At 39.3% G+C, this 288,358-nt stretch overlaps 1 protein-coding gene and 2 long non-coding RNA genes across 9 annotated transcripts; 2 read left to right on the forward strand and 1 right to left on the reverse strand.

Annotated features, from left to right (window-relative positions):
• The first annotated feature begins 7,701 nt into the window (after positions 1–7,701).
• Positions 7,702–29,733, forward strand: LOC136786545 (uncharacterized). The gene is made up of 3 exons (XR_010825494.1): positions 7,702–8,348; positions 14,712–15,995; positions 27,549–29,733. It is a non-coding gene; the product is annotated as an uncharacterized lncRNA (long non-coding RNA).
• On the reverse strand, positions 22,150–188,484 carry KCNJ6 (potassium inwardly rectifying channel subfamily J member 6). 5 transcript variants are annotated; one of them, XM_066978788.1, is made up of 6 exons: positions 187,654–187,792; positions 166,850–166,928; positions 138,064–138,106; positions 135,959–136,007; positions 66,767–67,687; positions 22,150–25,782 (listed from the first exon to the last, which is right to left on the reverse strand). In XM_066978788.1, exons 4-6 carry the CDS (start codon positions 135,981–135,983, stop codon positions 25,457–25,459), a joined length of 1,272 nt encoding a protein of 423 aa, XP_066834889.1. In that variant the 5' UTR covers positions 135,984–136,007; positions 138,064–138,106; positions 166,850–166,928; positions 187,654–187,792; the 3' UTR covers positions 22,150–25,456. The 5 variants fall into 5 exon arrangements, with proteins under 5 accessions (XP_066834889.1, XP_047927413.1, XP_047927411.1 ...); XM_048071456.2 differs by lacking the exon at positions 138,064–138,106; XM_048071454.2 differs by lacking the exons at positions 138,064–138,106; positions 166,850–166,928 and having other exon boundaries at positions 22,151–25,782; positions 187,654–188,484.
• Positions 188,485–241,125: 52,641 nt separating this feature from the next.
• On the forward strand, positions 241,126–249,330 carry LOC106036061 (uncharacterized). Of its 3 annotated transcripts, XR_001207076.3 has the most exons (4): positions 241,126–241,213; positions 244,956–245,038; positions 246,300–246,579; positions 248,422–249,330. It is a non-coding gene; the product is annotated as an uncharacterized lncRNA (long non-coding RNA). The 3 variants fall into 3 exon arrangements; XR_010825497.1 differs by lacking the exon at positions 248,422–249,330 and having other exon boundaries at positions 246,300–248,407; XR_010825499.1 differs by lacking the exons at positions 241,126–241,213; positions 248,422–249,330 and adding an exon at positions 242,266–242,502 and having other exon boundaries at positions 246,300–248,407.
• Positions 249,331–288,358: the final 39,028 nt, after the last annotated feature.

Consider the following 288,358-nt stretch of genomic DNA (forward strand, 5'->3'; position numbering starts at 1 on the left):
AAAGTGGTGCAGGTGGCTGGAGACAGCTCTACCGAGCTTAGGTGCATCCTGTGGGTTTATCTCTAGGGGCTCTAAGGACATGCAGCTGTTTTACACTGGGGGGGGGGGGGGGGATTCGTTTCATGAAGACTTACCAGCACCTTTCTTTTTCTGTTTCTGTAAGTACAGTAGATATGCGAGTTACTGGCTGAAGATAATACGTCAATAGTAAAAATAAAGTATTTCAGACACGGAAAAATTAATTCCATGCTAATTGCCTGTCATCACAATATCATCATGAGCTGGTTGCTGTCTTTCTCTAGGGGCCATAAAGGTATTTGAACATCATACGATATTTACAATACATCTAACGTCATGTTCTTGGATTTATAGTTTCTTTGTCTGGATGTAAGGACAAAGACATTAACTTAAGGCTTCTAGGTATATCTTACTACAAATTGCAGGACCTGACAGCAATGAGCAGTCAGAAAACATACTTGCTTCTACTTTTTTTTTTTTAATTATTTTTGAATTAAAGGATCAGTATAAACATGGTGTAGGCCTTAAATGGTACTAGTTACAGTTTCAAAGTACACACTTGAATATGCTTTTAAAAAATAGAAAATGCAACTGGGAGAGGAGTAAGCCACACACAATTACAACAAAATGAAAACATTTGAGACATGCTGCAGAAGAAGAGGTGGCAAAGAGTAAAAATATGTGAAAAACCATTAATGATAAAGTTCAAGAGAGAATGATTCTGGGAGGCTCTGTTTCCATGTTAATCCCTGAAAATGATCAATTTTTAGTCTTTAGTCCCTCTTTTTTTTTTTTTTTTTTTTTAAGAATAAAGGGAAAATTATTTTGATTTTATTTTTCTCTTACCATTTTTCTGATTGTTTTACTTTGTCACCTAAAGAAAGGCAAGGAGCAAGAGAGGCTTTTCAGTAAGGCTTATGTGTTTAAAATGGAAGATTTTCAATCTGTGACTGCCTGGAAACTATGAACTACATAAAAGTTTGTGAAGCTAACCAAGGGAAGCAAGTCTATTGTCAGTAGCTGTTTTTTTGTAGGCTGCAGAAAGCAGGGAATTGGAGAAAAAGTTGGTATGAGATAAAAAATAATAACAATAAAAACCTAAGTTCAGGATCTCGTCACCGTGGGTTTTGGAATGTGAGATTGGAAGCATGAGAGGAATTTGAGAACTTCCAACTTTAATTCATGAGGTAAAATCTTTTTTGTTGATTAAGTTCCATTATATAGAGTTTAATTGGAAGTAAGGACTTCTAAGTGGTGGTTGAATTGTTACACTGGCTTTCTGCCCTTGAAATTCAGATTCATAATCTAAATTTCCTGTAAATTATACTGGAGAACCCTGCCATATTTCCAGTCAATATTTATCTATATTATAACATTATCATTTTTTTTCTTATATGATATCTGCCGATGATGAGTAAAGACCCTGAGAAAATCCATTTTTTAGGTTGATTTATAAGATTTTCAAGGTACCTTTCATATATATGTTATGAATTGACACTGCAAAGCTGTATTTATGCAAAATTTGGTTTATGGTATGCTTGTTGTTATTGTTTTCTGCCTTCCAGCATCCTCCTCATGTGGTACCCTTCTTTCTTTGAAAAATACAGCTTCCAGTAAAACATATTGCATATATGAGTGAGATACAGAGATCACGTAGAATTTTTTGGCCCATAACCAGTAAAGAGAAGTCTTAGCTTTGAAGACCTGAGGCAGCCTTTGAATTCATGATATTTAAAGCAGAGTCCATCCTCTCCCTGCCAACGCCTTTCTTCTCTACCCCTGTGAGGCAACACAGAATTTCATTCTTTGTCTCTCCTTGAAATGCTTGAGAGTTTCGGTCCTGCCTCTGTGACAATATTCCATTCCTGAGGAGGAGGAAATGTTTTCCCTGATAATACGCATTCAGACAAGTTGTGCAAATCATTCAGCACGTGTCCATAGAACTTGCCTTCCAGGAGCACCTTTGGAATGGAGTTTGACCACCTGGATGCTCAAGAAAAGCAGATGCTTAAGTGGCCTCAACCCCTCTGAGGCAACTTTTTCTCCTCTAATCTAACAAGCCATTGTTGAAAAGGCTCTCTGGCATTTACATGGCTCTAATTACTCAGATGATTTTTAATGTGCTGTCTCTCTCATCAAGGCCTTTTGGCATCTATGGTAAATCCACTTTATTTTTCTTTCTCACCTTTCTGTGCCTTGAGGAGTTTTTCTTTGTAATGGTGAAAGGCTTGTTGTGCCATGGTTCTTTACTTTAGCTTCTTTATACCACATGGAAATCAGCTGTAAAACCAGAGTGTCCCGTAATGATATCATCCAATTTTAGAGATTAACATCTGGAAGAGATTTTGCTCTCATCCAAGTACCAGTTGCATGGGCCATGGATGTAGCAAGTATAATATACTCCCTTCCCTTTTCTGGGAAGGTTTTGCTTGTGGTTTTGGCCAAAAGAAGTTAAAGAAGCCTTCAGTTTGCTCAAATCTGTGCCAGTTCGAAATGGATTTCCCCTGCTAAGAGAAATTATGTGATTTTTTATGTTGTACTGCTCATTGCTTCTCACTAAATACAGCATGGGCAATTTAATTTCAGTAAGGGCTTTTCCTATTTCAAATATCTGCTTTTTGGCTCTAAGCTTTTTAGCAATATGGTATTTAAAAAATGATGCAAAGCATATGTTTAAAGAAAATGCTATTCTTGTAGCGGAAAACACTGGAACTTTGGTCTTTTGAAGTAGAAATGATTTGTGATAATTGATTTGCTAAATGTAGTAGTTATTGACAATTTGAATTAATGACTGGAAATGGGAACTCATGATAGAGGTAATTTACGTAGCCTTATCTATAACAAGCATCATTGATCTATCTGTAAAATGAAATAATCTTTATGGCATCTTGTGTTTTGCTTTGTATAGTTTTTTTTTTTTTTCTTTTCTTGCCAAATATTGCAAGTAATTCCAGAATGATACTAAAATGTTTCTTCAAACAGAAGTTATTTAGGCAAACACTAATATGATTTTTTAAGCAAGTATTGATAATACAACTTTAACTTATAACTGTATTCACAATATACCACTTGGCACCTGACGAGATCTTTACTAAAACAAGCTGGCTTTTCTTTCCCTGTAGCTGTTCTATCTTCTCCAACATACCATCTAGAGGTAGCTTTGGTGAAACAGACTAGAATACTGTGAGGGGTTAACATAATAATTTCAATGAGCAGAAATAGTAATTTGATTCTTATCTTCTTTGAGCTGTACAATGAAAGACAAGAAATAACAAAATAAAGATATTTTTTGCTTTAACTCTCATCCAAAACTTATGATGTCATATAGCTGCTTGTAATCACTGCTGCTTCTCATGGATTAAGAATGGTAACAAAGATGGTAATGCAGAGAAGAAAATGTAATGAACTTCATCATGATCAATCTAGAAGAACTATGCCCTACTTAGACCAGATTTCAGCATTTGCATCTTCTTCCTTATAACAACAATCTTTGAAGTCTTTCTACTATGTCTGTCTACCACTTTGCTCCTTCTCCACAAAAGATTCATTTTCTCAAGATTTTATGGTTCTGGCAAAACCAAGAAATGGGAGAACACAATGAATCTACTTATCTCAGTGCCCCACTTACATTTTTAGATAGGTCATCAGAGAACCCAAGTTCTGAAGAGCTAAAGAGAACAAAAAGCAGGAACAGAGGAAAGGAGGAAGACAGCCATTATTTATTCATCACATTAAAGTTTATCTATCTACCTGCCTTATTTTACTGTGATACTGTGTTTGTGTTGCACTATCTGTGTCCAAGATTATGAACTCATTGTGGTAGAAATCATGAACAGATTGACTGGTGTACCCGCAAATGATCACCACAGAAAGGGAAAATCTGTCTAAGACAGATATTAGTGGTCCTTAGGGTAAGTTAGGGAGCCCTGTTCACCAACTGACGCCTCTGAGAATCTCTGCAGTCCCCTGGACTGTAACTCTACCCCTTTTATAGCCAAGAGGTCTCCTCCTCTGCCCATTCAGTGTGTGAAAGGTTTCTAGAAACCTGCATGGCTCCTATCTGAATGGTCTCCTTTTGGGAAACTCCTCATAGGAAACAGAGTACTCAGAGTACTTGGCACCTTTCAATCTGGTGTAAAAGGGCCATCTTGAGGTAAGGCTATTTTGAGACTCCCTTTCTCCCTTTCTCCCTCTGTCTCTCTCTCTCTCTCTCTCTCTCTTTTTTTTTTTTTTTTTTTTTTTTTCTCAGCTTCTTCAGCCTGTAGAAATAAATGGTATAGTGTGCAGATGGGCAGTATGTGACAAGAGCTCTGATAAAAGTTTTCTTGTGAGTCTTGTCACAACAGTTGTGCAATCTTCAGGTGGTACCAGCTCTGACAGATGTTGGTGGCTCCTGGAGCAGAACTGGACGAAGAGAGAAGATTTTTTTCAGAGTGAACCTTGGACCTCTGCTCATATTGCTAGTGCAGGCATGTTTAAATGAAGGTGCTGGCCAGTAAACCGAAGTGACAGAGGTGTAGGCACATGTTCCCTTCTGCTATACCTACTTTGGCAGCATTAAGACAGACAGCTGGGGCAGAGGTGCTTAGTTGCTGGTGTAAGATCCTCCAGAAGATGTCCATCTAGATAATAGGTCCATATAAGAGCAGTACTTCCAGGGTGGTTTAAACAGTAGTTTTTGTTTTTTCTTCCATATTTTTAATGAGATATTCAGAAATATGTTAGGAACCACTGTAAATGGAGAAACAGCTTTTAAGCTAGTATTTCAGGCCTTACAACTGTGAAATCCTTAACAGCTCACTGTGTTATCTGTGACCACAGATGGATGGGAGTCTCAAATAGTAATAAAACATTTTTTTTTTCTCCTGATATAAGAGACATGTGACGGAGCCATTCAGTATCTTTATAAAATCATTAATATTTAGAAGAAAAACTCCTCTTCAAGCTTTAAAAGTCTCTACTACAAACAAGAAAATAATTTACATTTCTTAAAGTGGCCTTTGTTAAGGATGGCACTATCAATGACTTTGCTTTTTGACGAGATCACTGCCAGCGAATGTAATAACATAAGAATTCTGGAATAAGTATTGAATCTTTTGAATGGTACAATGTACTTCCAATCAAACAATCCTTAGGAAAATTGGATTATCAAGTGAAACAAATATTTTCTTTTGAAAGTTATTCATAGTCTCCAAACATGAGTACAACCACTGAACTGTCTTTAAAGTTTTAAAATGGGAGAGAGAGGTCAGGATAAGAAATAGGAGGAAAAAGGGACAAGTATATCATTCATCAGTTTTGAAAGGTAGAAGAATAGAGAATGTAATGCAGAATTTCAGTTATTATCACTCCTGTTGAGGTAACATTTTATTTTGCTAAATAAATAAAAATCCATGGAGATAATTGTCTTATAAGTTGCATCTTTTCCTTTTTTAATATGATAATCGGGCACAGATGTGTCTAGTGCACAGGGGAGTCTGGTTAGGAAGTCTCCTTGCCTTGCTCAACTTGTGGCTTTTTTGGTTGCTTCTTTTCTGTATGTTTCTTTTGAAAGGAGATATTTCTGAAAAGAAACTCAACCCTCCAAGATGGATGTTGGATGAATGTATATGTTATAATTATACTCCATGTGTTTTAGTAGAAAATGTTGCAAGAATACCCTGTAATGAATCGAGTGAGGTTATAATGTGTGTGCGTGTGCTGTTGTTCATGCTGTGCTCATCACATTCCCTGTGTTTGTACAGGCTGATTCTTCTGTCATGTGTTGTACTGGTGGTTTCTGCATGCACAGCAAAACAAGGCATCCAGAACACTGCAGACCTGCAGAGACTGACTACATTGCATGTACTGTATCTAATTGCAGCTGTGCACTGGCTTTCCTGTGCATACACTACTTTTTGCATGCACATGCCCCTTCTGTAAGGCTTCTAGACACTTTGTAGATTACCATTAAAGCTGGTTGTCTGTCACTCAGAGTCATAGCTTAGAAGATAAATGAAGGCACAAGTAATATCTGGAAGGTAATGTCTGGTTTGATAACAGTCACTCCATTTCATCACAGTCAGAAATAATAATTATTAATAAGTCCTAATCCTTTATCATGAAATTATTTGAAAATTACTGTAAGAAACTCTAAAAAAAAATATCTTAATTCCATGGTATTTTTTATAAGAAAACAAGTTTTGACAACTATCTAAAACCCCTTTTCTGAATTCCCCTGTCTTCCAGGGCAGGAGGGAAAGTCATTTTCTGTGAGTACATAGATGCTTATGCTGCCCAAAGCTCATCCCCCCTTCTTGGCCCTGTCTACCTATTTTTCTATTCTGAAAATTAAATTTTTCAAGGAAGAGTATGAGCACGTAGCTCATTACCCCTGTAGCTGGCTGTAATTTGAACAAGGACAACTAATATGGAAAGCAAGTAAAAGAAGATGGTTTCAGAAGACCAAAAGAACCAAGTTTCCTTCCCCTACAGAGGTATGGTTAAACAATTGGGCAGTTTCCAAAGGTGTAAGGCACCAGGCCTTAGTCATGACAGACTTTCCATGCCTTTGAAGTGGAGGTAGTTGTAACTTCAATGTCTCACAGGGTGCTTGTTGTGTGAAAGCAGATCTAGTAAAGATGTCTTGGCTAAAGAAGAGCCTACTTCTAATGACAGGTGGCTGGAGGTGATGAGGTTCTGGTCCTCCCTGTGTTTGTCTGTATCATTAATACAGGCACATTTCAGGTCCATTTCTGAGCACTATAAATGCTTCATTTATACTTATTAGTCCTCTTCCCAATATTTCATTGTTTTCTGTTTGGTTTTATCTTTATAGATTTTGTTTTCCAGGTGTGAAAAAGGCTGAGAAAACTTTGTTCCTAGAGAACAGATATGGGACTTCCCTGAGCAGAAGATCACTATTACCTAAGGCAAAACTTGGGAGATACAATCCATTTTGGGATTTGTATCCAAAAATGGATACCAAAGTATCCCAAAGTCCAAAGTAGAGCTATCTGTAATTGTCTAACCTAGGAAACATTGATGTGCAGACTTTTCTTATTTTTTATGACTGTTCTCAGTTAAAATGTATTTATGTACTAGGCAAAAAAAATAAGGTATCTCCTTATTATTTATGACTTGAACCCAGGATATCGCAGTTGTGAGCAGATCAGTTTTCATCCGTGGTATAAATAGGCTTTGTGTTTTTTTCTCAGAAACAGTCTCTGTTCCTGCCTTCAAGTAATAAGTGGTATCTTCTCTGTGACATGATGCAAATGCTTGTTGAAGATTAAGCTCATTTTGTATATGGCCCATTCAGAGCACCCCACGTGTCTCTGGAAAGGAAGATTAATGCAGACTTTTGCTCCATTGCTAGGTAAATTCAGACCAGAAACATTGAGCTCCTGTTTGTTTGGCTTAGCTTGGTTCAAGAGCTGTCAAAAGCCTGATATTTCCTCTGGACTTCCTTAGTAAAGATGCAGTTGGATGAGGAAGGAGACTGAAGTGTAGTACAAGTTAAACACTAGAAAACAAAAAAAAAATATCACCAAAGTGATGGATATAAGTGGTAAGCCAAGTTGTAGTGCCTGGTAATAGAACAAATAACAGTAGAATTGCTCTGAACTCTCTGACTAGTAGAAAGTTAAGCCATAATCTTTTTCTTTTTTTTTTTTAAAAAAAAAAAAAGCAAGCAAACATTGTTCTTAACAGGGAAGTGCAGGTCTTTTGCTCTGCTCCATCATCTGGAAAGCAAAGGGAACTGGATGGCTCCTGACCTGTCTGCATAGCTGTGACTGTGTAAAGGAGACTCAAAGACATCTGCTTATATGGTTTCCCCTCCTGGGGAGGCTCTCTGGGAGCCTGGGGGCAGGGAAGGCCAGCAAGATACTGTTTTAAGGGATAGAAGTTTCAGCCATGCAAATGAAAGCAATACAATATCTGAGGTGACGTGCAAAAGGCCCTGGATTAGCATCTGTATCCTTACGAGACAGTTGGAGACAGGGTAAGGAACACAATGGCAAATTCCATAGAGGACACAGGATGGTAAACCTGGGCAAAGTTCATGAAAGCTGTGAGAAACTTGAGAGGCACCTCACCAAGCTGGGGCAGCCACTGACCAGCAAGCTGTGTGCAGTTGGATAGCTGCAGCTCAGTGCGAAGATCCAGTGGGAAGGATTCAGAGAGGAGTGTGAAGAAAAGACAAAGGGAATGGGAAAGCTTTCATGGAGGGAGACTGAAAAGACTCAGGCTGTTTGTTTAACAAGAAGGGGCAAAAAGCACGTAGAAGAATTAAAAATATACCTCCATATGGCATAGTGGAAACCTCTGTTCACCTGTTGATTCATAAGGTAAAATACTGTGATTTTTTTTTTTTTTTAAATTGAATTTAAGTTGAAAATGACAGTCAAAGCTTTTCTATCCTTTGACTGCTAAGCCAATATAACTATTGCCCTTAACTTTCATTGGAACCAAGGACTGAAAAGAAAGCACTAGGTAGCATAGGGATAATGATTAATCAAAACGAATAACAGATACTTATGAGGAATGTGAACCCTCAACCTTACAGGCATTACTCAGTTCTAATTCTTGAAAGTTTGGAGAAATCTTCCTTGCTGCTTCTTGGCACAAAAAGGTGCCGGTATTGCTTTCTACTGTGGCTACTCTCTTTGAAACTTTGGTGCTTGCTTCAGCTAAGGACAAGATACTGAGGATCTCTTCTGTGACCATGTATGGGCTTTATCAAAGCCTGCTTGTCCTGCAACGTTCTCCTTCATCACTGAGTCCACATTTGGCTTCCCTTGTATTACATAAAAAGCTCCTTGTCCCCTTTTTTGAATGTTGGCCAAACTCACGCAGCTGTGAGTTCAAGAAGGCACGTTTTAAAATCCAAATGAGAGAGGGATGGATTTAGAAGGGGTAATAGGAGAACCAGGAAAAAGTAGATCTAAGCATGCACACTTCTACTGACTTGTTTTTCCTTCGGTTTGACAAAAAAAAAGAAAACCAAAACCTGAAAAAGTAACAAACTTTTCATAATTATCTGAAATAGATTTCAGTAGAATAGTGTACCCAAAAATGCTTAAGAAATATTGGAGTTAAAGCGGGTTCCAGACACATCTGAAATGGTCTGTTCATATCTAATTATAGCTGCTGCTCTGCGTGTGTGTGTGTTTGATTTTGCAGCGCAGATGGAGTGGCTGTTTCACTTGGCCGCATGTGTGTTGGCCTGAACCCGTCCCCTTCATTCACTGCATTCTGACACTATGTTTAGAAGCACTAACTATCCAAATTATAACCGGCCTCATGCTTTGCATTTAGACTGCAAAGGTTAAAACCAATTAAAACAAATGCCTCAACACTGATTCTTTTTTTTTTTTTTTTTAAACTTATTTCATTATAAGACATTCTCTTAAGAGAAATTATTAATGAGATTTATTTTCGTGTGGTACACTGGAGATGAACCCACTAAACAAGCCTATTTTTTTTTTTAATCCAGTGCATCTCTCATACGTTTGATGCAATTTGCCCTCAAGTGTTAATTTAGAAAAAAGACTGAATATTTCTTAAACTTGCGTTTGAAGAGGAGGGAATCAAAACGTCTTCAGACATATAGCCTGTTTGTTCTCCCTGTCACATCTGCTGGAGCAGTACCTGTCTCCTGTCATGGGAGAGGAGAGTAAAGTCATGTTTGCAGCCCCCTTCCCATCCACACTGTGGCAATGCTGACCCCTGGTCTATTGTTTGCATGTTGTGATATTATTTCAGCCTTGCATCTTTTTATTTAGAAGTTCTTCACAAATCTTTTATGGGCACAAACTAGCATTGCAAATATGGCAAAATATTACACTTGTTCTTGTGAATGTGTATCTCTGCTCCTTCAGTCCAGAAATGGGGAAAAACACTGTGTTCTTTGTGATTGCTCTCAAGCAAGAAACAAAGCAAAAGCTTGGAATACTCTGTTAGCTGAAGGAATAAGGAAAACAGTGAAAGTACACTTGAGTCAAGCATCATTTTTTGCCTAAGTGGAATTTATCTGGACATACCATGAGCAAAAAATCCACCAGACCAAGTTCTTCAGCTTGAGAAAACTAAAAGGATATTCTGACATTCATTAAGGAATTTTAAAAGCTTTTTGCTAGAAAGAAGTGAAGGTGGAATTTGCACTATATTTCTAGGGGCAGAAAGACAAAAGTTCAATCTTGGTCTAAGATGCTTCAGGAGAACATAATTCAAGAAAGGGAAGATGCACGCAGTAGATTAGATAAAGAGCAGAGGCTGCAACTGTCAACACAGAAATAACTGAAAGTGAATTTGAGTTAAGAGATATGAAGGATGAACAGCTATTAATAATAATGAGACACTGAAGAAATCCCACAGCAGCCGATGGGAGAAATCTGAGAAGGTAATGCTATTAGAAGGATTTGTAAAAATAGTAAGATATGTTTGCAGGGGCTGTCTCTCAGTCATGTTGGTGGAGTAATGGAACATAAAATGCAAGTTTCTAGAGTTGGAGCATCCGAGATCCATAAGCAAGTCAGAATTGTGGAACTAACCAAAATCCATACCAGATGAAAAGCCTTACAGAAATAGCTGAACTGCTTTATCAGATGACCATAGCAAGACTACATCTGATACAGCAGGGGAAGCCGAAACACTTGTACACATCACTCAGGAGTGGAGCATGAGAGGAATAAGGCCAAGAGGATATAGCTCAAAGAAAGTAAAGAATTTGGGCTAGCAACACACCCACCCCACACCCACACCTCAAAAAATCATTTGAAATCTATCTACTTTTGTGATGCAATTATAGTTTTTAATGGGCAGGAACCAACTTTTCCAGTCATTGAGTCTGTACAGAAATATGGAAAAAAAGAAAAAATAGCGTTGGGTCAGCAGAAAAGGTGAGGTGCTGGTTTACTTGAGTGATAACTATTTTTTCACGAAGTACGACTGAAGGAAGAGCTAGCTGACAACTCACTCTTTTCTTCACAGTGAAAGCTAAGGAAATCTGTTCACGTTCATTTGAACAACTTTGGCCTGATTTGCATTTTATAGGAGAAACATTCACCCATTTCCCCCCAAATCCCCTCTCCCCCTCCAAAAATAATGTCTTTTATTATTAATATGAAAATACCTGATGTAATTATGGCAAATTGTTAACCAACAATAGCACGAACAATTAACATAGAGTACCAGCTCCTGCTTTGCTGCATGTCCCTTGGATCTTCAGCTTCCATGTAACCTGAGTTTTAAGAAATTTAAAGAAAAGCATCAAGTTTCATGGATTATACTATCATAACTAAACCCAACCAAAAATCCTACGAAATGGATTATTTCACATCCATACTGCTTGTGTTTGATCTTGTTCACTGGGAACTGGCAGAGCCTTAGTAAACCAGCAATTTTTCTTCTAGTTCCTAAGGAACAAATTTTTTCTGGGAAGTTTTCATCTGGCTCTACCGGTGGCTGCTGGTAGTCACATAAGACCATCCCTCACTTGGAGGGAGATGTGACTTCCCTAGCTCAGCTCATGAACAGCAGAGTTGCATGCAGATGACAGGTTGAACGTATCTCTGGAATTAGGCTGGTATGCTTATAATAACTTGTGTGCCTTAGTTATTATTGTTCAATGAGGAGTATGAGTATAACAGCTTTACAGCCCGCCATATTAAATGGAATTCAATGATAGATCATTTACAAAACCAAATGGTTTTAAAATGATCCCGCAATGTGCTGAGTAGCTCTTATAATGTCCACAGACTCTAATTTGGGAAAGGTATTTGTGCGCACCCATGACCTTAAGCGCACATTTCCATTCCTTTGCCTAAAGACAAAATTACCTAAATTGGTGTCACAATACCTTCAACTCTTGTCTGAAAATTCACAGAATTACAATGAGAATGTTGATGAAAATGTTACTGTCTTGTACTTCTTCCAGCACATTTTAGCAAGTCACAAACAGCATAATTGTTGCATTTTACACCATTAAAATATACATGTTGTTTGGAGGTTGTATTTTTGTGGTTCGATTGTATAGCAGCAACAGTTTTCTTGGTTTTGTGCGGGGTAATAATTTTCTCTGAAGAAGTAGGATTTTTTTTTGTTGTTGTTATTCTTGGTCCTTTTACAGAGGTTATCTAACGTGATGCAAAATGTGACATGCAGGGAATGTTAATATATTGACATAATATAAAAACCTATATCTGAATAGACTCGGTTCTTTAATACCAGCAGGGGACTGAATCATGACTAATGCTGTTTCTCCTCTTCTTTGTTTCCATAACAAAATAAACTAATAGAAACTGATTTTCAGTTATTTACCAACTTTATTTACTAAGAAAAAAATGTTTATTAGAAGTCAGGTGTGGGAGCTGGTATTTATTTTAATGATTTATATTCCCAGGTGTGCTGTTTTAACCTACTTTGTTCATTTCAGAACATTTAATTCACTGAAACTCTTACTCACTTTCCATATTTTTATTTAAAAATTTTGAAATCAATTATTCAATCTGAATATTCAGTTTAGAGGAGGTATTAAGCTATTAAGTCTTCCAAAGTCTTCTCTCCTGGCATATGGAAAGCAAATGTGAATCAAGTATTTTCAAAATGTTGAGCAATAGCTAGAACTTTGGGGAACAGAATAAGCAGCTTATGGCCATGGTAGAAAGACCTTTGCTTTTGTTCTCTTTCTTCCTGAGCCCCACGACAGGAGTCTCTGATCTCTCAGACATTTTTATTCCACATTCTTCCCCTTTTTCTTCTTATCTGCCTTTTTTTTTTTTTTTTTTGACATCTTTATCACAGCATGAGCGTTCTTGCCCATCTTCCTCCTTCTGCTGGTCTCTAGACATGCTGAATGTGCCATTTGCAGTTGCTCGCATCTTTTTATCATCTGTCCTTCATCCAACCCTCTCTCTCAAGCAGAATAACCCTCATGGGGATCTGGGGAGATGGCTTTGCAAGGAAACCTGAATGGTCCGCTGTCTGCACCTGACTGTTGTGTCCTCCCCTTAGGCCTTTGAAACACCAATGCACCATTGTTGTGGCTTTTCCCTTCCACTGGCTTTCTTCTGCGGGGTCTCCTGTCTCCACAGAACTCATGCTAAGGTTACTTTTTCAGCATTTCTACAAAGTTACACCTCAGTATTTCCAGAGCTTTCTGTGGGAATTAACCTTGCTTCTTTCCTTCGTCCCTTTCTCTTCTCTTCTATCTGTCCTAATTGCTGTCCTGTTCCATCTTTTAACAAAAATTCAGCAACCATCTTTATGGACATCTCTTTAATCTACTTCTCTGTTCCTATCCTGCTGTGTCTGTCACTAAGGTCAATGTCACTAAAACAGGGATTTATGGCCCACAAATTCAAATTAGATTTATATTTAGATGCAGATTTCTATACGATGAATTTAATGGTAAATTATCAAAAGTCATCTTGTCTTCCTTGTGTTTCTACTTTGCATTGGAGAATAACTCTCCATAAACAGCAACACAATAGTTGTATGTATAGCTTTAATTTTCCACATTGCAGTTTCTATTTTAATTCTTTTTTGGTGACAGTTAAAGGCCTTAGTGCTGATTAGTCCCCATGCTCACTGATATTGAAGCCTTTCCTAACTTAAACAATAATTCTGCATATTTTTATTTTCTCTTCATATATAGCTGTTGCCTCTAGTTTTATAACTGAGACTCATCTACCCAGGAAGTTAATAAAAATTATCTAGTGGTATAATTTGAAGCAGATTAATTTGATTGCATTGAATCAGTTTTTGGCACTTAGAATTTAAATGGCTTTAATTTATTTCAGCTTATTCTACTCTCCAAATAACAATCAACTAAGGTTGAGCTAGAGTTAACTCTTAGGGGCTTTTCAGAAGAAGAAAATTCTGAAGATTGTGAACAATGAGAAGCAGAGATTTGCCTTAATTTATGGTGCAATGGGTAGCCAGAATTTGGTATAAGAGAATGCCTGATGCAACAAGAGACAGGGTACAGAACAGAAAATTGAGTTGTCACTGGGAAAACTGAATCCTGGAAAAATTAAAATTGACTTAAATATAAACAACATTTAAAGAATTATCCATTGATTTGAAATCTGATCATAGTATGTTACATGATAATCTAGTGATGCAACATTTAGAGAAAGCATGAAGGAAAATATACTTTGATATAATGTGAGAAAATGCTATATAAAGCTGAAAGTGTTGAAAAAGATTTAAAATGTCTCAGAGATCCAGATAATTACCCACCAAAACCCATTATTTAAAAATCTGTATTTTCAGTTTAACTGTTTTTCCCACATAGATAAAACAGAACTCCACAGAAATATAAGCTGTAGAAAATATCCTTGTCCTATTGTCCTGTTTTATAATAGAACACTGTTTAATTTCATGTATTCTAGTAGCAATAATAAAGATCTTACTTGAAAAATGACTGGAAGCTGAACTTTCATAAACACTTCAGCAATTTAGGAGTTTAAGAACTAATGAAAATTATCTTACCATTTTAAATATTAAGCATGTTAAGATAATCTTGTAACTTTTTACCTTTTTAAATACTGGACTTTGTAATGCTGTAATAATTGAAAACCACCTCTTAGAGACAGTATTTTGTCTGTTAGAAGGTTACAACATTCTTAAGTGTTAGAAGAAGACTGACTTTTTATTCTCGTTTACTCTTTTTTTTTTTTCTTTTCTCTTTTTTTTTTTTTCTCCAGAAAATGTTCGGTGTTTATCTGCAATGATACAACCCAAATGGCTAACAATGAGGAACTGTGTTTATAGAAGAGATGTGATCTGGACTCATGTCACACAGACATCTTCAATTTTGACCATGTGTAGCTTCCTGACAGACAATTTTTGTGACTGAGTATACTCAGTTTTCAGACCAGTGTTTGTGCATATTCCTGTAGTGCCATAAAAGAAGTGTTTGATGTATACCTACACATTCTGCATTAGCTACCCGTGTGAAGAGGTCCTCAGAGACCAATGAGTCTGTGCAGTTTGTGCTTGTGCTGTACACACTGCAGTTCTGCTCATATCTGTGGGCCGGATGAAAGTGAGATTGCAGGCTAATAGGACACATTTACTCAGACGGCATTTTGCCAATTTTCTGATAAAATGATTGCTAAATAAACCAAGAGTTAAATGCAACGTGCTGCAAGGGAACATAGTTTGCCTTTTGCTGTGAGGAGTAGAATGTGAGTCAACCAAAGCATCCGGCTACAGCCTGCTTCCAGGCTTGAGGCTGAAATGAGATACTTGTTTGCCCACACCTGCTGTACGTCCATCATTTCTCAAAATGCAGAGCCTTGTAGGTACACCACCTACAGGTGAACGCAGGCTCACAAAGCTACTTCTTGGTCTATAATACAAATGGGAAGAAATCCCAGCTCCAGTTGTACCCACACCAAGTTCAATTAATACCACAGAGTAAAAGTCCAGTGAAAAAATGTGTTCAAAATATGTGTGTGATATTTTTTCCTGTGTCCTGGAATGGCACAAGAGATATTCTGGAATACCAAAAATGGAAAAGTAGAGCCAGAACCACTCTAGGCTATGAACAAAGTAGTGTAGGCTTTGACCACAAGATCTCACCAATAGCTGTCTGTTCTGATAATAGCACACTAGTATTTCAGTGGATTAAACACAAGCAAATTCAGTCACAAGACAGTGTCCAAAGTTGTTTATTGTTTCAAAGGAAAGAGTTTATTTATTAGTATCCTTTTTGTTTGAAAAATAGAGAAACATTTTTCCTAGAACAACATTTTAATATATATATATTATTTTAAAATTAAATTATTGTCTAAGTACATGATTTTCTTGTGCTTCCTTAATAAGTATGCTTTCATAATTACCCATTCACAGATGTATCAAAATTGTTTCTAGGGAAATACAAAAGACCTCAAAAGTAGGTTAATGAGCCAAACTATTACTTTTTCATACCTACCTCCTATCTTCTCTTACTGACAGAATCATGATGAACAAGGCTATGAGAGCAAGTAGGTAATTGCACTTTCTATGGATTTTTTTTCTTCTGATTCCACTGTTTATACTGACTATAATGATTTGTACATGCACATGTGCAATTCTACTAATTTATTTATAAACTTCTACAGAAATATTTTAGGGAAGATACAAATTTCTTATTTGCTAACCTAATTATGTTATCGCTTAACTTTGGAGATATATGCAGAAAGGCAGACAAAAATTATTTGATATTTCAGTAAAAAGGTATGACTATGTCTTTCAGGGATTTAGAAAAAAATGTCTTTACCTGCTTGTTCTGCTTAGCAGCAGAAAGATTTTTAAGGTTACAGATGTCTCAAAATAAAGGGGTGTGAGAAAGATTTCACTTTTAACTGAATAAAAGTTCTGCCAATACCATAAAACTGAAGTTCTGATTACATTAGTATTTCTTACTGTACTGGAAATGATATATCAGAATTGAGGCTTTGAAAAATTTGAAATTTGTGGTTATTGATAAAGCAGTTTGTAAACTAAATTCAAAATCTCCAGTCATGTTTATCTAAAATAGGTGCTTTAATTTTGCCTGTTTGCTGGATTAAATGGAAGAAAAAACGGTAGTAATTGTTTCTCAGGCTCTGGCTCCAGCCATTAGCAATGTTAAAATGTAATGTTACTTACAGGAAACTGTGTAGACCTTTAAAATACTGTTGTTTGGTGGTTTGGATTACAGTTAAATTACTTAATATGATGATATTCAGAATTAACTCTCTTAGCTAGTTTTTGTAAAATGACCACACTAAAGAACGGAAAAGTGATTTTAGGAAGTTCTGTAGGTCAAGAGGACAATGTTGATTCATATCATAGAGATTTTTAGGCACATCATTTTGAAAATGTTTGCTTTTGTCTGTACTGTATTCATGTAAGGTTCATTCTGCGTTGTTTGGTACTGGAAATGCTAAGAGGAAGCAACTTGGGGGGCTCGCTGGCCAGCTGCCTGACTGCAGTGCCAGTAGCTGAAGGGCCAGCAAGCAAGCCAGAGGAAAATGTTCCCTGTTTTGAGGGCTCTGTCCAGGGCTTCCAAGAAGAGGGTCAATTATTTACTGATAGTTGAATTGCCAAAAACAAAACAAAACAAACAAACAAAAAATTGATAACAAATTTGTAATTTATTATTGTTGAAGGTTTCTCTGAGGTACTGTAAGGTCACAACATTTGCCATCAGCCAGGTTCTTGCTCCTTAGGAAAGGCAGGCTTCTCCTCTGACAGTGGTTATCAAGAACAATATCAATATTACAAGTCCATTTTTGTGAAAATGTTCAGAATGTAATGTTGGGAATAGCTTAATTTTAGCTGTAATTGGAATCGTAGGAATAACTGACTCATATTGCAAGGGTAAGGTTGGTGGCAGTTTCCTACACTGCTAGATATCTCCAGCACTGTTTCATTTTTTTGACAAATTTCATACCTATTCATTTTTACAGTAGGTAAACTGACATTAAAATGATGGTGTGAATTTGTTCATTATCTGCATAGATGGCAAAAATGGATTTTTCAGCCTATTTCAAGAAAGTCTCCAGCTGAACAAAACATTTTGTTCCAGTATTGGAATGCCACATTGTGTTATTTTGGAAATGTGAGAAGAAAAAACTGTGAAAAGAAAATTCCCTTCTGATTTATCAAGAAATCTATTTTAAGTTTTGTGAAATTTTTCTCTGAAGCAATTCACTACATTGATCTATCTCTAATGGTCAGTAGAAATCCACAGATTACGTTATAATTAATAATGAAACAACAAAATAAATCCTTAATTTATGAAACAAGAATTCTTTTTGAAAGGTCATATTTTTATGGCCATGCATATTTCTTTTTTAGCAAATCAGTGTTGACACAAAGAGATTTTTCACACAAATATTTTTCATTAAAACAGAAAAAAGGAAATTCTTATTTAAATATATGAAATTAAGCCTCATTTTTCTCTGCCATTTTCCCGGAAAATTTCTATGCAGTTTTCTTTTTCTATTCTTCTGTTTCTTCTCTGGAAAGTGAGGTTAAGCAGAGGTTTTACTCCTTTTACATGTATTAGTTATCATATTACATTATTTTGCTGTGATTTTTCATTAAGTTCATTCTGATTTCACGTCTTACAAGGGCTAAAAGCTCTTCTAAAATCAATACCATAAGTACTAGTACACAGCTGATTTCTTCCTTGTCATCTAAATTGTGGTAAAAGACCCTAAGCATAAGGTCTTGAAGATTTGCAATGGTTTCTGTGAATGGAATATTTCTTCACTTTCTTTTGAATTCAGTAAGTTTATAAGCAACACTGTCTTTTCTTAGTATGACTTAAATGTGATTGAAGTGATGAATTATCTTCCTTGTCTCTTCTCATTATATAGATTTCATTTTGATGATTTTACTAGCTGAAAAACTAGCCAAGTTTTTAAAACAATAGTTTTTGTTACGCTTTGCTTTACTATATTTATTAATAGTAGTTGTCTGAATGTCAAGGAAATGACGCGTATGTATAAAAAGTAAAAAATGGCCAGCAGCATTCCTTAGATTTCAACACATGAATCCAGTGGCCTTGCCCTTTGGCCAAGACTTTTGTTGAGTTTCTTCTGTAGCCTTTATCCTTATTTATATTCCTTCCTTTCCCTTTCCAGGGACCTTTTGTATTTGTTGCGAACCTTTTTAACCTTTTGACTAGGAAGCGGGATATCTTGTTTTCTTGTTTTTTAAGAAATGAGATCATTAGAAATGAGAATTGCTGGCCTGTCTGCTAAGTCATGGATTACATCTTTTCCTACAGAAGCTGCAGCACAAGGACAAAATGCGCACCTTACTTTTCTTGCCCCAGTACTGTGCCTTAACCCCTTTACAAATAAACTGCCTTTGAGAGAGTCATGCTGTTTTTTTGTTCTTGCTGGAAGTATCTTTAACACATTTGGCAGTGGCTTCAGTGATCCCTAATTTGCCTAAAAATGTGTGCCTAAAACCTACAGCAGAACTGAAGGATGTAAATATTCTGCCTGTGGCTGCCTTAAGACTTTGGCAAGTATTTGATGCTGATGGCATTTCAGTGAGGTGAAGACCTATCCTGACTCCATCATCTCCCAGGGAGCCTAAAAGCTGGCACAAAAGGCAGCACAAAGTTCTCACATAGTCATCTCAGCAGATGGTCTCTTTTTTCCAGAAATGCCTCCTCATTCCTACTGGCTTTCATAAGAGCTGGTAAATGTTCATCATTTCTGAAAAATCTCGTGTAAAGATTTAGGAGGTTAGCTGTAGCATCCCATCCAGTTGTTGTTGAGAAAAGAAAATAACTTCTTTAATGGCCTGAAAAAGATGCATTATGAAGTGTAACAGTTTGAGTCCCCCCCTCCTCCCCCCCCCAAATTTGAGTGTATATAAACTGTATGTTGCCTTGACATCCTTTCTGAATTAGAACATGACCTCCTCAAGCACCACATCACATGTCCTTTAATACAGACATTTCAGTGAGGAATTTGGGTCCTCCTGCCTTATGGTGGAGCCAGTAGCTTCCAGAGGGCTGCCGAAGAGCTGCAGCTGTGGCTTTGGTGCTCCTGACTGCCTTCTTTGATTAAAAAAATTAAACAAAAACTGGGGAGGGCTCCCCCAGTTCTATCCTGAGAAAAAAACTCAGAGCAGCTGGTATTACTTGAAACTCCCAAATCTTTATTCTGTGTGGATGGCACAAGTTAGAGAGGATGAGGGAAGAACTGTGGTTTATACTTGTGAATTCACTTGAAATAGAAAACAGATTTCACACTTGAGATGAAATATCAAGATATGCAGGTCTCTCTGGAACACTGTTTTTGGGTATGATGTCTGTGTGCTGTCTACATGAAACTGCATTACAGCACTAGTGTGCGGGCAATAAATGGAAGAATGGCAAGTGGTAAAATAGGTACTCCATTACACTGAAGTTATCGCTAGATTAACATTTCTGAAAATCCAGGGGAGCTGAAAAAAATGGAAGTGGGTTGAAGTAAGCTTGAACTAAATACACAAAATGAAATGTGCACTAAAATGTGTAACAACACCCCTCCCCTCCAAAAAGCCAAATCTCAGAAGTTTAAAATTAGCTCAGGAAGCATAAAAGAACATCATTTATTATAAATATTAAATGGCTTTCGGGTCTTGTCTCTAAGAACTACTTAATGCACAAAGCCCACATTTATGTCTGCTTTCCAAGCACATTTCCAAACAGCATGTTTATGAGCTAAAGGAGCAAGGATGTCAGAGAAGCCAACTTTGGTTCTTGTTTTGTTAGGCCTGATTTATAGACTAAGTAGTGTCTGAATGAGGTAACATGGTTGTTAACAAGGCTGATATTTTGAAAAGAAAGGTATTTTGACAGACAGAAATTGCAGTAATAGTAAAAAGTCGAAGTTTCACAGTGAGAACTTCTGCTGTTAGCTAAAGGAATGTCCTACCCAAGGTGCCGGACTCTCCCTTTGCCATAAAGACAAGTCAAGTCAAGCTTTGAGCCTATAATTCACATCTACATCAGGTATCTTGAGCAAGTGGTATAAATTCATCATTAAGTTCAAATCTCCCTGAGCCAGAAGTCCGAGGTTACCCCTTACTTCTGCCAGGAAGGTTTTCTAGGCATAACATCACGCATCCTTGCAGGGCTGTGCAGCTCTGTACCCATCTCACAGTGCAGCTGGAGTGAGATAAAATGACTTGGCTTTCCTCCGCCTCCACCTCCTAGGAAGGCTGCTCGGGTGGGTGGTGTTCAGAGCACATCAAGCCCAGACCTCACAGGATTTGGGGCCTTAGGAGACGTGGTGGCTACTTGCACTCAGAAGCATAGGTAAAGGCTGCAGTGATGTACCTCTGCAGAGAGCAGATGACTGTTGGATGAGGTGAGAAACATGAATCGTGTGCCTTCCCCAGCTTGAGGGCACATGTATCTGAACGCAGCCTGGGAGTGCCCTAGTCAATAGGATAGCAGCTGTTAGGGACTGAGGGAATGAGGAATTTTCCATTCTTCTCTTAAAAATACACCAAGGGAAGGATTTAAAGTTTCTTTGGGCTAGTGGGAGAATTCAAGAGCCCGTCTGACCTTGGTGCAGGTGTTAGGACACTGCTTTTACTGTTATGGCGGGTTTGTTTCTTGGGAGGAGTGGGGTGTGGCCTTGAACCTCCCTGGGCTGAAAAGGGCACTGAGCCCAGGTCTCCCCTTTCCTCAGTAGTGTAATGCCACATAGTTGATCAAAATGGGAACTTGTGCCTTGCGGTTGAAAAGAGAAGACAGATTTCTTCCCTGTTTGTAAAGGGTTTGAGCTTCCCCTTTAATTCCAGCTGAGGAATATGGACAACCCCAGAACTGAAAACATTTGCACACGATAGCTAGGCATGTAAATCCAGAGCCCTTCCTGAAGGAGGTTAGAGCCAGAACAAGCTCTAACCATCCAACAAGCATTTTCCTCTTTGCCAGCACACTGTCCTACCTGAGGTGGTGGCTGGAGACCCTCTTCTGGCACACCACCTCCTTCCTCTGTACGGCAAGAGATGCACAGAGCTCTGTTAACTCAGGGCTGTGCAGTCCCCTCCACCTATGCTTCTGGTATAGAGACCTACAAGCTTGCAGCAAGGCCCTTCACAGAAGCAGACAAGACATTTCATTTTGATCACCAAAGTTAAATTTTATGGCTCACGTCAATGCCAATACCTATAGTTCTGTAGGACAAAGATCTAGGATCATAACTGCTGTATACTTTTAAGAGGATGATTGTATGTTTTGTTGCTTACTTTGAAATAGTATTTGAAATGTATTTCAATGCTGGTAAGATGGTATTTATTGCTAAATAGTAAGATGGAACTTGCAGTACTTGATGAAGGCCAAATTCTCACCCAATATAAATTTGCATTGCCCCATGAAAAGCAGTATTTCTGTATCTGTTATCACCAGCTGAAAGATATGGTTTGGAAACTTGTGCGGAAAGAAAAAAAATAGTGTGTTGTAATAAACAAACAAACAAACAAACAAACCTTCTAAAACCAAACCAAAACAAAAGATAAATGCCAAAACCAAAACCAAAACCAAAAACAACCAAAAAAAAAAAAAAAAGAGTGAGAAGGAGCCAGAGATGACAGTACAACACTATGCATGAGTTTGTACGAAGAATTTCTGCAGCATTTCTGTTCATTGAAGAAGGAACTGAGTGCTGCAGTAGATGACTGCAAACTCACATTTATCTCTGGAATTTCTTTTGCTTCTGGAAATCACAAGATAAGCTGAGAAAAAGACATCAAAATGTATTAATGAAATATATAGGTATGTAATGGATCTTGATTAATTATGTATCCAATTAAATAAAAACATTACATCATTCATGATCCTTAAATGTGATTTGCCAACAATATTCCATTTGGGCACTGTTTTCAAAGGATATTGTTAAGGTTTAGGAGTTAAGTTTTCAGATTAAGTTGTTATAATGAAAACACCACTCAATATGTACGGCTTGAAAATCCATTGTTAATTAACAGCATTCAATTCTTAATTGTCTTTTTACCAGTTCAGTTGAAATCATTGACACAAAATACATTGTTAAACTGCTTAATCAATCATTGTAGAAAAATAGAGGTGTTTGATAGGGACATTCTAGTACAAAGTTTAGGTGAAGCTTCCCCATTGAAAGCTTTGGAGGCTTCTGTTTTTTAAGCTTATGTTACAAAAATGAGATTTCATAAACTTTACAGTCCATACTACATGAATACTAAAGACAATAAAATACAAGGGGATAGAGAGAGAAAGAAACAAACACACACACCTTAAGCTTTAAGTGCCCTATTCACAAAAATATAGCTTACACATGCGCATGCCCCAGTGGTGTAAAGTCTATTTTTTTGTGCTTGAGGACACAAAAAAAGGTTTTGTTAGGGCCCTGAGCTGCTGTTCTAATCAACATAAACTTTTCCTAAACTGCAGCAATGAATTATAGAGTGGCCCAGTAAATTCCAAGAGCAAAAAGCAGGTTTATCCTCAGAGGAATGGTTTGCCTTCAGCTCATGCACCTTTTGCTAGGACTGCAGACTGACACACACAGGCTCTTCCCTACCTACGTGCTACCCCTGGGTCTTCTGCTGTAAGGCTTATGTTTTCCAGCAGAGCTTTGGAGTGACCCTGCCTTTAAAGTGCTGGGTGCCCCCCTCACGGGTGGCCTTACAGATGGGCTGCGATGGGTCAATGGGAGTGCTGGGCTGGTTCTGGTACCGGGGAAGAAGACCAAGCTTTAAAAGGTCTGTAGCAAAAGGAGCTGTATCTCATGAATCTTAGCGTAAATAACCTTTACCCGGCTGACAAAATCAGCCATCCCAACTGGAGGGAACAAAAAAATAATCCATATTCGGAACCATTACTTACATCACACTGCTCTGTGAAAGCCTTTCAGGAAAGATGCTCAGAGCTGAAACAAAAGATTCTTCCCATCCAGCCTGACCTGCCCATCCCTGGTGCCAAACCTTTCTCCCACACCCTGCTCTTCGTGCCTTGGTATTAAGCACAGCTGGAGGACCTGCAAAACCCCGTGGATTAGCCACACTAGGTGAATATTGGCAAGGGGCAGTTGTTTCAGCAAAAAAATAGAGAATATGTATGGACTTGGAGTGAAAGCTATATCACAGTGCAAAATTTCTACCTGTCCACTGAGATTCTCCTGAGGGTTCTTTTTTTTTTTTTTTCTTCCCATTTTAATGTAAATGTTTCTGTACAAAAATGCTTCAGATTCCCTTCAATGTATTCCTCCTTTCTGCAGTGGGCAGGTATTAAGAAAACAACAACAAACAAACCCAAAACAAGCAAATTAAGGCTGCAGCTTCCTTTCCTTCACTGACAGAAATGTTGTTGTGGATGGGCCTGAGCGGAAGCCCACCAAAAGCATCACAACCTGTGCTGATGAAGCAGCATTTTACACACGCTGGGCCTAGCCAAGTCCTTGGTGCTAGGCACTGCCGTGCCATGGGAGCAACATCCATCACACAGCGAGGCTGTGAACTGAGGGCCATGCGGGTCAGCTCCCCTCCTGGTGAATGTGTTGTGGTGTGAGCTATGCAACTGGTAATGTTAGATTTGTTAAGTCGGGATGTACAGGATTTACAGTGGTTTACAGCAGCCAAGGAGCTAACCTAGGGACCCCTGCTCCTGAACAAGGGTGGCAGGATCTATGTGTTTTGCTGAGAAGCCCTGTTGAAGCCTGTTACCCAGGGATGGCATGTGTTTTGTGACTTCTTTTGGGGACCGATGAAGCACCAATGCTGTTGGCAAGAGAATTTCTTCCGTTATGGCTTCAGCTGAAATTCAGCTGTTTCCTTCCCAGCTGGGTGGTCATGATCTGCTCCCTACAGGACCACGCTCGGTTTTCAATGGCCTGTGCTGCTCCATTTAAATCCCATGGTTTGGGTTGGGTGAAGGGAGACCTTTCCCTGGATATTGCACATAAAGGCTAATACCTCTGCATGGAACATGCTTGCTAGACTAGGAGTACACAGGAAATTCTTGTTTGCCACAGTCTAAATTTAGATTGAACTGCCAAGAAAATACCCAGGAATGGTTTGCCTTATTTGTAAACATTTTCACAGTATATCAGTAATTATGTTACAATTTTTCTACCCTGCCCTCTCCCAGACTTATGGCTTTTTAGAGTCAGAAAAATGACCTGTTTGGGAAACAGTGAGGTACTCTAAATAGCTGCCAGTCTGGTACGCTGAAGAAGATGTCATGCACTAAAAGAGCCATAGATATAAGGGGAGAAATCAGTATGACACTCCAAATGTTAGAAGAGAAGTGCTTATTTCATGGGTAGTTTGTTTTTGCATCCCGATATTTCTAGAACTCGTTTTCTAAACCTACATTAATTACACAACTATGTACATTATTTAGAAGATCTTTACTACAGTACTTTTGTACATGCGTTGTTTATTACTAAATGTAAAGAGAAAGTAATTACATAAGGCATATGTACAGTATCGTGTTGGGTTGCAGAGCCTTCTGCTCACCTTCCTTTTAAAGCTGCAAGGCCCATTTCATAAAGGCTTGCTGACCAGTTTACAAAACTGTCCTGAAATATATATAAAAAACTGGAGTCAAGGCCCATTGCTTTGATGAACGTCAATTAGCTTTTCCTTTTTATATACCTTGATTTATTCCGGTGGCTTTTTTTGTCAGTTTTAGTAAACCTGGAGGTCTGAACTCAGAGAGGTGCAGAGGAAACCATCAGTTGTTAGCAGGGTGGGGATGGAGATTCCACTGGAAGTAATGGGTATTGCAGCTTTAACCTACACCTTTGCTTAGTCTGTGAATCTCGAGTTTGAATTGGGCAGGTAGATATTTCACATCTCAAATATTTATTTTCCCAGAATTAAGAATGACAGGGAAGAAAATAATAGTGTGTGGGAGAAAGAAAAGGGGAACAAAAAGGGAGAAGACAAAGAAAGTCATGTGGTTCTTACACCTCTGGTGGTTCTACAGTTTGGACTCGTTCTCTAGGTTTGCCACATCACCATTTCTTTCATTTTGGTCTTCTTGATTCTTCTCTTCCTCTTCAGTTTCCAGCTCAGCATGCTGGTCCAGCTTGCTGGAAACAGACCAAGTCAGGGGCAGTTCTGCTCGGCTGGCCATCTCTGCCAGCTCTTTGGCACTGTAAACTGGTGTGTTGGTCTCATATGTTTCATGAAAACTATTGTAGTCAACTTCATAAAATCCATCCTCCAGAGTGAGGACAGGAGTGAAACGATAACCCCACAGGATCTCACTCGTAATGTATGAGCTTCGAGCTTGGCACGTCATTCCTGTAACAGAGAAGGAAGAAGTGCTTTAATAAGGACCCCCTGCTTTCCCAAATCCTTAATTATTTTTTTCAAATAGGCAGAGAAGCGTATGTAAAAAGACACATACCAACAAGGTAATAGGCTTGACCTCATATGAGGTTGAGCTTAGAAAGCTATTTTATGGCGTGTAACCTATTTGATGCGTTTTCCTTCTACAAGTACATATATAATTACATGCAGTGAGTCTGTGAGCAAAGTCTTAACATTTCTTCATTAAATGCAGCTCTTCTTTCTGTATTTCATCAGTGAGTAACTTGCCTGCTGCTGAGTCTAAGATTGCTTGTTAAGAATGTGTGTGACTTGCTTTGTGACATCCTTTTCATCCCTGGCAGGTGATTTGTATAACAAACCTACATCGTCACATTCAGCATTTGCCCAGGCTAACTGACAAACTTTGGTAAAAGTTTTTCTCTGTTGGAGCTAACTCCTGAGCCTGTAATCCACAGGTTGACTTGGCTCCCCCGAGGGCTGGGGACACCTTTTAGTCACATTTCTTCGAGATTTGGATTGGTGGCCAATGCACAAACATCAGCAAAGCTCCTGGGGAACACTGTCATAGTCTGTGGTGTTGAATTCAGATGACTGGGACTAACTGTGAACTTTGTTACCTTCCCTTCACAGCTCTGCTGAACCTCACTCTGTGAGCTGCTGTAGGGAAATAAATCTTTAAGATAATATATCATGTTAAGAGATATGGAGATAAGTTCCAAGTTCGAAGTCTAATTCAGGGTGTCCTCTGGCTGAAGAAAGGCCTGGCGGTGTTGGGGAGCTGTGACTTGGAGAACCCATCCCATCTCAGGCAGAAAATAAAATATTATTGCTCAGTGGTGGAAGGGAAAACTCAGCAGATCAGGAAAAATATCAGCAAAAAGGAATCTATAAGGCAAATGCATATTCCTAACAAATTGGATTTACATAAAGAGGTTGTGATGGTTTTCCTTTAATTATTTGCACATTATTAACTACATGTTACTAATCAAACCTCAGCTAAACAGTATACGTCAAATAATGAATACCAATATATATCCTCTGAACAAGTCTGACACACATGAGTTATTTAGAAAATAATCAAAAGCAATAAAAAAAAAATTCATTCTGGGAGCACAAATGGCAGTCTATAGAAATGCACATCATTTCTCTCCCCTGTGAAGTCACACAGAGAGTTTCAGGAAGAGCAAACATGGGTAGTTTAGTTTCTGATCTCTTTCAGGACTGTGCTAACTGCTCTCGATGATTCTGCTTTCATTCTCTTGAATCTTCTCTTCAAACTCGGGTAACTCACTTCTGACAAGTGAAACCAAGGTGTTCCTGGTACTCTACCTTTTACATTTATAATGCCATGTTTAGAAAGCCACTTGCCAGCTGTTACCACACTGTGTTACCATGCTTCTCCAGCAGTAATTTCCATTTATTGCCACACATCAGACACTGAGGAGTGGTGACTGTCAAGGGAAGCTTTAGCATGAAGACTGATGCACTTTTTCTACCTGCTAGAACCGGTCAGAAGAGTGAACATACTTCTACTGTGTTTACTAATCTTAATTTCTCTTTCTTTTTCCCTTACTGGACTACTCAGACCTTCATTTTTTATTTTATTTTGTTTATTATTATTATTATTATTATTTTGGTATTACAGTGCAGGTCATGTTTACATTTCACTTCTCAAGTAATGCACAAACATAAATATAAAGGTCAAAGATCTTACCATTTTACTGTTCATTTCACAGGTGTGAAGGAAGGAAGAACACTGGAAATCATATGACAAAATCATCTTTTTTGAGATTTCCTGTGCAACTTTTTTAGTCTAAAGAAGATCTTCTTCCACGCCAAATGATGGAGGAACTCAGCAGCAATATATAACAGACAAATTCACTGGATGTGCAGCACCTTCCCAAAGGGCTATTTCCTTTGCAGAGCTCTGGCAGAGCCAGAAGAGCAGGTGCAGTATTTGATAGGACCTCCCTGCCCCAGAGATGGTGGCATCACCAAACTGCAGGCAGAGAGGGCCAGAAGCAGCCAAGGGTGGTTGTGATGTCTTCCTTGCTATCTCAGACACCGCTCTGGACTGGCTTCCTACCTGTTCTTTGCCGTTCCTTGATGGCTTGCTGAGACCAGTGACCCCTGGATGGGTTGTCCTGAAGGGGTATTGTCACTTGTAACACTCACATGTCTCTAATCCATTTGCTGGAGAAATTTAACTTTGAAGTGAGCAGGAAATCTGAAGTTTTCATTAGAAAGGTGATGAAGTTAAATTAAAAAATATTGAAGTGCCTTTGAAACCGTGTTGCCTTCCTGTGCTCTGACCAAATACCCACTGTTCCTGCTGCGGTTAAGAAAAATTCATTTGACCTTTGGAAAAAAGGAGGGTAATTTTCTGCAGAAGTCAAGAAGATTAATTGAATTAGGCTTGAGTTACAGCTCATTAAAAACTAACCCTAATCTGAACTTTTGACCCATCTCTGTTTTTAATTCAGTCTCCCATTCTACAATGATTTAATACCTGTTCATTTCCTATTGACAGACAAAATCATTTCAGACCTAGGATGACAGTTAGGATTTTTGAAATAAGTACATTGATATCAAGAAAAAGACTATATCTAGTGAGAGCTGTGTGTATGAGAAAGGCCGTATAATGCTTTCTAAATGTTTGTGATTGCTGATACAGAAAAAGTCTGTAAGTGGATCACAAGGATTTCAGATTAAAATGTCCCATGTTTGCAGAGGCCCTTGAAGTGATTGCCAGTGAACCTCTGTGGATCTGGAAGCAGAACAGAGATTTCTGCAAGTCTGCATTGCATGGGTTTACCAGCTTGTTCCTTTTGCTGGCCCAGATGTCCTTGAACTTCTTATCTTTTCTGCCTTTACACTTTTATCATATACTATTGTCTAATTTGCAAACATTTTATTTTACGCCATGGTTTTAATTGTCTTTCATTACTTGCTGTAAGTTCTGAACATGCTCTTGGTTGATGGAGGAATCTGCATCCTGAGTGAGGGAGTTTTAGGCTTTAGGTTTACAAGTATTGCCTGATTTATGTAGTAATCATCTTGTTTATATGTAGCTATAGATCTGTTGTACAATGGCTTTAAAAATAGCTGTGGTTTGACATTTTGACTAGTGTCTGACTTTAATTGGATCCCTTCAGGGCAGATGAGAGCTGGGGAGCCTGTTGAGCTTCTTAGTTCAGCGTTAATTGGACTTCTTCAAAATAAACAGGAAAATTGGGAGACTAAAATAATTCATTTAAAATTAATTAAAGCTGTAACTGGAAGGAGTGGTCTATTTAAACAGGAGCCTCACAGTCCAGTGAAGACCTTGAGGCTGGACACTCAGGCCCTGTTAAGTCCCCATGGCTGACGGGAGTCCAGTGAAATCAGGGTGGCTGGTGGTGACTGAAGGACAATCCTGGCTGTGCGGGGCAGCTGCCAGCCCCTGTAAACCCTTGTGAGGCAGCTCCACAGCTTTCTGCTCCATCTGTCCCTGCTCCCTGGTGCAGGAGAAAGGCAGAGGGAGGATTAGGTTGCACTGCTGTGGGCTTTATCTGACACCTGTTCATCTCACTGCATGCTGGACTTTCACCATGCTGTGAGCTGGTGAGACCTCTGATGATTCCCCTTGGCTGCTGTCTCACTCCTCTAAACTCAAAGCATTTTGAATGACTGGTAATCAGCCCCTATACATTGTAGCTTTCTCTTAGGTCTTAACCTTAAATTAATAGCAGTGTTTTGGTCTGTTTGTTTTATGTTTGCACAGGCTAGGGAATCACGACTGAGCATTGCCTAAGATATTGATTGTTGGGCAAGTTACCTATGAAGTAAAATTAATAGCTATATTACTTTTCTTCTTCTCCTTCTTCTCCTTCTCCTCCTCCTCCTCCTTCTTCTTCTTCTTCTTCTTCTTCTTCTTTTCTTCTTCTTCTTCTCTTCTTCTTCTTCTTCTCTTCTTCTTCTTCTCTCCTTCTTCTTCTCCTTCTTCTTCTTCTTCATCCTCCTCCTCCTCCTCTTCCTCCTCTTCCTCTTATTTTCTTCTTTTTCTTTTTCTAATTATACTTAATGTGCAGTTAGAGCTTGATGGGCTGTAGCCAGGGTCATAAAAGTTGCCACTTCTTCCCGAAAGAATGGCACTGTTGTGGATACCATTCCTATTGCTTTCTTGTCCCCCTTCCAGGGTTGGCACTATGCAGAGAGAGTCACAAGCTGAATTTTGGTCCTTGTTACAACATGGAAGGCAAAATAAATTACGGGTTTTGGCAAAGGAGACTTTTTTTTTTTTATTATTTTTAAAGCTGCTAAGGTAATATTGCAGCGTTTTTATAGTTTTGCTTTTGAATGGGAACAAAAAGGTCCTGCTGACAGTGCTGGGATTAGTTCCATGTATCTGAAATCAGCCATTAGTTACTATTTTGGATAATCCCATTACCATACAACCAATGCACCTAAAAATCTTATTTATTCTCCACATGCTTATTATTCCTGTTCAACAGGTAAGGATCAACAAGACTTGAGCAGCACTGTGAAGAGTGGCTTGTGAGCCGAAGTCAGCCTGCTAACTTTCTGTCTGCTTTAAAGTTGACATAGAGCTGTGCTCCTGCCACAAGGTATCTGTGCTGGGGTGGGGATGCTATTTGCCCACAGGTTAGGCTGGAGAGGACTTGGTCACATCTGTGACACTATGTCCAAACTGCTTTGACAAGAAGTTGGGACCGTGCTCTGGCTCCTGAAACGTGTGGGATGTTCCTCTCCAGAAAGCCTAGGAGCACGGGCTAAGGTGGTTCCCTCCCACAGGGTCTGTGCACCCCGTCAGTAATTTTTCTTGCAGCTAGAATGAAAGGCTTTTGATGTGCTTAATATTTGCACAGTGCAGTTTATGAAAATGACAAAATAATCTCCTCCAGTTATTGCTGATATGAGGGTAAGCTTACAACCCCACCTTTGACTGATTAGAATTAATAACAAAGTTGATGACACCTGCATATTCATCACTTTTGAAAAGTAGCCTGGTACAGTTATTTTGAGGTTACAGATTGTTCACGCTGTCTACTACTATTTAGGCTTATGCTTACCACTGTCTGATAGTGGTATAAGGGCTTAGTATGGTGACCCAGAGTGACTTGGTGCACTTCCTCACAGCACACTTAATTTAAGGTTTCTCTGTTAGCTTACACAATAATATGCTGTGTCACATACCCTTACCACGTATTATTTCACTTTCTGATGGGAGACTTCAAAAATAAAACACTAAAAGAAAGGTAGGGGAAAAAAATCATGGAGTCAAATATGTGTTTGGGCTGAAACACGGTGATTTGCAGCTCTGTGTCAGCCTATTGGAGACTGTGCATAAGGACAGCCCCACTCAGCTTTTGTTTTAATTGGGGCAGTCTTTATGACAACAGAGCTTTTTATTTTAAAATTCCATTCCTATGACAAAAAAGGAAATATAAGCTATGTGATGAATTGTAATGAGGGGGGCAAGTATTGCAGGCTATTCCTGACTGCATGTTTTTGGCTGATGGCCATGACGTCAAGAGGATTTTAGGTTCCATTTACCATGGATATCCTCTGAGACAGACTTTCTGTTGCACAAGACTGAACCAGCTATCCCATAAGAACCATCTGCTTTCAGTCCTTGCTTAGGAAGTTTGCTCCATGGTTCATTTTGGAGTAAGATCTCAGCAGTGGAGGATTGGAGTGTCCACAGAAAAAAATGGTGTCCCCATTTCTGGGACAAGGGAAGTTTTGCTCATCTACAGGAGTATAAAATTTGGTCTGGGGTCTCCAGCTGAGAGCTGAGACCTTCAGGTGCAGATGCAATGTTCCTATTATATACTTTCACCCTATCTTTAGTCATAACATCTTCTGCTGAGGTATCGCTATAGAGATCTCAGTCTTTGTCCAAAATTTCATTTGTACAATAAGAAGCTTTTAAAACCAAAACCAAACATATGAAATTCTCTACCCTTATGGCCTCTATATCAGTGCTCATGATGAAATTATTTTGCTGCAGGAGTTATGAAAATTAAGGGGGGTGCTGACCTGTAGCATTAAAGCCAAATTTGCACCTTACCTGGGGCACAGGTGAAAAGACAGGGGAATTTAACTTAAACACTGTGATACAGCACTGATACTGAGGTTATTAGATGAACATGTACTTATTTCTTAAACTCTGGTATGGCACACACAAAAGCTCCAGTGACTTTCTGGGTTTACATCTGAGCATTGCTCCTCTATTCATTAAGTACCACCAAGCAGTATGTACAGAGAGATGGTCTCTGCCTGGATGACCTTTCGGTCTCAAATGTATTTTGTGCAAGATTTGATTTGTGAGTCTGCTATTTTTAGACATTAAGGACAATGAAAGATCAATATGTGCTATTAAAAACAAGCAAAAGACTAGGAGTCAAGAACATCAGATTTATATCTTGGTTTTCCTGCAGATGTACTGTGTGGGCTTTGGGAAATTACTTAGCTCTGCCGGGTCTGTTTTATTTGTCTGCCACAAGGGATGTGCTGAGAAGATTTAAATGCAGTAGATGTGTTTGCGATATAATATCTTTCTCATCTAGACTTCCACTGTCTAATTTGTACTAAAGAATTCTCCCTGGTGTGAAAATAATTGCCTGAAAAAAGGACATAGGTTTAAAATAAAATTTCCATTGTGCCACCAAGCTGTTGTCAGAAATATTTTGTTAGTCAATTTGTTCTCTTTTATCAATCTAAAAAGAAAAAGAGCAAAAACTCATCTTGTATCTTGAATTCACCACTTTTTCTAAAGCTTGAAACCATCACTTGTCGTTACCAGAAAATGTCACAGATAGCATGCTCTCATGCTCTGATAAGACATTTTCCCTTTCCTTTTTGTATGTGTCCTTTTGACAAGAAACCAACTGTTTTGTTTGTTTGTTTGTTTTTAAATATAATTTTATTTGAGTTAAAAAATTTACATTGCCTTTCATTCAGAGCTAGCAATGGGAAATTCCCTGTGGGTCTGATAACTTGATTCAGAACACAACTGGGAATTGGATGCTTATCTAGTCCTGAGCAATGTCTAATGCTCTTGAAAACGATAAAAATCAGACAGGTGCCTGTGAGTCTTTCAATGCATATTTGCTTCTGCAGGCCTGGGAATTTGTGCACGACATCCTTGTTGTTGTGGGCTAGGAATGGTGTGCATGTCTTCTCCACCTCCCAGCTGCACTGCTGGCTCACTGTGTGTGTGCGTGTGTGTGTGTGATTGGGAGGGGAAGGGAGGAGGGAGAGATTTTTTTTTTTTCCTAGAGGAATGTAAGGAATTAAAATTATTCTTTTTTAAAAAAAAAAAAAAACAACTTTTTTTTTCCCCCTTTTTAATAAACACGTTTATTTTTTTTCCTTCTGTAGTTGATTTGAGCAATATGGTGGTTATATTTTCATATTTCTTATTTAATCAGACTGAGGCTGATCTTCCTATTTAAAATTTTATACCTTTATCTAATTCTATATGTGAATTATGATCACAGATCTTTTTGGTAGCTTTTGTCTAAATCTCACAGCTGGAGTTGAGACATGGGACAAACTCTACATCAGAAAGTGCAAGTCTCCATGGAGCGAGCTAGAGAGGCTGGCCTGACCGGTGAGGATGGCAGTCAAATCACATCCCCATGGGAGAAAGGATACATTAGTAGGTCACGTTTGCACAAGAGGTGAATATGTGTAGGAAATTAAGCAGACAAACCATAATTTCAATTCAGTGGGACTTCCTGACATTCCAAAGTCTATTTTTTTTTCTAAAGAAACTGAAAACAAAAAACAGGTATGAAAAACAGAGTTAATATTGAATTATATTCTATATAAAGTCCATCTTGGGTCAGTCAAAGCATTCTGTTTTCATTCTGGCTTTTTCAAATTTGATGTATTAGTATGATCTGAATTAGAATAAGACAATCATATTTTAGTCTTTTTCAAAATCTAAAAAAGCACATTGTTTTTATCCCCGCGGGAGATTTCAGTGTCAGTGAAATGATATTTTCCAATGGGAAAATGCTGGGTTAGGAATGTTTAACTTATTCAGTTATTATTTCTCCTTTCAGGAATTATAGAATCGTAGAATAACCTGATTTGGAAGGGACCCACAAGGATCACTGGGTACATGAAATGTCCTTCACTGGATATTTTGTGTCTAATTTCTTGCCTTGTGACTGCATGTAGGTTAGTCTGAGAAATGGTACACGCAGAAAGCAGAAAAGCTTATCTGATTCAATCTCCAAATGTGCTGCCACTTTTAGCTACAGTGCCATATACATTCTCAATAAACAGCTTCTCAAAGAGACAGTACAATTACTAGTCAGCCAATATTTAACCTTCATTTAGCCTTATATTCAGGCCATGCCCAGCAAATCAAGCTGCCTGATGCATATGAATTTTAATCATTTTTTCAGCTGTGCCTCTTCAAATGGATGATGATTGCATTTTTCTGCTGACTAAATCTGTGAAATTCAATATATCAAACAATGCAGAGTCTGACCAGAGGGAGGAGCACATTGCAAAGTTGGCTCTCAGAGTCCTTGGGAACAGGAGACTTGGTTAGGTGGAGCTGGAACAAGAAGAATTGGGATTTTGTACCCTACCCTGTGTTTGAGTGTTGTGATACATTGACAGTTTCCATGGTGTTTCAGACATCATCTCATCAGTGTGCTTTAGTTCTCCTACCAGATATCTGCAGGAGAAGGATATAAGAGAACCATGTTTGAAAGAAGCTGCAGTGCATAGCTATATCTTTGGTGACTCTGCTTGCAAAGCGCGAAGTGCTGATGAAACAGAAGATCTGTCCTGACCTTTTAAGAATGCATTGCCATTGATCTGTGGGCTTCCTCCTGAATTCTGGCCTGCAGATTGGACTGTCTCTTCCGGCATGGTGCGCGGGCAGCCTGCTTTGCAATTTCCTGACAAAACAGGAGGGAGCGGGCAGTGAAGGCAGCAGGCTCCAGCTGAGCAGCCTGCTGCTGCCTCCATCCTGGCAAGGCTGTTTCTGAAGCGGTGCAACCTGACCCATCAGGGCAGAGGATCCTAGGTAGCAGAGGGTGTGGGGAAGACCCCTGGGAGTTCATTTAGGCTAATAATTCTGTTTACGGTTTCCAGCCTAGCCAGCTGCGTTTCTAGGTTGCTTTCGTAACAGAAGCAGCAAGAATCACTGCCTTTGCATGAGTTCCTCTTGCCTTCCTATTTCTTTTCCATAGGCTGAAGCAACATCTTTAATTCTCATACCAGAGGACCCCAGAAAATAAACAGTTCAGACAAATATTCCAGTTTGGTTACCTCGGTATTGGAAAGAACTTTGGGCTCAGTCTATTTTATGGTCAATCTAGTCACTATATTCAGAGCTGCTGGGGAAAAGCCTCTCATACAAGTGACAGGAGAGGAGCAGATGTGGTTGCCCAGCTGCACACCAGCATGCTGAGATGCAGTGCCACATCGGGCTTCCCATGACCTGACCTCAGGCTGGGACAGGCTAAAGGGAGTCCCTCTTCCTCCAGGGTCTCTGAGTCCCGTGCCCTTTCTCTCATCTCATGAAGGGGTGGAGGGCCACAGGAAAAACTAGATTTGGATGACAGAAGGGTGAAGAAGCAGCATTGCTCATCTTGGGGAAGAAAGTGATAGAACAGCTCCTGTTGTTCACAACTCTGCATAGATCCCAAAACTGAATGAGATCAGCACCTCAGCAGCTTGTTCCTCTCTCTCTATCCCTTGCTGGGGAGGCAGAAGATGGGGATGGAACAGATAAGAATCCCAGGTGGGAAATGAAGAAAAGAAAAATGTATCCTCTAACACTTCAAAATTCAGAGTTTGATTAAACCCCATGACTTGTTGAAAACTCTAGCTTTTATGTGCAATTTGACAGGATCTGTTTCTTCTCCAACACGTTCAGGCTAACACTGCAAGATGCAATAGCTCAGACACACCTGTAGCAAGTGTCCCTGGGGCAATGCCTATGGGTGGCATTAGGCAGAGCTGCTCTGCTGCCTGCTTAAATGCTGAGAATATGAACTCTAAAAGTATTTGGCCTCATAAAAGGGGAAAAGCACTGATTACGTGACAGCTATTCTAAGATGGTATCCTTTAAGACATACACAGAGTCCATCTATTGCAGAAAAGCATAGCTGACAGCTATATTGGCTCTATGCTACATAATGCATAGCATACGTATCTCCCTTGAGGAACATGCATTAACCACACAGTAGTAACTGTGACTGCCAATAGACCAAGACATGTCTGGGCATTGGTGAAGTCCCACATCACCATGATGCCAAGGGATGTCTGGGAAAAAAACCAACAACTTTTGTCAGAATGGTGCTTGTTGTGAAACCAGCATTTTCTATAATGGCTTGTACCTGCTACACACTTGTGCTGCCATGACTGTGAGATAAACATTTCATTAAAATACATGTGATCTTTTTCACCTCTTGTTGTGTAGATATCTTAAAAGCATAAATCAAGTCTGCATGTTTGGATGGCTTTTGTTTTTCTTCTTAAAATGCTACTTAAAAAAAGATTAGAATATTTAAGGTTTGCTCTGCAATAAGTTTACTGACATAGCTTTTTATAAAAAATGTCACATTTTACTGTGAAAATGTTTGTGAACCCAAGATTAAAGACAAAACAGTGTGAACATGCAGCTTAGTATGCTGTAAAATTTAGGAAATAAGGAAGATCACTAGCTTTTCGACAACAAAATCTGTGAATCACCCACAAAGTATTCTAGTGGCTGTTTGTGGTTAATGGCATTGCTGAAGCCCGGTTTAGCTGTTGTGAAATAGGAGGAGGAGATGAAAGAGAGTTTGGGGTAAAGCACTTGCTTCTGCCAGGCAGATGCTGGCGTGATGTGATGTTTGGAAAAGCATCATTAAAAAATAATAATAAAAAAGAAATGATTCTCTATCCTAAATCTCTTGGATTTTTGTTAAGCAATAAAATTTGTTGGTGGGGTTGGCTGGTGGTTTTATAACAGTGCATCCTTTTAGGTGGGCTGGAAAACAAGCTAAACATGGGTAGGTGGTACTTGCTTTTAGGAGAGACAACTTGAAGAAATCAGTTTTCTAAAAATATCTTAGTTTCAGAGATGGTAATTTTGACTTATATTTCACTGGAAAGAGTCCCAAGAGGACTTGTGTAGATTCAGAGCTGCTCAGTGGTTTTCAGAAGAAAGCTCTGAATCCTGACATTATCACTGAAACTGTCATATCTGCTGTTTGAGAAGGCCAGCCATTATCACGGATCAGCCTATGAAAAGGAGATGGAAAAGGGGGTATGTGAGAATTGGATTACTCCAGCTCTGGCTAATAACAGCAAAACTGCTTTCTGTTTTTTTAAACAAGCAACCAAGCAACCCCCTCACTGGTCCCTGGACCTGTGCTTAATTCATTCATCCAACACCTCCTCCTCTCTTCTCTCTGTTGGCTTATGCATGGACCTGCCTCTAGCCCTATTATCCTGCCTGTGACCTGTTGGTAGTGAAGCCCGTGCTATGTGGAGAAATTTTGCTTAGAGACTTTGAAAAATAGTTTTACTTTCTTCATTGTAAAAGCTGAAGGGCCTCAAGGCTGAGGTCCTGTCTGAAGGCACCCCACACTGTACATGGCCCAAAGCTAATGTGTCTGCTCTGGGATGAGGAGGAAGAGAAGGAGGAAGAGTAGAAAGAGGAGGAAAAGGAGGAGGAGGAGGAATATTTGGGTTAATTTTCTTAGTGTTTGTAATGATAGTTTTAGGTAGTAGAGTTATACCCTTTCATTTTCATTATAGGAGAGAGTTTAAGCAACCACACTTTTTGTTTGTGCTATTATTTAGAGAGTCTGCTTGAATCCTTTATGAAAACCTTTTAAAGGGAAACTGTTAAACACACTGAGCTTAAAAATTCATCTGCCATAATGATGATCTCTAATTAAAATTTAAATTAGGTTTATTGAATCAGCTGTTGTTATCGTTATTGTAACAAAAGTATCAGCCAATCCAAGAGTTAATGTAGCCCAGATTTTTGATGAACTTTTGCAGACCTTCTAGCTGTTATGCAAAGAAAATCATCTGCGCTGTTAAAATCCTCCCACTAAATAACAAGCGCATTCAGATTTTTTTTTTATTCTTCTTCTAATTTTTTTTTTCCAGTTCATAGGATGAGACTTAGGATAAGTTGATGCTTTCAGGTTAATAATCTTGTCTATCTGTCAACGTTAGCAGCATATTTTGAAGTGCAGGCCCAAGCAAAAACTGGTTGCCTCAGGGAATGAGATGCAAAATCTTTCACTTCTGAAGCAGTGTTTAATATTCCAGTTATGTCAAAATCTGTATCCATATTTTAGCTGTGTGGCATCCAGTCTGATAATAGGTGCTATTCATGTACCTTCTAGTAGATCAATAACCATTTTAGAAAAAAAAATCTTGGTTTATTTGATTTTGGTTTTATTTGAAGTGGCAAAAATGAAGCTGATTCAGATCTTTAATTACTGCCTGGAATTTAGCAATGAGTCTAATAAAGGAGAATAGCAGCAGTAGAGCTGGGATTTTAGGAAATCTTTGGTACTACTCTCCTGATATTTCTATTCTGGGAAAAAAACAGGAACAACACACTTCAAACTCTAGGGTTTTCAATCTAGCACTTTCCTCAACGTCTGAATTCATTTAGAAGGTAAAAAAAAAAAAAAAAAAAAAAGAAGAAGCAAAACCAGCAAAAGGGTATTTTGCTCCTTTCCTTGTTCATGTCTATTAAATATTTAAACTATCTGTTCCTGAGCAAGGCATAGACAAATCAATCTGTGACAATGTGCTGTCTGATTTTGGAACAAATATTTCAAACTGGTGACGGAGCATGAGAAATTCAGAGTTTCTTTGGCTTATATACCTCACTTACAGAAGCAACAAGGAGTTAACAGGACTCTAGCACCCCAAAATTCTCTATAATTTTAACAATATTTATCTGAGCTGGTGAGAAAAATTAGTTGCATTAGTACAGAAAAAATAATCAGTCTGAGGAGAGGTGGCTAGTCCTGGGGTAGGCTGGGTGAGGAAGCAAGGAGAAAAGGGCACTCACACCCCAAATTGTGCAGTCCCCAGAGGAAAGGTACTTGAAATACTGCAGAGGAGCCTTCAATCAAAATGAGTGGGCATTCGAAGCAAGAAGCACCTTGTGTAATGGCCTACACAATTTTGTCTAGTTTTACTGGGGAATTATTTTTTGTTTATCATTGAGGCTGGGCTTGGTGTTGACCAAAAATGCTGAGCTTTTTCTCAGGGAACAATGATCACAAAGTACATTGGCAAAGAATTGTTCGTCTCAGGGTGTTGCGATGCTAAATGAAAGCTGGTGGGTACACAGGGCATGTTCTGTTCCAGCCCTTCCTGGCCATAGGCACTTGAGTGCTTTCAGCTTTACCTCTGTGGGTTGTTTCATTCCTCTCTAGCAGTCATGAGGTGGCACTCTTCTACCAGAAGACATAGCTCACAAAGACTTTGAAGTGTGCATATATCTAAACTGAGAAAAAAAAAGCAATGCCTGGAAAACATTATTAACAGATTATTGTAGAAGTTCCTTTTGAAATGTTTGGACAGGGACATAACATACCACCAGGATGGTGTGTGCTTGTGACAGGAATGTAGTAGACAGAGGAGGTATCTTGCTGGGCTCTGGTTGAACTAAAGGTTAGTAGCCTACTCGATTTTCTTCTGACTCCCATATAGATTTGAAGCATTTCTGTGCACCAGCTGCAGACTATATTCTTCTTCACGACAAGCACAATTACACAGTCTCTTTCTTGCAGCTTTTATTACTGCTGCCAGACCACTGCTAATTTGGAGCACTTCATTGATGTATGCTTTGTATAATGAGTACTTGGCTAAAACTGGACATCCTTCACTCTGATGATGTCCTGCCTCTCAGAGAATAAACTAGAACAGGCTCTGAGTTTCAGAGGTAAAAGGGGGAGAGATCAAACCCAGGCACTGCTGACTAAAGAGCTCTGCCTCTAATGTTGTGTATGAGTGTTTAACAGGACTGTTTAAAAAATGTATGCCACAGCAAATGGAAAACACAAGGCCAGATTCTAGTCTCAGTTAACAGCGGTTCAAGTTAGGAACATCTTCCACCAGGACACAGATGTTCCAGACTGTGAACCTGAGCCACATCTCCACAGGTATACACATCTACGAGATCCTTGCTAAGTCCCAAGCCACATAGCAGATGCCTGTTTGTGAGCCAACTTCCCCTGGCTCCTGCTGAGTTCCGAAGGCATACTTAACCTCTAGGATGGGAAAGAGAAATAGCATTTGGCATGCTCCCTTTGGAAGGTTACTGACTCCTCTCCTTCATGCTTCCAGTTAACAAGGCTTGGGTGACAAGGGAGCACAGGGGTGGTTTGAAAGCCAGTTGTGCTTCTTTCAAACCATGTAAATCACAAAGCCCAGGAGGAAAAATGCAAGAGTTTGGAGATGAGGCACAAAGCCCAGGAGGAAAAATGCAAGAGTTTGGAGATGAGGCAGGCAAGCAAAGAGGGCATGTGTTTGGGAATTCAAGAAAGCACTGGAGGAATTCTGGGTCTAACCAGCTATGTGCCACGCAGTCAGCCTGTCTCTCTTCTCCCTCCATGATAAAAGTTTTCCCTGGATGCCAAATGAAGTAAACCACCACTGCTTTCACTTCATACTCACTCTAGGCAGAGTTTTCATTTATTTATTTATTCATTTATTTTTAACAGAGAGATAAAAGAAACAAAAACTCTGCATGAGGCACTTTATTATCTAACTCAGCCTGGGACAGGTGGCAGGTGCCAACTTGGCTTCTTCCCCTTGCCTCTCTGAGTACTGCTGAAGATCTGGGCCCTGATGTGAGTGGGTGCTTGTCATCTCCTGAGGCTGAACTCCTGTCTGGTAAATCTGAGATCGACATCTTTTTGGGCAGAACCCCCTAAACCCAAACCCTGATGTTACACTGCCTTAAGAAGTGACTACAGAACTCCCACATGCTATGTGCCTATGAGTATAGAACATTATCTTCTATTTTTTTGGTACAAACAAGATTATTAGCTTCCTGTGTTTCCTATCAATTTTTAAATTACATTTTACTCTGATTTTACTGGAAATGGAGGTCAATGCAAATACAATAATACACGCAAAGGATGTATTATACCAATCAGTTTACTTCAGAACCCAGAGGCCCAACAGGGAATGAATTACTGAGGCTCAGAAATGATAACAGTAGTAACGTTTAGCTCTTATTTCTCATGACTTTTTACCTGAAAGTCTCAAAGGCAGGGAAAGATTACTGCTATTTTTTTTTTTTTTTGTAATAAACAATGGGGAAAGTGAGGCAGAGAATGCTGACTTGCCCCAAGGCCTCGTAGAAGGTGTGTAGCAAAGAAATACTACTGTCGTGAGGATACACACATTTTGACTGCCATCTGGGTGCACGCAGGCTATCTGTTGTCCTTTTGATGTGAGCCAGGAGGATTTTTTTGGCCTGAAGCACTGATGCAGTTTTCATGGAATGTTAATGTTTTGGAACTTTTTTTTTTCCCTTGAAATTCTGTTATTTCAACACAAAACAAACTTCTGCTAATTTCAAGAGTCTCAACAGAACTCAAAATCTTTCCTAAGACCATTTCTTCCTTTTGCTTTAAGCAGAGGAGGATATAGACGACAAACCCGGGGAGCCTGTTCTGGGAACACAAGGCTGAAGGGATGGGTCAAGGCAGAGAACATGAATTCTGGACTCATGATTTTGCTTCCTTGGCCTTTTTCTTTTGTCTGTGCAGTGGAATCCTCCATTTCTTTTAATCATGATTTAAAAAATGTGACTCTCAGAATAATGGAGAATTTGCCTGTGGGTGCTGTGATAACATGAGGCCGTGACACTCATGCACACATATACAGATGTACAGAGATGCACGAAGCTACCAGGTTCAGTGTTTCTGGAGTTCCCACATACCCCAAATAACAAATCCTTGATGTGTGAGCCTTGGAAATCCTCAGACCCTTCACATGCTTAATGAGATAGATTGATTATCATCAAATGAAAATTATTTCTGTCATATGAGGGGAGGAGAATTTAACTGTCAGCAGTGCGAAGACAATTAACAGACTCCAGAGAGGCACTGGGATGGTTAAGACATGGTTACAAGAAAATAACTGGGAAATGATGGATAGATCTGGCTATTATAAGCATATGGTGAAAATGAAAAACAAATCACCACAAAAATACTGGTGTGTTATGATGGGTTTAAATCAGCCAACACAGTGAGCAAAACTGTTATGCCATCATGGCACAGAAATGTTTGGGTTTTACATTTTTTGAGAAGTTTAATGGTATTTCCTCCCTCTCCCCACACTTGTTCCCCGCACACAAAAACAGTTGTAGTGCAGGAAGCTTCACTTGATTTCTAATTTGGGAAAATGCTGTAGCACAACTCATAATTCTTTTTCTGCACAGTTTACCAGGGTTGTATTACACATTCTGGCTGCAAGAAAGCACTGTAATAAATGATAGCTCTTTCAGCCTGTTGGCAGTACATGGTCTGACCATCAGTCTTGTAAATGTTCCCATAACCATTGAAAAGTTGAAATAATTTGGAACTTTGGCTTAACACATTATTAATCACAGAGCAAAAGGGTTGCTCTGATTTCACCAGACATACTAATGTTAAAAAAAATCTATGATAATCTCAGATGCCAGTACAGGGATAAAAGCACAGCTAATCATATTCTGCTCCCATGACTGAATACAGGTTTCAAGCCCAATATTTCAGGAAGCATTCCTCAAAGTTTGGTATGAAGGTTTTCATTTAACAAATCCCTTTGTGAAGTTGGCCAGATTGTTTGTGTGTTGATGTGTGTCCCCGAGGGAAGGAGAGGCCAATTAATATCTCATTCACATTCCTAACTGATAATGAGAAAGAGAAATATGATACAATCCCCTCTAGATGTAATATGCCTTTTGGGCTAATCAGGAGTCCCATTTCTACAGGCTTTCAACCACAAACTGACGTGTCCAAAGCCAACAAAAATATGAAGGTCCAATCTAAGCTTCACAAAAATCAAAAGTAACTTCTTGCTACATTTCTTGGCTTTTATAATGGAGTGGATTAAGGTCTGGATGGCAATGGACATTAAAGGTCTGCGTAGGAATGGCATTGTGCTTCAGAAACCTTGGTCTTTGGGGAATTTCTCTGTTTTTTCATGTGACTGCTGAATCACATGAATGCTTCTGAATCCAAGTGTGGTAATACATTTGAAGGGACAACAAAAGAACTCTTTCAGAGGAAATCAGTCCAAGGTAATAAGGATGTCATAATTTGGGTTATTCATATCATAGAATGGTAGAATCATCTAGGTTTGGAAAAGACCTTCAAGATCATCAAGTCCAACCACCAACCTCGCTCACCAAGTCCCATCACTAAACCATGTCCCTAAGTGCCACTGAAAGGCATAATTCCACTTCATGAGCTCTTGTGATACCTAGCAAAAATATCACAACAGCTTTCTACTATCTACAGTGCCACATTAAATCCAGATCAGGCTGGCCTGCTGCTGTTTGGGTTATTGTTGTACCTTGAACTAAATTGCTGTGAGCAAACATCTCAAAAGAAGGAGCATAATCAGAGCCCTGACTCTGCACAACTCCTGAATAATACTGTAGCTTGCAGCTCTGTTGCTAACAGGAGAAAGATGGAGATTAAGATGGCAGCTGCAAAGAGAAATTCACTTTGCAGCCTTTTCACATTATCATATTTAAGAGATAAAGCTACAGATATAACTGCTGAGATATGATGCTTTCTTTACAGGAGGACAGTTTGTATTTGCAAGGAGCTTTAAATGTTTTCTCACAACCACTTCCATCTCCCTTGGTAAGCTAATTTTGAAAGTTAATGGACTAGATCCTTCAACGTGTTAATGCTGCATCGTACTGCTTCAGTGGTGCGAAAGGGCACTATAGCAGTCTTCTTCTGTTACTGGAGGTTCTCTGGGAACTGCTGAGCAATATGGGTCAGCCAGAAGGGATCTTCCTTGAGCCCTGGTACATCAGGAGCAAACACTTCTGGGGAAGAAGTGGAACAAGAGAGGTAACTGATCTTGAGTGACTACTGCCTTGGGGCTGTAGGCTGACTGCAAAAAATGATTTTAGAGGCTACTGATAGAGCAAATAGTCCCAAGATTGGAAGCCATGATGCTGTTCCTCTAACCAAACAGTAGATGTGTGTCCATGCCGCTTTTGACTGCATATTTGGAAGAAAGTAGGAAAAATGTCAAGGAATAAATGATTTTTTTTTTTTCAATTCTAATTCTTTCTCTTAGTTGTGCTGACAAAACACATATATATATATACATTTATATATATATTATCTTTTTTCATGAGGTACACCTACGGGCACTTGGCTGTGTTTGGTGCACACTGTGCTGAGTTAGGCACTAGCTGCTCTGAGAGGTGATGCTGACTGGGATGGGGTGTGTGTGCACCAACACATCCACTGTGCAGTCACAGGGGAGTCTAAAGGATAGTGCTGTGGGTTGCACCATCTACCCATATCCAGCAATGCACCTACTTACAAACTCTGCGCTTACATGATTCAACCCAGGGTTTGTGGAAGTTTTTTGTAAAGACCCTTGAAAACCACAGGGTGCGGCGGTGATGGTGTCCATTAAAACAGCCCCAACTGTGATAATGTTTGTCAGAAAGAAGAGGAGGCTGGCAGGGAGCAGTAATAACTCTATCTGGCCAGTTTTAATCTGCTCTCTTAAGTCAGTCTGACTCCAAGCCAGGAATAGACACTGAACCAAAGACTGACTCCATGGAGAGAGCTGCTCTCTGCCTCAGCCTTCTGATGAGAATACAAGCCCGTGGTAAACCAACATGAACACAGAATCTACAAAAGGAAACAACAGTGTACAGGCAACATAATGGGTCACTGTTACAATTTGGTGCCATCATATAGCCATAGTTTAAACTTCCTGCAACTTAACTCTGACTTCATACAGGAGACTAGACATTCACATGTCTGGTTGCTTCCCACACATGAGGAGAAGGTTGCTGTTTCCGATTTTTCATCAATAGAATAGAATAGAATAGAATAGAATAGAATAGAATAGTTCAGTTGGAAGAGACCTACAAAGATCCACCTTGGATGATCTCATTGAAATTAGTCCAGTGCTAGAGATGTGAATAGGTCTAAAGCGTGACTGTTTGTTCTCCTCCACTTCAGGTAAATGCAGCAGAGGCTAAGGCAGGCATTATGAAACCTAATATCCTCACATGTCCTCACACATACTTCTGAGGCAATAAACAGCCTGAAGCTTATGATGAACAGGAATAGCATTGTCTCCTCTAAAATGACCATGAGCCCTCCGATGGTTCTCTTTGTCCTACAAATGCTGCCTGCATGTCATCCAATACATCTGCCTGGGCCTTGCATATTGTCTGTATTTACTGAACATAACTATGTGGACACCAGATGAGTTTTTCACGTGGTGTTTGTCCTGCAGACAGCAGAATATGGCACAGAGAAATCAGTTTGTGCACTGTCCCTTCCTGTTAAACATTGCGCTGCTGAGACGGTTCCGCACCACCCTCCAGACCTGACTTTAGGCCTGTATTGTCCTTCTTCATCTCCTGTCTGGGCAATGCAAGGCAATGTAGCAAGGCATAAAAGCATGGGGTCCAATGCACGCAGAATGCTGACATGTCCAGAGACACATCTTAACTCTCATTTGGTCTGTATAGCAAGAATAAACACTTGTTCTTATTTTCAAGATGTTCTTTACCCCAGACCAGAATAACTGTGGACTGCTTCCAAGGTGGGTTAGGGTGATCAAAGTGGAACTTCTCTGTTTTAACAGAAGCAAAAGACTGGGGAATAAACTGCAACAACTAAATATGTTCTTAAAACTCAGTAGTTTTTATCTGAAATGCAAGACTAACATTTTGGACTTTATCTTTTTAATACAAATGCAGAATAGCAGCCATCACATCTGACATGCTTCTTTTGATGCAGGGATGGGAATGGCCACTTCTGATACATTTCAGTAGTGCTGTATAACATCTGCAGCATAGACATCACAGCAACAGGGATCTGTCTGAGAATGGGACAAAAATGAGCTCCCTGGGTAGAGAGTAATGAGATCGTCAGGGAACACTTCTTCCTGGGAAAAGCATCACTTACAAAAGGGCTGTTGTTTCTCAGGGCAGTCAGGAAAGGCCTGTGGGAAAGGAGACAGCACTGGGATATCTGAAGGAGAGAATAACAACTTAAGTGGTCAAGAGCATTTTTTTCAGGGTACATGCATTGCTGAGGACAGGAGGAAAAGGCAGGTCTGAATTTGCCTTTTCTCTTCCTATTTTAACACATGTGAAGAAGCAGAGTGTCAATCAGTTGGGCCACCTATGAACAAAGTGGGTGGATCAGTGGGACAGGCCCTCAGGGGTCACGACCATCTAAGCAGGTGAGGTTGTGGGCTGATTCTTTGTTTTGCATTAGGCTTTGGTGCTCTGGAAAGGACTAAATCTCTAGGCTAACACAAAGACTGCTGCTATGCTGCACTTTTCTGAAGGACTGCCATGCAGAAGCACCATAGAAAGCATTCAGACTGAACAAAAAATGCTGTGCAATGGAAAACTGAAGCTGTATAGAAGTGCCAGGCATGGGAGCAGGCATGCCCCTTTCTACCTTGTGGATAAATACAGCTTCTCAATATACCATGGAGAACTTGAGAAAGTAGATTTGATTCCAGAACATGTAAGCCTAAAACTCATTGCTTTTGGCAGCATGGAGAGACGTGATTTTCAGGATGTATCTTTAGGTTGTCAGCACCAGAACACAACTTAAAATGTGCATAACAGTATCTGGAGAAGTTTTGAACTGTTCACATCAGTGTGAGCAGAGCACATTTGACATGTTCAGTCAAGATGCTTATGCATTATCTGTGTCCTAAGCCATCATGGTCCTGGTGTTGGTAACTTTCCTGCTACCAATTGTATGATTCAGGATTCTGAGGTGATCAGCTCAGGTAAACCTGAGATGAATGTGTATCTGTGCTTTGTGAGGTGAATCCGCCCTAAGGGAGGACACTGGGGGAGAAAAGAAAACTTACTTTATTTTTCCTGCTGTCTGTTCTTTTCGTTTCCTTGTTAGAGAATGACAGATGCCTGCCTGTCAAACTGACACATCGTCATGTGTAATCTTGAGCTAAATGAAGGCTGTAATTTGACTAAGGGGCTCTGACAGGTTTTGAAACAAAGAAGTTTTAATACTAAACCTGGAGGATTTCATTCACTAATAATATAGGTGCTGCATAATCTAGTTTTCATAAACCTTTCTAATTGTAGGAGCTGGAATGTCCCTCAGTCTTCTCATCTTGCTAAATTCAGAGGGACTGAGCAGAGGTGAAAGATCTGGTGGAACAGGCAGCTAATGAAGTGAAACTTCAGGAAGGTCAGATTCAGCAAATGAAGATCTTGGGTGATTTGATGGCTGCTGAGAGAGCTGTGTGGAAAAAAAGCTGAAACTCTTGCAAAACACATAATTGGTCTGAGATTAATTTCCCAGCTCTCAGCTCGGATCAGTGTCACAAAATTAATAAATTGGTATATTTTGATGAAGTCTGTACTTACACATGGGGGCAGGTATAAAACTAGTTATGATTCAGTACAGTGGATTAAAGTCCATGATGCTGTCAGCATGGATACAAAGCTTGAGGTGAAAAGCTGTAGGTCAGAACTGAAGCAATTTTTCACTTGTGCTTCCTCAGAGTTTATTCCACAATAATCTTCCTATGCCCCATATGAAAAATGTAGCAGCTGAGTGGGAATCAAGCACGTGGTTCAGACCTAATTGCTCTTAGCTCTGACCGATCAAGTTCACTTGGACTCTGGTTTGCATACAGGCAGACGGGATAGTCTTATGGAGCCTCCAGAAGAAAGCTGGGCTTGTACTTTGCCCAACATCTGTAATGTTTAGGCTGGAAGACTTCGGAGGTAAGCAAGCTGGTTAAAACAATGGAGTATTTTTCTGTTCTTCATCCTCAGAGGAAAGGGCTCCTGTTTCTTCCTTCTGTAACCAGGACTTGGTCAGTGGGCTGACAACGGGATGCAGGTTTCCCTTCTTTGAAGACAGCCAAAACATCATAATAAATGAAGGCTTCTCTTCTCCTAGCAAGTCTCAACCCTCTGTTAGAAGGGAGGGAATCTCTTTTCCTTTGCTAAGAGTCTACTTTAGTAGCACCCACACATTGATCCTTGTATTGGAAACTTAATAACTTACTTGAACATCATGCCTTTTTGATGGCAGTGGAAATAACATGACTTTTAAATAAGTAGAGGAGACTGTCATTGAAGTAGAGCCAGTTATGTGGGAGTCAGATGATTAAGGTAGATAGGATGTAGGAGGGAAGAAATACTATCATTTGGAAAAAAATACTGTATTTTGAACAGGTTTAATAATCTCTTCCAGGAAAGTGGGGCTGTTATTATTAAGTGCATTATCAACATTTAGATGCAGGGCTTGGTTCTCTGTTGATGTGCCTTCTCTGTAATTGTTCACAGCCATGCAAATAGCTTAGAAAATGAGTCTACGTTGTTAGAATTGTACAGTTGTAGTCTAGGGGAATTGTGTGCTCACTTTTTCAGATGTAGAGACAAAGAGGCAGAGGGTGAGGTGAGAGGGGGTTACTCTCTCATCCAGGTCATGCCAGTGTCTGCCTGTCTGTCTGTAATGCAATAGCCAATGATCTATTTTCTGATCTATTCATAAGGTCTGTTTCATTCTTGGTTCTTCTTTTTAACCTCGTTGTCTGGCCTTACCAGAGTCCTAGCTTAAGGCTGCCAAACACTATTGCCTTTTTTATATATTTTTTATTTTTTTATTTCCTGTGGGTGACAACACTGCTCCAGCATGGAGAGTTTGCCCCTTCCAGTATTCCCAGTTCATGTGTGCAAACACCTGAATTCATGCCTTGGTTTAAGGCATGTGCTCATTGCCTTTACATGCAGCAGTGACCAAAGCTGGCACCACTGTAAGCAGCCTGATGCAGTCGGAGCAGCTGGGGGGCTAGAGACAGTACTGTGGAGTGAGCATGGTGCTGGATGTCAGCCTCAGCAGATGGGCACTGGCTGATGCTGAAAGGTCTACTTTTGTTTCATCCTGGGAGTTTTGTGTCTGTCTTGCCGCACTCTGAAGATGTCTGGTTTTTGGAGATTGGCTTCTACATGGGGTCTGTTCCTGCTTTCTCTCTGTGAGACCCACTCAAAGCCAAATGAGGCAAAAAGACTAGGATGTGCCCAATTCGGGTGTTCAAACTGGGGAAGTAGAAAACCTGCATTGAAAAAGGGAAGTAGAAAACCTGCACTGAAAACCTAATAATGATCTAGATGCAATAAATGTCTTGTGGTCTGGATGTCTTGTGGTCTAGATGCAGTAAAATCTCAGTGTAGTGATTATGTAAATGTAATAAGTCCTTGTGATGATACGGTTAGACTTCACTCAAAGGCACAGGAATCTTTCCGTTGATTTTGGTGAACTCAGGGTGTTCTCATACTCACTGGCTAGCTGCTTCATCCTGGGGGTCTCATCATTTTAATATAAACATATACCCCTGGGTAGCATTTCATAGGAATACCTTTCTGTACTTTGTTTGTGCTGTAAATAAAAATTTTCCACAAGAAAATTTCCTTTTCTTCTCCTTGACAAACTTGGGCAATTTTCAAGCTGATAGAAAAATAAGGTAAAATGTTATCTCTGCTCTACATGCTTTATGCCAGATTTTAGAATGCAGCTACTTTCTTTCTTAGAACAATTTCTGCTCCCTGAGTTTGCAGAGGAGGAGCTCATTGACCCTGAACTCTAACCAGAATGACACCTACTGCTGTATAACTTAGCCTCTGAGCCTGCAAGATGTTCTGCTTTAGCAAGTATGTTTTGATTTGCATTAATTCCTCCATTTTTCTCTAGCTTTTCTTCCCACGTATGTAAACACCATATCCACAAATGAGTTAGAAAACAGAAAAGTAAAAACCCTGTTACTCACTTGTTACTTTGCTTGGGATTTCAGTGACCATGTATATTTGAGCGGCCTCTGCTTCACTCCTATGTATTGTAATGTAAAGCTCAGTGCTTTTTGCAATTTGTGGTTTAAAAATCATTGAGAATATTATTATTTTTTTTTCTTGTCAGATTACAACAGTTTTCAGGGTCCCTTTAGCACCAGGCCTTCAGACTCATGGTAATGAAGTTCAAGCTCATAAAGTTTGGAGTACAGAAAGCCAGTATCCCAGCACAAATTTTACAAGATTTTCTAGCATAAACTTACTGCAATTACATGAAGTATATGGAAAATACAGTTGCTGTATATTATCACCACCTACGTGGAGTATCCTTTTATCAGCACAGTTCATCACTCAGTTGTGTGATACTATGGTGTTTCACGACAGACATATCACATGATAATGTATTGAATTGTATTATAAATGCTAGTATGTATTTATGTGTTAACCTGCAATTTTTGCTTTCACAGCATCAGTTATACACTGAATGCTAATCTTTTGTCAGTAAACCTGTTGGTGCTCAGTGCTATTTACTTCCCCTATTGTTTATACAACATACAGGTGTGTTATGTATTTTGCCCATTTAAGTAAGTTATGTTCATCCTCAAATTAAATATTAAATTGCTTTAAAATTGATTTTTTTTTTCTTTTCTTATCTTCTCAAGTTCTGCCTAGCTGGAATAGTGGAGTTAAGGCATTCTGTACAATGCACTGATGTTTTTACCTGGAAGGTATCTGTCTGAAGTGGCCAGTGATAGCTCAGTGCAGGCTTTTTACGGGGGAAATGAGGCTATTCCTTGTTCAACAGTTTAAAAAGAAGCAACCTGAGGATTACACACTGTGGCACTCAGAGAGACCCCAAGGAATTGATCCAGGTCATGCCTTAGTGGATGGTGGCACTCTGATCAGACTCCTTTCCCCATAATCCTTTCCTTGTTGTCTCTGGAGTAGGATAGATGAGAAACATTATCTTGGTCTGTCTCTGTCCTGACATCACCAGAGTCCCTATGTAAGTAGCCCTAGTGAGCTGCAAAAAGACCCACATCGAGGGGCTGAGCACGTGTCCGAGCAGGAGGATGGTGTTACTGAAAGGCAGACTCCAGCTGCCTTCGGCCTGCTTGAACCTCCATGGGGTCCCAGATATGTGATGCCTCCTGCATCCCTGTGGGACAAGCATTTCTTGTCTTCACATCCTCACAATTGCCTGGGGAGAAATGCAATGTGCTACGATGGATCTGGGCTGTGAGGAGGGAGTGAAGTCCTGAACAGAGAAGGTATCCATAAATGTTAGTCTCGCTCTCGATATCTGTAAAACACACTGCTGAGAGGCAAACCAGAGCTAGAAAGCTTGACAAGTTGAGCCTTTATTCTCACACTGGTACTGCTGCATTCTGCCTTGCTCAGCTCCCCAGGCTCCCTCCCCTCAGGTCCCAAGCCTTCAACCTTTGTGTAAGCATGGCTTGGCAAGGAAACCCTCTCAGCTGGGTATTTTCTGACACTAATGCACTGAACAATCCCTCTCATGCATCAATCACAACTCAAAGTGGTGGTTCGTATTTGGCCCAAAGAACACTGGATATTTATTTGTTTGGTTTTTAGACACTAATTTTTGTTTTTGTCTTCATTTTTCCAAAGTTCAGGGGCTTGGCGTAAACAGATACTGAGATGGCAGAAGAAACAACACATAGCAGAAGCCAGTTTAGCTGAGCAGCTCTCTTACATCCTCAGGGACAGACCTTACAAAATAACTTAAATATTTTGTTTATACTTTCATCCAGCTGTTTTATATATAATACTTTACCCATACTAGTGGTTAAGATGTGACTTTGCCATATTAAGTTAAAGATGTCACTTCTAATTAGTGCTTAAGTGCCTGTCAAGTGCCAAGAGCAATTCTTTCAGTTTGTTATAATTCCTCACCAACATCACGCCTGTCTTCCTCATTCACACAAATCCCCTTTCAGCTTGGTGTGACTCAGCCAATACTTGTTCACATCTAGCCTGGCTGCTGATATTGCATCACTGGATGTTTTTGTTATTGTTTTGGCCCCTGGAAGATGTGTGATTATTCTATGTAACCTCCACATGGGTTTCTATGTCACAGTGATGCACTACATAAAGCCAGAAGTCAGAACTAGCTGAAGAACACGGGAACAGGAGACCACACCACTAGCCTATCATCCTCTTGCCATTCTGCAGTCCTTGGGTGGAAGATAGTGTATGAGTTGCTCTTATAGAAATGGCTATGATTATTTATTGCTTTCTGTGTATTTTTGGGGTTGCTTTGCAGTCATCAGAAAAATTTGTCTGCTGTCTTTTCAGCATCACAGATTGTGCTGTTGAGCTCCAAGGATCACATTATTATCCAGAAGAATACTTGGACATGCAGAGATTATTTGGCTTGTTAGGTCCTCAAAAAAAAAAAAAAAAAAAAAAAAAAAAAAAGTAAAGATATGTAAGATATGTGAAGATATAAAAAAAGAGGAGAGGAGTATGTCAATACCAGAACAGTGACATCTAAGACCTCATATCATGAACAGGTTTTCATGATCAAAAACCTCCTTGCTGCTGAAGTGAGAAAGGTTTAATTTGAAAAAAAAAATAATAAAAATCCAGGAGAACTCATGGATTATTTTTTTTACTGTCATTGTTATTCTGACCTGCTTGATTCACCTAGTGTAATGAAAAGAGTTTCAAAAGGGATCTGTTCTCTGTCTTGGCTGCCATAAGGAGGATCAGCCTTGAGATCTGTGTGTGTTTACAAGAGTATCTAGCTCTTTATTCTAGTTCTGTTATAATTTAAATGAAATAATTAGCACATATTTGTGATGAACCTGCAATACCTGGTGAGGTTTTGGCTCTTGGTTCCTTTCTGTGTAGCAGATGATGTACTGAACTGCATATGGCAGATGGAAAGGTTGGTAGGAGGTAGTGAATTGGGTACATAAGAAAGGAAGATATGCTGAGGTGTATTTTCCTGGACCAAGCATTGGTCCTAACAGTGTTTGCATTTACCCTGAAGAGTTTGTATGATAAAATATTCAATATTTGTTTGGGCTGTCTTTGTAGAACAACTTACTCCATGCATATGCAGAAAGAAAAGTTACAGTGGAGAACAGAGTGACTGAAGGACTGCTGCAATACAACATGCACAGGGGAAAGATATCCCGCCTGATAGCATCATTCATCCCATAGGTATGGAGTCTTTGCAAATGTCATCAAGTCCCCTTTTAATAGGCAAAAGTTCCCATATGGGTACTTCATCTAGATTATAAACATTTATCTGCTTCTAATCTTCCATTTGTCTTTTAATTAGAGTCTTAATTGCTTCTTCTTTGAGGCCATTAGAGAGCTGACAGGCATTGCACAATTCAATTTATTCCTTTGGGGTCCTAATTCAAAGGCCACCAGAGACTGAGACCTACTCCATGGATCTGGGAGAGCTTTGGATCAGGCTCAAAATTTTATAATAAACATTTGTACACATTAGTAGGGGCTGTTTCTGGACTGCATTTCTGTCACTGATGGCTTTTGAATACTCTGAGAGCATTTTATAGGGTAAAAGAAGGTAAATGTGGCAAGGTTAAGATTTATGTTGGGTGTTGCTCTGGATCTTGAGTAATTTAACAGGGTTTTAAAACTCTGTTGTAGCTGTGTTCAAGCCCTGAGGGGAGAGTCTGAAAGTGGAGTTTGAGCACTGTAGTAGAATAAGCTGTCCCGGAGCACAGACAGGCAACTTTCATTCAGCTGTTTCTAATTCATCTGCAAGTTGAAAATGACTCCTGGATCTATTTTGGAATATTTGTCTTTTGAAATGAGTTAGATCTTTGCCTCATTATTATTCGCTATGGAAAAATAAATAAATAAATAAATAAAAGAGCGATTTAATTGCAAAATTTGGATGGGGAAACAGAACAATTGTTGTTCTTCAGGGGAAAAGCTGGAGGAGGCCAACTGTGAATGGTGGGCTTGTGCTCATCCAGCTGTAACCGCTCTGATGCCTCCCCTAGAGATGATGTCAACCTCTCTGTCTCAGTTCTGGCTCACCTTCCTGCCCTGACCCACGCTGCAGCTCATGGTGGAAGTGCTGCAAGTGACTGTTTTGCTGGGGTCTTGACACACAACTTAATGCTACTTACAGCCTTCATCTCTAAAAGGAAGACTCTGCAGAAAGGTCTGGAAAGGCTTGAATTCCTGCAATACGACCGCACACCATTGGCCAGATCCATGGCTGCCACCTGAAAAGCACTGAACTTGGTTAGTTGTGTGCTGGTGAACTGCAGGGCTGTTGTGATGCACAGTCAGCTGCTGGCTTCTGTTTTCCCAAGAGAGCCTGCCTTTGATTTGTAGTAGGAGAAAGACATCTTCCTCAGACTGCAAAGCTGAACCCTTTCCACTTCACAGCCATGTAGATATGGCTACTGCCCTCAAAGCAGATTTTTGGCCAGAAAAGAATCCTTGACTGACTCAAAACCTTTGGCTTTGGATTCATCTACATCTTTTTCACAGCATCTGTTATAACCCTACTGGTAGTTAGAAACTCTCATTGCTGTACTTATTATCTAAAACCAAAATAAAAGCCAAAAGCTCCCACTGTAATAAAGGACTAATGGAAAAAGAAGCTGAAAATTACAAAAAGGGGAGGACTTTTCCCATCTTGGTGATCTAAGTGTAGTAAGTTACTACTTTTTTATGCAGGAGTGAAAAATCTGAACCTAATGTCTAGTTAAAAAAGTGCCAGCACAGTTTAATTTGTCTGGCTGAGTCTTTTTTTTTTTTTTTTTTTTTGCTATGGTGGTGCCTGGCAGCTCAGCCATAGTCAGATAGTCAGATTGATTTTTCTCCTTTAGTGCTAAGTCCCTGTCTCTTCAATTAGTCTGCATTAGTCAGAAAGGTGGAATAAAAGTTTTCAGCCTGATGTACCTTAGGGCTTCCCCCAAAGACAAATCTTAAACTTTTTGACACTGCTGTTGGATACAAGGCTATCTGCTGTGATGATGATAATGTTAACAACAATAATAACTAAGCAATAGCTTGTAATTTGCTTTGTAATTAGACGGAGAGAGAAGCAGGAAAATGCAGCAATCTTCAATGCCCATCCCAACCTCTCTCAATGCCTAAAGGGACAGAAAGATGAAAAAGGGTGACTACAGCCAGGGGAATGGAACAAAATCCAGGATAAGCAGGGAACACTGTGACTTCATGCAATCTTTGGATCATTTTTCAAAGATCAGTTGTCTGGTGAAGCAGTGCCTTAAAAGTTTAAGATATTCTCTTGTAGCAGACCTCCTGGAGGAGCTTGGTTGCATGGACTGCCTGCCTGCCTGCCTGCTTGCCTACAGCAATGAACTCATACTCCTTACACAGTTCTACCTCTCATCTCTGAGGCACAACTGTCTCCAGTGGTTCAGTGGTTGCCACAGAGCAGCTTTCAGGTATATAAAACACGATGTCTTAAATGGTGACATGGGAGAACAATGCGAGCTGTTAGTTGGGCTATTCATTTTTCAGAGCCATTCAATTCCTGACAGCTATAACATACAAGGAGAAGCTGGTTTAGGTTTTTATAATCAGAGAATAATTTAGACTGGAAGGGATCTATGCAGTCATCTGGTCCTACACACTGCACAGCCAAATAACTCAAGTTGCTCGGGGCTTATCCAGTCAATGTGTGGGCACCTTCAGGGATGGCAGTTCTCTTCTCGCCCTGGGCCCCTGTTTCAGGGTCTGATCAGCCATATGGTAAACAGTTTTTACTAGTGTCTTACCATGTACCTATTGCCCCTTTTCCCATCACCCTGAACCTCTGAGACATGCCTGCCTGTCCTCTCTTTAACCTATCATTAGGCCAGTCCAGACAGCAATGAGCTTCCCCTTGAGCCGTCTCTTGTCCAGACGGAACAGTCCCTGTTTCCTCTGCGTCTCCTCACACTTGTGTCCTGTGATCCAGCCCCTGGCTATTTTAGTGGCCCTGTGCTGGGCTTGCTCCAGTGAGTCCATGTCTTTCTTGTACTGGGGCATCTTGAACTGGACGCAGCACACCAGAGGTGGCCTCTCAAGTGGTAAATGGAGAGGAGCAGTCACTTTCCTCAAGCTGCTTTGTATACTTTCACTAACGCAGCTCAGGAGGCAGTGGGCATTGTTTGTTAAAATAACTTATTTTGATGTGCACCATCCACTCTCTTAAAAGCCTGTGCTAAAAGCTGTAGTTTAACGAATTGCTTAGGACTGTATCTGCAGAGACTTTTACTCATTTTACTCCAATGAGTTTAGTGTGGGCAGCAACATTCATTGTATGCGTGAATCTGAGCCATTTCACCTCCTTGGAAAGCCTGAACCTCAGGGCTGAAGTAGGCAGTGGTGCTTGTCAGCTTCCTTCCTCATAGTGTCTTTTTTCTCTTTTAATCTCGTCATCACTTTTGTGACATCAGGGACATGCTGGCCTCTTCCATCTCCTTTTACTAACAGGTATAAACTCAACGACAAATCCCTGGGGCTTTGGCTCCCTTATCAATGTGCCAATCACGGTGCAGTGAGCAGTCCTGAGACAGGTAACATGTTTGCGCTGTCTCCTTCCCTTGCTGTGACAATGGCCTGCTTTCACACTGTCATAATAGCATGTCATTTCCCTCCTCTAGTGCTCAGGGTGTGAGATAAAGTGCTGACCAGTACTGTCTGGGGAAGTTATTTGTACAGTTCCTGCCTTTGTAATATTAAACTGCTGAGAGGAGTCTGGGAAGCTACAACCTGGCATTCTTTGCAGGACAGGAAATTCCCTGGAATGTGTGTTACCTTTCCCACTATTTATTTCTGAGAAGTTAGCGGAGCTGATCCAAACTTTCCCACTGAATATTGCTTCTAACTAAAATTTTGTCATCTCTCAGAAATCTCAAAATGTTTCTGATAGCCACTGAAAACTTGTTAATGATCACTTTCATTTTTGCTATGTTTTCATGTTTTGAATGTTTCTTTAAATCAAGCTCCTTTATTTGGATTAGTTGTAAGAATGGAATAGCTCCAATTCAAGAATCTTATTTTTATTAAGATCCCATCTTTTTAAACAAAAGTCTTGTTCCATTCCACAGAAATCCCAACAAATGAAAATTGTCAAAAAAACAGGAAGAACAGAAATCTTTGAAAACTTTTTTTTTTTTTTTCTTTCTCTCTAATTCTCTTGGGAATGGTTAGAAAGAAGGTGAGAGTGAGCAAGCAAGAGCACAAACCTGATTGCATGAGCTCTTTCTGCCTTTCACATTCATTTTTACAGTGGCTGCCATCATTCCCAGAAGATGTTCTTTCTCTTTCCATCTCTTTGTCAATACAGCAGGTCCGGAGAAGGGAGGAGAGGGGTATGACCAGAATGTGGGTTGCTTAGCAGCCATATACGTTGTCAAAGGAAGAAATGTTTTTTTATGTCAAAATCAACCCAATTGTACTAAATCATAGATGTTCAGTGTCACTTATGGGACTTTGGCATCTAACATTAAATGACTTGTTAAAATAATCTGTTGGCTGCAAGCTGATAGAATGCTGCATTGGAATATGACTATTTAGTAACATGTCCTTGGGTTAAAGCTGTGGACTGTCCTTCTCAATCAGTGAAAAAAGCCAGCTAGGTGTGCAGCAGAGATGGATTGTTCTGCTATGAATGGCAGGCATGAATCCTGGAAATGTGTGGCTGCTCAGCGTAAATAGTCTATTTCTATACTCTGAAATCAGTGTCTACACTGCTGTTTGGACCTAGTTTGAGACTCACTAGAATGGTATTAGTTTGTGTATTGGGTTTGTGTGTCAAGGTTTTGGTAGCAGGGGGCTGCAGAGGTGGCCTCTGTGAGAAGAATTCAGAAGCTGTCACATGTTAGATAAGGGCCAGTTTCAGCTGGCTCCAAAGGGACCCGCTGCTGGCCAGAGCCGAGCCGATAAGTGATGTTGTTTGTGCCACTGTGAGAGAAGATTTAAGGAAAGGGAAAAAAACTGCTGTGCAGCTGGGAGAGTGAGGAGTGAAAACCAGCCCTGCAGACCCCAAGGTGAGTGCAGCAGGAGGGCAGGAGGTGCTCCAGGCACGCAGCAGCTGTCCCCCTGCAGCCCATGGGTCCCACACGGAGCAGATCTCCACGCTGCAGCCCGTGGAGGAGCCCACGTGGAGCAGGTGGATGTGGCCTGGAGGAGGCTGCGGCCCATGGAGAGCCCCCGCAGGAGCAGGCCCCGGGCCGGAGCTGCAGCCCGTGGAGAGGAGCCCACGCAGGAGCAGGGGGTCTGGGGGGAGCTGCCGCCCGCCCGTGGGGGACCCGTGCTGGAGCAGTTTGCTCCTGGGGGATGGATGGACCCCGTGGTACGGAGCCGTGTGGGAGCAGTGCTGGAAGAGCTGCTGCCTGTGGGCAGCCCCCGCAGGCTCAGTTCGGGAAGGATGGCATCCCAGGAGCAGGGGCAGAGAGTGACCATGAGGGAGCAGTGGAGACAAAGTGTCAGGGACTGACCACAGCCCCCATTCCCTGTTCCTCTGTGCTACTCGGGGGAGGAGTTGGAGAGGATGGATGGGGGGAAGGTAGTTTTAGCTTGTTTTCTTTGTTTCTCACTTCTCTAGCTTGTTAGTAATACATAATATATTTCTTTAATCTCTACGCTGAGTCGGTTTTACCCATTAAACAATTAGTGAGTGATCTCCCTGTCCTGATCTCAACCCTTGAGCCCTTTTCATCATATTTTCTTCCCCTTTCCCTTTGAGGAAGGGGAGTGAGAGAGTGGTTGTGGTGGAGCTCAGCTTCCCAGCTAGGTAAAACCACCATAGTTTGCTCATCTTCTGTGACACAGACAAGCAGCACTCTGACCCCCCTTTGGATGCATGGCTAAACTGGAGCTTGTCTGCTTTGTAGTGTCAAGGTGATGAAAAACAGCCAGAACACTCCAGTGCGTCCAAACATGTGCTTAATTCTTCCTGAAATGCCATAGTTGAGACCTCTGAGATCACCTGAGATTCTGCATGGTTTGTTTCTGTCCCTTGTGGACTTTTATATTGTGGCCTCAGGATATGCAAAAGCTATGCCATAAATGGAGTTTTTAGTCGTGGCAACAGCTTTCTAGGATATAAAGCATATACTCGTAAGTGTTCCCTGTCTTTTTTGTGTACTTTATTTAGCCGTTGGGGTTAACTGCAATCCGTAGACTTGTTCTTTTTAATGTCAGATGTCGATTTGGAATTTTGAAAAAAAAGCCTTCCTTGCTCACTCTTCAATCTTTTAGGTCACTTTTGACTTTACAGTTACTGCTGTATTCAATTTTGTGAAAACCTTCTGTTGAAGGTGAATAACCTATCTGCTCACATTCATCAGAAATTGATATAAATATCTGTAAATTTCAAGAGGTCTTACTGCTATCAAGAAGTGTAATGTAGCATGTTTATCCTTTGTTACAATTCAGTGAGACAGAACAGGAGGAAACAATATTATACATGTGGAAGTAAATAGGCACCAAAGGGAAAAGTGAAAAGATCTTTTAGAGATATGGGCAAGAACAGATTTTGCCAAAAATATTTTTCAAGGTTTTGAACTGCAGACTACTTAAGTATGCTTCATATCTGGAGATCAAACACAAGAGAACAAGGTAATCAACATGAAAGAATGAATTCATTCCAGCAAAAGTTCCAGGGGTGAGACACCGCACTGACTCAAATCAGTGTGTGCCTGGAAATTCATCATAGTGCTCAGCAGCCTTCCTGTCCAGGTTGATAACTACCTGAGATGATCAAAAATAAAACTCCCAAATTATAGAAATGATTGTTTCACTTTTTCTTTTCCAAATCAGCTGCTTCATGTTGACCCTTCATTTACACTGTTCCAAGACCAAATAGAGAATATGAACAAGCACAGATTAATAGCCTCTGTATTTAAATGCACTCAGAAATGCAAAAGGCTCTTTATTGTCCTGAAGCACTTCTCAGGACTGCTCAGAAATCATGTCTCCACTTTGGAAGAAAGGGAAAAAATGCTCAGTGAACTAATTCAGCCTTGGGAGTCCTCTGACCTGGATAAATGGCCACTGTGCCCTTTGTCTAGCATCATCGCTTTTGTTTTGCAAATTGGATATCTTTGTGGTGGAGATTGTGTGAACATGGAGGACACCAACCACCTTGAAGTGCAGCTCATCTTCTGCTTTCTTGGTCCCTCAGGTAATACACAATCATTTCTTGGTATCTGAGTTGGGTCTAGAGACCAAAGGACATCTACAGCACCTTCTTTGCAGGTGCCTTGCTAATAAACAGCTGAAAAACACTGTTGCTTGAAGCTTTGCTGCCCTTCTGCTAGGGATGCAATAGCACGGCCAGTGTTACACCACAGCTTTGTGTTCCGGTGGTTCCTCTGGCCTTGGAGATCATGAGCATTGCAAAGGATAATGTGTAGACCATACTTAAGTAGGAATGGTGAGCACAGATAAAATTGTGGTTATCTATCTCTGCTTGCCACTGTGCTAGGAAAGGTGCAATGCTGATTGTGGAGGTCTATGGAAGCATGCACAGAACTTGGAAGTGCCCTTTCTCTGTGTCCAGATTAACCTAACACAGTTTGCAAAGGCACGATGTGCAAAATGAAACTCTTCTGCTGAAGTTTGATTTGTATTCAAAACAAATTTTAAAAAAATATCTAATTTGCTACAAGGAATTATCGTCATCATCATCAATCATCATCATCATCATCATCGTCATCATCATCATCAAGAAGGATCTCAAACCCATCTTTTAGGGATCTTATTTGGCAGCAGATGATTTACTACTTGAATCTGAATACTATATCTAAAGGTTTAGGGGTGATGAAGTAGCTGCTGTTGTGAAGAGTTGAGCAACTAACTGTTGAGAAAGGTATGAAGGAAGGATAATAGGCTATTATCAAACACTGTGTAAAATGTCTGCATAGTACAACATTATTCAGAGGATAAAGCTGTTAAACAAAATGTGTAATTCCTTTTCCCTGCCTTCCCTGAAAGTGATATAGACACTCACTCCAAAATTGCAGTTGAAATGCTCAAAATTAGCGCATATCTTTTCTCGTGAACTTAACACCTTGACTTCTTGCCATGTTGCATTTTTTTTTAAACTAGTACTGTGAAATTGTAACCACTCCATTTAGGTCTTATGGTCCCCTTCAACAAATGGTTTAATTTTTTCCATCTTTAGAGGAAGCTTCCTGAAAGAAACTTCACAATGAAATTGGAGTGGTTTTGTTTGCGGACATTTGGAGCTCCAGCTCATGGCCACTTATGCTAACAACCTCATTTTCTGTGTTAAAATTAATAACAATGAACTGTTTTATAATCAAGAAAAAAAAAAAGAAAAAGTAAGGAGAGCAAGGACTGTAAGAGAAAGAGATTGCTGGCAAATACTAGGGAAATGGGATATAGGACGAGCTGAACTTAGATGTCTAAGCCTAGCACCTAGCATCAAGAAATGTTAAGACAGAAGGAGAAAAAACACCTAAGAACTGGAGAGTTATTGTATTCTCATTCCTGAGATGGTGATGATCCAGCTTAGAATAGAAGTCATTTATTCCTAACCCTGTTTAAATTACATTTCAGACAATGTACATTTGTCACATGTGGAGCACAATGATCTAATCTACTTTCACCAGTTGCCTTGCAGAAACACTTGGGTGTGAGAAATACTGATTCCTTTTCTACTTTCATCTACATACCCTTAAGAAGTAATTTTAGAGTGTAAACATCTCTTCTTTGAAGAGCAATAAAAAATTCTGGTGAAAAACTGTAACCCGAGCAAGGCTTATTTGGAGAGAGAGCAAAGTCTGCTGAGATGTTTTGGAAGGCTGGAACTGCTGAGGTATTTGTTAGGATTGGGCAAGGATAAGGGATAAATATGGCAATTCATTAAGGTGAAAGCAAAAAGACAATAAATCAGTCAGTCAAAGGGACTGTAATGAAGAGCAGGAACAGCTTTATACAATGTTTTTCTAGTTGATAGCATCATTTAATATATAAATAACCATCTATTGCTTTCCACACACATTTTCCACAGCTGGCAAGTGTGTTTGTTTACGTATCTATAAGCCATTCTGCAGATACTGCTCTCAAGCTGCATATGTGTCAGAATTATAAATGCACCCTATTGTAAGTTTATTTGTAGAATTAGCCATACAAACCTAAAGTTATATGCCCAGTTTTGTAGCTTTTTTTTTTTTTTTTGACAGTTATAAATGTGTTGATTTTTTTTTTCTTTCTCAGATACTGTTTCATTTTTCATGTTTTTATTTTTAGTCAGAGGGAATCCCCAGAGTGTCATCTAGTGCACTCTACTGGCCAGACACAACTTCACCAAGTTTGAGGGTCTTGCTGGTTAGAGTAGCTTGAATTCTTGTTGTTACTTTAAAACTGTTACTTTCCTGAGTTGAAAAAGGTTCTTTTCTGTAATTTAGTGCAGCTTTAGAGGAGGGATTTGAACCATGTTGTTTACAAGTCAGGAACTGCATTACCAGCAAGGCTACTGGCTGTTTGGGATTCTCCTTTCTCTCTCTTTTTTTTTTTTGTAAATCCCTCTCCCTGAGTTTCTGTTTCTCTCTGTCCCTCTTGGTTTCTCTCATCTCACATATCTCGCTTTCCAATTTCAGCTCCCCGGATTCAAAGGGCTTCCCATGTCTTTTTCTGTTTTTTTACTTTTTTTTTTTTCTATGTGTGTTAGAATTACACCTTTGAAAGTCTCATTTAATTCTTTCCAAATGGCTTTTTTTTTTTTTTTTTTTTTTTTAATGTTCACAAGACCTCTCTCAGAAATAGATTTCACCTAGGCTTAAAAGGCTTAGCAGTGTCAAGCCTGTTGTTAGGAAGCAGCTGTTAAATTATCATAAAACATGTTATTTGTAAATTTCTTTTTAAAATTTGAGACAAATAAATAAATTCTTCAAATCCAAGCTTTTGTGCATGCTGCTTAGGGGTGACAGGTTTCAGTATCTTCAAGCCTTATTTATTTATTTATTTTTGGTGGATCCAAGAAGAAAAATAATTTACTCAAATTCCATTACAATAAACCTATATAGTCTAGCAAATCTCTTAATTTATCTCTAGAAAATAACATGAAAGCAGTAGTGATATTTACATATAAACCAAATATTTAAAATGGTAAATTTCCAGTAGTGCTGTACTGAGATTGGCGTTTCAGTCATATTCTTTCCTGTTAGTAGATTTGCATTTAGTGTTGCAGCTCTCCCATAAGAAGGGGAGGGATGCCAGAGTCTTGTTGTTTCAATGCCACAGCTGTATTCTGACACTAAAAGAAGCAAAAGTGCCTCAGAAACCACTTCCCTATTAAAGCTAGATGTTATTTTAGTTCTTGCAGAGTTAGTATTGATTCTTGCATCTCACTTGCACTCTACCTGCTGTTAGCATAGTAGGGAATGGAACAGGGGCTGTAAAAGCTGGAAATAACAGATATGTCCTTTAGATATGGTGACATTTGGTTGTACCTTTGTCCCTCAATCCTGAAGGCTTGTCATTTTCTTCACAGCTACCTGATGTACTTCACGGTGCTGGGCTGTGCAGAGCTGACCTTATCTCATAAAGTAGCATGGCCCTCCAAAATGAGAAGTGTGAGGTGCTGCATCTTCAGCTGAGCCACCGATACTCTGTGGTGGGGGCTGTAATAACGTGTTAGCTGTGAGCACTACAGAACAAGACCAGAAACACTCACCCACTGTTATTATTATTATTTTTTTTTTTGTGCATTTGAGAGATACGTGTCAGTATCAGGAAAGCCACAGGAGTAAATATTTGCAACAGTATTATCCTCTGAACCCAGAGGGATGTTTTTGAAGGTTGTAAACAAATAAGGAAAACTGCATATTGAAAGGACCCATATGTTTTTAAAACCAGTGTTGTTTTGAATTCTTGTTGATATGGTATGAAGGACTCAGACTGACATCATGTCTTGCTGGAAGTGCCTTGGTGAAGCTTCTGCCCTTAGAGGAATCTTCATGGTACACTGAATGTGAATAGTGAAGGTATATTTTCCCTGGGCTAATATTTTGATATCTGCCTTGGTTAAGACATATCTACTCCATTTCTCAGAACATCTCAGAAAGTATGGTGATGCTTCCAAGGGAAATTAAGGAGTCCTTGATTTGATCTTTCTTCTAAATTTTGGTTTGGTTAATTATTTCAATTTCCTTTCATAAGATGCATTATTCTTCATTTCCTGTCATAACATGTAGTGGAGAGTTTACATGGCACTACATAAGCACTTTTGCACTATGTTACTTCATTACTCATTAAAGAGATAAATGTTGCCAGAGCGGGGAAACTCTGAAAACTGAGAAAGGGTAATTTTCACTTGATCAGAATTGGTCACCGACCAAATGAAAAAAAATAATAGTGACTTTTCTGATGAATAGCGTAAGATAATGATATCCAGCTGTGTTTGTCCCATGTAAAACAATACTGAATGATATTGCTATAGCTAAGGTCACAGATTCTTAACTTTAGCTTTAATATTTCTGTATCCTATGACTTTGAGAAGTGTTGGAAGGTGTGATGTGTAGTATGTTGCTTGCTCTACGGCGTTGGAGGTTGTTGCAATAAGCAACGTCTCCTGCTGCTCTCTCTCTACATTTAGTGTAAGAAGGAAAAGTGAATATATGATGGCCAAAATTTGCTTTCACTGTTTGCGTGTGTAAATGGAAAATATTTGTAAAGATAAAAAATGAAAATGTTTAGTTTTGGTGGAATGTTGGCCTGGTTGCACCTTCAGCAAAAGTAACGCAATGCATGTGGAAAAACACAAGTAACTACCACACAAACATGTTTTAGAAAATGTACTAGTAATTATGGCATTAGTCTTCGTGATGCCACAGTTAAGGAGCATTATACGGCACCCTTCCCTCATATTTCATGTTATATGCATGCTAGAGAGATGACCCAAATAGAACAAAATGCAGCAGCTGAGAATGGCAAATGTAGCTGCCTATCCAGCTGCAGAGTAACACCTTTACCCTGGTGTTTCTGAAACCTGTTTTCAACAGGTTTTCAAACCATTGTGTCCAGTCTCTTTATTACTATGGACTTCTTCCAGACTTCTAGAATTTTAGCATAGCTTTGCCAGTTCAAGCGAGAGGTAATCTTCTTCAGTGAAAACTGATAATGACTGAGTGGAAGATGGGGGTCAGTATCAGAGCATCAAAGGAGGGCATAGAGGTCTGTGTGATTATGCAGGGGTCAATAGGAGGTAGGGGTGGGAGGGTGAAATAGCGAAAAACTCCAAGGCTTAAGTGAGTGTGGCTACATTGGATACACTGCAGAAGTATACTGTCTTTTGATCTTATATGTATTTTCAGTGAGATGCCTTTTATACTCCTACTACTTGACAATCATTTTTCTGGAAAACATTGTTCAGTAAACCTGGAGATATCTACCATTCTTTGGGCTGTCAAGTTCGTTTGACTGTAGTACAGAAATCTCAGAATGTTTCAGCTAAAAAACAGCAATTTTCTCATCTTCTCATCCAAAGGTGATGCAGATGTTTGAAACCTTTGTGCCTACTGCAAGTATCAGAAACAGTAAACATTTCATCTCTTTGATTTCTCTTCAGTGCCACCTATTTCCTGGAAAATGTGGAAGCTTTACATTTACTGCTTCAGATTCTCTGCCAAGTTCCTTTCATTTTTTTTTTCTCCATTTTTGTCTCACACGTTTATTATACGGTGACAAATGCAGTTTTCTTCTGACACTACATAATAGATGTGTGAAACACACACACATGTTCTGGTAAGAGACTGCTCTTTATTTCCTGTCTCCAGTTGCAAAACATGAGTCAGGGTTAGGAAGGTCATACTTCTGTCAGAGAAGTGTAATCTGCATCCTTAAACTTTCCTAGCTTTTGTTACAGTAGTGGAGGAAAATGGCAAATCTAGTTCTTCTATTTCTCTACTCAGTATTTCCTCCTCCCCAAGCACATTATTTCTTCATTTCCTAATCACCATTCCCTTGTATTGTTTATGTTTACTCAATTCAGAGATTGATGCTGTCATTAACAGGAAAAACATCCCTGCAGCTCCTAAATCAGCACTCTGACTGCAGTAGGTACAGCAGTTTGAGAGAAAGCATCCTCCTACTATTCTGGCTTTAATGCAAAGAAGAAACATTGCTAGTCCATTACTGTGAATTCCAAGCATTATTTTCTCTGCATAGACTGACACCTGATGTTCTGCTGTATAACTGTAGTTAATGACCAAACAGCCTCTCTACAAGACTTTGGTGACATAATATGCCTTATTTATATGTACCAGCTTTAAGTGTTCTGTACACTTCTGCAGTGTGTAGGGGGCCTCAGTGAAATACAAAATCAGACAGATCTTTTGTGAACTGAAGTGAAACAAGCCCCAAGTTACAAGTTAAAACAAAAACAAGCAAACAAACAAGCAAAAAGAGAAAACTGAACACATTATCACTTCTGACTGGATCCAAACAAACTAGGAATTTCATGTGGCAGGCAGTTATTCTGCAGTTACCCATGGGTGATTGGAAGCAGCAGGAACTATGGTACTTCCATGTTAATCATAAACAGAGTTTTGTAATGATTTTTTTTTCTAAAGCATTTTATCCCACACAGTCCTAGTAGTTGAGTTGCTCCTGCAATAGAATGACAAATAACTGGGTGACATGCTGTGAAAAATTTAGAAAATGAGAAATGCTATCCCATTTTCCAAACAGAGCAGAAACAACACTAATTTCATTAGGCAAGATGGAACAGACAATTAAACTGGGCATGCTTTTAATTTTGATGCTAACCAGATAACTGATGCCTTTTGCAAATGTAATGACTGTTGAAGTGATTCCTTTAAAGTGAAGCAAAACCACTGGTTTTCCTTTCTAAAATTAAAGCATTTACCTTACACAAAGTATAAGAAATGTTACCTGTTGCCTCCACCATTCCTTCTAGGATTACAACAATTTCTAGCTCCTCTTTGGGCAACTGGGCTTTGGAAATCTCCCAGAAAGGACTCTGCTGGTTAATTTCATGGCTGATGATCAGTGGTGAAACCAAAAAGAGACGATCATCCCCTGTGTAATAACCTACGTTGATATCTGTCTGGTTGAGTGGTATAAATTCCCCCTCCTTTGTCTGTTTGGATTTGATCAACTTGGCTCGTATTGATGCCTCTACAATGTGTGAATTCCTAAGGTCTCCTACTCGGAACATCAGACACAGCTTTCCATCCCGCATGGAAATAACTGCATTTGTAGAAAAAACCAAGGTTTCTGCCCTCTTCTTGGGTTGGGATATTTTCACAAACATGCAGCCAACCATGAAAGCGTTGACGATAGAACCTAAAACAGACTGAACTAAAAGCAGAATAATTCCCTCGGGACACTTGTCCGTGATGACCCGGTAACCATACCCAATGGTGGTTTCTGTCTCGATTGAGAATAAAAAGGCTGAGACAAACCCATTGAGGTTGCTGACACATGGGGTCCACGTGCTGTCCCCTATATGATCCATATCTCCTCGCACGTAGGCGATTAGCCACCAGATCATTCCAAAGAAGAGCCAGGTCACTGTGTAAACCATGACAAAAATCAACAGGTTGAACCTCCACTTCAGATCGACTAAAGTAGTGAAGATGTCAGTCAAGTAACGGTAAGTCTCTCTGACATTCCCATGGTGGACGTTGCATTTCCCATCTTTCCTAACATACCTCTGGATTTTTCTCTTGGCACATTCTTTGTTTAGATTTTTTGGCAGATCCTCTCTAGCTTGTTTGGGTAACTTTGGCTGATGAATAGTGACAGGGCTCTCTATGTCCTGCTCCATTGAGTCTTCTTCCAGTACGTTAGCTGCCATTAAAAACAAACAAACAAGAAAAAGGCAGACATTATTTTTCTTATTATTTCTCTAAATTAACAAACAACTTCTTCCTGTATTACCAACATGATATCACTATGAATAAATAAAATTATCATCCTAGTTCTTTGGTCACCTATTAGATGCAAAATGCATAAGTCAAATGATGTTAAGCATCCTCAATTTATTGCTAAATAGAAATACTCTGAAGGAAAATGCTCTTCTTTCCTATCTATGAGGTCATCCTACAGTGTGTATATCTACACGCATATTTAAATTATGCAAGATGTGTTCTAATAAATCTTTCTTCCCCTTATCCCCGTTATAGTTTAATAAATGAGCTTTTTTATGCACCAAGAAATATCTGGGAGACAGTAGATAGAAATGAGGAAATGGATTTGCTTGAGGGTTTCAGTCAAGATAAGCAGAGCAAATGAGCAACTGTTGAGGTATTTTTTTCTATCAATTGCATCGCTGTGGGGAAAGTATTAAATAAGTTTAAGGATTTTCAAACAAAACAAAACAAAACAAAACCAACAAACAAAAAACCAAACAAACCAAAAAACAAACAAACAAAGAAACAAAAAAGAACAGTAACCACAAACATTTTTTCAGCGAGAGCTAGTCCTATTCCTGTTGAAGGAAAGGTGGGCTTTGGTGTAATATATACCAAGACCAATTCAAGCACATTTCTTCAGAAAATCAATGTCTTGCTGATACCGAGACAGAGAACTGTGTGTCCTTCTCCCAGTAATGTAAAACATACAGTACTTCAGAACATGATTTCATTTGAATTCAGTATTCTTGTGGCCTTTAATTCAAGTGTACCTTTTTCTCTAATGACATGGGCCTACAGAGTGCTCCCCAGTATGTATCTTACAAGAATATAAAACCCAGAAACAACAGTAACTGCCTTTTTTCTTTTTGCTTCCCAGCATTTTGAGATAAATGGCTTCATTAGTATATGAAGTTATGTTTATGTACAAGAGAGAAGAGTTTACTGAGGAGGAAAGTGGTCTAATCAAATGCATTTTGCTTGAACACGAGGACCTGGTGAGGTCTTGGGTAATTGTTGTCTTTTTACTGGAAACCCTTCTGCACTCTGGGGCTTGTTTCTGTGGGAATTTCTGCTCTTGAACTCTTAATTTTCTCCCTTCTGGATAGCTGTTGTTCTGTTGTCAGGCTGGGAAAGGAAAAGGCTCCTCCCTACTCTGCCTGGATGCCTAGCTCTGAACAAAATGACACTGATGTGATACTGTACCACCAGTTTATGGAGATGCCCTTGCTCAGCAATCAAGATGTTGACATGCATGATGTCTATGCACCCTGCAATAGCCACTGTTTACAGTTATATCCTGTGTTAACTTCTGTGCAGGCTCTGCAGTGGGCTGCCCAGTCCTGCTACAGGTGATGACTCTCAAGCAGAGAGCCAGGCACAAGCATCTTGGTTTGGGGAAGTGCTTCATCTCCCTGAGCTCCTGTTGGCTCTGACCACCTTTGGCCCTTCTGGGAAATGAATGCATAAATCCACCAAAGCTCCCTCCTGACTCAGTGGTCACATTTCTGGCACCCGATGGGCTTGGGTGTCTCTACTTTGCACTGTCCTGCCCAGCAGACCCAAACCCTTTCATGTGGACGATCTACTGGGGAAGGACTGGACTCTTATCCAAAGAGGGGACTTGCACAGGGGGCTGCTCTTGGTGGGTCAGTATGACTCGAACATTGTTTTGGTTTCTCACTCTTCACAGCAAGTATTATGTAGCAGACTGTCCGTGGAGTCTCATAGTACCTGTAGCTTTTTCAAGATGTGCAGATTTATCCCTGTGGAGGTAGATTGCACGTTCCTGTAAAGTTTTAGGGGTGACTGAAGCACACAGAAAAAAAAAAAGGCAAAAAAAGAAAAAAAAGAGGCAAAAAAGAAAAAAAAAAGGCTGTAGACTGGTTGTCTTTTCTCCTGGCCTGCTCCAGTGACAGCCAAGCCTCTTGTTCAGCCCCATAGCCTGTGTTAAAAGAAGGGCATAGAAGCTGGCAGTAGCATGGAACCTGGCAGCAATTCTGTGTTTTAAGATTGTATACTCCATCCTCTGCCACTTGTTCAGTTTGCCACTGTGTCTTAAGATAGCATTATTTTGGCTGATTGCAGTGGCAGCACTTGAAGTCATGTCCCAAACCAGTCAGTTCTGGATGAACTTATCCCAGTTGGTGACAGTGTGCCTACTTGGATTATCACTAATGCTGTATAATGTATGACGAAATAAACACAATGAAAAGGCATTAAAGGAACCTTGTGAGGCAGACTTAAGCCAAAGCCAGAAAAATTGAAGTTAGGGCTTCACACTTTATACTTAACTCTATTGTGCCTAAGGAAATTTCAGTCCACAGGAGCTATCACATCGCTGCAGTAACAAACTCTTGAAATACTCATGAACAGCCTACAAAGGCTCTGGCTTTTTAAGCTTTAATGCCATGTATGTTAGATGAGTAAAGCTGGTTTAATGTGGTCCATTATGGTTCAGGCATTGTGAATATTTTGCTTTCCCCTCACTGTTAGAGGCTGGCGTGAGCACAGAGACAAGCAAGGTGCAGGTGTCCCCTGTTGTCTTTGAGTCTGTACCTGATACTAAAGGCAACTATAGCCTAGACCTAAGTGTATTAAAAACCTTAACAGGCCTGGGAGGGGAAACAGGTGCTGATTTTATTAGTGGCATCAGGAGAAATCTGAAGGGATGTACCCATCCCAGGGATGTCTTCCGGTCATATGCTGCACCCATCTAACCTGCTTTGCATAAGGTGTTTATTTCTTATAGAAGTACTTCCTAGCAATGAAGCATGTTTTATTCACACAACAAATTTTTCTCATGCTTTCAAAATGCTTTGTGCTGATGAAACCCTTGTGCATCATAACCAGCATTACCTGACTTTTATGGTACATGAGATGAGTGACAGAGCTAAGGGCCATGTTTTCTCAAGCAGCCATAGGTTTTGTAGCTGAAGCAAGGAGCTGCTGCGCTCCTAGCACACGTTGGTGGGCTGCCACTGTCACTGTAAGGGGTCTCCTAAAATGTGAGAATTTTCCTCAGACTTGAGAGGTGGCACCAGAGATGGATCCTGCCTGTATACATAAAAGGACAGCTAACAACCAAACCCAGTGACTTCATTTAACCTAAGTCTCTCTCAGTATATCATCTACCTAACAGTCTTGCAGACATTGTAATCTCCCTGGAGGCATTTGGCCATTTTGTAAACTCTTCAGGCTCTTTCCAGTGCTGCCACTTCTCAACTCTCAGGCTGTCTCTGAGAGGCAAAATTAAGACTAATTTTTAAATTCCTTTTTTTTTTTTTTTTTTTTCCTTATGTAAGATGCCTTTTTACTCTTTCCCTCACCCAAATGCCTCTACAATGAGACCCCAAAAACACCTGTATGGGGAGGTTTCTAGGTCAGAACTACAGCCCATCACTGGGTGGTCAGAGTTCTCATTCCAGAGTGAACCACGGGAGCAGCAATTCCTGAAGTAAGTGATTCAAGGAATGTGCATCTGTATGTTTCCATGGAAATGCTTGATGAATAAGTTTTAAACACATGGCACGATCCCTGTTCACCAGTGAGGCTGAGGAACTGCCACATATTGAGGGAGCCTTTGCCACAAAATGCTGTGACTAATTATATTTTTACTTGATATAAACCCAATTAGCTTATGCTGTTTATTTCATTTAATTTTCTTTTTGGTTATATAATGGCTGTCATGGTTCCAGGAACAAGGGAGTGAATAGCAGCTATCTCACTTGAGAGCTATTTTTACTCTCTCCATTTTTCTTCTTGACAAAAATATATACACATTATTAATCTGCACAGAAAAAAAAAAAAAAGGTACTTTTGAACACTTCCCCCTCTCCCAGTAAATATTATGTTTGTTTGAACACCACAATGGCCAGGTATCAATACCATGCTAATTTAGCATATACTCTGTTCAAAATATCTGTTCCAGTGGGTCTCTCAGGCAAGTACATGAAACACATATGAGATTTCAGTGATTTGTTTTATTTTTCCAGCAAATAACAAGAAGGACTTCTCTGAAATATGTCCCTGAATAGTTCGTTTGTGTTTCATCATAGCAGTACATACTGGCTGTGTCTATATCAGTTAATTAAATGTGCCCAGGCTTATTCTTTAACATGGAGGCTAAATGTGGTGGTACAGCCCAAATTTGTACTATTTCTCTCCCATTGTTTTCAAAGTAGGGTAGGCTTATTTAGTCTGCTCATTGTGAATGGTCCATGTCCCATGCTAATACCTGAAATGCAGCAAGGAACTGTGTGTACTCAGTACAGAAAACCACAGTAGGGGTTTTCCTAGGAATTTTACCGTACAGGCAGTGCTCAGGAGTGTTCTATTTTCTAGTAAAAATGCAACCAGTGATGGTGTTCCAGCCTTGTCTATTCTATGACAGCCTTGGAAAGGCACAATCCAATGTTTCCAAGCACATATTTTAATTTAGAGTCTGTGGAAGGACAGGAATCCAGTGTCAACAACAAACTATGAGCTGTACTTATGCTTTCGTGACCTTCATGGCTGTGAACACAACATATTACTATAATCGTTAAGTGATCATTTTATAATCAGCAATGTAACTTTTTGTGTTTTGGTAGTTCTTCAGAGATCTTGTCATGATATTGTATAAGCGCAAACCAAAAGGAATCATGCAAAGAGCATACTCGTCTAAATTTAATGCCCATAGCTTATTTTGACTGTAGGATGTTCTACAAAATAATTAGATGTTTCAACAGAGAATATTACAAATTGTAACTGACCATTTTGCAATAGAAGCTGATATAGGCAGTTCAGTGACAGTTTCACTGCAATTGAGTAGACTAATTTTATTTCTTCTAGCATAGTTGTAAACTGTGTGCAAATTTATTAAAAAATCTCTAATGAAAAAAAAATCATTTACAACCTACAAACTATTCTCATGGACTTTATCACACAGATACAAATGTTGTGCAGATGTAGTTTTGACTGTGATTTCTGTCTGCAAGTTGTTCCTCACTATCCTGATAGGACAAGTGCAACTTTTAAATTAAGCAGATGTTTGCATTGATAAGGTCCAAGCTTGCCTTTTGTGAATAGTCTTCAGTGTTCACCTCTCATTTGCTGTGATCACAAGATTTCCTGACACTGAGCTCACCTATGGAATATTTGACAGTACCAGGTGGATATTACTGTTCCCTATTGTCTCTGGAAGGCCATTAGTCTTTGGCATCAAGAGAAGTCATACATACCAGTGCACACTACAAGAGATTTTCCACTATGTTCAATACTCTGGTCTAAGTCTAGGTCTTTTTGTTTCTTTTCTTGCATGTGATGCAAGAAGTCAGACAGAGGAAGCAGACAGGGAGCTTTTGAAATGTTTTGCCTGATCTCTGGTTTGTTTTAGTCACCATTTAAGAGCTTTGTAGAATCTCAGTCTGATGAGCATCGAGGGCACAAGAACAGATATTCTTGGAATAGAGGGGGATTTGCTTGTTTGATGAACTCAGGCTGTATCCCTCTCAGTGAAAGCAGGTAGTCTGTACTGTGAGACTCTGTATCACCACTTGATATGAGGACAGAAAGCCTTATTTACAGAAAAAAAAATAAAAATAGGAGCCTTTTGTAATCAGCTAACAATTGTAAGTAGTCATTATCAAAAATGCAGATTTTCCTCTGAAAAAGAAATAAATTAGGATCTGGTCCTGTGCTGTAGAAATCAATGAAAGATTGCCTATTCACTCAGCTGGGAACATTGTCTATTTCTCATTTTAAAATGTTGAACTATTCAATAAACACTGACTTGTCAAATTTCTTCAAGTGCCAAATTGCTTATTTGCACCCGTAGGATCATAAATATAAATTCAGAGAGAGCATGAATATGATTTAAATTTATTTCAGCTGCAGTTTTCACTAGAAAATAAATGCAAATTGAAGTATATTTATAATTAGAAAAATGGCTGTAAAGATGACACCTTGTTTTTTCATGCTACCTGCTTCATTAATGCCTTCTTACCCAACTCAGTAGAAATAAATTTCTACTATTTTCATTTCTTTTAAGCCTGTAGAGTTGCAAAAAAAATCAGTCTGAGTAACACTTTGCCTCTCCATAGTACGAACATTTTCATGAATTCCTAATTCTTGACCTTTTTATTATGGAGGATGAAAAATGATGCTGATACGTGAATTTAAAAAACATGATTCCATTTTTGGCAATCATTTGACCTTGTAGTTTTTATATTTGTTTCTAACCAATTTTGACACAAAATTTACCACTAAAGGCTCCAGAATGCTGTTTTTACATCTGCTTTGCTACATGTAGCTTCATTTAAAGCACAGGCAAGCCAAACATCCTAGGCTGTGTTATGTGTGTGGTTAAGTATAAAAAGGCTACAGATTCTGAACCTGCAAAGATATGTGGAGGTAGTTAATTATCAACATCATTTGCCTTTCTTTAAGCTAGGAACCTCAAACTGGATTATGAAACTTGTTTACTACCTGAATTCTGAGTGCTTGGAATCAATGTTAATTCAGACTCATCTCTTGTGCAAATGCCTGACATTAAAAATAGATTTCTAGTATAAGGAGAGTTTGCTGCTCCTTATTCTCCTAGAAGAAAATCCTGTTTGCCTTTGCTCTTGTCTGATTAGTCTAGTTATACATCATTTTTACGAGACTTTTGACTTCCAGAAAATCTCAAGCTGGAGTTCTGGACTATGTGAGGTTTTCCCTAAAAGTGTGTGGACCTACACAAATTACCCGTTGTTTTTGACTTCAGCATATGTGCTGGCCATTGACCCCCTTACATATGTAGTGACTAGAGCCAATCCAGGCTGTTTTCTGGGGGCCCAGTTCAGTGCAGTCTAAGTGCCATTATTTTGAGCAGGCTCAGCATATCTGTGGGTTATTGCTGATATCACAGATACAGTATGGCTTATGCCATGCTCTTATTCATCAAATTCCCCTGGACAGTGCAAGTCATCTTTGTCATTAACTATATGTTCAACTTAAAACTCCCTCTGATTCTGTGCAGCAGATGGTCTATCATCTTTATCTCGTGCTCACTATCTTTTCATGGCTACCCTTCCCACTTGTGTACCAATGGAAAAGTAGACACTGGAAAGCTACAAGGAAAGCACAATCAAGATGGCTGCTCATGATGAGTGTGCAAGGCTGGCATTAAAATCAGAGACTCTGGCATGCCACATATTCATAGCAACATACAAAGAAGTCAGAGGAGTACACTACCTCTTTTGAAAAAAATCAGACCTCAGTCTCTCTTGCTACGGCGTTCTTGTCCCATCCATAGCCAATGCAGAGAATGGCCTCCTCAGAAGCTCCCTCTCTTCTGAGAAGGTGGGAAACATAGAAAGAAAGCATCTGTGCACTTGGAAAATGCGTATGATCACCACATCTGCTACAAGCAGTGGAGCAAGGTCAGTGGCAGAGAGAATGCAGGTGTCCCTGAATCATGCCACTGGGCAACAGGAGCCCTTGTCTCATTTCTACTATTTGCACGTCGTAAAGCTAATGACAACTGTTGTAGTAGAGATAATAGGGATCATTAATGATTCAGAGTGCTGACAGGCCTTAATAGCTGCAAAAGCTGGCCACATGTTTCCCTTCTGATGCCTCTGCTTCAGATGTATATCTCCCAGAATTTCTGTAAAGTGCCATTGTCTGTTGTGCTCCCTGAAGAGTTTCTTTTTACTAAACTACAGCTATTTCAGCTAGTTACTATCATGTATGCTAATGCCAAAATTTTTACTTGTAAGTTCCAGTAGTTCTTCAGACATTTACTAAGAACTCACAGTTCCATTTCTGTGAGTTGTACCAAGAAAAGGAGAAAGAATGAAGTATATTGACCTGAGTGTTAGTTTAAAACTTTGTGTTTACATGGTCTAACTGCTGGAAATTGAATAACAAAATTTAAAAAATGTCTTGAAATCATAGAACATTTTGGGTCAGAATGCACCTCTAAATGTTTCTTGGCCAAACCCATGCTCTAGACTGGACCATCTTCAAAGTTGGATGATGTAACTCAGGGTCAAGGATAGGAGTTTCCAAAGCCTTTCTGGGCCCTGTTCCAGTGCTGTATCCTTCACATTGGAAACATTTTTTCTTTGTGTCCTATTGGAGTTCCCCTTGCTGTAACCTGTGCAGATTGATCCTTGTTTTTCCTGATGCACTTCTGAGAAGTCTGGCTTCATCTTATCTATAGCATCTTATCTATCTCATCTTATCTATCCATCTTATCTATAGCATCTCTTTCGCATCTTAGCTGTTGATTTTTTTTTAGCTTCCGAGGAATTTCTGTGAGGGCTGTATGTATTTTCCTTACTGAGTACATTGAAAAAGAAAGTTCTCAAGTTTTTGATTAGAGATTGGGAGAATTAGTCCCTTCTTATGATTTTTTTCCATATTTTTTTTTCCCAACTGAAAATTCTAGAAACAAAAATTAACTGATCAGCTGGATATTTTGTACAGATAATTGACACATCTAATTCTGCAACTGTAATGTCACTGACATCTGTGGAGTTCTCCTGGTTATTTCTGGAGGCTGAAGTGTGAATAGGAGCTTGGCTGGCCTGTCCAGTGCTGATTATGCATATTGCTAAATATTAGCCTGCTGCCCATATTGGCTTCAGGCCATGCCAATAGTACTCTGAGACAATACACGGGAGTGGTTTGGGATTTGATAGTATGTGCCAGGTACTGTTCCCATTAGATAGCACGGATGAGAATGTATCATGTTTGGCTTCTTTTACTCTCATTGTCCGACTCTATCCAAGCAGGCTTTGCTGCCTCAAGCAGCTCCACAGACCCTCATGCCATCATCTGCCTCAAGCAACATATAACCTTGGTGTGCAACAGAGACTTCAGGACCAAGTGCCCTGCAGCATGATATGGGTGGTCCATACCCCTTGCTTGCAAGGCTGCAGAACAATTCCTGACCTTCTTTTGTTTAGCATAGTAGATCAGGGATCTGGAGTCTATTCTAGTATGTTAAATATTTAGAAATGAGGGCAGGCAGCTGTTGTACTAGTCAGTCTATTTGCCCAGTTAAGTCACTAGGGTGGAGATAAATAGCCCCTTCGGAAGGAATTGCAACCAACAGTTTTCCCACTTTCCTGTTGACAGGAGAAGCCAGCAGTTCCCTCTCCCTGTAGTTTTCTCTCCCAACTCTATCAGAGACAGTTCCACCCCCCCCCCCCCCCCCCCCGCAGTTCCTGAAGTAAGAGTGGTTTTACTCGAATCCTCATCCTTGGGACAGCCATATACATTTTTTTTTCCTGCATTGCTGAAAAACCTTGAGACAGCTCTGTGCCTGAATATTCATACAGCTTCTTCAGCAGGTGTTGCAACAATATTGACTGCTGCACAGACATACCCTGACAGCTCTCTTTTCTTTGATCAATGAACTATCATAAGTATAAGGCATAGGAAGAATGGAGAAGAGTATTTTTGTCAGAAAGGAAGAACTTGATTCCATCAATATGCTGTACCAGTCCACTGAAGTCAGTAACTTATGCAGTGAAGTAAGCTTGCAGACCAAGTGCAGGAATTTATAGTACTTTCCTCCAGAAACGGGCAGAAGATACTATGTTATTGATCCAGATCTTGGATCTGATCAGCTTAGGTTTAGAGGATCGGAAACGAAATTGAGTGTTTAACTTTCCTCTGCAAAACATCACCTACACTGAGTAAACTTTCCCTAGGTCAAGACAACCTTCTGCTGGTAAGACAACGTGGTGTTGGTGCTGTGAGCAGTGTGCGTGTGTGCTGTGATACAAAGTGGATTGATTGCTACTTTGCAGCTGATTTTGCCTACCAGCAGCTTTCCAGAGAAGCAAGGCTTTGGGAGAACAGTGAGAAAGCCATTAGTGAAGATGAGATGTTTGTGTTAGAACGAACTGTCACTTGCTATGTCTGCTTTTCCAAGAAATACAGACTGCAGAGAACAGAGTGACTTTGAAGTACAGATAACCGATTCCCTCCCCTTGTCCCCCAATTCTCAAAAGAAGAAAGAAAAAATGTTAAAAACTCCCTTTCTTAAATTACGTTCTCTTTTTCCCCTCAGTTTACATCCAGCTATACCCCAAACAGGCTGCCCCCAGGTCACAGACATTGCCTAAGTGTATTGGTTTTCCTTCTGCTATTACTGTTAGATGAAGTTACAAAAAGTATTGGAAAGAGTGGGAAAAGTGAAACAGTCAAGAACTTATTTTGCTTTTTATCTGGTAATGGAGATTTCTTTCATTATAACTTCTTTGCAAGTCAAGGGAAGATTTCAGTGGCTTCTGCTTCTAGGCAACGTGTTTCAGAGGAGCAAAATATTCCTCCCTTACAAAAATTAGACAGGATTTTAATTTAACTTTATTGCACACTTGAAAAAAATTACTAAGATTATTCTCATAGGCGGTAGGGAAACAAGGTTTTTGTGACTGCTGCTGTCTCTCATGGTGGTTACTTGGTTTATGTATGAAGCTTGTCTGTTGGTTAAGATGACATTGTTCATACAAACGGTATAACTTATAAACCCAAACTCTTCCATACAAATACTGCTGCACAAAAACGATCTTGGGGGCCTGCCACTTATCCCTCTTACAATCACTCAATTTATCTGAACAGATGCCATGTTCTTTCCATTTTTTACTGTGGTTTATACCGGGGCTCTGGCTGTTTTCTGTAAGCTCAGTAATGCAACCATCAGTGGCTTCATCCACTTTCTCTGCCAAAAGAACTTGCAGTGAAATACAAATGTCAAGTTTCTTGCTACTGACTTCCCATTTCTACCTTGTGCAGTTTACAGACTGCAGAGAAAAAAAAAAAAGAGAAATAAAGCTGGAAGTGACATTTAAAAAGACATTTAGGAAAAGAAATTAAAGAAAAAATTCATAATTTGAGCTGGATCAATGTTTTGTTTCAGGTTGTGGCATTTTTATAACCTGGAAACAGTATGTGCAGAATAGTACATTAACTATATTTCCTAAGGAAATGGTCCTTACCAATCACCTCTATCTGGCCTCCTCCCAGTCACTTTTGAAACTTTAGCTGATATTTAAGTGTTTAGATCTCCTATAGATCTTCAGTTAGATTCTGAAAGGTAAGCATAGCAAAATTTGGAAGTATGTGGAGGTCTCAGGAATATTAAATTCCTACTAGTGTCATGAAAACAGACTGAGTTAACCACACTATCAGATGCCAAAGAATCTGTATAAGAGGGAGGTACAATAAATGGTGCTCCTAAAACTACCTTTTCAAAGTCAAATATATTTTTCTCAGATAGCTATTTCCCACAATCTCCCTATGAAATATCTTCAAAAACATTGCTCCCACTCTGCTTGGAGCCAGAAGGGATGTATGCTTTTGTTTTCAGACAGTGTAGTCATGGCCTGGATCTGACTGATGCCCATGTTTGATAGAAGGACTTTCCATGTTCAGTGACAGATTTGTTTAGATCAGAGTCCATAGCTTTGTCTCCAAAGAAAATTGTACTGCAAGAAAATAAACCTGACTCAACTCTTGCTTTTTTTTTTTTTTAAAAAAAAGTCATTTAATTGAAGCAGAACAAAAGATTGAATGAACACATATTTAGTTTCAGTCGAGACTTTTTCTTACCTTTGTTTATTTTGAAAGAAAAGCCACATGCACTTGCTGCAATGTGAAACAGCTGTACAGGATATTTTACTCTCATCTACATATGAATTTGTTAAAAACATATTCAGGCAAGTACAATCTCAGGTCCAACATGACTGAAAATACAAGCCAAAAACACACAAAAAATGTTTCCATGTCAACAAATAGCAACTCTTTATGTTGAAATAAACAATTCAGTGGTGCATAAACTACCATTTACTGTTATTTCATTTAAGCTACATAATAAAGTACAAAGGTCTATAAACTTGTTTGAAAAGAAGGAATCAAAGGAGTTGCTTTAAAATTGCTATAACTGCTATTATCCTTTTTTTTTTTTCATATATATATATATAGGGAAGTAGGTAACAAAAAGGAACTATAAGCACCAAAATATTTCTTAAGATTAATTCAATTTAACCAACAGGAATTTCCAAAATATTTTGTGAAGGAAAAAACATCTAATTTCAGAGTTTCAAAACAGTGATATTTTGTTTGTGAAATTAATACTGAAGTCTAAGAGCATTTTAGCAACAGTTTTAGGATTCAGATTTTCACTCCTTTTTCACAGTAACTTTTTACCTAGCTTTAGGCAACAAATAAGGTTGTTAAGAAGGATTAAATAAATAAACTCAAAATGGAGGGATTATATTGAAGATTTTGTAATGCCTGTTTTGGTCTGGGTAAAGGTTTTCTTTTTGTTTTTGTTTCTTTTTTTTCCCCTTTCCATTTTGTTAAAAAATACTTAAAAACCTTTTTGTTATGTTCTTAATTTTTCATATACATATATATATATATTTCTTTTTTTTTCCAGTCTGACTGAAAACTATTCATCATTCACCAGGGTTGCTTCCATGTTATGACTCTCTAAAAGTAATTTACTTTGAGGGTAACTTGAACCTTACTGAACAAACAGAAAGATTTGACAGTGCTGGGTTCTCCTGTTATCCCAGCTGGCTAGAACACAACATGCAGTTTTTGCAAATCCGTTAAGGAGTCTTAATGGCATTTGATTCTGGATGGCTGAATTTATAGTTTAATACAAAAATAAAATCCTAGTGTGGATTCAAATTTTCTTTCCACAGAATGTATGGGTCTTTCCAGAATAGACTGAACTGGTATATTTTTTAAATAGCGGACATTTTGGATGGTACATTAGCCTTCAGCTAGCAAAGCCCATCTATCTTTATTGAAGCTAGTGAAGCTCAGCATGAGCACAAATAATTCAAAGCTTTAATAGCTTTGAGATGTCTTGAGAGAAAAGAGTTGTTCTGCTTTTCATATATCCCCTGATTTGTATAGGGAGAAAATTTGCCTATGAAATGTATGAGCTTTCTTTCAGGGATTTGCTCATAGACATCAGAAATACAGGTTGCTCTTGTTAGAACTACTACATGAAGCTATATGTTGGGATAAATTGTGAATTCTGTGTCTTTTGTAGTCAGGTACATGTAGTCGGACTCATTTAAAGAAATAGTTGTAAAAGAAGCTGACCTTTTTAAGAGAAAAGAGCTTCTGTGCAGTAAATAAAAGTATTGAGCCCATGGAAGAGAGCTTTTGATTAATGAATAGGCTGGTAACAAGAACACACTTCTCGTGCACCCAAAACCAAAATTAAATGGAAAACCAAGATGGTAAAAATAGAGCTTGGCTGCTTCAGATCTGCTTTCTGTGCATGAAATGAGTGGCACATTTGCAAACAAATTAGGTTGTGTGTTGGTTAGGTTTCTGTTTTGCTTCTGTTTAAAACTAACTCAAAGCCCATTTGTGAGGCTGAGGCCAGAGGCAGAAGGGTAACGCTTTGCCAGGCATGATGCAGGGGTTCAGCTGCCCACTGTGGTGCCTGAGTCCCCCAGCAGCTCAAACGCAATAAGAGCTCACCTGGCTGACCTAAAGGGTGTGACTGGTGGCTCTGTAGGTGGCCAGGCTTTCTCAACAGGGACAGCAGCTACAGGAGAGGACTTTCAATCAGGGCACGTAAAAGTGCACATGGATTCATTTTTAATGAAATAATAATAATAAAAAAAAACCTTTAAAGACCTTCCCAGAGGTCTGATTCTGCTTTCCCAGTATGTGTGCTGATGTGGGAACATCAGTGAACATGAGTGTTTCGGAAAGGAACGAGGATCCTGGGATGTCAGTGATGTGGGGGGAAAGTTGACAGGCAGAATGAAATGTCTGGGCACTGTCATGGGTATGTAAGGGATGCTGCCTCTGAGAGCACTAACAGAGGGGTTGGGGTTGCAGTGGGAGTTTTGGGGGAATGGACCACTAGGCTTATGTGTTCTTTCTATCCTGGCATGGTAGGGCACTTCTTCTATTCTCCCAACTCTATAATGTATATATTTCTCTTTCTGAAGTCATTGACAAAACTCTGAGGTTAATGAGCGGTTCATAAGATGCGGACAGATGCTAAGAAAGATATTTTGTTTCTGTTCTGATTGGATGATTTTCCTGCTCATGTAAATACCATGATGACTTGACATCAGAGGTGATTGGACCTTACTTCATTGCTATAAAATGATTTCTGAGTTCAAATACAGAGACATTTTTTTTCCTAGCCTTGCTAGTTTCCAAGGAGATATCACCATGTAGATTGTCTACAAAGGTGGTAATTAGCCAGCAGCGAGCAAGATGGACACAGAGAACTTCTTGGCAAAAATCAAAATTTCAAAGCAGTTCTCTCTTTTAATGGGTAGTATGCAGAAGCAATCTGATCAGTTCTTTTCAGACTTTGAAAATATATCCTCATTTGCCTTCACAGTATGATTTTTGTACACAACTGTCTTTCAGATTGGTGACTGAACTGATAAAAGGAAAACGTACATAGATTGATTTGGATAGGATATTTTTCACAATATTTGGAAATAAAAAGTAGGATCTGATGAATTAGTCTGCCTGCCTATAAATAAAAATAGTTTGTATTTATAACTGAATGCTCTGAAAAGTCATAGGGCAGGGAGGAGTAAAGGCAGGTGCCATTCATAAAACATTTCTCTTTTTTATTTTATTTTTTTAGTGTTAAACATACATGGCCATTATATGGGGTGAGATTTGGATTTGCCTTTGAGTGAAGCAAAGACAGGATTTGGACTTGGGCTGTTTGCTTTTTTTTTGACTGGTGCCTACAACAGGTGTTGGGAGTGAGGAAGGGTGAAGGAGGGCTAAGAAAGGTATTAGCTTTTCCTAACTCTCTTGGGAATGCCACCCACATTTCCTTATTAATCTAACCTACAAGTATAGTACAGATTCTGTACATGATGGCTATACTTTCCACCTTGGGAAAAAAAGTTAAAAAAATATGTAGCTGAAAATTATTTAGTGAGTTTGACCCATACAAACAGATTTCAAGCTAGAATACTTAAAACATCATTTGTCCTGTAAATAAGCTATTTGCCATAAAAATATCTTATAGCATATGTCTTGATGTGATTTTCAGGCACACCTAAGGTAATGCTTAAAGAAAGGCTTTAGAAGAAAAGTTCTTTGAAATATTAATTGTGGAAAGGTCAGTGTGGCTGAGAGTTAGCATTAGCTAGACATAATGTGTGGGTAGAAGAGTGAAAAATCTACCAGTTTATTCTGACCATTTTATCATTATTAGTATAATTTTTTAAGGATCAGATTAAGATTTTGAGCTTGTCTCTGACTTTCACACCTCCCGTATATCCCAATATGGACCTTATTTGTGTTAGCAAATGCATATTTATTTCCATCTACATGGAATATGTGGGAGTCATGTGTGAAACGAATAATGAGGACCTGAGATATGTAGAATACAAAGCAATGAATATGTATTCAGGAAGAGTGGGGGAGACACATAGGAACTTCTTCCTTATCTGTATACAAACATTTTTTTTTTTCCATCAGATACTGAGCTCTGAAATGGCGACTAACCCCTTTATTTCGGGGCTGTTACTCCTTCTGCAGTTTGTGCAGTTGGTACTTGGTTCTGAAAGGCCAGTGTATGAAGCTGCATTGGATTTTTTTTTTTTTTTTCTGATGCTTCTCCAAGCAGGCAACAGGGAGCAGCAGCAGAGCAAACATTTCCTTCTGCCTCATGTTTGTGGCTGTCAGCAGACTGGAGATAGTCCCCACTTTACTGCTTTCCTCTGAAACCCAAGAGAGCAGTGAGTTTGTAAATCAGCATTCCCAGAGAATCTGGAATGATCAGAAGCTCTAAAGGAAGATGAAAAAAGCACTCCTTTCCCCAGCCACAGCTGGCCTCTCTTGGTGGACAGGATCTGAGGGAGCACGTAGGGTTTACCTGCTTACAAAAACTGGGCAGGAGGCCTGGATAAGAGTGTTATAATAATGCAATACAACAGAGATAATCTCACTCACAGACCTTCAGAAAGAGCAAGGAAATGCGTAACGACCCACACTGGTTGTGACTTGTGCAGGTACCAAGGAAGATGCAACCCCGTTTCTCTGTTAACCTCCAGGTTGAGCTCTGAGCTGCAGAAGGAGCCGATGCCCTGAATTGCTGCAGGACTGTCCCCAGCATGCAACATGACAGGCACTACACCTTCACTGTGATAAAGTATTTATTACCACTGTCTTCTATAGAGCAAGCTCTGCTAGCAACATCTGGCAAGCCATTAATGACAACTGACTGTGATAAATGTCTGTTAGTTACAACTGATTTCAGCATTTCATGGCTGACCTGAGTGTAGGCAGTAAAAGTGTAATACTGTTCACATGCAAATTAACTGCAAGTTCCTACTGCAGGGATGCTGTGGCTAAATGGGCAACATTTTGGTTTTCATCTGTGATCTGTTTTAACAAACTGACTGACTTGCTTGCTTTCACCACCCCTCTCTTGCAATTACCTTTATTATTTGTTTTTATACTTAACATTATTGTATGACTTGTCTCTGTAAAGCCACCCTGTCAAATTGATAAAGAACATTGATTCTTCTCTCATCCTGTCTGTCCTCTCAGTACTGTTTAACATAATGTGCTGATGTTATGGGTTCAGGCAAAATTAATAATAAGAGCTAAAAAAATGCAGATTAACACATGGGTAAGTATGTTTGTTGGAGGCAGCAATGTATAATGTTATCTCCTTGTCAGTAGGGAAAATGCAGTGCTCGGTGCTGTTCACAAAATGCTCCCTTTCTTTGGCAGGCTGAACATGTTTAATTATCTGTGGTGTTATCCTAGGATCATTAACACAAAGAAAGGCAGCCTGGGATCCCCCCTAAGAGAAGTTATATTTTATTATATACATATATACATATATATATATGTATGTAAATACATATATATATGTTATTTATTATGTATATTTCTCAATCAACAATTTCAGTGTGGAATTCCAGGGGACAAATTGTTCTGGGCATCAGATTCAGTGGCTTTAAAGGACCTTTTTGACCTTTTAATCAAAAGGACTCCTGGCTTTTTTTTTTTTTTTCTCCACCACCTCCTCATGAAGCCACCACTGCTTTCAGTCCTGTTTCATTCTCTTCCTACTTAAAAATGAAATGAAACTGATGGCCTCTGGTTAAGAAATTTTGAGCTGGAAAATAAGCTGATATTCATAGGAAGGAAGGTCTGGGCTCTGTTTTCATATGTAAAGCCAGGGCTAGTGACAATTATGCAGTGTGGGATCTGTGACCCGGCAAGGCACTTGGGTCTGGACCCGATATTGGCCTCAAGTCCTGTGCTATGGGATTAAGTGCTCAAAGTGTTTCCAGATTCAAAGGACAGGATGAACCTCCCCCTGCCACACTCTGTACCTGTGGCACCTTCACACTTTTGTCGAAGTGGCTCTTGCTGAACTGGGCCTGGTGCTTTTGCAGAAGATATGCTGCCGGTGTGCTGGGGTTTGGCACTGACTGCTGGGAGTCAGCAATTATCAGAAAGGGGGAGCCAAGCTCCTAGCTGTAGCACTCCTGGTCTGGGAGACCGTTTTTTTACTTTTACAAGGCACAAGTGCAGAGGAGACAGAATGTAAAAACTGCCTCTGTAACATGGTAAACTTTGTGAAGATTATTTCCCATGATTGAAGCTCTGCCAAACTCCATGCTGTGGGCTATCCAGGTGCTGGTAGGTGCTCCTGGGCTCACTGTGCCTTCTAATTTCAAGCAGTGGATGCATGGGGCAGGGAGGCTTGCAGGGGAGGAGGAGTGGGAAGCTTCTTGCCCACAGGAGTAATGCATATAGGGGGTTTACACAGTGGGTATACTTGGCAAGTGGCTGTTTTCCACTTGTATCTGTATGCTGAAAAGGAAGCTCTACCCTTAATTCTCAAGAAAAGAGCAGCAGGTAGGAAAAAGTAACTGTCCTGGTGAAAGGACCTTGGCTTTATCTGGTCATCTCTGTGGGTCTGCTCAGTGCCATGTGTGCAGATGGGAGGACAGGGGAAAGGCAGCTCACACAGCTCTTCCCACTGACTCTGTCGCCCAGCCTACTTACAGGGTGGTGATTCTTAATTTTTTAGGGCTTCCCCAAAGGAGTGTTTGACAACCCAAAAGCCAGCTTGTATTCAATAAACAAAATGAAAGAAAGGAACTATATGCAGATGTCTTGTTAAAATAGTGAGAATGACTTTTCTATACCATTTGGCTTGCTCACAAATACAGTCAATAGAGAAGGAAAGGGAATGAAGATGTGCTTTCTGGTGTCTTTTAGGAGAGTTGGCACAAGAAACCTCTCTGACATTTCTATGTGACTTTAACATGAGGAGATACATGCAAGTTCCTGCTTTGGATTTACACTGGCTCATATAATTTGCAAGATTACTGGAAAATCTGGCCTCACTCTGAAGGGTTTGCTGATTTCTGAAAGTCTGACATATTCCAATGCTTCTGGAGCTGTTGGGCTCTTACGGATGTGTTTGAACAATGCAGATCAGAGGTGGGTTTAGCATTATCTGTCTTAGCATTATGTTAATAGGAAGTTGTGTGTAAGTTAAGAAACTGGTGCACTGGATTGAGGATTGGCTGCAAAACTTCTCACACATGGATGTGGAAGGCTGTACTCTTAAACACTCCTTGCATACATGTCCTCCCAGAGCACTTCACTGCTTTCATACAGACTCAGAAGCATCTGTATCTCTAGTTTATACTCATTGTCTCTCTTCAAAAGCTATAAAGGAACTTTCATAGTGCAAAACCAAAGAGAAATGCAACTGAGGAAGGATAACATACTGTCAATGTAAATATTTCAATATTGCAAGGAGAGCAAGGATTTACAACATCCTATTCCTACTATGGAGACAAGTAAAAAGATCCTCTTAGGATCTTTCTGCTGGTGGTTTATATAGTCCTGAATATTTTGATAAAATTGTGTTTAAGTAACAAATTATTCCCTCATTTTAATGGCCATGTTAATATTTATTTTTAATAGATCCACTTTGATGAGGACAATCAGACTTTCTGCTAGTTGCAAATTCTAGGGAAACTTCTTATATGGAAAGGAATATTTGAAGTATTAGATTCTTTGAAAACATTCTGTTTTTTCTGTTGAGCCTTGCAACCACCAATATGAGACGAATGTGCCGCTCAGTCTGTTGATTAGGGTTATTACTAGCATTTACTTACAATCTATGGTTTCTTCTGTTTATGTATTGGTGGATGTATGGTAGTCCTTTGGAGTGGAAAAATGAGATGCTCTGAAAATGGAGAGAGCCTGTTATAGATGAAGGGTTTCAAAGAGGTAAAAACCATAAGTAGAGTTTAATAGATGTGAGACATAATAATATGTTAGTTGCAATGGAATAAATCAGCAAAGAATTCTCAGGTTGTGTGCTGGGATTTGTTTTTTATTTCTTTTCACTAGGCTTTTCATCTTCAATAACTTTTCTGTCTAAAATAAAAGAGAAATATAATTGATTTCCAAGTTGCACTGGGATGCCTCTGAATGTAAAGGCAATCTGCATGTTCTGTTTTTCTTTTCTCTTGTCATTTTTCTTTGTATTTTTATAGCTCCTTCTATTTTTAGAGCTATGTAGCACAGGTTTTAGTTACAGAAATAGTGGAAATCGATAACATCTTAGTGTCTTATATTTTCATGGTCTTTTCTGAATTTTGCACTATTTCCAAAAGAGTTGTCAAGGTACCGGTCATCCTAATGTAATTTATCAGTAAAAGCACCCTGAACATTTTAAGTTATCAGATGGTAAACTCTCCTCACCAAACATGCTAAATACTTCAGCAGCTATTCAGCTTTGTACTTGTGGGCAAAAGTAGAGCTTTGAAAGACTCTTAAATGTCTGGACTGTAGATGGTGTAAATCACAGAGGATAAATTAGTAACAGCCAATGAGAAATCGGAGAAGTCACAGCTGAGATATTGGTCTGCCTTTTCAAATACAGTTTACTACCCAGACATTGTCTAAACAATGTCTTTCAGCAGTCAGTACCTGGTATTAATGTAATTATTCATGCCAAGGTAGCTGTTAACAGTATCAATATTACGTCTTCTTTCTATTGTGCAATCTGTCAGCCTGCCATAGCATTTCAGATGAGGCAGTTTGCAGATTTATATTGAGTACTAACCTAGTGCATACACTATAAATCCAGTCACCTCCTCTCAGGTGTACTCTTCTAGGTAATTCTTTTTCAGTAAAAAAGTTCTCCTTTCCCTTCTACAAGCTCTATCTTCTTAATTTACCTTAAATTATTTATTACCTTAAATAATACCTTTTAAACTAAGTCCTCCCCCCAAAAGCTCCAACACTAAGGACACCCTTTTGATTGAAGTTAAACAGAACCATGTGCTGAGAAAGGAAACAAGTGGCCTATGCCATATGGAAGGTAAGAGTTCAGCTACTTGACCTGTGGAGAATATATTAAAAATGGCACTTGGCCATGTGGTTGCTACTGGGACATTGTTGAGCAAAAGTGGCAGTTGTCAACAGCAACATTTCTGGGGGCAAGGGACAAAGTGTTATGGTCTGAAAATATAGCCCCAAAACTGAAGGTTCCTTTGAATATTAGTGATTTTCCCTTTCCACCTCTCATGTTTCTTCCTTCTCCTTCTCATTTTTAAGCTTTGTCTCAGACCTTAGAGAAGCTAAATCTTTCCTTTTGTGGAATTACAAAGTTAAGCATTTTGGCATTGCTGCAATTTTATTTACTGTGACTATTTTTACTTTAATTTCATGTTGTTATTTTTTCCAGAATCTTTCCTTAAAATTTTGTGTTTTCAAGCACACCCAGTGCTCATCTTCTGTTACAATTTCCAGCACTACCAGACCTAGTTAGCTGTGTAGGTCTATAAACTTTCACTGCAGAACACAGAAAGTAGGCCGCAATTTTCATGGTAAATGGTAAGATTATTCCTGGGAATAAACGTATATTTAGGTGTTAAACCAAAACTTCATCCTATAACTTTGTATTGATTTTGTTTATTTCTTGAATTGGAGGGAAGTGCCTGGGAGAAGGAAGCAGTACAATTACAGTTTCTATTGTCTGAGGAAAATGCAGAGCTTCTTCCACCTAGAAAATTGAGCGCTAGTGTGAATTTAATTATCACACTCTGCTCCCAGGAGCATTCTGTCTGCAGAACAGCCAGGCAGGCCCTTTTCTTTTACTTATTATTATTTTATATTTTTTATTTTTGAGACTGGAGTCTTTATGCTTCCCTGGCTTGCACATTTGAAAGTTAAAATTTTATCGCTGAGTTTAAATGCTATGTGCAGGTACCTACTTTTAAGGCAGAACATTTCTATGTTGTGTCTGTGTTTTCCATTTTGCCCTTCCAAGGGGTTTTAGATAAACAATTTCATTAGAGTTGATTACATACAGGACATACTGCCTTCTGCTCGCTTATTCATGTACTGCTCTGGCTGAGTGTCTTCTGTCCCCTCTAGTGGCTGGACCTGTGATACATGTTTTTAATGCTTCTTTTCTAGTGTTTGGAGCAAACTTCTTGTGTCAGATCTTTGCTGGGACCTTTTCCATTTGTGGAGCATACAGCTGATAAGGAAAGACCAAAATGGAAAATAGATATGGAGCTGAGCAAGAGATATGTCATACAAGGTGCTTTTTATTCAACAAAAAACTAGTGTTCCTCCAAAATTACACCAGAGAGAGCATAGAAGATAATTTCTAGAGAAGAACTTGATGATTTTTTATTCCTTTATTTTCTATTCATATCTCATGACACCATAACATTCATAACATCTCATGACTTCTTGAAACGAACTGGAAAACATTTCAAATTTTTTTTTTCCTGATATTTTTCTTTCCATTCCACTTTTCTTTGATAAAATGATCCTAGAGAGTTTGCTGCAAATATTCAATATGTTGCATTTCAAATCTGGGCTCTGTTCTCCAGCTGGGACTAGTCATATAAATCTCATGACACTATTGCTGTTCCTGGGGCGGAGGGATAGAAGAAAACAAGGAAGCTCTGAATTTGTCACTAGAGCAGGGAGCCACTGGATTGTGTCTGGGATCCCCAAGCTAGTGCACTTTTGCAGTGCAGAGCAGTCCTCTGTTGCATGGGCACACCAGCCCAGCTCCAGAACCAGCTATTAGCATACTAGTGCAGTCCATTGCCTGAACCCCTAACCAGAGGAAGCCACCTCCTGTTCATGGCAGTCTTGCATGATTTTTTTGTTAAAAAGCTTTGGCTTTGAACACTGGCACTGTTCTGAGAGAGACCAGGTTATTGCAAGATGCTCATGTTACTGCAAGTTAGCCTTAATCTTGTTATGTTTGCCATTTTGTTATGAAGGATGAAGTCTCATCCTTTAGGAAGTGTTTTGCTCTTTCACAGGTATGGTGAGCCGTATTCAGCTTTCTTGGCATGGATATTCAATTCATTTGACACATAATGAAGACTTTTCTGACAAGTGTCTGCAGTCTTTTTATTTAAAAAATTATCCCATTTGCTTTTAGCATACTTTAGCCTCAGGATGCTGTTTAGGAAAAAAAACCCACAACTCTCTAAATTGATATCAGAAGTTAATGCTTACGGACTATTAAAAGGAAAAAAAAAACTGCCATTAATTGGGTGGTAATCGGTGATTAAGAAAAGCATGCACAACTCAGTTTTAAATGGATTGTTCAGTATTTAGTAATACCTTGCTGCATTTCTGTTCTTCCTAGTCCTGGGAAGATAAAATGTGTTAAATAAATTACATCAAAGATTTCTGTCCAGCTGTTGTGAGTTCTACAGGACCAAGTATAGAATGCTGTGCATTAGTTTTATGGATAGTGGCACCTAACTACCAGTAGACCTGCATTCACCTCTGCACTGGTTGAGGACCATGTTATCTAAATCCCAAACTATAGGCTGAAGATTTCAAGTAAAATCTAGCAAGTTAATGCAAAGTTTAATTTAAACAATATTAACTTTCATTAGTAGAACTTTATCAAAGCATCTTGACAATGGATTTTCTTTTTCCTAGTGTATAAAGATGCAGAAACACAGAAGGAGATGAATTAGATGTCCAGCAGCAAAATCTATTAACAGATTTGCTCTGTTAATCCAGTTTTCCAAAAAAAGTTTTATTTTTTTTTCTGTTAACGATTTAGCAAATAATGAGATTGAGTCTCTTCTCAGTACTGAGCAAACACCAACATAATCAACTCCCACTTTGATTAAGTCCAAAGAAAACCTATTAGATTTATTTTTTTTCTCCCCAGTACAGTAAAAATAACTTCTCAGGAGTACTTTGACTGCTTTTGCTGCTTGCAAAAAGAGACAGACTCCTTATCTGGGCTGAGTCACAGAAACCTGAATATATTCCTACCTGATAACCCCATCTAGACTGATTTTCATTCATTCTATAATATCCATTAGATGGCTTATTGCAAAATCTAGTAGAAATGCTTTGTAAAGGTTTGTTATCAAGCATGCTTGGCTTGCATCTGAAATAAGTGCTTATTAGGTAACCAGTCACCTCCAAGGTGCATCCTTAAATTTTAACGAGCTCAAAGTAAAAACGTAGTAATAAGATTTTGAAATTGTTAATCTACAAAAGTGAATTAATGCTTTTAATCATGCCTTTAGTTTTGCTACCCAGTTGTCTTAAAAAATCAAGAAAACTTCTTTGTAGTATATTTTATCATGCATTGGATCTTGGCAGGCAGGTGTAATTCACTTGGGACTCCTATCAAAATACACATTTAAAATAAACTGGTTGCTATCAAAGCTGTAAATTAACAGGCTTAACAAAACTAGATACCACAGATTCCATGGAAACCAAAGTACCTGACTGAGTCAACAGAGATGTAAAGTCAAATGCATGTTTCTGCCTTTTGATTGTCTCTCCCAAGTAATTTCCAGAGCAATTAAGGTTATACCTGCAGTCTTTGGGGGCCTTTAAGTTAGCTACAATTTGCAAGGTTTAAAAAACTATGAAAAAAAAAACAACAACCAAACAAAAAAACCCAAACCACAACCAAACCCCTAAGAGTGTGAGAGCTTTAAAAAATATTGTAACATTGAAAATGTTTGAAGCTTTTTTTTTCAATTCTTTTTCTGTACTAGCATAGAAATAATTTCCTGATCATTAGCAGGGCTTCATCTGCTGCCTGCCAGCACTTGAATCACAAAATACATGATTCTTCCTGACCAAGGGCACAGTCCTGCAGTCCAGCCCTGCACATGGAATGCACTACAGCTGCAGTGGGAGTTAGATGCCTTGCTCTGATTTGCTATAGGCTAAACACTCTTCCATGGTGGGTCAGAAGGGCTCTGGAAATCAGCTAAGTTTCCCAGAATGTGCTTTCATTTCCCAAGAGAAGTAATCTAAATCTGGATGCAATAGATGTGTGGTATGAAATTGCAATGTGCAAGACACTTGCGGTATTTGTGCACCTTTGCAAATATAAACTTGAACCTAAGACTGTTTAAAGACTTGAGGTCAAGCTGGCCAGGAAGCAATTGGTATTTTATGATAGCTTCTGCAATTTTTGTGACCACTTCGAAGGTTCTGAAGTTTTCCTTCTGCATTGAAGGAGAACCAAACCCTTAAGAATGTGTTTTATAAAATTAATCAGTGGAAAACCTTCATTTTTGTCTAGGAAGGATCAGATTTTTCAGCTTTACTTCCTTTCTGCAATCCCTCTGAACTGATGGCCCAGTGTGCAGTCTTAGAAACTCCCCTCCAGTGCTAATTTCCCTGAAATTGGAACCCACCTTACTATGCATTTTGACTCTTCAAGAAAAAGCTCTCTCAAGGAATTTCTTTGTCAGAACCACTCCAACAACCTCTTTGGGTGCCTGGCCCCTGCTCCCCTATCAAGCTATGCGTAGAAGTGTTGTAAGAACCTGATGGATTTTTGGACTTTCCTCTGTCTCGCGTCATGCCACTTTACACAGAGCACAAAGCCACCAGAGGAAATATAAGGTACCATACATATTTTGTTCAAATTGTATAGAAGCTGTTGAAGTTTTGCAAAACTGCTGAGCCAACCTGGACTCTGGGAGACAAAGGAGAAGTCAGGAGGGTGAGGAGCAAGACATATACTTCACTGAGAGCAGTGAAAAATATTTCCACAGCTTTACTGTGCCTATGTTATTTTTTTTTTCCTATATTTAATCAAACTGCTACTAACATCAAGCTGTTTTGTCTTTTCACATGAGAAGTGGCATATTGTAGCACAATTCTGAAAAATAGCCAAAGTCTATATGAGATGAAGCTGTGTCTAGAACAGCTTCTTCTATCCAGGAACTGACAGATGTTGTGCCCTACATCAAGACTAAAATAACTGCTGGGGATCAGGGGAGTGAAGGAAGTATTTTTCTGGGATGAGCAGGCTAATACGTCAGGGCGTTGAGGTTTTCTGGGTTACTTCTGATATAAGAATGCACTAATGTGACTATTAAGCACTGAGCCGTCTTTGATCTGTGAATCAGTCATTCAGTATTCTTGGCCCAATGAGGGCACATCTGTTCCTCTTTGATCCATGGAGCAGACTCTGATCTGATAATCTGCTTTCCCCAGGGTGTGTGGCTGGTCACAATCTGTTAGGTGGACACAAGATAATTGCCTTAGCAAAGACTAGGAACTTTTTAAAATACAGGAAGTTTATTGGACAACAGATAAGTTTGTCAGTCTCATTTGCTGCTGAGACTACCTAGACAGCTATGGTGTGTGCCGTACATTAGGCATGATCTAAAATTTCAAGTTCATGTTTTTGGGTGACGTGCAAAGTACAGATCAGTCTCTTTTCTCTTGTAGCTGGTGTATGGTGTTATAAAGTGCAGCACTACTACTTCACCTTGGTCACATCTGCTCTTTCAATGCATTCACTCTGGGACCTGCTGGCACCTGTCATTCCACCCCAGATGACAACATTCGGATGGCTTGACCTGTTGTCTTTTGACTGTTACCCAAACAGGCATGATCCCATTGCGCTGTGCTGCCTTGTCCATCTCTCCTCATGCTGTTCACCTTTCTCCACCCCCAAATAGTCCCTTTTGTCTGCTTCTAGGGAAAAAATAGCAGTTGTGATAAGTAAAGCCTCTCCATATTTGTTTTGCTTGGTCCTACCCTTCAGTGAAGAGGGGATGATTTAAGGGTTGTTTGTAGCCTGAAATAAAACAGTAGTAGTTGCTGATTTTTATTGCTTGTACTGCAATGATTCAATGTATTAGGATGAAATACTATTTAGAGTAATGAAAGGAGAGGATACTTCAGTGACAGCATTGATTTTCATCTAACATAGAATGATATCTAATGCCGGCACAATGCAAATCACAGCCAAATGAGATTTTCACTCACTGCAACAGAAAATTATTAAAATGCAGTACTCAGTAAATGCATTAACATATGGTGATACAACTGTGATTCTGTCTGCACTCCACAGGGCTCATGGAGAACATGCTAAACTCTCCCCTCCCCCAGTAGAAGAACAAGTAAGTAAAGTGTGCTCCTGTTTCAAACTCATGTTAAATTCCAATTCTGACTGTGACTCCAGTTGCCTAGGGTCAAAACTGGATCTTTCACATTTATTTTAATTTCCTTTGGATGCTTCTTGGAAACATGTTCCATAGCCAAACTTCACCAGCCATCCAGGGAGGTGGTGGAGTCACCGTCTCTGGGGGTGTTTAAGGAAAGGTTGGACATGGTACTTAGGGACATGGTTTAGTGGCTGCTATTGGTGGTAGGAGTGTGGTTGGACTAGATGACCTTGAAGGCCTTTTCCAACCTTAATGATTCTATGATTCTATGGTAAACACAGTTTGCAAAACTGAATAAAGACCCTCCACGACTTCACAGGAAAGACTGACCTAAAGGTTATTTCAGTTCATTCAGTGGTAATTCATGGAAGGAATTAAAAAGACGTAATATTAATCAGGACAGAAGTAACCATACAACCAGAATAGTCCTGATGCTTGTCTTCCAGTCTCATACTTCAGGTACAAATAAGACTCCTAAATGAGATTCCTCTTCTGATTGAGACAAAGCAAAGAAATGCTGCAGCTGGTGAAAGAGATTCTCAATTTTTGGCTTCTCTACTGAGAAGTAGGTACAATTTTGAACATAAGTGTTTTCTGGAATCTGGAAAAATGTATGTGTTTTTGTATTCTAGAGAACTGTAAAGAAAGGTGGAGGGGTTCAATGTGGTTTTGGTAATTCACCAAAGCCTCAGAAATGTCCTGGGTTCTTTATGTTTAATTTCAAATTTCTGGTAGACTCAAGTTCTGGTTGAATCTGTACAATCCCTGTAATCATGAGTAACAGTCATTTAGACTCTTAGTCTTAGCTTACAAGGAACACACAAGAAAAAAATGCCCAGAAAGAAAGTAGGACAATAAAAAGAAACAATTCTGAGAGTCATAAGAGCAGAAAAATTAAGAAAAGGTTTTCTTGCTTCCTGAAGTTCCAATCTTAGGGCTTCCTAAAAGAAATACAAATAAAAGAACATATCTCCTTCCTTTCTAGCAAAACCAGTCTGCATCCTAATCTGTCAGGGTTTCCAACAGATGCCTCAGCTTTAAAAAAAAAAAAAAAGCCTTTTGAAAACCAAAAATTAACTTTTATCATGCCACATTACAAGACAGATATTTTGAAGTTTTAGGTCTTCCAGCCATAGAATGCTTTTTAGGGGAAATCTCTCTTGTGCACATTGGTAGTTCATTGCACAGCTGGAGCGCTTTTGGCAAATGAAAGGGCTATAATGACATTGCTGGAGTTTTGTGTTGCCTACCTCTCTGTAACCACTGGCACAAAGCAGCTCTGAGAGCTCTCCTGCTGCATGAGGATTTGCAGACTGCTGGGGGAACAGGGAGCTCCAAAAAGATAGCTGAGAGGGAGGAAAACTGATCCAAGAGAAGGCACTGAACCACTGCAAGTGGATTTCCCCCTAGGAGAAGTGAGGGCAGGGACCTGGTAAGAATATAATTACAGGACATTTGCTTCCACACATGGATACCACTGAGAGCAAACTCATGGCTGTCCTTATCACTGAAGGTGCAGATAGGATACCACCACCTGATGGGGTGTTAGAAGTGCCCTGCCCTGCTGCTGGGGCCAAGAGGGCCACAGCTGTGATACCTATGTGGCTGAGGATATTTTCCATACTTGGGGGGTAACAACCACATCAGCTACCAGGTGTGGGTTCCCCTAGAGCAGGCTTAGCTTTTGTGCTGCATTAGATGCCTTCTCCTCACAATACTTAGAGTGTGGTGCAATGAATAATAAACCCCATATTACTGTGGAATTGTGACTATACCACAACTGACCTTTAAATCATTGAGCCTAACTTAATGATGGAGTAAGATGTAAGTAACTCTGTCAGTGTTAGAATGTGTGTTAAGGTGAGGTAAGTGTGGGTTAAAATCTGTCGTTCTCAAGAGGTCTGAGAAAATAAAATAGCATAAGGAATGAATCTCTGGCTGGTAGATACTGTCTTCACTAGAGCCTTGTTGATGTATATTAGCTGGAGATCTGATGTAAGGCATGCTGCTAAAAGTACTGTGGGAAGACAAAAATAAGATTTCAAGTGAGGAGAATGCTCCACGCTTGTAATTTAAATAATAACTACATATGCTTTTACTAATGCCGCTTTTTTTTTTTTTCCTGATCGTTAAAGTTGTCTAGATCAAAATTCCTTGTGGGCCATCAGCATAATTGCATCAAATAATAAAGCTGGAGAAAAAGTCTATAGTCATAACAGAATGTCAAAGAGTAAAATGGTAACAGAGCCATTAAAGCCCATGCCAGACAATCAGAAGCTATTTCCATTGAATTTTAACTCACACTGGGACCAGAAATATGCTGAAACACCCGCTTTTTGCCACTAAAGTGAGTGTAAGTTCCTGCACTGTCAGATTTGCTGCCTTTGTTGTGCAGTAGGTTGCTGTGCTGAAAGTGCTTTTTTAGCACAATTAAAAAAAAATAGACAACCAATTGGAATTCTGGCTCTTTTTAGGTACTAGCTGGTATACACCTTCATTTTCTGCATAAGCCCTTTGATATTTTTGCTTCTGAAAAAGATTTTTTCCATATTTTCATTGCTTGTATGTAGAGTATATAGAAGATGATTTACATAGTAAGGATTTCTGGAGGATTTGCCTTCAAAATCTACCAATACTAGTTTTAAATATTGCCTGGATTCAGAGAAATAAATATATTGATCTTTTTTTTTTCCTTTTTTTTTTTAAATATTCTTTTTTTTCTTCTTCTCTCTCTTCTGTGATAAAGGAGGATAAAATAAGGTTTCCCTGTAAGAGGGATACTTTGAGTATACCAAGGGAAACATGATAAGGACACCACCTTGTCTTCAAATAAGCTGAAGAAACAATTCAATTCATGGCATAAACAAAGTTTCTAGCAGGAACAAATGAAGCAGTCATTTTTAATTCTGCATCTGCCAGATGCTATCATGAAATATGTACTTTGTTTTATTGAGAAGGGATATTAACATTGTTTGAAAAAGTAGCTTGATTCTGTTGGAATCCAGTCTGTATTTTGGAAATGGATGAGAAGAACCTGCCTTTTATCACAGATGACCAGACCCTTGTGTACCTCACCTCAGCAGAAGACATAACATCTGTATACCAGAAAAACCCCCCGTGAAAAACTTTTCACAAATTGCTCAGATTTCTACTGCTGAGCGGTGCCAAGACTACAAAGAGAATTAAAGTAAAACTTCACATCTTCCATGACGACAGCCTCCAGGTATTAGCCACTGACAGTATGATACTCATAAACACAATAGACTGAAAGCATCTTGAACGCTCTGTCTTTAATTTCAGCAAGGACAGTTGTGAAGAGCAAGTCTCCAGAGACGAATGTTGGACATTGCTTGCTAGGTATCTCTTTGGGGTGTAGTCTAAACGTTTCTTGCTTATTCATATGAGGGGAGTTTTGGATTGTGATAAAAAATGATTCTCTTTCACCAGCTGCTCTGAGTCTTCCTGGCTAAGGTGCCAACTCAGTCTCTTGATGATGCCTGTATTTTTTTCAAAATTGGTATCCTGATTACTATAAAGTGCCTCTGATCCCTCTCCCTGCTTTGTGTTGGGCTGCAATACACAGTTTACACAATGGCAGTTGCCTGTCAGAGATTACGTGCATCCATGCACACAGTTAACGTAAGCTGGCTGCACTTCACTTGTTTGCCCCTGAATACCACCTCCTTCTCCAGCTGTACAAGCCTGCAGGTAACAGATAGCTACCAGAAAAACATTTTCCCATCAGGAAGCAGGTCAGCAGCTGCAAACCAAGACATTTGCTCAGCAGATCTTTCTAGTGCAGATACAGTTCTCATGGCTTTTAGCTTGATTTACACAATCTGGGAGAGGGCTGGGGACTCTGCTCCAGCAAGATTTGGGCTCTGTGGTTGGCAGGGCCGGGACACCATTTGTTGAGTGAGAGATGGAGGGTTGCTCTGCCCCAGCAGGATTGTATTATATGGGGCATGCTGTACAGTACAGTATGGTGGTGAGGAGTGAAAACCCCTTCCAAAAGCATGTGCTGACTACCTTTTAAGGGTTTTGTTGTTCTTGTTTTCCTCCATGTGCCAACTGCCTGACCTAACGCACAGATTTCCCTTTGACGTGGAGAACTGTTTGCTGAATAACACAACTCCATCCTCCACTTCCTGGCTGTCTGCTCGCCTTCCCACACCTCTTTTCTAACAAAACATACATTCTTCTCTTCTTTTGTGCCCAGATCTGCAGACGTATTCTTTGATTGCTAAAACTTTCCTGCATTAATTAGTTTGATCAGTTCCCAGATATTTATTTGCATCTATATTTACATCCCAGCAGTCCTCCCCCCACTTCTGTAAAAACATATAAATATTTGAAGCAGAAACCCATGAATGTAATTTTCCTACTTTTGGTGTTTTTAAGAAGTACTTCAAATATTGCAATGTGGTGGAAAACCAAAAAACAGCAGAACCCACACTAAGATGTAGCATTATTACTTGTGCGTTAACAGAAAAGAACTGCACTGTTTCTAACTTCAAACGGAGTTTAGTGTTATGCTCCTTCAGCATATGGAGGGGTTGTTTGATGCAGACTTGATCAGGATTCTCTTGGGATCCATTCCACATCCTGCCCATTTGTTTCCTTAGACAGATATTACACACAATCCCCCTCCCTTCCCTCTGGAAATGGCTCATTGCCCTCTGTCTGAACTGCTTTACGAGGACAGTGGTAGGGAGCGTGTGGTGATGATGACGAAGACAGCGCTGCATGCCAAACAATGGATGGTTCCTATAGGGGAAAAAGCAGTCTGCAGACATCCTGCCTCCGAGTCTGACATTAGAGGCAGCTTTTCTCCTTATCTCTCAGCACTTACAAATATGCTGTTAGGCATATCTTTTGCGCGAAGTGCTGGGTTTGAAAGCTGAGACAGGTGCAAGGAAGGATGAGATGCATGGGCAATTTAGGAGGTACAGTATATGTGGGTACAAAAAGAAACAGTTCAGCAAAGAAGCTGGCTTTCTATTCTGGGGTTTTGTTGCTTTTTTGTGTCTCCTTCATTCTGAGATAGTACTCAGATGTATTTCTTCTTTGTTCTTAATAGTGGCAACTTTCTTCTGGGCTTGCATAGAAATCAGAATCAGGAAACAGGAAGAAATTATGGGACCGGCAAGTCTGTGAGCCATAAGAGAAATCTAAACAGAAAGAAGTTACTTATTTTTAACAGGGTGGGAAATTGTTCCTTAGGTTACTCCCACATGGGAGGTAAGGTGACTCCAGATTGCCTGCAGAAGGAAATTATATCCTAATAGATCGACTCATATAATTGGGGACAAAAACAAACAAACAAACAAATATACATTTAGGCAGAAGAGTTCTTTTTTAGTTGGGAAATGGAGTGTAGGAGGAATACATTAGCAAATTAATAACCTCTCTAAAAGGGTAACTGGATGAAATTTTCTTGCAGGTGTTATACAGAGCTTTTGGTCTCTTCTGGCCTTAAAAACTGTAGAGAAAGTAGGGAAAAAAATTCACCTTCCAGCAGAGAAGAGCTTATATTCCTTGTTGACATGGGTTTATTGAAGATGGTAAGAACAGCAGAGCTGTAGCATGACCTGTTCAGCACATGTGTTTTCAAGATGGCCTTGTTGTACAGCAAGATCCCCACCTTGATTGCCTTGGTCCCACTGAACTGCCCCAGCCCCTACCAGTGCCTGAATGATACAGATCTATACAACTACACAATTTTCCTTTTTTTGTGGCAACTTTTTGTTTGTTTTGCCTTTTCCAGGTTTGTTGGAGAGTTTTCTTTAATGTCAAGAGGTGGGTGTCTGATTTTTTTTTTTTTTTTAATTTTACTCATGTGATGAGTCACATGAAGCCTCTTCACTCTGTTCTTTTCTTTGCTGTCTTTGTTACCAGTCCTCAGCCTGAAAATGCTATAGTGCAAGCAAGACCCTGGATGGGTTTGTAAGATACAAGAAACCAGTCTGTGAGAATTATCTTATGGTGAGACAGGGTGACTTCTGCATGCTCTTCATGTGCTTTGACTCTTGCTTTTAGCAAGAGAGTTGCCGTTATTCGAGCCTTAGTCTAGTCTTATTCCTTCACCATTCCTTCAGCAGGCTTGATCGAAGAGGAAATATCTATATTTTGTTGTGGTTTTGCTATGTAATTTTTCTCATAGTGGTTATCTGATGACATATGGCATCCTGATGTTTCACGTGATGTACTTTTAATATGAAGATAATGAATGCTAGCTGAAGGATCGGGATATGCAGAGTAGAGTCATGGCCAAGCACACTCTGACTTGGTTTGGAACATGATTTCATACTGTTCTCATATACAGTTCAGAAGTATTTATCAGAATATGTATATCTAGCTCCAGAGTGAAGGATTCAGTATTTATCCTCAATATTTTCTAGACTACTGCTTGCTTGGATCTTGCATAAATGTGGATACCACAGCTAAAACACCTAATTTTAGATTTTAGTGTTCACAGGCCCCTTGTATGGTCAAAGGAGAGAGTTCAGTACCATCCAGGGATGATATGGCCTATATGACTGGATAATCTTTTATTGTATTGTATTCCTTTCTCTACAGAAGATGACCATGTTTCTTCTAATGCAGCCCCCTCAGGTAGGTGTCTAAAGCTATGTATGACTAACGCAGGTCTAAGAGCTTTGATTTTATAATCTACCCTGCCTAGGTAGCGTGATCTCCTTGCCTTGTACTCTCTCATGCCTTGGTGAATTCAGCAAAGGTTGACATGGATGCAGGGGCCAACATGAACAGAAATGGTTACAGGATCATTGCCCAACTTATTCTTGACATAGGGAGAAAAAATATATATAGTGAGAGGAGGAAAGAGGATACAAAAAAATACATGGCTTTAGTGTAATGTAACCAATTATTTTAGAATATAATTGAGCCATTAATTGGGCCTGGGTGTTAACCGAGAAAGAGATATATTCTTTAATAATATAAAGTAATTATCTACTGCCATTTCTCTTTTTGCTGCCATGCTTTCAAGCCTGGCTCAATTATCCATTATTCCACACAGTCTATTACTAAGGTCAGCCTCTGCAACATTGTGCAAATTTCTGTCAGTTTTCTTTTGTCTTACTGTGGCTCTGTAGCAAAACCCATGAGAAAGTCAGTAATTCTGTTTGCTGAGCTGTGGGTAAATGGTTTGCAAGAGACAGTGTAAAGCCACATTAACAACAAGGATAAAACAAAACACTGAATATCTTCCAGTCAAGTGAACATTATACATATCTGTGCACTGAATTAGACAGGACCCATAGAAACAAGAAATAGTGTTGTTGAGTAATGAAATGCTCTTCCATAATGTATATACTCAAGGAGTGGGAATATGAAGTTTTTCTGAATAAGCACATTTCCTAATTTCTTTCCTTCCTGCCACATCCAGTAAAATGTTTTGTCTGAAGTCCATAACTCTCTGTATTTGCCTGGCTGCTACATTAAAGCTTAGGACAGGAACCCCCAATATTTTCTTGCCCCTGGGCAAGTAGCTATGTCATATTTTCTCACTCCTTAATGCTAGTAACTATTATCCTTTCTGATAACTTCATAGATTTTAAAACTCAGCTGTTTCAAATTATGAATAAATCACCAAGTTAGAGTGGAAAATCCAATTTCCATGTCTTTACTGTACTCCTAAATTAACTGATCCCAACCTTTCCTTCACGATCCTTTGAACTGCCTTCTGACAGGGAGTAGCTGAGAGTGGATTCCCGTAACCAGGCCTTCTGGAAATGCAATGAGATCTCCTTCAGAAAGGAAGGGCACTGTCAGTGCAGCTGACTTTCTTAACAACACTTGCGGGGGTGTTTTATTATTCAGTTTATTCAAAGCACGATTAACATTCTAAAAATTGTTCTAAACAATAATGAGTTCAATCTAGACAATGTGCAAAAGCCAGAATTCAAATTTTCAAAGAAATACCCACAAAGAATATTTAAATGAGTAGTCACACTGCATTTATCCTCAAGATACCTAACAAAAACAAAGCTATCATATTAATAGGTAAGTTTGCCATTAGCTTTGCATTTCATTCTTTTTACTTATGCATTAATTGCTTTTGTCTGATAGGAATTGTTCTGAAGGAAGAAAATGATTTTTTGATGTGTAAGGTGTGTTAATATGTAAATATGACAAATATGCAGGGAACATGGGAAGAAGGATGAAGTGAAAAATTTCATGTGATGGGACATTGAGTTAGAATACAAATTGCCATAAGAAGTGAGTTTTCTTTTCTCTTACAGAAATGGGAGAGATGATGATAATAAGCTATTGTTACATGTGCTGAATGCATTTAATACTTTTAATTAGGATGAATAGACAGATGCTAGAATTTTCCTAATGGGTCTGCATATTGCTCCTTGTCATTTTCCTATAAAAATAACTGTTTTCTGTGCGAGAATCACTGCAGATTTATTTGCCATGCTGATTCGCTTCACTCCTTTGGGCTTTCCTGATTTTTTTTTCCCCTGTCATTTTCAGGCATTAAACAGTATTTAATCAATGTAAGAAAATGCCCAAGGCTTCATAAATGTGGCTTTGCTCTTCTAATGGTTGCCCTTTTATAATGAAGCAGATTCAATTATAGCACCTCTTCAAAATGTTCAAGGGATCTGGGCTGCTCTTGTGCTTTCAGGCTTCCCACAGTGCTGTCACTCAGGGAGCATGGTCTCGTGATGGCATGCTAGTGAGAGCTTTGCATTCTCCTCATTTGCTTTTGGGATTGCCAACAAGCTAAATTAACAAATGTGTGGCAGAAAATGAAAATGAAATTGTAGTAATCTAGAATGTCAAGATGTATAGTGATTTGTTTTTCTTGGGAAAAGTATCTATTCTCTATTTTACAAAGGAAGGAAACAAACAAAAAAGGCTGCATCCTCTTTTTCCAAGGAAGCTACAACTTAAAACATCATGGGTCTTTTTATGAACAGGTTGTTTAAGGCCACTTATTACTGAATATGGAGTGGGGTGTAGCTTTTTCTCTCCCTTTTCTTTCACTTAACTCAAATAATGCATAGCACAAATATTACTTACCACACATAGAGCAAAGTGTACTGCAGAGTGCTCTGCAGGGACCTTTCCCTTCTGGAACTACCCTGCAGTAAAGTAGGAGAAGGGAGAAGACAAGACCTAGGCAGCTTCGTGTTGGCAGAAGTCTGTGGTAGTGCAAGAGGAAATAAAACTGAGCTGATTATCTCTTTGGTTGCCTGCAGGTTTTTATGGTACCCAGATGGAAGACTGTCCAAGGAACTGGGAAAGATGAAGGAGGTGGTGGACAGAAGATTCAGACTGAAAAAAACCCTGCTAGTGAGGAAGTGGGATTTTGATACTTTCAACTTCTGATAAAACAGTATTTGGTAATTTTCTAGTTTTGAAGTACATTCACCATTGTAGCAGAAGGTACCTTGCCATTACGTGTTAACTTAACAGAAGATACAAGCACCATTTGAAGCAAGAGAACGTATCTTGCATACTTTCAGATGTAATTTGAAGGTTTGTGCAGAATTGTCCTGCAATAAGAGTTTAATTACAGGCTTAGTTCATATGGGTATGGGATGGACCCTGCTGGTTTCTGCTCCTTTAGAGGGCTTCATAGGGACCCCGTTTTGTGGAAAGAACTGTGTTAAGAAAGACTGTGCTGGGTAAGAGAGAGGAAGCGTCACCATGGGTCTCACACTTTCTGTATGTCAAATATCATTTGATTTCCTTAGAAAGTTTTCTGACGCCTCTTCTGCCATATTGTGCCTGGCAGGAATGTTGCTCTGTTCACTTGATGATTCTGTTGCCAATGAGCAGTTGTCACTGATAGCTCCTATAGCTTCTTTAATAAGATTTTGTTTTGTGTTATTTTGACAGTTCATCATCTTCTTGGTGGATTACATAGGAATTTACATATTAGTTTTACTTGTTTCTGAGGACAGAAATAGTGTTGCAAGAATTTTGTTCTGAAGTTGGCTTGAGAGGTTTTTATCTCGACGTAACTTATCAGTTTCTCATCCACAATGACAACAGTTGAAATATATATATTGGTTAACAATTGAAAGAACCATGTCTGTAAGGAATAATAATGAGAGCAAAAATTTTATGTGTACAAGTAGCACAAGGAACAGACTGTTATACCATATTTTCCTGTGAAGTTGTTTATTGCTTGCATGTACTCCTAGGGCACATTTAACTTCCTCTGACTGTCAAAGGAAAGGAGCTGAAGATGTGATGTGCAGCAAGGCTGGCCTGCTCTGGGTGAACTTATTGGCTGGTCAAGAGGAATGGATGCATAGTGCAGAAGGGAGAAATTTACCAGGCCTAGGGGACTAGCTTCAGATTTAGAAAAAACTCTCTCTGCTCTTATGAAGACTTTCATGACTATCATTGTCAAAAATGTGTTTTGTTGCACCTAATGATCTATTTCTCTGGGGCAGCTTAGATCACATTGCAACAGTCATTTTTAAGTTGCTCAGATGTATGGGATTATGACTGATACCTGCAGAACATAAGAAAATTTGCTTGATACTCCATGACAAAAACTGCAGCAGAGCTTTTCAGCATTTGGAGGAAAATGAGGAGGGAGAAAGAAGGGAGCAAATGGAGAATGTGAATAATTTAAGCTATTTGACTGGTGCTTTCTTGTAGTTCCAGACTGCTAAGTCTGATATAGCTGTTTAATTTCAAAGGCAACTGAACTAAGTTTCCTGTTTGTAGGGCAGAGCTTGGAACCAACAAGACAACAGCATGCAAGAGCTAAATGATTGATTTTCTTCCAGGTCAGCACTTAGCACTCTCAGAGTTAAACATTTCCTGTAAGTTATACTTTTAAATCATTCACTGTCTCAATGCACTAGTAATCCTGAAATAGATTAAATGGAAGCCCTTTTGTTGTATCGAACACTTTAGACTCTTTTCCCTTGGGGGAAAAGAAAGGTTTATTTCTTCAAGGAGCCAAAATCTGCATAAGAGAGTTGTGCACAGGTGATGACAGAGCACATACCGGTTTGGATTGATTTCACATGCACACTTACAGCCTGGGGTCAGACCTTACTTCCTCTCCAGTGATGGGTCTAAGGATTGCAAAAGAGAAAATAGTTCTTTAAGAGATCTTCTGTCCCTTCCCTGGAGCCCAGAGCCCGGGGTTATAACTCTTGGTCTTAACTGTTCCTTTCTGCTCTTCAGTGGTCCCCTTACTTGGGACAGAGAAATTATATGATGGATATGAATGGATATGTGTGAGTAAGTAAATGTAAAATAAAAAAAAAAAGCCTTGGAAACAGATGTCAGCCTTCTTCCCTCTGCATCTCCCACATCTGTGACATTTAATTTGAAATGGGGAAGCGTCTGTCCAAAAGAGCTGCTTTGAGATGGTCCAACATATCTTTGGTTCTAGAGACTGTAAATTTCCATATTCCCACAACTTTCTCTCAGACACCAGAGCAGGAACTTACATGACCAGGATATTCTTTCATAATGCTGGTAGGCCAAACAACTGTCTGGTGTCACACATTGGACAATCACTTCTACATTTTCACTTGTCTGGCAAAACCAATTATATTCTCCTAGCTTTATATCTCGGTTTTCTTGGTTGTTTTCTGAGTGATGTTTGAGACTCTGAGCAAGCTGCTATACTTTGGCCCCAAAGGATGGGCCACTCATCTTCTCCAAGTTAAAGAATCCTCTTCTAGATACTCTTGGAAAATCTGGAAAAGGGTGCTTGCCTTCTGATAATAAATATTGTGAAGCTGTAGGGGATGGTCTCAACTTCAATCCTTTATTAGAGATAAGTGTAGGGAAGCAAAGGTCTATCAGAATCAAGTCAGCTCCTGCCTGAGAGCATGGCTAATGGCACAGGATCGGGGCCATTGCATTTCCTACTGGAGATGTTAAATATGCCTTGAACAAAATATCAGTTCCCAAACAGCTGAAGTAGCTTATAAATCCACACCTTTTTCTTTTGCCTGGCCCTTTTGTTTGCCTCATTGGGTAAGCCTTCCTTCAGGCTTGGACACTAAAGGAAATAGTTTGCTGCAACTAATGTTCTGTCTACTTACCAGCTATCATATGGACTCCAGACTAAGCTCATGTGCACAGAAATCAGAAACTTAACCTTTCATTTTTTAAATGTGCATCGTATGTGCAAGCAACATATTTAGTATAAAGTGGCTGGGTGACGAACACGGAGGAAGGGATTCTTTTCTGAAATCCCAATGTAACAGGAATACGGTGATAGTCACAAAATACTCTTCCTTGTTAAGGGGGAAGATAATTTAAGAAACTGATGTTGCATCAGTTCTGTGTCTTATCCCTTAACACTGAGAACTCTGCATCAAGCTGTAATGCAAACTGTATTATTAAGAATTACTCCATAGCTATACACAGCAAGACAGTTATGTCCTGATGCAATATATGTCACTCGAAGAATGTCACACTTTGTTCTCCTCCCTGAAGTAGTTAGAGTTATAAAGAAATTCTGAAGTGTTTTCACATGAAAGAATCCAATCCTAATGAATGATGACGGGTTCAGCCAGCAGGCTGCAAAACTCCTAAAAGCTTTTGTAAAGGTCTCTTCAGAAAAAGGCTACAAGGAAAGTGAAACACATGGATCTTTCTTGGCTCATGGTGTTGGAGTCTTAGCAACTGGTATATCTCCCTCTGCATTATTAAGGTGAGTTCTCACCACCAAACTTTCTTCATAAGACTTTTCTGTTATGTGGAGGGGTATGTTGTATATGAACAGGAATAGAAATACTTCTTATCTCACTATGGTAAAAAGACACAGTATATAGTATGTGATGCACTGCAACTGTAAAACATTATAAGTAACCAAGAGAACTTTAACAGAGGTATTTTTTCAGAGTTGTTTTTAAAGGTTGTTCTTTTATTATAATCCATATTCAGCACGGCTAGAATATGACACGTTGTAAAGATCTTGTGGGCTGAGTGCACTACACAATCCATAGGCTCTTTTAGTTCCACTACTATATTTCTTTCTCTACAAGCTTCCTACAACAGGTGGGACTTCCCTCACTGGCTTTCCCTTCACAGTCTACAGTCAACTGCAAGGATGGTAGAAGTCAATGATTCTGCTAACTAGTTGCAGACGTGTCTGCAAGTCCTTCATTGACCCTTTTCTTGTTGCTGATCAAAATCTATTCACTGATTCCCTGAATGTTCAGTGTACTTTGGGTCTGATTGTATGTGTTTTCTATCCAGAGGTAGAGACATAGAGAAAGAAGTGACTGCACATAGCGGCTCACAGGTGTAAGGATTGACAATACTGTGCTTTACCAAAGGGAATGTCTAAGCACATTTATCAAGACAAAAAGGCTAATATAGAGTCAAGAAGGAAGCTGCCTTCTAAGTCAAGAGGGCAGCACATGGAAGTCCATTGGTAGAGCAGGAAAACAGCAATATGCCATGGTATTCTCTGCATAGATAAAAACTCCGAGCAGGAAGACTTACTGAGCTGGGCCACTATCTTTAAAATATTGCAATTCCTAGAATAACATAATCTTATTTCCTTATGATCATTAGTTGAACAAACAGATGTTCAGAGACAGTTTATTGAAGGTAAGATGTACATATAGTTCAAAGGGTCATGAGGCTTGCTAGACAAGCTGTGGGTCCCATGACATGACAGACCCTCTCTGTTAGGCATGTTTCTATGTTTTCTTAGTGTTCATCCTTTTTAGTGTTTCTAACAATGAGAAAATCCCAACAAATGGAGCTCACGTGCAGTTATTCCATCAAAACAAACTATATTTTTAAAACTTATTAAGACCCTTAGAAGCCAACCTCATTTTTTTTTTTAATAATTAATAAAAGAGCTTAGTTGCATTAGATGTAACTACTTGATTTCTTTCTTTTGTCATCTTCCCACTTGTAGCTCCTTTTTCTATCACAATAAATGACAATAAAAATAAATGACTGGAAAGCATGTAGACATGTCTCTAAATGTCCTAGCTAGGAAAGAGTAAATTATAGAGACTATTTTCACTTGTCCACAGTTTTCAGAATTCACTGGTTTTTTATTTGGAAGGTGAAGTTGAGTTTTAAAAACTTTTATTTTTACTTGTAAGGTTGACAGAAGCAAAACCAAGCCTACAGCTAACCCCTACTGTGCATGAGGACACATGCATAGTCCCAAAACCCCCAGGTTGCTTGCTTGAGTGGGTGACAGGTTTTTGATGAGGAAGAATTTCTCATAGATATTACAGGAATGAAATGACCTCTCTTTACTTTTGTAAATCCATTTATTCCTTCACAAATAGTCAATCTGAAGCATGTTTTTGTTGTTGCTATTTTTTTTTTTTGAATTATGCCTATAGAGGCTAGGGTAATTGGCTTGGACTTGCAATCTGAACATGGAAACTTACAGCTGAAATGAATACACGCAGATTTAGGCTTCATCATCTAGGATATTGATCTCCCCATCTTCTTTCTGGAGGAAGCTGGGGCATAGGATCTCCTCCAAGGCTCCCTAGTTCAGAGAATTTAAATTGGATACCTAAACTAACTTATGCAGAAGCCCCAGAAGAAAAGCTTCCTGAAAACATTGGGAGTTAGATGGTGTCACTGATTATTCTGATGTTTCCTAAAATGTTTCCTGGACTATTTCAGGTGGAGGGAAACAGCTTGCATTACTGCAAGAAAAAGATAAAATTAAATTGCTTAATAAGAAAAATGTTTATCTTTTCCAACATTTCCAGTGCTTGATGGTGCTACAATAAAGTTTTCTGTTTGTCCATATTTTATAGAGACAGGAAAATGAGTAGAATCGATTCTGGTAAAGGAACGATAGACCTAAGAGACTAGAGATTCAATTCTCATTTGCTGGTTCTTGTATTGTGTTGGGTGAGAGTTAGCTCATTTCATGGAGCAATTTCTTCAAGTCTGGGCTCCAGTGCTCCCACTGTAGAACTTGGTAAGAGAGTTTGACAAGCTTTCAGACCAAGCTATTGCCTACAAGACCATAAAGAATACAAGCGTAAGGAAGAAGGAATACACGTGCATGTATGCTTTAACTAAAAAATGCAAATTAATAAAAGCGCCTTCTTGATGACACAATCCAAATGACATTTAATGAAAGATGATGCATTTTGATGTGGCAGGCTTGGAAAGGATTTCAGTGACAGTTATGAAAACAAGGCACTAAAAACCCCTGTGAGTTACTGAGTTATGAGTATCATATGACACTAAAATAGATGAGGATAATCTACCTCCCCAGAGGAGTAATAGTGTTTTGGAAGGTGGACAAAGGAAGAAAAAACACTCTTGATCAGATGGCACAGTTTTTTAATTTCTCTGAAACAGCAGGCAAAGTACTGAGAAGTGTCACAAAGACTATGAAAAAAAAAACAAAACGTGATAGTTGCATTTTGTTTCTAAGGACTTTTTTTTTCTGAGTGGCTGAATCATTCTCAGCGCTTCAGGAATAACAATTAGATAAGTCTCCCAGGGATCTGAAGTTCTCTTAACATCTCTTGTGTAAGGAATTTGGGAGTGCAGGGCTCTCCCTGGCTATTCTTTTGGAGGGAGCAAGTTACAGTCATTTGGTTTCTGTTTCTAGTTCTGTGCTAACTAACTGGGGGTGGGGGGTTAGGTGGAGGGGCATTCATGCATATCTATCCATGTATATCTATACCTGCATCTATTTATTCATATGCATACATGTATTACATTTCCTGGTAACAACAGGTACAAGATGCATTTAATTCAACAGTTCAGAGTACAGAAATAAAATAAAATGGAATATATTGATACTATTACCAGTAAAAAGCAAGAGCATATGCTGTATTTTATGTCCACTTTAGAGAAATCATCAAGTTCTTTGGTATATCTGGGACTACATTTTAGAGTTCAAATATATTTGCATTTCATGGCCACCCTTTCCACTGCTGGAGCTGCTCTGCCAAATATCATAAGGCGCTTCAGGGCAAAGTCTGATATGGATCTCTTCTTCTCTATGCCTTTGTGCTACTGTGGTACTTCAAGAGACTGATAACTCTCCTTGTATGAGTGACACATTTCACCCAGCTGCCGAGCACACAGTTCCATCTAGCAAAAAAACTCTGATTTCCTTCAGAAGTATTTTTTACTATGAGCTGACAGTAACAGACAAACGTGGGCTCTTAAAATACTGCATTGTTCTTCTAGCACTGTAGAGTAAAGGTGGTTAGGCTTTATGTGCGCATGCCTGAGGGAGAATGAGAAAAACTCTAGATACTCCTGACATGCCATCTACTTGTCAAAATGACAGCCAGCTGACATGGATCTGTATTGTCTGCATCCTGAGAATTCTCAGTGCTATTTCTGAGTTGTCCTCAAAATAGTTACTCTGTGCAAAGGAATTCACAGCACACTAAAAAATCCTCCCTGTACCTAAGCAGTCTTCGGGAATTCAATGAAAGATTCACTCTGGGGCATTTCCTACAGAAGGCAGTAAGAGAAACTACTCTGTATTTGCTGCTCACTGATTAGTATATGGCAGTTTGGCACATTGATGAGGGCCTTTTCTAGCACAAATAATACAGAATTTTGCACCCCTGGTCCAAGGGGATCTGCAAGGCATGTGAGGTGCCTTGAACTCTCTCTGTCAGGAAGCCAGTTAATATATTTCATACTAGGGAACTGTGATTCCCCTTTGCCTTTACCCTTCTGCCTGAGATCTGCCTCTGCTGCAAATATGCATAGAAATGTACCCACTTGGAATATGCACTGCAGCTGAGCACAGACGCAAACAAGAGAACAGTTGGTGTGCATGCACCAGTCATGAAAAGTAAAATTATGCTTCTGAACTGTGTGTGTACTGGAAATTTTCATTCCCATCTTAGAGGTCAAATGGACACCAGGCTGCTGTTCAAGGGAGAGCTCATCATACCCAGATGCCAAACAGTATGTCATCTCTAGCACACGAGCAACCAGACTTTGTAAAAGAAAAGCAGTTTTGCCTGTAAAGCTGCAAAAACTTATCTGACACTGGGTAGTATATATGGAGAAGGCACCATCTTCATAGGCAGCAATCCATTCTACCAGCTTCTTATTTCCAAATGAGATGAAAGGTAAAGCCGCTGAAGGCATAACATAGCAGCCCATTCCTTACTTATGAGCTGAATAACAGGATTAGGCTCAAGTGATTAATACTGTATTGGTTTCCTGTGCAAAGTGTGTATATGAGACTAGATTTCCTCTCAGGCTAACTGGCATATTTACGCTGTTAGAGGAGCTAGCAATGAGCTCTAAGGGTGACCTGGGGTATTTCTGTTAACTTTAGTTAGATTTGTACTACAATGTATCCCAGAAGAAGACTGAATATGGGTCCAAGGTGCAGAACACAGGAAATCTGTTTCTAGTATTTTCATAGACATACCTTGGTATCTCTGGCAAGTCTTATAATCATATTATTATTATTATTATTATTATTAATTTCTGGCACATGTCCATTGACGCTGGGGGATTTGGATTTGGTAGTTCCCTTTGAACAGCGACATTTCTGCTGCAGTGCATCACAGCTCAGCTCAGACTTTTTGAAAATATAGGTCTGTGTTTTCACCTCAGGGAACAACACCACCTCACGTTGCAGTCCTATGGGAAGGTAAAATTAATGTTTCAGAGGAGCTCAAATATAATATGGCAATGCCTTTAAATAACAAAAATCAAATCAATTGAATTCTCATTGCCCAAACATTCCTAGTAAATTGGCTATTTTCTTTTTGCCCTCAAACAACTGAAGATATATTATTAAACCTAAGCAAATACAAATGCTAAGTAGTATGAAGAGCTTGACTCATACCAAGAGTTAAAGCTGGAAATAATTCTATCCTTAATCCACCCTGTATTGCCCTGTAGTAACATCAGTTGTCATACCAGAGTTCTAGTAGGCTGCTTACATTCCCAGTAGATAGCAGAACAAACTGGCCAAGGCATATTTTTTGCTGAAACATGCATTGAGCTTCTCATTGTGCTTCTAGCTGGCATTTAAAAGATCGTTTAAAAATGTAATTATTATTACCAGATTATTGCAAGAAATTTATTTGTTGTATAAATGATATATGGAAATGAAAGTTCAGGTTGCTTATGGAATACATGAACTGATTATTTTACCCTTGCACATTTAAATAAAACTTGACCTGATCTCAGAAGCTTCAAATTGTAGGGTCTTTATATTCTGTCTTCTATTATTATTATTATTATTATTATTATTATTATTATTAAATTATTAATATCTTTCTTTGGCTTTAACCAGTGAATTCCTTGGCTTGAGGAGCTTTCACATGTAGAAATACTTAAAAACTGTGCACACGATGTATTGATATAGAGTTAGAATGATTTTCAAATACATGGAAGACATTTGGTCACTGAACGCTTTAAAAGTATGTAAATATTTTTCTTGCAAACGTATATATAATATATCATGTCTGTAGTAAAGTTATTTAAAGACAAATCAGTATTGTTACACCCTCTTATATCTGTGAAAATGGAGTCACTGAAGTCACTGAGGAGGCACTGGTGATGAGATTACTGAAAAGTGGAAGAATAAAACACATAAAACTCAAAATCCCTGTAAAACTTTACGACTTTTTTCAGCATTGATAATGTGGATGAAAATAACGTGTATGCCCTGTGACTGATGCAGTGCATAATTAATTGACGTCTCCAAGGCTGGATAGCAGGTAGTATCTCAAATGCAACTATTGTTGGTCAATGCCTGGGAGAGTTTTATACAGTCACTGCTGACAATAGTCATACTGATCATCCCTTCATTTTACACTACTAATTGGGAAACTGGCTTGTGACCAGTTAGAGGATGTCTTCATGTGTCTTCCTTTCTTCGTGCATTAAGTTGGGTTTGCCCACCAGTGCCTTCTGTTCTGTTCTGCTGTGTTTATATCTGCAACTAAAAAGATATAAGGTATTATATAACTAAAAGATATATGCAACTGAAAGGGAAAGCAGCTGACAGTGCTCAGTCTAGACTAACCAGCTGAGTAAATATTCAATTCTTTAATTGATGACTAGGTATGACTGAGCCTGAAATGTCACGGAGACTGCTGATTTTTTGCCTTAAAAAGGCACACTGTGAGTTGCAGTGACTGGAGAGCTGCCTGCTGGGCAGCTCAGACCTCTGGGCAGAGTCTCTCAGGCCGACCTCTATATTTGGGAGCATCCTCACTTTTCCCAAAACAAGCTATTGTTACCCTGTGCCAGAGCTGTAACTTTGTCAGGCAGATTTTTGCTCAGTGTGAACTTCCAAGCTGATGCTCTTTTACTGCTAGGCAGGTCCACGCCAGCTGGTTTAAAACTAGTGTTGAATGCTTGCACAGGCTCTGGTCACAGCAGGGACTGCACTGCAGATATATCCTGAGGCTCCAGTTCAGCAACAAAGTGCAATGGTCCACCCATGTCATTTAAGCTTGTTGCATGATCGGGACCTGAGCATTGGACATGAGTCTGTCCTGGAATACTGGAATCAGTAAAATGTCTGTAATGGCTAATCAGATAAAAAATGTATTGATGCTTTCTTGGTTAACTTCTGATAAATAGAGCTGTGATCTTACATGACCTTCATTTCTCCAGAAGGCAGGGTTTTCTATCAAAGAGGACTACATTGCAGAGGAAAGCAATGTAACTATATACACAGTTACACATAGATAAAAGGGTAAAAAAGGGTAAGCGTATTAATAGGAGGGTGTGTTCCTTCACATTGACAACATCTGGTTTACTTCCCTACACCCACTTCTACAACAACTGATGATTTATTTTAGTTCTAATGGCAAAGTCAGATTTCAGATTTTATCTTTTAGTTCTGCATCTGTATTCAACAATCCAGTGCAACAAGATGTCCAAAAGCCTATTGCAGCAGGGATGTGGACATTTGTCTGTTTGGCTAGGAAGGCTATTCATTCTAAACCTCTGTATTAAACTATTTTATTAGGACTGTAGCAATTAGTTTAAACTAGGTAACTACTGACACAGTTTAAAGCAACAACAATATTATGACTGTTGAAATACCATTAAGAATCTCATAAACAGGTGAGTTTATGCTATGGCCTTTTCCTAAGGCTTTATTAGAACTTGCACATGAAAACTGCCATACCAAAAGCCAGCCTGCAGTTGGTTATTTTAGCCTAGGGGAAAATGCAAATGCATTTTTAAAGCAAAAATTCAGGCAACTCAGAGTCATTACGATTGTAATGTGAAATGTTACAGTACTCAGTGCATGTGTGTTGTTCATTTGCACAAACGTTGTGTGATGTTTTGCTTTGTTTACTCCTCCATATACAATGGATTGTTAAAAACACTCCCTTTTCTTTTTTCTTGAATAGCTTTCTATTCACTGTTTGTAGTATGTACAAGTACTGTTCAGCTAGAAGACTTGCCTTGAACTAGCTTTGTAGGCTAGATAGAAGTGGTCTCTGGGCAGGGTCAAAAGACAAAGATGTCCGTGTGCATCAGCCTCTTTGCACCCAGGAATCATCACTGCTGCAAATAGTTTGAGAGTATTGTAGAAGGTAGCAGAGTTGGATGCACAGTGTTTTTTCCTTGCAGGGGAATTTTGGCCTTCTGGATCTAGGCATATAACATACAGTTCTACTGAGGGATATGGGATCCAGGGAAACCCTTCAAATGAGAATTTTCTGTGATTAATTATTATTTTTTTTGATCTATACATACTTTTATTTCCTGCCTTTTGCTCACAGATTAAAGTTCTGACCTTGGAATATGAAGTATCACAGATTCTGACATGATGTTGCACTGGCTTCAGCATCAGTAACTGCCACTATAGCATTCAGCTCCAAAACCAAGCTCTCCTTGGGAAGAATGGGAGCAAAGAGGCTTTTGCTAGACTTTTAGCTCCTTATTTATAAGCTTCACAAAAGATACTGAAGAACCTTTGATTCAAGAAACACCTTTTATCTGATATGTGACTTTAGCTGAAGTGAATGCTCATTTTTCAGTTTTGTCTGGGGTTTATTTTCAGGTAGATTATTTTGGAAGAACTCTAGGTTTTTACTTACTACTGACGTCAATAATGCTGTCACCGAAATCTTTTTTTTTTTTTTTAAACAAAAAACCAAACAAACAAAAAACATGTTGTACATTTGATGGGGGCATAGGGGGATAGAGTATTCTCCTGGCCTTTTCACTCCCCCTCTTGTGTGTGGTGTGGTTGGGAATTCTCAGTAAGTGGACCAAGGACAAGACACAGGGGACAGAGTGGCTGTCCTCAGAGGGTGAGACATTCATACCAAGTTCTACATAGTGGTAGGAGATATGACCACCTCCTGTCTAGAAAACACTAAAAGAGGAAAATGGTGATGATTCAATTTGTGTGTTCTCAGATGAGTGCAAAATGCATCATAAGCCAAATGTAATCCTTGCTCTTGTCCTTATTAAACAGTGTGGGCAAGTAATAAAACTCTGTGGGCTTCCTTGGTACAGAAGCCTGTTAGGGAACACAGACAGAAGGAAAGCTATCGGAGAGGACCTGTTTTTCCTCTGGCATCTCAGGTGTTAGAGCACTGGTGCCATGCTTCCAAGCTACCCTGTGATATGAGTAATGCTAACCTGTTCTGCTAATGGGAGCAGAACAAGACAGGGAGGCATGGTGGGAAAGAAGGCATTTGTTCACCTTGTCTTCACAAGGTATTGTGATGGGCTTATTAGGCTGAGCAAAGAATCTATGCACATAACTTCCCATAACTTTTCATGCTGAGATGAGATGAAGCTCCTTGGTGGTTCTCACATCTTTGGGCTCTGAGAACCACAAATTGCCTGCTGCTGTCCAGCTTACGTTCTGTTAGGTTGTGCAACTGGGAAATAATGACAGACCAGAAATGCTGAAATGACCTGCAAAGTCACAGTAATTGACTGCTCTTTGTTGTGTGTTTGGGAGAGAATCAGGATGTGCATGACTGTGAGGAATACAGGACCACAGAGATTAGATGCACTGGCAGTTTTGTCAGGGGAAGCTTGCAAGGTGTCTCTCTGAGCTGCTCCTGGCTTTATCCACTGCATTTGTATTTGCACAAGCATTTTATCAGAACAGAAGCTTAAAGTCTCCCAGACAGCACTGATTTGAAATATTGCTTATACAATTTTACTAAAATACACATGAAGTGAATTTCAGTTAATACATTATTAATTTTGTTAATGTCAGATCCCTAGCAACCTCAGATATATGAAGTAATGCATGTGAATGTTTAGAAAATTTGTCAAATCTGTCTACCTTAATGTGTGCACACCTATGTGTGTGTCACACAAATGTGACCCTAGGTTTCTTAAACACTCCTTAAGATCGCTTCTTGGTACACTTTGGAAATAAAAGATTTGTATCAATTTTTCCATTTAACTGTTTATTTCCTTTTTTGTGACCTTTTGTTTCTAATTCATTAAGGGAGCTGAAATGAATGCTTTTGCTAGCTATTTCTAGGAAAAGGCTTTAAAATAATATTTAAGATGGATTTTTCAAGGAACATTTTATTTATATTATGAAGCTGGAATAAATAATTGCATGAGGTACAGAGAAGCAATTCCTGCTTGTCATGTTTTTATAGTCTTCATAATATTTATCACTTTTAAAAACTCAGGTCATACCTTTTGTGTACTGCCTTCCATCAAAGCTAGTTAGAATATATCTTAAAATGACAATTCATTAAGGTGTTGTCAATGTAGCTGCAGAGCTTTCTATCATTTTCTGAACTGTATTGCTTATATAATGAAACTAGTAGCAAATAATAACCTTCAGTGACATAACTCTCTGCTCTTGGGATGTATTTAGAGGGGAGAATGTAAAATAATGCGAAGTAATGATTACAGGAAGAGAGAACAAGGATTTACCCCATCAGTTTTCTATGCTGCTATAGAAGAAATGACTACTGCAGTAAAATAAACTGTATGATCTTTGTCACTTTATTCTCAAGATGGTGCTAAAGGATAGCAATACATTTTAGTACTTTCAATTATTTTGGGAAAAATAAAACAAAATACATATTTTGCTTTGTATGAATTGACATTATAGAAGAACTAATTGATTTCTTTTAATTTCTATTTTAAAACCTGTATATGTATGTGCACTTGGAGTGACTCCAGATCTATCATTTTTTGTTAAATAGGCAAAAAACATTGAAACTCAGCTTCCTGAAGGACTGTTTTCTTGGTCCATTGTGTGACCATATTTCAAGATCATTTTTAGATGAAATTCTTATTGCTCTCTCCATAGTACATAAAGAAGTCTGCTGCCTTAATTCAAATCCAAAATAAAAATATAGTAATATGTTGGATTTTTAGATGGAAACAGGGTACAAGGTCATAATTTTTGAATAGTTGGATTTTACCATGAACATTGTGAGAATTAGCAGCACTGAAACCTTGTATTCTAAAGACAAGTGCTTTCTGCCACACCCCTCCTCAGGAGAAGTCATGAAGAGAGCAGATCCTCATGTCTTTTTGAAACTGGTTTAACTGATTTGGGGGAATTTATGTCTGTTCGTTTCAATTAAATAGTAAACTGTTTTACTGCTTTTTTTTTTTTTTTTTTTTGAGTGAACGTGAAATGCTTGGTAAATCAAGTAGCTTTTTAATGCTTGAGTATTTTGGTGTTTTGCTAATGCTTATTTTCATATGTGGTAGTGACTGCTGTTGCTCACCTTGCTGTGAGGAATAAGTGACCTACTACCTGTCTTGTAGGCAGTTAGAGATGAAAAATTAAAATATCTCTCCACTGTATCTGTGAGAACATATTCCCAGTGATTCTCTTAGATGACTTTCACATGATGTGCAAAGCCAAATATACTGCCAGCTCACTTTTCTTTGATGTTAAATCCCAAAGAGGCATTTTAACCACAAGCAACTGCCATACAGATTTCGCTCAGTTTATGAGGACCAGTTTCTTCAGTTTTCTAAGACCCATGGGTGGAAGTAGCCCAGAAGTTTTACCAAAAAATATGAAAGAAGAGAATCTGAATCTTCTTTGAATGTGATTGTAGTGCACTGAACACCTGCCACCACAAGTGCAGAGGGCTCTGACAGCCTCCTTCATCTCTACAACGAGGTGCAGATATCTGTCATGCTGAGGTGGCTTGATGCTTCCTTCCTTCCTTCCTTCCTTCCTTCCTTCCTTCCTTCCTTCCTTCCTTCCTTCCTTCCTTCCTTCCTTCCTTCCTTCCTTCCTTCCTTCCTTCCTTCCTTCCTTCCTTCCTTCCTTCCTTCCTTCCTTCCTTCCTTCCTTCCTTCCCTTCCTTCCTTCCTTCCCTTCTTCCTTTCTTTCTTAATGAAAGTTAGGCTTATTCATTCATGGGATGGGTCAGAACTGGCAGCAGAATCAGATCGCAGCTTTAGCAACGTCTTTACCCATCAAACCCATTGGCACTGCGTTTCAGAGCAAACTGTGCCTCTTTCCTCTTGACTAACCTGATCACGTAGCAAAGCCACTAGTACACGTTTAACACAGACGTTGCTATTTTAGTAGATTTTGTTTCTCTAGTGCTTAGTTTAAGTAAGATGAGAGCTGCCTTCTGCCACTCAAGCAGTTATTTCTGTGCCATACAAGGGAATCTGCTGCACTAGTATGGGATCTGTATTTTAGCTTGCTGCTCCTGGGATGTATGCATGCATCCCATGTATATCCTGTCATGGTACAATGGTAGACAGTTTCCTCTCCCTTTTAAAAAGAAGAGCTGGTATTCAAAAGTAACTGTATTAAAAGATCTTTTTAAAGCCACAATGTTAGGAAAATTAGGACATACGTAATCAATAATATAGTCTCTAAATGTTGTTTTTGATTTTCCCTTGAGAAATCTCCATCTGCAGAAGGAATAGAATTTAGTGGGTGAGTAAGGCATATACTATGGAAAAGGTGGCTGGTTGTAGATCTAATTTCTCTTTCACTCATAAAATCCACTGGTGTAAAAAGGATGACATTGTAATGAGAAGGCTATTTAGTTCTTGGTCCCCAGCTCTCATCTAGTTCTCCTATTTGAAAGGTTACAGAAATACTTAATTAAAATTCTGGTTGGCTGTTATTAAAACCACACACTCTTCATTTCCTGGGTGCTCAGTTGAGACCTGGAGATTTTGTTTTTAATCTTGGTTACCAAGTTTTTGCACCTGACACTGCTAAAGCTTAGCTTCTATGGCAGAAGGCCAACTGGGAAGCCAGGACTAGGACCCGGGACATCATTAGTGGTAGCCCTTCTCTCTGATTTCTCTAGTGGTCTTTGGCAGGTAATTCTGAACTCCAGTCTCAATTTCTGCCTGCAAGGTGAAGACAGCAATAACTTCCTTTATTTTCTGCAAAGTACTTTGATACAGTGTTGAAAGCCCCACAGGACAGCCCAGGAGGAAATGCGTGAGCACGTGTTGTGAGCTGAAGGTTGTCTGGGCGTGATAGGTCTGGCAATTCCTAGCTTGAAAACACTCTGAAACCACAGCTGCTTCAAGTCTTTCACTGCAGACTGATGGGTATAGAATATGTATAGACCAAATTGCTTTTTACCTGCTATTCTCATACTTCACTGTCATTTACAGATCCAACTGTAAACAGTTTCTCTTTTATGTTACTGGCAATGTAAGGTTTTAAACCAAAACAAATTCCCACCCAAGAAGTCATTCCATCACCATCTCCTCTGAACTAAACAATCTAATCAAAATTTGTGTAAGACACTTATACATTCATATAAACACAAATCTGTGCATATATGTGTGTATATATCTATTAAGGTATTTAAGAAATATTTTGTGCACATAAAAATAACATCATTTTAAATGAAAAAAACCTCAGGTCTCTAATCCCTAGTTCATCAAATATTACTTCTGATTATGTGGAAAGAGGGTTGAAGAGGACATTAAAACCTGAAATTACTGAGCTGTTCATAGAAGTAGTTAGTGAATGTAGGCAATAATCTGTTGTTTAAAAAGCAAAATCCCCAAGGATTTTGAGTCCATGTGTTCACTGTGCATGCATGGCATGTATATCTAATAGATCAATATTTCACAAACAAAGAACAATTTACATGACAGACTGTAAATTATAATGGCTCCAAAACCAGCCAGTATAAATGGATTCTAAGCAGTGTGAATCAATAACAGACGCTTCTCTAATAGCTTCCCCACTGCTGGTGGGAGACAAACGCTAAAGTACCACATCTGTTCCGTTGCCACCTTGGGAATGCCTGATGCTGCGTATCCCATCCAGATCTTTGTTCTGGTCTTTTTTTTTTTTTTTTTTTTTTTTTTTCCATTTTCTATTGAAAATCTTGGCAGGGTAACCTGCTGTCTTGTAGCCATGCACTTGAGATCCTCACTGTTCATGCCTAAGAAAATCAGAATTTATGTATACGCAGGTGTACAGCTGGCATTTATTTGAGCAGTGTACCACTGGCTTCATAGACAGGTGTCAGGAATGGGGCAATATGGCATAATTTTGCCCCCAGTGGTAAATCTCAGCAACATAATGAAGATTAGGAAGTTAATATGATGTTATTTAATTTGGTTAGTTAATGATATGATGTTAATTAATGATGGTAGTTAATACTTCTGGCATTCTAAGTGTTAATCATAGAGAAGCTGACTATGACAAAGGATTTCTAAATAGACACAGCTCACCTCTGACAACCCTAACTTTCTGTCTTTTTCTACCATATCTATAAAGTATTCACTTGTGCTACTCTGAAATGGCTCCTGTTCAGGTTGCTAATAGTCTCTTTCATTTGTTTGTTCTAGCAACAGAGTTCATCAATTCCTTCTATGCTTCCGTAGATCTGTAATGAATTTTCTGTACTCTTCTCTTTCTAAATCTCAGGTCTCTTGTTCTTTCTCTTTGGATCACTGCCATCATTGAGTTTTAATTTTCTCCCCCCATTTTTTTTTTTTAATTTATTTATTTTAAAACCATCTCTCATTTGTTTTTGCTGATTCTACTATGTTTTATTCTTTAACATAATAGCATTTATAGTATGGGGGTTATTTTTAAAGAAACATCATTCCACAGAGGAAAAGACAAAAAACCAAACCAAATGAAACCAACAACTGCAACAACAACAACAACAACAAGTCAACTCCTCCTTCCCCCAGCAACCTCTGATAATTGTGTGTGTTAAATATATTTGCTGGTGATAGGAGTGAAAACTTGCCTCTATCCGTGCTATTCCCCATTGCTCACTCAGCCCCAATCCCATTAGCCTGTTCCATCTATCCCAATAATCTCTCTACTTCTGATGCTTATTCATCATCCTCTACCCCTCTGTGTGGTTGTTTTGAATGGTGAGTTATGTGAGGACATGTCTTCTAGTACCTGTACTCTCAAAGAATGTGTGAATTGTGTGAGGTTATACAGGTGAACATAAGACATTAAGATTCTCTCTTTTCTCTTCCCTCTCCCAGCTTTTCTCTGTTTCTACTGAATTGTAATAAATTCTCTGATTTCTATTTTGTTTCTGCTAAGGTCTGACAGCTGAACCTTAGGATGTCTAAGAAAGGATTTTGTGCTCTGCTCCTCCCTTTCAGAAACCCTCTTTTGTCTTCATTCCCAGTTCTAGTCTTTGGAGTGAACAGAGGGCTCTGTTCCTTTTGTTTCCATAGCATTTCATCATTTCAGTACCACCTTTAACTCCCCCTGCTTTTCCTCACTATGTGTTAAGTGTTTCTATTATGATCCTCTACATCTTTTCCATCTAACCATATTACTAAAGCTGCTGTAATATATATTCTGTATAAGATACATACTGATACACACTGTAAATCTGCTGCTCAGATTTCCCCTTCCTCCCCTCTGCAAACATATACTCTCACATCCCCCTCCACTGTTCACTGTTGCAAGCATGTTCCCAGTTTTTTATGTCTCTGCTAGCACTTTTCCTTTCTATTATTAAATTAAAGCTTCTTATGCCTTTCAGAATGCACAAGAAATCAGATCCCTGTTATAGGCCTGCTCTTCTCTCTGTCTCTTCACCTTGCATCCCTTAAAAGTGAGTTTCCTCAGGATGCACCATAGTCATGAAACTACCCATCAGTAGTGGTCACTGAAATACATATTCTTCATTTTGGTCTTCTTTCTAGTACATGTGAACTCTCCAGGGCAAGGACTGTATTAATGATCTGCCATAGATCTTCTTTTCTACAGGTCACTATATGCATCTGATACTCTAAAAATTAAAAACTGTAATGGATGTCTGCCATGAAAGGGAAGAAACAGTGGATAGGGGTACAGCAAGTGAATTAGCAATAAGGACAGTTAAAGCTGCCCGATCAGTCTTACTGGAATTGTGTTTTTTCTAAGCCTCAAGGCAAATACTGTAGATTACTTGGTGCACTTCTGTGTATAAAAGGGATAAGAGTGGAAAAGAGGAAGAAATAAACCAGCCTTTTTTTCTTCCTATTTTTTCCCCCCTTTTCTGCAGTAATCTGTAGATACTTGGCTGAGATGGGCTAATATTAAAATGAAGCCACATTGTCACACTCTTCCTACACCTCTAAGCAACAGACAGAACCATACATAAGAGACAGTACTCCCTAACATCTGACTGAAGCACATTTGCTTTCACTGTGCCAAGTGGAGGGTGGAAATTGTATCAACACCTTGCTTTAAAAATGCTGTAAGCAAAGATTAAAAAAAAAAAAAAGAAAAAAAGAACAGAAGAAGGAGGCTTATATATGGAGCTCAAATTGTGATTTATACTGACAATTTCAGTGGTAAGCAATTCCATTGTTTCTTTGCCCATTTGAGAGGCTTTTTACCTTTTAACTCTCCCTGAAGCTATAAACCATCTCAAGCATAGTAAAACAGCAGTTGCAGCTTCCTCTTAGGCAAAAGTACCTATTCTCCTTTGCTGGTTTCCCTGCCCTTAAAAGTAAGATATATTATGAATGTATAAGCATTTTCCCCTCCTTCTCCCCTTTTCTCCTTCCCTCTCTCCCATCTCTCTTCCTTTTCTCTTTCCTTCTTTCAGCAACCTCCCTCACTCCTCACAGATATATAATCTATTGTGATTCCTTAAACTTATAAATGTCAGTCCTTCCCCCAGCCTGCCCCCACCAGATTCTGCTGTTTCAGTTCTCCAACATCTCTTGCTATATATAGCCAATTTGTCTAACTGAGTAGAAAAAAAAATCCTTTACTTTCTGTAGGGAATACCAGCAAAGCAGCAAATATTGCCATGGCAACAAGCCTCTCAATCCATCAGACTCCCGCAGTATCTAATACATAATCTGTGAGGCGGAGACAAGTGTTGAAAAATGAACATGACACATGTCACTTCAGGATTTAATGTCCTTTCCCCATGACCTTAATTAGCTCACCTTATTTTGGGTAGTTATTCATTTTCTGGTAGAAACTTCTTTTTTATTTTGCTATATTGAGGAAGCTTATGTGTGATCCACATTCATTAAGATGCAATTTTTGACTTTTTTTTTTCCCATAAACATGTCACAAAATGGGAGTTTCTATAGTAACACACAATGCAGACTTAATTTGAAATTATAATCTCTTGATAAAGATGAGATTCCCCCCAGCCCCCATCTCAGAGTGTTTTATTTTTTTAAAAGCAAAACATTGTTTTTGTCACAGTGGTATACCTCTCTTCTGTTCCAAAGAATGTTTGAAAAGAGTTTCTTAAAATTAAGACTCATCACCTAATGGCACTACTGAACTTAAAAATACATATTCTCAACACTTATTTTCTGTGTACAATATTTTCTCTGTACAATATAAATTTTGTATAATTCTCTTGGTTTATGGCCTTATCTTATTTTTAAATTATTAAATTCTTTCACTATGACTGTTTATTTAATGCCATGGAAAAAGGGTAACTTCATTAATCAACAACAATTGCGAGGACTACTGGAAAGGCCTTTCTCAAGTTTAATATATCTTGGATTTTTAAACTAGTTCTCTAAGACATATACTGTTATTGATTCTGTTTATTCCTCGATGTTAAGACTTTAAAATATTTAATCTATTGACCAATTTCAACTGCATTTAAGAAGTATTTCCAGGTCTTCTCCTATTGTGTGGGAAGAAGTAGATCTGCAAGTTCTTCTGTCAAAGATTGGGAAGTGGAAGTGGGAAGGAGGGAGGGAGGAAGGGAAGGAGAAGAGAAGGATTTTCTTACAGTTGTCAAATCCAAAATGTAGAAGGAATCAAATGTTTCATGGAGAACTGGACTCTCCTAGTGAGGCAGAGAGAGTCAACAAACCAGTTCTAAACAGTGGGGTGTCTGGGGAAGGAACTAATACCAATTGCAAATGGCCCATGTGTAAATTGTTTGACACACCACCTTTTATGAAATCACTTGCACAGAATGAAACCTAATGCCCACGGTTACCTGCCCTGCACTCCCAACAATATTTCTTCAAGTCAGACTCCTCTTGGCTAAAAGGTTCATCCTTTGTAGTTAAACGTTCAGGCTGTGAACTTGGCTATGTAGCCCACCGCCTCCTTTTCCTCATGTTTCTGCATCTCAGAGGAGTGGACTCAGCTATTGAACCCTGATTGTTCTTCATAGATGTCTACTCAAAGGTCAACAGGTGTTTCTGAACAGCAAACAGAAGTGTGCCAACAGCCTGACTCAGGCTCTGCTACCAGTCTACCTGTCCAACATTTTTTTACATGGTTGTTTCAGATCTACAACAGAAGAAAAGGCAAACTGTTCTGATTTAAAGAAATTTACTTTAAAATTGCACCATTTTAAGCTACTTTGAAATGTGGTTGTTTATAATGTTTTCGTTATACCTGCAAGCTTTTTAAAATTTATTTATTTATTTATTTTTGTTGTTGTCAGCAGCCTTGGGAAGTTTTGTGAATGTCAATCAAGTGCATGACAAAATCCAAAAAATCTTTTGCAAGGGCACTGAATGAACCAAGATAACACTGGGTTTTCAAAACTGATCACAGGCTCATGACCTTGACATTGTCAGTCTTTCCATTGTGTGGACTGCTCTCCCTGGTAGGCGGTTGGGGGGGGTCATACAGAGGGTCATGCAGAGTTCTACTTGTTCAGAGTTGCTTGTGTAAAGAAATCATTTAAATGAGTTCGTAAGTCTCTTTCCTTCCTTTTCATGTTAATATCATGAGCACCTTATAATATTAGGGAGGTAGGAGAAACAGTAGGAGTTTTTTTTCTTCGCTTTAATGGGTTTTGTGTCATGCTTTTCATGAATTCATTTTTAAACATTACAGCACATGTGATTGAATGGATACTAAAAATATGCAACATTCACCCACAAATTAGTACAACAGCATGATCTACATGCGCCTTAAATAGTAATACTCCCCTTAATAATAATGTTATCACCAAAAAGACGCTCAAATGCATGCAAGAGCAATATGCCATAGGAAACAAACTGACTTAGCAGGAGGTCTGTAGATCTTTTCTGCCTTATTAAAAAAAAAAAAAAAAAAAAGGAAGAAAATGTACTCCAATATGTATTCTATGTTTCAGTAGGTTTTGGAGGATATTATTCTTTGCCTATCATTAAAATAAGTATTCAAACAATATGAGAAAATGGAGCAGAATGAGATATTTAAACTGCCTCCCAAACCTGTCAAGTGAAAATATAGGTTTTCTAAACTCAACAAAAATGTACCACTTTTAAGGACAAGTAATTGTGCTATTTGTTGTCTTTTTGATTTACAGCTAGATTAGCGAACCCTTCATGACATGTGACGTGACTCCATTGCATAAGTTCCTAGGAGCAACAGAAGAAACCTGCAATATAGAGATAGTAGGCTCAGCTTGACAAAGATAAATATATCAGATGATGACAATCATTCTGTTTCTTGTGAATGAACTGAAGCGGTAATTTAAAGTATCATGATTTGGAAGCATAATCATCTCTGTATGCCATTCACAATCAATTGTAGTAGAACAGAGCCTTCTATTGTTCTGTGCATAAAGTGTGAGCTGCATGAAGATTTATAGACACAGATTTGGAGTTGGACAGGAGCATAAAATCTGACCTCTGAAATAAAATAACCAATTAAATTTCATCAAATGGCTGAACTCAGTCACTTACATACAACTAAAACATGACTGACTTGATGGATGTCAGGACAAATGCCTATGTTTTACAAGCCAACAGTATTGTGAGGTTTGTCTCTAGTCTCTTTGGCCACACTGCTCTCAGTCCCCATAACAAGGTGAGGAAGGACCCAGATAGGGAAGGACAGGTGTCAGTGAAAACTGTTGTGATGGTGGCCCGCAACTCTTACAGCTTCAGAAGTGTCATTGGTTTTCTGCCTCTTTACAAGCTGGTACCTTGGCCCTCTTTGGTTATTTGGTAGGATCTCTAGGGTCTTGGGACAAAAATGAAATAGTTTTGAAGCTGTACTTAAAGCTTTTACAACTGCTTAGGTAGCCACAGGTGGCCCATACTGATGCTGGATTAAAAGGGTACTTGGCCTTAAAGTTATAAGAAGATGGGGAAAGTTATCTTATAATTACTTAATGATAGTCCTCTTGTAGGGCCAGTAATGGTGATGGTAATAAGTGGTGAAGAGGGAGATATAAAGCAGTATATCAAGCAGACTGATGTGGAATAAACCATTCACAGAATAACTTTTACCTAGTTTTCATAGGTTAGTATATCACTTCCTTCTATATTTCCTCCTAGTGGATTATCACCTTCTAACTCCTTATATTTTAATATCTGAATTACTAAACTGAATGTTTGTTTTCCATGCCAGCCAGGATTCCTTTAAACTCTTTGCCTACTCTATAGTACTTTGTGACAAACTGTTCCATAAACTACATGCTCTGTGGAAAGTATTTCCTCAGATGTGTTGCTAAATGTGATGGCATTAAGATTTTCTGAAACTTGTCTTTTCACCAGCTCCCCTTTCCACAAGCTGGTGCTGTCAAGTAGGGTAAATAGAAGTGCGCTTATCTATGGTACACTTCCATCTGTTGAGCTGTGTCTGTCCTGAGGAAACAAGGAATTTTATTTCGTATAAATACTGATTCTGATAAGTTCACTTAGTTCAACATTTATTTATTTATTTATTTATTTTCAATGAAGTTGTAAGACATTAAGGCAAACTAAGATCAGAAAGTCATATCTGGGCTCTGACTCCAACATCCAGTGGATGACTTCCACATGAAAAGGGATATACAAATGCAAGAGCTACGCTTCTCAAAGGAACTTTGTTGCTGCTACTTCTGTGTTGAGAGTTAAAGAAACACCACATTTCTTAAGCATTTCTTTTTAATTGCCAATTAGGTAAGAGCTGCATGTCTTCTTTTGCTGCTACCAGTAATTTTTTCTTTTCAGCAAGCCTCACTGCTTTTCCTTATTTTGCTTGTAGGTATATGGATTAAGAAGTGTGCTTACAATCATGACAAAGTGGAAGGTGCTTAGTAAAGAATGACAAAGGCTGGAGGCACTGAATGTTGAATTGAGATTATAAAACCTAACCCTACAGTTTAAATAAAGGGGGTTAGAGTATGTTTTTTTTTGTAAGCTGGCAAATATTTGAGGAGGGGAAGTAGGGGAATTATTTACAGAAAGGATTAGTAGTAGGAAAAAGGAGCAATCTCTAATTATACGTCAGTTTCATGCAGTACATATTTCTAACAGAGAGGTGCACAAAACTGTGCCCTCCCTTTCTGTCAGAGAGATATGTCTGTACAATGTATCTGACTGGGATGGCAAAGGGGGAAACAATGGATTTTGTAACAGACTATGTTGGACTGTGGAAGAGCCACTTTGCACAGTCACCACAATCCCTGCATCTGGAAGGAAACAGGGCTGCACTGACTGGAAGGAGGACAGATTTACAGGTCTCTTCCTTTTTTTTCTCTTTGTTTTTCTACTTTTTTTTTTTTCTTTTTCTTTTTAACAGCTCATTTATTGCTGTGAATGACTCTCACTGGAGTCTTTTTGGTTTTCTCCTGGATGTAGTTCAAGATATTTTATGGCAAAAGAAATAGTGGTAAATAAAGTTGGAGGAGCCTGAGGTATGAGTACAGGCACTGGCTCAGAAATAATGATTTGATGTGTTCTGTACACAAGAGAGAACTAACTTGTAGGTATTGTTTTGTCTGTAATATGGTTAATATGGTCCCTGATACTCCCTCTCAAATGTATAAAGAGCAATGGAGGCAGGTGAAAAATGCAGGGACTATATAGTCTGGTTTTAGGGATTAGCTTAATACCCGATTGTAGGCTTTTAAAAGACATCTGTCAAAAATACCATGATAAGACCTTTCACTCATTGTTTATATTGAATATATTGAACACTGCAACTGCTCTCTTTTTGCAGTACAGCGGGATATTTTTCTTTCAAATCAAATAGTTTATCATACCATGTTCTATGAGGTTTCCAGACATTGATTCTGGAGACCTTTGCAACTCATGTTCAAAGTCTAAGAGTTTAAGAATCCAATATGTTTGTGGTGCTACCTTTTAAACAGCTGTTCTTGTATATCTCAGATACATTTTTTTTTTCCCCTGGATTGTTTTTCTGTTAACAGTTGACCCATTCTTTGCTATTGTCCTTTGTTGAACAGTTCTTTGCTATTGATCATGTTATGTTTATTTCCTAGAACTAAAATCCATTACGGTCTCTTATCTGCTTGATAGCTCAATAAGTCACATCTAAGTTAGATAGTTTTCTACAGCTTTCAGAAACATTGATCCTGTTTTTCACCATTTCATTCATCTTGACTGCTCACCGTGAAGACAATTGATTGGTGTCTCAGACATTTTTAGTGTCTTCCTTATCCTATGTGAATATGAACTTCCTGCTTTTTTACATGTACAGTGTGGGCTTTTCTTTCAGCACTGCATACTGCTCACTTCTCTAAACAAAATCTGTTGATAAATAGCACCTTTGGAAGATTTAAGCACATGTTAAATAAATACAGAAAAGTTCTGCATTAGGAGAGCATTCAAATTGTGAAACCAAGCACAAAACAGCTGGAGATATAGAGCTGTCAGTGCTTGTGCAATGCTGACTGGTCTGTATGTGACCATAACCAACATAGCTCATTATAAGAGTATATGAATGAGGTAATGTCATCTCAACATAGACTTTAGCCACCTAACTGACATTTTGGCAGCTCATTCCCAAAAAGAGGTCCTCAAAAACTGGTACTTAAAACCTGAAGTGACTTTTGCATTTGATATTAAATTTCCACACATGCTTAAAGTCCAGTCATGTCCAACAACATCTGTGTCCCCTTTGAAGAGTCTCTTCTCCCTAATTCCCCCTCATACCTAATCTCATCCAGATTCACAGTGCTGTTCAGATGTTGTAGTGATATGACTGTTTGAGTTCTGTAGAGAGTGGTGTTGTGGGAAGATTTTTTTTTTTCCAAATGTCTTTGTGCCTAGACCACTTAATTTTAGTGTAGAAGGTGAGTGTTTACTTTAGGAAGCATATGACTGTAATAACCTAGCTCCACTATGATATGGACCATAGCAATGCAAAGCAAAGGCACTGAAAATTCTTACATATTATCAGACAAACTACAGCCTCTGTCTTAGAAATGATTAAGCCTGAGTAAATAAAAACTAATGGTAGGACTGACACACACACCTACCATGCAAAATGCAGTCTGAATAGAATATTTTTTTTTGTTAACGTTGTAGGTAGCAGGAAATACTGTACTTCAGTAATATGCACTACAACATAGCCTATCTACACTCACAGCTTCTTTCTGGAAAAAGAAATACAAAAACAAACAGAAATTATTGCTTCATTTATAATTCAGCTCTTAGTTTTCTCATCCCTGATAATTTGAGTTTAATTTTCACGCAAATTTTAGCTTAATAAAGTAGTACTAAGCTTCTGGAATCATAGGATTATATGACAATCTTCATTGTCATTTAGAAAAAAAATAACTTTTCTGTCCCTCACACTTGCAGAGAGAAATTAAAGAAAATACACCTGGAACCTAATCGAATGAAGAGCAAAAACTCTTCACATTGTTTTATAATCAGTACTAGAAATACTGTCAATCATCTTCCTGATTAAGACAAGTTTCTATATATACATTGTGTCTTAGGGCAGTTATTATTTCATAGTTCTTCTAAACCCTTTCTAATGCAGCACTGAAAAAAAAAGAACTTTCTGCTGTCTTGCATAATGAAGTTCTGTTTTAGAATCTCATTCTACTCTCCAAACATGACCTTTACTATGTGGAATAGACTGTATTTTTGTTTAATTATAATAGCACAGTTCTCTCTGTTCATTTCATTATATGCATTAGTTAATTGTTGATGAAATAATAACAATAATAATAATAACAAAATACACATTCTGGTTAGTTGTAGTTTAAATTTGAACAAAGTCTTAAGTAATCAATTTTGAAAGAAACTATATCAATCCATATATACACATTCAAGTCAACAGTAATTAGTTATTCCATTTAATAAAACAAGTAGCTCTATGGCTTAATATTTGCTATGAAACTGTTTTTATAGAAATATCTATCATAGCAGAGCTCTTGTGTTACTGAAAATGTAAGAGATGACGAAAACACATATTTTGGAAAAAAAAACAACCTACTATTCTACTATTGGCATGTTCTTATAAAAAGGTTAACCATGAAATTATAACTGAGTATCTTGAAAATAAATGACTGTAACTTTCTCGAGCATGTAAGTCCCTTTATGTATGAGTTTTCTGAACACTCTGGAGTTTTTGCACTTGAATTTTGCTGAGTAAAAATCTGCTCTTTCTAATTAAATAATCACATGTAATATCAGTGGAAAATGTTGGACTGGATATTTGTACTTTTATTTGTTTTATGAGGTGAAAGAATCAGTCTTCTAGACCTTTGAGACAGAAATGCAGCTTTTAGGATCATTTCTTCAAATTCCTAATTTTGTGTGTGTACAGCTGGTGTTGTGTTCACACCAGATAGCATTTACACATGTACCACCAACTTGTGATGTAATGGTAAAGAGGGTCATGTTTCCTAACAAAAACATAAAGAAAATGAGGGCAGTATAGGGGAAAAACATTTGAAGTAGAAAGTTCACAATATTCTATACCAATATATAGTATATTGGATATGTATTTACTGTAATGTACCAAACTCTTTTCTTACATGTTTTAAAACAGTAACTTGAAATAATTAGAATTGCTAAAAAAAATCCAGACACTAGCCTAGTAAATGTAAATCTGAAAATGCTGGCACTTTAAAGTAATTCAAAGCAGAAATATTTTTTCTCTTCATAAAGCCTCTCTACAAGTGTGAGAGAGCACTAGGGACACCAGATTCAGATGTTGGAGATAAAAAGAGAACTTTAGTGAAAAGCACTCTATCACAAAACAGACCTTTCCTAGGGTTTGTGAGCTCCTGAAAAGTATTTCAAATTAACTTGAAACATGTTATTTTTTACTTTCTGAGTAAAATTAATGGCAAACATAATTTAGAAGGTTCTATTCAGAGTCATCTAAGGTCTCAATCTTCATTGTTTCACTAACATTGAAAGTATAATTACAGACATTTGGGATATATATCTTTTTAACAAATGAAGAAACATCCTTCTTTTGACCAACTCTTCTGCTTCTGACTGGTCTAACACAGGAGCATGATGTGGCTTAACTGGGAACCAGAACAAGCATGACTGTTTTCTGACATACCTCCACTGCCTGAGGGCATCTTAATTGGATGTCACTTCTCTGTTTAACTGGTTTAAGACAGCCAGCTATGCCCATTTCTGATTGTAACCCAAAACAAGTTCACACTGCTCATGTCACACATTGATTATTCTGCAGTCATCATATGACGCTCTATATCCATGCTTCTGCATAATTCATAGTTGAGACCTTGGACCTGCATGTTACCTTAGGGAGAAAAGTTTTTCCAAACTTGACTGTAAACCAGTTAGCCTCAGAGATAGGTCTGGATGAAAGACAAGGGACAAGCTCACGTGATCCTCAGGAAAGAACACAGCACTGGCAGGGCTTTTAGAAATATCAGGAGCCTGAGGAGAGCTTTGCAGCTGCTATCCAAGTCCAAGAGCCATCATGTTGCAAAAGGAGAATCCAGGTAGCCCCTGACATAAGGCAGACATCTCACAGATGCTTATTAGGGGCTGTGATGTAGACAGGTTTCTTTCACTTGAGGCAGCTCAGGAACATGCTGCACACCCTGACTAGATGGATAGCTGGAGGAGAAACTGGTGAGGAGATTTTTTCCAGTATTTTAACACTGTGACCTAAAAGGAATTTTCTAAGCTACAGCCAAGGTATCACGATATTTGGCTGCTCACTAAGGGTCTTATAAATACTCTTATTCAAAATGGTGATCATTCCTGAAGACTGAATAGTTCAGTACAGGATGTTTCTCTAAAGTATCTAATTTTTCATATTGGCCAAATGTTTAACGTTAGCTGTTTAACTTTGTTGGTGACACAGAGGGTCAAGTGCATCCTCAGCAAGTTTGCTGATGACACCAAGTTGTATGGTGCAGTTGGCATGCTGGAGGGAAGGGATGCCATCCAGAGGGACCTTGACAAACTTGAGAGGTGGGCCCATGTGAACCTCATGGAGTTCAACAAGGCCAAATGCAAGGTCCTGCATCTGGGTTGGGGCAATCCCAAACACAAACATGGGCTAGGTGGAGGATGGATTGAGAGCAACCCTGACGGTGTTTGTTGATGAGAAGCTCAACATGAGCTGGCAGTAAATGTCTGCAATCCAGATGAGCTGGCAAGTGCATGCTTGCAATCCAGAAAGCCAACTGTACCCTGGGCTGCATTAAAAGCAGTGTGGCAAGCAGGTCAAAGGATGGGATTCTTCTCTACTCTGCTCTTGTGAGACCCCACCTGGAGCACTGTGTTCAGCTCTGGGGCCTCCAGCACCAGAAGGACATGGACCTGTTACAGTGGTTCCAGAGGAGAGCCATGAGGATGTTCAGAGGGCTGGAGCATCTCTCCTATGAAGGCAGGCTGAGGGAGTTGGGGTTTTTCAGCCTGGAGAACATAAGGCTGTGGGGAAACTTTATAGTGGTCTTCTAGTACCTATAGGAAGCCTACAAGAAAGCTGGAAAAGAACTCTACCAGGGAGTGTAGTGATAAAACAAGTGGTAATGGCTTTAAACTGAAGAGGGTAGATTTATATTAGATATAAGGAAGAAATTATTTACTATGAGAGTGGTGAGGCACTGGCACAGGCTGCCCAGAGAAGCTGTGGATGCCCCATCCCTGGAGGTGTTCAAGACCAGGCTGGATGGGGCTTTGGGCAACCTGGTGTGGTGGGAAGTGTCCCTGCCCATGGCAGGGGGGTAGGAATTAGGTGGTCTTTCCCTTCCAACCCGAACCATTTTGTGATTCTATAATTCTAAATACAGCAGACCAAACTTCTGCTACCTTCCTATGCTCCTTAGTATTTACTCTACTATGTTGCTTGCTGCGCTTTAGGTAGTCCCAACAAAGATAGTACCATCATTTGGTTTAAAGATGACCAACAGTGCATGGGAAGCAGGAGAAAAACAGAAGAAAAAGAAAAGCATAAGGAAAACATTCTGGTTTCTGGTTTCATTTGTACCTCAGCTTTCAAGTATTCTAAGATTATATGAGGTAAATTGCCCAACTCAGGCTATAAAGAAGTTTCAGAATGCATATGGATTTTAAGGCATTGTAAAGCAATTCTTGGACAGCTCCCTGGGGCTCAATGCAATTATGGTGGCTTTCTATTAATTTTGTGCAAGTGTTGTAAAATAATAACTTGGGGCAAAGACTGCTCTTATGTGCTACACATTTCTGCTTATATATCAGCTCTTAGTGACTATCAGCACAGCATTTTTTTCTAGTTTACACTTTAACTTTTATATCAGAATTATTTCTCTCTCTCTCTCTCTCTCTCTTTTCTTTTCTTATTTTAACCCTCAAGGCAGACTGCTCCATCAACACACACAAGTGCAGGGCTCTGTCATGATGCCTCATATCTCTCCATCATCATATAGGTCCTATAGAAAAAGGACAGAAGGTATTTAAACATTTTTTTATTGTTGTTACTAATCTTATCTATAATATGACAGATTTCCCCCTCCACCACCAGATGAACATACAGAACGTGACAAAATATAAGCTGTTGTCCCTGCTAGTAAGGATAACTGACTTGGGACAACTACTGCACCAGTGTTCCTTTTAGTGCACAGTATGACATGAATCTGAGGTACTGAGATTTTATTACTGGAAAAGCATTCAGAGAATCCGTATGGAGAAGTAAAGGTACAGAACAGTACTTGGTAACTTCATCATAGCATTTTGGTAGAGAGAACAAAATAGAGAAGTGGAGGGAAGGTGACGGATTACTTTTGGAGTTGTGCAAAAAGTTGAACAGAGGAAAGAGAGAAGATGCAGGGCTTTTGGGTGAAGGGCAAATAATCATTTTGCCATACTGGTGCCATGAGCAAACTATTTCTGGAGGCCTTTCTTTATTTTCTCAGTTTCAAGAAAAAGGCTCTGCAATCCAAACCAGAGGTCTAAACACCCTTTGCTTTTTTTAAGAACTATTTGACCTGTTTTGCCCACATGCCAGTTTGTTTCTTCACTGCCCATAGAAACCTGAATTTTGCCTGGTCTTACTAGAAGCAGAGTGGGGGACAAGAAATAGAAACAGCAGCATTCAGATATCAATGCACAGCTCAATGGAAAGAACTCCAGCCAGTGCTTGAACAAGAGTTTAACTACCCATCAGTAGATTGCCATGTATCTTACACTGTTCCCTGCAGCTTGCTACTGGTTAGTAAGTCTCTCCCAATTGGGAGGGGAGTTCTTAGACTGATTTCTGAGTTCTGAGTTATAGCTAACAGTAGTTACTCTACCTTGCAATAACATATATAAAGAAATACAGTCAACATTTTCAAAAGGAAGCAGAGCAAACAGGATAGCAAAAAGGCGTGAGAGTGCTCCCCTAAGAACAGTTCTCGGAACAAACAACAACAACAACAACAACAACAACTGGAAACAACTTCCTCATGTAAATGAGTCTTATGTATGTCTGTGTTTCTGTCTTTCTATGGGTTCTGGTTAAACAGAGTAAAAGATTTCTCTCTTTCAAGTCAATTTATTTAAGCTTGCATAGGCTGTGGAGCTAGATTTGTTTTGGGAAAGAGATGGTTGTTTGCCAGGATTTCTTCCTAAATTCTCTCCAAATCTTATTCTGGAATAGATTATCCTGTCTGAGTCTCTCAGATACAAGTGGTTATAAGCATTAATCCATTATCTGGATCTGGTATTAAAGAGGAAGCACAAATGACTTCTGGGTTGCATATTCAAGACGATACATGTGTCTTAGAAACCAGTGAAATCAATGGAAAGTTTTCCTCAAATATCTCTGGGCATATTTCCTGTTGGATAAATCTGGCACAATCCTGAATAATTGCACTGGATTTAGTGGGACCTTTTGTAAGTTAATGAAGAAATTTACACTCTAACCTGAATCAAATAAATTAGGCACTCATTACATATACAAGTAGATACATTCTCTTGAAGCAAAATCCAGGCTCATGAAGTTAAGTAGTAGCAGTTCTGCTGGACTTACATTCAAATACAGGCGATTTAAACAGTGGACAAAGAAAATAGCAGTCCTTCCTGTAGGGATTCTTTTTCTTTGGCAGGAGTGGAATGATTTATGATGAAATTAGGAGTGAAGACAGGGTTGGAATGAGATCCCTGAATGCAAGCACTGTTTTCTGTTTTTGTGGTGTTATGTGAGGCAGTGGAACAGATGGAAAAAGAAAGTAGTTGAACTTCCTATTTGTTGTACTCACTCATTGACTCTGTCAATTTGGCCATCTCTGTTTCTCTTTTGGGCTTCTCCTGGGGGAACAGACAAAATAAAAAACAAATATATATATATATATATATAAAAAAAATACACTTGAGTGCAAGTGGCAATGTGAGGGAAGGACATTACTCCTTTATATATTTCTACTGTATTTAGGGATATATATTTGCTTCTAAATAGCCAGTGCCCCTATTATTATTATTATTTTTTGTTTTTTGTTTCCTGTAGTCTCTGGATTGTATCAGCTTTGAAGGATGAAACTTATATTTATTTCTCTGTGTGTGCATGTGTATTTGGTTGGAGTAATGGAACTTATTCATTCACTGTGATAATGCAGAAAGAAATTCTCTCATTTTATGCTCTGTACTATAATTTGCAAGTGTGTTGGGGCTTTCTGACAAAATGTGTGAAAATGGCCATCACACAGAACAGATATACTGGAAAAAAAAAAAGCTTATTTAGAGATATATGAATTTCCAATGGGAGCTTGAATGAATGACATGATATTGGGCCTGACAACTAAATGAATTGACTGAAATACTGTTTGTTTGTTTGTTTGTTTGTTTGTTTTTTTTTCCCTTCGGTGTGTGAGGGACTCCCACTCAAACCTGCTTGTCTTTGTCACTTGTTTGTGAAATCAGATTTTTAGTCTGCTTTGTTTTCTTGTTTCATGCACTTGTATCTGCAGTAACAGCCTGTTTTGGCAGATGAGATGGCTTGGTCAGTCTTGGTCAAACTCTCAGATTTGGTGGAGTTTCCCTTAACAGGGACTGATGCCCAAAAGCATGCCTCATGGAGGCTGCATCTCATCTACTGATTACAGAGCAAGAGTTTGGGTTGAATTAAAAATGTCAACCCTTCACAGACGTTTAAAACCCAGTTAGCTGTTTCTGAGAAGTTGTTATGGCTACTCTGACCCTTATGATCCCAGAAACTATACAAGCCTCTTTAGTGACTCATTCTCAGCCCTGTGGGTAAGCAGAGCTAACAGTTACCTGCCTATTACACCACAGCTGTCTTTGAAATGCAAACATTTTAGATGTTCACTAGCTTTATTCAGAGCTGACAATTCCAGATGAAGGGAAAAGTACTGGGTATCAGCTTCTATTAATAATGGGTGTGGGAGCTGTGCCTAAGCTCCTGTTGAGGTCAGGAGACAGGGACTCATAGGACATGAGTATGCAGATGTTGACTTTTTATACAAGGAGCTTTTTCTTCCCAAAATATAAACAGAGTGAATTGTCTCCAAGATATAACTTTAATGGACTGTAACCCCAAGTAGATGTCCCTTGCTCCCTATCTCAGCTCTGGGACAAGGTGCTGACTTCTGCGTGAGGTGACCTTCGGTAGCTGCTGAGATGGCTGCGGACAGGATTCAGTGTGGCACCATATTTCTTTGGCTGAGTCCGTATGAACAAGCAGCACTGGGGTAAACTGAGAATGGTGTGAGAGTAGCCCCTACCAGATGTTATTTGACAGTATAGACATAGTCTTACAATGCTATTTGACTATGATATGAGAAGAGAGAGGGTTGTTCATTTCTGTTTTATCGCAGTACTGTTTTCTATTTGGTATAAAAATCTAAAAGAAATTTTCTATACCAAACATACTACTACTTGCACTTCAGAAAGCCCAAGTTTTGCAAACAAAAGCTCACATTTCATAGCAATAGGAAACATTGGAACTCATGACAGGAACAGATAATGCTTCACTACTCTATGCATACCCTTTAGTGTAATTAGTATTAAGAGAAGGGTTTAAGGTTATATCCTGCATCAGTGGCAAGGTTAATGCTATAAGCCATGTTGATAACATATCATTCAGCATCAGATTCATGCATTACTGTGGAAGAGAAACAAAACAAATCAAAACAAAACCACAAAACAAGAGGAAGAAAGAGAACTAGCATTAGAAATAGCACGAGTGCCAGTAAAAAAAAAAAAAAAAAGTTAATGGTAATGTATAGCAATTTCTTGCATAGCATTAATCATCAAAGCAAAGCACAGCACTGTGAAAATCATCAATAATTTGTGTCCATGTTGCTGTATAATGTGACCTTAAAACACCCCCTCCTACTAGAGAACTCACAGTTTATCAGGAATGAACAGTTGGGGAAGATCAATGTTGAGCCCTGAAGATGGAAGGTTGGATTTATTAGACTTATAGCTAGTAGTTATTTTAAATATTAATACTTTTCTCTTGCATATTATTACATACTTTTCACTAATAATGAAGTCTATCATAAGGACATAGGAGACTAGTATACTATTTCCCTTTTAAATGAAAATATTAAATAAAATATATAAGAAAAGGTTATACATTTTTAAGCCTTGGAGTTCTGCTAATGATCAAATATTTGTTTTGAAGAAGCTGGTACAGGCAAACACTAGCAGAATGTACTTTTTCCTACTTCTTCCTCCAGTAGTGTTTGGAGACTACTGACAGGTAAGTGCATGAAACAGAAATATTTATTTTTAAAGAGACTACAGATTTTCTCTACAGCAGTTAGGGTATATCATGTACGGGAAGAAGCTAAGGTTTTCAGGCTTATGAAACTGTCAGCCATGTGAATTTCCATATTTGAGAGACAACATGAAATGACTGACAAGATTCAGCTAATTGCTGCACTTGAAAATATAGGAAGAGTTTGGCTGCCTTTTCTGGAAGGAAATGACCAGGACTACTGAAGTTCTGATCTTCCTTCTTCAGAAGACAGAGGTAGTCTTGTAGGAGTGTGGTTTCTCAATAGGAGAGGTTCAAAAAATGACATCCCTTTTTCCAGGTATTTTCTTGAAAAAAAAATCTTTTTACTGTTATCACTGATGTTTAGAATCTGTATGAAACTCTTCTCAGGTTTTGAATTTTTTTCCCTTCCCTAATGAATATTAGTTTGTGCACACATACACACAATGAAGTCCTTCTAGAAACTCAAAGCATTTTTTCTCACTCATCTGTTTTGTCAAAATGGCAAATTTTAAGGAAATTGAAACAACTCTAAGAAATTTGATTTTAATGGGTAATAAGAAATTCCATCCTTTCCAACAGAATGAGTTCTGACAGACTAGCATGGGGGTAAAAAGCCATTAAAACATTTTTTTTCATCCTATCTTCAGCAGGTGTGGTTTTCTTTCAGGTCAGAACTCCTCTTTATACTACTCGCTGGTAGTATTCCTCCTCAAGATTACTGGGAAAACAAGAACTGCAACTTTAGAAAGTACACCAAACAATTCAGTCCTTATTTTTCATCTCTCCTAGTGCTCATATCTCTCATAGGCTCATATCTTTTTATAGCTATTTAGTCAGCATGTAGTGATTTCTGGAAGGGTTTGAGTCCATGGACTCTTGCTAACTGGACCTGTTTTAGGGCCAGGAATGCAAGTTTTCAACAACCTTAGGGAGCAACAAAGACAGATTCTGCTACTGTAGGAGACTGGTCTGTGTGCAGCTATGTGCTACCCTTGCATATCTGTGTGAGATGGCTATTGTCTTCCTGGATGAATAAAAAACAATAAAACCTGCTCTTTGTATTTGAAATCATATACATGTATATAGTACAATGATGTGTGAAATGTACAAATATGTGATGTGTGATATACATGATATATAAATTAGTGTGTGAAGCATGCTAAACTAGTAAAAATGGATATTTAAAACTCTATACTTTTTGCACTGTCAGTGAGAATTGAGGTCATTATTCAGCTGAGGGTGTGTGAGAAAGAAGCAGCAAATGCTCTTTCTCTAGGGGAGTTTTTTTCCCTTTTTTCCTTTTTTTTTTTTTTAAAGGTTTTGTTTGACACTGCTATGAAATTTAATTATCATTCCATGGCATCTTTTCCCACTGTACAGTCAGAAAAAATATAGAGATATTTCCTTTCTATAAGCTTCCTTAAGGCAAATGAATTGTTGCTCAATACTGCAATATTTTGAGATTGTGCAGTCCTTAATCTTAAATTGAATTAAATCTCAAATTTTTATCATATCATTACATGCACAGAAATTGTGGACTTTAAATTACTCTTTTGCTTCTCAGCCAAAGAAAATGAGGCACTTTGTATAAAGCTCTCACTGCCTGACTTCTCTTGCTGTATATTCTGCCATAGATACTGTCAGAGCATTCATGAGAAGATGTTAATAGTGCTAACAATACCTTGCAGACTTAATATGTTCAGTGTCATGCATTAACAGAGAATGAGGATTGCAACAAATTCCAGATGGGAATCAAAATACTGAGTGTTGTAAGGAAATATACTTGTAAGGAAAAATTAGTGAGAAAGAGAGTGATGATCTTCCTGTAATTTTTCTAGTCGAAGGATATGGGTACATACTGGAACTTTCTGGTCAATGGCTGTTTACTTCAGCTAAGACAAATTGATGAGAGCATTATCTTTGTTTTGTTTGTTTACTGCACAGCTGAAAATACTCTTGTACTTTACCAGAAGAGCTGCACCAGCGTGCTAAGAATCTATTGAAGCAATCTAGAACTTTGGCTAAAATTTCTAATAGTACTTCATGAGTCCTGTACCGACTGAACTATGGATCAGAACTGAGACACATTATATCCATTATACATTTTTTTTCTGAAGGTTTGTTACTTTCAAAAGTAATTCAGTGGCAAATCCCTAGTAATTTCGTTGATATATCCTTTAAGGCAATAGCTATTCAATTGCTAAATGCAAATTCAATGAACAAGAAGAACCTTTTCTGAAATTTTAACTGAGTAATCTATCTTGGGATATCTTAAATTACTTTTCAAACTACATGGAAATGGTGTTATGTTTGAAATACTATTAAATGAGAATAATAGAATTTCATTTTATGTAGTGTCTTTCATACTCATGACACCCTAAAATGCTTTACAGTAATGAATTAGATACTGGTTGTTAAGTGATGATGTGTAGGTAAATGCAGCACTCATTATGTGTTATTCGTTTTAGCAATAGCCTACACTTAGCTCTCGAAAGCATAGCTTATTTTAGGTGAAGAGGGATTGTCAGAAGGAGGTGGAGCTCTTCTTTTTGAAAAATACCATAGAAACTTTCATTTCTATCTGGACACATATACAACAAAGAAAAGTAATAGCTTAATATCTCATCTTTAGGACCTTTAACAATAAAATGAGCTGTGTTACTGCATTCTTCTACTATTACTAGAATACCTGCCGTAAGTAAGACCTGCCTAAATTTATTGAGTTGCCTTTCATCTCTCTCAACCCTGAAACTAAAATATGGTATGCGTCTTCTTTATTTTTATTATTTCATCTTGCCCTTCCCAAGTAGGATGGTTGGTCCTATCTTCCTGGTTTGTTTGTCTTCTAGAATTAACATCTGGGATAGGGCCTGTAAGGGCTATATTTGTGCCAGAACAATGTGTTCTCAGGCAAATTGGCCTCACCCTAAGCTTCAAAGGTGAGAATGTGAGCAATTAATCCATATTCCCTTGCAGTGATACCAGCATTTGAATGGCTAAGAATATATTAAAGATGAATATACTGTGCTTGCCACAAGAGGCGATTTCAATTTGCATTAGTAGGAATGAACTTAAAATACAGTATTTGAATAGATGAAGTGAGCAGAGTTCACTGGGGATGTACCTTACCTGGATTCACTATACTTATTGAGCAGTAGGTGTGAGTATGGCTCATTAAAGTGTTCAGATTTTGTAAAGCACAGTCAGTAGCTCTGATATCAGAAGACTTACATGGAGGAAGTTGGCATTAACAGGAGAAACTGAGTTTATTTCTCTGAACTAGAATATAGTTTTTACATTTCTCATAGCTTTTAGTTAACTTACCCATCTTGCATGCTTGGGCTGTGAAATATGTATGGAAAAAAAATATGTACATATATATACAAATATATACACACACACACATATATATATTTTAGGCAGAAAATCCAGCAGCAGTTCTAGAGAAGCCTTTCAATTCTCCTTGAACTCTAGATACAGAGCTCACAGAGTATTGCATTAAATCCACTGCAAATACTTTGTCATTCTCTAACAAGGAGATACAAACACTCCTGTATTATATAGCGGAGATGGCATATGGTAGTTCCAAAGGTAGAAAGTTTTTCTGGGAACAGGAGGGGCATAAATAGTTTTTGCTGACTGCTACTGAGTATGTATGAACATTTTCTAGTGTACTTGCATCTACCAGAAGAAAAATAAATAAATGAAATATAAAGAGAAAAAGAAAAAATAGTTTTTAATTTATGTTAGCAGGAGAGATAATACTCATATTTACAGAACAACAACAGTAATAATAAAAAAGAACAAAAACAAAAGCAAAGGAATAGAGAAAATGACTTTATATTTTTGGCATTTTAAGAGAGATATAAACTGCAGTAAATCTCAGGTTTTCAGTTTTTCTCAAATAAATGAAAAAACTTTCCATTTAAATATTTAGTGCAGAGAACATGAATCTAAAAAATAATATTAAAAGAACTACTTTTATCTGAAAATCTGGGAACTAAAAACTTTTAATTATCCCTAGTTCATTGTGGTAACGGTGCCAGAATATACAGATTATTTTACAAACAATTATGTTTTACATTATTATGCTGTTAAGTAATTGTTTCTTCTGCTGTCAACTGTAGAAGACTAATTTAAGTAGCAAAGTGAAATAGCCATTAAGAAACTAATGGGAACATTATAGGTAAAAAAAAGAAATATTTGGGGTAAGGAGAAATACCAAAGGTAGGGGTTAAATAATTTGCTGGTATTATTACATGATTAAAGGCAGGTTTACATTCTCAGATTCTTTGCTCTAGTGGGTAAAGTATGTCAGTTTAATTTTCATCTGTCATTAAAAAGACCCTACAGAATACCCGAATATTTATTTGATTGCCTCAGATCCCAGTAAAAACACATCTTTTATAAGAAGAAGTTGTGTTGCCTAACTAGGAGAACTTCAATTTCTGTACTTTGTCAGACAATGCACTGTATGTACTGCTTGCTTTTGAGAAACTGGGCTTGAATGTTCTAACAGATTATGGACAAGGGTAATTGCAATGGCATTGTTAAAGCTTAAATGTAGCATTAGTAGCCAACAATGTGAAACTAGCAAGTGTACGTGTAAGATGAAAATGAAGAAGAATATCCTGGCAACAAAATGGTGTAGTGATGCTATACTAAAAAGTATAGCAAAAAAGTACTTTGGGTTGTTAAAGCTACATTGGACAAACCAGCATAACTTACATCTCAGCAAACAGTCTTCAAGACGGAGTGGATAATTTTACGTATGCTTTGTCATCTAAATCTCCTGACGGCTGGAAGGGTGACTATGTACAATTAGTGCATGTTGAAAAGCTATATAATCAGTGGAAATGTTCTTAACAATTCAAAGACCTATGGATCAAACTTTTAAGAAACTGCTATTTTCCTTTTTAGGTCATAATTTATTAATATATTCTGAATTTTAATAGAGGAAATAAAAGGTACCTTGAACAGCTTCTTTATATCAAAAAAAAAAAAGTTGTTGGTGGAAGCATAAAAGAGGAGAATTGCTATAGTAAACAGACTTAAAAATGCTCATCTATTTATTTTCAGATGTTAATAATGTCTGCATTTAGTTTTTCATGAACTCATTGCCTCTCTGACCTGCAAAGGAAAGACTCATCTTGTTGTTTGTATTCTTATAGCATTAAACTCCAGATTTTTGTAAGAATCACTTGAAGACTATTTATAAACTAGGGATTTCACATGAATAATTATAGGTAGAAGCATGCCCAAAGAAATCTATAAACGATTATTTAAACTACTTAAGAGAATAATGATCTAATAAAGTATGCTTTGCATATTACTTGCCTTGATGTATTGTAAAAAATAAATCATAAGTGAATAGAATAGATCAAACATTTCAAACTGAACCTATTTCTTCAGGTACCTTGTGATCTTGTTTTGTGTGAAAGTTCTTAAGCAAAAACTGTCCTCAGTGTCAGCTTTGGCTCCAGATTGAATAATACCAAAGTATCTCACAGAGTTTCCAATTTTAGCACCCTTTTCTTGTTAGATCTATTAAAATGAATCTTCTAAAGCAAACATTGAAAATAAACAAGAAATGTGTCAGATGATGCAAAAATGCTAATAATGAAAACCCCTCCCTGTCCATTTCATTTACTACTCCTGTACACAGATATTTTTCAGTGAAACTGCAACAACATTAAAATAGAGAAACATTGTGGTAAATCCAGCTTTTCTGAATTTGAGAACTGAGACTTTGTTTAAGGTGATGTCTTCCACAATGATAACTCAGAAAATGATAGTGTAGTACTTTCTGCACGATTACTTTGTTATCAGTAACCTTCCAACATAGGGTGAAAATCCCCCTTTCCCTAAATGGACAAAGTCAGACCCTGGCCTTCAATCTGCCAGCCCCTCAGAGCTAATGAAGATAATAACAGGAGCTGCAGATGAAATAATCAATATGGGGACATTTAGACATATGGCTTGGGACTCATGCCACCTAAGTTTATGTGGATATACATACTATACACATAAACTTATCCACCTAAAATTGTGAATATACAGTCTAAGTAAATTAAACTCCCTGTATTATGAACAGAGCAAATATTGAACATCTAAAGAAAAGTTAGTCTATCTTAATCTGGGTGCCTCGAGTAGATGAATCACTGCTGGCAGTTCTCAACTCATTAGAAATGCAGTATACATGACTAAATCAGACTAAATACTTACCTGTTAGATGGCTAACAGGTAATTCTTTCTGGAATTTCTGTGGTATTGACTGCCTTCCTTCTGCTGTGCTAAAGGTTTGCTCCTATCTTTTACCTCTTGTTCTTCTCACCCTCATGTGCTGCTGCTTCTCCCTTGTCTTATCCAGCTCATCATCTTTCCTAAAATGCTTTCTCCCTTCCCTTTTCTCTCCATTTAACTTGTTCCTTTATTAAAAAAACAAACAACAAACAAACAACAACAACAACAAAACAAAACAAAACCTTCTCCCTCTCTTCACACTCTCCCACATTTCCAAAAAGAACGGTTGTGAAACCAGCATGCTGTTTGTTGCTATCACAGTGTATCCACCTCCTTCTCTATGCCTTAAATCCACAAGTACTATCTATCTTATCTAAATAGACTGTACATCTTTGAGGCAGGGACTGCCTACTATTTGAACTGCACATGCTCAATCATAGCATCTCCCAAGGTCTTTCAAAGTTGTGTTGATACTCTTACTTTAATAATATGGACAATCTATTGTGATGTATTATACATGATCATAAATGACAGAGAAGTGCAAAATGTTCATTAATAAAAATACCACACAGGATGAAAATAATTTTAATATTGCTCTTGCCATTATCCTTTTATTTAGACCATGCTGACAAAGGGTTCTGACTGCTCTGAGACTCATGCTTATTGTCAACTGAGGCTAGAGTTATCATTTGAATTTATTGTTTCAAACTAAAACGAAAGGCTGTTTTCTGCAAGGGAATGTCTGCTCAGCATAGTGCAATGTTGCCTAGATATCCCCAAGCAGCCACTGAAAGAGTAATAGCTGTCAACAAGTAAATTGGTCTGCAAGATCCTTGCACTAATGTAACTGCACCACTAGTACTTGTTAGCTTTTTACCTAGACACGGTTGTATTGTGCCATGTGCCATGTAGACATCTCCTGTATTGCATCTTGGGGGTTGGAATACATTTAAACTGAAATATATAACTAAATATATAGATAAACTCTATATGAATCACACTAAAGATTAACAAGCCAGACACAGAAAATCTATATATTCCTTAGACAGTACAGCTGATTACATTTTATACACTTTGTACTGTATATACGGTTCCATATCTTGGAGAGGTTTTAAAATGTGCTAGCTGGAGTTCTCTCTAAGTTTAACCATCTCCAGAATACTACGTATAAAAGGTGATAAAAGGTCAGGTCATGAAGCTAGCCATTTATGTTGCTTTTAATCTAAGTGTTAATGGTAATAAAATATTTATATCTATTATTTTCTAAAGGCTAAAATACGTGCTCTAATAGGGATGGGATAAAGCACTTTATTCCATTATGAAGATATTAAACTGTGATGATATTACCTCTTGCAGATACATCATCTGGGCTCCTCTGTTCTACCTTGATGTCTCTAGGCAGGCTGCCCATCACCTTTCTACATATCTACCATTTCTTCAGCCATCTTGCCTCCTGTATCACACACCCTTCCCTCACTCACTATCTGGGAAAGTCCCTGCTTCTTTGACATTACAATACTCTACATTTTCCTCCAACTTTTTTGATTGTTTTAACCTTTCTTCCCTCTTGTCTGAAAAGCCTCCATGCATAAGGTAGAAGCAGCAGTATGATAGAGTGAGAGCTGGAACTACCCATGGTCCTAGGAGCTGTTTGAAAGCTGAACACTCCTGGTGTGGATGAACACCTTGTACAATGACACAGAGAGTGCAGAGAGCACAGAATATGCTCAGGTCCAGCCTGAGTATGAATGTGTGAGGTGCTCACTTTGTCCCAGAGCTACATGAACACAGCACTTGGTGAGGGCAATACCAGACAGCAAAGACTCCCAAGAGCATCATGGAGCATCAGTATGTCAAGCAAGAACTGGTTATCAGTTGGGAATCTCTCTTGGTTTCTGTCAGCTTGAGTGCAGTTACTTGCTTACTTGGGATGTCTTAGCACACTGGCCACAGTGCAGAGATCTCCTGTCCACCACTGACATGAGCTAATGAAGCCACATGCCTGTGGAGACTGTATCTCCATAACACTGTGTGTTATGATCATATGTAAAATTTGTTTTTGAAAATGCCCTTATTTCCCATTCTACTAGCCTTTTCTTCTCCCCAAGTTCTAGACTGTGCCCAACATTCATTCAGTTAACTGCAAATCTGGCTAATGAGATAAGCACATTACAGTTCCCGTACTGTCCTATTAATATAGGTATTCTACCACTGTGCTAAATAGATGAGATACATAAAAGTCCTCAGAGTTTTGCAGCTTAACTTGATTTTGATGTCTGTTGCGTACTTCTTCAATGTTTAACACTTCAGGCAACTCCAGTTAATTTAAGGTTAAATTAATCTTTATTCACAGAAAATGAGAACAAGATTTATGTAAGATGCTTTGTTGTTTCTTGACATCTTTTATTTAAAATGTTTTTTTTTCTTTCTTTTTTTCTTTTTTTTTTTCCTAAAAAGTAAAGCTTTTCTAAACTAAAAAAATGGTAATTTTTAATTAGATATTAGGAAGAAATTCTTTACTATGAGGGTGGTGAGGCACTGGCACAGGTTGCCCAGAGAAGCTGTGTATGTCCCATCCCTGGAAGTGTTCAAGGTCAGGTTGGATGTGGCTTTGGGCAGCCTGGTCTAGTGGGAGGTGTCCCTGCCCATGGAAGGGGGTGGGAACTAGATGATCTTTAAGGTCCCTTCCAACCCGAACCATTCTATGATTCTATGATTCTTCCAGTCATTCATACTGCAGCAGTTCTGGGTTTTTCCAACTACACAATAAAACAGTTCGTGTGCAACTTGATGTGCAACTTTATAGACTATGTTTTATCTCTTTTTGTTTTTCTTTCTCTTTCAAGAGCAGTTTCAGCTGCAGAAGCCTGGAAAATGCTATCCAACACAGGCATAAAGGCTTTGATTGTGAAATTCAGTGCATTCGGACCAGTTACATGTCTTCATGAATTGCTGCTGGATGTGGTCAGACCCCAGGTAGGCTCAGTCTGGATAGAGCTGTCTAAGTACAGGGTCATGGCTTAAGGTTCTGACTTCCTTGCAGGCTCTTCTGTAGTATTTGAAAAGCCAAGCATTAAAGTGACTACCTCAGTTTGAATTCTGTTGGGTGGAAATAAATTCTTTCTTTCTTTCTCTGAGTATACAGTACTAATCAGATATCTTCATTTTTCTGCCCATCCTCTGAAATCAACACCAATGACACACCTGTTCAGATCAGAATGATTTTCACTTGGCTAAATTGATTGCTGTGTAATTACTAATTACAGACTGGTATGAATCATGACCACAAAAGGTTTCATATCAAGAACATGAAAACAACATGATGTTTAACATAGTTATTATAAAAAGTATTGGAAAATTAAATGTAGGCACTCCAAACATTTACCTGAGGGGAAAATGACTTGTTTGGGCTTTATGAGATGGTGTGCAATTGTTTCTGCAATTGACCAGGTAAATTTGGTTTATGGAACATCACCAGAAAGGCCCAGAGCTTCTCAGCTTACAACTGTTTTTTTTTTTCTCTTTTTTTTTTTTTTCAGATGTGGTCCCCAATATATTGGAGCCCAGAATAACATTTTGGTGTTACACCCTAGGGATTAGCCTCTTGTGAAAGGTTTCATCCAATACTTCTGAGGGTCCAATTCTATCACAACAGCCTTTTCCATACCATTCATGACTTTCTTACAATCTATTCTTGTGAAAAATACAATTTCCCTTCAAATTTTATAGGAACTTTATTATTCAGTTTTAATATACTGTTTAAATCTGTGTTTCTGCTGCTAAAGGAAGTTGCTGTTATACATCCTAACCAGGATCAACACTTATTACATTTTTTTTTCTTCATGCAAGATAAACAATAGTAATAACAACAACAACAATAATAATAATAATAAATATTTTTCATTTCAAACTTCTCTGTCTTCCTTATTTTTATGTAATCTGTTCTTTTAATGTTTGGTGTTGCTATTCCATTTTGTTCACAGTCACTGCTATTTTGTGGTTTTCTCATAATTCCTACTTTTCATTTTCTGTACTGAAATTATGATGAGTGTCACAATTTTCCAAGCTACCAAAAGTTTTCTGATCCCATTAAAGTTGTGGGTGATGAATACCTTTGGAAATTAGGCCCTGAGTGTTTTAATAGAGTCATTATCCCTGTATGTTGTCACAACAACTAGACCCTTTCAGTGATTCAGATCCAAATGGAAAATCACATCCCAAAATTACAATAAATGTGGGTATATGCAATTATCATCACAGAAGGCACTTCAGTTCCATGCTCATTTAGTCATGTTTTTCTCAGCTGAGCCTGCCAACAGGGGTACTAATTAATGTTTTTTTATAATGCGGACACCTGCCCATTAGGAGCTACCAATCCTTTGTATATACAGAAAGCTGGTAAGATGGTAATTACCTTTTGTTTTCTGTTACTCCAGCCTTTGAAGGAGAACTCTTTCTCACATTATCAAACAGGCATGAGACCTCTAGCACCTTCAGATTATTTTTAATTTTCTGCTTAGAAGGGGTTCCTTATGCTTGTTGTTTTTTTGTTTATGGGCTCTATTTGACCTTATCCACAAGGTCACATCATTTCCAAAATCACTTATTTTGTGATTTGGGGGGAATCTGAGATTGAAGGAGAAGGAAATTATTTCCATATTACTAGATATGTCCTGAAAATTATTTGGCATGCCCAAACATATAGTTAATACTAGTCAAGAACTAACGGATTGATCATGTCATTGTTCCACTTCCATAAAATGTGCACAGTGTATCTAACTCAGGCACTTTATACTTCTTTATTATACTATAATTATATTATACTTCCTTATTTGAAAAGAGAAATATCCCACTGAAGTTTTTTTAGCGAATAAAATCTGTCCTACTGCTTTGAGATCCCTAGGCTGTATTCTTCAGCATAAATTTTGTTATAATGTTTTTAAATCATTTCTTCATTCTGTCTAGCACAATGCAGTACATTTTTTTATTACAGAAGTTATTTGCAGTATCTCTATTACTGAAATTCATGATTATAATCTGAGCCAGATTAGAAAAATTGAAAAGAGCCATGAATCATCTACCCACCCCCTGGCCTGTCTCCTCATGGACCTCTCTCCTGGTAGATGGACAGCCCAATATGGCACTCTTCATGTTTCGTTTGTATATTTGTTGAAATACATTGTGATTTAAACCTGTTTTTCTTAGTGTTCTCTGAATCGGAAGGCCTCAGATCTACAGAAGGTACATTTAATGCACTTCCCTCTCCCTCTCGCTCTCCCTCTCGCTCTCCCTCTCGCTCTCGCTCTCGCTCTCCCTCTCCCTCTCCCTCTCCCTCTCGCTCTCCCTCTCCCTCTCCCTCTCCCTCTCCCTCTCCCTCTCCCTCTCCCTCTCCCTCTCCCTCTCCCTCTCCCTCTCCCTCTCCCTCTCCCTCTCCCTCTCCCTCTCCCTCTCCCTCTCCCTTTCCCCTTTCATTTTCCCTGCTGTTGCTATTTATTTTATTGAGCTAAAATCTTGATCTCATTCTTCAAGACCTGTTCTACCAGGCATAGCCATATAAAATGGTACCTTATTCGTAATTTCTATGGGGATAAACAATGGAATTTGGCTTTTTGTAGTTAGTCCTGAGGAAATGACCTGCCTTCAGCAGAACCAGCTCATGCTGCAAGAATAGGGAAAAGGGGGCAATAGAGGGAGAATATCAGATAGGGGCAAGGAAATATCTCACAGAAATATTTCCTCTTCCCTTGAGGGAGGTCAAAGGAATACAAAGGACAGAGAAATCCACATGAATTATGAAAGAGAGGATTGCTTGGGGATGGGGGACAATGTGAGGGTCTGACTAGCTGATGGGGCAGGGGGATGAGTTTTGTGGTAGAGCACAGCCCCGGTTTGGAGACCAGAGGCAGAACTGTTGTGTTAGCAAGGCAGAATCTCCTAGAGTAGCTAATCAGTTTGCTGAGAAGCCAAATTTATTAGGTTAGACATAGTACTGTGCTAATATGTCTACAATGTGTTTGAGTCTTGAGCAATTATTCATAAGACACACCGTGTGAAGGGTACCAGCCTATTTAGATCTGTCTCAGGAGATTGGACATTGTTTGATGGGTTTAGGGTAAGATGTTTGAGGAAAAGGGGAAAGAACTGAGCTTTTGGAGTTTTGCATTAGACCTTAAAGGTCCAAGATGCTTCTTTTTGTTTGACAGAAGAAAGTGAAAACAGCTTAATAGGGAGGAGAACTAAATAAAACCACTCTGGAAATAAGATAACTGTTAGGTTCCAATAGATTATGTGGACATGTGCATCCAAGTTTTTTTTTTTTCTTTTTTTTTTTCCCCAGCCAAAACAATGGCAGTTAGATGGATGAATCACTGGTTTTTTCTGGCAGTGTCGAAGGAAAATTTAAACTGGTGAATTCTTCTTTGCACTTTAATGGAGATGCTACAGCAAAGACAGATATTTGATGTGACTGAAAAAAATGCCTAAATTCTTCTGTTTGGAGACATTGATGTTAATACTTTTTCCTATGCCAACTTCAGGTGGTTTTTTCTTTTTCCCCCAAATTCAGACATTTACAGTAAAATATATTTTTAAATGAACCCAGGACTATCATTCTTTTTTATTCTGATTTCCTGTGGAAACAAGGCTGTTGTGACTACAGTGTCTTTATTTTCTCTTCTAACAACATTTCAACAGTTCAGTTTCAGATCAGTTTCAATCACATTTCTCAGAGGGATTAGAGGTCTCAAACACATTAATTCATTGGAAATTCTTTGAAAATTAGAAGCTAAGAAGGAGCCATTGCTTGGACTGAACTTACTGCTAGGAAGTGAAGAATTCATATAGTACAATTTCACAGGAGTTTGTGTCTTTTTATGCTGCACGAATTATGCACAGACAGTGCAGAAGATGTGCCATCAGAGTCTCAAACAGTGATGATTCTGTGGTTCATTAAATTTAAGTAGCTTTCCAGAAGGTCTTGGTAAGCCATGTCTGTCATTATTTTTACCCCTGGGGCACAATTTCAGACCCAGAATAATCATTGCCTTTGGTGTATTTGGTTAGGTTATGAGTTTCTAGGTACAAGATAAAATTTTTAATCAGGTAAAAAATTATCTTTAAATGTATTCCATAGACTCTTCCTTGCACACCTTTTACACAAGGAGTAGCTCTGTATTCTTGCTTTGCTACAGCCCTCTGCCCTGTTTTCTGAGAAGAGTATAAAGTTACATCCTCCTTACTCTAGATGTGGTAAGGCTTGGAGAATAACTCAATGTGTAACTGTCGTGACTACAATGGACACTTACTTTTTTATTATTATTATTTTTATTTTTATTTATTTAAATGGAAGTCTCTAGGATTTGACCTCATCCATGAAAAAGTGAGTTTGACTTTTCATTTTATCCATATCCAGGTAAAGTCATCCAGCAGTACCAAAAGACTACTAATTTAATGTAAAATATGCATTAATTCATCCCTTTCAGAGATTAATTTAACACTGTTTTCTCTGTTCTTTCGCAATAGGTAGTATAAATACCTTAGCTCTGATAATTCTTGAGCTCACCTGCTGATGACTATACAAAGTACATTTAGTGCTGTAGTATTTTTGACTGAGATGAAAATTATTGATTGTCTAAAGTTCTTGACAAAGTCTACACATGTTCTTGCTAACCTTCATCATAGATTAAAGTAACAATACTGCAAAATCTCTTTAATCATGAAAGCAATGGCACACCTGTTTAAGCGGATGGTTAAATGCTATTGAACTTGTTTTGTGGTGATATAATAGAAAAGGGCATGAGGACTTCTGTTGACGGAATACTGTTTAGTATTTAGAAGTTAGATAGTTTAGTAGTTAGAATCCTGGTTAGATGTGTTGGTATTGAGAAACTTCCTTGAAGTTACTAACAACAGTGCAGATGGATGAAAGAATGGATGAGGAGAGGTGAGGAACAGCTACCGCAGTGTTTTTCTCTTAACAGGAAAGAAAGACCAGGTCTGAAAATTCTGGATGATAATTAGTAAAGAGAGAATTATTTTTTACATCACAGTTTGGACCTTTTCTTCTCCTTGGGACAGCACAAGACAGATTGTGTGATGGCAATCTTATGTGTAGTGTTTGAATATATAATAGAAATAGGATCCAGCAGCATGCGTATGCATGGTGCAAAACAAAATGTTCTGTAAACCTTGTCAGAAAAGTGTATGTCCTTGCCAGAAATACATATCCTTGAAAGGCATAGAAAGCTGTTAATATGTGTACAGTCTATCAAGAGTGGAATTGAAAGGGGGAGGTGAGACGGGAGATTTTGTGGCCTCTATTTCCATTTATCACTCTTGTCAAATCAACTGTAACCCATGAAGCTACCCAATATCCTTTTAGGAGTACCCCAGACGGAATTGCTGAGTTCCCTGCAGGGAATTCATTCATCAGTATGCCTGCCCTTGTGCACAATTTAAATCCTTCTGGGCTGCTCAGAAGGCTATGAATTTGGTTTAACTTTACTGGCTGCTCTGGTCAGAAAAGACACAACACAATGACCATAATACTCTCTTCTATTTGTGGTCTCTTTTCTCTGCTATTTTACACCCTGCCAGGGTAAGAAACACTGTGTCAAATTATAAAAGACATTGAGCTCTGGAGTACATATGGAGACCGGTGGAAATTTCAAAAACATCTACGCTGGTGCTGACACTGATAAATGAATGAGAGTAGATGTCCAGCCAGTTCTGAAAGCATTTCATGGGATAGATCTGCCTATTTTGGCACCTCAAAAACTTAAAGAACCTGATCCTCATTTTTTTTTTTTCTGGAAAACAGTACGGGCATATTGGTTAAATTACTCCAAATGAGAGTATGTAAGCAACATGGAAGTTTTACATAGCTACAATTGTTAGTACTGCAATACTAATTCTTCAAAAGGTGAGCTGTAATCTGTGTGGTAACTAGCACCAAGTATTTAGTGGCAATGTTGAAAAATGGTTTTGAAATATATTTTGAGAAGTATTTGTGATATAGTTGCACTGTATGTGTTAATGTATTTTATTCTAATGGCTATACTTGTATAAGGATCTCTTTACTGCTATTGGAACGTTTGTACGTTTTACTGGAAAATTGGTTCTGGAGTTGCAATAAGAGGCGTCCTCTCTGTGACGACTTCATGTGTCTCAAGTGAAATAAGACATGATATTACAGATATGAATTTTTGATTAAGTGGATATGTCCTAAGAAATACTGTCAGAACAGCTATATCAGCAAGTTGTCAAATCTCTAAACAGTGCCTTGTTGGTAGGAATCTGTGGTGTAAAAATAGCCAATACAAATGATGACATAATCTCAACAAAATTTGTTCATTTGCTATTAATTTTTGGTGTATATGAGAATAAAAAAATTAGTTTGGGTTGGAAGGGACCTCAAAGATCATCTGTTTCCAGCCCCACTGCCATGGGCAGAGACACCTCCCACTAGACTAGGTTGCTTAAAGCCCCATCCAGCATGCACTTAAACACTTCCAGGGATGGGGCATCCACAGCTTCTCTGGGCAACCTGTTCCAATGCCTCATTAACCTCATAGTAAATAATTTCTTCCCTATATCTAATCTAAATCTACCCTCTTTTAGCTTAAAGATGTTTTTAAACTACCCCTTGTCCTTTCACTACACTTCCTGACAAAGATTCCCTCTCCAGCTTTGTTATAGGCCCCCTGTAGGTACTGAAAGGCATCTATTAGGCCTCCCCACAGCCTTATGTTCTCCAGGCTGAATCCCAACTCCCTCAGCCTGCCTTCATAGGAGAGGTGCTCCAGCCTTTTGAACATCCTCATGGCCCTCCTCTAGACTTGCTCCAAAAGGTCCATGTCCTTCTTGTGCTGGGGACCCCAGGGCTGAACACAGTGTTCCACATAGGGGGTCTCGTGAGAGCAGAGTTGAGGGGGCGAATCACCTCCCTTGCCCTGCTGGCCGTGTTTCTTTTGATGTAGCCCAGGATACAGTTGGCTTTCTGGGCTGCAAGCACAGTTGGCCGGCTCATGTTGAGCTTCTCATCAACCAACACCCCTAAGTTCTTCTCCTCATGGCTGCTCTCAATCCTTTTTCTGCCCAGCCTGTATTTGCATTTCGGATTGCCCTAACCCAGATGCAGGACCTGGCACTTGACTTTGTTGAATTTCATGAGGTTCTCTCAAACCTGCAAGGTCCCTCTGGATGGAATCCCTTCCCTTCCACATGTCAACCTCACCACACACCTTAGTGTCATTGGCAAACTTGCTGAGGTTGCACTTGATTCTACTCTCTGCGTTACCGACAAAGATGTTAAATAGAAAAACTGTAGTAGCAAAATTGTATCCTGAATTCCTGTGTTTATCATTCCTTATCAATTGCCCAGCAATGTGTTCTGCTTTTTTTTTTTTTCTTGTTCAAAAATCATTAGGTTAAAACATTGACTTTTCAAGTTGGACTAATTAAAATTTAACAGTAACAAATGTCAATAGTACTTCTTACTAAACAAAGATTTATAAGTCAAATGGAACTTTGAAATATCCATTTTATTTCTGCTTAGTAATCACTTTAGGCTGTGGGCCAAATATCTGAACTTGCTAGAACACAAACCAATCTACACAGCTTTTTCATGTATCCCCTAGGGTGTTCACTTTTGTCTAAAAATAAATGGACTGATTTGGATTATAGATGTATCATTTAATTTGGATAAAATAAGGAGCTTCCCCTTTCCAAATCTTTGTTCATTTATGAAATATAGTCTAAAGATATTTGCACTGAGATCTGTCTTCTATCCAAAAAACTTCTAAGAAAAGAGATATTTGTATTTGACCATGTTGAGCTTGAATAAATCTACCTAAACACAGAGCTAGGGTTTGCTTGTGATATCCAAAATCACCATCTGCTGCACTGGTCTAAAGGAAGGATTATTGTCACATACTTTTTCACAATAAAAGATACATATATGTATGTGTATATACAAATGTCTGTTTGTCTGTCTATCTTTCTAGCTATCATATGTGTGATACCAACTCTTATTTGATATCAGGACTCAAACTGCATTATCACTTCCTACAGGGCAATAGAATGATTAATTCATTCATTAGTAGACATTGTTGGACTTCAGTTGGTGACAGCAAGGTAATGGTAATAGTGACATAAGGTTTCAGAATACTTTCAGTGTGAAGGTTTAGAACTATGAGGATAAATCAATATGTGAAGTGAGATATATATTTTTCTTTGATCAACATTTTTATACGCTCATTCAGAACACATGTTGTATCTTGTCTAAGGGGAAAAATCTCCTCTTTTTTCTTCTAGAGACATTTATTTTTTCTTTCTAAAGGTTCTTTACTGTCTCTGACTTTTTTGTTTATTCTTGATTTAATCTTTTTTTTTCATGTTTACTTCTTTGTTTCTCAAGAAAAAAAGGATTATCACAACTAGTGAGCAATAGATCATTGATTAAAAAGAAAGTATATGTAAAATAGTACCTAAGGAGTTAATCTGAACAAACTTAAGGTAATGTTACGAGTTACCCCAGAGAACAAACAACAGTATGAAATCACTTACTTTTTTACAATCTATCTTATAAAGATCAACTGTCAATCATATCTGTTTTCCCATCAGGGTCAGTTTAGTCTTGTGTGCATACTGCATGTTTATAAGGTAGGTTTTTGAATTCAGCTGTACCATTCATTAACCAATTAATAAAATAAGAAATTGTTCAAAAACAAAATAAAACAAAAAAAACAACAGATTGACTCCTGACTCTATTTTTCCTTTTCTATTGGTCATTGGGAAATAAGATTTATTTATTTATTTATTCATTCCAACTTGCATAATGTATGCTCTTGTGTGTTTGCCCAACTTTTCTGTTTTCTGGCTTGAACTGAGGATGTGCTTTTATTTTGATTAGAACTAGAGTAGAGAGGATTATATCTGATTTGCATAGCATGTAGAGTTCCAGCATTTCAGATGTTTAAAATATTTGCCATTGCAAAGGAGTCTACTAATTCAACTTTGCTCTTTCAGTAGGCTGAAGAGGGTGTTAAATTTGGCAGAGTCCATGACTTTAAACTGACTCTTTTAATAACAGGCCTAACTCCATAAATTTTTGACAAGTTCTTGTTTTCTCACTAATTCACTCTGCCCCCGCCCCTTTTTTAATTTTTTAATTTTTTTTTTTTGTGGGAAAAGAGCAATCATTTTACAGCTTAGAATTACCACAGGAATGGAAAGAAGACATATTTTTTTCATCATGGATAATTTTTAGTCACAGTTGAGTGAACCCGCCTCCCACTTGTCAACATATTACATTTCTTCTGCAAATCTTTTCCAATGAATCAGAATACAAGAGAGTAAACAGATGTTTGTTGCATGGGTAGGCTTTTGTCTACTTATGTTTTGGGGTAGAGAAAAGATGTGGCTGCTCTTAAGATATGTATGCAAGAAGGCTCCTGGGCAGCTTGACATTACGTGTTTAACAAGATGCAAAAGAGAAGAGTAACACACTGAAAATCAAAGGTTTGGTTCTCCAAACTCTTATTTGGACTGCTAATACCCTTTCAAACTAGTTTTTTTTTTTTTTTTTTTTCCTATGACATTGCTGATTCAACATTTACAGTCCCCTCTGTAACAGTCCTTAGAAAACTCAGGAACAGACATATGAAGTTTGTGCATATGAAGTCAGACCACACTTGGGAACTGGGGAGGATATCCATTGACTAAGAAGCAGGCTAATATATACTGTAAATAGCTAAGGAGTTAAAAAGAAATATTTTGGGAAACTGAGGGGGCTAATATATAATGCACTTAAAGATTTTCCATTCTTTACAAACTGTTTAGCATTAAAATAGTCAGGACTCTGAGCTAAAAGTAATTATAAAATCAGTGTCATTCCCTGATAGAGTCATTGGCTTTCAGTTCTTACAAGTTAAGAAAGAAGGGCTACCTGATTGGTGTGATAGAAAGATCATTGTCACTGGTGAAAGCAGGACTGGCTTTATGTACAGGCAAATGCACAGGAAAAGTAGACACTAAACTACTGGGAATTTCAAAAATTGTGTTTGACTTGCAGCTTGATCTAGCCAAAGCTCTGGAAATTCAGGCTGCTTGAGATGGGTATGTACAAGGAGATGGGGACAAACAATTGCAGAGGTATTAATTTCTTGTCCTTTATCCATTCAGGGGCAGAAGCAGCAGCAAGCCTGTCTCACCAAGTCCTTTCTCTACCAGCTTTGCCCATTACCCATTTCAGATCAGGAGTAGCTTGGCTCAAGCTCTCCATTTTGGAATATTAACCTTTGATTCTCCTGGGAAGCTGTGAACCAGCTCTGGGTGAGGATTGGCATAATATAACCACCCTGACTGAAAGCAGACATTGGCTCATCATGTTTTTAATGCAGTCATATTTACACTCTACACATTTAAAGTTGATCCAAGACCCATTGAAATCAGTGGGAGGCTTTCACTTGGCTTCAATGAGCCCTTGTTCAGGCCCTTAATTAGTTATACTTCCATTATTGCTCAGCAGGAGTCTAAAGACAGAACCTTGTACATTCCTGCCTCTTTTTTTCTTGAGAACACTCCTGTTATTGAAACATGATGTGATGAACCTCCCTAAGGTACAGTAAAAAGGGCTTTTCTTATTTTTTTCCCTTCATGGTTACACAGAAGCTTATAACTCCTTTTGCTTTTCTTTTGTTTGTTCAAATTCCCTCCCACAGTAAGCACACTAATTACCTACTCCTTAAGCCTTCCTACTTTCAGTTAAGCAACCTTACTGGAAAGGACTAGTAACAAGAGAGACTTCAGGATCTAGACTTCAGCAAAATGCAGTTTAATATGTAAAAACATCTGAGTGACATGGGTTCTGTTATCACACTTTGAAAAGTTACATTGAGACTGATGAGCCTAAAATTTCTAGTGCAAGTCTGTGGGAGTTACAAGTGCAACTCAGGCTAGTGAGTTCTAGCAGAGTATAATCTTCATAACTGTAATCCCACATAACTCTGCAAAGCTTGCTCCAGGAGTAAAATTATTTTTGAAAAAGATTTTGAAAGACAAAGGTGAAGACATTCTAAACCTCAATGAAACAAATCAACAATTCCAGTCACACACATCATAATATATTTTTCAAACTAAAGATTTTATTTATTTTTATTTTTAACTCTGTTAGATTCCCAGAGAGTCAGGTTGTGTTTGCTTAGGCTGGAGTGGTCCCCATTGGGAATATACTGTGTAGTATGTCAGGGTGAGCATTTATAGGAGGCTTTCTCTCCTGCACTAAGGCACTGTGTAAACACTCTCAGGACAGCCTTCACTTCAGACACCTGAAAATTAAGCATCTACTTATGCTGAAATTAAGCATTCTACTTCTGCACAGCTTTACTCCTTCCTAAAGATGGCGTGGGGAATCACTCTCTGTCTCTTTTGATTGGTTAGATGGGGAATTCAGACAAAGGTCTGAACCCAGAGATCTAACTTGTTGGCAGTATGGTGAGAGATGAGAAGTCATCCTTCATTTCATGAGGTGCAGTAAATATCTTCACAAGCCCCAAATACATAGTCTTTTCAGTCCTGTTTGACATGATCTTCTTCATAGTAAAAATATGGTTCAATATGTGTAAGTGTGTTAGAGGCTGCCTGGGGTAACCACAAGGAGAAAGCAAGATTATGGACACCCTTGTCAAGAAAGTGTAAACCTGCGATCCCAATGCCTGGAAAACTCCCAGTCTATCTATGGTGTTATCAATACAGAAAGTTTTGGGTGCAATGGCTAGGAATATATGTCCCCAAGAGGAAAAATCATCTCACACACCAAATACATATGCGTTGCAGTATTTGAAGCATAACCTGTTACAGCAGAAAGACAACCATCTGGCCCACCATTTATGGGCACTGCATTTTTACTGTCAGTTTTTAAAAAGTTATCTTAACACCCACCTCCAGGCTAAGTCTTTGCGTATGCAGCTCTATTCTAAAAACATTTGCTTTCTCAGCTGGTGAACTTGCTTCTCTTCTCCTCATCTCTCTTGCTATTCTTTCATGTTGCTGGTGCAAGATGAGACACCGAAAACGGCTGCAAGATATGTATGTGTATGTCTTCAGAGGGGGTGAGGAGAGGTGGCTCATGCCTTTGTAGTATCTAGAAGAGCTTTAAAAAGGGTTTTCATGACGCAGTCTGAATGTGACCATAAATTGAAATTAAAACCTAAGGTATCACAGTATCACAGTATCACAGATTTCTAGGTTGGAAGAGACCTCAAGATCATCGAGTCCAACCTCCGACCTAACACTAAGTACTCCACTAAACCATATCACTAAGCTCTACATCTAAACGTCTTTTAAAGATCTCCAGGGATGGTGACTCCACCACCTCCCTGGGCAGCCCGTTCCAATGCTTAATAACCCTTTCGGTAAAGAAGTACTTCCTAACATCCAACCTAAAACTCCCCTGTCGCAACTTTCGCCCATTCCCCCTCGTCCTGTCACCAGGCACGTAGGAGAACAGACCAACCCCCACCTCTCTATAGCCTCCTTTAAGGTAACTGTAGAGAGCGATAAGGTCGCCCCTGAGCCTCCTCTTCTCCAGGCTGAACAAGCCCAGCTCCCTCAGCCGCTCCTCGTAAGACTTGTTCTCCAGACCCCTCACCAGCTTGGTCGCCCTTCTCTGGACTCGCTCGAGCGCGTCCATGTCCTTCCTGTAGCGAGGGGCCCAAAACTGAACACAGTACTCAAGGTGCGGCCTCACCAGAGCCGAGTACAGGGGCACAATCACTTCCCTAGACCTGCTGGCCACACTGCTTCTTATACAGGCCAGGATGCTGTTGGCCTTCTTGGCCACCTGGGCACACTGCTGGCTCATATTCAGCCGACTATCAACCAATACTCCCAGGTCCTTCTCGGCCAGGCAGCTTTCCAGCCACTCATCTCCCAGCCTGTAGCTCTGCTTGGGGTTGTTGCGCCCCAGGTGCAGGACCCGGCACTTGGCCTTGTTGAACTTCATACAGTTGACCTCAGCCCATCGCTCCAGCCTATCCAGATCCTCCTGCAGAGCCTTCCTGCCCTCGAGCAGATCGACACACGCACTTAGCTTGGTGTCATCTGCAAACTTACTGAGGGTGCACTGGACGCCCTCATCCAGATCATCGATAAAGATATTAAAGAGGACCGGCCCCAGTACCGAGCCCTGGGGGACACCACTAGTGACCGGCCTCCAACCAGATTTGACTCCATTCACCACAACTCTCTGGGCCCGGCTATCCAGCCAGTTTCTAACCCAGCAAAGCGTACGCCAGTCCAAGCCCCGAGCAGCCAGTTTCTTGAGGAGAATGTTGTGGGGAACGGTGTCAAAAGCCTTACTGAGGTCAAGGTAAACCACATCCACAGCCTTTCCCTCATCCACCAAGCGCGTCACTTGGTCATAGAAGGAGATCAGGTTCGTCAAGCAGGACCTGCCTTTCATAAACCCATGCTGACTGGGCCTGATCGCCTGCTTGCCCTGCAAGTGCCGCGTGATGACCCTCAAGATAATCTGCTCCATGAGCTTTCCTGGCACTGAGGTCAAACTAACAGGCCTATAGTTCCCCGGGTCTGCCCTGCGGCCCTTCTTATAGATGGGCGTCACATTGGCTAGCCGCCAGTCAACTGGGACCTCCCCCGATAGCCAGGACTGCCGATAAATGATGGAAAGCGGCTTGGCCAGCTCCTCCGCCAGTTCTTTCAGTACCCTCGGGTGCATCCCATCCGGCCCCATCGACTTGTGCACATCCAAGGTCCGTAGCAGGTCGCCAACCATTTCCTCATGGATAGCGAAGGCCACATCCTGCTCCCCATCCCCTTCCACCAGCTCAAGGCACTGGGTATCCAGAGAACAACCGGTATTGCCGCTAAAGACCGAGGCAAAGGCGGCATTAAGCACCTCAGCCTTTTCCTCATCCTTAGTAACTAGGTTTCCCCTCGCATCCAGTAAAGGATGGAGATTCTCCTTAGTCCTCCGTTTCACGTTGATATATTTGTAAAAGGATTTTTTGTTGTCTTTAACGGCAGTAGCCAGGTTGATCTCCAGATGAGCTTTGGCCTTTCTAATTTTCTCCCTGCACAGCCTCGCTACATCCTTGTAGTCCTCCTCAGTGGCCCGCCCTTTTTTCCAAAGATTATAAACCCTCTTTTTTCTGCTAAGCACAAGCCGCAACTCTCTGTTGAGCCAGGCCGGTCTTCTTCCACGCCGGCTCGTCTTTGGGCACGTGGGGACGGACCGCTCCTGTGCCATCACGATTTCCTTCTTGAGGAACGCCCAGCCTTCCTGGACTCCTCTGCCCTTCAGAACCGCCTCCCAAGGGACTCGGCCAACCAGCGTCCTGAGCAGCTCAAAGTCAGCCCTCCGGAAGTCCAATACAGCAGTTTTACTGGTCCCCTTCCTGGCCTCGCCAAGAATAGAGAACTCTACCATTTCGTGGTCACTCTGCCCAAGACAGTTTCCGACCACCACATCTCCCACCAGTCCTTCTCTGTTTGTGAAGAGAAGGTCTAGTGGGGCACCACCCCTGGTAGGTTCACTGACCAGCTGCGTCAGGAAGCTATCTCCCACGCTCTCCAGAAACCTCCTAGACTGCTTTCTCTGTGCCGTGTTGTGTTTCCAGGATATGTCCGGGAAGTTGAAGTCCCTCACGAGGACAAGCGCCGACCATTTTGCAACTTCTGTCAGTTGCCTATAAAACTCCTCATCCGTCTCCTCATCCTGGTTCGGCGGTCTATAACAGACCCCGACCAGGATGCTAGCCTTGCCGGCCTTCCCGCGGATCCTAACCCACAGGGATTCAACCTTATCATTCCCAGCCTGGAGTTCCACAACATCAAAAGATTCTCTAATGTAGAGAGCCACGCCACCACCCCCTCTGTGCTGCCTGTCCCTCCTGAAGAGCCGATAGGCAGGCAATACTTGTACAGGTAATACTTGTACAAAAAGGTATCTTCTGATAACTGTATACAATTTACCTAATAGACATATTGAAGTACTTTTTATGTGAACACAACCTAATAAAGCATTTTCAAAGCTCAAACTTAACCTGGCACTTCATCTACTACCCTTCATGCCAGTTGTTTTCACTGATTCTGTATTTTTTGCTTTCTCTAAATAATACACTGCTTGCTAGCTGACAAAAGACACTAATTCTCAAGGAAGGATTTTATTGTTTCTTCTTATTTCATAACATCACTGAGGAATCCTAGATGGTAAGAAATAAATCTTCCTGTTGTTTTAAAATTTCAGGTAATTCTACTGCAATAAATTCTATTACACGTAATTGTACCTGAAAAATAGACATCTGCCTGCACAGTTAGGCTGTAAGTTGTAGTTTGAGCTGTGCTAATTGCTTATTACAATGTATGAGAGGAAATGGAAGGCTTGAGAACAGAAAGCTGGCTGGAAGTGTTCCCCTATGATCCACACTAAATTTTCCACATTGTCAATGGACTTCAGGACATTTGCCCTATTCTTTGAGGTATATGGTTCTTTCTTCTCCAAATACGCAAATCAGACTGTAGTTATTGAATAAGATAAGAAGTCACAGTAGCTGAGCTCTGATAATTGGCAGGGCTAATCAGGTCATCCTCTAACATCTGAACAAAAAATGAAGAATCTTAATTAGAAACACATGCTGGGGCTTGGCATCTTCTATGTTTCCATTATAATGCAGGCTCAATGGCAGCAGCACACAAGAACAGTTCAACATTCTACAAGAACAAAACACACTGCCTTTTTAAACACAGAAAACAATCGCAGTCATCAACTGGAATTGCTTTACCCCTATTAGATTTCTGAATTTTTGAAGATTTTGCAATATCTGTGCATCAGAGATGCATTGCTTGCTTTTTAATTGAGAAGGGTGATCTGTTAAGAAGAACATGGTGGCAGCATTATCTTCCCTCAAATTTTCTGTAATAAATGAATTGGGGCAGTAAAAATCTTGCAGTCAGTTGTGTTGGATAAATCCTTTGAGACAATAAGGTTATTTTTTTTTCTCTGTTTTAGCTCTGTATCTCAGGTTATTGTCTTGTCTTTCAGGTGTTCACTGGTAATGGACTCATCCATGTTTACGAAGCATGCATGACAGAACTGTAACACTACCAGCATCATGAGGGGCTAACAATGTCAGACACACATGCCTTGATTGCCTTTTAAATAATGCTACATGGATGAACCTGCCTGCCTATATGTGAGCTGATTCAGCATCTCCACATAGCTCTATGGTCTGCTGTGTTATCACCTCTTCAGATAGGCAGATCATACCTAGAAATTGACTGTCACAGGAAGGGTGACTCTTGCAAACTCAGTTACAGTCAGGCTGCTGAATTTTTTGTCCTTTGAATTTATACACTAGTGCATGCATGCACAGAGATAGCTTTGCATGTGCTGATGTACGCAAACATGTGGGCAAACATGCACATGCTGTCCGTCTGTCCGTCCGTCCATCCATCCATCCATCCATCCATCCATCATTTAATTTGCATTTTTATTTTACTACACACATTTTCCTCGTTATTCCTACTGATGATTTTTGTGAATTCCTTTCTTTTTTCCATATTGACTCCTGAATTCCCTTCATGGCAAGTTTATAGAAAAGCCAATGTATGGCAAAAGAATTTGAGGAAAATTCTTCTCTCCAGACAACAATATATATTTCTTATGCATGTTGTATTTTACTTATGAGTATAGTATCTCTAGTATGCTTGCAAGGGATATTATGCTGACAGTACCAGTGAAAAATATAAGAATGATTCACATTGAAAATTGGTGAGGAAAATTTGCTATTTACAGTGAAACAAAGTCCTCCACAGACTTCTGACTATATAACCTTTAATATAGAAAAACAGTTAATAAGAGTTGCTTGTAGATTTGCAATGTTGAAGCAGAGACATGGAACTGAATCTATAATGGCATTGGGAGGCTTTCATCATTTTCAGAACTGACAAAAAATAGTGGATATTAAAATATTTCATCTTGGCTTATTATGAACTGGCATTTCTCTGTACTTACTAATAACTGAATGTATTGTGGCTTAAAAAAGCTTCAGTGCAGCATACTTGAAGGTAGATACAGCTAGCTACAAAACACTGGGGAGAAAGGGAAATTATGACAAAATGCATGTATCTGCATATGAACTACTAGGTCATATGGTCTAGAAGGAGTGATAATATGGGTTTGTTTTAAGGTTCTGGTTTATACCTAGCTTAGGCCAGCATATCCTGGAAGCCTTTGCCATATCTAATCAATGTGGAATTATTTGACAATTTAATTTCATGTTTGTAATTAATCGCAGTTCAGTTAGAACCATAGATATCTCTGATGCAGTGGAGGAAGATGTGTATAATGAGAAACAACCGAGAGAATTTAAAGTCAGACAAATAGAAACAAAAAGAGAAGCACAAATGTTTAGTAATATTTGTGTAATAACCTGTGGGCACAGCTGCCAGGTATGATGTGGATTTACCACTTCTTGAGTTCTGATAAAACCTGAAAACAGCCTGGAAAAAATATGCTTTTGGCAAAGACAAGCCACTAGGCTAGGATTATTTGGTATGGACTGATTTTTATAAAAGTAAGAACAAATGAATGAATGATGATGTCTACTCTTAACAATAATAGAAAAAAAATGTATATTTGAGTCATGTGTTTCCCTTAGTTCACAGGCCCTGGCCCCAGAAAGCAGAATTTTATCTACGGTCTTAACAGACCAGGGAAAAAAGTACTGGCTGCTATTAATGTTTGAGGTTTGACTGCAGATTCATGGGAAGCATGGAATTTGTGTTACCAGATGTCCTAGGGACTTCAGTCCTGTGTGCCAACAGTTAAGCATCTTTCTCTAAATCCACATTCATCCTAGAGGAGAGAGGGGATCTAAACAAATTTCTTAAGTTGCCTTTGAATCACCTGATTTTAGGGAGTTCTCAAATGTGTAACTATAGGAACATTTAATGCAATTATATCTCTCTTTTCATTAGATAGAAGTCCCTCCTAGGTTCCAGGGTGACACTTTTATGTTTTTTCAACTAATTAATCACCTCTTTTGTTGAGATATATTTTTATTTTTCTGCCCACTGAACATCAAGTTCTTCAGTTTGGTATTGAATTACCTGCTGGAATGGTCCCCAGCTTCTGGGAGTTTGGAATAACATTGTTATTTACTTTAATTTGGGATTAAATATAGGTTCAAGTCACATGAAACCATGCAGTAATCTAAAAATATGTCTTGCAGAGTTTTGTCTATGAAAGATGTAAACTAAATATACAGATCTATGATAAATCTAGTATATTTCTTCTAGATTTATGAAAAGAATATCCAGTTTTGGTATTTGTATTTGACAGTTATTCTCCACACTACGTGTCCAGTAAAATCTGAAAAAGAGTTAGTTACAACATATCCTCATATCAGGACCATATTACTTCAAGTTCATTTTCATAAAGTACAAAGCTGCTTGAAAACCTTAGTAGTAGTACAGGCAGATATTTCACAAATGATTCATGAGGCTACAAAGAATGTATTCTCCCAAACTGTTTTTGAAGAGCTATTTTACCACACCATTCTGCCTTTAAAATATCTATTTCTCCCAATTATAGAAGGTTGTTACTGCTGGCAAGGTCCAGCATACTAAACAAAGGCTAAAAGGCAGGACCTCCTGTATTCTAGCATCAACTTACCATATCACTTTAGTATCAGGTCTCTTTCCTTTCATCAGAATGCTGCAAATTAAACTTTCAGCGGAACTTTCTATGCACACATTTACCACAGATAATATATTCACCAAGCCTGCAGAAGGTACAGAAATCTTAGGTGGCAATTGTGGTGGCATTTCACCTAGTTTTTTTTCTTTCTAAATGATGATGCCACTTCTCCTTCTGCAGACAACGAAGGCAGAAATAAGCAGGCAACAGGCAGGCACTTTCAGGGATCATTTCAACCCACTGAAAATGGGATTTGAGACAGGAAGTGTTTATTTCCTCTTCACTGACTGCAGAGGAAGCAGTCGAGCTTACGCTAAATTCCTAATTTTCAGAGAACTGCTGTTTCTGAAATGGCTGGTTGCTACTAAGATATACTTTAAATGATGACAATTATTGACCATTTTATTATGCATTCTTGATGAAATACTAGTACAGAGTACTTACATTCTCTTTTCCGGGGTCAAAAAGGAATAGTTGGCATGATTCAAATCAATATGCTTCTTAGGTCTCTTAGATCCAAGATCTACATGTGTAAGTAAAAAAAATGTGCATGAATGTTGTTGCCACTTGAACTCAGTTGGCTGTAATTTTAAACTGTTAGAAGGCCAATGAGCATAATGTTGGCCTAGACCAACAAGCAGTCTCCCACTCTCAAGTATTGTCTGGGAGATAACATGGGCCCGAGCTCATCCCTGACAAACAATATGGACATAACTATAACTTTTGGAAACTGAGAGGGTCTGGTGCTAGTGCCTCAGTGCCAGAGGTTAGTCCCAGGCATGCTTAATTTATGATGACAGTGACTTACTTATATATGCTCCCTCTTTATGAGATTTTTAGCATTAGTATAATCTTTCTGTTGGGCTCTGTCAAAGTAACTTTACATGTCCTACAGGCATTAGGGGGATGGGGGATGTTTATATTCCAAGTCATATAAAATTGCTTTTAACATATTACAGGTGTCCTACTCATTCTGGGAAGCTAGCACCTTTATATATATATAATTGGAAATTGAGTTCATTCCATATTCTTTTTACTTTTTATTTCACTCAGCTTTCATTTTGTGGGAGAAAATAAAGTGTCTACAGTACTGGCTACATGAGGAACAAGGGCCATTTAGTTGAAAGATATCAATTTATTCCTCAATTTCAGAAAAACACTTTTAAGTGGTAAAGTTTGAACAAACATCGTCTTTCTGCAAACACTATAGTAAAAACCATTAAAATTGCTCAGAGCGTCAGATCATTGTTCCACTTAGCCATTCCCCTTCTCCCTTGAATCACGATTCTTTTTTTCTAGTTACTAATCTCCAATTTTATTGCTGGAACACCCACCTATAGGATTTACATTATATAGCACTGTCTAGTACTTTATCACATGATCTTACAACTTAAAGTGCAGATTGCAGAAGCAGTAAGCTGCTCATTGTTTATTTTTGGGCTTCTTATTTTTTCTTTCCTACTGACAATTAATTAAAATGGAAGACAAGTGATGTCTAATGTCCAGTGAACCTTCTGCTTCTTTGTATTGTATCAGTGACACATTCCTAATGTTGTACATCTGATCAACAGGTGGATAATTTTTGTAGGCTTTTGTTTTTATTTTTTCCAAAGACATCACATGCAACTCCTAGCAAAAGAATGGTGATTTAGAAGAAATATTTGTTCCGTGTATCAATGTTGGAATTAATAGTACTCATTCTCCAAATGACTTTTTTTTTTTATTTATTTGTCAACAACTGACATTTTTACTTCTACATCTTCTTTAACATCTAACGTTAGAAGTAGTCAATGTTTTATGTAAAATTAAGCATTTATATTAGGTATCCAGATGAGATGTATGACACAATGTTGAAGTCTATTTGTCCTGCTCTACTTATGAAGCTTGAATTCAAAAAGACACTGAGAAAGTAAGTTGCAAAGATAACCCTGAAAACGTCCTTCCTTCTTCAGTGGAAGCTAAATGGGTGTCACAGATGTCAAGGATCTTACATGTATTTGTCTTCAAAGCTTACTGTGTGACAGATATACATGCTAGGCTTTGCAAGGATTGTGGAATACCAAATTTGAAGGGGAGGGGGGAGGGGGGGGGGGGGGGAGTGGAATAGAAGACTGCCAAAACATGGATTACAAAGCAACAAAATCTTAGCCTCAAACGTTATTCAGAATAGTATTGTGTAAACAAAGGAAGCAGCTCTGCTGCCCTACTGTTCTAAGGATACCAAAAGACTTGCTTTAACCTTGCCAGGGGGCTAGGTGCCAGTGACAAAAAATAACAGTGTAACATCTGTTTTTTGTGATTGTCACTCAAAAATGAGAAAGGAACAATCAATTTCTTCAATATGCATGACTGAAAACAACATGGATATTTAGCATCATCTTTATCAGAACATGCTTTTGTGAGCTGATGCTTTTCCCAGCCTGTTCTCCTATGCAGCCCACATGTTGTACGGACTTCAAGACAAGGACATTTCAGGACTGGCATCAGGGCTCCTCCCCAGTCATAGCTGTCCCTGGGGTCTCAGGTCCGGGGTGACTCAGTCAGTGTTCTGGAGCCTTTCTTGCTAAAGGCCTCTTCTTACCTCCTCTTCCTCCAAATGTCTCAGTGAGGCAGCCAAGCATGCTTAATCCTTTCTCAACATCTGCTAATAGGGCAGGATGCTTCTGGCACATGCAATCAGTCTCTTGTAATTTATAGGCAACTTGGTAAAACAGCTGTCCTACATTTCTGAAGTACTGAACACGCTGAAGAAGCATTTGGCTAAAAACAATGCAAAACAACTTTGCTCTTTAGAGAAAATGTTCTGTGAAAGCAAAGCATAAGAAAGAATGTTAAAAAGCCATCAGGCATGATCAAACCTTGCTGTTAGGTGCTTGCTGTCAGGAGTGGGATGCACTGATTATTTTGTGCCTAACTCCCAAGAGTACAGAGAAACATATATTTCAGGATGGAATATGGAAGATCTAGCATGTTTAGGAAAGCTATGTTATTCTCTGGTTGTTCCCGGTCCTTTGTTTTTATAGCCAATTATTCTTGTTTGAGTGGAATGGCTTGTGTTTGTTGCTATTGAACTGGATTCTATTCTTTCAGACCTTTTCATCACTTTGCCAAGGCCATTTGGATTGCTAACCTTACCCTCTGACATACTATCATACTCTGTAGGTACAATTTATGTAATGATGAACTCCCAACTCCTTGCATTAAGCAGAGCATCTGGCCTAAAGAAATAACCATCAATGGCAGTTGTGATGGATATGTGTGGTGTGCCTGATCATGTTGTATCCTGGATCTGGGGAAGACAGAAGACAAATAGCCAAGGGCTAATTTGAGCAATGCATCCCTACCCACCCACCCCACTCCAGTGTTGGCCAAATTTGGAAGAAAATATGACTCAAGCCTAATTTGAAAGAAGATAACATTTGTATGCAAACATGACCTTAAGTCAATCATCTTACCCCATAAATAGTGAGCATCCCAGGAGCCCTTTGACCTTTCCTGACATGACAGCGGGCTGCACACCACGACCTCTGGTTGGGCAAGGATGCCTACGAAGGTTACTTCTGCAGATTGAGAGGACCCTTGTTGCTACAGATAATTGGTAAGTGGATTGGGAAAGAAACAGCATGCTCATGCACTGTAATGGTGCTTTTTGATTGCACTTTATAATTTTAGGTAAGTAGCATAAAGGATTCACATAATGTATATTATTGTTTAGACATAAACCATTGACCAAGTCGGGGACTAGGAGTGAATTCAGTCACACCTATGCTCCTTACCTCTTTGGTTCAAGGAGTTTAGAAAGCAAGGGTGTCCACTCTGAACCTCATGACTCAATAGGAGGGTTTTCTTGATGTAATGTCACCTAACCCAGTTCCTTACGCAGTCTTTATGTAGTATATAATGTTATTCCTTTAGTGTCTTTGATTAGTATATGGTGTTTTTTATATAGTGTGTAATTAGGTGCAAATGACAGTTATAATCAAGTGTACCTTGCCGTCACCGAATCTTTGTTAAGTCACATAAGCTTTGTTATCAATAAATCATATTGCTTCTTCTCTCTTCCGAGTGAATTGCATATCTTTATCCTTTCACACTGGCAGTTATCAACTGATAACTCTTCTTTGGCACACTTTTATAAATAGTTTTGTAACCATAATTAGGTAATTTCTTTTAGACCAAGTTTCACTGCTTCCTTATTAGAATACTGTGGCAGACAGGGCAATGTCTTCACAAGGTTAAAAAATATGACCTTCTCAGCTTCTTTCCTAGCCTATATTGATCTACTATGGAATGAAATTAGATTGGCTTGATGCAATGTGCTGTTGACAAAACCAAAACTAGCACCTAAACTAGTTTTTATTTTTTTCCAGGAGCTTAAGGTGAGGTGAATGGTCCATAATTCACTGGTTTCTCTTCCTTTTGATTCCAAGTCCTTGTCAAAGTCACTCAAGTTTGCACATAACTAAAAGCTTCTGTCATCCTTCCCTTCAAAGACAGATAAAATCCTCCTCCAGTAAGTTTATAAGCAAAGGTGCTCTTTCTTTGTCTTGAGGAGACAACACTCCTCTTTCCACTAGTTCATGGAACAACATTCTGTGGTCAAAGAATCCAAAGTCTATCCCATTTTATACCATCTGAGCAGCTGGGTCTGAGTGCTAGTCCTTATCCCTTCATGAGCTTGGAACTTCACTAAAAGAACGGGCCAAGATCAAGATCATTTTCTTGATGTTCATGTTCCTGTTATTTCCCTTAGACTTTTGCTGCAGCTCTCTGAGTTTCTTGATTAATTTTGATCTGTTTATTGAAGGTAGTAACAGTTGCTGGAGTAAGAAGTGTGGGTAGTGACACAAATAAGCCCGAGTAACTTTTCATTTACTTTGTTCAGACACAGGCTGTTTGGTGGTAACACATCTCCTGGATTTTTGAAGAGTCCTTTGGTAATAGACCTGGAATAAACCATTTTATTTTATTTTATTTTATTTTATTTTATTTTATTTTATTTTATTTTATTTTATTTTATTTTATTTTATTTTATTTTATTTTATTTTATTTTATTTTATTTTATTTTATTTTATTTTATTTTATTATTTTTTTTTTTATGCCCACCTGGACAATGTTACTGTTCCTGATATCCGTTGATAATTACTCAGGAGCTAGAAAATGTTTCCAAAGATGAATGCAGCCAACTTTATCCTTCCTTCTATTCTGTTACTGGTACTGCTGCAAAACCTATACAAGTATCTACTGACTGTAGAGGTTTCCTGTGAAATTTTTATGATCATTGATTCATCTGATGGCTCATTTTTTGCAGTTTTCTTTCATGAGTCTTACACAATTCCATTAAGTGACACTTCCAATATCTTTTCCCTCTCAACCCCCACTGAAAGGGAAATACATCCCTTGGAAATCCAGTCCAAGACCTGAGACGAAGCACTAACCTCATCTGTCACTCTGTCACTTATTCTCCTGTGCATCATGTCCAGTATGTGCAAATGTTGCACATGCATGTGTGGCACCTTGGGGAATTAGTCTTACTGAGAAGAAGGATTTACTTCACTTCATGCTAATGCCAATATGGTGTGTTGCTAGTGTTTCTGGATGCTGTTCACATTCTTGCAAAATGGATACCAAATATTTCCATCCTGATTTTCACAGGGATGTATGTGACTCTGCAGAGTTTGAGGCACGGGAAAAACATGTTTATGTCACTTAAAAACTGTTACTTTTTAAAGAGAACTTGTCAACTGAGAATTTGTACCTTTCTCCAAACAGGTAAATGAATATGGCTCTGCTGCATTGAGCTTGGCTCTTAAGCTGGATTTGCATCCAGCTTTTGCCCATGGCTGGTTATATAATACTGCAGCAGCATGGAAAGGCAGGAACTGCTTGATGAGGAAAGTGACAGTGGAATGGAGCATTGAATTTCATTATAAAGGTGAACAACCTCAGTTTATCACAGCTAAGAAAGTGAGGTTCTTTAACAGGGTTTTTTTGGATTAGAAGATAATTGTACTGGGCAAAAATTGCTGGGTAAAAAATTGCTGCAACCCTTTACTTTAATTAAGTGTCCTGATAAAAAGCATGCATAATTGTGTACTTAGCAGTAGATTCCTGTGGCCCTGGTTTGGTTTGAATAGTTGACTGTTTGCAACCACTGACCATGACATCGTTCTGTCATTCAGGAATCCCCAAGTGAGCAGAGCTGTATGATCAGCAGATGGAGATCATACTGGAAGGTTCTGGAATGTGGTGTTCTCCACTCATGGCACTAGACCGAAGGTGCTAGGAACCAACCAGCACAGTGCAAAGCAGCTATATCATCTATGCCAGCAGAGAACCAGGCATTCTATTTCATCCTTGGATCAGTTTTCCATACCTGTACTCACCCATCTTGAGGAACTAGCTCTGTAGGGATACAATTTCTACCTGGTATGGGTTTGTTGCACTCAAGCAAAACTCTGTTTCTGTCCTCCAATATAAGATTCATTCCATATAGCACACAGTAAGATTGCATGACATGCAAATCAAGAGTTAGTTTGGCCTGTATCTCTTTTCATCATATCTTCCTTTTACTACACTGTTACTGTGGAGCTGCAAGCTGTTGTATGCTGCATCTACGTTAGTGCTTTGCTAAGCTTGAAATGTTTTTATTTCTGTAGGAATTGCTAGAGGCAGGAGAGCTTCATTTGAGAACCTAATTAAAAGTTCAAAGTGTTAGTAATTAGGAAAAAACATTATTTGACTTTAAACAGAACGTGTCATCTCAGAGTCCTTGATGAGTATGAGAGAGAATAAACAGAGATCTGCAACTGACTTCTCAGTCATTGTCCTGATACTGCTGCTTTGCTTCCTAAGATGAAACTTTTTTTTTTTTTTTAAATGTTAAGGACTGTGTTCTTTGATCCTGTCCCACTGTCTGTAGAAGGTGTACAGGTTAATAAGGGCTATAATTTCTTTTTGTTTAGAAAATGGAGTACACTGTCTGCCTGTGGTTCTGAAGTGTTTCTTAGCACTTCACCCCTGCATGATCTTGGAGACAAAGTGTGTCATTCTGGTAGGAGAAAGAATTTATGATTCCAGTGGGTGAATGAAAACAATTTCAGTGTAGGTGAGGGCATATCACAGTATCACAGTATCACAGTATCACAGATTTCTAGGTTGGAAGAGACCTCAAGATCATCGAGTCCAACCTCCGACCTAACACTAAGTACTCCACTAAACCATATCGCTAAGCTCTACATCTAAACGTCTCTTAAAGACCTCCAGGGATGGTGACTCCACCACCTCCCTGGGCAGCCCATTCCAATGCTTAATAACCCTTTCGGTAAAGAAGTACTTCCTAACATCCAACCTAAAACTCCCCTGTCGCAACTTTCGCCCATTCCCCCTCGTCCTGTCACCAGGCACGTAGGAGAACAGACCAACCCCCACCTCTTTACAGCCTCCTTTAAGGTAACTGTAGAGAGCGATAAGGTCGCCCCTGAGCCTCCTCTTCTCCAGGCTGAACAAGCCCAGCTCCCTCAGCCGCTCCTCATAAGACTTGTTCTCCAGACCCCTCACCAGCTTGGTCGCCCTTCTCTGGACTCGCTCGAGCACGTCCATGTCCTTCCTGTAGCGAGGGGCCCAAAACTGAACACAGTACTCGAGGTGCGGCCTCACCAGAGCCGAGTACAGGGGCACAATCACTTCCCTAGACCTGCTGGCCACACTGTTTCTTATGCAGGCAAGGATGCTGTTGGCCTTCTTGGCCACCTGGGCACACTGCTGGCTCATATTCAGCCGACTATCAACCAATACTCCCAGGTCCCTCTCGGCCAGTCAGCTTTCCAGCCACTCATCTCCCAGCCTGTAGCGCTGCTTGGGGTTGTTGCGCCCCAGGTGCAGGACCCGGCACTTGGCCTTGTTGAACTTCATACAGTTGACCTCAGCCCATCGCTCCAGCCTATCCAGATCCTCCTGCAGAGCCTTCCTGCCCTCGGCATATACTAGAGGACAGAGTTTATTTCCTTCTAATGTGGGAAAATTAGAATTTGTCTACTCTTCATAACAGGAGAATTGGTTCACTTTTTAATATGCCTCTATAGCCGTGAACTTTCTCATCAAGGAATGTACAAAAAGAGATGAGTGCCTTCAGGAGGGGTATGGGAATTCTATCCCTGTGTGGAGGGCAGCTATGGCGTGTTTACAGAAGACCAGTGGGGATAAAATACTTTGTTCAGCAGCCTTGACAAACTGAATGAAGAAAAAAAAAAATCTTTTCTTTTTTTTTTTTTTTTTTAATGCAGATATAAGGAGCAGAAGGAGCATAGGGAAAAGAAGGTGGGGGAAAGATCAACAACTTGGGGAGTACATCATGACTATTTAGTTTATTGCAGTACCTAAAACAGCTCTGGTGGCCTAGGGTATAGTCTAGAGACACTTGTATTACTGGAGTTAAGAAAGAAGCTGGAGGAAACAGCTGATCAAAAGCAAAGCAGAGAAGGGGTATATTTGTTTCAGAATTACTTGTAAGGCTCTTGCTGTGCTCTTATTAGCAGATGGAAATTGTAATAATTTCATTCAAGTGACTACTGTCACGTTGCAAGTCAATCAGAAATCTGTCTTAAAAAAAATACTGATTATGTGATAGTTAATGCTGTTAATTCACATTTACAACATTTGTCCCTCATACGTCTATGAGGAGAATATCACTATACTACGGTTCTTCCATGAAGACTGATGTGATGTAGGTGATAAAATTTAATTAAGGACCTGAATGTATTCCTCACTGAAACGAGTAGGAAAAACTCCTGTTCACTTCAAAAGCAGCAGTTACCTTGTACGTATGACTAGTAGCAAAAATACCCAACTGAAAATATCAGAAGAAAACAGCTCATGTTAAGGACTTAGAAGTAACTCAAACTAAAACTGAGGTGCTTTAATATTCCTGTGAATAACTATATATGCCCAGATAACCTTATGGACTCCAGTTGTGCAGAGTGACTCACACAACAAACATTTGCCACGAGAATGATTAAAATTATTAACATTTACTTTTGTTTTGCTGAAAATGAATTAAAAGTTTCTCCAAATGATGTAGCTTCCTATTCTAGTACACATACACACAAAAAGAATGTAGATAAAGTATTTATTGAGGGAAGGAATGTAACATTTTTAAAAGGAAAATTCCAAAACCACTTTTTGGACTGGGATGCTGTACACCTACTTTCTGTGGGAGAAAGCTTTGCAAATGAAATATAAGCCTTCTAGAAATATGACACAAATTTGGAAAAGATTGCCAAGTAATCATCTGATGAAAGACTATTCACATAGAAAAATCAAGTTATACACTGAGAAGCAGCCAAGTTAGCAGCAAGAGACAAGGATATTCAAAGTGGAAGGAAATCTAAAATTTAAAAATGAGAATAATGAACATGAGAATATTAAAAATCAAAATAGATGAGGAGGTCCCTGATGACTGTAAACAGGCAAATGATATGACTTCCTTTTAAAATAGACAAGAAGGTGGATTTAGGAAACTACAAGCTGATTAGTCTTTCTTCAGTCCTTGAGCAAAACTGTGCAGGAAATTCTTGAAAAGATATTTCCAGACACATGAAGGACAAGAACATGATCAGGAACAGCCCTTTGAAAATCATGCTTTACCAATCTGGCAATCTTCTACAATGAAGTGACTGGGCCTGTGAATGAGGTCTGTGGGCAAAGAGAGGACAAGTGGACTAGATAGGTAGACTGTACGGAGGGGTGAAGAACTGTCTGGACCTTTGAGCTTGAAGGGTATGCGGTTTCGAGTCTAACGGTGGTGCCAGGGGTTCATACCTGCTGGGGCCAATGTTGTCTAATGATTTCATCAGGGACTTTTAACATGGCCAGCCTCTGGATGACACCAAAATGGAAGGAGCAGTTGGTGCACAAGGTTGGTAGGGGTGTTATTCAGAGGGATCTTGACAAGCAAGAGGAATGGGCTATGAGCATCATAAAGTTCTACAAGGACAAATGCAAGCTCCTGCACCTGGGGCAGAGCAAGCCATGCATCAGTGCAGGCAGGTGACCAACTCATTAGGTAGCAGCTCTGCAGAACAGGATCTGTGGGTTCTACAGACAGCAAGTGCACATGGCTCAGTGGTGTACCCTTAAATCAGTGGAAGATGAATGTATACTGAGATGCATTAGTAATAAAATATCAAGAAGGATGAGGGAAGTGATTGTTCCCTACTGCTTGGCACTGATAAGGTTTGACTAGAGACCTGCAGAGGTCCCTTATAACCTACTTTTTCTATATTTCTGTGAAATGATTTCATAATTCCTATATTCAATCATATTAATTAAGCTTTTTTGAGTGCATTAGAGATCCCATGTAAGGTTAAGATAGAGTAATTGTTACACATACATTCAACAAGAGCCTGTTCACATGAACCAAAATCCTGAAAGATTGTAGGACATACAAGATTTGATCCCTGATTATTAGATATATTCACAGGTAATGCGAAGGAAAAACATTTTATTTTGCAGTTACTTGTGTAAGTATTTTTTATTTGGGGGATGAAGCTTTCTTTTTTTTTTTTTTTTTAAGTTTTAGTTCTAATAGTTCTAATTTTGACCTCTGTACTAATCCTTAATACATGTTTATCTAGCTGCAACAGAACTACACTCTTCTCCTCCTCTTTGCCTCCCACGTCGGTGTGTAGGATTAAGTAGAAATGCTAATTCTAGGTTATTGAGTATCGCTTTGATGATTACAGTTATAACCAGAGAGCACAGTTTGGGATTGAGTTTTTTGGTTTCTCTTTTTTTTTTTTTCCTGATAGCACATCTTTGGTGAAGCTCAAGTGAATATGAGAACAACTGACAAAATTCATTCCTTAGACTGAATATGTTGAGTTTTGGAATACATCCTCTGGGTCCACCCTCACTCAACTTTAGGTCTCACTGAAAATAAAAGCTAGCCTGAAGCCAGAAGCCTGCTTGGTGTAGAAAGTTAAAGTTCTTCCTCTGTGTAATGTTTAAAAAGTGAAGCCTGACTTTTGTCCCTATTCTGCTCATAAGGCGGTTGCTTGAGGTCTTGTTTTAAAGAACAACATGAAGATTTCCTGTTGATTCAGTTGGTGGTGTTTCCTCTCACCTTTCCCAATTGCACAGCCCAGCTCCTTAGCTTGTCTTTTTCTTGAACCGTATGGTGTAGCCCTGCCTACACACTTGTTGGCTACAACTTCACCTGGTATTTCAATGGGCCTACTGCTCAAGAAAATAACTTTTCATTAGGCCTGATCTAATGTTTGCTTACTTATCGGGAAGGTCATCTTCACACAGTATCTAGTCCAGCATGATTATGAGCCATGATACCTCTTCCACGAAGAATATGGTTTCTCTTCTCTCAGTTTGTACTTCATCGTAGTGGTCTGTCTAAACAGCTGATTTAAACTATTTTTGCTTTGCTCTTAAACTTAAACTTAGACATATCGTCACAAATCTATATGGGTCTGATCCTGCACTATTTTTTTTTTATGGAAAATTTTACTTAAGGGAAAGTAGCAATAGCAAAAATCTGACTTAGTTCTGATTTTTTAAGAAGAATGATGATATTTCATTTGTTGGTGTGAGGAAGTATAACATGACATTTTTTATGCGTCTGATTTTTCTATTTCAGATGTGCTCATCTACTGCTGTTTACTGACATTCTATGCAATTTGCAACAGCCATCCATTTTAAAATAATCTCCTTTGAATTGTATTTTTATATTTACTCCCAAATCTATGCTTTGGACCTAAAACAGACTGATCTTTTTTCAAGGTCAAACAAAAATACTCTGGCTCCAACTTCTGGTAAATGTTTGGGGTGATACACAGCCATCTTTGCTGGAAATCTGCTCTGCTTACTGTATTCCTAGGGAGCTGCTAAACACCCATAGGAGTACGATGTACTTGTACTGCAGTGAAATGTGAGAAACTGCATCTTAAAATCATCATAAAGAAGAAGGAATTCAGAATATTAGTAGACACTTCTAAAATATGTTAGTTAATCACTTTCTCTCCATCTCCTGGCTGTACTCTTAGAATTACATAGCGCAAATAGGAAAAAGTTTAGGCTGGATTATACAAAGATTTCTGCTGACAGTTGTAAGTAATGAAGCCATCCTGAGCTGTACTAAGGAAACTGTATGTCAGACCACTCTCTCCTATGTGCTAGCCTATTTAAAATAAATTTACATTTAAGGTCTGATATGAAACCCATTGAAATTAATGGAAAGACTTTAATACTCTTTGACTCAAATGCATATACAAGATCACATATTTCCCGTGATTCTATTTCTGTAACGGGTTGGCAGGATTTACTATTCCTATACATTTTCAGCAAATTTTCCTCTGGTCTCTTTTATTATTATTACTTTCTGTCATGATCACATCATACATCTTTTCTCTTCAACATCTCTAAGGGCCTACCTGATTTTTCCTACCAGCCACCAGCTTAATTCTCTTCTAAGATGTGAGTTGTATGTGATTCCCCAAACCCACCAGTTTGGCTTCTGAATGTGGGTGTAATTAAAAACAAAACAACAAACAAACCATGAGATCTCTTCTTTGAAAACAGTTCAACCCAGAACTTCTTCCTAATTCTGCTTTCTTTATATTTTAAGTCTTTGACTTTATACAGTATTTTTGCTTGAATTCTGTTTGGAGATGAATTTTTTTCATATCTGCTATTGTTACCTCTTATTTCATGAACAGAACAAAGTTATTCCCTGCAGCACACAATGCTGGAATGCAGCGTGACAATAATAAACATTTGTAGCTTACACACAGTGCATATTATTTTTTTCTAGATAGCAGTTTAGAATATTTTAGTAATTATTTTTTATATGTCCATAAGGCAAGGACACTGCTAGTGTTAATTTAGTGTATTAGCTATGTTGTAGTTTCTTGTGAAATGTATTTCTGAATCCTGTGACCTGGTAAGAGATTGATTTGTATGAAAATGATAAACTCATTAGTTGCAAGAGGTAGAGAGATGGGAAACAGCAATCAACAATATTGAGAAGTTGGAAATAGCCTTACATTTTCAGAGAGTGACCCCAGAACGGTGGAATTAATTGTTCTGAATGTGGGAGGGTTTATGATCCAGTTCAAGGGTTGTTTATTTTTTTCCTTTCACTTTTTTGTATGTCTTTATTCCTTCTCTCTTGACATTTTCTCCCTCCCACCCCTTCCAGATTTTCACTGTCTTAAATTTGTGTGTAGCATCTCTGACTAGAGATGGAGAACTCAGTCAGACCCAGAATTTGGCACTGGGATGCTGTAGAAGTTTGTGGTCACTTTTTAAATATGTAAATCCAAATATTGAGAAAGAAGTAATGGCAATGAATGTCTAGAGAACAGTTACATGAGATCTGTGTTCTCACATGCACTCATAGCACTCACAACTGCCAAACCAACACTGATCAACAACTACCACAAAATCATACTGTAAATACCCTATATATAATTATAGTCACCATCACTAGAATATTGCACATATTGCTGGACAATTTTGTTAATACATAGGATCTTCTATTTGCTTGCTTCTCTTTCTGATTTTATTAATAACTTCAGTATATTTCTGGAAAGTAGATTAGCATTACTTTGTTTTTAATCCTGAAAGACTTCTAATGCACTTTGCGCTTTAATGTAATTATGCCTAATAGATGGAATACAGCGGCTTCATAAAGATTGTTCTTATCCCTGCCGGATACTTTGCTGAGATAAACGGGTATCTAGTTTATTTAACATGATTAACTACCTGAAGTATTAAAATTCTTATACAGCAATTTGTAACATCCGAGAATTGCAAGATTACTGGAGAGACACTGCATTTTATGGGGCAGCCCCAGTTTGATGTTCACACCACACTGGGTAGTGTTAATGGGCTGCAACCTAATAGCCTCCTTTCTCCTCCTCCCCTGTAAAAAATAATGCTGGGTGAAGATCTGATAATCCCTAGTTCTCATTCAGTAAAGAATTAAATGAGGCATTTTATTTATCTCCCATCTAAAAGGGCTGAAGCACAAACCAATATGCTTTCCTGCATTTGTACCAGAGAAAGCAAGTAGCATGCTAAGGAGAATACAGCACCATGTCTGTACTGTTTCTACTGGAGCTGGCACAGTTTCCATTACTTCCCTTCCAGCTCAGCCTTCTTTCATCTCCACATTGACACAGAGGCCATGATTCAGAGCCCACTGCAACTGATGGCACTCTTGATGTCCTTAAACAACCACTGGTTTTAATTACCAAAAAAGGTTTCCTTCTACCCTTGCATATCTATGTTCTCTCCACTCCTGCTGTTGTTTCCAGTTCTAATGGTTCAAGGCCACCTCTGAGATCAGGAAGTGCTGAGCTGCTCCATGCTGCAGCTGAAGATCATCAGAAACAATGGGAGAAAATAACACCAAGCTTTACTTCCATGTATTCTTGAGATTTTTATAAGTCAGCCAGGAAAACAGTGATGTAGGACCATGAAAATCAAGAAATTTAGTGGGTACAATTCTGTCTGGAAGCTCTGAAAACAGGGTTTCATCTTCCACACCTTCTGCAAAAATAGGATGCTACATTGGTTTGCTTATTTGAGATGCATCCTGTGAAACCTGAAGCACCAAAATGTGACAACTCTAGAGGTCTACTGAGACCTTTGCTGGACTGAAGTTTCACTTTAGAGTTACCTGTCTCTTCTCACCAACTCTACAGGGAGCCCAGGAAAACTATTATTGAAAAGCAGACATTGACTGTTGAAGATTTTTCTGCGGAAATCTAGCCCCATAGAAATCAATGAGGAATTACCTCTTCATGTCCAGACAGATACTGAGCTGGAAGAAGAGGCATCTTAATTACAATCACTTAGAATAAATGCTTATTTTCAAGAATGGAAAATTGATCTACAAGCAGATAGAAACTGCAGACTGTGTGTGTCAACAGGAGATGACGGGAGAAAAAGTAGGAAGGTAGGAAATGTCATTATTTTCTCATTCTTCAAATTAATACTTTGAGGCAATTGCTAATGTCTTGAGTATGATAAATACTAAATTATGTGAGATAATTTCTCCTTTGCTTTCATTGACAAACTTGTCTGTATTGACTAGATACAATGAGAGGTTTTTTTTGTTTGTTTGTTTTGTTTTGTTTTAAATAGAAAGCAAAAAGCAGAGGATTTCCTGCAATGCTGCAAAGTGCTCTGAGCTGGTGAGCCTAATGCAGGGATGCTTATGATAAAGCACTGCAGAACACAGTTGATTAGAGCATTGAATTAACTATGCTCTCGTGAGCTCTCTCTCTCTCTCATCATCTTGTTCTTTCTTTCAGCCTTCTATTTCACCCTTTCAATCTGCACATTATTGTTTTCTTGTCCAAAAGTTTTTTTTTTTTTTTTTCCTGAGAATTCAGCACAAATGTCAGCACTCTGCTTTCCTTAGGAAACAAGCCCCAGCGTTCTGCTCCAGAGAGTCTCAATATGTCCTGTGCACTGGTGGCTTCCTCTGGTCAGGCTCCAACAGTCTATCTAGATTAAATGAATACAGAATAACACAGTACAGCTGTATAAACCTATGATCTTTACTGTTTATTTGACTATGAATTGCTGTGACTGGTACGACAGCAGCAATCAGAAGTAGGACTTCTCTTTCTAAAGGTGCGGTTGAACTTAAAGACCTGATGCAGTTAGGTCAAAAGGTATGAAGGGAAATGAAATTCAAGGTTAAGGGTCTGTCTGCAGGGCTGTGGTAAGATGTAGGACAAAGCTTGTGCTAAAGCTCCTCTCCACACCAACACTGTCTCCAGCCACTCTCTTTAGCCATTGGGGCACACAAGGATCAGGTGTCACTGCCTTGCAACTGAATGACAAAGACCACATTTACATTTGCAACAATTGCCTGAAGTCTCTGAGTTAGGATGAGTCAGATACTTCCTCTGGTTGGGATACTTTTCTGAAGGCTCAGGTCTCTACATACATTGCAAAGTCTGAAGGTTAGCTCCCTCAGTATGAACCACTTATGACGTACATGAATGGGTAGGTCATTGGCAGTAAGGTTTAATATCAGCCTTTCTGACTTAAATGTTTGAATGAGCCTTCACTGTCTGCACTAACAGTGTTATTAATGCAAATGCTTTAAAAACTTACATCTCTGTAGGACTGTGATTTAGTCCTGTGAATTGCAAGCTATGTGTGAGAGAGTTCAAGTTTTCTAATTTTTCTAACATGTTTTCTGCCCTTTCAAGTTTTCTAACTAGTTCTGCCCTTGGATATACTATATTATTTTCCTACCAAAATGAGACAAGAAAGAAAATGTTTCTTGGAAGTAAATAATATTCAAACTGAAGAATTGTCTATGTTATAAATATATACTTCCATCCAAATTCTTGCATTCATTTTGAGGTATAGACAAGCCAGATAGAATAGGCCCTTTTTTTTTTTTTTTTTTTCCTAATATTGAGGTAATATATACTATTGTAATAAAGCAATGCCTTTTCTCATCTTATTGTCGGTTAGAGCTACAGTAATGGTATGATTCCTATTCTTGTGGATGCTTATACTGGTAATATCATGTTGTACCTCATATGCAGATACCATTAATGGCTGACCTGAAGCTGTAACTGACAAACAGAAACAGTGAATCAATGGGTTTTCACCTTTTAGGTGATTTTTTTTTTTTTTTTATACAAAACTCTATTAACTAATACTCCAGAGCAAAAGTTCTTCTTGTTTATGTTAGAGACTGTCCTGCAACCTCTGCCATTGACTGGGGCTTCTGCAGTCAAGACTGTATACAGTCCTTCCATTTACAGGGATCTTCACTGATTTTGCTGGTCATCGTGTGGCCATGAGGATCCATTCACCTGAACTGCTGGTAGAAATTGCACATCATTTAAGAACTTTATTCTTATTTTTTTTTCTTATTTTTTTTTCCCTGTACCAGAAGGCAGGATGTTCTGCTGGCCATATGTATAAGCTTGACAATAAAGTGCATGTCATTAGCTAGCAAAAATGCATTTTAATGTTCCTTTAAGCTGTAAATAAGGTATATTTCCTTTGTTGTGAAATTCTCTTAGCCCTGCATGATATCCTACTAGAAGTACCATGGGTGATATGTTAAATGAGGATGGTGCTTTGAGCCTCCTTATAATTCATACTTGCAGCACAGTACCTTTGCAGTTGACATACCAAAGTATATAATGACTAAAAAATGTCAATCTCTGCACATGACTTCTGAGTTTTTTCCTCCTCCAGCCCCTGCATGGACAGGACAGCTACCATTCTCTTTTTCAGTATGCTGAATTGGGGCGGGCGGTCCTTTTGACACACAATCCACAATACTGGCAGTAGTATTTAGCTGAATCTGAAAAGCTGAAAGCTTCCAGGTGCCATGAGAGTCAGCACCCTTGCACATAATTAAAAATTGTATTGTTGTATGAAAAAGTGGATTTAGTAACCTCTTATTTTCAAGTCTATAATTTCAGCTATTCATAACACAGGTAATATAACTGTATTTCAAATACCAATAGCATTTTAGTAATACATCTGACACACAGTTTAAAAAAATATACACAACTATCTTCCAGGAAATCTCTGTCAAGCAGGAATGAGATTAGAACTCTTTCCTTGGGTCTACCGGCCAGTAAATTTAGCTTTCATTGTTTAAAAGGTGTTGGTCAGTTTCTGCATAATCACTATTAAATATTGATACATAATATACTAAGAATATCATTTTCTACTATCAAACTGCCTCCATCACTAAAAATCATGTATCTACATAAATGTAATAAACACCATCTCTCTTAAAACTGTCAGTGTTTAATTTTCCCAGTTAAAAGCAACATTTTGTAGCAAGCAGATGATAAAAACACTGATCAGAGCTCTAATGCTTTTAATAACAATGAAAATAAACAAGAAAAAAACATGAACATACATGCACTCTACAAGGCATAAACCACTACTATTTAAGACAGCTTAATTTATCTGAATTATATGCATTCTTTTACTTCTTACTTTTGTAGAAACACATAAATACATTCTTGAAAAAAAATACTATAAGGATATCATGACAAAACCAGTAAGCTTACTTCAACATTGTCCAGAGTTCTTGGTATTTATAGGTGAAAGAAAGAACAACATAGGATTAACATCTATGAAATATTTGAGTAAATTCCTTGTGTTGGATTTTTTTTTATGAAAATTAAATCATACTTCTCTTTCATAAATTGAATGAATATAGAACAAGTTTACAAATAGATGCTTGTGAAAAAAATGTTTTCTACAGAAAATAATGCATCTTGGGAAGCTTGTATTAAATTTTGTGCAAATGCACTGGCAAAAATTCTGTAAAGAATTCTGTCATTTACTAAACTGATTGAGGTTGTGGTTGTGGGATTTTCATTGATGTTCATATATATATGTATATAGTTCTGTTGCTCACAAGGTAAAATCATTTTGTAATTATCTGATAAAATTATTCTGACACTGCAGGAGTATTGCCTTACATAACAAAATCAATAGCTTCAAGTTTAATAAATGAGCTAGTAACTGCCCTGAAGATTTGTAATCTATTACTTCTTCCCATTTTCCCACAGGAAAGTAATGAGTTCCGAAGCCCATACTTACAGTTTAGTCCTTAATTTCTACACTCCTAATGAGATAAGCCTGAAAATGTTGGGCCTGTCATTAAGAAATTCATGTCTCTATTTCCATAAAGGCTTAACTTGTTAGTTCACTTGACTTGTCCTGAAGTGTAGTTTGGGCAAAAAGTGGATCTACAGTTCTTTACTAAAGGACTTCACTTCATCTATAATTCTTAGAGATAAATTTACTCGGGGTCCCTGCATGAGTAGAGATCCTGACTACCTCCCATGCACAGATAGGAATCACCTATGCAATTGTCTCTGGACTTATTTGAAACAGATAATTTATAGCGAAGAAGGAATCTAGAAGCAGGTGTGAATTGAAAATGTGATTATAGTTGAAGCATAACCTCAATTGTCTGGGAATTTAGACTCAAACCCAATAATTCTGCATGTATCTATAGTTTACTGCCCATCAGGACCAGGGTAAGGTTAAATAAATCTTGTTTGCTTAATGAAAAAAGAACATCCTGACACAGTGAACAGCACAAAAGTGACTAATCCATCTCTGTCTTCCCTAGTGAATATTATTCATTATGCTGTTTGCTTTTCTAGAATATTTTTCCTAGTCTGAAGCAGTAATTGCATATATAACTACTAGTACGAGATATGTATAGCAACATTAAGCCAATAATTCACAGCTTATCAGTGTAATAAATATATATTTTTTATTTTTATTTTCTTATTTTTTGTCACCAGCCTGAATCCTTCCCTCCCTCCCCCTTTGTATATTTCTTTAAACTGTGCACCAAATGTCTGAGAGCAGTTCCTGATCAGTAGGTGATTTTCTAATTAGTTTAACACGCCTGTCTGACTGGCACAAACTTCACCTGTGCAATTGTACACCTCAGCAGTGTGGTATCTCCCAAAGCTAAGATTGCAGTTTCTTTAAGTGCAATTTCTCCACAAGTTTTCCTCAGGAAAACAAGTTGAGAGCACATATTTTTCACCATTTCTGCAGGGCTCATTTTATGAACGTTGTGCATGTGAACGGTCATGCTGGGGAGCCATAACGAGCTCCTGAGAACCACTACAAAAGACTCACAAGAAGTTGTTTCTCTTCACAAGAAAGCTCAAGTAAGTTCGTTTCGAGCATGCCATTCGTTAATACTTGCGCTCTCAGCTCCCGCAGCCGTTTGCCTCAGGAAAGTTTAGCGGCCCTAGGTGAGGCTTCCTACGGTTCCCAACACCCTGCGGGGAGCAGCATGGGGTTTTCAGAGGTGTCCCCAGCTGAGAGAGGCAACCGATTCTCCCTCGGGGGCGCCTGCAGGGGTGCTCCCGCTGCCCCCCGGAGCCCCGGCGGTCCCGGCCGCTGGCCATGGTGCTGAACCCACCGCTGTTCGCGGTGCTGAAGCGGGGGAAGCAGAGCCCCGGCGGCCGGCGCGGAGCGAGGGGAGCGGCCGGGGAGCGGAGGGGGAGGCTGGTGTAAGCAGCGGTGTGGAGCTCGCCTGGAAGCAGCTTCTCCCTCCCGCGAAACCTGCCTCCCGCCGCGGCTGGAGAAGGGGCTCCCCTTCTCCACGCCGGGCACCGGCATCCCCGCGGCTGTGTGCGGAGATCCCTTCCCCACCGCGGCCCCCGGCCTCTTTAACGCTTTTACCACGAGAGGAAAGTTTTGTCTGCGATATCTCTTCTCCCCCCCTCTTTGCGACGGGACTTGGAAGGAAAGGGGAGGCAGCGGCGGCGGGGGCCGGGGGAGGGGAAGGGGGGAGTTATCTCCTACTTATTTATTTATTTAGCTCTTTCCTCCCTCAGGTCGCCATGGTGATACAGAGCTCGCTCTCCCTCCGACGAAGAGAAGACGGGCAGCCCCTTCGCGAACAACCCCCCGTCCCCTCTGCTCCCGCCGCTCTTTTACCCCAGAGGAGACCCTTCCCTCCCTGCCCGTCCGTCGGGGCCGGGGCCGCTCTACCCCCTCCGCACCTCTCCGGGTCCCCTCTGCCCGGCGCCGGTTGCCCTCTGCTCTGCCCGGTTCAGCCCAGCGCGACCCCGGCTCCCCCCAGCGGGGCCGCCCCCCGCTCGCCTCCCAGAGGAGGAGCGAGACGGGAGCAGCCAAAACAGCCCCACTACACCCCTCCCTTTGAAGTTTTTCCCAGACGGAGCGCTGCCGGGGAGGGGGCGACCGGGCGGGACGGGGCGACCCTGGTCTCCCCTCTTACCCCTGCCCGCGGGTGCCTGCTGCCGAGCCCCGGAGCGTGGGGACCCCCGCGCAGCCCCGGCCAGGTCCGCGGCGGCACCGCTCTGCCCGAGGGCGCGGGGCCCCTTCTCGGGAGGCTCCCGCGACGGCAGCTGGAAACGGGGCCGCTGGGGCCGGCCGCCAGCCCCCCGCCGCCCTCCCCCCCGTGTCCCCTCTCGGCTCCCCGCCCGCCAGCTCGCCGGTTGCCCGGTGGGGAGCGGCTGAGACCGCTCGCCCCCCGGTTACATAAGTAACGCACACCGCATCTCCCGGCACCGCCGCCGTGGCTGCCGAGGGGCTCGGGGAAGGGCGTTTCTTGTGGGGTGCGTGTTGGGGGGGCTGGAGAAACGCGTCGGACACGAGCCGCCGGGCACCGAAACGCCACCCCCGAGCCCTCACGTCCTCCGAGTCCCTTCGGGGAACCCTGCCCGCCTTACCTGGTGGCGGCACGCTGCTCTTACTCCATGCTGGCTCCCCGCGGGACGGGGCAGGGCGCTGCTGCCCGGCTCTGCACCGGGTCCGGCTCCCGGCCGCTTCGAGCGTGTGCGTGTGTGCGAGCGCCGCCGGCTGTCACACGGCCCCCAGGCTGCTCTTGGGGTCCTCCATTCCCCGCGCCGCTCGCCCACCTCCCGCGCCGCACCCACGGGCACCCGCCGGCTCCCGGCTCGGCTCGGCTCGGCTCGGCTCGGCTCCGCTCGGCTCCGCTCCTCGGGAGCGGGGGGCCACCGGACAGCCGCGGCGGCGCCCCCGTGTCCGCCTGGCGTGGGGACGGGGGAGGCGGCGATGCGCGGAGCGCGGCGGGAGGGATGGAGGGAGGGAGGGAGGGAGGGAAAAAAGGAGGGAGGGGAGGCGGGGGAAGCGCGGCCCCGCCGAGGAAGCCGCGGGAGGGCCCAGGGGCTGCGGCCGGCGCCGGGGGGCTGCGCTAGCCCGGCCGGCTCGGCGGCGGCGGCGGCGGCGGGGCTGAGCGCGGCTGCAGGCAGCGCCACCTGCGGGCGTCGGGGGGCGTCGGGGGCGGCGCGCTTCTTCCGCGGGGGCGGCCCTGCCCGCAGCCTGTGCCGCCCTCCCGCGGAGTGTGGAGTCTGTTCCGGGAGCCTGTCGCCCTGCTGGGTGCTCCAAGGTGCAGGTGGAGTGGTCCAGGTGGAGGCGCGGGACCGTCCCTCTCTGTCCCCAGGTGCGTCCTCCCCAGTGAGGCGTCCGGAGGAAGCAAGAGTGCGGCCAGGTGAGCAGTGGAGAGCAGCAGACAAGGGGTTGTGTCCCGCAGGGCTTCTACGGTGCTTGAGGGCTGGTCTCACGCTGCAAGCAAGCCTCCACTTCTTTTACGACACTTAATAGCATCTTCCACCACCCTCCTCCTCGAGGATTAGCCCGTTTATCTTTGCCACTACTGTACCACTCAGGTTTGGTTGAAACTGGCCACCAGAGTCCACATTCCTAGGAAAGAATGGTGGCTGCCAGACAAACAGGTGCACATGTTCAGACACAGACAGACAATTTACTTAAGCCTCCTTCTCTTACAAAACCTAGCTAAAAAGGTAGAACCAAGAAGATATTTGCCAGACATCATCCTGGCCATTTTCCTTGTAGGATGTATCCTTTCGAGGATGCTTCACCTTGCCTTTTATCTCTCTTGACTATACTTTGTTAAATTACCCATATTCCAAGCTATGCAGTGGGTAGCAGACTGGGGTTGTGGCTCTTTAGGTAACAAATAAGTCTGCACTTCCACTTCAACCCTGCCCACGGTGGGGGGTGGAGGGTGGGTGCAACACGACAATATTTAAGGTCGCTTCCAACCCAAGCCGTTCTATGATTCTGTGTCAAATCAGCTTCTCTGCATTTTTTTTTTCTGAGATTAGCTGCAAGCACAACCATCAGCTCCACAGATCATCTGTGCTCTGTGACCACGGATCACCAGTGATCTTATCTTTTTCTCCTTCTGAGACAAAAGTAGTATTTTAAACCAGCACCACTTTAGCTTGTGAAATCTCCTTATTTGCATTTCCTTTCTCACCTCACCCTTCCTCTTCACACCTTCCTACATTTCCTAGTGTACTTTCTGGGAGTTTTTTTTTTTTTCCTTTCTAATCTCATCCAAGTCCATGCATTTTTGTTGTGGATGTATTATAACATGTTAATCAAAAAAATGGCTGTGTTCTAGTTTCTTTAGCTTTTGCCATAAAAAGGAACCTCACTGAAAAGAGCAATAGAAGACCTCTTCTTTCTTGGAGGTTTGCATGACTATTAATTTCTTCTTGCAAATTACTGTTTTCTTTAAAATCTCTTCCATTAGGCTAGGAGCACATCTACTGAAATGGTATCTGCCCTTTGAGCTGAAGTTGCTTGTCTAGAGCCTGCTCCACCTGTTACTAATTTTTCATGCTTTCCTTTGCCAACACAGTAGGAAAAGTGAGTATATTCAAAGTGGAGGAAGGACGTCTGTGTAACAAGGATATGTATGAGCTTATCCTTGACTTCATGATCCTGACACCACGTGATATGTGATAAGTCCTTTTATCTTTATTAATTGTTAAATATTTCAAGAGGAACAGCATATGGATGGTTACATTGAGCTTGGAACCATATAGAATCATTAAATTGAGCAAACTCTTGTACATTCCAAATGGCACTTTTTTTCTCTTGGGGCTCAAAAATTAAAATGGCTCTTGAACAGGTGCACAAATAATAATTTTATACTTAACCTGCTGTCCCCCTTCAATCTATTTGTCTCAGTTGCAGTTTTCTCAAAGCCAGCTCCATGAATCTCACTGAAGAGCCTCTGAGAGTCTATTAATATTTATGCTCGCACACACAGAAAATATGCCTACTACTTCTTCAAGTCCCAGGCAAATGTCTGACCTGTATGTTGCTGAGATTTCTTTTCCCCTTGTATTTCATTTAAATGCCAGTTCAGTGGTTGAACTGACAGTCTCTAAATCTGTGTTGCTTTTTCCAGGTGATTTCAGTTAATGGGTTTTGACTCAGAGATCCCTCCCTCTCCCCTTTGGACAGATAGTCCCAGAAACAACCAGACTTCACCAGACCCGTGCTTTGCCTGAGGGAGCAGTTTATGTCAGGAGCAGAAGTTTATATCAGCTTGAGGTTTTTGGAAATGCTTTTGGAACTGCTTTTGGAACTAAGAGTATGTTCCTTAAACAGTAGGAGAAGCAGGGGCATAGGTTGATAAGCATAGGAGGTGAAGAGAATTGGTATGTTCTACTTTAGGTGCCTAACCATAGGGATTACATGAAGAGATAGCTCTTCTTAGGCCACCGGAGAAAGACAGGACACCCGAGAGGCCTATTCGGAGCACCTGAACCAAACTGGGTCATGGATTGCCCTTAGGAGGTTCACTCCCTCACCAACAGTTAATTGTGTAGAGATTGTGTGGAGGTTGCAGAGAGATTATATGGAGACTATCTGCCTAATCTAAAATCTGACACATGATTATTCCCTTCCAGTTTTCATTTTGCCAATGCAATTTTACACATGGTGAAGCCACTTGCCAGCACCTCCCTGTGAGTGATTTTGATGTATGCCTGCCAACTGGAGATACTTGTATTTCAGTGAAGTTACAGCTCCTGGTACAAAATGAGAAAGCATGTGTTATTCCCATGACCTGATCCTGCAAACTCGTGACAATAACTTCATGCTAGCATTATCTAATTCACATGCATAAGTGCAGGCAATGCCATCAACTTGCTACCTGCACGACAGTTTCCAATGCACAAAATCACCTATGCCAGTCCTGCATGCGTGGGGTTTGCTTGCTGTGTGCATCCTGCAAATGCAGTCCCATGCATGACAAACAACATGACATATTTGAAGTCTGCTGAAACTGAGCCAGAGCTCTTTTTTCTTCCCTCTGGGTTCTGAAATGTCTACTTTTCTTGGTATATGTTCCTCCTTTCCTTTGGAAGGGGTGAACAGATGAATCTGAAATGTGTCTGCAGAAGAATTTTGGCCACAGAATAGTGTTTCATACATGAATTCTGAGTTCTATTTAACAAAGTTAATAGTTTTATTTTGTCTTATTAAAGGATTGTTGTTTAGCTGTAAGACAAATTTTGTCCAAAGTTCTCAAAATTATGGTGCTTAACCTGTAGATATCAAAATTATCCTGAATGCATCAGAAAGCATCTGGTTTTGTGTCTAAGATGTACCCTTTGACAGTATTATGGCTAGCTGGTTGTGAACCAAGGCTTTTAGACACTGTTGCAAAGCAAAAAGCACATACAGATCAGGCCTGAGGGAGTTCTGATGTACAAAGGGAACAAATCATCTGGCATATCTGGAGAAGTCTCCTTGCATAGAGCTTCCTTTGCTCCTCCTCTCATTTTTACAATTTATCTCACTGGCCTAGAAAGTGTAAGTCTAGATATTGCTTCAGACCATATGCTGACACTGAGAGCTTTTTTGCACAGCAGTAAGAAAAACGGTTTTTAAAAATGTCTGCTTAAAGATCAGTTAAAACAGTTTTGGTTCACACAACCTGATAATATTGACAAAAGGTCAAAATTTGCTAATCTAGCAGTAGTTTAGAATGCTCAGTAGGTTTTATGGCTTGTTGAAGTTGGGGAAATCTTGCAGAGCAAGCCATTGGAAACTATAGGGGAGATAAGGAGAGACAAGTGGGTGGAAGCTGTCTGATTTTGTTTTCTGGCAGGAAGAATACCAGAGGGAATTCTCTTTCCCAGCCTACCACCCCCATTTTTTCCTTATTTACACATCAATGCATGATTTTTTGGTGTCTAACATTTCCATAATGCAATCTGGTAAACCTAGCACAGCTGTTTTGAAAACCTGTCTGATATTTAAGATTGCTTTACTGTGCAGAGGCTTCTATTTCACTTGCTAGCACTCCTGTTTCTGGATGTCAAGATAGGGAATGGTTATAAATATGGAGTTAGGTTTCACAGTGGCCAAGATTTATTATGGAGAGGTTTGAAATAACCTTATCCCCTTTGCCCTTTATCTATCTTTTGTATTCTGCAGGGCAAAGTTTACCGTTGCTGGTATTTTTGGATCATACCTGACACAACAAAGCAACTTTCCTATTTGCAATCAAGTACTTTTTTAACAGGGTAACAAAACAAAAAAGCAATCCTAAAGCTCATCATAGAATGTTATAAAAACTGCTTATATAAAACTGTTTGGCAACCATCACAGAGATGCAATGTCAAGCTTGGACTTTTGGTGCATGCAGAAGAAAAATCTCAGCATGTTTTCCACAGTATCCCACTTGATGTGCAAACTGTCTTTTGCAATATGTAGCTTCATGATGGGAGAACAAATATCTTTGTGAGTATTTTTCTTTCTTTCTACTTAAGTTCTAGTATACATATGAATCATACGAAACAGTGTTTTTTTTTTTTTTTTTGTTTTTTTTTTACCATGCCAATTTAATTAATCAAATCTTGCTTTATTTTAAACCCCTTTTATTCCTTTTATGTGGAATTATGTCAACTTTATTTATTTATTTATTTATTTATTTATTATTTTTTATTATCACAACTGACTCCTTTCACCGCTCTCTCTCTCTCTCTCTGCCTGGGATTTCTTAATCAATTATGAATTTTAATTTTCAAGAGGTAAATATTTCTTATGGTGGCCAGGATAAATATGGCATCTGTGGTCTTCCTTATATACATTATAGAGCAGTCCAGGACTGTTTCTCAGTCACTGCATCTAGTCTTTACTTTCAGTTACTGCCTACCTTGTATACTCCAGCCTCCCATTTACTGATATATGGATCATAAAAACTCAGCTGTGTTAACCTGTTTTGGCTTTGGACTGAAGACCCAGAAACAAGGTGCAAGGTCATTGGATCCTTCCTATGGCATTCCTTTCTTTCGGTGATTGTAGTTTACTGTAAAATCATTCTGGTGTTTTATTTATTTAATTCTTGCTATAATTCCTCAAACATTACTCACTCCTGTGATGCTTAGAAATCCACCTTTGCATTGTACTTTAAAATTTTACACATCTAGTTGAAATATTTTTGTTCCGGTAGTGAATTTTTCAATACCTTTAAGGCCATATTTACATCTCTTCCTCCCTTCCCTTCATCTGATCCAACATATTTTTAGCAAATAACTTAATCCCTTCTTAGTCTTTATTTTCATAAGGTAAACTAGATGAGTTCTTGCAATCTTTTCCTTATACCTCAAGCTCTCCATTCTCCTGATCAGCTTGCTGGTCCTGCTCTGTACAATATCAGTTTAAATTCATCTTACTTGTGCAGGAGGAACCAGAATTGTGACAGTATTACTGAAAAGGGCTCATCAGTGTCATGCACAACAGAAACAGTATTTCCCTCACTCTAGAGGAAATGTCCTAGTTGATATGATGTACGATCACATTTACTTCTTTATGGTTATATTGCACTGGTGGCTCTGTTATCCTCTGACTGAGGAGGATACAGCCAATTCTCTCTCTTTTCTTGTCAGTCCAATCATGTCTGTACCTGACAGCAGGAATTTCTCCTTAAAGCATGACTTTTCACTTTGTACTATTAAATCTCATTCCATACCTATTACTTTAGTCTTCAAGGTCATGCAAGTCACTATGATATTCCCAGTTTTTCTGTCTTACAGAGAATACTGCCTCAATTTGCATCATCAACATATTTCAATATAAATCAGTTTTGGATATCTGCTCATCTGTCTTCTTACTAAATTACTGGCTTGCTTAAATAGGAGAAAGGAATTAACTAACTTTAAAAGTCAAAAGTGCTACTGACTCTGATCTTGCAGTCATTTGAAGGCAAGGCTCAGTGACTGACATTCCTTTGCTGTGGGCCTCTTCATAGGTGCAAGAATTCACTATTATGAACACAAATAGCAAATTGGTGCTAGAGGGAAATAGGTTGCATATTGCAGGAAAAAAATGGCTGATGGTAAAGGAAGGTCTGTTTTTGACTGTAGGTAAGAAATGAGGCTCAGTACCTTGCCACTGCAAATTGAAAGCTTGTTTATTGCTTGGGGTAAATTCTGCCAGTGTTATGAAAGGTATTGAAACTGAAAGGGCAAAAAAGGCTTAGTGAAATGTGATCAGTTATAAAAGCAAAGAGCAAAATGTATTTCTCCAAAGTGATTATTATAAACTGCCCAATTAAGTAAACAAAGAAGTAGTTGAAATACCACCACTGACTAACATCAGATAATAAAATTAATTATAAACAGCAGCCAAAATGCAGCAAGTATGAACTAATCAAAATACTTAATTAGGCTTTGAAGTATCTACTTTTCTCTCTACCGCTATTTATTACAATTTTGTCTGGGGGTTGGTGTCTTTGGTAAGGCTCCAAAGTGTATAATAACTAGTTTAAAAGCCTTATGCTCCTACAAAATAATAATGTTTTGAAACATGGTACAGTTCAGGCTGACACAGCAAGCTAAGCAAGAAACCCCTTGCCCTAAATGGTTAGATTTGAAAGCTGATATTGCCTCTACCTGTTCTGTATCTCTTGTTGTATTAAAAGAGTTTGAGATACTCATCAATCCCTTCATTTTTGGTCATACTGGAGTTATTTCTGCCATCACAGTTATCTCTTCCAAAGAACACAGGTAAATTGACACTGAGTTTAAAAGTGCAAAAGATCTGTGTCAATAAAAACAAATCTGTGGATAGGAAACAAACTGAAGATGGCAATGTTAATTTAGAAAAAAAAAAGATCTCAGAAATCACTATGAATATATTGGTGCAATTTGAGGTTAATAAAAAAAAAAGATAAAATAATAATGATAATAAAAAAAAGGAAATCTTTTTACTTTGGATTTAGGGATAAGAAACAGCTATCCTAAGGTTTTTGGCTCCTGCCATAATTTCAAAGTAAAACATGGTAATTAGTTAAACTGCTACAGACTGTTCATATCAATCACAGATGCCCTGACACAGAAACAATATACTCAGAGGACATGCTGAGGGGTTTTGAAGGAAGCCAGATTCTATCCACCTGTTGTTTACCAATGAATCTTAAAGAGGCTATACCCTGGAGTAAAAGTGCACACATCCCTCTTTTAAGAGTGGTCTTTTGTAAGCATAGGCATTGAGTTTGGTGAAATGAACAGAAGCATAATGTCTGGCTACAGAAACCTACTGGTTCTAAATGATTTTTAATTAAAATATATGGCCTCTGCAAAGCAAGAACACAAATATGATTTTTTTTTAATTTTAAAATTAAAATTTTAATTTTAAAAATCTGGAAAAATGGACTTATGTGAGAGGCATTTGTTGTATCATGTCAGCCATAAACTGTTACTGCATAGCTCAGCACTAGCAATTCTAAGCCCCAACACTTTAATTAAAAGCTGATACCCTTCTTCCTACAACTTAACTACATTTTGGTTTTTGTTCCTTGTAAATTCTGAATTAAGTGAAATATACATTGAAGAGAGGCATTGGATTAACCTCTAAGATTTTTTGTTCCAAGTCTATGATAACAGAGACGCACCAGCTGTGGTGTTGGTGTATCATTTCTCTCTTGCCTCAAAAGAAACTAAATGTAATGGAAATACACATACTGCTGCTTCTTTCATGAGGTGATTCACAGTGTGTGGATAATGCATTAGAATAGGAACAAGCAATTGTTTATTTGTCCCTTACAAAGTCCAGCTGAAAGAACTTGTCCCAAAATGAAAAAGTGCTGAAAATCGAGAGGTGAACATGTTACTCGTGGTAATAGGCCAGATTATGAGATCCTTCCCTCCTTCAGCTCTTTCATATAGGGTAAAGTGGTATTGAAAGTTTTGGTTGTGCTCCTGGGATTCCTTGCCTGACACATATCCTGAGAATTTTGTCCTAAATATGGCCACAAGGACACACACTCACTCATCTTCACATCACCTTATGGCCTGGGATAAGATGGTGTGCAGAAACAGATTTGATGTGTCTTGTCTAACCAACATTTGAATTAGCGCTTATTCTGTGTGTGTTTGAGAAAAACAAACAAACAAACAAACAACAACAACAAAACACTAAAGCTGCTGCTATGCCCCCTGCCATCTTATAAGATATTTTAAACATTGGTTTTGCACTGGTATCTTTGGCCATTTTGGATTAACAATAATCTAAAATTTAAGAGCAAAATGAAAGGCTCTTTCTGTGATCTGCAGAGAAGTAGACCCATTCTGTTCTTCATGTCATAGACTTATCCTGTTGTGACAGAAGATATTTGGGCTTTTTTATTTGTTCCCAGCAGGGTGGCATTCCTCTATGAAGAGTGGGTGTGGAGGAACCCTACAAGGGAGAGTTTTGCTCCTTCTTAAGGGAAGCTGCAAAGCCTTCTCAGTGGAGCAGATGCTGGAGATCACTGAGTATGGGAAGCAAAAGAGGCAGGGAAAAATTCCCATTATGGTGCTCATGACTTGCTGTTCAAGGAGAGCTTGAGAAAGTGCTGGGAGGATTGAGGACCACAAATGCTGTGGGCACCCAGACGCAGCAGGAAAAAATGGTGCAGGATGGTCTGGATCTTTGGCTTGGTTGAGTTCTAGAAACCAGAAGAACAGAGTGCAAGAGTGATGACTAAGTGCTTTTTATTTTTATGTCTTTCCTTGTCATGTAACAGCTTTCTCCAAGTATAACTTCATCATTGTAGTTCATGTTTAACTAATTCCTTGCCTTTTGAAGTTTTAAACCTCTCAGCCTTTTTGTGGAGACACATCTACCTGGCCAGCTCAGGATACATTTACAGTAACAATGAGATAAATTATCCCCTGCTGATACTTCCCTCTCTAGAAGCTCTCACGGGTGCTCATACAACCAGTGTGCATTAGGTACCTGTGCTGGAATTAGCTCGTGTGAATCCTATCCTGAGATACACTGTGAAGACTGAAAGATGACTGAGTGGCATTGCTTTTTGAGAAGCAGGAGAAGAACTCAGAGGGCAAACTTAGAAAAAAGGTTGCATTTCCATTCAGTCAAAAGGACATCACCAGGGAGTTGTGTGAGAGCAGAAGTGTGGCTACATGAGAAAAACTGAGAAAAGTCAGTGAAGGAGCAGCACACAGCTAGGAGAAATCTCGAGGCAAAGCACAGTAGACTTCTGGTCAGGACGAGATAAACTTATGGCAGGTCTGCATGTTCTAAAGCAACCTTATACCTATTCAGACATGAATGACAAAGAGAAAGGTGAAGGTCTAAATTCAAAGCTTGGATTGAAAAAGAGCTATCAGTTCTCTTTAAATAATTTGTACCCAGATAAAACTTAATGTGAAATCTAGCAGATGTTAAGAAAAATGGTATTCTGGTTACCTGGAGCAGATTTCCATTGGAGTTACTTGTATTTCCATGTGTGCCAAAGGATCTGTAGTCATTAGCATCACTGGAGAATCTGCCTTTGCCAGAAAGTGCTCAGGCAAAAAGAAACAGGCAGCTGAATTTCGTAAAATTTATGTATCTAGTTCCATGGAGATCTCAGAATAAGCAAATGGATGAATTAGGAAAAATTAGGTTGCAAAACTTACATCCTTACTTCTGCTTGAAAACAACAAAACATTTCTTACATCTTGCCTCTAGGAAAGACAGGTATTGCAGATACATAATAAAAGAAATGCAGTATTAGAAATAAGGCATTCACAGACAGTTTGATTTTGTACAGTATCTGTAGTCTAAACTTACTAGCCAGTGTGGTGAGATTTATTTCCTACTGAGAAGGCCACTTAAAGCTTGGTAACTAATGTGGTTTAATAAAACACAGAATAATGCACTCCTACTTTCATTTTCCCAAATGGATATTAACCTTAGAAAACAACAAAAAACATGTAATTGCTTAAGCATGCTCTATTGAAAATAAGTTATATCTAAACCAAAACACATATTGGGTTTAGGAGATTCTTATTAAGCTTGTACATGCAGTTTCAATGGAAGTGAGAATCTTAGGAATATTTCCATAAGCTTTGATGAGACCGTGGGCAGTCTGTGCCGCAGTCTCTGCATGTCAGTTAATAAGTAATCCTGACTCTTTGTGAAAATGCACCCCCACCCCCTATATTGAATGAGGACTTGGTTTTATTAATGCCAATAGTAATTTTGCCCTTGCTTTCCATAGGGTTAGGAGTTCACCCAGGAGGTTTGTAGCCTTCAGCGCTTTCCACTCCTAAGTGGTGATAAAGGCTTATAATTTAATTTCTGTCAAAGTAATAACATCTGAGATATGGAAAAGCTACGCTTTCCCCTAGCACATTTTTTATTACACAACAGGCTCATAAACAGAAGCCTAAATAACCACAGACCCAAAAGCTCCCCAAACCCAGGAGTCTGTGCACATCTCCTGAAGAGTGTGCAGTCTGTGCCATTGAAGCTGATCCTTGCAGGGCAGATTCCTGGAGGTGTACCGCCAGCATGTGAGGAGCGGCGGGCAGGCAGCCAGACAAGCAGCCGGCCACCCACACATCTCTGCAGCACGCCTGCCGTACGACGTATGCTTTCAGCAATCAGCTCAGATGCTTTTAACTTTTAGCTTTCTGCTTCGATTTTGATTCATTGACTTTCTGCAGATGGCAAAGGAAGTCTAGGTGAGTGCAGGCTGGATGTTTTTAGGTACAAAGAGATTCCTTATCTTGAAGGCTTCTGCAGGAAATGGTTGGGTTTGTAGGGCCAGAGCTGCAACCGCGTGTGGAGACAGTCACATGGGCAGGGGCACAGTCGCAGGCTGTCTGACAGGCAACAGGGACTGGGTAAGGGATGAATCCCCGCTGTTTTATCTAGGCCATCCACAGAGCTGACCTGGTTCTGCAAGTAAATCAATGTTACAACACAACAAAAAAACAGGCAGAGGACTGATACAAACCCCTTCTAATGGAGAAGACATGGCATTTTTGATGAGTCTTCTAATTTTAATTCTGGCATGAACTGAGTTAAAACAAACAACAAAAAAGTGGGTCTGGAAATATTGCAGCATCAGTAGTAGGCAGTGTGAAATTGCCCTCTTACTGTAAAATGTAAACAGTAGGCATCCAAGTTTGCCATTTCTATTTTGTATTACACAGCAAGGAGAAGGATGTTTTTTTTTTTTTTTAATCAAGTCCTTCCCCAGGACTTAATGTAAGGTAATACATAATATATAATGCTAGCAGGGGGAAAAATAGCTGAAGAGAATAAGAAATGAGCTGGAGATATTTTTACTTCTAACTCACTGGTTCAAATCCCATCCGTGTTAGTAGTGATCAAAAGTCTCTACCATCTGTTGTTTGGCGGCCTTTTTGAGTGAGCTGTATAGCTGTGGTCCCGCGGACAGGTGTTTACTTGATGACACCATTGCTACGCTTGGCAGTTGCTGGCAACCTTGCTGGTAGCCTCTGGATAGGAGCCAAAGGCTGCAAGGAACTTATACACGGAAATATCTTCTTGTTTCCCTGTGCAGTATCTAACTAGGTTTGTGAAGCCACGTGTGGGCTGTTTTCAGTGCTATGACCCGTATGGGGAAGCTCCTGTTGTACGTAGCTTCATCTGCCTGTTTCTAGTGCAGACTTCTGTTCTCCCATCCAGCAAGACACACAGCAGAAAGGGCTTTGCCTCTGGGTGTCCATGGGTCTATTTCTCAAGTACTCACTCATGTAAAAGTCCAGTCAGGACTCCTTGAGTGGCAAGCAGAGACTGCCAGGGTAGCTGGTGGCTGGTTGTTGTTGTTATTTTTTTTTCTTTTTTTTTTTTTTTCCTTTGGTAATATCTTCTTTCTGCTTTTCTCTCTAACTTCTCTGCCTATGTTGGCTGCCCTTTCTTGGACGTTAGCCAGTGTGTCTTCCCAGCTTTGTTCTGCTTTCCAGCATTCTGACATTTCAGAGTGGGGTCAATATAAATGTCTTTTAAAAAAAAAGAAAAAGAAAAAAAAAGAAAAAAGGAAATAGGATAGCTATAAGTTTGCAGTCCTTTCGTAGCCCTGCCAAATAGTGGGCAGTAGCCTGGGCATTCTAGGCTTCTCTAGCACTTTGCAGTTTAAGCTGCCAGTATTTTCGTGTATTCATCCTGATCTGCCAGAGTCTAAATTACATTGGGTCTACTGCAACTCCAACACTGAAAAGCAAATATTTCATTTTCAAGCAAAGTAAGCTCTACAGTTTTTGTGGCTTCTGGGCTCCCTTCTATCCATCAAAATGTTTACGAAATTTTGCATGGAGTGAAACACACTACACTGAGCTCGACTCTCAGGATTTCTGGTTAAATAGCAGAAGTACGACTTCTGTTATGTAAGAGTATAAAGGCCCTTTCACTTGAAATGCTCTTTTAAAAGGAATAAAATTTCCATCTTGCTGCGTGGGATCAAATAGAAAGCCAGTTGGTGCTAATAGAAAGAGTCTCATTAACTTAATAAGTTTGGATCAAGTCCTTTGAGATTACTGATGTTTTTGAGAGGCAATTTTGCACTCTTCTGCCTAAACAGCATGTCTTGTGTCTTTGCCCATGTTGCTTTACTCATTCATAAGATTTTTTGAGATGATATTTGTTCTGTGTAAAAACTTTGGCTGAAAACAGATGTATTTGTACATAGTAGATGTTACAGTTTAGATGTCTCCTGTCACCACCATTCTGTGGGTGGGCTAATAGACTGCAACAATCATTCTTTTGTGCACCATAGTTTTTTACTGAGTCCTTGATGTGCATCCTAGGTCTGTGGCACAGCCTGGGAGACTCCACTGGCCCAGCTCACAGTCTGGAACAGGGGCACAGGCATATCAGAATGAGTGATTTTTCATGACAACATTTTAAAATGAATCAAAACATCTGTGGTAGTTAGCTTTTGACAAAAGCAAATTCTTTTCTGTATACAGCAGATAGTTTTCATGAAATTTTATTTATCAAAAAAACATATTTCCTGCAGAAAAACAGTATTGATTGGAACATTTTCAGCCAGCCTTAGTTTACCTCCAGCTAACTAGGAAATCTACCTTGGTTTGTGGACAGGCCAACTGTACAATTTGCATCAAATTTTAATTGGGCCTAATGACTTTGCAAAAGGTTCTGTGCTTGCATAGGAAATGCTTTTGCTGAGAGGCCACTCTGCAGTCCTGACTCTGCAGGGAGATAGGTGTAAATTGGCTGGATTATAAATCCCCAGTCTTGACCTCAGTGATCCACTGACTGAAGGTTAATAGCTGATACTAATTAGGGAGTGTTTGGCTATAATTGCATGAAATGCTCTGTGGTGTCATTTGTATCACATAAGCCAATTCTGTTTGCGCTCAGCAGGAAAAAAAAAGATTGTCAACTTAGAGAGTGTTTTTTCAACCCACATTTATTGATAGATACATATTGAATCTCCTAATTACTTGGGATACAAAACTGTGTCACCTGTTCCAAGATATTATCTCTCCTGTCTGAGCAGATCAGCAGGACATTGCAGTTCTTAGCTTTCTCTTTTTTTTTTTTAATTTTCTCTCAACTGTCAGAATTTCCCCTCACTCCCTACACGATCATCTGTTTATGGCTTATATTGATTGATTTTACTGGTTGCCTCTTTGAAAAAGTGTTTCTTCTGTGGGGTTGAGAGGAGTTAAATATTAAGGATTTATGACCTTGCTCATTTTCTTATCTGTTTCTCAGAAGATTTATGTAGTATCTCTGAAGTGCTCTCTTGCTTGTTGATGGGGGAGGTTTCTCAGACCACCGGGTCTTGACTGTCCGTAAGATTTTTTCCCTCTTACCTAACAGTCATGTTGCGCTCTGCAGTAAAATAGGTTCAGAAGTTCACCCATACTTTATGTCTGTGTTCATGGTTAAAAAAGGAGGAGGGGGAGCATGAACTTGCACACTAATGTATAGATGTGTAAAGTTCCTGTTTGTGTAAGTACTTAGATCTTTGATTCTCTATGAAACTTGGCAGGTTAGATACCAGCTTCAATTCTCCTAACTCTGGTATAGTGCTGCTGTAATTTGCAGCATCATTTTTATTTCAATGGAAGACATTTTTAATTTTTTTTTTTTTTTTTTTTTTTTTTATTTTTTTACCCCATGGATTCACCCTGTAAGTGCTGGCTCTTTCCTATTTCAAACTTATTGCTGAGCCTTGAGGTGTCCAAATATTGTTAGAAATGAAGTACTGACTTGTAAGAGAAATGGAGGAAGACATCCTGATCTTGTGCACCTTCTGTGCTTGTGACTCCATGTCAGCCCTGTGAGAGAATGACAGCAGTTTACCCAACACAACCATCTTCCCACTGTACCATTTTCTGGTAAACAACCATTAAAATTGGCAGTACTCTAATGATGTGCTGAACTGCTGGGAACATGGGGACAGAAGACATGTAAATATGGAGGGTGTCTTAGGTAATCATTTCTGAATGCCTGCTCATTTAGAAATCAAACTTGCTTATGCTAAATTGTGAAATACTACTCTTTGTCAGTAAGACTTTCCCTGAAGGCTGACAGAGGCACTCTCATCCTCCCCTTGTATCTTTCTGTCTCTGTTAGTTATAAATTAAGATACTTTGGTCTGGAACTCCTGAATTCTCTTTCCAGCTCTGTCTCTCATTTTATATATGACCATCGGAAAATCATACCTTTTACAAAGGAATTGCTCAGTCACAAAATGTCTCCGTACACAATGCTGCAGACCAAAGCACGGCTTTATGCTCAGATGGCAGATAAACCCCCCAGACACATCTTTGTCAGGCAGGTAGTCTACATAGGTTCAAACTGTTGACAGATCCCATCTGCTCTGCCAGCTGGTGATCCTAGCAGTCACACAGGAAGGACACCAGCTCTCTCATTTGCCCTGTGTCAGGCTTGCATGTGACAAAGTTGGGAGAGCAGGTGTGATATACTGCAGGTAGCAGGGTTAAGCAAAGCATGGTGGAGCTTACCTGCTCTGCAGGCAAGAGCATGTCTGGGTGCCCTGCGTCAGCAATGGACAGGGTTGGAGTTTGCCTCTCAGGCAAGTGCTTTACACTTAATTTGTCCCTGAATGCAATTTTTAAAGTAAGTGGTGTATTTGTGGTTTACCAATTTGCTTAACAGATTAGCCCTAGAGCCACCCTTATGTAGCCACAGGGGTGGGGCCGTGCTGCTTTATGGAAATGCACCTCACACACTTGTATGAACAACTCCCACTTACAAAACAGGCAGTACTGTGACAAGTGATTATGTGAATGCTATCATATAATGCATATTATCTATGCATATTTTATGCAGATTTCTTTTTAAATATGACTTGTAAAACTTTGTGATTTACAACTGACGTTTTCAGGTGAAAAAGGTTAAAGAAGAAACATATTACTCTTTTCACCTTCACTGGACAAGTTTGCAAACAATCACATATGTTTAACGGATTTTTGTGCCAGCTGCAGTTATACCAAATGATACAATATTTCATAAATAAACTGTCACTTATTCAGCATCTTTATTTAGAGGTGCTAAACAAGAGACTTCTCCCTGCCTAGTGGAACACACATGGAGAGAAAAATGTAAGCACTCTATCCCATGGAACAGTTTCAGTTCTCAATTTCAGTTATAAATAAAGTCCTATAGCCAGTTCCCCTGCTTGGTGACTCCTAATGCTTTTGGAAGGAGACCTGTCTGAATACCCTAGGGCAGAACAGTGCCCTGACTATAACTAATAGCAATTAAGCAGTGACTGGAGTGAGTCTCCTGGAAGTCATCCTTCAGTTCACTCTGTGTTTGTACATCTTCAGAATAGGAGAAAACAAGACGAAATAATGCATTTGTTTTTAATGCATTAAAATGTACTTAAATATATGTGTATAATATGCAGTGGTACTTGTAAAACACATATCAGACAGATATCACAGTTGGTATGAGAATTTTGAAGGTATTTATAGAATCTGTGCCCCAAACTCTGATGTATAACTTCATAGAACAAGTTGCTTGATATATGATTAAAAGCAATCAGACAAACAAAATAGTTTTAAAGATATAACCTGAATGATGATTTCAAACAAAATAAACTGTATTAACTCTACTCAGCATTGAGCTTGCAATTTTCACAACTTGAATTGAGGAAGAATTTATGCACAGCCTGCTTTTTCTGTTAATTACTTTTTGCATATAACATGAGAGCTACTCATGAGTCAATTGCTCACAGGATTGCATTTAATATAAACAGAGCTCTAGCAATTGAATTGGTACACACTGCTACAATGTTTTACCCTTTCCCTTCTATCCCCACAGATTTGAATTCCTCTTACCGTGTGGATGAGGCTTTATTGAAGTCTCCAAGTCCCTCTTGTCCTGAAAAGCCTCTACATTCTGCATTGTGGAAAGATGAAATGCTGCAATATGGGTTGTTACATTAGAAGAGAGGTTTTCTCATTTCCACTGTTGTCAAAATTTGTGTGAATTACACTCACCGTAACAAGGCTATCTCCTGTCTAGACTTAAAGCTGTAATTATAACCACTGCACGCTATTTGAACAGGGTCAGTCTTGAACTGTAATATGTGAGAAAAGTGATGCTTTTCTTCATATAGGGGTAAAACAGTGAAAGAAAGAGAATTTATTCAAAATTCTCATGTAATGCAATTTCTTGTGTGGTATCCACTCTGCTCACACAAAATACTTTTAGACAAGGTTATTTGTAGTTCAGCATAATTTCCTGTTTTAAAGCCTACTGAAGTTGCAAGCTGGCTTATTATGATCCCTCTGGATAGGATGCTAGAGCAACAAGCTTGTGTACTGTCTCAGCAGGTTTTGTTTGGAGTGGTGGATGGGAGAGGTGTAAACACGTGTTTGGTTATTATATTCATAATTATAATATGTGACAAGAAAAAGTAGAGTATGCAAATGGAAAGTAAATGGTTCAATAGTTATATATGACACATTACAGATTTTTTCCACTTGGGAATTCAGTTTTTGGGTTTGATTTAGTTTGTACAATTATCTCAGATACTTCTGAGATTATATATCACTTGGGTTGGACAGAATTAGAAATACCAGCTGTGATTTTGTGCTCATTTGCACATGTACAACCCACACTAAGTTGTTCCTATTGATAAAAGCCTAATAGTGGTTTTATAGGTCTATTTGTGAGATGAATCACATTTTTTTATGGCTTTCATTTTTCCAGGATTAACAGCCAAGTCCTCCAGTCCTTTTCTGTAGTTGAGAAATTAAGGGAAATAAAGGTCTGTATCCCACTGGAAACCCTAATTACGGTTAATACTGTAGCTTTAGTGGTAGATACCATTTGTACTTAAGATTAAATTGATTGCACTGGAGATGACTGTATAAATAATAACTAAGGGAGAAAAAGATATAAACATTGTCTTGTCTATTTTTTCACTTATAAATGGATTTTAAATATAAAATATCAGAAAATAGGAAAAAAACATAAATTTTATCTATGCTGTTATAGTGGGACAAAAGATGACATAGTTCATTTACTTAAAAGGCAGCATCTCTGCCTTGATTTTTGTCTATATATGAGATTACATAAAATAACTTTGGTCCATGAATACCATGTTGAGATTTTAAGGTTCAGAAATATCACCCCAAAATTAATATTACTTCTTTCATAACTTTTATCAAATATTTTTGCGTAAGTCTTAAGTGTTCAATTAAAGAGTATGTTCCAAATAATAATAGAAAAAAAATATCTCCTTGTGAGTAGAAGGCATCATGACATTTTTCAAACAAGGTTAATTAATTCTGCCAAAAATAATAGTGTTATATCTGGTGTGAATTTATTTATTCAACATTCACGAAACCCGTTTTCACTAGACTGGATAAAGGATATAATGCTTTATTATCTGTCATTTTCTCAACTTCAAGATATTTAGAAAGAGTACTTGGGTCAGTTTGTTATCTTATTCATTAACTACCATGTTTGGTCAAATTTCTGTTTTTCAATCTGCATAGTGCCTTCAACAGCTACTGGGAATATTTATTCTTCCCATAGTTCTCCCCTGTTTTTCATTTATAATTTCTGCAATGTGGACAACAGAGCTAGTAATAACAAACTCATGTGACTCTTACCAATGTCATTGTAAGATCATCTTGTTGCTACTTCTCTCTGTGGCAACACAAACATCATGTTAACTTTATCCCCTCCCCAGCCCCCCCTTCCACCCCGTTCAGTGCTGATGTGTGAATTTTTGGCTTGTGTGAATCCTCTGACTTTGAGACCGTTTGAGAAGCTCTGCCAGTTAAAACACCAGTGGCTATTCTTAAGGTCTTACAAGTTTTTCTGGCTGAACACCACAAATTTTGCTTCTACAACTTTGCTTTTTCTATTCTTTACATATATGATACTTGAACAGGTTCAGCTTAACAAGCAATTCAGATTGCTTTATGTAACTGATCAGTCCTCAACAGTATTTAACACTCCTTGTGTCCTCCACAAATTTCATAAATAGTAATTTTATTTCTCCCACTCTTACTATATCAATGAGAGCTGAGCGTGCAGAAAAAGTATAGAATATGGAGCGCATGAATCTTAGTGATTCATTTGTATGGCTTTATAATATTTCTTGGTGATTTCCCTCTGCTGCTTTTCCAGCTTTTACATTTCAGAGTTTTGTCCTGAAACCAGCAGTGGAATGTAAAGTGCATTTCACAAGTTAAGGTTGATTTTATTTCAGTTCAAATCCATCATTTATATATCCACTAAATTCTAACAGTACGCCATCTCGTAAGGAGACAACGGGGTGAATGACATGTAATGCAATTATGGTGTGAAAACACAGCCGTTTCTGTTATTCATTAGATTGTATTACTAAAATACTTACTAAAGATTAGAATGTAAACTAATAATTCTTTTCAGTATGCCTATAAAAATATCACCATGGATTTTACTTTATTCACATCTCTCAGGAATGTAATTCATTACTCATTTAAACCATAAAAGATTGACCAAAACAAAGAATATTTTGAGATCATTCCTGAAAGCTAGCTTCCTACCCTCCTACCTGGCTTCCATCCCTTCCTCCCACTCGTTTTGTCGTTTCCATTTTAATCCATTCATTTTAATGATGTACCTACTGAGTATGATCCCTGACACGTGACACTATGTTAAATATTCACAGCATTATTTTATGCAGAATTGAAAAAGTCCAAAGTTCATAGTTAGAAAGGAATTTTTGAAGGTATTCATCAAGACATCTTGGGCTTCATGACATTTATGATACTGTGGTACTATGGTACTGTGATTTGCAGTGTTGTGCGTATCCTTCGGTAATCAAATAAACAATACAGAGTATTGTATTGTACAGAGACACTCATACACTGTATGCTGGGTACACTTGTTATCTTGTTCTTTAAATTCTAGAGCATGCCTTGTGAGACTTTTCTGTTGTTATTCTAAAAATAATTTTTCCTGGAATCTGTAAACCTGTATTTGTAAAGGACTTGCTTTAACTAATCGGAGTTTTGGACAGGAAAATATTGGATGGTTATGAACAGCTCTACGCTTAATTCTCATTTATGTGTTTTTCTGATAAGTAGCAGAAAAAAGAAATATTTTATTCTAAAAAACCACGTATGTCAGTTTTTGTCACATCCATCAGGTGTTTTTCATCATCAAATACTGTCTGAAATTCAACCAAAGCACAATGATTATTGCTCAGTAGCATCTTCAACAGCATCATTACACAAACCATTCTAAGCATATTGCCTGTCACTCTGGCAGTGTGCATATACTTGTAACTGGGGAAATATAAATATATAAATTTAAATAAACCTATAAATATATAAACCTAATGTTAGCAAAGAAGCTGGACGACCAACACATTAGCAGACGTTCTTCATCTTTCTATCTATCTGTCTATCTATCTATCTATCATCTATCTATTTATTTTCTTTCCATGTATGCGAGTATGTCTGTATAAGCTTACTTCCAGAGAAATACAATAGGAAGTCCTGCACTCCAGTTTCCACAGTTATTCAAACCAGTAATGCCGACTATATTTCATCTATCTATATTAATAACTTTAACACTTGTGTTTACAGTTGATTAGGCTAAAGTGCAGCATAGAATAATAGAATCATTTAGGTTGGAAAAGACTTCCAAGATCATCTACTCCAACCTTCAACCCAGCACTGCCAAGTCCACCATTAAACCATGTCACTAAGCTCTACATCTACAGGTTTTTTGAAGACCTACAGGGATGGTAACTCAACTACTTCCCTGGACAGCCTATTCCAATACTTCACAACCCATTTAGTGAACATTTTTTTCCTAATATCTAACCTAAACCTCTTTGGGTGCAACTTAAGGCAATTTCCTCGTCTTAAACTTAGAAAAGTTAGTTTTTATGAATTAGATCTTCACCATGCAGGGACTTCGTGCAGTGATAAATAACACAGCTCTAAATATTTTGTAGAAGGACTCATGGTGTACTCATTAATATTTGTTTGAGCATTTTCATTTGTGAGGGTACTGATTGCCTCACTGAAAGAATCTGGAATTGTGTGCATCAGTTTAGAAAATAGTCTGTTTCTGTCTTCATTGCATCCTCTGTTCAGGATTCTGTCAGACTAACTGATGTTGTTTATTTGGAGTTGTCTACAAGGGTTGCTTACAACAGATCATCTTTTCCTTCTATAGTTGGTCCTTTTCCTACAGATCTAAGTTGTATCCTCAAATGGAGGACATCTTCTTTGAAGCAGAGTAAATGACAACTGCACTACGGATTCCAAAGTAGAAGAAGTGTTGGTTTTGGTTCTTCTGTATTAAAATCTGAAAATACCATACTTCTACAATTCTTTCAGAGGACAGAGAACCAATGAGCAGGGAGCAGTGGATCTACAAATATCCTGAGAGTTATAGCCACCCTTTTTAAGAAAATCTCAATGTATCATTAAATACGACTAGGAAAATGAGAATGTATGTTAATTTTTCTTCATTTGACAGGGACTGCAGAAAATTGAGAGCTTTCTTAAAAATAAACATAGAATGTTTCTACCAAGAAATAAAGTCTTTGGATTAACGACTTGTTAAAATTTATTTATTTATTTATTTTCCCTAAGAAGTGTGAAAGCCTAACTAGGGCCTTTTCATAGTACAGCGGTAGATTTTACCTGCTTTAACAGGTACACAGAAGGTACTAAGGCAGCAATAGAAAAAGTATTTGTTCTTAATACTATAAATGACTTGACCTGGAAAGGGCAACTTTCTCTTCAGTAAGAAAAAGTCTAATATTTCTGAAAACAGAGGTGTCATTTTAGTAGACTTTACCTGGCTATATCTCACAATTATGGAGCTGCTCTTGATTTGAAGGGGTTAACTCTCTCAACCACGTGCTTTGGTCATTTAAACTCACTTATGGCCACTGACTTAAGTTTCAAAAGCTGAGAACTTGGCTCACAGAATGGTTTTTTTTTTTTTTTTTTTTTTTGCTGTTGCAGCAAAATTATCAGAAAATAAAAATAGTTGTGAAGTTTCGCTCAGAAAAGTGTATGTTTTTATAAATTCTGCTAAGGTTTTATAGTCATAAATATTGCTGGCCTCACAAATGAGTTATGTGGGTGTAGAATTTCTATGTGTCTATATTGCCTGCAGAATAATTGAAGATGATATATTTTTTAAACTTTATCTCCCCAAATCTAAATTAAAGATGTATGATAGAATTCATTATCTTGGATACAGACTTCTTCTTGATTTTTTTTTCTTTCTTTCTTTTTTTTTTTTTTCTCCTCAAGTTTGATACGAATGTGTAAATGAAGGGTTGATATGGAAATTCTTGTCTGTCTTTCAGCTTCAGCTAAGAACATCATAATTTTGAACTTGTTTTGGATAGAAAAGCCCCATACCTATATCCTCACAGTTCTTTCTTTATTTATTTATTTTAATGTGTTTGTGTATTTTGTTGCTTTTTTGTTTATTGTTTTGTTTTGTTTCATTCTTCAGGGAACATAAAAGAGAGCAAAACCCCAACCTCTCCAGCTTCCCCAGCAGTTGTCACATTGAGGGACCACTTTTGTCTGCAGGGTTAAGTCATTCATGACCTATATTTCTACCTTTTCCCCTCTTGCTGACTTAAGGTAAATCTGGCTGCCAGTCTTAGACAGTGTGATGACCTGGGTGATATGGAGTCCTTTATATTTGACAGTTGAACCAAAACTGCCAACTTACTTCATAGTATCATTTGAAGAACAAACATTAATTTAGAGTCTCCATTGGTCTGGGAACAATGTTATACATTGCTGGCACAACAGCAAAAGATTTTCACTATGGTACCCTGACTCATTTCATCCCTTTACATTTTCCTTCCATGCTGCATGCATCTTGCCTTGAATTTTTAAGAGATGATTTTTCACTCAGTCTTTCAGAAAATTACTTTAGCTTACAACAGTAAATAAGTCAGATGAAGAACAAAGCTAAAGTTACTGCACAGGTTTCATCATTACTTCTATGCCTCTTAACAGAGTTTGATGGGTAGAGCTAAGAATATATTTACTTAATGTGAGCTGTAAGTCAATTCAGATATGAATGCTGAGATATTAAGCACAGCCTGATCCCTTATGAGCTGTGGAGTTTTGATAGCTGACTCAGGGTTTGGACTATTAAGCATCAGCAAATGTCTAATATTTACAGTGGAGCTGACATGAAAAGACTCCTGTTTGTCTCCAGCTGGGGATTTCATTAGCTTTATATTCAAATGATTGGGACCCACAAATACCAAGACCTAAGGAAAGAAGAAAAATTCATCATAATATCAGTTTTAGAGCCCATTTCATATTCAATCACAGTGTACATTTTTTGGTTTAATGAAAAATTCAATAAATTTTGAAATATATATTTTGGAGTTTGCTAGGTGAAGCTGTTAAAAATAACGGCAGTATGACCTATAACATCTGAAAGAGTGGAGATAAGGCCTCTTCTTTTAAGAGAGTGCCTTGTCTCTTCAAACTGACCAAGTAGACCAAAATGTCAGGTACCAAGTAATCTGTTCCTCAGACTTCTTAAGTCTGTGGTTAGATGCTGGTTTATCCTGTTGTATTTAGACAGCAGTTGCACAGAAGGGAGCAGAAACTAGCTAACCAGGGATATCAGTTAGTTGGTTTGGTTTTAAAATGTTGTGAGGCATGATATAGTGCCAGAGAAGTTTGAAATTCAGAAAACTCCGAAGTAGTCAAAGACTATCTTGTAAAATATAGCTCCAAATTGTTACAGAAACACAAGAGAAAAAGCAGAAGGACAAGCACAGACTGATATGGGACAGAGAAAATAAAAAGAAAGAAAAAAAAAAGAGGCAGCTCAGTGAATAAGAGTTTGGAGAGTGGAGAAGGGATTGTCTTGGAGAGTAAGGGAGCACCTTGGCTGAAGAGAAAGAGAACAGTGAACTCCATGATGGAAAGTAATGCTTGTTGCAGAGAGATGTTTGAGAGGTTATTGCTGTGCCTGGAAAGTGAAGGAAGGGTGTGGGAAAACGATGCATGCAATCCCTGAACAACAGGTAAATATGAGAAGAACCACATTTTTATATGATCGTTTAGATCATGATAATAGAAAAGATTCCTGGAACTTTTCCAAAGAATTATAGCTGTTAGAACTCTGAATGACAATTGTTTCTTTCTTTGGTTTTGCAATTTCTTCTTAGAGAGTTTATTCAGTAATTTTATCTAAAAGTCATGTAAACCCTCAGGGTGGAATTTCCCTTACCTAACTTTAAACAAATCCAATATAGACATCTGCATCTGTACTACTCACCTGGGACTTTCTGTAGTCAGTGAAGACAGCTGCATATTTTCAGGAATGGATACTGCTGTTTTCAATCTATTTGAGATGTTAACCCTAGGACAAGATGAATGATGTCCTAGACATATCCTTTCCTGTTTAAACTCCACCAACCCTGTTCATTGCCTGTTAAGTACCTCATGCACATTGATAATTTTTATTTGCCAATTTTCCTGCTTTAGCAAAGGCATTAAATTTGTAGTCCCAGACACAGGGACTGTTCTTGAGAATTTCTTATTCTCTCAGGCAGAAGTGTTCTCACAGCAACTAGTACTGCCTTTAAGTCCCATCCTTCTACAAAATACCTGGGGATGGGATGTACCAGGACACAATCTGAAAAGGAATCACTTGCCAGAAAACAGGCTTTGTAAACTATGGAACTTTGGTCTAGGCTAGTTGCTTCTCATATAGTTTCCATTGTAATAATGGACTTCTGGATAAACCATGGATCTGATCTATCTATAGTTCCACAAATGGCAAGACAAGCTCTGAATGAAGAAAGCAAATTAGGTCTTATAAAAAGTCATAAAAAACAACCCCCCCCCCAAAAAAAAAAATTAAAAACAAACAAAAAAAAAACAAATCAAATCAAATCAAAACAAAACAACTAAACACAACAAAAAAATACATCAAAACAAAACAGATCAAAACAAAATTCCACCCCCTGCAAGCTTCACAAACAATAAAACATGGTGGTTATTATATCCTGTTTTAACAGTTAAGGAGAAGGAATAACATAGCAATAAAAAGGACTGCAGTTTAAATAAACTAATAAGTTGGGTGAAACAGTAGTCCTGTAGAAATACTTAGCAAAACTCCTTTAATGCAACATTTGCTTAGCAAGATAAGCATTTTGCATCTATATTATATCATTCTCAAAGTAAGTATGTGAGTGCCTTTGTATAGACATTTTCCACACTTGCTCACTGTGGAAAGTGCTAAGATGCAACAGGTGTTTTTTTGCCTTAACGATGAGATTGCAAAACCCAGGCAAATCTTTTTTCTTTAATATTTTTGATCATATATGGAAGCTCTATTTTATGAATGTGAACTTGAACCTAGTGTCTTCCAGAGATTCAGTTTAAATCTAGAGTATTTTTAATAATGCTGAAAGGCAGGTCAGACTCGCAAGAGGCAGAGCATGCAGTTTATGAGGTGATAGGTGGAGAGATTGAAAAATGAATACTTAGGAAAGTAATAGTAAGACCTTTAGTTTCTGTGCAGTGGGGGCAATGTAAAAACCTCAGACAGAAACCAGATTTTTCAGTGTGTTATTAAAAAATAAAATCTCAAAACCTTAAAATCATCAGTAGCAGAGCATATGTCCAAAATATGCTGTTTCAAGTATATGGATGTTAGGTCTGCTTAAATTTGTTAGACTAGGATTTCATTTTTATAAATTGCAGTAACTCTTACCATATTTACCAGCTGGGCTCACCTGTTCAAGTTTGCAAGGACAACCTTATTCAGGAGATGACTTGGAGCAATTGGTTTTCATATTACTCAGAACTCAGGTAGAAAAAAAATCTGCACATTTTATTATGCTCAGAAAGAATCTAGTAGTCTCTGTTATACCTTTGTAAAACATATAAGTGACATGTTGCCGTGAAATCTTGGATTTGGACTGTGGGATTTGGTACAAAATCTAATACACTTCACTTAGCAGGACAATACTCTGAATTATTATAAATAAGAGAACTTAAGGGTAGCTATCAGTATTAATGAATGAAGTATAATATGTGAAGCTTTATGCTTGCTCGCTGCTTGTCTTTATTTTATTATTCATTAATTTGCAATCTGTGGTAATTCACAATTCATCTGCCAGCCACTCGTGTAAATTAGTGAGATTCAGCTGCATGTTTTACATCAGTTTACTGCACTTGCTTGTAATATGAAAGGAAATATTGTACAGTTAATTTTCTGATATGTGCCTCTACTATGCACATCACTAGAAAAATGGATAAACATAAAAGCTGAGGATGTATTTGACATCTGTCCTGAGTATTGTTTTTATTTTAGGAGCCTTAAGGGAAACTCTGTTTGAGAGTTGCTTTTACATTTACTTTCACAGCTAGAAGAAAAGAGAGTCATAATGCTTATGAGAGAGCAACAAGATAATGAATTTCTTTTTGTATAATCCAGCTATCAGGAGGGAAGACTTGTTAAAGCTCTGTGTTCTTTTCTTTGCTCCAATTTACCAATCTTTATAAGTGTTGAAACGGTTATCCAGGAGTTATCTCCTGTCTCTAAATACTTTATATAAATAATCAAGTTTCATATTTACTGCTTGACTTAATATACTGGCTTTTGTAGTTGCGTATTTTATGGTTTGTGGGGCTTTATTTGTATGTTTGTTTGTTTCAACTGCATTATCAATAATGTTGTAAATTTGGGCAAACTCTTTATTATAGCTGTGGTATCAAACTTCTGTTAAGTTACTGAAAGGTATTTTCTGTGTTCCTTAGGCCCCATTGGGACTAATGGGATTTGGCAATAAGCGTTATGACTCCAGTTCAGCACAGCACTGAAATTAGTGCTAGTCCTGAAGCACAAGAGTAGGATCATTGAATTCAAAATTTTGAAAATTTTACATGCTTTATTTTGTTAAGGGTTCAAAGAATAAATTTCTATTCCACTAACTGTGCCAGCTGTTCCTACAACCCAGGCATCATATACATTTTATGGCATCATGTTGTACAACAAGATACTCTCAAATTGGAAGTAATCATCTTGATTATAAATAATCCTGTGTGCATGTGCGTATATAAAATACCAAGTGCTATGGTTGCTTTTATTTCATTCAAGCTTACATGAAAGCTCCAAATATATCATTGTCAAGCATAACTTCACAGAACCTCAGAGCAGAGAGAGAGCTGTTGTACCTACAGAATATAGCCTGGTCCCCTACCCTGGTACATAAATGGAACCTTTCTTGCTGTGAAGTTTAATGGTTCTCTGGGGACAAAATTATCTGGATTGAGATAGGCCTGCCTCCCCCCATAGAGAGAAGTTCTTGTGGACTTAGAATACATCTTTTTTTTTTTTTGGTTGTCATTATTATTATTATTAATGTCACCATTAACTTCATTGCATAACACTTGCTGAACACGCAGGGAGAGTAAAGGAAGAGAGAGAAGGAAAATGTGGCAAGAGACAACTTTATAATGTTGCCAACTCAATCAAAAGCAAATAGGGTTATCTGTATCCATTGTTCACTGACAAGTCAAAATGCCTCACTGGTTAATTACAGCTAGAATCGCAGAACCACAGAATGGCTTGGCTTGGAAGGGATCCTAATGATCACCTAGTTCCAACTCCCATGCTATAGGCAGGGATGCCATCCACAAGATCAAGTTGGTCAAGACCCCATCCAACCTGGCCTTGAACACCTCCAGGACTGTGGCATCCACAGCTCCTCTGGGCAACCTGTTCCAGTGTCTCATTACCCTTACAGTGAAGACTTTCTTCCTGATGTCTAATCTAAATCTATCTTTTAGTTTAAGACCATTCCCCCTTGTGTTATCATTATCTAACCAAATAAAGAGTCCCTTTCCATCCTTTTTATAAGATCACTTTAAGTATTGAAAAGCTGCAATGATGTCTCCCTGGAGTCTTCTCTTCTCCAGGCTGAACATCCCCAGCTCTCTCAGCCTTTCTTCATAGGAGAGGTGCTCCATTCCTCTGATCATCTTTTTGACCCTCCTCTGGACTCGTTCTAACAGGTCCATGTCTTTCTTTAGCTGCGGGCCCCAAACCTGGATGTGGTACTCCAGGTGGGCCCCCACAAGAGCAGAATAGAAGGAGACAATCACCTCTCTTGCCCTGCTGGTCACATTCTTTTTGATGCAGCCTATCTCTCCTGTAAAGCTTGTGGCCCTCCAGTCCAATGTTCCAGCTGTGTTGGTATGAACTTTGGCTCTGAATTTCTACTAAGTAACAGTTATTAAATGAGTATAAAATACACCAATCTGGGATTTTCCTTTTCCTACCCTGCTGTACAATTTACTTTGCACAGGTAGCTGACCTCCTGCATCTCAAAAGCACTTCATACATTTTATTTAAAAAAGTATTGTATAATAAATTCTGCAATTCTTTGTCACAAAATCCATGAAACATTAGCAGGATTTTTGAAATGAAAATTGCAGTCACAGCACCTTCAGGTAGGTCTTTTCATCACTTGGTTAGCTGTTCCATCTGTTGATTCCAACAACAACATATAGGCAAGTAAGAAGGAAATTAAATTTCAGATATTGGGTCCCTATAGAGAACGTCTCCTTGTGGTTCCCTTAACCAAAATATGCTCCACTTCAGTGAGGAAATTAAATCAAGGTGGCCAACCTCCCTTCCCTCTCTCCCTAATATGAATAAGTAGTCCAGAACTGTGCTGATTTATTGAGGAAAAGAGGGATTTCCAAAGGGTAAAAAGTGCATTTTGAACAGATGTACAATGTACCTGTAAAGCAGAGCAGAAGTAACTTCTCTGTTTCTGGACAATATAACTGTAGTAGAAAGTCTCACTGCAATATTACTAAGAGTGTTATCAATATCCCATGTGCAGGAAGATAAACAGTCTCATTTATCATGTGCTCCAGGGCATGAGCGTAATCAAGTAACACAAATGGAAAGAAAGCTATGGCGGGTTACAGATCAAAGTATGTGGTTTTTTTTTTTTTTTTTTCTTTTGACACTTGAAGGGATCAATGTATAAAATATGAGATGTTTTGAATGCCCCTTGCCTTTGAGGGCAGATGGGACACTCAGCACCAGTCAAGGCAGGGCAAGGATAGGTCTCATTCACAGGGAGCTCCCAGAATAGCTCACTCATGACAAGACAAAGAGGCTGTGAATCAGCTGCCCACAAGCTGTGTACCAGGTAATTGAACAAGAAGTAAGCTAAAATATAGATGCTGACTACTGTCCAGAAAGTATACTTCACTTCAGTTTTCCCTCAGGTTAATAACCATCAGCAGTGGATAAGCTCTTGTGGATTTTTTTTTCCTTCCATAATTTTAAGAAGAAACAAATGAAAATGTCCAATACTAAGATCAACATTTTCAACAAATTTAGTAAGAAGACTCAGGTAAATAAGTTGAAAACATGATATTTTGTTGGTTGCTTAATAGAAAGACTTAGTGGGAGATATTTAATGTCATATGGGGCACAAAACACCCAACTTCTGCCCATTTTCTATAGGATTTAGTCATTTAGTTGGCATCTGTGTCTCCAGAATGCCAGCACTTATCATTTTCTTTGAAAATAAAGTTTACAGTTAAAACAGCCCAACTTTGAAGTAGTGAGATTTTATAAATATATATATATATACATATACATATATATATTATCCAACCTAGTCAAAAATCTTAGTTTAAAAACTATGGAACTTTTAGCCGAGTCTGTCCAAAATTATCGCTCAAATTGACTTCAAGAGATTTTCTTCCCCAGCTTTGGGTGTAAATAGGGAAGCCAGGAGACCCATGTCTGCAGATAGGATTAGATAACTGGAGACAGGATTTCTTCGAGAAATAACCAGTCCATGAACTGGAGGCTGATCACTGGGCCCCCTACTAACTTTGTTTAGCTCATTTAGCATAGTCTGAACTGGAAGAAGGCAATGGGCAAGCACTAGACTGATGTCTTACAGTTAAAACAACACCTAGTCAGTCAATGCAGAAGCATATGTTTCCCTGTTAAAATAGAATAATTTGCCAAACATTACCTTTAGATAATGTGTGCAGTACTGTTGGTGACTCATAAAGTTGGTGATTCAATGGCCTATATGGATTTTGCTATTAGCTTGCTAGCTTCAGTTTCTTTTAAGTGCCATTCTAACAATGTGAGTGATTAGGAGAATGAAGACTTATCAAAATACTGCTATAAAAGGACTACATTTTGCATATTTGTTTTGAAATGCAGGCTAAAACCTAAATCTGGGGCTTAGCTCAGCACTGAGATGTCTAATCAGCTGATGTTTTGTCCAGCTGAAAAGTGGTCTTTACTCTTTCCATTGTGTATTAGATAAATACCACAGAACTAAACTTTGAAAGTATTATTTTCTAGAAGTAACTGAAGGGTTAAAAACATGGCATCTACCATCTGACTTGTGAGATGACCGGAAAGAGTCCAATTTACTTTTTTCCTCCATTCTGTAAAGGAAAAAGATATACTGTTTTGGAATTCTGAGAGCATTTTAAATGAGAATAGTGTGATAAGAATGGGCAAATATATCTGTTGCAGATGTGTGTATGCAGATACACATGTTTATCTTTCCTTCTCATAATGCTGCACAGAAATGGGTGTCATGAAATGGTCACTGCCAGTACAATGCCAGAACCTCAAAACTGCCTTGTGTTGCTGCCTGGTGACATAAAGCTGGGTCAGCCGCTCTACATGTTTCTGAAAAACACTGTACTGGATTTCTTGGTTCCTGGAAGAACTCTCTACATGTCCACTGAATACATATGTTGTCCTCAGGTTTTTTGTTGTGTGGGTGTTACTTTATGGTACTTAACCAGGTTAGATAAGACAATAGTCTTAATATATTAACTCACTTCTACACAGAGACAACTATTTGGATAATTTTGTATCAGGAAATTTTAATTACACTACTGTCAACTGACTCACCTGCTCATAGAATCAGAATCACAGAATATCCTGATTTGGAATGCACCCACAAGGATCATTGAGTCTAACTCCTGGATCCACCCAGGACCACCCAAAAATCAGACCCTATGTCTGAGAGCATGGTCCAAATCTTTCTTGAACTCCAGAAGGCTTAGTGCCATGACCCTGCTGAGCCTGTCCCAGTGCCTGACCACCCTCTGGGTGCAGAACCTTTTCCTTAACACCCAGCCTGACCCTCCCCTGTCCCAGCTCCATGCCGTTCCCTTGGGTCCTGTCGCTGCCAGAGAGCAGAGCTCAGCGCCTGCCCCTCTGCTCCCCTTGTGAGGGAGCTGCAGGCTGCTATGAGGCCTCCCCTCAGCATCCTCTGCTCTGGGCTAAACAAACCAAGGCACCTCAGTTGCTCCTCAGACGTCTTGTCTTCTAGACCATTCACCATCTTCATAGCCCTCGTTTGGACACTAATAGTTTTATGTCCTTCTTATACTGTAGTGCCCAAAACTGCAAACAGTACCTGTTCAATTCATGTTCTTGTTCAGTCTATGCTGCATTCCTGGCCCCACCTATCACCACTGAACAGAGACAAATTATGCTTTGAAGACTTTTTTCTTGCCTGACGCTAAAGAATTGCCTAAAGTATATGAAATGAAACTCTTTCATAGAGGATACAATACAAAACGCAGGTTTAAGTATGTGTTGTCTTGCCAACTACTTTTGGTATCTAAAGTGCTCATAGTAGAGCTGAGAGCACCGAAGCACCTGAGAGCAACCTGAATAGCTGCAGTTACAAGATTTCTTGTATGTTTTTTTAAGACAGTGTGAGACAGACTCAAAAACTCAAAAAAAAAATGTTTATATTGTTGAGTAGAAGTAACACAAGTCACTCAAGTTGCTCGACATTGAAAAAGTTGCAGAGTTCCTTCCAGTTCTCTGTTTATCCTGAAGCAGGAGCAGAAAATGACAGTGATCTAAATACTGATTTCTTTTTCTTATTTTCAGTGTTTGACTTCATAGTGGGGATGTGGGTACACTAAATGACAGTCCCAGGTTTTCCGTGAAGACCCACAAAGGTTATCTTTCCTTCACTGTCGTAAACTATAAAGATGCACCTACTACAATATCCTGTACAGCTTGTAGGTTGTAACTACTGCTTGCAAACCTAATCACTACTCCTCCAAAACTCACCTTCATATTTATATTGTATATAAAAATATTTTTATATTTATTTAAAAATAACAGTATCTGAGCAGAGGTAAAAAAGCTTAAGACAGATTTTACACCAAATTAAACACAGTTTTGCTATACTCACTGAAGAAGTAGCAAAACAGGTTATCAGAGGGCAACAGATCTTTATACAACAGATGATACATGATAGTAGTTCATGCATGCTTTATATTTACCCTGCCAAACAGGATGTAATTTATGCAAGCTTAGCTTCTTCAATGAAAGCTGGTTAAGTCAAAGTACTTCAGTACTTTACCTTTTCTGCCTGTAGTGTATGTGTTGAGATATAAGAGATCAGCAGATGCATATTAAATTGTTATTCTACAGTAATGCTTGGATATTTGAGCTCTCGATTATTATTTGATATTCCAGGCAAGCCAATGCTTGCTTCTCTGTTTGGTAGGCCTGACTGGACTGTTTCTAAAATTGGCAGATGTCATTGACTTGAATGGGTTTAAAATTCAAACTAAAAATGGCTCTTTATGTAAATAGGCAACATGTTTTATATTCTCAGCCAGTATCCTCTAGCAAAGCCTGAATGTGTTTGTGAGCAACCTATCATTATATCTTAAAAAAATCTCAACATTTGTTTGTTTATGTAGCATTTGTTTTAACTCTGTGAATTGTTTATGCTTGGTGGAAAGTGATTGCAAAGTCTTAATGACTTTGGATTATTCTGGAGACATCTATGACAGTGCTGACTCTTGTTTCCTCTTCGCTTTTACACCCGAGTCACTCTGCATTTTTGTCTTCCTCATAACAGGGCTACAATTATTAATCTTGATCTGATATCTGATGCTTCTATTTGAAAGCAGCAGAATTCACAGGGCTATCATTATAGGCAGATGACTCACATCCCGTCTTGAATTTTTTGGTTTTTCCCACTTGCTGTGGGTAACATTTGCAGTAAGCTTTTTATTTTAATCGTAATACTTACATAGTGATCTCCATGAACAAAATATTGTACAAATATTAGCTAACTGATCCTCACAGAAACTATGTACTGTAAACATGTTGTAACCCTCAGAGGTGAAGGTAAGAGAGACAGGAGAAAAGAACAGCTCTCCTTCCTTCCTCTGCAAAAAGCAAGAAAAGTTATCCCTCCTCTTTCAGGTTTACATGAGATGTTCCCCTTGTTTCTTGGACTGTCCAATAGGGATTTTCTATTTCTGTTGACTTATGCTTTTTTTTTTTTTTTTTTTTTTAAGGGAAAAAACAAAGGGATGAAGGGAATTGCACAGGCACAATACTAATGACTGGTGTGGCTGCATTCAGACCACGAACCACTCTGTCCATCATTGCACTCTGCCTGTCCACTTGTGTATACGTAACCCTGTACTTACCAAACTGCTTGAGCTTCAGGTTACATGGATTTGATGTGTTTCCTTGGGTTTTTGACCCATTCTGTTAACAATCCCTGTTAGGTAAACACCCATAGATCCAAATGTAGGCAAAGAATGATTTGACATTCAGACTGCTGAAACATGTCCATAATTACTTGAAAGAAAAATCTCAAAAGTTGTATGTAAACTCATACCATGTCCCCTTCAGGTATGAGAAGTACTCTGGATATCCAGTATTCTCTTCTGATTTTCAGAAGTGAGCTCTTGTGTTCTGTAAATACAGCTTGTTTGCAGTAAAGATGTCCTGCTGCAAGACTCAGTGAGTATCCTATTGCCCAACATGTCAGGAAGATAGATTTTGTTTTCACCACTGGGCTTGAGAGGCATTTATGTTCCCAGTATGCTGGGTGGATGTGAAATTACAGAGAAAACTTCAAGTCCTTCTCTCTTTCTGTGGCTTAAATCTCCTTTTGGACAATGCAATATAAACATAGGGAAGTTAGGACATGGGAATGCACTGACATGAATATGATTCCTCATGTACTTAAAAATAAGCATATACTTATTTAAAGATAAGCAGGTACTGCAGTGTAGTGATGGTCACAGTACAATAGCTGAATTACAGAAAGATCAGAGAGGAAGAACAATGTTTCATATACATGTATTTCTCAGTTTTCTTGTTTTGAGTTTAATGGGCTACACTCTGTAGTAGAACCCAGGCTGAAAATGAGAAAGGTGACTACAAAACACAGAGATGCTGGACAGGGGATTGCCATAACTGCCTGTGTACCTACGCCAAGTGTAGAGAAGTATCACAGAATTTTTATGTGATATACTTTATGTGATCAACAACATGGATGTTACAGTCATGCAACTCCTGCAAGTACTTATGATCAATCAGATTTCCAAATGCAGGTTTCTAATAACAGTAGAAAGCACATGCAAATCAGCAAGGTTTGTTATAAACTTGGCAGATTTTCCATTCAGCTTAGACCCTTTGTTTACTGCTCTGCATTGGACCTTTGTCTGGCCATATCCCATCCTCTTACCATTGAAATCAACCAAATCATTGTTTTTCTGATGTGCTTTTGAGTGGATTATTCAACGAGACCTCAGCTGCAACCTGAGTTGTTATATTTTCCTTCCTTTGTTTCTGAAGCCTTTCCTGCTTTGTAAACACATTTGTACTATCATGCCCTATATAACTATCTTGATTCTTAAATGGGCAGAACAAATACAGATTTTTCACCACTTATTATTAGCCTAGCACTTTCATTCAAATATAAAGGCTAACAGTTCATGTATTTCCCAATATTTTGCAATAGGGCTGCTCCAGAAAGTGTAATTTTTAAGAATGGCAACAGGAAACAATAACTCATTTTTGCTTGAAATTTGTAATCTCAAAGGACTACATCACCTGACTATGGTTCTAATTTAAAATCAGAATTATAATAGCAAGGAAAGGATACTGAATTATTATAAGGAGTATTTCTGTTGCTTGTTCATTAGTGTTTTGAGCCAAAGAGATGTAATATTTGTGCTCTTTCACTGAAATATAGAGAATATTGTTAGGAAAAAAGAGTTCACAACATCTGCTGTGAACATTCAAGGCACATCAACTAATTCCTATGGGATGGCATTTGCTCTTGTGTAAAGTACAAGAACAATACCTGCTCACTAGTTACCCTCCAGGCTTACATGCCTTAAGAGGTACCTACGATTTTTACTGCATTGCACAATAGTGTTTTTCAGCCAATAAGCAAATGATACTAACTTAAGACAGCATCTATAAAGCTCTACCTGAGCAAGTAAGTCATAATAATATTTTTTTTTTCTGCACAAATGCAAATATGAGACTTCTTTATCAACTGAATAGTGCAAATGGTACCACAGGATATGAAAGAATCTGCTATCTTGCAAAGTCATGCCCTCTGACAAAAAGGTATAACCTTATCATTTATTGTCAAGATGGACATAAAGGTAGAAATCTGTCATCCTTGTCTTAGAGACAGCTACTATCTATGCAATGCAGGATGCCAGGTTTAGCTGTTCTCCCTCTTTCTGCCTCCCCTGCCCCTCTGGTTGTGTGGGGCACGGGCAGTGGGCAGGCATCACTTCAGCTGTTGCTAATGGTAATGCCACCTCTAATGCTCACTCCGCAGTTGTTCCAGTACTGCCTCAGCAAGAGTTTGAAATAAATTTGTGACAGCATCTAAGTGTCATGGTCCTCCAAACTACAAAGTTAAGTAAGTGGATTTAAAACAGGTGGCTTAAATCCTTTATTGGGGACACTGATGAAAGGAAATGCCTTGGCAGAGCTATAAGTCTGTATCAATGATTGGCACCCTGAGGTATTTCTGGTGTTGCAGTTTGCTGGGACCTAAAATTTCACATCTTAGCATGCATATAACTTACTTTAGTGTTATAAGGGTCTGGCAATGAATACTATCAGCAGAGACAGTAGAAGAATCGGCTCCTAATCCATCAGCGATCCTGATCATTTTTGTTGGTGGGCTGTAAAGTGCAGAGAAGACCTTTGTAGGGAAGAAACTCACCTCACTAGCAGAAGTTGAAAGCTGCATGCTGAAGGAGGATGGAGACAATTTGAAGAGAAAAAGATATTTCTTTTGTAAAAGGTTGCATGTTGCCTTGGAGAGTTGCTGCGTCTCTCTACCTGCACTGCAGAATCAGCACAATAATGCTGGTCAAATCAATAAATCTTGCCTAATTTTAAGCTATTAAAAGTTACGCTTATCATGCAAACTCTCTCTCTGTCAGTGGAGAGAGACAAACACCTCCAGAAGATTATTTGTTCCAGCTGTCCAGGTATAAGGAAGAAGAATAAGGCCTACCTAATGTCACTGGAGAGCTCTGAAGGCACTTTTTTTTTTTTTTTCCATGCTGGAAGGAATCTCCCATATATCTGTCATGAGCCCTATTGACAGATCAATCAGAAAGATAACACTTTAGTCTTCAATGCTGATTTTGCAAGGTGGGCTGTAAATTAGGGTTGCACCACAGACTGAATTACAGCAGTAAAAAGCAATTGTAGAGCAATCCATTGGGCAATTATCATCCATTTTGTGCATGAAATGAGATAAGGTTCCCACGGGGAAGAAAGGAGTACATGACCAGGTACTTGTCATCATGCATACATACTGAAAGGCTTAATTAGGGCAAAATAGAAAACCACAATTCTGTTATTTCCTTACACACAAGGACTAACTTTGAAGCCTCAGTGTTTCCCTCATCCCCCTTTTTAATGTGAAATTGTTAATTTTGCACTGTCAATATGTCTAATAAGGTAAAGGCAGCAGAAAGTGAGCTGTAACAACTAATTTAGTGGCTGATTTAACCATGTCAAAGGTTAAAACTGATGTCATACTTAGAGTATGAGAGTAAACAGAGAAAAAGAGAAAGGAGTGACTGAGAAACAAGTATAAGTAACTGGGATAAAGTGACAAAATTGCTAGTAGTAAACCTGGAAGACCAACATGTAACACTCTTGGAAAATGTGAGAGGCATTTGGAAAGCATCAGCTCTCTCATTAAGCCTCGTACTGATGTTTTTCCCATGCTGCCAATTTAAGCTTTATGCAACAAAGACAGAGTTATTTCATATCCTAGAAAAATTAATGTTCTATGAAACTCACTGTTGCTTTAGGATTTTCCTACTAAAGTGGCATAAAATGTGGTTACATCATTTTAATAAAATGAATGAATGTTCACCCAATTTATTTTCAATATTTGCCACCAACTGTTTCTGCAAACTGTAACAAAAGGAAATTATATTTTGTAAAACTAGCTGATAGAGTGAGAGCCTAGCAACTGTGGTTCTGAATGAACTCTGCCATTTGATTTCATGAGCAAGATACTTTGCATTAAGGCAGATCTCTGAACTTTACCTTCTAGGAAAGGCTTTTGGCAAAAGAGCATCACGAATTTATAAGCCTTTTCTTGCATTCCTCTTGTGCACTGGTTGGAAGTACCTGGAGCATCCAATCATAGTGCTGGATCTTTGCAGAAGAATCCGTGAGCTTATGGGAGAAATGGTATTGGTGGCATTTAGTGGAAAGGAACATAGTCTGTAGGTTTCTGCTCAAGTCTCTTACTGACACTGAAGTCAAAGTAGCCTATGATGTTCATTTTATTCAAATGAATTTATTTATTCTTCCATTGAAAATCTTTAGTACTAGGCAAAAAGTAACCCTGCTGCCTGTTTTCATTTAAAATACACATGGTGTTTCTATTTTATGCATAGCAATGGATTCATGTTTGCCCAGCAGGTGGAGATGTCATTGTTGAACGCTTTGCTTTCACAGTAACATCATTGGATCTGCTCTCTGGATTCCCACCCATCACTGCAGGCAGGTGTGCTGGCAGTGTTGTGCACCTGTGTTGTCTTTCAACCTGGCAGTCAGCTAAGCACCACAGTGCTGTTTGCTCACTCTGTGCTGCAGTGGTGTGGGGAAGAGAATTAGGGGAAAAAAAGTACAACTCTCAGGTTGAAGTAAAGACAGTTTTAATAGAAAAGAAATGGAGAGAGAAAAAAAGAAAAGATACACAAAAGAAGTGATACGCAATGCATTTGCTCGCCACCATAAGACTGATGCTGAGCCAGTCCCCAAGCAATGGCAGCCCCCCCCACCCAACTCCCCCGTTTTACTGTTCTGCGTGACACCATGTGGCATGGGATATCCCTCTGGCCAGTTTGGGTTGGCTGCCCTAGCTGTGTCCCCTCCCAGCTCCTTGTGCACCCCCAGCCTCCTTGCTGGCAGGGCAGTGCAAGAAGCTGAAAATTCCTTGGTTTACTGCAAGCACATCTGAGCAACAACTGAAACATCAGTGTGTTATCAATATTATTTTCCTCCTAAATCCAAAACACAGAACCGTACCAACCATTGTGAAGAAAATTAACTCTATCCCAGCTGAAACCAGCGCAACCTGAACAGGCACTCCCTCTTCATCTCTCCAAAACCACAGTTCAGACTGTGCTCTATAGAGATAGTATCAATCATTCTTGGTCTTATTCAAAACACATTTCAAATACTGTCTCAGCTTATATTTCAAATTACTGTGCTGGCATCCTGGGTCCTGATGTGAAGTCCACTGTCATCTTTCCAGTGATCAAAACTGAGTTTAAATCAGGCTTATATTGAATGGATTTTACAGGCTGTTGCATACTTCATTTATTTGATTAAAACATCTGTGCCATGCTACTCTTAATTCTTCTGTGTTTGTAATTTGTACTAAGCAGTCTTGTAGTGTAGCTTCATCTGTCACACATGAATTTTTCATGCAAGTGTTTTATCTAGGTGTAGCATAATATCCTTGCCCACCATTTAGTTTTACTACTTCTTCTCTGATTTTATTTTATTTTTTCCTGTTTTCTCCTTAAGACTTGGTGAATTCCAGATATTGCACTTTGCAAAGCTTTTGGGGACTGTCAATTCTGTATACAGTTTTCATTTACTGCAGTAAAAATGCTTGCTGTCATTTGTCTTTATTTAAAATTTCATGAAGCCCAAAATGTAATTTTAAAAGATCAGTCCAATCACCAATAGTTTTCATTTGAATTTAAATAAAGACCTTCTTCTTACCAAACACAACCATTTTAACACTTTTCTGAAAAAAAGTTGTATTAGTTTTTTTATTTTCTTTCTTTGGGGAGCAGGGGAACTGGGGGGGGGGGGGGGGGGGGTGGGAGAGGAGAGAGAGAGGGCATTTGCTGGCATAATCCACAATGATTTTCTAAAACCAAATAAGAAACCTTTCAACCACTTCTAATCAGTCCCAACCGTACCTCCCATTTGATTTGCCAAGTACTATATTCCCTGCTGTACAGTGAAGAATCAGAAACTTGTACTCAGATGCTTATAAAAACTGCTTTTTAAATGAAATGAAATCACATAGCTGGTCCTGTTCTTCTCCCAGCCCGCTCTTGGAAGAGCTGTTTTCTTTCCATCAAGAGAAGTAGTATTACATAAGGTTAAGGTGCAATAACTCACCTTTTTCCCCTAAGCAGACGTATTGAACAAGAGCACCTAAGGGCTCTGCGTGGTTTCAGATGAGTGCTAATCAATGCATCTTTGCATTGCTGAGTGAAAGAACCAGATTAATCTGGGACATCTGACTGTCAGTCCTCCTAATCAGCTTTGCCAACATTCCAGCAATGAAAAGCACCCTCAGAATGTTACCAAATATTTCAATTTGATTGATATTTCAGGAGTATGGATCCCAGTGATTGCATATGATTGTATTTAGCCCTTGTCCTGGAAGGCCATGGAGACAGATGCCAGCTGTGTAAAGAGAGCTTGGCCAATTGTCAGAAATGTGTTCAAAATATTTGCCCTTACCCACCATCCTCTCTTCCTTTACAGGACTTTGACTTGCACAAGCAACTTTTTAAAATTATTTTTATTATTACTGTTGTTGTTATTATTTGAGATTTGGACTCCTGATAATTTCTTTTTTAAAATGACACCTTACTTGCATTGTGTTCATTGCTCAAATGCCAGCTCAACATTCAACAGACTGGAAAGTAAATTTTCTTTAAATGTGAATTGAAGACCAGCTGACCAAATTTTGCTATTGATTCAATCCTTCAGTTTTGTTCTGTATTACAACTAGGTTTCAAATCTGAATCAAATTAGGTTTTATACTTGACAACTGATAAATAAAAAGTCTAATTAAAAAAATTGTTTCAAGGGAGATGAAGTTTGGAGCAAGTGGAAAAAAAATCAGTCTATCAAAAGCCAACTTGTTGGAAATAAAACTAGGGGACATAAAATTTAGGTGAAAGACAAATTATAAAGACAGCTTCTTTGCTGAATCAGGCGAGTGTCCAATTCACTGTTTCCATGAAACATGGTTCTGTGTTCACTTGTCACAGACAATTTGCAAATTCCAGCAGGTCTCCCGCTTGGTCCTACCATCACTCCAGCAGATATTACATATTTGCTGAATTTTTTTGTGTCACACTTAAAGAAATTAACACAGATTGTAGACTAGCAGGAAACATTCATCCTTGGGGATGTTTGTATCCTCTCTTGGGCAGATGAGTCAAATCCCAGCACTTCTCCCCACCAGGACAGACTGGGAAGAAAAATGTTTTGCTCATACCTGCTCAAGGGGACATCTCTGCTAGAAATCTCTTTCAATAAATTAATATGGAGATACAAAGGAGAAATAATAACTTATTTCATTAGCAAGAGTCCTCCAGTTATTCTCCTTCAGTAGCCACTGACTTAACTACTTGGCAACATATTGTGTAATAGTGTATTTTGGGACCTTACGAGTTGATTGTCTCATTAAGCTCTTGCACAGATCATCGTTTCTTGCAAAAGCTCATTGTCATGGTTTGTTCCATTTGTGAATTTAGTCCGTAAACAGTATGAGGATGGCAAAACTTAAGGCTGAATGCTAACCACAAAATGCATGCAGTGAGTCTGTCCTAGATATTCAGTCTTAGCAGAGCACCTGAAAATGACCTGCCATTCACCTTTTCTTCTCTTATGGGCATCATTTTCATTTGCAGCATTCGATTGTTACCAGACTATGTTGCCAGTCTGTGGTTAATGCATTCTTTGACGTATTTCTTCTTGTGCTGTAAACACTAGTCTCAATATGTCTATTCTGTTCCCAGCTCCTGAAAAATGGCTCTGCTTTGCTGCTCCAGGGAGCAATCCCTGACCCAGAGGCCAAATGCTGCAGAGCAGCTTCTGTCCTTTCTGGAGTGGATTGGCCACATGTACTGTGTAGCTCTCTGGCTGGGTCTCCTCTGGGCCCCATATAGAGCATCTAAGGAGCAAATGTTAAATTTCTTGTCATTTTTCAGCTCAAAGTTCCAGAAATAATGTCAGGATTTTGATTTAGCCTTCCAAAATAGCATTTTTACAGGATACGATGGTAGTTGAAGCTGAAAATACATTGTGCAGGTATGTGTGTGTTGAGAACTGACAAAAGACTCCCTGAACACTAGGCTTGAAGGTGTTCGGTTTCAATGGTAGCAAATCTGCCTCAAAGTGACAGAGTCAAGCCTAACCTGATGAAAGCTGCTTCCCAACAGGTATGCAACACATATGCCTGTGAATTACTTCTTCAGCAAGGAATAAGGTGATCTACCAGCACAGATGCACTGTTTGGTTGCTCAGTGCTACTAAATGTGAGTGATCTCTTGTGAAACGTTCAGAAGTGATTGGAGGGAGGTGACCAGCAGACCGACCATACAGTTGCATGAACCTTGTTTTTCAAGGAAACTATGGAAAATCCCTAGATATCTTCAATCCTAACTGTCTTTATCCATTCATTTATTGAATTTGCATGCAAAATATCCACAGGACTCTATGAGAACCTTGGCACTTCATTGTGAAGAACATAATGACATTTTGCCATGATGTAGGCATGGGATCCAACAAAAGATGCATCATATCTGGGCAGTGATTAACCAGGAGATGCCTAAATGGCTCAAATTCTGTCCCCTGTTCTCATTGGCATGGTGTTATGTATTTTCTCATGTCAGGTGCCAGTGTCACAGCCACAGGGCTTTGTTAACTACAACATCCCTGAAAGAACTCCAGGCATAAAAATTCTTTCTTAAGTATTGGTGGCAATTTTTAATCATGTTTAATGGGTGGTTTCTTTTAATTTGTGTTGCAAAGACTTAACAACTGCGGGCTCCTGGGGTTCCCAATTTCTCCTGTATCACCTTCAGCCTATTTCAGCGCTGAGGCGAAGGAGAGCAGCTGCCATTCTGCCACACAGCCACCAAGCAGACAGTACAGCTCATTTTCAACCCATATTCCCTGTTTGGACAGGGTTTTCCTCTAACTGCTTCCAGTTTCTTTTCACACTTTGCATTTTACTTGAATTTGTTTTTCTAACCCTGTGCTTGTGCTCACTCCTGGAGTTGCCTGGCCTGTGAGAATGCAATCTGACTAGAAATTGTGTATTCTTTCCCATGGGAAACACACAGACTTTCTTTTTTAAATCTGCCTGGTGCATGGCTGCAAAAATCTTCCACTGTCATTTCACATTCTAGGAATTAGAAGAGGAAGGAACATTTTTGTGTCCTTCACTCCCTGTTCATTGCAAAGGGGCTAAGGGAATATTTTTGTGAGGCATCCACTCTAGGTGATTATTTATTTATTTGTTTATTTTTTGCAATGCTAGGCACAGGACTTGTGAATTCATTCCTGTGTTCGATCATTAGACATTTGCATCCAAATTTTCAGCTTGGGATTTGACAATGTGCTGTAACACTAGATGCATTTTATTAAAATCATGTGCTCTGTAATGAGGATGTGTACATGCAATATTAACTCACATTTTGACTGTTTCAACCTAAAATAGCCATGCAAGCTCTTTATGCGGGACAGTGCACTAACTGGCTGTCTCAGTTTCAGCTGGATGTGATATGAACAACAAAGTGAATTTCCTCAAATTAAACTGAGTATATGATATGTATTTGGTAGATTCAGCCTGGGTCTGGAGGACAGATTATTCCTGGTTTAGTATAAAGACTGCTGAGACAAACATTCTTTTCTGACATCTTTTTGAAAAAGTTTCAACCAGCAAAGATATATTCCACTGACTCAGCTCTTTGTATCCTGTATTTTTTGCATTTTTGGTCTGGTTCCTATAAATTTCTGGTTCCTATACATTTCACAGTCCAACCAACCTCTCACAGAAAGATGGTCTTCATAGAATTCTGTAGAAATTGTCAGGTTTGGCTGCAGATTATTGATGTGATGTGATGCAGAATAGAATCAGATGTAGTGCTTCAGATATCTCAAATAGAACTTGTCAGCAATTCATTGAACATTTCTTTCTTTTTCCTTTTTGCTTATTTTCATGTTTTTCCCAAATTCCCCAACCATGTTCAAAAGCAAATATGGTAGCAAAAAGTAACCTGGAGATATATATATATATATATATATATATTTGATAAAGCTTTCAAAGTTCTCACCTTCTCATTTGACTGTTTTGATCCAGAAAACTATTTTTGGGTATCCAGGTGATGATTCAGATTTGTTTTTTCCCAAAAGATTTCAAACACTAACTTTAAAAAAAAAAAAAAAAAAGGACAATAAAATGAAGTAAAAACAAAACATTGTAATCACTCAGAAGCTACACAATATGACTTCAGATGACTTTTTTATTATTATTACTATTTATGCAGTTGTTTTTTTCTATTTCTTCACTGTGTCTTGACACAGGACAGACAGAATATTTATTTATTTATTTATTTATATTTAAAAATTCTTGTGGTATAGGAAAACTACTTCCTGTTGGTCTCAAGTTTGAATATAACAGATTTTGTATAGAAAATATTTCATATTAAATGTCCCTAAGAAATCGTTCAAATTTATTCAGCTACTTAGTTACCTACTACAGAAAGTTTGATTACCGAGAGTAAATGAATTAATTAGGATTTTTGTGTATGTGTGTTTTGGAGTAAATGTAGAATAAAAAACATTAGTCCTAGACTAAAGTGGTGAAAATGTCATCACAAAATCTCCTTGCACAATAAAAGCAATACTAATACTAAAAATTTAGACTAACCAAAGCTTGGTGTGGACCTGGTCTTGTTATGTAAAAAAAAGGGGGAAATTAACTAACTGTTCTGCAAAAATCTGTCCTGTGATATGAAGCCCAGACTTGTCAAGGCATCAGAACCAGCCTAAGAGCCTCACAGACCAAAGCCCATTAGCACTGTGGATGTCATGCAGCACGAGCACCTGCACAGTGCAGTCCTCTTCTACAAGTTGCTTCTCACAGTTACAGAGGAGATGTTGCCCATGGCTGGAGTTACATATTTCTGTGCAGCAATTTATCAACAGGTTAGATAATGCCATGAAATAACTTGTGCAGTAGTTTTTGGGGCACTATAATGTAAGATTTTTTTTATTTTTATTTTTTTTCTGAGAGGTTCAAAGTTCTCTAAAAGGGACTGGCTGAAAAATAAATGATGCCTGAGGCGATGCAGAGGGAGAGCTTGAGGGCAAGTGAGGAAGCAATTTACGTGGAAATCAATCTCATGTTTGCTGAGTATTAAGGCTAAGAAGCCTACAGCTCTGTGAGGGGGGAAAAAAAACCCCATTAACTTTGTTGCCAGAGGAAATCAAATTTAAATTCAGCTGTAGATGCTTTTAAAATAAATCTGTAATTCTAACTTCAACAAGTGCAGCTGAGTACAGTAACCTCAACAGAATCTACCCACTCTTTTCTAAGCTTTTTGATTCATTGGACATGTGGGAACATGCATGTGTGAGTGTAAGGGGACTGGAGGCCCATATGTGAGGAGATCCTCTTGGCAGTCAGCATTCCTCTTTGGGAAGGGATCCAAGACAAATTCTTGATGCACTCTCAGGGATTAATAAAGCAGAGCAGAATGGGAAACTGTTAGATGGGCTATAGATATAGTGGACTGTTGCGAGTGATGAATTGCTGATTATCCCTGTAACTTGGCAGGGAACTGCAGAGAGATTTCTCATAAAAGAGTTTACAAGTTGCAATGTGCAGTGGGATGACAGCACACTCACCCTGGCTGCAGAGTTCACTGCCAAAGGACACAGCCCGTAGCACAGGTAAGCATGGGGGACAACATTATCTTACTGCCTCAGCTTCTATCTGGGTGAGCCGGCAAGTGACAAATAGCCCATCAGTCCATGGCATCAAAGTGCTGAGAGGACCTCCAAAGTATTGCTGTCCAAGCTGTGTGCATTTATTTCACTGGAGCACTTCCCAAAATGTAAAGGGAGATGACATTTTGTTTGGATGGCTGCAGTGGGGAAGGAAGGAGGAGGAAGCGGTGTAAAAGTAGTTGTACTGATGGGCCTGATGGGAAAGGACTTTAAGCAGTGCATTTGCCTCACTAGACTCGGGGAAGATGAGTTTTGGAACAAGCAAAACTTAGGCCCTCACTGGATATGCATGGTAAGGGTGGTGGGGGTCAGTGGCTCTATCCAACCTGGGCACGGAGCAGAGAAGAAGCTCTGGCATCCAGTTAGGAACATTGTGGGGTGCCAGGGTACATGGGGTGCACCACAAAATGAGCACACATCTCAATGAATATGCGGCCAAAGACATCTCCTAAACTGAGGACAAGAGTCACAGAAGGTTTGTGGAGATATTAGAAGTTTTTTTTTTAATTTATTTATGCCCCATTCAGAAGATGGTGCCAGAAAGAAATACAGAGATACAAATATGAAGGAGAAGAAACAGCCTGATTTGGTCTGTGCTGAGCCCCATATTGGGGCATCTCAGTGGGATAAATGACACCAGTAGCTTAGATGTCACTTGACAATTTGACAGTATGCAGCATAGACACTGTTGTTATGTTCTGCAGTCTGTAACCATCTCTTCTGTTGTGCAAAGGTAGAAATCTGTCCAGCATGGCCCTCCTAGCTATGGTGACATTTTATTTGTGTGGTGTGTAAGGGATGCTAGGCATGGGAAGCAGGACAGTCCATCTTCTGAAACACAACATGCCACAAGATGTGGAGGACTGAGGGGGCCGTATCCCCCAAGCCCGTTTTTGTTGGCTGTAGTGGCATGCTTCCTCCCCTCTGTGCCACAGCTAGATCTGAGTTTCTGTAGTGTCCCTGGGATATCCTCCTGCCAAAGGGCTCTCACCTGCATGGTGAGGTGGAAGAAGACAGCATGACTGTCGGCTGAGGCTTGAGACAAGGAACCCAGCAGGGAGAGCTTGCTGCAGACCGAATGAGGACTTTGGGGTCCATGCCCAAGCAGCGGGCAGCAAGAGGCAGAGAAACAGTTTCCTACTGAACCAAGCACAGGTGGTTCTGCTCTGGTGAGAGGAAACAGCAGCCAGAGGAAAGTGGCTGGTACAAGCAGCTTTTTGACAGATAGCTTGGGGACTAGCTCTACTTTCTCCAGAACCAGACCAAACTACTTCCAAAAGACAACAGCTGTTTCCAGCATTTGCCACTATTTCCCTACACAACTCTGAAGCTGCTATTCCTTTTTTCCCCCTCAAGCATTTCAGCTGAAATTCTTGTTTTACAACATTTTACTTCCAAGGCAATTGTGTTCCAGGATGGCACATTGTATTGCTGGTGTGTGGAGGAATCAGGAGTGATCTAAGGTCAGTCTCCATTTCAAGGGGCAGGACTGACATACTTACAGCAGTCTTTTTGTCTGGTCCAACTTGCATACAAAAACAGCTTTTTTTTTTTTTTTTTTGCCTTTTTTTTTTTTTTCTGTTAGAAATAACAGCCTGGCCAGCACCTCATTCAAGAAGGAACTGAGAACTGGATCCCTTCTGAGGGTTACATGGAGGCCTGTGGAGGATTGCAGGGTTCATAGGCTGGAAGGATTTCTTTACTTTGACTTCCTTCATAGGTTTTGATTTGAACAAGAAATGTCACCTTGAGCCAGTCATCTTAAAGAAATTGAGCTAGACTCAGCCTCCTTCTCCTGCAGTACTGGATAGGAAGTGTGCACATGCACATGAACTTGCTTGAAGGATCACATTGTAGACAAAAAACTGATGCAACTAGCTGCAGCAAGAGGTCATCTAGTAAGGGTGCACTGGGAAAGGGCACTGTTGGAGGCACAAACACTGAATCTGCATGTGGTTCTCCAGGTTTTCTCTGGCTTTGTGGCCACTGTACTGTACACAAGCGATCTGTGGCACACAGAAAACTTATCCGAGATATAGGTACCCTGAGTAGGAGTGGGTTTAGGGACCTGCATGGCTTATAGACTCAGGTAGTGCAATAGGGAAGCATTTGGCAGCTGCCAGATGCCTCATGCTTTCTGAAAACTCTGCAAGATGGAGACATAAGGGTTAGCTGGTGGAAAAGGTATACATAATATGCCTAATTTTCCTTTTGTTTCAGATATTTAAAATGCATTCCTTATAATATTTTCTTGTTGTAAAATTGTGAAAGATTGGTTGTAAAATTGTGAAAGATTGTGGCCTTCGCTATCCATGAGGAAATGGTTGGCGACCTGCTACGGAGCTTGGATGTGCGCAAGTCGATGGGGCCGGATGGGATCCACCCGAGGGTACTGCGAGAACTGGCGGAGGAGCTGGCCGAGCCGCTTTCCATCATTTATCGGCAGTCCTGGCTATCGGGGGAGGTCCCGGTTGACTGGAGGCTAGCCAATGTGACGCCCATCTATAAGAAGGGCCGGAGGGCAGACCCGGGGAACTATAGGCCTGTCAGTTTGACCTCAGTGCCGGGGAAGCTCATGGAGCAGATTATCTTGAGGGTCATCACGCGGCACTTGCAGGGCAAGCAGGCGATCAGGCCCAGTCAGCATGGGTTTATGAAAGGCAGGTCCTGCTTGACGAACCTGATCTCCTTCTATGACCAAGTGACGCGCTTGGTGGATGAGGGAAAGGCTGTGGATGTGGTCTACCTTGACCTCAGTAAGGCTTTTGACACCGTTCCCCACAACATTCTCCTCAAGAAACTGGCTGCTCGGGGCTTGGACTGGCGTACGCTTCGCTGGGTTAGAAACTGGCTGGATGGCCGGGCCCAGAGAGTTGTGGTGAATGGAGTCAAATCTGGTTGGAGGCCGGTCACTAGTGGAGTCCCCCAGGGCTCGGTACTGGGGCCGGTCCTCTTTAATATCTTTATCGATGATCTGGATGAGGGCGTCCAGTGCACCCTCAGTAAGTTTGCAGATGACACCAAGCTAAGTGCGTGTGTCGATCTGCTCGAGGGCAGGAAGGCTCTGCAGGAAGATCTGGATAGGCTGGAGCGATGGGCTGAGGTCAACTGCATGAAGTTCAACAAGGCCAAGTGCCGGGTCCTGCACCTGGGCTGCAACAACCCCAAGCAGAGCTACAGGCTGGGAGATGAGTGGCTGGAAAGCTGCCTGGCCGAGAAGGACCTGGGAGTATTGGTGGATAGTCGGCTGAATATGAGCCAGCAGTGTGCTCAGGTGGCCAAGAAGGCCAACAGCATCCTGGCTTGCATAAGAAGCAGTGTGGCCAGCAGGTCGAGGGAAGTGATTGTCCCCCTGTACTCGGCTCTGGTGAGGCCGCACCTCGAGTACTGTGTTCAGTTTTGGGCCCCTCGCTACAGGAAGGACATGGACGTGCTCGAGCGAGTCCAGAGAAGGGCGACCAAGCTGGTGAGGGGTCTGGAGAACAAGTCTTACGAGGAGCGGCTGAGGGAGCTGGGCTTGTTCAGCCTGGAGAAGAGGAGGCTCAGGGGCGACCTCATCGCTCTCTACAGTTACCTGAAAGGAGGCTGTAGAGAGGTGGGGGTTGGTCTATTCTCCCACGTGCCTAGTGACAGGACGAGGGGGAATGGGCGAAAGTTGCGACAGGGGAGTTTTAGGTTGGATGTTAGGAAGTACTTCTTTACCGAAAGGGTTATTAAGCATTGGAACGGGCTGCCCAGGGAGGTGGTGGAGTCACCATCCCTGGAGGTCTTTAAAAGACATTTAGATGTAGAGCTTAGGGATATGGTTTAGTGGAGTACTTAGTGTTAGGTCGGAGGTTGGACTCGATGATCTTGAGGTCTCTTCCAACCTAGAGAAATCTGTGAATCTGTGAATCTGTGTGAATTTATTTATTTATTTTCCTTCTTTAGCTTTCCTACAGATTAACTGATCTTTCAGGAATTTCACATTCCTGTTCATCTAAAACATCTCCCTTATCCTGCATAAAGATCTTCGCTCACTAGAAAGTTATTGTCCAAGGTTGTTAGCCTTTCCAGGTATTTTCTTTGTCACTAGTGAAATATTGTAGTTGTGCTAATGACCTGGCAAAGGAAACCGCTAACCTAACTGGGGCATAAATGCAGGTGAATTTAATAAAGAGAAATATTAGCATTCTAGACCTTCACTGGGACCACCTGTTTTTTTGAATTGGATTGGAGACTGACTGTGTCCTGCACTGGGTCTGCCCGTGTTGCAGCTGCAGTGGCTCTGGGGGCATGTTCTGGTCATGAAAATCACATTACCTGCATAGATGAAAGTGTTATATGCACCAGAGGACTGTCTGCTTCATATAGCCAGGACCAAACAACATATATGCTAGTGAGTGACCAAAATGAGCTGAGCAGCCAGTTTGACTACAACCTGGAGTAATCTCCCTTCATTTATTCTGCAATATTACCAGATCCTCAGCAGTGATGAAAAAAAATAATTCCACCTGTGGTAAATGAGCTGGGGATGTGGTTTCATATTACATGCATTTTAATGAGCTTTCCACAGCAGGTCTCAGGCGTAAACCCATCCACCCCTATACATCTGAGAAGAGAGGTGAGACATGCAGACCTTTCACACCAGACTCACTCATCTGTCATGTGTTCATTAAATACATGGTTGGTATTTTGTGCTCTTACATCCCCAGTCCACAACTCATGTTCACATTCATGTGGAATAGTGGGATGGTTCACTTGTGAGAAAAGGTAACAATTTTCTTGAGCCTGTGCCTCTTTGAGTTAGACTGTATTTCTTCATGGCTCATGGATAATGGGCTTCGTTGCCACCTGGCAATCAGACCATGAGTTAGATGCTGCCCCAAGCTGTGACCACAACACAGAGACACAGCTAAGACTGACAGGGCAAAGACAGGCTCTGTAGAGGCATGATATAGAGCTGGCCATAGCTATACCACTGTCAGAACATTCATACTCTCTGAGATGCTTAAACCAGTGGGTTTGGCACCTTGAAATCAGCGCTCGAGGAGAGAAGAAGTTCATAGCTTTCTTATAGCTGCAGGTGCACTGCATATCCACTTCTTGACAATGACTTATGCTGCTAGGAAGCAGACTACTCCACAGAAAGCAATAATAGAGTTTGGTTTTGTTTACTGACTTTCATAGTCTGAAGTGCTCTGAGCAACCTCCACAAATGACAAGTTAAATGTTAACAGTTCAATGTGCTGCACAGTTTCTTAGGTGAATTAACCCTTGTTAAAGGCTTTTCACTTGCAACTTAACAGCCCACTTTCCACTTATGCCTTTGTACACTTTCAGTTAAGCTTCTTTGACAGATTTTTCTGTAGACTTGGTGGTAGTAACATTTTCCTTGTGGGTTTTATGCTGTTGTCCTGACAGTGTAAGGCTCAAAGGTACCTGCAAGCTCTGATACTGCTGTTATGGTGGGCCCTCATGGGAAGTGATGTAGGACATCAGTGATGGGCTCCCCTAGTAAAGCTTCAGCATATAAGCCTTTCTCATCCTGCTGTGTGCAATAAATGCCTAAGTAGGCAAAATTCAGTAGCCAGTATATATCACCAGTTTGGTGATACCTAAATTGGTACATCAATGTATTGCCAGATGAATGAGGAGCACCTGCTGCACCAGGGTATTAAAGATCACCAATGATTTCTACCAATCCCCCCTCTGCTTTCCCTTGAACTTTGTTCAAATATACAAATCAGATGTCAGAATCCCAATGTGTCAGTAATATATATTCCTATATTCCATCAGAAATAAGCTGCACTTATTTTTCTTAGGCTTTTTTCCAAAATAAATAAGTCTGGTATGATCCATGTCTCAGCAAAACCCTTTCTCTAATATCTTTTAAATTGGTTGGGCAAGTTGAACTGCAAATCATTAAGATAACTAAAATTTCATAACTTTGGTGAAACTTTCCATCTGCAAGAGATAGACCCCAACTATTGCCCCTCTGTGGCAGGGCACAGCATTTCTACACTGTTAATCAATTAGCTGCTAACAGATATCCATGATAGGCAAAACATTTGCAATTAACTGACCACCTGTGGTTTCTAGTCATATTATCAACATTTGTTCTTGTGTTCCCACATTAGCAGGGTGTCATGCAAGAGCTAGGGAGTATGAATGAAGGAGTATGACAATGAGCAGGAGAAGAAGAACACATATTTCTAGGAAATCAGTTTCATTAGTTCTGCTGCTCATGGAAAAACGTAAAAAGTGGGATTCACCATAAGGTCCAAAACTGGCCTTTGCGTCTACTCTTATGAAACCCGGTTTGTTCCTAATAGCAGATTATCTTAATGAGTCATCTCTCCTTAACTTCCTCTTCACCAGGGAAAAAATAACATTCAGGTGCATAACTCTCATTCTCATCTTACCTTTAGTTGGCAACCTGACTAGCTGTCACTCATATAAGTCTTTGGCAGGCTTTAAAGACTAATTAATGTACTGTATTATCATATCTGTTAGGTTGTTTATCACAATAATTGACAAGTTCTTATGTATCTCCTTGCCAGTCTTGTTGTTTTGGAAAGTATGATGAAATAATGTATGCTTAAATCTGCCTGTGGCTGGGTATTTACTTGTTGATAAATCTAGTGACTTTCTTTTCCTGATTATTGCATTTTAAGCTGTTTATGACAGACTGTCTGACATATTAGACATAATAAAGAGCCTAATAAACAATATTATTGAAATCCATATAGAAGATAGGTCAGAACTCTGGGAAGAAGAAAACAACTGTTAATTATAGATGGAAGGTTGGCTTCTGAAATTGCTGGAGGATCAGTTTTAAGGATGTTTGTCTCCCGTAGGTTATGAAAAAGTTGAAAGGGCATATCCCTATCAACAAATATGTACAAATTAAATTTGGAAATAAATATCTGTTATATTCCTTTATCAAGTTATCAAGACAAATGAGATGCCAAAACTTAAACGTTTATCTTTAGTGACACGGTATTTTTCTGTTTTCTGCTTTTCTTTTCTTCCTCAAGTTTTCTCTTCCCCTCCAAGCCAAAAACATTTTTTCTTTCCTGTGCTTGGCAGAAAGCAAATGAGTCTTTAAATGGTTTCTAGATTCTTACTGATCCTTGCTAGTTCATAGTTTTGTAATCAAAAGAATCTCCTCTCAAGTGTAAAGGAACATAGTCTTCTAAAGAAATCCTGCATGATCACTTAGGAGGGTGTATTCTCTCTTTCTGTAACTTGTTTTTTTTCTGTCAGCTACAAGATACACTATAGTTTTAGAAATTCTTAATATGCTAAAAAGTGTTCTGCCGTTCACGGTCACTTGATGGTGAGTGCTGACTTTAACCTGTACAGGTTAATTTTATTTTAATTGGCCTGGATAGTTGCTAGGTACCTGGTGGTGGGCATATGTAGAAAAATAATTATTCCACACCTTGAAAACTATTGCACTTCAATATCTCTGCAACAAGAATAGTGACCTTAAATAGATAGGTAATTCAGAGGTGCCATCCTCTAAATGTAAGAAGTCCTTGGCATTTTTCCGTCAAGCTTGCAAAGAGATTCACTAAAATATTCTTGCAACCAACATCCACCCGTGGATGTATACAATTCCACAGTGATCCTTGTGAGGGTTCTCACATATCACATGCAAAAATAACTGGTATAGTCTGTAGAAATATTTCTAATGAATGCTCTGTTTTGGAAACAAAACAGATTCTATAACAGATGTAGCATTGCTATGTGTAAATAGAAGTTATATCCATAATCCAGTGTTTTTCAGATTGAGTGTGAGAAATAGGAAAACAAAGCAAAGGGACATCGATCCATGTCATGACACAAACTTACTGAACAGTTGGGAAAGGACTATTAAATACTTATGGGATAATTAGTAATGGTTAGAAACCACTGAAAAGTGTGTAGATTTCTGGGAAGCTCTGGAGCATGAATAGAGACATCCTAGAGCTATATCTGGAATCAGTTTATGATCTCTTTACAGGTCCCTAGAGAACAGAAGAAAGCAGATCTTTTCTTTATCTACTTGAGCCAGACAAAAATGTAGTTGTACAGAAACAGTAAATCAGTGGCAATTACTGCCACTTGTAGCAGTAGTCTTCTGTACCTGCCAACATCTGTGTGTGGTGCTTGGTGGTAGGATGTGTACAGAGCAGACAGCTGGGCATAGCTGTCTTCCTACTCCTGTTTTGTCTTGTTGATATGGTGAAGGCTGTAGATTCTCAGTCTGTTGGGATTCAAAGAATCGGGCCTTTCTCTGATACTGCTTGTCTGGTCCATAACTCCCTACAACACTAAGGCTCCCATATGGATTTCTTTCACCTTCTGTTTTAGCTCCATACTCTGCAGATTGCAAATAAGCCTGTTAAGTCTCCTGCAGTGATTGTGAGATACTTTAGCACCTGTCTCCTCACACTTGCCTACTGCAATGATATGTCTCACACAGTAGTGCTGCTGCTGCTACCTTTCCTTCCCTCAGGGCTCCCATCCACACACTCTTGACCAACAGCTCTGCAGTCTGTCCCCCAGCTGCACCTGGTGCGTAAGTACATATGGGCAGGAGAAACTGTGGCACTGTGCTCCATATGTCCCTGCACTCCCCTCCAGCAGGCAAACCCTACAGCCTCCTTGCTCATGTAGTAGATATGATCTCCCATTGCATGACTGGACACCCCTGGTCTGTGGTCCCATGTGTAAATCTCATATTTTGGCACTGAACTGCCCGGAGGAATCTGCAGAAGGAGCAATTGCTCCTGTGGGAGCAGGATGATGTTTTGAAGTATTGGATGATGTTTAACATCTAAGCCTGAAAAGCCTTTAGGAGAAGACATCTTCTAAGAATACAAATTATGTTTATACTTTTAAGCTCCTTCTTTGCCATTCAAAGTGTTTCAAACATGTTATTTAAGTATGGTAACAACCTCTGTGAGCAGTTTGGATATTTATACATCCTGAGGAGCAAAGGTGCAACCTTCCTTTCCCTCCTCTATGTACCTTGTTTGGTAGAAGAGAGAGATTAAAGGATTTATTTTATTTTATTTTATTTTATTTTATTTTATTTTCATAACCAGGGATTTATGTACAACAGCAAGTTGAAAACTGATGATTGACATTACTGGAGAATGGGATAGGGACTGAGTTGCTGGTGGGCTGTGACCTACCATTGTTTGTGGCTGCAGAGATACCCAGGCCCTTTATTTTCCCTGGGGTAAGAGCAGGGTGCAGCCTCCAAAATCATTGACAATGTTCTGTTTGGGGGGAGGCCAGAGAGGCTGAATGGATGTTGTTGTGATGGAGATGTGAAAGAGGGCTAGTATCTCCACAGCTGTCTTGAATTTCTCTGAAGGGACAGTAGCCAAAGTGACCATAAAGATATTAATTTATAACCTCTCAGAACTGACTGGCTGTTTAAACAGTACATATGTTTGCATTGGTTGGGTCTAGGGTCAGAGCATTTATTTTGTACTTTCTTCTCTCCCTCTGAAATGTAAATACATTTCTTCACGTGATGAGTGATTTACTTTAATCCACAAAGGTATTTCTGAAAGGATCCAAACACTTAATTTAAGCACTTGTTGGGTACTGTTTTTCATTTAGCCTTGTGAGTTATACTCCCAAAGAAAGGGGCCAGAATTCTTGAAATGTATTTATCTATCTAATGATGCCTTAGAAAAATATGCCACGTGGAGGTACTGGGGTCGTGTTGACTGCTAAGTGTTGAGAAACTTTACTGATACATCTCTTGGACTGTGAATTTTATATATTGTTCAGAATTCTCTTTTGTTTGCAGTTTACTGCACATGTATTTTCACCTTTGATTAATCTGTGTAAGTATCTCTGAATTTACAGTAGATATACTTTGTTTTTTAAGTAATAACATCTATTGCTTTTCTATAGTGATTGGTTCTTGTACTCATTTATATAGTGCTGACTTTTTTCACAGAAGGGCTAGGCAGCAGCTGTGTGTTCTTTTTTCTTTCCTATTAGATGTTTGAGTGTAAGAAATTGCTAATTAAGTTCCCTATTAGCTAATTTGTTTTGCAATTGAATCTCACTGAGTTTGTAAAAGGTGCTGTTACTTCTGAGAGTTTAGTAAATCAGGTCTTCTCACAATGGTTCAGTTGACTTTAATTCTAGCAAATCAAAACTCTCCTATTCACCAGATGCTTCTTTCTTTGTAATAGCATCTTTACATATAAACCTACATTTTTACATAGTTAATGTATTTGTCTCTGTTTTATTAAGTAAACATCATCTGACTTAATGCTTTTAACTGATATTTTTGCGATTGTGTTCACTTGCCTGAAGTAAAACATAGCGTAAAATAATAATTGTAAATAAGGATGCTGAAGACTTGGGGCTTGTAAAACCAATTGTGCAGTACTTCTGTAATCCTTGCAGGAATCAGCAACGTGTCAGGAGGAACTTTCCTTTCCTATCTAGATGTTTAGAGAGCTCATTTCAGAGTAAACAAGTTAGCCTCAGCCTATTCATTTTGGTAATGCTTTGAGAGGATTGAAAGGTGATTTCTGAAAGGAGAGGAAGATTATTGCCTACTGCAAGAGATCTGACTCTAGCACTGTATATTATCTGTTTAGGAACCAGATTAAGTTATCAAAGAGCAAATCAAATTTTAAATTTAAATTATGAATCAACAAAAGTAAATAGAAGATTAGATTTTTGAAATCTTACAGCAGTGTTCCTCTGACAGAAATTAATGGAAAATGGAAAATCAAATGGAATAATTAAAGCATACTGATGGATTTACAAATCAGAAGCAAAGAGTATTAAATCAGTTTCCTAAATTATTAAATTAAGTCACTAAATTAAAAATACTCAGGTGAAAGATATACTTATCTCTGTATTATGTTATTACCGTCTTTTGATTTTGATCAATTATTTTGTCAACTGCATTAAATCCTGACACCGGTAAATAATTTCTCAGGATACATTCAGATTACTGCTTTGAACAGAAGTTTCTAGGTATTAAGGCAATTAAATGATGACAATGATGATGACTTCATTACTATTGCAACACAAGTAATGATGATATCAGTCCCAAACACAATGGTGTCACTGCTAGTCCTTCCAACAGTAAAATGTAAGAGAAGTAAAGAATTGGTTAAGAATTTTCTTGTGAGATTACCTAGAGATTGTTTGAAAGGAGACGGGGGGCAGAAAACCCGAGGTCTGTTCACAAAGTGTGTTTGTCCATGCTCACCTATATCACTAGCTAGAATATTATGACAATCCCTATTTAAAACAAAATGTGTCCTGGTAGTTCTATCCATGGAAATGATGCATGGTAGCTATCATTTTCATGTATACAGGGGTAACAGATTAAACAAAACATTAAATACGTGACATCCAAATAGAGCATGATGTAGGTGCCAAGCGTAGGCATCTAATGCCATTTGAGACATCATAGGTTGCATGAGGCATCTATCTGTATGTACTGTCTAGGCTACCCACTGAGGCAGCTGCTGGTGGTAATCCAGCCAATCTGAGACACTTGTTTGAGGATGGAATGTGTTGCCTTATGGCATTGTCTAGCTTTCTGTTGACTTTGGCAAGAGTGTGAACAAGCAGCCTAACTTCTAGATGGCAGACATTTGGTGATTTAGAAGACAGCCAGCCTTAACCGCAGAACAAGACAGCTTGAGACGGTCAATGAAGCATTTAAGAATTTTGTCTGTGGAAACTCATATCAAAGAGAAAACACTGAGAAGTTGTTCTACAGTAACACTCTTTGCTTTTAATATGTAATTTTCAAACTTGAACATACTTAATGACTTCCTATGCTGCTCAGTCTTTAAAGGAAGCAAATTTGATTTAGAAATATTTATTTTTTGCAGTATATTCCACTAGGAAGCAGGAAAAGGTACTCTGTGTAGACTAAGAAGTAGGGATGAAGTGAAGGAAGAAAAAAATTATTTAGGGTCTTTGTCCCCTGTGCAAGTACACTCAGAAGCCTGTGGCTACCTTTGAGGTATGTTTATTCAGGTGTATCACATGAAGCTAATTCAATTTGACAACAGTGAAGAACTGATCCCACCTGTCCCAGAAATTAATGTTTTATACCAGAAAGCAAATATTTATGTTCTGATAAGGACTTTGTGATTGAAAAGATTACCTTTCTTTACCTTTTTTGTAAAGGAAAAGTTTTCTTAACAAGAAACTTGTAAAGGCTATCGAAGAGATACTGTAGTGTCTATTGAGGCTATTTTTTGTCCACTCTGGTTGTGTAACCATCTCAAATTAGAACTGTTTCTTTTATCAGCACAGATTGGATGTGTCATAAAATAGCTAAATCCCAGCTGGGTGGTCCCAGCATGGAGCATTTACGCAGTTCTTCAGAAACAGGTAAGATTTGGAACTGCATGGACTCAATACCTGTCTTGTCAGCATCCATTTTTGGATTACAAGACTTCCTGGATCATGGGGAGTGCATTGCTACTTCACAACAGCTAATGACAGTCTTGTGACTGAATCTAGTTCATCCTTTGGAGATACCTGGTTACAGTGGAAATCCACATTTTTAATTAATGGAAATAGTTTTAATGAAAACCTAGAAACACAAAAATATATTATTTTTGTCACACATCTTTGTATTGGAACTTTCTTTAATAATAGGTATATTTCTACTTAGGCTTACTTGGTGTTGGGTCAGTACAGAGAAAATGTACCTAGAACAATGGAAAACACTTTAGCAGACTGTTCTTCTACTTCCCTTATGTCAGGTGCTTGGTAGAAACTCCATGCCAGCGTGTATAACTTTGGAAAATGAGTTTTAATATGTAAAGCTAGATTTATAATTATACTTTAAAATTGTAAGTGGTGAATGTTCTTGTCTTGTACCTGTTTTATTAAAGTTTAAATAACTAGTAGAAATTCAGCTTTGATATAAAATACTGTACTTCTCAGTCTCAAGCTCCCTATGAAAAGACAGTGAAAAAATAAAATATACTAAGAAAACCATAATTGATAAACATTGTACATGTCACATCTGTGTCTGCTAGCATTTTCAAATAACTTTGACAAGTTAAGAGAGAGAAGCAAACTGCACTTACTAGGATTTTTTATTTTTTAATTTGGTGAGACACTTAGATCAGCCCAGTTATTTCTGAAAAATCCCATGTATGGAAGCTTAGAAGCCTAATTTTAGATCTGTTATTTAGAAAATGAAAATCTGTGTGTATTTAAAAATCTAGTCATTCCATTACTCTATTGAAAGTTTAATCATTTCTATTTTTCACAGTAACTGACTTTATGTCACAAAGAAGGTTTTTTAGTGGGAAAACAAATACGCTTATTTGATTTAAGTATTTCTTTATAAACTTAACTTTTAGTGAAGTAGTAGTTCATATGAGTAAAGGTATATGTTCTGTTACATGTTTGTAGGTTATCAGACTTAATTTAAATATTTTGGTTTTTTTTTTGACTGTAGTAGTACTGTGATATTACCAAGCAAAATCTTGCCAGTAGTGACACTAAAATAAAAATAAGGTTTGTTACATAAAGATGTTAGTCTAAAGTTACAACAGCCGATGAGATGTGATGAAATACAGTACCGAGATGAGTGATGAAAACAAAACAGTAAACATTTTTTTTTTTTTTTCTCAAGATGCAGCTCTTAGCAGAGACTACAATGAAGGAGACTACAGAGTAGCAAGCAAGGCACAACAGTCTCCTTTCTGCCTCACCCAGTCTTTCCTCAGTGCTTCCTGGCAGCTCTTCTTGCTTTGTGACTCGAGTATGAAGAGCACCTCCTTACTCCAGGCTGAGGACCATGGAGTCTTACAAACTGCCTGTTCACCAACTGTTATGAAGAGGGACATTTGACTGTGTTGGAGACAATGGAGGTTGAAGAAACCAATGGCCTTGAGCTCAAGGAGTGGTAGCTGGTAAATTTGTTCTGGGAAATTCTGCAGACACAAGCTTTTGGTGCAGATGGTTTGGGAGGGAACTCCCAAAATGTCTTGTTTTATAAAGAGTCTTAGGAGATCTTCCCCTTCTTTTTAATTTTACTTTTTGTTGTTATTACAAATTTGTGTGAGACTCAAATACATATAACGCACACTTGGAGGAATTAGTTATCACAACATTGTACCCTAACTTCAGCCTGTTGCTACACATAAAATGCTGAACAATGTAAGAGGAAGTGAGGAAAAAGACCAGGTGCTGCTGGGTTTTGAAATGCTATAAAAACTTTACTGGGAAAAAGAAACGGAGTCATTTGTCATGGCTTCTAAATTGATCCTCTCTGCTGTTCAAAAAAGGTATGCAGTTCAGGCTTCGTATATTCAGGTCTAGAAATGTCTATGAGGGCACAGCTACGGCTGGCTGCTCCTGCAGGGCTGGGGAGCTGGATGGGAAGGTGTCACCACTGCTGCCCTTGGGGTGTGAGATCAGCAGGCAGAGCTGGGGCAGCAGCAGGGTCCATCAACTGCCCTTGACATGGTGAGGGGGTAAGCCACAGCCAGGATGCATACTGAGGGACCAGTAGGGAGACAGGGTCAGACCCAGGGCCAGGGCTGGAGACAAAGAGATGATGTGGGGCCAAAGTTTATCCATTGGACAGAGACAGAACCAGAAACAGAGCAGAGGACAGGCTGCAATGTCTGTCATTGCGATCCATCTGGGAGGTGAGCTACTGCAGCACAGGGCTGAGATCCAACCCAGGACGCAGAGCCAGAGTCAGGTCTGGGGACCTGTTGTGTCATTGTTGGGGCAGGCACCGATGTCCCCAGGCTTATCTGAAATGGGGTTCCTGGGCTTTTGGATGTGTGTTCTGTGTGAGTTTGGCTGTCAGGCCTTCTGGGGTACTCAGGGCCATGACGATGACAGGCATCTTACAGTGTGATTCTCTGCATAACTGGTGAGCTAATTTTATTTTTTTTCAGTCTTTGTTCTTTTGTTGTTGAATTTTCTTGGCAGTTATTTCACCCTCTGAAATCACTAAATTTGAATGTTGTTGATCTATGCTGCAAATGAGCGATTAGTGCTTAATGCTTGTCAGATATCACTGTGCATTTATCAGACAATCTATTTAAAATTGAAGGAAGCGGTTAGAGACAAACAAGTAGTAAAATTACCATGTAAAGAACACAGAGTTAATTAATCTCAAAAATTTCCAGTTTATCAAGATAAGCATTTGCAGCAACCAAAGATGTTAAAAAAAAACCACAAAGTTTTTTACAAAATCCCATGGACCAAACATGCCACTGAGAGAGGAGTTGTTGGTTGAAGTATAGTCTAAAGAAATTTGTGATCCTGAAAATGAGACATTTTTAGTGTCATCATTACTACAAATATATAGTTTTGTATTAATTTTCATTCTGTTCCAAGCCTTGTGGTTACTCTTCTTGCAAATGTTATTCTCAGGACTGAATGTGAGCAAAGGGAGTCTTATTCCATCAGCATGTCTGTGATCCAGTGATAGTCAATAGGAGTCTTGGAAAAGGTCAGTCTTGGCCTTTAGCAAGACTACTGACATTCAGATACAATAAAACACTCATGGTTTCTAAAAGCAGTGGAATAAATTGGAGTGATGGGGATAAGAACATTATACTATGAGTTTCAGTGGAAGTTGGGTTGACCTAATATAATAAGTTGAACTGACATACGGCTAGAAGTATGTTGGGATCATTCTCTTGGGCATGAAAATATATGAACACCAAGTTCTGGGGGTGATTCCAAAATGGATAGACAGGGCTTGTGGGATATAATGTCCTTGTTCCTTTTAGGTTATCCACATGGAAAAATCCTTTTTGATGCCAGTCTTGTGCTACTTTTCATCATGTAACATCACTGAGGGCTGACCAGCTGGAACAAGAGTATTGTCAACTTCTAAGAGACTGGAAGAATGAATCCCATTCATTACCAGAGTTGAACACAATTTGGATTTTTTGATGAGTTTTGTAAGAAATGAGGAATGACTAAAAGGCTGAAAAATACAAAACAAACAACAAATCCATAAACAAAAATTTATCACTGCCTAGTGGAAAATGTATGAGCAGGTAGTCTGATTTGCTTGTATGTTGGTGGTTGAACTAGTGGCTAACTGCTTTTATTTTCACCTAGACAGTACCAAACTGTTCGTTTTGGTTGAGGTAAGTCATTCTTCTGAAACTTTATTCTTTCTGACCAGCAACAGTCACAGAGGCATGTCACAAAACCTCATCCATGCTAGTTCCTTCTGTTTTCTTTCTTTCCTTCTTTCTCCTTGAAAGGAAATGCAAACTATGTATTTTTAAATTGGAGATTATCACAGTGACTGTGATCACAGTGGTACACTTTCCCAGTTCACAAATATAGGAGAAGCGTAGCAACTTCTCCCCCTCCTTGCTGATGGTAGTGTGATGAAATGAAATTTTGTCTCTTTTCCCCAGCTCCAGACTTTCACTATCGCTTATGTACAGGGTCTCAGTTTGGTGTTTACCTCATTTGCCCCACACTTGAGAGAATCATGGCTCAAATCCAGTAGTAGTTTCATTTTTGTTTCCTGCGCAGAACAAATGGACATAAACTGTGCCAATTCCAGTTGGATGAGCTCTAGATAGCAACCCAATAAGCTAGAGGTGCAGAGCTAGCAAAATTCACATTAGCAGGGCTTTAGCAACAGCCCCATACCTTAAATTGTATCGTCTTACTAACCTGATGCCACAATTCATCTTCTTTTGTGTGATACAAAATTTATTAGTTTAACATCATGATTTATTTCTGAGGGTGCAAATTTTTGTTTGTACATATGTGAGATGGGATTTTTACTGTCATTTCTTTTTTCCATTAGGAGTCCCTTTTCTTCTGCTGGAGAATTGTGATGATTAAGGCTGGTTAAAAATTTTGACTTTCTTGACCCTTCTTGACCTCAAATTACATTTTAATCTAAATTTTGATGTTTTGCTCAATAGTGCCCAAGAGAGTATTACATTTTCTGCTTTATACTGCTCTTCCATTTTTTTTTCCTTCATGTCTTACAAAATCATGTGTTCTATTTCTTTCTGATTTATTTCTTAATTTACACCACTTGTTTATAAATGCAGGAAAAAAAACTATTTTTTTTTTTTATAGTTTCAGTTTTTGTCAGAATTTCTGTGCCGTGTTTGGGCAGTTTTTCTCACAGAACAAATCCATCTTATTCTTCCTTACCTTCAGATCTGAAATTTTGCACTCATGTTCTGTTAGGTTCTGCTGTACTGCGGGAATATTGGCAGGATGAGATGTGTATTTGAGGTTGTCAGTGAATCTTAGAACCTTTCCAAGGAAGCCTTGGGGGAAGGAAGCTTGTTCTTAAATTCTCAATTTCTGGTGTGTGGTTTAAAGTAGTTTTATTATTAACTGCAGACTTTTAATAAGGTGACAGCTGGTAGAATAATTTAATGGACAAGCTTGAAAGATTTTTTTTTTCCTTCTTCTTCCAGAAACAAACTGTTCAAACTGCAAATAAACACTAGTGGGTACAGAATCACACATTTCTGAGATGTTAATGTAAGTTTTTTCAATTTGCATATTCAATTAGGGCTTGCTAAGTAGACATTTTAACCATTACAATTATGTTCAGTGCTATAGTCCTGAAATACCTTGGACAGTTCAGGATATTGCACACTACTTTCTGCTGAACAGTGAGGAACATGAAGAAAAACTGACTAAACTAGGGCCTGGGGAGGTTTCTAATTTCCTTCATGTTGGAATATAGTCGTTATTGTTTCCCTTAAACAGATGGAAATCTGCTGATTTCATAGGTGGATAAAGCTGAGTTGAGTCCATATAGAAGTTCAGGTTCAACTTCATGTACTAACTGAAAATATAAAACTGCATTCTGCAAAAAATAAAATTAAATAGTGCTTTTCAAAGTGAATGGCCTGCTGTGCTTGCTAATGAGAAAGTTCAGTAGAACCTGCAATAGTTTAAAATCATATGCAATCAATGAACATGAATCGTAATCCTCTTCCTCTCTGGGAGACAAATTTAGCAAAGGATTTAAGCATGTGGTTATCTTCATTCCTGTTAGTTAAGCATTTTAAACACTGGAGTTGATGGGACTGAAGTTTGTTCGCAAAACTAAGCACAAATGTTGATAAAAAGAAGTGGATATCCTTACTGAGACCCTGGGTAATCCAGAGATGAGGATGTGCACAGTGTACAGGGCCTAGTGATAATCAAAACTGGGGCAAAATCTCATGCTTTGAGTATAACGGCCAAAAAATTTTGTTTTCTTCATATTGGTGTAAAAACAGGAACATTGACTGAAGCTGAATATAGAAAGGAAGGGGCATATATTATCTGCCAGGATTCAGCAGTGCTTTGCAGAAACCTGCTCTATAAAGTGAGTGGAAGACTGTCCAGGGCGGTTGGCAAGTACAGACTTGGTCCTCAATCAACATCCAGGTGACAAAAGACAGGTGACTTACTTCTTTCAGGTGCAGTGCTATGCTCACCCAATCCCAATTATCCTATATAGCCCAAAGTAATGTTCAGTGTGTGCCTTGGCTGGCAGATGGCATGACATAGGGTTGCATCCCCTAACACTAGCAATAAACGGTCCAGCAGCCAACTGTCTGACTGGAGATAAAACACTTGTATGTCAGCAGGACTCCTGGATTCAGGCTGCATGAGGCTGGCAGACCAAGTGTCCTCTTCTGGCAGTTACACTTTCTAGTAGTCTAACTTGTAAAGGGTATCTGCTTCCTCCATGCAACAGGCTGAAACAGAATTCAGCTTTTTGAATTGCAAGACTCACCCTGTAGGACCACTGAATTGTCTCACAGGAAAGTACAGGCTCTGCATTACCAATCTAGGTTTACTGGAACACCCTCTGAAGGCTTTTAGAAGCACCTGTAACTCTGTTTTTCCAAGATTACATAAGCATCTAATTTAGATCATTTGAATCACCTTGGTGGGGTGAGAAGTCTAAGTTTTAGGCGCTACAATGCTACACTTAGGTGTCTAAGTCTGAATATAGCTCACGGTATCTAATGGGTGAGTTAGACACAAATGTTACTAGTTCTAAATTGCAGTGCGAAGTTAATTTCAGGCTTTCATCACTTTTGACTAATTAGTTTAAATTTAATTTCACCCTTGCCAACTGGGGAAGGTAATGCAAAATATGCAACTTTGGGAATTCTCTTTGAATACTTTTTCTACAAAAGATCATGCAAGGCATAGACCTCACTGTAGAGAGTGGCCATAATCTTTAAAAGTGCTACAGCAAGCATGTGAGGAGAGGAATGTGTCCTTGGCTAAATCTGAACTTCTTGATGTCTGAATACCCTCTGTGGCTCCTTGAAATGAATGAAGATCATTTACATCTTGTTCTGTGCAAGACTGGGACAGCCAGGGATAGATCCTCAGCTGATGTTCAGTGTCATTGCACAATAGTGGAAACTTGCATATGGACAATGTGTAATGTCCTAGAATGCCCATGAGGAATGATGAATGGGTGTCCCCATTGACTTCAGTGGAGCTGGAGAAGTTTCTTCATCTGATTAAATCACCGGCATATGTTTTAATTGTTCAGTTTGACTGTACTCCTGTGCATATATGTAAAGGCTGTAGTCACCCCCTGCATGTCTGTGTATCTTTAGGCAGCTAGAATACTGCAAATTCTGAAATAGAAATGGGTTAGCCTTGCCTAAGGGATGCTAGAGCTGGTCATGACAAATAAGCCACCCAAAAGAAAAATAAGTATATAATAAAGGAGTGGGAAACAGAGTCCAAGCTTGGAGGTTACTGCTGTGTAATGTGCAAGAGGAAAGTTTTTTGCAGGCAGCCATTTCCTTATGTGAACAGAGAGACAGCAGATGTGTTCATACCCTCACTGAGACAGAGGACTAGAAAGTTCCTGAGAGACTGTCCAGACCTCAGAAACCATGTATGTACTTAGTGTTCTCAGGCAGTAGTGAGCCAAGCAGGGCTCAGTGGTATCAGCAGGGCTGACTGAGAGCATCTCTCACAGGGGTCATGCCAAGCAGAGCAAGAGATGCCACGCTTGGAGATAACATGGAAGTGCATTAGCTAAAAGGCTGAGCTGGTGATGTGCTGGGCAGAAAATGGCCTGGGGGCTCTGTTAAGAACCCATCACTGAGGATGAGTTTGTCAAGGTCCTGCTCTGAACTTCTCTCTTCAGCTGTTTCCACATAATAAGCTGATGACTGTTCCCACCTCATGTGTGCATAGAGATATATGCACATGCACACAGTTTTTATAGTCTCTCTTTTGCTTTACCTTACTGATCATTGCTTTGATGGGGAGAATTGGGCAGTGAGCAAAGCGGTACAGAGGCTTGTGTTCATACAGTAACTAATTGTAGAGATCTCTGATTTTATGAGCCTTGGCATCTCTAACTGAAAAGGAACAGAAAAATTTAGGACAAAGGGTAAATCAGGGCTGGGTATTAACTGTTGCTGGCATACAAGTGCTCAATGATAAGTGAAGGAAACTACACAGAGTAGATCAATTTTTGTGAGGGAATTTTATTATTTTTTTTGTGTGTGTGTTATATTATTCTCCAGGGAAGACAATAGAGTATAAGGCTAATATTCAATAATCTATGATAACTGAGCATGATCCCAGCTGGGATCAGGATCAGGCCTGTTTGCAGGTGGTTCGGTCATCTACCTAAGCACTACAAGGCAGGATTTTGCTTTTATACCCCCTGAACCCAAACATTGAGCAAAGCTGATGGATGCTACACTTGCTGTTAGCTACAAGATGCACTTTCTTTGACAACTGGAGACAGGTGCAGTGTGCTGCCTAGATCCTCTGTCTCTTCTGGCATTTTATTTCATTCTGCCTTTATAGGTGGCCTTGTTTTTTTCTAAGACAGTCCTGTCACCATCCCTTGTCTCTTCTTCTTTTCTCTTCTCTGTAATGAACTGCAATGTCTTTGCCCTTGTATTGGAAATGATAGCTTGAAAGAAGGAGAATTTATGCCTGAAAGCTTTTTTTTTTTTTTCCTCTTCTGATTATATCAGCTGTCTAGTTAATAAGAATAACAATAATGATGATGGTGGTGACGATAATAATCTCTCTCTGTAAACTGCACCTATCTTTGAAGGGGACTGTGATTTTTAAGGTATTTTGTTGTTCTGCTTTTCTTGAAAGCTGTAGGATGCAGTGTTGATGTGAAAATGTCATTGCATGTTATTAAGAGAAAACTGAATTATGGTACTGACAATTAAAAGAGGCTGAAAATGTGTCTATTAAACTCTGTTTTGCACTTCACATTTGGGTGAACAGCTCTCAAGGGTTCTGTCTGAGCAAAGTAATTAAATTTGTGTCTAAGTTTAAGGTTGTGCTTAAAGCTGGAAACTTAAAAGGAAGTATGTGCTCAACAGACTTGGTTGTTTGCACTTCAGAAGAACCTTTAACTATTTCATATATCTGTAGTTTACACTTTCAGCATCCTTGTGACAATGTGGTCTGGTGCAAATCCAGAGTCTGTTAAGGAATCAGTCTCATCCACAGTGAACTCTGGGGAATATGCCTCATTAGCCTAAGGTTTGAAGGGAAGGTTCAAGCTCGAATGACCCATCTCAATCCCTAATTCATTTTATTTCTGTAAATGTGATGAAACTACTTTGAAAACATGAGTATTCCTCCTAGACCAGAGAACTGAAGTCATGTCCCTTCTTTTTCTTAACATATCTGCTTTTATTAACGTGTTCTGTCAAAGTTCTCACACCATCCCTCACTACCACAGTGTTTAAATACTTTCCTTGTTTCATTGACTTCTGTTTTGTCCAGTACTTTTGTATAGTACTTTGGCAGCAAATTGTTAAAGAGATTATTTTTTTAGTGTTTATGTTGCTGTCTGTATGTGGTTGTGAATGGAAGTTGCCATGTCTTCACCCTTATGAAAGAAATGCCATTGAGCTGAGGGAACAGAATTTCTTACCAAAAGTTTCAGCTACATGTTACAGACTAACTTGGAGATGCTAAATCCAGATGACTGATCACCTTTACCGAGGGAACCAAGATTTTGAATATGGCCAACATTTCAGTGGGATGCTAGTGGAGAAAGTCCAGGGCACACTGGGTGGCCCAAAGGAGCCTGTCAAGAGACAATCTGCAGCATGCTGTGCTGTCTGGGGATGCACAAAACCAGATGGCCTCCTGCCCAGGCTCTGGGGCAGTGACACGAATGAATAGATAAAAAGTCTCTGTATGTAAGGTAAGGTCTGTTTACTAGTGGACCCTTGTCAGTGAGGAATTTGGAAATGATTCCTCATGGAAATATTTCCCCATACATCCATATTTATTTATTTATTTATTTTCCTGAAAACTATAAGGAGCTCGTACAGGGCTGTTTGATCTGAAAGGATGCAGTAGTCATGGTTTTCTCACCATGCTTTCTGTGCAGTGAAAACCTCCAACGAGAATAGGGCACTGGGGGCCCTTTCCCCCACCCCCCTTACAGTGTTTTTGAGTAAGAAAGTGCCTCTCACTACTACTTCATTGTGGTAGTGAAAACACATATCACCAGGCAATACTATCTTCTATCATTTTATAATGCACTGGAAAATTAAGCTTTAGAGGAAATTTAATGTGTTCATTCTTAGCATATTGTACTAAGTCCAAAAATAAACTGCCAACAGAAGTAATTCTATCACTTCATTTTACAATCAGAGCAACATTTTTGTAGCACTTAATTTAAAAATATATCTAACATACCGGTTGGCCAGTATTTCGTTTTCAGGTTCTGCTTGCCTAGAAGCCAGAGAGGAGGCAGTTTTGTCTGGGTAGCTGGATGCCTTGTGCTTCTTGACCATTATCAGTTTGGACAGAAGCATGGGAATTTGCAGCACTGTATGTTTTTTCCATTAAGGTGTGAGCAAAGATGTGATTATTTCTCCTTCAACCTAACTTTTTTTTTTTTCTTTTTTCTGATGATCCTTGCAATTGTTGCCTTAAGTTTGGGTTCCTCTTTTGGCTCTGTGATAGGCTCCCATGCCATAAAGGGATAGGGGAACATCCCTAAGAATGTGATGTAAATCATGTGGCCCCAAACTTGCTTTGCACAGAAGATGCAAAGTGGCTGTAATTGGCCTGTCAATCTTTATAATGTAGTGCTGACACTAGAGGGGCTGTGTATATGGCTTGATATTGGGTACATTTCTTCCCTCTCTAACTCTACCTTGGATCCTACAAAAAATCTGACTTCATATAAGGGACAAATTGCAGACTGAACTCTGAACTGTACTCTCATTGCAATGTCTGCCTAGTTAAAACATACCAGAAGATTATTTTTCTTCTTCTGTGTTTCTTGGCCATGAGCCTTTCAATAGTATGATGTTTTGATAGATAATATATTTGGGTGAACATGACGCAAAGGACATTTTTTGTGGGGTTTACTTTGAACTGAAAAGACCGTTGTTGGTGTGCTTTTTTTTTTTCTTTTTGGTCTTGTTGTTCTGCCGTGTAATAAACCCTTTAGGTTCTAAATCAAGCATGTAACTATGTAGCTTAAAAGTTATGAGTAAAAGATCACTTTTATCTGTCTATTCTGTTGCATGATCTATGAAAGTCTCTGTTTAATAAACAGTACAGCTGTTAAGAATATAATGATTACAAATAGGAGTGAGAGGAATGACAGCATGATATGTCTGCTTGCCTGCTAATGAACATGGACAGTGAGTGACTGGGTTACTTAGGAGAGGGTGAGAATGAAATGAAATCTCCATACACATAACATCTAAACATTAAGACCTGCAGAGATGTAAAAGGCAGCCGCTCACTGGCTATACCAACGGTCTGCAGATAATCGCGTGCTAGCAGAAGACATGCTGTCACAGATGATTCATGTCTGCTTTTTCTGGCCAAAAGTCTAAAATGCACATGGTAAATCAGTATCTGGTAATACGTTAGACTGATGAAGGGACTGTACTTTTGAGTATATTTGGACAAAATGGGATAAAAGCACACAGAAAGCCAAAAATTGTTCATGCGTAGAAGTATAAATGTGGAGTTACCTAAAATGTGAAACTGATGGAATGGCTCCAGTTTTACACCAGAACAGTTGAGAGCATAGCATGTCCCAGAAGTGTTTTGATTACTGGCTCACCATTTCTCCTGGATGAGGGGGGAGACAGCAGTGGGGGTTGGGTGACAGTCGAAGTAACACAAGCAACATTACTTTGCGTTGCTTTCAGACTATATTTAGATTATTATGTGTATTGCTGGCAACATTTCTATTTTGGATAAACCCTTAAAATAACTGTTCTTCTAGATGGCCAGAAGATGATGATAGCCAGACTTCCAGTTTAATAGAAAAGCTTGGATGAAAGGGGAAAAGAAAAGGTGAAAATTAGATTTAAATTTATTAGTACTTTGGAAAAAGCTAGGCTTTCACTTTAGTTCAAGTCTCACAGTTATAAAAATATCCACTGCTGGATTCTTGGGGCTGGGTTGTTATGGCCAAGACATTAGGTGACAATTAATTTTCTAGGAAAAAAAACTAGATTATGACAAAGGCAGGTTCATATATTTTTTCTAAGTATGGGTAAGTGAATGCTTTCAATGATATCTATTACAAAAGAGGATTGAAACGGGGTGCAGGAACTCTGCAGAATAAGTAAATGTAGTCACTGGGATCACTAGGACAAATATCAACTTGCTTCCTTTGAAGATAATGGGGATTAGCCTCAGAGGAGAAGGAGATACAGTCCAGACTCAGAAATCCAGACAGGGAGTTCACATTTCAACATCAGACAGTCTAGGTAGTTACAGGGTTCCTGCCATCGAAGAATCAAAGCACCTACAGAAATTTTTTCTGATTGACAGTGCTCTGAAATTAGACTGTGCCCCAGTCATTAGGAGCTATTTAAAAACCAGACTTTCTAAATGTTCTTTAGCTGGGTGCACAGGCTAAATTTGACACAACTGTTTTTTTTTTTTTTTTTTTTAATGTGTGTGTCTTATAACAATAATAACATTACAAAGAGAAATCTAAAAGTTGTTCTATCTGCAGCAATTGCCAAAGAGCCAAGAGCCTGCTGGTTGTCAGGGCAACGGAGAGAGCACACCACGAGCTACTGGAGGAAAGGCTTTTGCTGACTCTTGCTTTGCTTCTTTTTAAAGGGTAGTTGATGCTCAAGTTGGTTTTCAGGGGCTACTTAAAATAATCTTGATGATTTGATTTTCCAAAAATCTGAAAAGAAAAATCATAACTATTTTTTTTTTTTGCATATTACTTCTCACTGAATGAAGACAAAATTGCATTATTTATTGTTTTGACTCTGTATCTCATTCTAAACATCAAAGAGGCTTTTTGCAAGTCTTTCTCTGGAGATCATTTCTTTATGACACTCCTGTGGGCCTGGCACTGGGCAAACTGAGTGTGATCCCTTGCAAGCTGTTAGTCCCTGATGATATGGCCTCACAGTGCTGCTATATGGTAGCTACTGGGGAAGGAGAGGGCTTTCAGTCCTGCCTGTTTTGAACAGAGGGAAAGGGGTGTGAGAAGGTGGAGGAGGAGGAGAAGGAAGAAATGGAGGGGAAGAAAGTTCTCTTGGGCAGAGGCACAGGCAGCAGAGGCGAGGGCAGTGTCCTATTCATCCCTGTGGAGCCTGGTCTGCATGAAAAGATCTTAAGCCATGTTTAGCATCACAGGGTGTCATGAATGCCGGACTGGTGCAGTGCCACTGACTGAAAAGTGCTTAAATGAATACTCACTACTGAGATGACGTTTGTGCTAGGAAGCAAAGCACAAAGCAGACTTTGGCTGTACAGTGATGTGGACAGAAATGGGGATGCTATGACTTTGAATGTGAATGTGAAGGTCGGCATCCCATCTCAGGTGATATTACCTGTGGACCTCTTTTGCTTAGTATTTCTAGTCCATGTCTGCGAGCTTTGTTACATTGTATTGCAGTTTTGGTATGCAAATATCAGCACTGCATTCAGCTTGTGTGGGGCTTCAGGCTGAGAAGCAGCAAAAACCCCAGAGATGAGAACGAGTCCAGAGGAGGGCCACAAAGATGTCTAGAGGGCTGGAGCACCTTTCCTGTGAAGACAAGCTGAAGGAGTTGGGGTTGTTCAGCCTGGAGAACAGAAGGCTCTGAGGATACCTTACAGCAGCCTTCCAGTACCTAAAGGGGACCTACAGGAAAGCTGGGGTGGGACTCTTTGTCAAGAAGGGTAGTGATAGGACAAGGAGTAATGGCTTTAAGCTAAAAAATAGTAGATTTAGATAAGATAAAAGGAAGAAATTATTCTCTGTAAGGGTGGTGAGGCACTGGAACAGGTTGCCCAGCGAAGCTGTGGATGCCCCATCCCTGGAAGTGTTTAAAGTCAGGCTGGATGAGGCTTTGAGCAACCTAGTCTAGTGGGAGGTGTCCCTGCCCATGGCAGGGGGGTTGGAATTAGATGATCTTTAAGGTCCCTTCCAACCCAAACCCTTCCATGATTCTGTGATCTTATGGTAATCAGTAGGATTCCCTCTTATCAACAAGAAACACAGGGGATATTGCTTTTTAACTACTCTGACTGGTGTCCTGACCTTAGAACAACTCTAATTAAACTTTTCATCATGTCTGACTGATCACAGTGCAGAAGTGGTGCCTTGTGAGGAGCAATGATCCCCAGCCTTTCCTCCTGGAGGCCTCTTGGAGGATGGGTCATTCCCCCATGGTGAGCCCCCCCTCTGATTCCCTTCTCCACCTGGATCTCAGAACTCCTGCCCTGGTTTCTGCTTCAACCACAACTCTGCCTTTCTCTGCTTTGCTCTGGAACCCTGCTCTTGGGGGATTTAGTCATAGTGATCCTAATGGCCACCCCATCATGGATCTTAGCACCTCTGTGTGGGCATCTAGCAAGACCGAAAAAACAATGTTTCCTCTTCTGCTCTGGAAAAAACAGATCTGAATGGATAACAGATACAAAAGAGAAAGCTGTTATTAAAAGTGATATGCAGAGTATTTTTGAAAGATTTTGCTTTTTATGTCACCGTACCTTGTTTAAGAAATGTCTGGCCATGTTTCTAAAATATATTTTCTCCTCTCTTCCCTGGTTCTTCTCAAGAGCAGTGTGAGTGGGAGTGTTGAACGGATTTGATCTCACTTTAGGGGGAGAGTGTTACATCTTTAAAGAGGACTGATTTTTTCCAGAAAGGTTAATCAGTCATTGAAGTTAAACTAGTGCTAGTGAAAACTAAACTGTAAAGACTCTGACTGTAATTTTCATGAAGTTTAGTAATAGATCTGGTTGATGAAGTTGTAGTCACATTGCAATTTCACTGCTAATATTTGTTCTGTGACATGTCTAGAAAGCTGGGTGAAATGCACAGTGGTTTTGTGTTATCTCTAATTATGGTTTTAAATGGAGGTGTGAGTGGCTGTTGAAACAAGTGTAGAACATACCCTTACTGTGATTTTTGAAGCAATCCTTTTGAACCAACCCCAAGCTAGACAACCACAACACTTCTTGCTATTAGGCTACCTTTCTTTTGTCCTCATAGTTGGATTCTTAATTTGTGTTTAAGCATACACAGTGGAAGAGACTGCTAGCTTCTGCTTTAGTAAGTCTTCATCTTTTAAGAATAAAATCTTCCAAAACTCTATGAAGTTATCTAATGTAGTTTATATATGCTAGAAATTGCTCTAGTAACCTCCCAAACTACATTTAATTCTTTGTTTTTTATTTCTACCCATGACTCATGAGGGCTTGCTGGGAGGTGGGAGTATGCAAGTACATTATTCTTCAAAGTTCATTTGTTCTAAAATAACTTGCCAAGAAGAATTGCTTGGGTTGACTCTGTCATCTGCTTCCTTGTATGGCTCTAGTGACTCCAAGGGATGGACATTCTGGTAAGGGTGATCATGTGGGGTTAGAAATTCCTTTTTTTTTTTGGGGGGGGGGGGGGGGGGGGGGGGCGGGAATCAAGTGCCATTTAGCATAGCCCTAAGAGAGTTCTATATTCTACCAGATTCAGACTAATTCATAGCATATAGCACTTCCCCTCCTTAATTTTATGCTGAACACATCCAGATAGCAGCTCCACCAGCAAAGAAATGGCCAATTATTTACTAACAGCATTAAAATGTAGACTGACCAAAGCTTGTGCTAGGATTTCTCTGGCCCACTGTTTGTAAGATTCTGTCACAAAAGGATTTGTTTCCTCAAAGGACTGGCTGTCACTCAAAGAATAATGAGAGAGCATGTGTAGTCTCTATGACTCAGCTGTCAAATTTTTATCTTTTGTGTATGCAAGAAATATTATTTGTTTAATGAAGCTAATAAGCATGTATTGGAAATGTTGTATTTCTCCCAGAGATGATGTAAAACAGTACTTACAACACACACAATGGAAGGTGTCTTCTGTAAAAATCCAAGCACAGTGGATTTCTTTTATGAGAGCACACTATATAGCAAAGGAAATGCTAACTGTATTGGTTATATCCAGGTTCTGAAAACAGTTCCAACTGTAAACAAAAAACAAAAAGCAAACAAACAAACAAACAAAAAAAACAGTATATAGGCCAAGGAAATGTATCTGAAGGAATTTACTATGAGCAGTGAGAAGAGGAGTGCCCTCTCTACGCTATTAAATATCATGCTGTGGCTCTTCATCAATGGCATGCGTGACCTTCCCTGTCCCCACTGAAAATTGAATGCTTTTATACTAGCAAGAGCAGAGTGAAATCAGGAAACTGTCATGCTCACTGAGAAAAGGCAGCAGCAGCCAGTGATTCTCCCCAGAAAGGGGGAGAGCTGTGCCAGGATACATCATGGTCCCATGCTTTTCCCCACTCTTGCAGACTCCCTCAACCTGGGAGAGGCACTGCAGCTCCTTGCATTGTAAACACAGATAACTGGGAAGTCCAACATCTGTGTCATAACATAGACCACAGACAACCCAAGCTCATCATTAACAAAAGATTAGTTAAAGGGTATGTCTCAAACTTGGGACACAGACATCTTACCCAGCACTACTGAGAGATGTTTCTCTCCTCATGAGAGCTGACTCTGGTAATTCCCAATGTTTTGTCTTTTTAAAATGAAGCAGAGCCATGACCATCCTTGGAAGTAATAGAGATGGGTGTAATGCCACTGCTCGTGGCTAGGGAACACAGGAGGAAGAGACTGGGTTGCATGCTTTCCTTCCTCTCAGGGATTCAGACTTTCCAGCTCATCCCTTGGAGCTACCCTGAGCCACAAGGCTGCTAGCAGGTTAAAAGAAGTGAGTTATTTCTTCATTTAAAGCTGTTCCACTTGGCAGAGGAGAACAACCAGCTCAATGAGTCAGGAAAGCATGCCTAGGACCTGTGCCCTCATTTGGGCTGGGGACACCTAGGTTTCAGTATGCCCATCTAGTATCTGTTTGATATGAATGCGTGCTACAGCCTCCACATCCAGTGTCACTTCTGTGCTATTACAGCAACACTCCAATGTTGATGTGGCAATGATAGTGTATCTCTGATAATTAAAATATAAGCTAGGTTGTCCCTCATTTTATGTTCCTTTCTAACCCATCTATTTTTAATATTTAGGTAGTGTTCCATCAGTGGGTGTCCCTCTCTTTAAAAGAAAACTGTTTTGTATTTTAATTCCCTTCTGATTTAACTGTGTTCGTCATCAAAAGCAGCACGCATAGGTAGATGGGTTTGTAGCTACCCACAGAGTTTGTTCTGTGCAATATTGCAGGGCTTACAAGAAGTTAGATAAAGTTAAGGAACAAAGTGGCATTAGACTGAACCTCTCTGTACATATAACGCCAACAGTGTCCTAGACTTCTTTGGTATGTGCTCAAATACAAGGCAAAATACTGAAATCTAGAACTTAAAATCAGAACACATCTCTAAATTTCACGTCCTAGGCCACAAAATATCATAAATTTCGCATGAGATGTCCACAAGGAATTGAAAGTCAAAGTACTTTGGAAAAGTTCTGCCTAGACTTTACTTGCAGTTTTACCAACACATGGACAAAAGTAGTGAGTGTCTGAAGTGTTTGTGGGCTGACTCTGACTACACTAATGAACTAATTCACTAATACTAATCAATTTACCAGCCAGGAACTCTCTGCCTGCCAGCTTCTGAGAAAATCTCATAAGCATTTAAAAAGAGATGATAGCATCTTTTCAATAGCTTTCATTCTGGCCCTGGTTCAGTTTGTCCAGCTCTGTGAGACTCCTTGACATGCATACCTGGTGAGCCAAGGGGCAAGCTAATGTTAATCAAGATGGATTCCTGCAGCGGTGGGCTGTGAGTCAACTCTGAGAATGGAAAGGTACATGGAGGGACAGTACTCTAACTCTGTAAAAACTGTCTGACTGCCATCTTTCTGTATGTATAAAGATGGACCGAACCTCTTTTTTTCACTTCACCTACTGTTGGCTCTGACACAAATATCTTCTATATACTCAAACAAATATATGTGTTTGTATTGAAGACTGAAATAATTTTTCTTCCTGGAGATGGATTTGTTACCCTCATGTGGAAGAGTTAAGTCATGTTAAAGAGCACATGATATAGATGTGGATAATTTAAGGGTATATATGTGGTATATATAGGACAGAACCAGGGTATATATCTACATAAGGGAAAGCCCAACCCAAAACGTACATGGCCTTCTGCTCTGTGGCAGCAGAAGAGGGTGCACAAAAGAGTTAAGGAAAATATACACTACATTTACACAGACTAGAGACAAAAAAGAGTAAGTAGATGGAAAGTAAGCTGTGAGAGGATGGAGAGAAAGACTAAGGGTCAGTCTAGCTATTACATGAGATGATAGTACTGAGGGGAAGCAAGGAGCTCTTTTATTGATCCAAAGCTGAGAACCAGCTCAGCAAGGCAAGCAAAATGTGGCTTCTAATACAAAGAGCAGCACGAAGCTTAGACAAAGGCAGCTTACTTATTTGAACCTTTCTGTCTAAATGTAGTGCATAGAACTTACAAGATAATGAGAAAACAGGTCCAGATCCTAACGGTTTGGAACTGGTATTTTTAATGAGCGAGTGTTTCCCAGCATTTTGATTAGCTGTCTTAAAAGAGTGCAGCAGGTCTAGTGTATTAGGAATGCACTTTCTGGTGATACAGATAATCATATATTTCTAGGACTTTGAATTTGCTCAGATCAGTACATTTTGCTTTTCTAGTTCCATTAAGTAGACCAAGGATTAAAAAATGTGAGAAAGCCAGCATTTCATTCCACTCAGAGTGCTTTTCAGGCTCCGTATTCCCTTATTTTGAAGTAAACCAGCTGTGGTTTTGTTGTAAATCAGAATCCCATTAAGGAAGACTAATTGATTCACCTTTTAATCAGGATGCAAGGAAGATTATTGTTTATCAGTTCACTACCAGGAACAGTTTTGGCACCTTAATAAACCTACTGAGCATCTTTAATATGAGGTAGAGAGATGTTTTCAGTTCGTCTTGCTTTGACATCAGAATAGCTTAATACCTACTTCCTATGGAAAAATAATGCAATGCTATGGCCTCATTTTAGCCTTAACACCTGCAATTGTTTTGCTTATTTTAAATGACAGACTGATGACCTGTTAACATATTATACCATTTGCACTTAGTGATCAAAATCTCAGTAAACTTGCTCAGCATTTTCTTTTACTGAAGTGATTACAGAAGTTAATTTGCTTACACTCTGCAGTGCTATTCCTGCCTCTTTAAAAGTAAAAATGAATACACAGTCATAACCTCAGAAGAATCAAATATGATCATGAGCCTCCACTCCCACTCATTTCATAAGCCTGTATCTTCAAAATATTCTTTCACTATCCATCAAAATGCTATTTATTGTCTCTCTCTGTAGACATGGTTATTAGACATTTCATATATAATGCCTCATACATTTTCCCACTCAGAGGGGTTTAAGCTGTCAGCTAGGGGGTTTGAATAGCAAGTAGGAATAGATGAAGCTAATAACATTAACACTATAGTGGCATAATAAAAACTGTATTAAATGTCTTGAGATGTAAAACTGTATCAAATACCTTAATGTGAGCTGAATAGAAACAGTCATTATCTTTCAAAGCTATTGTTTTCATAAACTAAGAGACCTCTTATTTAGCAAATTAGTCTCTACAACGGTTTACCGTACCTGGTGATTTCTTGTATTTAACAACATTCAAACATCCTTTTCTCTCCCAAGACAAGTGAAGTACCAGGCTTCTGTTTCCTAGATGAGTTCAAATTAAGAATATTATGTACCTTACTTGGACTGCATTTTGGGTTGTTCACTACTTCTGAAAAGTGGAACATTCTGGCTTGAATATTTAAATATTGATGTAAGAATTAGGCAGGTTGGAGTATTTCAGGTTTTGGAAGTCTTTTTGTCAAATGTGGGAAAAACTGGGACATTTTCAGGCCTGTACTGCTTTCAAAAAACTACACGTGTTCATCAGCCTACATATCTCCAGTCCAGAAAGGAATCTGGGGGACAGAAGACAAGAGGTACAACAGAGGATACCAAGAGCAAAATGCATCTCTTTCTTCCAAAATATCCTAAAGGAAGGGGTCAAGCTTTCACATGGGAAGTAGACACTCTGGAACATGTACAGCAGAGAAGAAGGTCAACCCCAGATATTCTGCATCCCACAGCCAGTGATTAGCTGGTCTCTTGTCTTTCCTGAAAGACCTGAAGAAGACTAATTTTACACTTGCAGAAGGAGACTTGCGTATGTATGCATTTTTTTAAGGAAGAAAAAATATTTTTTTGCCCAACTGTATCTAGAAACATATTGCTAAACACAGGTTTGAAGCTTTCCCTGAAGCAAGCAAGCCATAGAAAAAAAGCGAGGAGACTTAGTTTTGGAAGTTGGTTGTCTTTTGCAAAGCAAGGAAGATTACGATGGGGGAGTGGGTACAAGTCAAAACCCAACTTAGGGACTCTGGGTCATCCTGAGAGAAGCCTGTCTTTATCCACTAACTCCAGGATGTCCTGAGAAGACCAGAAAGCAAGGTTATATGCCTAAAATTAGGTACAATGAACACTCCCCAACATACCTGTTGTTATTTCTGAATGCACTAGAGGTGGTATTTTAAGCTTCCCGGCAACACCAGCTACTGTACAGAAATCTGCAAAACACATGCCATCAGTTTTGAGAGAGTGCTTCATCTTAGTGAAGACCTCTCTTTATAAAAGGATAGTACCATATGTCCCAGCATACCAGATCTAAGCCATATAAACTTATATAAGCTTCTGTTGTCGATGAACATCACAAGGACTTAGTCTAACTAAGGAACAGGATTTTGTTCTGAAAGAATTTGCCTAGATACCTGACACTAATTTTCTCAGAAAATATGAGAATTGTGGTTAGTGAGGCCCTCCATTTAGTAAGAACTGGGCTCATCTTTTAGTAAAAAGATTATCCTTCATGTTCAGAAAAGCCCAAATGAACAAAGTCAAACTCCTGGGGGTACATTTTTCTGAATTTGGCAGCAACCATTCCTCAATAATTATGAATAAGTAAGGAGGAAATTATTAGTCTGTGAATTAAATATGGGCATAAACCCACTAGTTATCTCCTAAGCAGAAATTGGTGTTTTGTTATACTGAATTGATAATGATCATCTCTATATTTTATTAGATATAATAAATTCTATCTCCTGTTTAAAATGGAAATCCATTTTCTGACTCAACATAGTATTTTTCATGCTGATTCAGCCGTCTTTGTACTTTTGTTATTGCATGTAGAGCTGAAACAAAACAGAAAATGCATTTAAAGACTGCATGTCAAATAAATAACCAGTATTGTGGTATTCCCTTGATTCTTTTCTCATGCTGAGAGATCTATAAAGAAGCCTGTAGGAGAGAGGAGTGATTTTTATCCATGATTACCCCTCTTCCAGGACCCAACAGAAAACATTCCTGATACCTATAGTGAGTTTGTCGTGCTCCATTTGTTCACTGCAGGTGTTTAGCATGATATCAGCACATCAAGACATGCAATGAAGGAGGGGGTCTGGTGGGTCACCCAGTACATGAATCACATCAGGGGATCTGTAGCCAGTGGTGCCTTTGACTGTGAGCTGGGAGCACGGGTACCATTTGCTGGAGGTGACTTTGGCCTTTGCAAGCCTGTATGAGCGTTATAGAGTTTAGAGAAACAGGAATCAAGAAGATCACCTACCTACCCTGTCATCTATAGAAACTGAGAGCAAATACAACTGACTGAAGGCTGTGCTGATGATGCTCAGATTACCTGAGGACACACCGGTCAGACAGAGCTGAACAGAGCCCTGAGGACAAGAAGGAGCTGAAATAGTCATGCTTGGGCAGGAGTGAAGAGGCATTTTGTGGAAGCAGAACATTCTTACTAAAGGGGACCTGCTTTGTTAACATTTGCACATTTTTCATTTCAGTTTTCAGCTTGTTTCCCATAAACAGGTTTTTAGAGCCTCTAGAGCCTGAGACTGGAGGTTGATGTATCTTGTCTTGACCTCTGATCTTGGTGGTATCTGCCCATAAATGTCCTACAGAAGAGCTGTGCTCATGCTGCTGAAGTCCATGATCCAGCAGAACTCCTTCCTCCAGCGAGCAGGGTGACAGAGAAGATGGTGCCTGAGGAAAGGGACATGGAGATACTGGAGCCTGCCTCTTGTCCCTTCTTCCACTTGCATGGGCCATGCTTTTCTGGACTTAAGTAAAGGAGTACGCTCTGTGAAGCTAACCACATTACAATATCATTTTCTTGACCAAGTTCAGAGGATGCTGCTGTTTTGATAAACAGATTCAGCCTGTAGAGAGTGCAGTAGCACTGTGTAAATTGGGCAGCTTGTGCTTTCTGTGGTGTTTATGGTACAGGATACTGCTTTTCACTGCCAGCAATCTAATACCTATGTTCTGTCTTCTGGGCACACATATAGACAGCCAAATTTCTTTCCAAGGTCAGAGTGCTTCTGTCATTCTGAAGCGCATAGGCTTTCTCTCTTTGTTGCAGAAGGAGTACTGCAGTTCACTCATAAAAGAGAAGCAACAATATGTTTTATTGATATAATATAGTGATTTAACAAAGCTTGATTGTAATTAGACAGTGACTTAATGAGATTCAATGGCAAGGTACACTCAGTTATTCACCATGTAGGGTTAAACATGCTTGTCCAGGAGACCTTCCTGTTGAGTCATGAGGTTCAGAGTGGACCCCTTTCCTTCCTAAACTACTTGAATGGAAGAGATAAGGAGTTCAGGTTCAGCTGAATCCACTCCTAGTCCTAGACGTGGTCAGCGGTTCATGCCTAAAGGACTGTATGTGCACAATCAAAGATATAATCTTCATGAAGCTTACAAAGTTTAGCACACCATTAGTCACTTACCAAGAATCTGCAGTGGCAAGGAATTTCTTGATGTCATGGTGGAAGGGATCTCTGCAGCAGGATTAACCTGGAGAGGCATCCCTACTCAAGGGGAGATCTTGCTGTGAAGCCCACTGCCATGCAAGAGAGTACAAAGGGCTCTGGGGCTTCTCACTATTTATGGAGTAAGATGATTGACTTACAGTTATATTTGCATACCAAATGCAGATGTTAGTTTCTTCCAAATTTGGCCTGAGTCATTATCTATCTCCCCCGAATCTGTGAGCCACTGTGAGCCAGATGGCATCCATCATGACTGCCACTGGTGGTTATCACTTGAGCAGTGTTACGGGAAATAAAGCTGGGAAGGTGTGTGTGTGGGAGAGAGCACACAATCACATTTTTGTGTTCTTATGAATTGAACATGTTCTAGCTAAGCAGTATGTCCACCTGATCTTTTGGGCAGCGCTGCTGCTCTGGTTTTAGTAGGGTATGCTTCCATAGGACCTTTAATGCTTTAACTTTCTCTGTTTATGCAGTGGCATTCTCATGTTTTCTAATTAGGATTTGATAGAGGTGAGGGTTCACAAGTGGGTCTGCACTGCATACTTTGGTCCCAAAACATAGCCCTGCATTCTTTTAACTTGCTGTTATGTCTGAAACATGCATATATGTGCACAAGCCAAGCCAAGATGTGCACAGCTGCAGTTGGTAAGCTGTTCCCTGCAGGAGAAAGACCATTTCAGAACAGCTTTGGTCACTGGCACACATATGACCAGTAATCTTGTTCCAAAACCTTCTTCTGTTGGCAGTTCTGGAACTTGCAGCTATAAGACACTTGCCAAGGCTCAGGAGCCACTTCAGATTGTCATCTGCTAGTTTACTACTTCAGCTGAGATGCAGCTGCTGGGAGTGTGAGCTCTCCTGGATGGTATGAACCAGTGCTGAAAGTAGTTAAGCAGCTTGTTTTGCTTCGCACATGTAAGTCTTTTTCACCACTTCTTTGCTGTTAGCTCTCATCTTCATGTCCTGAGTTCCTGGATTTCTTTTGTTATTCTGCCTGGTGCTTAGACCACACATTAGGGGTGAGATAAATTCACCCAGAAGGGCTGTCTAATCTTTCTCCTCTGTGAGTTTGTCCGCCTCTGAGCAAATAAGAAAAATAAAAAAGTCTAGAGAAGGTCTGAAGATGGAGTCTTGAATTGATGGCAGGAACATCTAACAGCTTTCTGGCCAGGAGTGTATTATCAGACACCAATCTAAGGTCTTTATGGGAATGTCTCTATGTCTTGATTTTCTGCTGTGGTGCTGCCTGTTCACATATTTCTAGGAGAGGGCTGCAGCTTCTCTGCAGATCCCAGTAAGTGTGCTGGCTCTGGCTGGGATGGAGTTAACTTTCCCTGCAGCAGCCCATACAGTGCTGTGCTCTGCACTTGTAGGTAGAACAGTGCTGGTATCACGCCAGTGTTTGTTTTCTGCTTCACAATACTGGCACTGCATCAGGACTCCCTCCAACCCCCTCCAGGAGCCAGCAGGCTGGGGTTGGGCAAGAGGTGGGGAGGGGACATCACCAGGGCAGCTGACCTAAACCGACCAAAGGGATATTCCATGCCATATGATGTCACACCAGCAATAAAAGGTGGGAAAGTGGAAGGAGAAGGGGGCTCTCGTTGTGAAAATGTCCATCCTCCCAAACAACTGCTATGCGTATTGAGGCCATGCTTCCTGGGACGTGGCCACACATCGCTTGTGATGGGAAGTAGAGTAATTTCGTTTCTCTCTCTGTGCTTCCATGAGGCCTTTGCTTGTTTCTCCAACTTCTAAGGAGGGGTAGTGAGAGAGCAGTTGTGGTGGAGTTCAGCTGCCCAGCAAGGTACAAACCACCGCAGTAAGACAGGGAGACCTGGCTCAGCCCACCACCCCCAGCAAGATGTAAAGCCATAGTCCTCCTAAGCACCTGTGTGCTTGCATTTCCTGGTAGGACTTCACTGAAGGAAAATGTCTTGAAAAGTGCTTTCCCCTGCATTTAGATGTATGTCATGTCCTCTTCTTGATGCAAGAGAAATGTGAGAGGGTTGCATTCCCTCAGCCCCTGTGACCTTGAGTCCCACTAGTAACATCGACAAAGACAGCTGAGTGCCCAGGATGGCTATTGCGGTACTCCCTTCACTTTCTAGCATAGCTTATTCCCTTTGCTCTTGCTTCCTCTCTTCCCATCTCTAATACTATGATATAGTATCAGAAAGCTGCTCAGAAACCATGATGATGAGCACAACACAGAAGTGCTGGGAGTACACCAATGAAACCTTGTGAACTTGTTTCAGCTGAATGCTAGAGGACTGTAATGTCACCAAAGGTATGGGCTTCTCACTTTTTCCTTTGGAGCACCTGGTCTATGAATCAGAGAAATCATACTTCAAAATTGGATATTAGTGTTGTGAATGTGGCCTCTACCTATTAATTCCCAACCTCCCTAAAGTACTGTGCGTTGTCACAGTGTGACATTGTGTTAATCACTACTGTATTTCACCTCGTGCCTCATTTAATAGAGCTTTGTTGAATAAGCCAAAAAGCAAAACCCAGGTAGCTTTCCAATTACAAAGCACCTAAATGATATACATGCTAGCTTAGCCAGTGTTCATTTTCTTTCTTTTTGTTCTTTTTTTTTTTTTTTTTCCACAGCACTTAATTTGCCTTCATCAGGAGAGATGCTAATTGTCAATAATTGTTGCTTGTCCACATGAATGAACAAGGGGAACCACACTGGATGCCACTGAGGAGCCTGTGGGCTTGGCATAAAAATGCTAGGCATCCCTTGCTGAGAAAAGAAGAGCTTATGTTGCTGCAATATTTGATTTGCTTTCATTCCCTCATTTATCACAAATGTTTACTGAGCATAGCTATTATCTGTCATGGAGGCTGGAACTAGTTCATTTTCATCTCTCAACTCTCTTGCAATTCTCTGCTGCTAGCTCTGTCTCAGGTACTACAACAATATGAAAACAAATTAGTGTTCATAGGTTCTTCTTCAGCCTTCAGATTTTTTTGGTTGTTTTCTTGTGTCTCCACTGCAGTACAGGTGGCATGAATTTCATTGATCACAACAGACTATAGGTTTCCTTTATAGCATTATTTGAAAGAAATAATAGCTTGTGGGTAGCTAATACATTTAATTTTGTCCTGGACAGCATTTCTTTCTGCAAGAAAGTGTTAACAGTGGAAAACGAGACCTGAAACTTTTCAGATACAGGAATACTTTGTGAATTACAGGGCATTTGGGGTCAGAGTCCCTGCTGCAGCTGAGGTCTGCTGGGGCCGGGATTGCCAGGAAGCCAATTATGAAGGATTTGTGTCTGGTTGCAGCAGCCTGGGGATTGCTGTAACCTGAGCTCAGCTGGCTCTGCTTCCCCAGGGAGAGCAAGCCCGCTCCAGAGAGTGCTAGCACACATGTGTTGCCTGTCTTCCTTCTCACCTTGCTGTTCAGAGCTGTGCAGAGGGGAGAGCAAAGAGGCAGAGAGGGGCTCAGTTTGCCAGAACAAAGCAGTTTCTGGCTCTGAATGTTTGCCACCGAGAGTCAGGCTGGTCTTTGATGTGCATCCTCTGTAGTCCATTGGAACTATACTTACTTTGTCTCTGGGCAAGTTTGAGTTTAATTCTTCAGACCTCTATTACTCAAGACGTCTGCAACCACACAGTATTTAAGGTCTCAGCAGTGAGCCCTGCCCAGCCCCAGTCCTCCGCATAACTGAGAAGCTCTGCTTGAAGAAACTACAGGCTTTCTTAAGGCTTGACCTAGGTCAGAGTAAAACCGTAAGGACCATAAGGATGAGTGAGGAATGTGGATTGAAATAAACACTTGAGACCTGAGTATATTTTCTAAGGAGATCCCATTTGCCCATCTGGTCTAAATGCCCAGTTAGCTGGCTCTGCATCAAGCATGGCAATGTCCCTGCATCAAACCTGGCACATCCCTGAAAAAGTAGTTTGTGTGATATATCATGTTTCCCAGCTGATTCTGTTTGTGCATTTGGCTCCAATTAAAGGGCTCCTTGGTAGCCAAAATAATAGCATCAATATCCATACCTGTTTGTCTTGAAATAAAGGCAGAGTACCATACCACTGTGTGATAGAAACAGATATTGTTGTATAATACAGAGATACAGCAAAGCAACATGCTTCTCTGAAAGGTCCAGTAAAGTAAAGAAAGTGGAAAGGTGTTTAAAAGCCATAAAAGATGTGGACTGTGCAGGGAAATAAACACCAATGTTTAGGACACCAAATTTCAAAACATCGGAAAGAGATGATATAGTAATCTGCAGAAAGGTGTTATTAGCATTTATAAATGATGGCTGATGCTTCACAAGTCAACTGCATAAGTGCTGCACATGAAGATACATATTTATGTGTCATAATTGAGGGTTTGACTGATTGTCTCAGGCAGGCAACATGACTGAACTGGTGCTTCTGTAAGACCGGGGGCCTCCTCTGCGCTCTAGACTCTGTTTTTCTAGCTTTGCTTCAAGCCTGCTGTGAAATTGTAGGTTTGGATTTGGCTTAATAGCTGTTTTTAGAACTTCCCACCCCTTTTCATGAATAAAAGCACTTTGCATGGCTTTCTGGAGTACCTAGATGCAAGAAAGAAATAAGAAACTCTAAAAGAGATTTCAGGGGAGAAGGGGAGCTATGTAGATGGCACAGGAGGTCGTACAAAAATTGGAAAAGGGAAGAGACAGACTCAGTATGGAAGATGATGGGAAAAAAAGATGATTTGAATGCTATAGAAATGAAACAGCGATATAACTCTTACACTTCTGATTTTGCATGTTATCTTTGAATGTTTGCTCAAATTAGTTTAGCCTACTAAGTTTAAGTATGGACTAATGATAGTTCTTTATGTATTTGTAATGTTTTTTGTTGCTATATATGGATATATGTTTTATAGAAATACAGTGGGGAGGTGAATGCACTTGTGTAGTTGCAGCTGACTGCAGTAGTTAGACATGTATGTATGCCTCCATACTGATACAGGCAGGGCTATATTTATTAAATCCATCTATGTCTGACAAAAGCTGCATAGTGGGTCACATATGGAAAATCAGATCACTGTAGTTTTTAAGATGTATTGTTTTGTTTCCTTGTTTTAAACAGAGCTGGTAAGTATGCAAAATTATTTGTCAGTGTATGTGAAATTTTGAATTACAGCAGCACTTGAATATATTCACTTAGGCAGGACACTGTCTCCTCTATAACTGCCAGACTGATTAGGGTGAAAGTTGCAATTGTGCAGACACACATCACCAAGTTCATGGATTTCTTAAACCTTGCCTAATCCCTGGTTTGAGGGTGTGTCGGACAGCCTCTCTGCAAACCCCTTGTTAAATCTCCATTTCACCTTTCTTTTATTACTTATGCTCTGATATTCAGTTTATCCATCAGCTTTCTGGGATAAGCTAGTCTGGAAGTTCGGGACTGTATCTGTTTGATTCTGAACGATTTGTCTTTCAAGTGCCAGCTTTGGCCAAACTATCTGCAATGGCAGCTTTTAGAAATCCTGAGCATTTTCCAGTGCTGGCAATGCAGATGTTTCAGAGAAAACACATTCAGCTTTCTTCTGGCTTTCAGTCCAAAAGAGCACTTGGGGCTTGCTCCTGCTCTGTTGTGCTGCAGGAGAGCATGATGTTTTCTCCTTCAAGATTGCTCCTGAATAGGATGAAATCAAGTAGGTGAAAAGTAATATATTTTTGTCTTTCTGTGATTAAATGTATGTCCTTATCTATATACCTATTTAACTATCTGATACACAAAACCAAGCTAATTCCCACCTCTGTTGGCTAAGAAGAAGCATAATTTCCAAGTGACTAATGAGGTCATACCAAATGTGCCACATTCACTGAATTTGGCATCCCCCTCACCCCAGACCCTCTGTCGGGCATGACTTCTTGATTTTAAGGAGAAATAAGTTAGGTCTTTTTCTGCCAGTGGTGCTGGTTCACATCATTGCCCATGTCTGATCCCACCCCACTGACTGCAGCAGGAGGCAGTTTAACTAGTTGTTTCCTCACGCGTCCTACCTTTGGCAAAGTTTTCCATGTTGTTGTTTTTTTTTTCTTATGTGCTGTGAAGTGGTTAACAGAGTTGGCATTTTAAAGTGCTCAGCCTTGAAGGGAGAGATCAGCCCTCCGTACACAGCTTTCACTGTGAACAATACAAGAAAAGATCTCTCTCCCTCTTTCTGTCATTGTAGCTTGCTGCAGTAGGTTGTAGCTTTTCAATAAAATCTGCATCTCTGCATGTTATCTGCTTGCTGTGCTGTGTACTGTGCTGTTCTTCCATAGTATCATATTTCTCTGGGTAATTCAGGCTGCTTTTAAACAAATTACTCAGTCTTGCCATGTCCTTTCTGTGTAGAGAAAAAAGGAAAAAAAGAAAAAAAAAAGAAAGCATTTTTGATGTCTGTTCAAAACAACAACAAAAAGAATTTATTGGTTTGGAGCATGCAGGTTTAAGGGCTGCCTATCCTAGAATATTTCATGCAGATCTCTGCACTTGCACTGACACTAGACACTGTACCCTGGATGCATCTGAGCCTGTGCCTTGTTTGTTCTGGAGACTGTGGTTTTAGGAGTGTCTTAACCCTTTGCACCCAACATCTATAGAAGGTCTGAGCAAGCCCTATCCTTTGGCTTCTTTGCACTGTTTTGATAACATAAAGCAGACACACAGCTAAAGAATCCAGCCCCTTCAGCCAAAGGGACTTGGAAAGTGGCTGATGGGAAAGAGTCCATGCTCCAGCTGCCCTCGGGTAGGCAGGAAAATAACCGTAGTGTTCAACTACTCTTGGCTTTCTCTTCAGCTCAGCCAAGAAGCTTAGACCTAACAGCTGGATGCTGAGTTAAGTGAACATCTCCTACTGAATTTTGAAAATTATTCAAGTGCCTTCATATTTATGTTTTTTTCCCATGAAAATTGTTGGAAAATACGTTCATAGGCTCTGAAAGAACCCCCCCCCCCCCAAAAAAAAAAAAAAAAGAAAAGAAACCATAGGCCTTTGTATGCAACAATATTTAAAATGTTAAAAATATAGGAAAAGTGAAAAGTTGACTATATGTAAACAGTTTCCGCATGTTGCTTCTGTTCTTCACCTGGCATTTAATCTCAAGAGGTCTCCCTGTGTAAACTAGACCTTAATGAAAATCTGCATTGTCAGTGCAGGGGTTTACACACTTAAATGGTTTGGCCATTATATGTGTGTGATTTACAAACATCCATATGCTGTGCCTCTTGAATACCTTTTTTTCTGTAGCATAGTTTGCTCCCACAACCATGGGGAATGGTTTTAATTACACCTGGAGATCCCAGACAAGGGGAGGAGATTTTCTGTGAGGCTTCTTAAGATCATAATTGTTGGTGGGATTTATTTTACCCAGTTGCAGGCTAGATGTCTCATGTAGGGCAATTATCTGAGTTTATTCTCTAAGTGAGAGAAATTGACATTTCCAGGGGGATTTCCTCCCATCTTTAAATAAAAACAGGTGAAATGAATCTGACACTAAAATTATTTCTACGTATCTACTGCCCAAAGAAAGAATCTAGGTGATTTTAGATGCAGCTAGGTGAGATACTGCAGGGTGGATGGGTAGGATAGCTTATTTTTTGAGGCATGTTTGTGCTCACTTGTGATTTGTGTAGGTGTATTTCATAGCCCTGAAACTGGGGGTTATACTAGAGCTATGTGCTATTGGTCCAAAAGCTCTGGTCCCCTCTGTCCCACTGGCCATGCAAGGGAGCACATCCAGAGCAGAGTCTGAGCTGGCCTGGGGCTGCGAGCTCTGGGACGTTACCTGGGGAGCTCTGTCAGAAACAGGCTTGAAGGGCTAGGGCACTTCAAAAGAGTTGGGACTTTCCCTCTGTGTGGATCATGGGCAGAAGATGCACCGAATTTTAGGACAATGTTGAGAGTAACACATCCTTGTTCAGCTGCTGTTTTAAATCCTATTTTAAAATGTTGACAGACAAGTTTTTCTTTTGCCCTTTTTTCCCTCATGTATTTATAGTCAGTTAAGTCTTTTTTTTTTTTTTTTCTTAGCACCTATAAGTCTCTGTGTCATGTCTCTCATTTGTGGCCTTATTTTTAGTTTTCCAGGAATGGTAATTGTTTTCCAGGCTAATGGGAGACACTGGCCTTAGCCTTTCTAGAAAATACAATTACCTCTGTACAGAAAACAGGCTATGTTAAAGGAAGCTCTGCTTCATTTCCCACAGTAGCAATTGCAGAAGTTTTAGTCTGGGGCTTGCATAAGGACAGAACATTCCTAGCTTGACTCTGGAGTTTTCTTTTGCTCAAATGTTGTTTGGATTTGTTGGTTTCTTTCTTTATTTATTTCTAAGTACAAAGGATGAGAAAAGAGAAAAACACACTCCGCTGGGAAAGCAGAAAAAATTTGAAATGAAGCCAATGAAAGATAACAAGCATGGGAGACTACAATACAGTTTAATTTTGTTAATTTTCAAATGATTATGCATATTTCTTTAAATAGTTATCCAAAGTTCTCCCTCCACCCAAAATGATTCTCTTCTCTTTTTTGGAACTTGCCAGAAATAAGAAGTAAGAAAAAAATTGCAATTCTGAACTTCCTTAAGCTGTTTAAATCCAGATCTGTTGTCTAGGGAATCACCTCATTTCCTCCTAAAATCTTTTACATTACATAGAAGCCTTTTGGTCCAGCATAACAATTTACTCTGAACATTATTTCAGAGCTATCTGGCTTAGATCCTGGTGATTTATATAATGTTAATGGAAAGTCACACTTGACTGAAATGGGAGTTCAATAGCCAAATAACTCCATCCTCCTTTCCCCCTTTCTAAGCATACGAATAAGGCCACAGGAGGGACTGGAGGAAGAGAACCTAGTCTGCAAGCCTGACCCAACACAGCCAAGAAGCTGGGTGGCCTTTGGACAAGTCATGTCTTTTCTTCTTCCCCTGTTCTGGTTCCACTTTGCTTGTCAGACAAAGGCTGGACTTGGATTCTGTTACAGTGCAAAAGGTTGCTAAACACCAGGGAGAGTCTGAGATCCCATGGATTTCATGGACAGCTCCCCCTCTCTAAATACATTCATCTGACTGTGTTTTTGCCAAAAAAACAAACAGAATTATATCCTTTTTTTTTTTTTTTTCCCATGTTACATGCTTCTCATTTTATTTTAACCTACAAACTAAGAGTGACATGGTCATAAGAAATCTACCTAATTATCCTTAATTGTCTGACCAATGATCAGTCTCTAACAGTTTGGGCAGGGTAATGTAACTACTGGGACTTGTTCGTACTCTAGTACAAGTTTGGTTAATACATCTCAGTAGATCAGAAAATGGTTAATAAAATTGGTTTAAGATTGCTGAAGATGAGAGTAAATGACTTTTGATTACCCTTCCTCTTTTCGCTTTATTGTACATTGCTTGCTTGATGAGGCTAGTTGCCTTTAAAATGAACATTGCTTGCTTGATGAGGATAGTTGCCCTTAAAATGAACTCTAAATTCATTTTACTTGAACATGGGATCAGCTTGTAAGTTGCTAATCCAAGCAGCAGTTTCACTGTAGTATCTCTTACATAGTTGGACTTGGAGAGTTGCTACTGTCTCCAGCAATTTGTTCTATTTCATAGCACAAAGTAACCTTCAATTGTAGGGATTATCTCCCTTACAGTTTTAGAAACTCTGGGCTTTCTTGAAGACAGTGTATGAATGTATACAGAAGCGCACACACTCTACCAACCACAGCAACCTATCTTGTTTCTTGGTTGTCTGCTGGAGGGCAATGTTCTGCACCCTGACATTGGGCAGAGGTTAGCACTGAGGACACCTGAGTGTCAATTAGCAGAATGGCTGGAGGTAAAGGTAAAGGTTTTGTTGCTCTGAAAGGATGCTATGATATATACATATGATAAAAGACATAAGTAGAAGAAAACAGATCATTCATAACCAGTATTGGAGACCTGTTCAGCTTTTGCTGACTTTCTCCAACATTGTAGAGTTTACAGGTGTATTGTGTTTACATGGGAAGGTTTTAGCAGCAGGGGTGAGGTGCAGTGGTTGACTCTGTTAGAAGAGACTGGGGCAGCCACTGTGCTGCACAGAAAGAGCTCCAGATGTCTGCAGAACAGACCCACAGCTGGCCAAAGCTGAGCCCATCAGCCAAGCTGGTAGTGCCTCTGGGAAAATATATTTAAGAAAGGCTAAAAATCATTGTGTGACAACTGTGAGAGAGGAGTGAGGAAACAAAACTGTGAAAAAAAAAATCCTGCAAATACCAAGGTCAGAGAAGAAGGAGAAGGAGTGAGAGGTTGTCTGGAAGCTGATTAAGGTCAACCCACCAGAACAGGTGATTGTTCTGCCTGTGAAATACCTTTTTGATGTTCTTGTATAATAGGTGATTTTGGACTCATCTTTTCTCCCATTTATTGTATCCCCAGAAGCTTTGCAAAGTCTGTAAAACTCCTCTTGCCAACCCCTCTTCAGTCTGCCAAACAATGAAGAAACTTAATCCCCTAAAACTCCCCTCCTCAGAGTCTGTATATGGTTACACCCCTCTGGAGTTGTGCTTGTAAAGATTTTTTTTTTTTTTTAAGAGCAAAACAACTGTACTTATAACAAAGTTGTGTGTGAGACAAAAGAATTCCCTTCTGTAAATTGTTGTTGATTTTTTTTTTCATTCCATACTTAGTTGTTCTCAATCCTATTCTGGAAATGAAATGATGTAGAAATTATCTCCACATCCCAGGAGCCAACCTCAATGATACTATTGCTAAGAAATATTGTTATTTTTGTTTATTATTTGCTGAGGTGAGATTTTAAAGCAGGAACCTGCACTGTGAGAAGTCTGCATGACAATGAAGAGGGAATGCCAAAGCCTACGAAGTTCCCAGCACACATCTGGACGAGCATTTCTGTTTTCTGATTGACAATCTGAGGCTCAACATTGCTCAAAATTTAGGTTAGGATCACCTTTTAAAGCAGCTATGATTTCAGATCAAACATGAAAGTGGAGGGAAAAAACAGACTAACCTGCAGGATTCATAGGTCTGTCCTGAGCAATATTAAGCTCGTTGCAGGGAAGGGATGGAGTTTCTCAAAGAAGAGATGAGAAAAGAATAAAGAAGAGAGATTCTGTGAACTGAGGAACACATGGGAAAGCAAATGCTGCAGTGAGTGTTGAAGGCCTGAAATAATCTTCTTGAGCTAGGTTTCTTCAAACCTTCCCTGCTGGAATCTGAAGGAAAACCTACTTCCTTTCTAATACGATAGTTCCTGCTTTAACTCTACCTCAAGTGGCCACATACAGATATGGCAGTAAAGTGAAAAGGTGGAAGAAATGCCAATTACCCCCAGTACAGCATGCAGTCCTAGTTTCTCCTCCTTTCTGTGGGTTCCATTTTGGAGGCAGACTGTGATATGTTGCTGTCTAGAGAGACACAAACACAACTCTCCTGATTTATAATGGGTTCAGATATGGTCTAGGAGCTTCTGCCACTCTCTTGCTTGCTAGCAGAGATTTGTTGCAGTTGTAAACAGCTTGAACTGGCTTTAAATCCAGAGTTCATGCTTCTTTGCTCTTCTCAACCTCCAAAATGTCTGCCCAAGAGCATGACAGGAGTGCATCTTCTCTTCCTCTGTGGCTTCCTTGTGGGTTGTTCAGTCTTGCTCTCTCCTCTATCCTTGCTCCCTAATTCCCTTAACAAATTGCCAAGAAAAAGTCATGTACTCCTACTTCTGCTTCTAAGTGCCTGACTGCAGTGATCGTAGGTGATTGCTCTAGGGCAGGACAAGCCCAGAGTGCTCTGGGAGTATAGCCATAGTCTCTGCTATATATCTGATTAAAGTAATTCAGCATGTTGGCAGCAAAGCAGCAAAACAAGAGAGTGCAAGCGAAGCAGCTGAACATAAAGGCACAGTTCTCTCCTGTGTGACTTGACAAGACAGCTTCAGCTGTGGGCAGTAGCAAAGACCAGCTTCCCACAGATTGGGCTGGACTGCTGCATCAAAAATGCTCATCAGCTAGATCATCTCCTGCTTGGTACTATTTATTTTCTGCTAGGTGAGCCAGACCATCATGACAACAGTGATGACTTGGAGTCCCCATGTACTCTTTGGCTCATCTCATGGGGTGTCCTCAGGGCAGACTAGAGGTGGCTGCAGTAACCTTGTGTGCCAAATGGCCCTTCCCACCTGCTGGTTGGGATCTTGTCTTCCTTGCTTCTAGAAAGAGTCCAAAGACTTGATTTGTGGGTTGTGAATTATATCATCTCTGGCAAAATTCCTGATGGATAGCAGATGTACACTGATACAAATCTTGACCACTATGATATAAATTAGAAACAGAGCTGTAAAGAAATGGACACAGCAAGGATGAAGCACTAAAGAGTTACGAGTGACTAAAAACTTGTCAGAATTAAAACATTCATACAGCGATAACTTATGTTTGATAAATTTGGGCTGAATCATATTTGGGGTCTGAGGGTGATTGGAGCTCAATAATGGAAGCACAATATGATGCCAAGTTGGCTGAGTTGGTGGGAAATGCCACAGAGTATCTGTGTCCTAGTCTCAGTCCTGCTGTTAAACTTGCTGTGAGATCTTGGGCAAGTTATTTCTCTTCTGTACTTTTTTTTTTTTTCATCTATAAAACACTGAGGATTGAATTTACCTCCTGTGTGAAGCTCAGTGAGATCTTATGAATATCAGATGCTATATATTAGTGCTACTGTTCTTGAGACTCCCAGTATTTCCCCTATTTCAATGTGGGATTTTTGGACTGGGAGGAATTTAAGTGAGAAAATATTGATCTCTGTTTTATTTTCCCTCTTCTCTCTCTCTCTCTCTCTCTCTCTCTCTTCAATTCTGTACATATATTTAGCTTTAACTTCAGAAAGTGGAAATAAACAGAAGGAAGAAAATCAAGCAGAAATCCTGTGAAATCAAGACTTTCCAGCCAGTTCTGAAATTACCTGCTTGTTGTCTAGGTTCAGTAGCACTGGCAAGGTAATAAAATCAGAGGACTGGTCACAACATGCAGTGGTGACACGTGGTAAAGCTGAGTATGATTTCCAGTGGTATAACTGTTCCCAGCTGCACATCTTGCAGCAAGAATGGTGACCATTCCTCCTGATGAAACCACTTCTTGAAATGAAACATTTTTCTAAGGCATCAGCACTACAGCAGAAATGGCCTCTGGAGTCAGAGGTACGGAGCTCTGGTATGTCGAAGAAATCAAGGGAGATCCTGACAATTAACAGGAAGATGTGCATGGACTTCATTGACTCCAAAAGTTTCCGCATGTTTTATTACCTTGGCAACATACTGTGCCACCAGTGACAAGACATAAAAATCCTACCAGGGCTTTCTGACAGAGAGGTTTATTACTTCAGCTAGGCTGTAATCAGAAGAGAAAAGGCTAAACATTCAAAAAAAAAAAGAAAAGAAAAGAAAAAAAAAAAGAGGTAGGGCAAGGAAAAGGGAGAAAAGGGAAAAAACAAAGCCTAATGCACTGGAAAGGGAAGACAATTCTGGAGAGTTATGGAGTGCTTTTACCTCTTCTTATTTGATCAGAACTTGTTTGTCTTCCATAATTACACTGATTATTTCTCTGCAAAAGTACCACCTGAGTTTTGCAGCTTACTTGGGCATAGCAGGCCACACAAATCATCCCACAACAAGCTGCATACAGACCTTCCTTGTATGCTCCAGGGGCTATGCCACTGTGGTACTATGAATTAGGACTATCAGGCTCCTTGTGTTCTGTTTTGCCATTTCTGATCTTCCACCTGCAGAGCTTTCCTGCTGGCATGGACATCAGCAAGTGCTGGCAAATGTCTGGAAGAAACCATAAAGGTTCAAAGCCTCTGAGCACACACATTTCATGACTAGTATAATGTTGGATTCATAGTAATTTTTCTTCATCTTTGGGTCAAAATGATAAATTACTTTTGGGAATAATATGCATTTTTTTTGGTCTTTTCACTCTTCGCCAGTTTCAGACAGATGGTGACATTTTCCTTCATTATACTTCTAATTTTTCTAAAGAATTGACTACCCCAGTAGAAAGTCAAACCAATTACAGTGGGCTTGGGGTGCAATTTTTTCTCACAAAAGAACATACCTGAAATCTCCTGACATATTGTTTATTTAGAAGAAATATGCATATGAATGAAGAAGTGCCTATGCTTTTAACTGTATCAAAACAGCATTACCATTACAATTGAGATTCCCCACAGAAGAAAGATTTATTTTTTTAAAGCAAATGTTCTTTGAGCAATGATGCTAGTGATATATTAGCAAAGAGTGGATTTGCAGGGATTTTAAATTCAGATAGCCCCTCAAGGTTTTGAACTCAATGGTTATATTTTTTTCTCACCTAATCCATTTGATTCCTCCTGGAAATAGTAAAAACAATGACAATTTTTAGCAATAAACTGGCTGAATAATCCCTTTCCCCAGCCACTACTCCCCCTCGCCCCCCCCCCAAATGTGAACTAATGTAGCTGCAGGAAAGAATAGTAGTAGCCATCTCTGTACCAGCTGTGGGTTTGAGATTGCAATTGGAAAATGACTTGGTGTGTGAGCTTTGTCCACTCTGCACTTGAAAATGCGGGTACTTCATGAGGAGGACACCCTTGTGTGAGAGATGTTGGTCAGGCAAAGGTCACACTTAGGGCCTGGGATGTGCTGGACATCCCAGGTGCTGGTGGAAACCACAGCGTGGAGGTGTATGAAGAGATACCTGAGGGGAGAGGGTCTGCCAGAGACACGGGAGAAACTTAAACTTAGGCCCTGAGGCTTCCAGACCAATGCCTCATCAACTCACCTAGGTTGCCTGGGCTGTCACCTGGCATCTGAGGTTTGGATAGCATTAGTTCTTTACTACAATATTTTTGCTGTAACTCTAATTATCATGTGCAAGAACTAGGCAGTGCCAGAGTTCTTGCTTACTACACAATCCTTAAATCACTGGAAATGCCATGATATCAAAAGACACTTGTCCAGCATTCAATTCAGTAATCTGTTACCCCACCCAGTACCCTATTACCCCATTACCACAGTGTTGTATATTTTTATCTGTATGGCTTCCTTGCCCTTCTAGCCATACCAGTCTTAATTATGTCATGCAATAGCCATCAGGGAAGTTAGAGCTTAAATTCTCGTTTGATTAATATTATTATAGCATATGCACTATTCTCTGTTTTCAGTTTAATAGGGGCAACTGGTCTGAGTCTAGCTTAGTCAAATACTGCAAAAATATTGAGAATCTCAATGGATATGACATATTGGCTTGTTATCACCATTTCCGCCTTAATGGTATCTTCCATTGAAAACAAACCTAATCTAATCTTTGATACATTTTCCCCATTACAGTGGCTGCAGTGACACCAGAAGAGTGTTGGAGAAACAGATGAATTCCCTAAGCAGAAATCTGGCTTTTTTCACCAGCTCTTGGGCTGATGCCTGGCATTTCTTCTAGTTCATTTGCCTCAAAAGAAAAGTCAGTACAGAAATTCAGAAATATTGTTCTGCCACTAAGGAAGTGCTCAGGGATGGAATTGGGGTAAGTAATTTAAGACTTGAACCAGAAGCCATTGAATAGGATGGTAATATAAGTTAAAATAAACAAACAAATAAATAAATAAATAGATCACTTTATCATCAGAGCCACTTGACTGCTATCGAAGAGAAGTTCTGTGTGACAGCACTGGGGCTTTGTTTCCATTGGTGTTATCCTACCTTGACAGGTAATTTTAAGGAATGTGCTTTAAGTTTCTTTGGAGCAACTTCTCTTCTATAATCTAGGTGAACATCATGGATATCCAAAGTACATAAATAATGTGATAGAGAAGAGGGGCAGGCACGTGGTGTCTTGGTGTCCTTAAGGGTGTTCACCTGAACAGATGCCTTTTGCTCCAGGATAGTTCTGTCTATCAGTCACAGAAAAGCTGCAAGTATTTTGGCAAAACCAGTTAACTAAAGACAGGCTCCTTTTACCCCTGGTATCAGCAAATGAACTAGTTATTGCAGATCCAATTTCAGTAGGACTCCCTTTTCACTCCAGACACATCATTTGGGGCATTTATTACAAGTTTCAGTCAGCATAGGTTCTGATGAGTCTTTGGTACAGGAGACTTGGAGATGTTTGTTAGAGATGATTTTATTCACGACACTAACCATGTCCCAGACTATATAGTGTGTACATGTTATAACACAGATCACAGATGGAATTTTGCAGTATCAATAAATGTCTTGTTTTGATAGTTTGACCTGATGGATTAAGCCATAAGTATGACAAATCTCAAAAATTCACTATCAGCATTGAAAAGATTTCCCTAATCAGAAAGCACACCTGGAAAAAAATGTGCTGAAGTATTGAGAGAACAAATTCTCTGCTACCAGGTCTTTTATGGCAATACCAGTGTTTAGGAAGGGATGTTTGAAAGGAAGATACTCCAATGTCATAAGTCTGCAGCACTGTTTTTTGTCACCATGGCAGATAAATTGATGTAAGCTAATGAAATATTTGCCTGTATTTAATTGCTAAACGCTGGAAAGAGGATCTATGAATCGTGTGAGTTGAGGAGAGTTAGATAACGCTGTGGGAGCAGGAGGTGTTTGCAGGACAGAGATGCCATCTAGTGGAAACGGCTATGGCATCTCTCTGCGGGAGGAGACGGTGCTGGCACCGCACAATATTGCGGGCAGTTGCCGTCCCCTTTGCTCCGCAGTCGGGAGCTGCAGAGGGCTAAACCCCACTGCCATACACATCCTTGGGAAGGGGACATACAGGGACACTGGATTAGGCACCCAAATGCCAAAGCATTCAAAGCGGAGGGGGAAAAAATCGTGCTTCTCTTCACTCCTGCACTTGGTGCAGCTGCTGACAGCTGTATTGCAAACCAGTCATACACAGGGTGCTCGAATCCTGGAGCGGGGAGGGGAATCCTCCTGTCACAAGTCCCAGGGAAGTCCAGCCTCAGATACAGCGTGTCATTCTCACCCTCCCTCTCTCATTTTATCCCTCTGGGCCAACCACGTTCAACAGAAGGAAACAAAGTGGTGTCCACCTCAGAGTAGCCCATTTCTGCAGGGAATGCAGTAGACAGTGAATGTCTAAAGCACGAAATGGATGGAAACGTGGAGATGCTCAAGAGGTGGCTGGGAACCCGAAGTGGTGTGGAGAGAAGGAGTGGGCAGAAGGGGGGAAGGAGAGCTGTTTTTCAGCCTTGACTCAGATCTCAGTGTGACACTTTTTTTTTTTTTTAGGCAAAACATGTTAACAGCTGATTAATTGATGCCTGCAAGATCATACTAAGTCCCAGAGAATTAATTGAACACAGGCAATATAGCTCCTTATTGTTTTGCACTGGTCAAGATGCAGAAGGGAATATATCCAAGGGGTAGCAGAGGTGTTGGAGGGGTCAGGTGAGAGAGCAGGAGCCACTGGGGTGGCTCTAGTCTAGGTCTTCACTAGAGCAAATTGCCCTGCAGTTCAGTTGTTGCCTCAGCAATTCCCACTCCAAATAGCTCTCTAGAAAGCTGCTTCATCATCTGCAGTTTAGAAAAAAAAAAAACAGATTTGCTCTAAATTACTCATAGGAACCTCACTGGGACCTGGGAGACCTGAAATGTGAGAGCTGGTCTTGAGGACAGGACTCCATGTGATTCTTAATCCTTGAAAAGGGGCCAGTGTTTGCTTCCTACACTGAAAGACTATAGCAATGGTCATTGCACCACAGGTCACAAGGGCTTTGAAGATCCAGAGCACTATGTATATATTTAGCCATTTTTCTTGATCCACAACTGCGAATGAAGGGATTATAACATCCCTAAAAATTCTTGATGAAATCAGATGTCTGGAGAACAGAATGTGAGTTTCTAGCTCCTGAGATCACTTTGCAGATGTATAATTTAAAAATGAAAAATGTCGCTCACATGTTCAGCCAGTTCCATTTTTCCTTCCTTTTCCCTGTTGCTGTTCTTCTCTCATCTATAAATAGCTACTTGAGTGCCTGGTCCCAAAGCAGTGCTAGAGCAGCTCTTCTTATTATCATCACAGCCTGATCATTTTGTCCACCAGAAGATTAAATGTGCTGACTTGAGTTGCTGAAAAACCTGGATGTGGGGAAACTAGCCTGGCTCTGCTGTTTTATGCAGGAGGGAGTTATCCAGGCTCCTTGTACTGTGGCTAGGGGTCCCATGACACATCTTTTGTGAGGCTGTTACACCAGAAACAGACCATTTCAGCAGGACTCTGTCTACTTGCACTCTGTAGGGAGGGTCTTGATACTAAAACCAGGGTTATAGATTCTATCTGTGGAATCAAAAATTAAAAATATTGAAGATATTTTATGTCTTTAAGATGGCTATTTGTTCTTGTTATTGTTATAGAACCAAGTCCTTATATTCTCAGGGTGACCAACTGTCTCATTACCTCTGCAGTTGAATATATGGGGCTGACGGAAGAGCTGCCCAACTCATTGGAGTGCCTTCTGTTCTAAAGATATTTTACAAAAGTCATCCTTTGCTGTTTATACCAGAACAGTACCAGCACTGTAAAGCCACAGCTCCTAAGGCAAGTGGATTGCTGACCCATAGCGTCAGTAAAGAGTGTTGCTGTTAAATATGGTGCTCCAAATCTCTACTGAACATGAATTAAATACCTCATTGCAAGACGGTGGTTGCGGCCAAAGGTCTGTTTGCTCTGTCACCTCCCATATTGAGTCTATGTTATCAATGGTACAAGCAAAACTCCAGAAACCATCTGTACCACAAAATAACGTGTTGGACATGGGTTGTCAGCAACTGGCTTCCCCTGTCTTCACAGGAGTTGGCACAGAAGAGTTGTTTAAATATTAGTGTGAGGGAGACTGAAAAGTATTAAGGGCACTAAGCACTGTTCTTCTAAGCAAGCCTTCTGCATTAGTGGTGAAAATTTTTCATCCCATTGACTGAAGCAAACAAGTCACTGTCAACACCAGTTGAAAAAGTACTTGGGAGATATTCAAAGCCAGAATAATAGAGGGATTTCTAACACTGACATCCTTGGCAGTAGCAGGTAGTTTTCCAAGAACAGATAGACCTATGTGGATTTTTTCTAGTTCTCAGTTAACAGTTTTGTTTTGCTCAGTGCCTGCTGCAGTTCACTCTGCAGTAGTCTCCTTCTGTGTGAGTTTTATTTATACTTCTTTCTTTGCCTGGACAGCAGCAACTGCTTCTCTCAGGTTGATTTTATTTTATTTTATATTTTATTTTATTTTATTTTATTTTATTTTATTTTATTTTATTTTATTTTATTTTATTTTATTTTATTTTATTTTATTTTATTTTATTTTATTTTATTTTATTTCAATAGTACATCTTTTCTTTATTCCTTCTGTAGATTTTCTTCTGGTCTTTCTTCTTCTTTCTGTGCTGAAAGTGAATCAATGCTTGTCTTGGCCATAAACTTGCCAGATGCTTTTCAGGTCATTTATTTAAGAACTGATCATTAGCACTTTGTGTGCAGAGGGGAAAATATCAAAAGACTAAAAGAAATGCATGTTGGCTTTTTTATTCTCATCTTTGGAAACTCTGGAGCGTAAATATATGGAGGAATATTCGGCACTATTATTATCATTGCTTCAAAAATGTAATAGTCATGTCCGAGCTATTGAAAAAAAAAAAAAAAAAGGAAAAGAAAAAAATATCTTGGTTTGTAAAACAACTGCATAGCCAAAATGCCAAAATGTTCTTCAACTTGAGTCATGTATATGTATAATGTATAATTAGGTGGCAGGTCTGCCATGAGCCATTGCTTTGAAACCTCAGCAAAAGACCCTAAGAGCAAACTAGTAGTAATAGTAATACCCATAAGATGCTGGTGAACTCTCAGTTAAAGCAGACTACGTTGAACAAAAATCTGCACATGGATGCTGAAATTTTCAGGAAGCTGGAAGGGTTCAGCAACACATTCTTTGCTGCTTCTGTCCGTGATAAAGCCAACACAGACCAATGTTTTTCACCAGCTGGTGTCCCATCCATTCTCACACCCATTACTGTTTAGCTAAGACTTGTTTTCCAGTCATTTCTGTGGCTTATAGAAACTTCAAAACCTACCCAATTCTTTTCTTAGTCTCACAACTCGTTCTTATAAGTTGCCTTTGAAACTTTATCCTAGAGGTAAACAGTGCTATCTAAGCACTCTGGGTAGATTGTCATACCTTACTGCTTTTGCTTTGATATAAGTAATCTTTCCTCTCTGACGAGAACTCTGTCAGTGATTCCAACAGCAGTTCAGATCCTGACAGCCCCAGAGCAGCAAGCAAAACTGCAGCTGGGTGGTTCACATAATATTTTTGTTCTCAGTCTTCTTCATGTACATAAATACACTGAGAAGAGAGCACAGTCAATTGATTT

This window comes from Anser cygnoides, chromosome 1 (genome assembly GCF_040182565.1).
Source record: "Anser cygnoides isolate HZ-2024a breed goose chromosome 1, Taihu_goose_T2T_genome, whole genome shotgun sequence".
Lineage (NCBI taxonomy): Eukaryota > Metazoa > Chordata > Aves > Anseriformes > Anatidae > Anser > Anser cygnoides.

What these genes read in the sequence shown, in the direction of transcription:
- KCNJ6 (XM_048071456.2), bottom strand. Translation starts at nt 135,983, where the DNA reads ATGGCCAAATTGACAGAGTCAATGA. An exon ending in CAAATTGACAGAGTCAATGA is followed by an intron (nt 67,688 to 135,958) that starts GTGAGTACAACA and finishes TTTTAATGGCAG; the next exon opens with CTAACGTACTGGAAGAAGAC. An exon ending in AGGAATGGTGGAGGCAACAG is followed by an intron (nt 25,783 to 66,766) that starts GTAACATTTCTT and finishes TCTCTGTTACAG; the next exon opens with GAATGACGTGCCAAGCTCGA.